A 285,736-nucleotide genomic window follows, 5' to 3' on the forward strand; every position below is an offset into this window, starting at 1 on the left:
AAGGGCTATTTTTAAACTGAGGTGAAATTCACATAACAAAATTAACCGTTTTAAAGTGAACAGTTCAGAGAGATCTAGTATATTCACGGTGTTGTGCAACCATAGAGCTTGTATCTAGTTAGAAAATATTTTTGTAACCAGGTGCCGGGGTGGCTCAGTTGGTTGTGTCTGACTCTTGATTTCAGCTCAGGTCGTGATCTCAGAGTTGTGGGATCAAGCCCCGTGTCAGCCTCTATGCCCTGCCTGAAGCCTGACTGAGATTCTCTCCCTCTCCCTCTGTCTCCCACCATATGTAACTTTTACATCACCACAAACTAAAAAGAAATGCCGCACTCATTACCCAGTGGCTCTCTATTTCTCCCTCCTTCCAACCCTTGACAACCACTAACCTTTCTGTCTTTATAGATTTACCTAGTCCAGACATTTTGTGTATATATATATATATATATTTTTTAAGATTTTATTTATTTATTTGACAGAGAGAAATCACAAGTAGACAGAGAGGCAGGCAGAGAGAGAGAGGGAAGCAGGCTCCCTGCTGAGCAGAGAGCCCGATGCGGGACTCGATCCCAGGACTCTGAGATCATGACCTGAGCCGAAGGCAGCGGCTTAACCCACTGAGCCACCCAGGCGCCCCAGACATTTTATATTAATGGATTCAAATAATGTGTGGCCTTTTGTGTTTTGCTTCTTTCTTCTAGCATAGGGTTTTCAAGGTTCAACGATGTTGTAGCACGCATCAGTACTACATTCCTTTTTAAGACTGAATGATATTCTGGGGCGCCTGATTGGCTCAATGGGTTAAAAGCCTCTGCCTTCGGCTCAGGTCATGATCCCAGGGTCCTGGGATCAAGTTGCTCTGAACATGTATAACATGCACTTGAGTCCTTGTTTTAATTCTCTGGTGAATATTCTTAGGAATGGGATTTTTGGATCATATGGTGAGTCTATGTTTAACTCTTGAAGGAAGTGCATGGGTACCTGTTTCTTTTCTTTTTTTTTTTAATAAATTTTTAAATTTTTTATAAATATATATTTTTATCCCCAGGGATACAGGTCTGTGAATCGCCAGGTTTACACACTTCACAGGGTACCTGTTTCTAATTAACACAAAGGCACTGCATGGGTGGGCACAGTGGCATTGCCCATGAGAATTGCACAGCCTTCCATCTACCCAGCCCTCACCAGCTGCCCAGCCTGGGGCTTAGGGGCTCCATAGATGTGACTTGTTTCCCCCCTCATAGCTATCATCCTGGCAGGAGGAAGAGAGAGGGCTGAGAGAAAAAGACAGTGACTCCTTAGTCGCACAGCAGTAATGCGGGGGCACAGACTTGAGCCCAGCCTGCCCAAGTCCCATATTGGTGTTCCTGACCACTGTGCCATCAGGTGCGATTGTCAGAGGTGTCATTATAAAGTCAGCAGGGCTTTCTGCCTGAAGACCTACCTAAGACCAACTTCACTATCTGGGCCTTTTCTTGCTCTTTCCTTTCTCCTGTCTGTACCCTCATCCCCACCCACTTTGGGGCCCGGAGACCAGAGGAAGGCTTCCTTCAAGTGGGATGTGGCCATGTGACCCCTTTCTGACATCTGTCATCCATCATCTGTCATGTATCAGCCCCAGGGAACTACAGGCAAGATCAGAAAACTAGGGCGATCAATACAGCTTTCTTCAGTCTGCTTGTGTGTGCTGTGCTGGACGGTGCCTGCTGGACGGGCACCTCCTCCAGCCCGCCAGCCCCAGGCCCAGAACGGGGAGCATGGATCTATCTCAGTAGGATGTCCTTGGCCAAGGGCTCCACATGAGTGAGTGTGTGTCTTTTCTCCTAGGGCCCCCTCAGCTAGAACTCCACCTGCCTTCTGCAGGATCAATTATTGATGAGGCCCCTGCAGCCAGCAGGAGTTGGGGGGGGGGGTCCTGGCTGCCGTTTCCAGCCCTCACAGAGAGTGAAGGGGTGGGAACAAGATGAACTTCTTCCTGAAGGCATGGCCTGTGAGATGGTCTGGGCTGTGGCTTCTCGTGGTCAGAGGCCCAGAGCACCCTCAGGCCGAGGGGTACCATCCACCCGTGGGGCACAAGAGCGCCCTGGGGTTACTTTGCTTCTCAGAACACCCACCATGTGTCCCTGGAGACAGGGTGGGGAGCAAGCAGAGCAAAGGGCCTGTAGACAGCAGGCTGGGGCGCAGGCTCAGACAAGTGGCTGGTGGTCCTGAATGCTGGGAAGGCGCCTGGATGTGGGGGTGGAAGCTGGGAAGGATCTAGGCTGCCTGGAAAGAGGTGGAGGCGGTGTGACAGCCACATTTCCCGTCTGCCTATCAACTTCCCTCAGGGGAAGGCCCGACATATGGGAGGTGACATGGGGAGGCCACAGCAGATGGCAGAGGAGCCCAGGAGCTGCTGGGAGGGTGTTATCCTGGGGCAGTGCCTCAAGTCCTGGGCTTCTTTGGTGACCGTGGACCCAGGCCCTCCCCCCACCCCACCCCAGTCTTCAGGAGCGCCTTCTTCCTCAGAAGGGGAGGGCCTTCCCTGAGCTGTGTGCTGCTTCTTCTGAAGGCTCCCCCTCACCCCATGCCTTCTCTCAGTCCCTGCTCTGGGCCTCCATGGTTGCCATATCCCTCCGGCAGGCTTGGAAATGCTTGTGACCCTGGGCCTTTCCCAGGTACCCTAATTCTCATCTGTGTGAATGGAAGTGATCCTCTGCCCATCTCTTTGTTCCAGTTACTTAGATCTTAGGTAACCTTGGGTCTCCTGGCTTAAGACGTCCTAGGTCTCTCTGGAGAGTGAGGTTCATCTGGGGGTGGCTCCCATCTCACCCCACTGCTGAAGTCAGAGTTGAATGGATCCTCAGCCTCCCCTCTCCATTCTAGGGGCCCAAAGAGGGGCTGGGGCAGGGGTAAGTGAGTCGATGCCCAGGGCACTAGATTAAGGAGGCTGGGAGCAAGTGGCCCACTCTGGGTCACTGGGGATTCTTCATCACAGGTCACCTGGCTGCAGGGCTGGGGACTACTAAAACCGTGGGGGCTCAGGCTGAGGACTCTGAGGAGGGTTGGGTGTGGTTGGGGCTATGCGAATAAACCTCTTTTGGGGTCACAACCCTGGGTGACAGCGCACTGGGACTGCCTGACTGGGGGATAGACATATAAGGGACATAATGTCCCATGGGCAAACCTGCTTGGCAGGGACATATGGCTGAGGGACAAGCCTCTTCCGAACCATTTGGATCTAGTCCTGGGTCTCTACCCCAGAACTGACAGTCACATTTTGAGGTGTTTGAAGAGAACCTCTCTGTTGACGTGTTGATTCTGACAGGAGACTGTATCAGCTGGTGGGAAACAACTAAGCATGCACAGTGGACAACACAGGGAGAGTTTAATAAAGGGCTACTTACAGAGAGTGGGTGCGCCTGAGACACTGTGGTTCCAGCTCAGCAGCTATTAGCAGGTCCCCATTATTGCCCCCCTAATCCGGGGACCTGAAGGCAGGAGGAGAGGGCGCCCTTGGAGAGGCCAGCCCACTGTGACTGGGCTCCTCCATCCCATGACGTTTTCTGTTGTGTGCCACAAACCTGGTCCTGGTGCAGCCTGCACCCCCCAACCTCCCATTCCAAGATTGTGTCGAGTGGACCAAGCTGGGCCACCAGTCCTCAGAAGGGCCAGCAAGTTCTCTTTGGGAATCCCGAGTGTACCCAGCTACAACCACAAGGATGGTCACCACAGTAACTTCAGTAAAAGGTTGAAGCTGGACACAAACCTCATGTCCTGCTCAGAGGGCAGGGCACTTGGGACTCTGGTCCATCGCCCAAAGGAAAACTGGCAGCTGCTAAAGGAATAAGCCGGGTCCATGTGCACACAGGGCTCCCGCAGGTCAACCAGAATGCAGGCTGCCGGGCAGCATGTGTGGTGAGAGATCATTCTGGCCAAACAGCAAATGAGACAACACATGTGGCAATGCTGCCCAGGAATAATCTGGAAGGACTCCCACAGCTGTTAACAACACTTACTTCCAAGGACGGGAGTGGGGGGTGGGCTTTCACTCTGCATACAAAGCCTTGTAGTGTCTTGTTTTGATTTACAATAAACAAGCACAGAATTCCTTCAAGAGTGATATATGTAAAGAAGTGTTTTAGATCTGTAAAAAATGAGCAATAAAATATGGTGAAGGGGGACTGAATAGAAAAAGATGCCGGTGTTTTTCCCCAACCAGCATCTGGCAAATTGCTGTGGGCCAACCAGCTTGCGCTGGGCCCTCCCAGTGTGCCAGGCGCTGTGGGGGGGGGGCACTGACCAGAGGAGCTGTTTGCAAAATGCCTACCATCTCAGAGAAGCAGGTAGGATATACCCCAAGGTGTCCATCTCCTTGTGGATTGGGGTGGATGGGGATAAGTGGGCTCATCCCAGGGCTGTGGGGGAGGGGCGGGGGGAAGTTCACAGCCTCCACAGAAGAGCAACACGAGGGGCTAGGGATCGCAGGTACTCTGGGTGGGAGCTGGGGAGGGGAGGCCTGAATTGTTCCTGCCTGTTCTGGATGTGCAGTAAGGGGTGGTGTAGATGGGGAACTGGCTAGACTCTGGAGGGCCTCTGACATCCTCCAAAGATCCACGGATGCCACCATGAAGGTACTGAGAGGCACACACCTAGCGTTTTCTCATTCTCCAGGCCTTTCCTGTGCAGGTCAGAGGGAGAGAGGGACGGCGAGGCAATTATGGGCACTGGCCCAGCAGCATCTGGGTGACTATTGCCAGTAACCGCAGGACAGTGCCATACACAAGGCATGCAGAGGTAATTCACCCCAGGGGCAGCTGGGCAGCCTCCTTCCCATAGCACAGCCAGAGAAATTCATTGTCCAGCTGGGCCAGAGAGGCATGAATGGCCTGCTTAGCCCATCCTCGTCCACTGACCAACAGGACAGGATCCTAGGAATCAAGGAGAAGCCAAAGATGATCTCTTGGCCAGAAGGAGCCTGAGAGACCCTCTTGTCTATCCTCCATCAGAGGAGCAAGGCTGCCCAGGGATTCCACAAATCTGTGGCAGAGGGACAGTGGGCAGTGAGGCCTAGGGCTCTGAGGCCTAGAACTGCAAGTCCTGGTGATTACAGGAAAGGACCAAGCAGGGATGACAGGTGGGTTTTCCCTCACATGCTGGCTTTTGACAAGTCCTGCTTGCCCTCACCACTGAGAAGACAAGGATCCTGAGGCTGACCTAGGAAAGCTGGCAGAGTGCCTGTGTGGGCAGCTCATGTGTGCCAAGGGCGAGAGAGGCGGGCCATGAGTCACCAGGGTCTCATGTCTGTGGTTCTGAGGACTTTCAAGGCTGGGGGCGGTGAGTGTCTGGCAACTCTGTAGGCGACACTGGCCTTCCAGAAGATCACTGCAGTGCACCCACCAGCAGGGCTGTGGGGGTACTCCTGGGCAGCCAGTGTGGGCCTTTTTTGGCTCCCAACCTGCTAACGAGCAGAGGCTGAGCTCTGGGGCTCAGGACGGTGGGTGGGCAGACACAGATGGCTTCACGTCACCACTCCACGGTCGCGGAAGGCACTGCCCATGTGTGTGCAGCGAGTAGAGGCTTCTGGTGCAGGCTCCAGCTAACAGCAACCCAGGCTGGAGGATGTCGTGCTCTCCTGGGTCTCAGGTGGACTCCCCTCCATTCCTGTAAGGACAGGAGAAGTCATGTGGCCCCAACTAACACCTGCAGCTGACATGGGGCAGCCTCCCTCCCCTGCCACTGGCACCTTCCAGCGACTCTGCTGGTTAGAGCTGAGCTTGACCTCCCAGGCCTCTCAGTCAAGGACTTGGTGACCTGGCACAGGCCAATAGGTCTGGGAAGTATTCCAGATGGTGGAACAGCATGGGGAAAGACAGAGATGGGGAGAGCCAAAGCAGGGACACATTCACGCAGCTAGGGATACCTCGTCTGGTTCATGAGGCAGATGCCAGGAGGGCAAAGAGAGCCAGGGAGTGAGTCTGAGCTGGCAGGAAGGGTCAGGGGGGCTGAGGGCCCGACATCAGAATCATGACAAAAAGAGTTCCCCAAAGAGGACTGCATGGGAGAACAATTTAAGGGAGTGGCCTCTTGGGACAGGAGGCTGGTGGATGTGAGTTTTAGGTTGCAAGCCTGCTCCCCAGCCCCTGGTCCTGCTGTCTGTACGTACGGATGAGGTCTCCATCGCCGACCTGGAGCCGGGCGCTGTTCCTCCTCTCCAAGTCCTGTAGAACCGACTGCTCGAACGCCAGGGCAGCTACGCGGCTGAAGAATGCCTTCACGTTCTCCCCTGTGGGCCCAAGAGATGGCCCTGACCCCACTGCCTCAGCCCTTATCTGGAGATGAATTTGGGAGCCAGTGGGTGTGGATGCCGGGGCAGCCCACCTGTGGGGCTGCCTAGGGTGGCACGGTGCAAGTGATTGGGGCTGGCCAACCTGGCTTCCCACCTCCGGGGGCTCTGGGGCCCCCAGCCCCGGAAGGTCCCTCAAATCTCTGAGCCTTGTTTTCCCAGCGTCTTCTCTTCCAATTAATAAGCACTGAGCATCTCCTGTGGGCCTGGCACTGGGATGTGTGGAGATCGGAAGGGTGTCTGTTTTCCTGTCACTTCTGAGTACCTCTCCAGTGGGCAGCTGCTGTCAACTCCCACATAGAGCCTTTGTGCATCCTCCTTCAGATATAGAAGCCCAAATGATGGAGAATAAAGAAGCTGAGAAAAAGATAAACAACTACTGGATCACGAGGGGAGAATTTGAGAGATAAGTGATCCCATTAGATGAAACAATATTAGAATAATTGGGATCCCAGAAGAAGAAAGAGAGAGAGGGTCAGAAGGTATACTGGAGCAAGTTATAGCAGAAGACATCCCTAATTTGGGGAAGGAAACAGGCATCAAAATCCAGGAAGCACAGAGAAAGCCCCTCAAAATCCATAAAAATAGGTCAACATCCCCTCATCTGATAGTAACGCAAGTCTCAGAAACAAAGAGAAAATACTAAAGGTAGCGCTGGACAAGAGGTCTGTAACCTAGAAAGGTAGAAATATTAGATTGGCAGCAGACCTATTCACAGAGGTAGGCCAGAAAGGCCTGGCATGATATATTCAGAGCACTAAACGAGAAAAATATGCAGCCAAGGATACTATATCCAGGTAGGCTGTCATTGAAAATAGAAGGAGAGATATATCCTTCATATTCCACACATCCTTTGTGCAGAATATGAATGTCCCAAACCAAATTGAGGTGAAGAGGACTTTGGTCCATTAGCTGGATGATTCCCAGCAGAAGCAGATGACCTCCCAGAATTGGTCATGTCACCAGCTCCCTTGATCAGGTCTCTGCCCCAGATAGCCCCAGGACTATCCCTTCAGACAGGACTGGAGAAGGCCACCCGTCTGGGCACAGGGCTAGGTTCCAGCCCCTGACCTGTGCACTACCTTTGGGCAGCTATACAAACTATACAACTGCACAGGGCAATCTTGCTTGGCCCATGGGGAACTCTCAGTGAATCTTCCATTACTCAAAGCAGGGAGGGGGTGGGTCCATAGGGCATGGGGGTCATTGTCAGGAAGGAGCAGAGGTAACTGGGTATGCGCACTGCCATCCATGATAGGCTGGAGGTTGTGCTTCCCCCTTGCCTCGTGGTGCCCACCCTTAATACTCCCATCCTTGCCTCCCCTAGTCCTTGGTCAGAGGTCTACTGTGGTCCCTTACCTGGGGCAAGGAACACAAGGCATAATTCCAGAGTCCCCAGAGCTGCTGGGTCCTTCTATGAGCCAGAAATAATTGCATGTTATTTCATTTAACATCCCCCATCGCAATCAACAACTTGTGCTTTTTAAGTGCTTCCTTTGCTTCTCTGCATTTTCTAATTTTTACTCAGTGAATACATATGGCTTTTGTAATTTAAAACATGTTTCATAGTAAAAAATGAAATGAGATGGACAGCATCACCCCATTTCCCAAATAAGGATACTGAGGCGGAGACATTAGGCATCTTACCAGGGCTGGAGTAAGCAATGGCTTATGGATGAGGGCAGCTCAGGGCCTGGGGACTCAGACTGGGGGCCCCATGTGCCTGGAGGACAGACTGGTGGGCTATGAATGAAGGCCAGGGGGCCGTGAGCCATGTTGCAGTGTTCTCCACGATAACATGAGGCAAGGGATGGGAGACCCCAGTTACTGGGTCTTTCTTTGTGCCAGGAGGTGCCTCTTACCCAGCTACCTTAGGATGGGTGGGCAGGATGGTACAGTGGTTACAGGAGAGGGCTATATTCCAACCCCAGCTCTGCTGCTCCCTGGCTCTGCCTCAAGGAGGAAGGGGGATGTGTCAGAGAACATGGGCATAGGGCCAGGTGTTGCTCTTCCTGCTGGCCATACTTCCGGTCTCCCCCTAGAGATGAGAAGACTCCTCTCAGGCAGTGGAAGACCCTGCATGGTCACCAGCATGCCACAGAGCCGCCAAAGGAAACTGCCAATGCCCACTGGGGCACCAACCCCGCACCCACTCACCTGTCTTAGCTGACACCGACCAGTACTCCGCCTTCATCTCGTTGGCCAGACGCACAGCCTCCACTTCTGCCTGCTCACATGCAGCCCCTGACTGGGAGAAGCAGCCCTCCTGACCTAGCTTTCCAGGCCCTCCTGTTGGGGGCGCTCCCCACTGTGCCTCTGCCCTCCCCAGCTCATCCCTCCCCAGCACATGGGCAGAGGGTACGCCTTCCCCAAGGGGTGAGGTCCCAGTGATTCCTCTCTGATGAGGTGAGCACAGGTGCCCCTTACTTTCAGCTCTGGGTCTTCAAATTTCCATCTAGGCACATCATCAGCACCTCCCCTTCCCTCCCCAAGCTTGGATTGAAAGTGGCTGCATTTTCCCGAGGGCCATACCAGGCCTCTAGATCTGGTGTGCTCACCAGAAGGTCCTTCTTTGTTCCCACAAGGAACACGAAGCAGGAGCCCGGCTCATTCTCTCTTAGTGCGTCCTCCAGCCACTGCCTAGAAGGCACAGAAGGGAGACAGGCTGATGGCATCCATCCACCTAGAGAGATCTGAGGAAGACCACGGGATGGGGGATGCAGATGTGGGTCTGCTCCAGGGCTGGGAGCACTGAGTCTTGAGTTTCAGGGAGGGCAGAGTGGGTTGACCAGCTGGCTGAATGGGGCGCTGGTCCTGCTACCAGCTGAGCTCTGGCTGGACTGCAGGTGGGCAGGGACCCAAAAGCACTGGTCAGGGGAGGTGAGGACCCTGCCCTGGTTCTGCCCTCACCCTGTGTCACCTTGGGGGAGTCCTGCCCTTTCACCCATGAATGATCACCCCAACCTCCCTCACAGGGCTTGGGATAAATGGGATATGAATGTCCCAAACCAAAGAGAGGTAAAGAGGACTTTGGTTCATTAACTGGGCGATTCCCAGCAGAAGCAGATGACCCCCTAGAATTGGTCATGTTACCAGCTCCCATGATCAGGTCTCTGCCCAAGATAGCCCCAGGGGTATTCCTTCAGACAGGACTGGATGTATACATAATTTGTAGGACCCAGAGCAAAGTGAAAATGTGAGGTCCCTCAACCAGCAACGATTAAAACTTTCAAGATGGTGACAGTAGAACTTTAAAGCAAATGCAAGCCCTCCTGAGTCCCGGCTCCTATGTGACAGGCCTGGCTGTGTACCCTGAGCTGGTCCCACCTTCAGCAGGTGGGTGCCAATCTTAAGGGATAATATGGTAACGGGACAGTATGTGGTCTTTGGGCAGTCAGTTCTGACAAGCAAGTATGGTCCCTTGCACCGCCCATGGGGGGCCCAGCTCATGGGAGATCCAGAACCAAAGGGGACCAAAAAGGCCAGAGAGTCTCAGACTTGCCTGGTGTGCTCCAGGGTCTGCACGTCAGTGAGGTCAAAGGCTGTGATGATCACTGGACACAGGGAGAAGCCAAGAACTGGTCAGCAGTAGGTGAGACAAACATGGTGTACAAGGAGGGGCTCCCCTCAGGCAGCTCCCTGCTCCCCAAGAGAAACCCAGAGAGGAGCCTGGCTCCCGCAGAACTGCTGGAGTAGTCCCCCCCAGGCAATCAGCCCTAATCCCCAGTATGGAGGCTAGGAAGGAGACACCCCATGGCTGCCTCTTGGGACCTCCTACCCACAGCCCTCTCCGACCCATATCCAGAGGCCCAGCCCCAGAGGACATCTAGGGACGCAAGATGAGCTCATGGGCTTCTGTGTTCAACTCTTCCTTCTGCCACTTACAGCCAAGAGAGCTCAGGTGAGGGCCTTAACTGCTGAGAGCCTCAATTTCCCCATCTGTGAAATGGTGAGAACGATACCTCAGGCTTTCAGGGGTGCTGTGAGGTTTAAGCAAGAACAGCTGTTTTTACAAGCTTGGGTCGAGGGCCTGACATAGGACTTTCGACCAACAGCAGCTATGGTTATGAGGGCAATTAGCAACAACCAGCTTTAGGGGAACAATGTCTGAGGAGCTGGGTGGTTCTCATCTCTGGCTCCACCCAGGTTCTGTGGTGTCCAGGATCCTGCTGGAGTCCTGAGGGGAGTCCCATGCGGCTCAGAAAGGCCGGCTCTCTACTAGGCCTGGGGGTGTGAGCAGAGCCAGGCAGAACTTTACCTGCAGCTTGGCTGAAGGCTGCAAGAGGCCCCCTGAGGCAGAGGGGAATGAAGCAAAGGAGAATACTGAGAATAGTGACGGTGGCAGGCCAGGCTGCAGTTCCCAGGGTTGTACCAGGTGCCTAACACCTCATCTTCAAGGGGTGTCGTCCCCCTTAGAAGACAGGCCAGAGCTGGAACTTCAACCCAAGGCCAAGGGACTCATGGTTTATTTCCTGGTTTTGCTTTTTTCCCAAACCTCAAATGGCAATGTTATGATTTCTTCTTACCAGGACCGAGTAGATGTAAATGGGTCTCATAACGTGAGCCTGGTTTTGGATCCTGTGAATGGCTCTCATGTCTCTCACTGAAACCACTGGGGGAGCTAGGGTTGGAGTGGGGAGCTTGTCTGCAAGGCCTGTCCAGTGCCTGGGCCACCCCCCGACCCCCACTGGCAGGTGCAGTCCTTCTGTGGCCCCTCTGCTCCTACCCTCCAGCCTCGCCTCCTTGCACCTCCTCCAGGAGTCGACTATGCTCTTCTTTTCTGGGGTCTCTGGACATGCACCTCTCCCTGAGCATCCTTCTGAGCTGAAACTGGCTGAGACTCCCAGGGAGCATCAGCCAGCACAGGGTCCCTGAAGGATGTGATTGCCGAGGCCAACCCCAGGCCCGGCTGGCTCAAAGGCAGTCTCCTCAGCCCCGAGGACTGGCCAGGGATTTTCTCAGTGGTTCTTGGAGGGCGGATTTGGTACCCGTGAAGAGGACCCGGACTTCTTGCTATGAGCCCAGTGGGAGCCTCCTGCTGTACGTGGCTGAGGGCCCCACCATTGCTATCACCCGGATGCTCACCCTGGGCACCCCGGTAGTAGGCAGATGCAATGCACTTGAACTTCTCCTGCCCTGCTGTGTCCCAGCTGTGTGGTGGCAGAGATAGAAAGGGAAAAAGAGAGGGGGCAGATTAAGCAATTGCAGTGGTCTGAGCCAGCAGGCTGGTGGGGCTGTGGGCAGACAGGCCTGAGGGCTTGTGCCAACTACCAGCCAGAGGTCCCCACCCACAATTCCTCATGATTTCCTTCCTAAGGTGCCCCATGGGGCAATTCCCTGACTGGATTCACCGTGGGGGAGAGGCATGCCCTAGTTCCACTGCCTAGATCAATGGAGGGGTGGCGGTGTCTAACAGGGATGTGGTTTGTATCTCCAGGGTGACTCTGATCTGGTAGCTCTGGCTCTCTGGAGAAGGGGAGCCCCTGGTTCTATGGAAAAGAATGCAACAATTGATTAATGATATCTGCCATTGGCACAGTATAGGATAGGGGACACACATACTGAGATCTACTGGCTCTGGTTTAGAACTAGGCAGGTGGTCACTGTGCAGATCTGAGTCTGAAAACCCATCCCTTTTTAAAATTAACAGATCATAATTAAACTTTCTGCCATAAATGGAAAAGCAGACAAGTCATGAATAAGAGCTCAATAGTCTGCAATTTTTTTGAAGTGATTCAGCATGATGCAGAACTTTTTGGCCCTATTCTGTCATTAATTCATTCATACTGTCTTTTGCTTCTGAAGATCATGCTGGGTGGGAAGCTAGGAGGGTGGCTTGGAGATGGGGCCAACCGGGTAGCTGGCAGTGGAGGGACAATGAGAAGGTAAGCCAGGACAGTGTATCTGTTCTAGTTAGATAAGGCTGGTGGCCACAAGGAGGAGCCCAGCACAGGCCGTTCTCTGCCTGGCTCCACCTTGGCTGTCCCATCAGCTCTGTGGCTTCAGAGCCCCTCGGTCCTGCAGCCCTGCAGCCCTGCATTTTCACGGCCTCTTCTGCTCTGGTCTGGCCCTGACTCTCCCTTGGGCAAGATTCGGTGGTGCCATCTGTGTCTAGGACTGCACTGGAGCTGTTCTCAGAGAAGCAGGCATTATCATGACAGAGTTAAGAGCTGAGGCCATGAGAAGGTGAACTCCATTCTGATGACCATGGATCCCCAGGGTAAGCCCAGGCAGAGCTTAGAGGATTGAGGAATGAAACCAGAGGAGCAGGTGTGACCCCCTCAGAGAGAGAGAAAAGAGAAGGGAAGGGACCAGGACAGAGGCAGCAAGCAAGAAGGGTATAGGGGCAGCTAGGAGGAGAGCCTAGGAAAGGGAGGAGGCCACACAGGAGAACCTGGAAGGGCTAATGACACAGACAGAGCTGCTCTATCTTCCAGGTGCCAGAGGAGATGGACAGCTGGGTCCAGGGCCCTGATGGGAAAGTGTGAGCCTGGAGGAGAGATTCTGGGCTGTTCTGAGGGAAACTAGAGGGGAGGAGCTGAAGCCAGCAGGCTACCAAGAGGCAGAGACATGGGGTCTGGCAGGGAAACAGACAGAGGGAGAGAGACACGGGGGAGTGGGGTCAGAGAGAGGGGTGAGGAGGAGGAGCGGGGTATGTCAAGCCTAGGGAAGGCACGTGGACTAGGTGGTCTCCACCAGGCCTTAGCATGCAGGACCATTTTGGGCTCCACTTTCCAGATGAGAAAAGATACACAGAGGTCTGAAGTGACTTGCCAGAAGCGACCCTGCTGGCCTGATGAATGGGATCACTGAGGTCCAGGCAGGCCAGAGGCAGAGACCTGAAGCCAAAACGTGAGCAGCAGGTATTGGGCTAGGTGGCGCCAGAGGCTACCGAGGTGGGAACAGGCTGTGAGGACTTCCCCAGGTCTGATGACCAACGTGAGACACCCATGGGGTGAGGGAGTATATGGGGCTTTGAGGAACTGGAAAAGCCCAGGGTCATATACCCATTCCTGTTTGTCCAGAGAAGTCCTCACTGAACACCACAGGGCACAGTCCAGAAGAAGCTCACCGCGGCTTTCCCCATGGGTCTCCCTCCGCAGAGCCCACCCAGGAGCCACACAGGAAATGGTGTGACATGAGGGCAACTTACATCTGCAGGCTGTAGGGGATGCCAGCGATCTCAAAGCGTTCAATTTCAAAGTCTACCCCGATGGTGGCCTTGTAGTCACGGTCAAAGACATTCTTGCAAAACCTGCGGGAGTCGAGGAAGTCATCAGAGAGGCTATGTGTAGAAGCTTTGCTCATGACAGTACAAGTCTGCAGGCAACAAAATGGCCACCCAGAGGGAATATAAGGAGATGATGATGGTCCACAAAGATACAGAGAAGACAGACAGAGCTGTCATTGAGAACTGTGTTGGGGAAGAGGGGCTGCGGCAGCCTGGAAGGCAAAGGTCAGGGCCAGTGAAGTCTGAGCCCATGGTCCTGGGGGATGGTGTCATGAATGCCAGGGTCCTAGGACGCTGCACCCCTCCGCCCGACCTGCCACTCCCTGATGCCTCGTACCCGCTCTGAGCTGTGGTTCCCAGAAGCCACACAGTTTTGACTATGACAATGTTAACTGGGCCTCCAAGGGAAAGGCGTGACAACCAATGCCAGGAGGCGTGGCCAGCGGGCGCACCTGTGGATGAGGCTGGTCTTGCCCACGTAGAGATCGCCAACGACAACCACCTTGGAGAGCCGCAGCCTGTGAGGGATATGGTTGTGTCTCTTACAAGCATGGCCACAGAGCATCTTCACACGTACAGGCCCTTCCTTCCCTGATCTCCCCACTCATGAGCCACGTCTCAGTCCTTGACAGGGTACGGGGCACTCTGGGATGTCTGTCTCCATCCCTGGCACTCAAGGGGAGGGCAGGAGGGCCTGCATTTGTTCTTGGGACTCTGCTGTCCCTGGGGCTATATACTCTTGACCCCAATGGGCCCAAGCCCTGTTATGAAGGTCAGAACTGGGCGTGAGGGGAGCCTGAGTATTGTTCTGATGGAGAAGACAGAGAAGTCCCAGGTGCAGCTGTGTCCAAGCTGGGGGCATGCGCAGTAAGGAACCTGGAGCATGCCAAGGGTGCAGACAGTGTCAACATGCAGGGGATACAGCCACGGGGACAGAGCGCCCGCACCCTCCGACACATGCCTGGGGCTGCACGAGCTCCTGCTTTTTGCAAGCAGGACACCTCTGTCACCTAACTGCCTTGGAGGTGTCTGCAAGGGCCACGCAGCCCCCACGAGGTGAGCAGGGGACAGGGCTCAGGCCAGGACTCAGCTCTGGGCTATGGCTTGAGGTAAACTGGCTGTGAGGTTCTTGGGCTCTCCAGGGACCTTGCTCACTGAAAGCAGCCACCAACCCAACCCCACCCTGTGTGTATCCTGCACTCCCTGCGGCACCATGCCACCATGCCTGGGACTGTGGGTGGAAGTTTCGGCAGCTCATGCCAAAGGAGCTCAATGGGCAAACCTCTGACAAGGTACTTCCTCTGCCTGCAGACAGCAAGAAGGCACCTGTGTCACCTGGTGACCTGGTACAGCTCCCTGGTCATGTGTGGGGGCACAGAGGCTGTGTCTTCTCTGCTCCCAGGGGGCCTCTGGTCCCAGAGCAGGGTGGACCTGACTCCACTTGCCAAAGTTTTATGGGGGCACCCACTGTGCCTCAGTTTCCCATCTCCCAGAGCCATTGTGAAGGGTCAGAGAGGTAATCTGGGTGAAGTACCTTGTCCGGAACCGGCCCTCCCTAACTGAAGGCCGGTGCTCTCATTCCGTGACCATGGCTGGGATGGCCATTTTGACCTGAGCCTGGCCTCACTCTGCACCCCCTGGGGAACCTCTGAGCCGGGCTTGCAACGAAAGCTCACCACACCTGTGTGACAGCTGGGAGCTCCTCAGGAGGAGAGGCAAAGCAGGCCCCAGTCCCTGCGTGTTAAGAGAAGGAGTAACTGGGGTGCCAGAGTGGCTCAGTTGGCTAAGCATCTGCCTTTGGCTCAGGTCAAGATCCCAGGGTCCAGGGATCGAGCCCCGTGTCGGGCTCCTTGTTCAGCGGGAAGCCTGCTTCTTCTCTCTCTCCCTCTGCCTGCTACTCTGTCTGCTTGTGCTCTCTCTGTCAAATAAATAAAATCTTTAAAAATTTCAAAAGAGAGAGAGAGGAGTAACTGCTGCGAGGTCCCTGTGCTGGCAGGGCTAGGTGGCGCCAGGTGCTACCGAGGTGGGAACAGAACAGACACAGCCCTGGCCCTCACAGGCTGGGTCTAGTGGGGAATCCAGAGAGGCAAACTCATAATTCTGTGAGATAAGTGTCTGGGACCCAGGGGGGCACTGTGGCCAACCCAGACTGGGGAGTGGGGGTAGCACGGGACTCCCCTAATGCTCTGTTAGAGAGGAACTGACCTTCCCCATGCTCCTGCTTTATTTCCGGTTATGAATGCAGGTGGGGAAATGTGGGTGTGGACAGGGTGTGGACAGGAGAGTAGCGTACACGGAAAAGGCTGGTGAGCGGAAGGGTAGGAAAGACATTCCAGACAAAGGAAGCACACATGTGCCGAGCCCTTGGGCTGAAGATCAGCCCCGTGACTTACTGAGAAAAGGGAAAGCCGTTCTCTATGGTAGATGTTCTCTATGGCAGCAAAGCCAGACAAAAATGCCGATCGGCTCCAGGCCCGTACTGGACTGTATGGGTGTGGTCTGGGTAAGTGTTTCATTTGTTCTTCATACATTCATCCATGCATTCACTCCTTGCCGCTGCCTCCCCCCCCCACATCCTGTGTCCCCTGGGTCATGGGGTCACTCACCCCACGGTCCCTGTGTTCCTGCGTTGGCAGGTGGCGCTGACCTGTCCATGGAAGTGTTCCTTGAGCTGCAGGCAGGCATCAGGTGTGTACCACTGGAAGGGACAGACAGATGGGCATTTCATCCTGCGAAGCTGCAACTCCATCACCAAGCAGGGCAGTGAGGTGGTGAATTGCCTCCCAGCATTGCCTCCCTCCCAAACCTTGAAACTCCGGTTCGTTAGCTTTCCCTGACCCCCCTGTCACATCCATCCTTTGTGCCCTCAGTGGCCCTGACTCCAAGCTCCTGTGAGTCCTGAGGAGCAGCAGCAGGGGCCGGGTCAGACCAAAGGCCCCAGGTGGCAACTCAGAGAGTGGGGTCTCACCAGCAGCAGCTGTGTCCTTGCTGTGGGCATGTGGCAGATCTCTGTCCTCTCTGGACCTCTCTAGGTGAGAAGAGGGGTGGGCTGTAAGGGCCCTTTTAACTCCAAGATCCTTCCATGCCTTCTGTGGATCCTGGATGCCATTTTTGCTTTAAAAATGTGTTGTCTGTATGAATGGAAAATGTCCTGGAGGGCTCTTTGGGGTCTTCCCCAGTTCTTGGAAAGCAGGTCTGGGTTATGGTTGAAGAACATGACCGCAGGGTCAGGAAGACCTGTGTCTCCCATTAGCTGTTGTGTGATCCCAGGAAGCTATCTAATGTATCTGAACTTTAATTTCCCCATCTGTAAGCTGGGGGCATAAAATGAAATGATGCTTGTGAAGCCATTAGTGCAGACCCAGCCTGGCATATACTAAGCAGTCAACAAATGTTCGTGGCTATTAAGATATTACAACATATGTTGAACACACATTTGTTTTGTAATCGGAAAAGATGATATTAAGGAAACTGAAGGCGACTGCTGTGTTTTGCCCTCAGATTGGTGGAGGCTGGGGGTGGAATGTGGTTAAGGACGTGGGGAAAAGGGCATCGTTGGATGCTGTTGGTGTGCTCTGCTGTGATATGACAGTGGTCCCCCGGGGCCACCTGTTCTGTCCTTCGGGGCACTGCTTGAACTCTCGGCTCCCCTGTGACAAGGACCCCACCCCACCCCAAGCTGTAGTGTTTCTTCTGAGTTTCCAGGCACTGAGATGGGCTCTTTCCTGGCCCATCTTCCCCATTAGGCATATGTCCCCCAGGCACGGTGGAGGCAGCAAAGACTAGAAGAAGGAGCTTTACAAAAGGGCAAGTCACAACACCTCAGTGAGCCCATTTCCTCATCTGCAAAGTGAGGACACTCAAAGCAGCAGCTCTTCATGTGGTCGTTGGAAGATCAGATGGGTAATGTAGTGAAGAGCTTAGTTTCGCAGCCCACATTCGTGTGGAACAGTGTCAGCTACCTCATGAGGAAGCAGGCTGCTTTCTCCTGTTGACTTTCATGTCAGCTTCAAACGGGGGACAGCCTGGTCATGGTGATGATCACTGAAGGAATCCCACCATTTTGGGTGCACTGAAGAAATGTAGTAGGGAAGACTGGGCAGAAAGTGAGAGCTGATTTTAGAAACAGGGAAACTGAGGCACAGAGTAAGAGAAGGGGCTTGCCCCACCTGACCACGCATTTCTCAGGTCTGAAGTGTGTGGCCCTGGGATAGAGGATGAACTGCCACACACAGGATGGGGGAGGATCTCACTCTGGATGAAGCCACGATGGATGCCCCAGGCTGCCTCTCAGGGTAGGGGAACATTGGAGCCCTGGAGTCAGACCCAGGTCAAGTCCCGGCTCTGCAGCGCCCAGCTGTGTGACTCCAGGCAGCCCTCCTTACCTCTCTGAGCCTTGCTGATCTGTTCCGGAAATGGAGTCCTCTGTCCCATGAGACCTGAACTGTTTTGAGCCGATCACACTTCCCTTCCTTTCAGCTCACTAAACATTAGGGTCCATCATTCCTAGTGACCACAGTCAAGCTCTCTAGGGAAGCAATTTGTTTGGGCCTCTGTTGAGATGGAAAATTCTGGGGGAGCTGTCCCCAGGTCCGAGGCACCACTGCTTTCTCTGTGGGTGTGTAGAGGCAGAAAAGGTGAGAAGATATGACTTCTCACAGACCCAGATTACCCAAAGTCTGCAGTCACCTCCTTCCTCCTTACCAGCCTGGGCACAGAATTAAAAAGACAGAGAGGTCATTCCATGGAGAGGATTCTTCCCTCTATACCTGTCCCAAGTCACATGGAGGCAACCACTAATGGAAGGATCTTCTGTGTCCTTCCAGAGATATTTTTGGCAAGTAGAAACAAACACATACATTTGTTTTCTCCCCTCTCCTTTTTCCACCCATGGGAGTATGCTAGGCGCACTGCTCCATTCCTCGCCTTTTTACTTAATTGACTGGCCTTCGTTGCACATCCACTCCTGAAGGGAAGCTTCTGTCTCTTGTGGCAGAAGTAGCATTTTGCTGTTGAAGCAGCTCCCCCTGGAGGACATTTACATTGTATCTGACCTGCTTTATGAACTGCTCTAAGGCCTGGCTTTGAATGACTGGATCAGAAGGCAGGGGCATTGCAATGGTGGGAAAAATTGTCCCACGCCCCGTCTAGGGGTTGGACCAATTTGCATTGCCTGACACGATTAATACTAGATTTTAATACACATGGAAGAGCCCAATTTGCAGCAGGAACCGGAGGCAGAATGGTAAGGAAAGAGGAGGCTGGATTTGGTGTCAGGAAACTAGAGTGCTATTTTGATAATAGTAATGATAACAAAAAAACAGCAGTGAGCACGACTCAGGTCAGGGATTTCCCGTTCACCAACAGCCAGGAACCCAATGTGAGTTTTTATCCTTATGTACCAGCAGGTCTGAGAGGTTGAGTAACTTGCCCACAGTCACATGGCTTAAAGACAGAGTCAGAATTCACACCCAGGACTGTCTGACTGCAAAGCTTGTACTTTTAACTTCCATGCAACATTGTCTCCTGCTGTCACCCTTAATTTGCTGGTCCACCTTGGGCAAGTCAGGGCCAAGTGTCCCTGTTTCTAAAGAAGTCTAGTAGTTCCCAGGGTCTGTTAGAGAGGGACTGACCTCCCCCATGCTCCTGCTTTGTTTCCAGTGATGAATGCAGGTGGGGAAATGTGGGTGTGGACAGGGTGTCTGGAGAGTAGCGTATATGGAAAAGGCTGGCTAATGACCCTCCCTACCTTAGGGAAGCTGGTGATGATGCGGTCCCTGCTAACCGGCGGCCCCAAAGGTGTTAGCGAGGACCTCATCCTTGCAGAGTGTCCTGTGAACCAATCAAGCAGGGGACAGAGAGTTAGGGAGCTGCACAAATCCCTGGGGACTCAGTAGCTATAAACACTGATCCACGTCTCTTTCTCCGTCAGGGAAACTGGCCAGAGGCCCTATCTTTCCATCAGCAGGCAGTTTGGCTGGTGTGGGCGTGGAGAGGACCCGGCTTTCCCCGCCCTGCCTAGAAGTCAGGGAGACCTGTGTCTCCTCCTGCCAGGTGTCTAACCAGGAGTGGTCCCTCTCCGACCTTACCACAAATGCCAAGCTATGCATCATCACAGCCCAGGGGTAGGAATCGGGACTGGAGTGGTCCCCTGCTCTTCCTCTCCGAGGTCTGAAGGCTCTGGGTGGGTGAAGGGCCTTAGGTTTCAGCCGTCAGGCATTTCCCCCTGTCGCTTTACCGCACCCAACGCCTGGTCCCTTCACCCCTATTGTGCAGCCCTGCGTCTCCTGTCCTCCTCCTCTTCCCACTAGCGTAGACTTGGTCAAGTCCTTAACCAGGCCTATCATCCTCCCGGATCTGATCCCGTTCTCCTTCACACGGGTCTGACCCAGGGCAGGCGCTCAGGAAATGAGGAGGCCCCACGGCTGCAGGCCGTGACGCCCTCCCAAGCAGGGCCTCCGGGACGGGGTCTTAGCGGTGCGGACTAAGGTGGGACAGAGTGGGCGGCCGACTCACCCGCGGAGGTGGCAAAGGCTCTGGAAGCTGCGCGGCCTGTTCTGGTGGGGCCTGTGGCTGCGATCACCATAGCAACTAGCGCCCTGCGGGACCCGCCGACATCTGACGAATCCCGGGCGTCGGGGACGGGGGTCTGGGCGGAGCTCGCAGCGGAAAGAGTCCCACACGTGGTTCCGAAGGGCGGTCACCGTAGCAACCGGAGCCTCTTGGGGGAGCAGCAGGCGCTTCCAAGACACTGCGCCACCGCCGGCGATCACCATGGTAACGAAGGCGGGATCGGGCAGGCGGGCGGTGGGCAGGGGCAGGGCGGCCAGGAGGCGGGGCCAGGACCCCGGGGCGGAGGCGGAGTGGAGAGACTCTCACACTCTGCTTTCTTGGGAAAGATGGTAGTTTAATCGAACGGGTAGGGATTACGTGAGGTGTTTAAATATTTATTTTCATAATATTAAGTACGATTTTTTTCTGGTTATCTAAATAGTTCGTGTTTTTCTTTATATATTGGTATGGAGGGATATCCAAGATCCCTTGACTCCTTTTTCTTAGAACCCGTATCTGATTTATCAGTAAATCCAGTAGTTTCTATCCTGAAAATTTGTCCATCATCCTCTTACCGCCCGCCCCTTCCACTGGTATTGCCTTTGTACAAACCATCATCTTCTCTCCCTCCAACTGGTCGCCTTGTCTTTACCCTTGCTGTTAAACCTATTCCCAGTTCAGCGCCCCAGGGCTCCTCCTGTTAAAACTGATCAAATCACCAGCAATCTTTGGCTCCAAACCGTCCAATGCCTCCTCATCTCTTTCAGATTAATAAAATCCTTACAGTGGCCCAAGAGGTTTCATGTAATTTGCTCTGGCCTTATTTCCTCTCATCTTCTACCGCTTACTCCCCATCCCCAAATCCCACACAGGCTCCACTGGCCTCCTTGTTCCTGCAACGTATCAGGCACCGGGGTGTTTGCACTGGCTGTTCTCTAAGCCTGGAATGTTTTTTTCCCCAGATCTTCACATTGCTCACCTCCTTCCCCTTCACATCTGCTCAGATAACACCACTAGATGAGGCCTCCCCAAAGCAGCCTATTTACAATTGTAACATCCTCCCAACCCCTTATTCCTCTCTGTTTCTCCCAGGCACCTACTATTTTCTAACATACTATAAAACTGTTGTTTATGTTGGTTGTCTATCTCCCCCCACTGGCTGCAGCAAGAGCAGGGGTGTTTGTGTTTATTTCACCCATGTAACACATGGGTTAAACAGTGCCTGGGCATAGCAGACATTGAGTGAATGTTAAGGGAGTGAATGAATATTAAATTTTTAAAAAGAAGGTAGAGAACCCTGAAGTATGCTGCTACAATAAAAAGTAAATGAATCATATTTACTTGTATAAGCTTAGCTTAGCTCTGTAAAGATACCAGTGGTGGTTGTTACAGGTTAGGACAACCTGTTGGCTGGGGACTGAGGAGGGATGGAGACATTTTACTTTCATACTTTCTAGATTTTCCTCTATGGGCATATATTGCTTATTCAATAAATAACTCAATTGAAAATAAACAATTTGGAAAACAGATGATAAATAACATCTCCCTATCTCTGGCCTTGCCAGGTCAGCCTTGATGTATTTTGGCGTGCTTTCCTCCTTCAAGTCTCTCCGACAGACACCTTCTCCTCTCAGCAATCATGGCATAAGAACTTTTGCTACACCATTGGCCTTTGATTGGAGTCCAGTCCCCTGCAGTGGCCTACTGTTCATTAAACTTAATCTGCATAGTTCTGAAACTAATGATGCCTGAATATCATATGCCTGGATTCTAGAGCTAATTTTATAAAATTAATTTCTGTAATTAATGGCTGTTTAAAAGCTGACCTGGGCACAGAATAAGCTCCTATAAGCTAGTTTCTGTTTGAAGAGTGAGGCATATGGGCTAGATGGCCTCTAGAGGCACTTGTAAGACTGTAATCATAAAATGAGAGAGTAGTTAGCTTTGGAGAGGAAGATGGGCTATAGGATAGGGGAAGAGGATGCAGGCATTCAGAATGTTCTTGGTGGTGAATTCACACATTATATTTTTATGTTTTGTAATTAACATATATACCTATATAATGTTATTTGTATCTTTAAAAGTTAACAAAAAGAGATTGAAAAATAATAAAACTGAAGGGTAATTAAAAAAAAAAAAAAAAAAAAGGACTCTAACCAGATTCTGAGAGGCCCAGGGTTCCCAGCTTTGAGTATCTACTCAATTTGGCTCCCTAATTTCACAGACAAGGCACCTAAGGCTCACAAAAAAGAATTTGCCTAGTGAGTTAGAACTAGAATTCAAAACCAGATTTCCTGACTCCTACTCCAGCGCTCTCCACACCATCTTCCTAAAAAAGCTAGGAGGCTCTGGGTTAGAGATCCTTTATAACTAGGTCCTTTGAAGAACCACAGTAGGGGGCAGATCTCCCCATCACAATATGGGATCCTGGGCACACAGATCAGAGTAGTGATCTTCATTCCAAAGCTAATTGTGCTGGAGGCTAATACCTGGTGCCTTTGTTAGTTAAGTTTCAGTGCTAAGGCTGCAGGCTTAGGGGATGGACTTATGTGAGTTGCTCTACCTCTTCCTGTGCCTCAGTTTACTCAGCTATAAAACAGATGTGACTATCAACTTCAAGGTTCTTTGTGAAGATCACACAAGTTCGTGAAAGTGCTTTGTAGATTATTAAACTTGATTCAAGTCTATTAACCATTCATTTATGCTACATTGACTGAAATTTCTAGTAAATTCCTGGCACTGGAAAGGCAAGTAAACAGGAATGACAAGGCCTCCATCCTCTGGGAAGTTGGAGTGTGCTGGGGGGAAACAGAAATAGAGAATTAGAGGAGGAACTGTGCCTGTGGGTTAATTAAATTATGGGGTTATTTACTACTTTGGAGTTGGGGAGAGAACAGGATTCATGGAGGAAGTGTACACTGAGCTGTGTCTTTTTTTTTTTTTTTTTAAGATTTTATTTATTTATTTGACAGAGAGAGATCACAAGCAGACAGAGAGGCAGGCAGAGAGGGAGACAGAGGGAAGCAGGCTCCCCGCTGAGCAGAGAGCCCGATGCGGGACTCGATCCCAGGACCCCGAGATCATGACCTGAGCCGAAGGCAGTGGCTTAACCCACTGAGCCACCCAGGCGCCCTGAGCTGTGTCTTGAAGGGTAAAGAGGTGGTTAGTGTTACAAGCATCTCAGCCGGCAGGAAAGAGTTGACCATTTGGGAAATTAAAAGAATCCAGCATGGCTGAAGGAGGTCATGACCTAGGGCCTTGAGTAGCAGGCTAGGAGTTTGGACTGTGTCCTGAGACCAGGTGAAAGCCATGGGACGGTTTTATGCAGGTGATGGATGGGTCTGGCTTCCTTTCAAGAGCAATTGCTCCAGCCAGCAGTGTGTTTGCTCCACTGCGGGTCTGATCTGTGTCATTAGCAGGTAATCAGATTGCAGATCAAGGAGCATGAGCCAGGGCTAGACAGTTCAGGGATCAGACCAGGGTAATTTAGGGGAAGCTACTGAACCTTTCAGTTTGTTTGTCGGTAAACTGGATGTTATCACTTCCCGAGTTTACTCTGAGGATTAAAGGCATGCAGGATTCAATTCAGAGTACAGTCACTTCGCTTCCCTTCTGTACCATGAACAAAGCTGAGCCGCCTTTGTTCTTCACCGTAACCCTGTAAAACATCATTGTTCGCACTTTACAGCTGGTTCCGGCCCCGGGGCCCTTCGCGCCTGCGCGATGGGCGCTGCGGCGCTGTGGGGTAGCCTGGCAACCGGTCGCCTGGCAACGGGCGAGGGCTTCCGGGACCCCGGGCTGAGGCAGGTGAGCCAGCGGCCGCCGGAGGGATGGGGCGGGGGTGGGGGTGGGTCCCCAGATTCACCTCTTCCTGTTCACACCGGGCTCTCATCCTCTTACCTCCCTAACCCATGCTCCTTAGAAGAGGGCAGGACCCTGTCCCCAGCACCCACTACTCCTAGCTCGGAGAGCCCAGAAAAGGCCACATTCCTTCTAGCCAGGGCCCCTCTCCTCTTGCCCCGGGCGGTCACTTGGTGCCCAGAATCAAAGTCAGGCTCACCTCCTTTACCGAAGCTGAGCATTCCTACAGGGCTGGGACTGTCACTGGGACTAATTGCAGGAACCACTACCACCGTAACAGTAGCCACAGAGGACATATTCAGAGACTGCTGTGCCAGGCTCCTTGGTAGGGAAGGAAGGAGGTGCACTCTGGCAGGGAAGGAAGGAGGTGCTCTTATCACTTTCCTTTTGCAGCAGTAGAAAGACACAGACAGAAGTAACTTGTCAAGGGCCACCCACGGCCTAGGTCTGGACCCCGTTCTTAATTACAGTTGACCCTTGAACAACATAGGGGTCAGGAGTGCCAACACTACCCTTCCCCCACAACCTAAAATCCACTTATAACTTTTGACTCCCTCCTTAACTATTACTAAGCCCATTGTTGACCAGAAGCCTTACCGATAACATACACCGTACATGACCACGTATGTTATGTTTTATTTATTGTATACTATACTATATTCTTACAATAAAGGAAGCTAGATTTTTAAAAATGTTATTAAGAGGGGTATCAGGGAGAGAATACATTCAGTAGTTATGTAAAAAATATGTGCAAAGTGTAGTGTGTAAAAAAAGTACCGTTTTAGAGGCGACTGGGTGGCTCGGTGGGTTGGAGCCTCTGCCTTTCGGCTCAGGTCATGATCTCAGGGTCCTGGGATCGAGCCCCACATCAGGCTCTCTGCTCAGCAGGGAGCCTGCTTCCCCCCCCCCTGCCTGCCTCTCTGCCTACTTGTGATCTCTGTCAAATAAACAAATAAAATCTTAAAAAAAAAACTAAAAAAAAAAAAAAGTACCGTTTTATAAAAAATCCATGTGTAAGTGGACCCATGCATTTCACACCTGTATTGTTCAAGGGTCAGCTATACTGAGCCACACCACTTACAGTCACACTTTAAGCTTAATTCCTTCTTCTGTGGATGTGTCAGTAGAATCTGAATACTATACTATACGGTGGCTAACTGGGCATAATAAAAAATACTTAAAAAAAATAAGGAGAAGCAGCATCTGAATATGGGTCCCTGATAGATGAATGAACTAGACCTTGATTTAAACATTGGCTCCTGGCCTTCTCAGTTCCATAACCTGAAGCCATCTCCTACCCTCAGACCTCAACTACTTCCTTTGTAAGATTGGGATAACACAAATCCTGGAGTAGTTGAGTTAGATACTAGATGATGCTGGTGTAAGATAAGCACCATCTGTGGTGGCCACATTCGTGTTTGCTGGTTTGTTTTGTTTTGTCTCTTTGGTGCCTTTGACCCAAGGACCATCCTGTAAAGCATTGGTGGTCCCTCTTTCATTAAGCATGGGAGAGCTCTGGAGTTTGCAATTTGGGCTGCTATTTACCTTTACTGTGACCTTGAGCAGATTCCTTCATTGCTCTCAGCCTCAGTTTGCTAAACCATAAAATGAAAGTAAAGGGGGTGCCTGGGTGGCTCAATCCGTTGTTTGTCTGCCTTCGGCTCAGGTCATGATCTCAGGGTCCTGGGATCAAGCCCCTCACCGGGCTTCCTGCTCTGCGGGGAGTCTGCTTCTCCCTCTCCTCCTGCTCTCTCTCACTCTCTCTCCCTCAAACGAATAAATAAAATCTTAAAAAAAAGAAAGAAAGAAAGAAAGAAAGAAAGAAAGAAAGAAAGAAAGAAAGTAAAGATACCCACCTGACTGCCCTTACAGTTTCGAGGATCAAATGAGAAGTAGCTTCTAAATCCCAGTGGTAATAATGACACCTTTTTGATTTCTCTTAATCAGTGGTTCTGCAGTGTTTTTGTTTTGAGAGCTAGAGAGCTGTCCTCTGCAGGCGTGGAAGCATGGCCCATGCCCGGATCTCCATGTACCTGCCCCCTGACATCAACCCTGCCCAGGCCTCCATTGCCTATGGCTGTCGGGCCCTGCCCAAGCTCAACGAAGAGCTGCAGTCGGAGGACCTGCTGACAAGGCAGAAAGCCCTCATGGCACTTTGTGACCTCATGCACGATCCTGAGCATGTCTATGTGGCCATCGACATAGGTGAGTGTGTCACAGCCCAGGTGACCATGACCAGGGTCTGGATGGACAGACACAGTGGCCAGAAGTGGGAGGAGCTGAGGTGACCGAGCCCCTTCACCGTGTCCCTCTGGGTTTGTCAGTCCGTCCTTGCTCAGACACACCAGCATCCCACTGAGAGCCACAAGTCTGTCCCCTCTGCTACGGCTCAACCAGGTGGCCACAGATCCATCAAAGAGTGCTGTTTATCTATCTCATCCATGAGACTGTCACAAAAGATAGGCTCGCCCCTTACTAAAACCACACATGTATCTGGGAACTATGTCCCTTGGTTCCCACTCTGCTAATTATCAAAATAAGGCTTGAGGTGATTTTCATGACATGGTCACACGTTTCCCAGATGAGGCACATGATGGACGAATTGTGGCTTCTCCCTCCAGCCTTAGTACTGAAGGGCCAGTTGATTGCAGATTTGGCTGTGGTTCCTGGAACCAGGGCCTAGGACACCGGGTAGAACTTCAGTACTAAGAGCTGCTGTTTAATAAGCCTGACTCTGGGCTAGCACCACCCAGGTGCACTGCCAATGTTATCTTTTTTTTGCCTATGTTATCTTCATTCAGATATCACCTGCCTTGGGAGGGAAGATAAGAAAACTGACGTAAGAAAACTGGAGGTTCAGAGGAGGGGTACAAGGCTAGGGTTGGTAGATCAATAAATAAAGCTGAATTTTTATTTACACAACCTGGCATCCCTAGGTGTGACCTATTCAAGGGTACATGACCACTTGGGGACAGGGGTGAGAATTTGACCCTCAGTCTCCCCAAATGTGAAGGCCATTTTCTTAATCCTGCAGTGGACTAAGACACAAGACATTGATTGGAAACGTGAAGGGGGTTAGATAACACAGTCCCCTGTGCAAGCCTTTCTGGCACACAGAGACCTCTTGGGTGAGTTGGAACTACTTCACAACTGACACTATTCCCTCAGCCCCCAAAGCAGCGGTAGTCTTTTGTTGCCCAACATTGGCTCACTTGTTGACTTCCAGGTGAGTTGATTTCTGAGACTGGTAAGTGTTTAAAGATTTTTGTGCCTTGTAGGCTGCCTGGAGAGCCTGAAAGCTTTGCTGAAGGATAGCAATGACTTGGTGCGGATAAAGACCACCGAGGTGCTCCACATCATGGCGACCCATAACGTGGGCAGGTGGGCAGCTGTCTCTGGAAACCCATGTCATGCTTGTGAGCCATACCCCTCCCCTGGGTGGCAGGCCCTTGGATGACCCTGAATCTCTGAATTTTTGTCTCTCAGTCTGTGTGTGTGTTGAGGGGAGGGTGGAGGTGCTTTCCCATATCCGTTTAGTTCACACTCTTGACCTGGGATGACTAGTTTTACTTGGTGCTGCAAACAGCGCGGAGAATCACAAACAGCCCTGGAGCCCTGCCCAGGTGCTGCTGCCCAGGGTGCATGCACCCAGAAAGAAGGAATCAAGGGCAGGGTGCTCACTATCGTCTGGCTGCTTTGATGTAAACAACAGATGCCCCTTTGCAGAAGCTGGAGATCCTTTCAGGGGTGTCAGGGCATCTCACGAAATGTAAGGTTGCTCAGTCCCACCTCTCCCCAAGTTCTCTGTACCTCATTGTCCTCGTCTGCACCTGCTCGTGGGGGCAGGGGGTTAAATGTCTGCTGAGACAGACCCAGGGCAAGTGCTTTAATACTTACGAGCATCAAGGACTGAAGAGCCTCTCATTCTTCCTACTCCTCTTTTCTCTCTCTGACCTGATGTGGACATTAAATGGTTAACCCACAAGAGCTGACAGACACTGTGGGGAGAGGTGCCTGGAGCTTGGGCAGGTACAAGGAACTTGTGAGCCTAGTGGGGGTGCCTGCCAGTTTGTTTCGTGGCAGTAGGAGGTTGGGGGGGGTGAGGATTCCTGGACATAGCTACGGTGGCAGGGTTGGATGGGGTGACACGCAGTGAAGCAAATATCACTGACCAAAGGCCTACTCTGGCCTGGCCTGCACTGTCCTTCAGCTGCCATCCCTCCCACTGCGACCTCCAGGTGTGAGGAGATACCAGGATATCCAAGATACCAGGGTCCAGGGTTCCCAAACCGTGGCTTGCTCCACCATAGCATAGTAGACGAAGAATGCAAAGGGCCCAAAGTAACAGAGGCTGATTTCTGGAGATTGCCTAAATTCTGTGGTGAGCCTGTAACTTAAAGCCAGTAGCTTGTGGAGCCTGGCAAGCTCTAAGTAACTGGTCATGTGGATACTTTTGTACCTCTTGTACCCATACAGGCAGCAACAGGAAGAGAGGATGGGGGCAGTAGCCCGGGGCTTGATGTCTTGTCACCTTGAGGAGTCTGTCGGTATAACAGCCCACAAATGGGAGGGCCTTCCAGGAGGCCTAGCTGTCCTGGCCTACCTCTAGCTCACTTGTGGGTGAGGGAGGCAGATGTCCTCAAGGCAAACACCCCAGCCTTACAAAGCAGGAGTGACAGGGAGTGGGGGACCAGAATTGACTGAAGAGGCCCTCTCATGACGGGCAGTCAGGGAAGTCCCCTGCAACTTGGGTGCCCCGCTAGGATTTTCTTGTCCCAGAATGACTCAGAACTCACTGTAGGTTAAATCCTGGCCAACAATGGCATGAGCACGATTGGTTGGGCACTTCCTGTGTTAGGTCCTGGGTGGGCAAGGGCATCACACTGAGTTCTCACTGAGCTCAGCCCTGAGAGATATGAGCTCAGAAGCCCTCACACCACATGTGCTTGGCTCCAGCAGTGAGTTAGTTATTTAAAAAAAAAAAAAAGGAAGTCATAAAGCCAGCAATTGAAGAAATTGTACATTCCCTTTAAACTGTTCATTTTAATCCCAGACACAAATAATTCGGCATTCACCAATCCTGGTGTGCCACCCAGACCTCTTCTTGGGTGTGGACCCACTGGTTGATATTTCCTGTCATCTTTTTTTGCTTAAACCACACCTATAATATCATCTAATTTGCAGCTCGAGTTTCTTTCCAATAGAGCAGAGAACTCAAAGACATTAATGGAGTAATCTGCATGTAAAAGCCTTTTAGAATTTATAGTCATCTCACTTTTTTTTTTGAGACTCACTTTTGAGTCTTCCCAAAGCAATCAACTTTGTTTTCATAAGGAAATTAAAAAAAAAAAACACACAAAAACAAACCAACAAACCTCTTCTCACATCTAATTGGCTTATCTAATAGTTAATTAACTTATATAATTATCACAAGCAGTGTAACAGGCATACATAGGCTTGGAGGCAAGCCCCTGGCTATTGGCAAGCCCCCCATTCAGCTCGGGGGGTGGGGGGAGAGGCAGGGGCTTCGAGGGACAGGGTTTGCAGAGCCTGGAGCATTGGTGGGTGTGTGCCCTGGTGGGTGGGTCCCTGAAGTTCAGGGTAGGTCAGCTGTGGGATTCTGCTGCCTCATCCCCATTTTACAGATAACAGGACTGACACTCACAAGAGTGAAAGGAAGAATCCAGGGGCACGCAGAGCAGTTGGAGTCCTACCTAAGGAAGGGGCAGAGCTGTGTGATTCCAACGTGTGGTTCCTTCCACTGGCACACAAGCCACACCGCTCTCATGGCCTCTAGGGTTGGTGTAATGGCTTGCCCACCTCTAGCCTTTCTCTTTTCCCTGGAAGCCAGAGGAACGTGGTCCATGCCTGTTGCGGGTGGGCAACTTCCTCCTTGGTCTTACTGGATCCTCTCTGAGCATGGTCTTAACTGTGTCTAAATCTGAATTCTTTTCCCCAGAGAGGGCTTTTTAGAGCACGATGTCCTCCTTGCCTTGTCCTACCTGCTGAACGACCCTCAGGTAGCCTGCCGAGAGAATCTGCACCTGGCGTTGAAGCACGTGGCCCAGCTGCCCTCAGGTAGGCTCTCTGTGGGCACTCAGGTGGCCCCTCGGTCTCCTCTCCGGGTCACTCATGCGCCATGCTGCAGGTCACAGTCTAGAGCATGTTTAAAAAAAAAAAAAGTTATGCTTTTACTAAGGTACAACGTACATATCAAAAAGGCACAAATTGTACATGAATGTTTTATTAAGTTGTACTAAGTGAACATGCCATGGAATCACCACACAGACTGAGAAATTTCTAGAGCATCGCCACCACTCTAAAAACTTCCCACGTGCCCCAGACCAGTTACTACCCCTCACCCAAAGGGAAACAGTATCTCCTGTACATGAAACTATAGGTTGTTTTATGCCTTTTCTTAAATTTTACCTAAGTGGAAACATTCATCCTGTAATGTCTGGTTTCTAGCTTTCTCTGTGCTCAGCGTTTTATCGCAGAGATCCATGTATGATTTTTGACAATTTGCGCTGGACTATGGTATTCACATTATATGAGTACACTAGTTTCTTTACCCACTTTGTTGCCAACAGACACTTGAATTGTTTCTAGCGAATGGCTCCCAAGAACAGAGTGTCCATAAACATTCTCGTGAGTGTCTTTTGATGGGTGTAGAGAGGCGTTTCTTTTGAGACATACCTGGGAGGGGACTTGCTGCGGCTAGGACAGCTTTATGTTCAGCTTTAGAAGCTACCACCGATGGTTTTCTAAAATACTTACACCAGTTTGCACTCCCACCAGCAGCACACGCCCTCGATCCTCACCCACACTTGATCTTTCCTGGCTCTTCATTTTAGCTATTTTGGGGGGGTGGGTGGTTGGTCTCATTTTGGTTCTAATTTGTGTTTCCCTGATGATTATAGCCCTATAAATGTCCTCATTTGTGAAGTGTGCCATAGCATGTTTAAGGAATAAAGGAAGCCTGCCCCTCCCCCACCAGGCTTGAGGTCCCCCTTGGTTGAGTGTTTCTGCTTAGATTTAGATGCAGAGTCCAGGGTGACAGACTTGTGTCAGGTTCACGTCCGCCCTGTCACGTGGTGCAATGCACATTTTTTTTAAACAGGGGACTCATTCAGAGAGGAGTGATATCAAGGCCTTAAGGGGGTGACTTAAGTTAAAGGTGTCATAGCCCAGGACTGAGATGGCCCGGGGTTCTCTCTGCCCTTCCCCTGGTTCCTTGCCTGCCTCTGGATGGGGAAGCGAGGGCAAGTGAGAAGATGCTCGCCAAGCGTGTTGCACATTGCCCTGCATGAAACGTGGCATAAACACTCACCTCCATGCATGAGCTCTCGCTGAGTTGAGGGCCCAGAGAGAACTGACTAATGGGATGAGGTTCCGTGAGGTAGGGCAAAGGAGTGGAGCCCTTGGGGACCCAGGATTGCTGCCCATCCGGGAAGTAAGACTTCTTCCAGCTGGGCCAAACTGGATGTTAGGGAACACATTAGGCCAGACCACAGAACCCTCTGGTGGTCTTTTGAAAGACTGAACTTATCCCTGGCCCTATCCCAGGCCAACAGGATCTGTCTCTGGGAGCTGGCACATGTAACTTTCTCAAACGCACCTTGGCTGGTTCTCTCTTGAGGCCATGACTGAGGGCCACTGGGAGAGTGGGGTGTCTGTGAAGCGCCGGCACTCAGGGCTGAGCTGAATGAATGCCCTGTGCTCACCACACGGGAATGCTCCTTCTTGGGGTGTGGAGCTCCCAGCCAGCTCTCTTAAATTATTGCGATCTGTTTAAGCCTTCAGAGAAATACAGAGATAATGAGAGTAAACATCATGTACCATCACAGCTTTGTTAAGTTTTAACATTTCACTGTATTTCCCATTTGCTTGTTTTTTTTTTTTTTTAAATAATAGTCCAAGCACCCTGTGAACCTCCCCACCCAGCACCTTTTCTTCTGCCTTCCCTGGAGCCCCCAGTAATTTCTGACTATATCCCTAATGCACATCTTTATATATTACCAAGGATGTAGTCATACAGAGATCTCGTCCCGCATGTTTTAAAACTCAATGCCAATGGATCTGGTTGAATGCATCCCCTTGCCACTTAACCTAATGTTATAGTTTTGAGATTTAGCCATGCCATGTCACAGGCTCTGTTTGACTGTTTTAACTGTTGCATACCTTTCTGCTGTTTGAACGTAACGCTGACATTCAATACACTTACCCCTGGTTGGCTCAGGGGGGAAGGCTGGTTGTTTCTGATCCCGAATGTTCCTGCTCAGATTTTCCTGGAGTCCCTCCAAGCCCTCTGCTGGAGGACAGCATCCTTGTGGAGGCGGGAGATGCACGGCCTTCAGCTTGGCCAGATATTGCCACTGCTTCCCCTCCCTCCCTCCTCCAGGCAGGAGATAGCCTGCTGTGCACCCTCAACAGCAACCTCTAGGTATGCTGTGCTGTTGCACTATTGTATGGCTTTGCCGTCCCCTGTGGCTGGGAGAGGAGGCATCTTTCCTCTGCCTGGCGCCACCGGCTTCGCCTCTCCTGCCAGGTGCCTCCCTGGAGCCTGAGAATTCTGTTGAGTTGTTTTTCTATTTCTTATTGATCTGAGGGAGCGTTTCATTCATCCTGGATTCTAATCCTTCGTTGGCTATGTGCACACATTGCAAATGACATTTCCTGGGCTGTTGCATGGCTTTTCACTGTTTGTTTGTTCATTAGCCCAGCAGTTTTCCATTTGGATGTAGTTGGTTTTATCAGTCTTTCCCTCTGTGTGTATGTGTGTGTGTGTGTGTTCAGTGCTCATGAAGATATTCTGCCCTATTTTGTACTAGAAGTGTAAGAGTTTTGCTTTTCACATTTAGCTAGTGAAGGTACCTGGCCTGGATTTTTGTTTGTTTGTTTGTTGTTTACAGGTCTTCTTGTCTAGACCTTGCCAGTCTGGTCTTAGCTACAGAAACTCTATGGTAATCTGTGTTCTGGTGGGGAGGGCCTGGTTCTATCTCCTTCCCGCAAAATTGTTCTGGAAGCCACAAGCACTGGGCACATCGCAAAGAGTAGGGGGGCCGTTGTTAGGACAAGACTTACCATGGACCCCAGGAGCAAGCCACACCCTGAACCATAGCCTTCCTTAGATGCTGCTCATTGTGAGGTGCCTGCAAGGGAGGCCTGGGACACTCTGGTGAGGGATGTGTAGCAGTGGTTGGTGGGGAGAGAGAGACATAGGCTAGGGCAGATGCCCCAAGAAGTCTGCCTGGGGGGACTCTGAGCACTGTGGCTTCTGGTGTGGTCAGTGTGGCTGTGTCCCAGGTGGTGTCCTCACTGGGTCTCAGGGTGGGGTGGGTGCATCTTCTTCATGGGTGTACTTTTAACCAGTGTGTGATCTTGGGCAGTAGTTTCGGCTTTATCACGGGGCATGGGAGTCTGGGTGCCTGTGTGAGGCATAGTTTGGGCTCAGCTGGCTCTCCGGCTGGTGGTCATCAGTACAGGTTTTCTATCTGCTGCCACACCAAAAGGCATCCTCTGCACCTAGCCGCGTGCCCAGCACTCAATAGATATTGGTGTTAGCAGCCTTTATGCCATATATTTTTTTTAAGATTTTATTTATTTATCAGAGAGAGAGAGGGAGCAGAGGCAGACAAAATGGCAGGCGGAGGCAGAGGGGAAAGCAGGCTCCCTGCCAAGCAAGGAGCCCGGTGTGGGACTCGATCCCAGGATGCTGGGATCATGACCTGAGCCGAAGGCAACTGCCCAACCAACTGAGCCACCCAGGCATCCCCTTTATGCCATATTTTAAAGGATCATTTTTTAGTTATTTGTGGCAATTAGCTCCCTCTCTCCTTCATCAATTCAACAACCATGTTGGGCCCTTGATCTGGTCCAGCTACTTTGCCTCAATTGCTCCGTCCGTGTCCCTCCATAGTATGAGCTACCTGCACGGGAAGGGGGGAAGGTCCTCCCTCTTGAGTCCTTGGGCCTGGAGGGATCTGGCGAGCTTTGAGGTTTCCCATAGTAACCAGCAGGGGGTGCCATAGGACCGATGACTGCCTGACCTGGCCTGGCTCTCCTCTCAGGCCCTGGGGTGCTGCAAGTCAGGCGAAGGGAAAGCAGGATTATGGAGGCAAACGCCAGGCAGAAGCCTCCAGCCCAGGTTCCCTGCCAGGCGGGCCCTGGGTAACCGCTGGGAATTCTGGGGGAATCTCTGTTGGCTCCCTCATTTCTGCTAACTACATGCAGAAATGGGTCTTGTTTTGTGGCTGGCGTTACAGGAGAGAACTCTGATGTCAAAATCGAGGATTCTTCTGTAACTGGATTTTGGGAGGCAGCTGAATAGCACCAGGCCCTAGAAGTGTCTCCCTACCAGCCCCACTGGCCACGGCCCAGGCCCCTTGGGCCCTCTGATGGTGGCCTGGAACCAGGGTGACTGGGTGCATCTGTGAGTCTGGACCGAGCTCTGAGCTGCTGGCCCAGCTGTGGCAGCAGCACGGTGCAGGGACTGTTCTGTCTCTGACACACTGTAGACAGCCTTGGCTTGCATGGGGCTGTGGGGGGTAAAAGTAGGTGCCCCTCCCTGCCCAGGGGCCAGCACCCACCAGAGGCTGTGCTCAGTCCTCTCCTGTGGAGACGGGCTCCTCAGCCTCAGACAGGAGCAGTGTGGGCCTGGGGAGGGACGGGGCTTGCTGTCAGATGCAGTTCCGATCTTGGGAATCTTGAGGTGTGGGGGGACTTCGGAGCTGAAGGGGTGGGAGTGGCAGAAGCCTAGGGAGAGGGTCTGCTGAAGAAGCAAAACACGGTGTTCTCCCCCTTTCTGCAGTGTGCCTCAGACAGGCAGTCTTGGGCAGATAAGCTGCTGCACTCCTTTCTCTCTTCAGGGGCTGCCTGGGGAGGTGGCCTGGAACAACCCCAGCTCCTCTTGGCTCTGACACCACAGAATGCAGGGAGGGGGCTGGCTGCCTTAGAGGGGTGGGCCTGTCCTTTCTCACCTGCCTTCAGGACAGGGTGTGGCGGCCCTAAGCATGTCCTCAGCCTGACAGTCTGTGCTCCCTTCCCAGACTTAGCAAAGGATGATGCCCCCAAACGGTGACTGTGTCCACCTGGTTCCCAGCCTGGTGCACCTGCCTGAAGCCTTGTCTCCTCTCACCCTCCCCATCTACTGGCCTTCTCCAGCCAGGAGAGCCTTTCCCTGTCTGGCCCAGTCAAGGTAGGTCACCATCCCAGCAGCTATCCCTCTGGGCTCTCTTGAAGCAGACAGTCTCTCTCAGCCCTCTCCACAAAGCTTTCATATTCCCAGGCAGTTGAGGACAGCTCATTACACAAAGCGGGTCAAGTCCTTCTGGTGACTGTGCAGGGCAGAAGCAGCTGGCCCCTGGCCTTGGACCTACATCAGCACTGAAACCCCTCACCCAGCTTATCTCTTAGGCGAGCGCCCAGGGTGCCGTCCAGCCTTGGTGGGGCCCCCTCATCCTCATGGGGGACTGTAGCCCTTCCCGGCACTTGCCCCTGAGGCAGCAGACCCTCACCCCATACCCATTTGTCCTAGATGGCCAGGGCCTTGCATGGGCTCCAGGGAGGGTGGACAGATGGAGCACTGGCCCTGGGGACCCAGGCCTGGTCAGGTCACTTGATACACTGTGTGATGCTGGGAAGTCATCCCCCCCTCCAGGTCTCTGCCTTTCCCTCTATAATACAGAGCCAGTAATCTTGGCTTCTCAGGAGCTGAGGAGGATTGAATCAGGTGACTGCATACCAGGTTCAGCCCAGAGCCATGCGGTGAGCAGTCACCAAGGAGAGCTGGGATTATTGTCAGTGACCCATTGCTCTGTCTCAGGTGACCACAAGAGCTATAGGGGCAGATGGCGATTCCCCCAGAGCCCACGTGGTAGGTGTGCCCTAGGAGAGGGAGTCTTTGGCTGCATCGTGGGACCTGGGCTGTTGTTAGTCACCTGCAGATGGCGAGGCTGGGCCAGCTCCTCCTGCACAGGATAGACCTCTCCTCTTAGGCTAGCCCTCCTGCCAACTCTGGCCTCCTCTGGCCGACCCCTCTGCTGCTGGTCCCAGAGCTCATTTCCCTCTGACTTATGGTGGACCTTTCCTGGACCTTTAGCTTAGCAGGTGACTTCTCCATACTGGGTATGGTCTGGGCACAGTGGAGGAAGAAGGTGGGCCAGAGCCCATTCCCACCTTGCCCTGGCATGGGTACTTCATGCAGGGGAATGTGGGAGGGAGGGGACATCAAACATCCAGCAGGTTGGGTCCCAAGAGATGGGCCATCTTGGACTTGAGCATGGGGAGGACATACTTGGATCATGAGCAGAGAAAAAGGGGGATGTTGCAGGCCCACCAGAGAAGAACCAGCACAGACAGAGGGTGACTAGACTTCTCATGTGGATCATTTCATAACACATATTGAAGTACTGAATCACTAAGGGGAATACCTCAAACTAAAAGGATGGAATGCCGAATACACTTCAATAAAAATAGACAACGTACGACATGAAATGAAAGGCACTTGGTCTCCGAAATGTCGTGGAAGTGGAGAGGATGGGAAACATACTTGTCGGAGGGGTCAGTGAAATGAGGCAGGGAGGGGCAGTTCATGTAGCAGATCACAGAGGTGTAAAAGGAAAAAAAAATGCAGTGCAGACAGATTGCAGTGGAGATGGGGCCCTGGGAGAGTCGGCTGACTGGACTCTGGGAACTGGGAGCACTGGCCCAGGGAAGCCACCTCCCACCCCTGAGCACATCAGGAGGGAAGGCAGAATCCTATTTTCCTTCTAGCTATGTATTTTTGGGTGAAGGATGCTCATGGTGAAATTACTGCTTTTTTCACAGTTGGCATTAAAAGCATAAAATAAGTCCCCAAGATTACGCTATTTCTTCTTATACAAAAGTCCCCTTGGGTTTTTGCTGTTTGGTGATGTGGGAGGGTGTGAAGGGAATCCCCATGAGGGCCCGGGGTGGGGAAGGGAGAGAGCCTGATCTGTACTTGTGTCCCTGTAATGTGTATCTCCCCACCTGCTGGTCCTCACTCAGAGCTTTGTGTAGGTCCCGGATTTGAGGAGGAGGTACAGAGTGGCTCTGCGCTTCCCTGTGGGATGCTGTCTGGGTGCAGAGTGATCAGGAGTAGGGCTAGGCTGTGGGAAACACCTCTCTGCTCCACCAGTCCCTGACCTTGACTTGAGCACCTTTTCTCATCTGTAAAACGGGTCACAGCTAACAACCTGCTATGTGGTACAGGTGTTAAAATAATGTGTAAGGTACTTGGTACAGGGTGAACAAACATACTCGACTCCTAATTAGTGCTCTCCAGTACATGGAGATGCCCCTAACCACACAAGTCAGTGTCAGCAGATGGGGAGATGGTGAGGGACCCCTCCTCCTCACCCCCTGCAGGACCCCACCCTCATGGTTGGGCATTATTGGCACCCTCCAGGCTGTCCGCCTCCTGTACTCTGGCAGAGGGGTCTTTAGGCTGGGAGGGTTCTGGGGGATGCTGCAGCCTGGGGCAGTGCTGTGCGGGGGTCTTAGAGCCATCATCACCCCCAAACCTCAGCCCCTCCAGACACACGGGCCTGGCAGGGCTCCCTTTTCTTACACTTTCTTTCCTCACTTGAGGTTGTTTATTCTTTTTTTTTTTTTTTTAAGATTTTATTTATTTACTTGAGAGAGAGTGAGAGAGAGAGCATGAGAAGGGGCAGGGTCAGAGGGAGAAGCAGGCTCCTCACTGAGCAAGGAGCTCAATGCGGAACTTGATCCCAGGACTCCAGGATCATGGTCTGAGCCGAAGGCAGTCGTTTAACCAACTTAGCCACCCAGGCATCCCGAGCTTGTTTATTCTTGATGTTCATTTCAAAGTGATTGTGCCTGAATGTGTGGATCAGGGGAGAGGAAAATGCAAGCTGGACCTGGATGGTGTCTCCGGACACTGTCCCACAGGTCAGCCGCTCACACTCACAGCACGGCAGCACGAGGCTCAGCTCATTCAGGTTATTTTATTTTCTTAAAGTAGACAATCTTTAACTTTCATACAATCACCAGCTCCTCTTTCCCTCCGTACATCTCTTAAAGTCCTTGGCTGTGATCCTACACACTGACCTTGGACATACGGATACTGAACAGAGGCTGAGAGAAAAGGAGGTTTGGCAAGGGCTCTGGCGGTGCCTTCCCTCTTGATGGCAGGGGTTTCATATTTACATGCAGCCCTGGGCTAAGGTCCTTTCATGGTGGCAGGTGCCACAGGCCCTGGGACAGGCAGGGCCAGAGTGCAAGGTCCCAGCAGGGCCTCCCTCAGGCTACAACGCCGGCTGAGCCTTCACAGGAGTCGAAGTAGCTCTCGGCCCATCTCGGGTGTAGGGCATGCAGGGGCTGGGGCCCCATCTCTCGCTTCCCCTTCCTCCACTTGCAAAGCCACGAATAATTTACTCTTTAAACACCAAGACATTTAGCTACTGTTTGTTCGCTCCTCGGTGAAGAACCTCCTTGAAATACATCACGTTTATTTTCTGAAATAAAAACGAAGCAGAAACCGCACCGGAAACAGGAGGACGCTGCATGGGCTTATGTACAACGCGGCCCTACAAGGCTGCCACAGGGTGGCCGTCAGCCCCAGTGTCGCTCGGGAGCAGAGGGACAGGCTCATCCAGGTAACAACTTTTACAATCAGCAAGCCAGACACAAAAAGGACCACCTGAAAAAAAATATGTTTTGGAAATCTGCATTTTAAAAAAGAATACTCAACTGCATTTGAAATTTTCCATATTTCTGCGAAACACCACGAGATTTGGAAAAAAAAAAAAGATGTCAGAGAAGAAAAACCAGGGTTTGATTTATAAAACATCAGACTGGTAGAAGAAAAGCTGGAATCCAGCTGGCCGAGTTCGAAACAAATCGTGCCACTCCTGTTATTGTGTGGATTTTTGCTGCATATTCTGAAGCTGTTTAAAAAGAGCTGTGAGTGGCTAGAGGTCTGGTTAGTGGTGTCATCTGGCCTCGCACCCTGGTTCCAGAACCAACATGGTACAGAGCAGGCCAGCAGTAGGCGTGGCCACCAGGGAAGGCGCACGGACCCTGCTCTCGTCCTCCCTTCCGGTCAGTAGCAAGGTCCCCAATCCGAAGCTTGGGCAGACCTGGTGTTCCTCCAGATGACCCAGGTGCCTCTCCTCCTAGTCCCACAGGGACAACCCCCCCCCATGCAGAGTGGGGCCGACTGGGGAAGGCAAGGTGAAGGGGCAGGAAGGGCTTGTAGTGAACTTGGTGACAGCTGCTTAAGTCTTCAAGAGGCTCCAACACTTTGGGGAACTTGGCCATCTCCAGACTGTGTGTGTGCGCATGTGTGTGTGTGTCTACCTACCTAGCAATCTATCCATATATATTTATGTTTGCGGAAACGTGGGGGCCAAGGAGGTGGAGGGGCGGAGGGGACATTCATCAGGCCTCCCCCTTTTTCTGCCCCTGGGCTGCGTCTCCCTAGCACGAGTGGGGGTGTGTGACACCCCAGGGGTTTTGCCACAGGCAAACTGGCCAGCCCGGCTCCTCAGCAAAGGCCTATGTACTTGAGATTGTTCTGTATGATGACGTCTGTCACCGCATCAAAGACAAACTGGATGTTACTGGTGTCGGTGGCACAGGTGAAGTGGGAGTAGATCTCCTTGGTCTCCTTGTTGCGGTTCAGGTCCTCGAACTGCCGCTGGATGTAGACAGCGGCCTCCTCGTAGGTGTTCTGGCCCTTGTACTCCGGGAAGCAGATGGTGAGCGGAATTCGCCGGATCTTCTCCGCCAGCAGGTCCTTCTTGTTCAGGAAGAGGATGAGTGAGGTGTTGATGAACCAGTTGTTGTTACAGATGGAGTCAAAAAGGCGCAGGCTCTCTGCCATCCGACTCTGTGGGCAGGAAAATGCTGGCGTTAATCAGGGGATGCAGCATGGAAAGGCTCTAGGCCGGCGGCCCTGATGGGAGGAAGCCCCCTGTGGCAGGCTCTCCCAGTCCGGCACTGGCCCCGGAAATACCACCCTCCTGGTGGGAAGTCCTTCCTCTGCCAGGCCAAGTCTGTCTTTGCCTGCCTCCTACAGGCTCTGGGGGGCTGGTCCCACCTGCGGCACCCTGACATGTCTTTGTAAGGGGATGTTCTGCTTCATCAGACCCTCCTCTGCGGCCTGGGGCTGCTGCACAGCGTCCGTTGGCCACAGGGACCCGGGCAACTCCGTACTCACAGCTGAGGGCCTCATCTCCTGCTATCCTGTGCTAGCTCAACGCGCCCGAGCTGCCATCACGTCTCCCTCACCCTGAGTGTGGCCAGCCTTCTGCCCAGCCAGCAGCTCTGGCCCATCCTCCAAGCCTCAGGGCTGTCACATGGCACCGTCAGTCCTCAGCCAGATCTGTGAGTGGAGAGCCTGTGCTTCTAAACCAAAGGCTCCGATCTAGAGAGCTGGGGAAGGCTCAGTCCCCTCTGCCCCTGCCAGGATCTTGGGCTTATGTGAGGGAAGTGGCCCAGGAGGCTCAGTGACCCCAGTGGCACTGGCTCTTATTTACCCCCGTCTCAGGACCTTAAATGGGTTGTAGTAACTGAGTTTTTAAGGAACATAACACATCTGTGTGACTCCCAAACCCACCGTTTCCACAGAGAACCGATGACTCTAGCTTCTAAAAGGACTGCTGGTGAGTTACTATGGCAAAAGCTACCCTTCATTTCAAAATAAAATGAACAAGCCAAATGTCCAAACAAAGCCCGGAACTGGTTTAGTTTAGATCTGAGGTGTCGGATTTCAGGACTCTCTGACCAGATTGTATCACCAGTCGTTTGGGAATGAGGAAGGAAGCCACAGCTGGTGCTGATGGTGTGGCCACAGCATGCCAGCTGGTTCAGACCTTGCACCTTCCTATTCCCATTTTACAGATGAAGAAACTTAGGCTTGGGGAGACGGGAAATGTGCTCCAAGTTCCACGGCCAGGAGCTAAGGCTAACTGCAGCATGGATGGGCAGTGCTGTTAGCCTAAGTGAGGTCACCCCAGATGGGGGTGTCCAGGAGGATGCCTCAGTGAAACCCTACTCTCCTGGAGATTTGGAACTGTCTGAGGTACATAATGGAACAGCACCAGTGCTGAGAGGGAACCAGCTCGAGTGGGGAGAGGAAGCTCAGAGGTACTTGTCATGACTCTCCCACCTCAGAGAGGCTGCCCTGGGATTCCATAGACACCTTGGAGTTCCTATTTTCCAAAACTGATCTTGTGCCTTGTTTAGAATGAGCTCAGGAATACCAGAAACTCTGGAAAGTGAGTGGTTTGGGGTCTTGGGAAAAAGGGGGGGGCGGTGACCTTTCTGTAGAAACAAGATAAAGGAACCCCAGCCCCAGCAAGTGCCTGGAGGAGCCCCACAATGTTCCCAAATGTGAGATAAGTGGTGGTCTAGGAATGTCACATTCTACTGGGGAGTAATTAGCTCTAATGGATTCTTGGAAGCCACATTGTAAAGCCTAACAGAGCTATCAATTCTCTTAGGAATGATGTCATAATCAGGGCCTGTGCTTCTGACCCCAAATTTCGCATCAGATAAATAACAGATGGAGTCGTTAGCACGCATGCATTAATTCATTGAGCAAACACTGGCTGAGCATGCCCTAAGGGCTGGTGACAGGTCCCAGCTCTCATGCCAGGTGATAGAGCCCAGACAGAGGTCTAGGACTTGGGGTGTGGGGGATGGGTTGGCCACCAGCAGGTGGAACCTAGCAGGCCAGTCCCCAAGGGCTGGGCCCTGGGTGTTGAATTGGGGTTCACGGGTTGGGAGCCAGGCAGAGGAGTCAGGACATGGCCAGGGTCCTAGAATGGGTATCTGCTGGGTCCCTGGGGGTGAAAGCCAGGGGCGCTCTTATACCGGGTCTGAGCCCAGCAGCTCTGGGCAGGCTGTGGAGTCCAGGCAGTGGAGGGGCAGGAGGGCATCCCCAACATGCTGAAATAATGCATATGTGCTAGCCAGAGTTCACACTGAGGCCTCTGCTGGTTGGTCCCTTGAGGGCAGGCCCTCTGTGGCACTGGGACAGTTAACGGCCACATGACCCCTCCTACCCCACAGCCACCTCAGCCACTCTTTCTGCTCAGCACACAGCCCGGGATCCTAACTTCAGCCCCAACTGACCAGTCCTTCCTGTCCCACATGAACCTCCACCTGACTGACACCTCTTGGCAAGCTTTTGGACCCTAGACATCTCTCCAAGCCTCACGTTCCTTACTTGGGAATCTGGGAACTCAGGCACTTCCTTACAGGCAGTCATGCCCTTGGTAGTGCCTCGCAAAATGCTGAGAGGATCGCTACTGCCTAGGACCACAGAACAGGAGGCTCCCTCACGTGGGGCCCTTGCCCCATCCTGGGGCTCTGCTCGATTCCCTGGCATCTGGGGGCTCAGGTTTCCTGCTGCTCTCTCTTCCTTGGGACAAACCACAGGTAACCACACTGGCCATTATTTACACACCTGGGGGATGATGGGCATCAAAGAATAACCACAAAATCTGTCTGTGTAGACACTGTGGCTGTGCGAGTGCTGCCAGGTGGGATTCCACACTGCCTGGGGGACACACTGACCAGAGACCGGCTTGTGGAAACATACACGAGCTTCAGAGCTTAGGAAGCACTGGGCTAAATGCTTTGCTCCACCTGTACCCCCTACTGCTCCCTCGGTGCTCGTGGCCTACACCTGTGTTGCCGCTGCACCAGGCTCCTCTGTTGGGGGTGGGGGCAAAGCCAGGAGATGGTACGTGGGAAGGGTGGGGCCCTGGGGCTACCCCTGGGGACTCAGAGCCCATGGTGCTACTGTCACTGTGACACGTGCATTTCTGCATCCCAAGTGGGCAGAGCAGTGTCCTGATACCTCAAAGCACAGAGCACTGTAAAAGGAACATGATGTTTTGGGCAGTAACTCTTGAAACTACATGAGTGTGAGTTTGGGATAATGAGTGCCATGGGTTCACCTCTCCGCCCCACCTCTGCGTCTTCCTTCCTCCTTTCTCCATGTTCCATTCACCCTCTGCAGCTGACCTGTAGGCCCCTTCTTCCCAGAAGCTCCCCTGACTTCTCCCACCCCCATACCCCTGTTCACCTTCCTGCAGCACATGTCTGGCTATGCACCCTGTACCAGGATAAAGTCCCAGCCCCTCAGTCTGGTCTTTAGGGCCTCTCCTGCCCATTCCCCAACCCCCCGGCCCTTGGTCTGGACACCAGCTATGGCCCCATTCTTCTCCTCCTTGGCCTGGATGGGGTTCCCCCTGCCACCCAGTTCCCTTGTGACTCTGCCCACTTGGTGTCATTAGCTGTTGCTGAGGGCCCCAAAGGTGGTAAGCCAGGGTTGGGCACGATCCTTATGCAGTCTGGGCTGCTGGGCCCCTAGGGCAAATGAAGCCAGGGGCAGCTTTGGAATCATTGCTAGCACATCACCCTCTTGTCCTGTGAAACTTCTGTTAGCCTGATACAAACATCCTCTTGCACCCCGAATCTGAGAAGCCTGCAGGGCATGTCTGTGCTGCAAACAGGGGTGCTACCCATTTTACACATTGGGAGATGAAGGCTTGGAAAGGCCTACTCCCAGGGCTCGGCTAAGAGCCATGTGTCTCTACCAACATGTTCTCTTCCTTTTTTTTTTTTTTTTTTTTTTAAGATTATTTATTTATTTATTTGACAGACAGAGATCACAAGTAGGCAGAGAGGCAGGCAGAGAGAGAGAGAGAGGAAAGCAGGCTCTCCGCTCAGCAGAGAGCCCGATGCGGGACTCGATCCCAGGACCCTGGGATCATGACCTGAGCCGAAGGCAGCAGCTTAACCCACCGAGCCACCCAGGCGCCCCAACTGGTTCTCTTCCAGCAAGAAGCCCTCCTTGCCTTTACCACTCTAGCTGCCAGCAAAGCAGTGGTCATAGGTGGCTCCCCTAGAAGAAAGCACACCCACCCAGCAGTGCCAGCCTGGGGCTCTGATACCCAGCCAGCTCTCTCCAGGGCCTGCTCACCAGCAAGATGGCCCTTTCTAAGAGTCTGGGGTTTGTCTGCACGTTCATTCATATAAATACATGGAATAGACAATTCCTATCAGAAGTGTGGGCAATGGTGGGAATCTCAACCCAACGGTGAGAAATCAGTGATCTGTAATAAACCATGTCAGACAGTCGAGGGCAGCTGGGTGGCTGGATGTTGTCCCTGGAGTGGTAAAGAAGTCATTTCTTGGCTATTTGCAAAAAACAAAAACAAAAACAAAAACAAAAAAAACAAAAAAACCCACAACTATTCAGACAGGTCCAAATACACTCAGTGCCACTGAATAGGCTTTCCCTCAGGTGGCCTGTGGATGTCACTGGGCAGGACCTAATGTAATGACCTGTTCCTTTCCTTTCTTTCTTTCTTTTTTTTTTTTTTTTTTTTTTTTTTTAAAGATTTTTATTTATTTGACAAGGAGAGAGAGAGAGAGAGAGAGACAGTGACAGAGGGAACATAAGCAGGAGGGGTGAGTGGGAGGAGAAGCAGGCTTCCCACTGAGCAGGAAGCCCAGTGTGGGGCTCAATCCCAGGACCCTGGGATCATGACCTGAGCCAAAGGCAGATGCTTAACAATCGAGCCACCCAGGTGCCCCTCCAACTTTGAGGTTTTATTTATTTGAGACAGAAAGAGAGAGAGAAGGCACAGCCAGTGGGAGGGGGAAGGGGAGAGGGAGAAGCAGATTCCCCGATGAGCAGGGAGCCTGACATGGGGCTCAATTCCAGGACCCCAGGATCACAGCCCAAGTCGCAGGCAGATGCTCAACTGACTGAGCCACCCAGGTGCCCCTAATGACCTGTTTCTAAGGAGCTTTCTGGCCTGTGAGTGTGGAGTCTTTGCTTAGTGTTGAACTTGGCAGCAGAGGCCTTCACCTGGCATATGGCTACTCTCAGCACCTCTGGTGGCCTGGAGCGGACCAGCTTCATTTTGACACCCATGGCCAGGGTGAGCTGGGGTGCGAAAGGGAGCCTGCATTTGGTGAGGGGAATGCTGCCCCTCAGTTCTGATTCTCTACGAAGGCTCTCCTGGTGTCACAAAAGTGCTATCCCCGTCCCTGGTTATAAGCACAGGGTCTGGGGCCAGAGGCCTGGTGTTTGCTGTCACCATCAGTTTTTGATGAGCCTTGAATAAGTCGTTTCTCTTCTCTGGGCCTCAGTTTCCTCATGTACAAAATGTACAAAATAGGATGGTCATGGCATTCAATGTCAGGACCACTGCGAGGAGAAAGGAAGGTGCTGGTGTGAGGCCGCTGTTGCCCTGTGGGTGCTCTCCCATGCCACTCACTACCCTTGCCCTGGCACAGGGGGTCTGTCATCTCCTCTCAGCTCTTGGCAGCAGGCCCCCTCCCTGCACTGCCCACACAGAGCTGCTCTGGGATACCATGGGTCCCAGTGCAGGAACAGCTCCATGGGCTGGAGGGAGAGAGGCCTCTCTGCAGACCTGGGCTCAGCCAGCCAGCCCGACAGGTTCCGGGGCCCTGCAGCACCTCTATTCTCACTTGGTTCCTCAGGGCGCCTCCTGTGACTATTCAGCCTGGAGATGCGACGGCCACCGGGCCCTGTGCTCACTGGCGTGGGGCTTAGTTCCTCACAGGAGGTTCCCTTAGCTTTTTAGTGGTGCACAGGACAGCCCCAGGTGCCAGGCGGAGCACCTCTAGTGACCACTGCTCCCCGATTTGATAGGTCAAGCCCAGGAGCTATGACATGGCAGGGCTGCCTTTGGTTTCCTTGCATGCTGGCTGGGTGGCAGAGGGCTGCTTCAGAGACCCAGCCTTGAACCCAAGCACGGACACTCAAGGACAGCCCTTGCACTTTGTAAATGAGTGGAATGGGCCCCACAACAGGCAAAGGGGTTGGTCCAGATGTTTCCTGCACGGCCTCTTCTAGCATGTCTGACTCCCACTGATTTGAGAGTTCACTGGCCTGCCTGAGGGAGAGGGACCAGCCGGTGTCCTCCAGGCCATGGTTCTTGGGTCCCTCTCTGAGTGAATTCTGGCTCCCTCCATGACTGGGGGGAGCACTGCTCAGCCCTCCCAAGGCACTGTAGTTTCTAAAGAAAGGTAGGGGAACAGGTAAGGCAGCTGGCTAATGACTCCCAGGCTACCAGCCTGCTGTGGGTCTTTCTAATCTGTCCTTCTTAGGGGCTCATTTCAGTCTACAACCCTCCTTCCTCCTGCCAAAGCCTGTACCAGCTTCCCGAGCCTCATGCAGCTTGCTTCCACAACCTGTAAGAGTATGCAGTCTGGGGTGCGGCGTATCTGCAACTTTAGACGCCTTTGGGGCACACTAGGGGCGGTGGCCTGGTTGTGGAGCTGGGGACCCTTCAGTGTCTCTTTACCATAAGCCTAACAAACCTGTACAGTAATGTACATGTCACTTTCCGGCAGCACCGAACTCTGGGCAGGCAGGCGAGAGAAAGACCTCCATCCATCGCACCTCCTTTGAAAGACACCTGTTGCTCAGTGTGCCCAGAGGGCAGGGTCCTTCCTGTTTTCTCCTCATAGGCCACCACAGGTGTTCTGTTAGGACACAGGTCCTATTTGTGGTGACTCACTGACCACCCCTGGATGGAGGGCCAAGCTATGGGGAAGGGGCATGAGCATGCTCTGAAACCCTCTCTGTCCTCAAATTTCTTGACTGAGCTCCTGGGGCAAAATCAGGAACCCCTCATGGGGCACACTGGCTCTGCATGATCTGGGTGTTCCCATCCTTCTCCCAGCCCCTGCCTTTATGTGACTCCCTGTTTCTGGCCCTTACCTGCTCTGAGATGTCTTGCACAGACTGCCTCTAGACTGTGTCACTCTGGGCAAAATGCCTGCTTCTTGGCGCCCCAGCCCCGTATCTGTGAGGCGAAGGCAGGGATACCAGCTTCACAAAGGGTGCTGGCTTTTAATGGAGAAAATGTACACAAAGACTCACACTCCTGGTTTTTGTCATTTGTATGGGGCCTGGGTCCTCTAGCTACCTCTTGGGCCTTGAGTCCCCATCTGGCACAGGCATGTGGCACCTGTCCAGGTGTGCCTGACCCGATGCAGTTGCTCAGCCACCTCTGCTGGCCTGTTAACATCACATGGGTCCCCTACTATCCTATTCTAGGAAAAGGCAGGCTGTGTGGGCTCTGCTCCTTGCTCCCTGTGGGGCCCCCAGGAGGCCTGGGCCCGCTCCAGGTTCCCTTGGTTTCCATACCAGCTCCCAGCTCTGTAGTCCTTATAGAACACTAGTTCAGTCCATCCTGTTCCCAACATCATGTGGACACGCATTCCAAGGGTGATGGGACCAGTACCTGTCTACCCTGCAAGATCACACTGGTTTTGGGCAGCCGTATGCAAATGCCGACTCATGCTGAACACACCATCAACCAGGCCTTTGGAACACAGGAGAGGCCAACTGGGGGGCCTACCCTCTACTGATGGGCATATTTCATGGAGTGGGGGATATGCTAGGAGGTGGTAGCATGTGATATGTTGCATGACTGGGGAAGGCTCTGTACTGACCCATTCTGAGTCCCTGCCTGCTCCCTCTCCACCAGGTTCCCACCCCCCAGGGTCCGGTACAGGGCTCACTGTGGTCACAGCACAGGGCAAGGCAGCTGGCCCAACCAGGAGTCCACAGGGGTCTCCAGCCTTAGACCTCACATAAAATGCTGGTGACATCAAGGTTTCAACAATTCCCAGCACCCTGGGGTCCAGGTGACTTGGAATTCCAGTCTGCCAACACTTCCACACTCCTTCCTTATCTCCCTGGTAGACCTTCTCCAGGGGATTTTCTGCATGAGATGCTGTTCTAAGCGTAAGGGTGATGGAGAGGTGAGCCAATGGCCCTGTTCTCAGCGAGCCAGTCCTAGGGAGGATGAAATGAATGAGGTGGTGTGGTGGCTGTAGGGTGCCAATGAGGGTCAGAACCTTGATCTGCCAGCCACTGGCTCTTAGCTATCCCAAGCCTGTTTCCCCACCTGCATTGCCCCCTCTCAGGGTGGCTGAGAACTAAAGTGTGACATTCAGGGAAAGCTCAGTCCTCATGGCTGTGGTGGCCATCATGGGTATGACTGAGATAAAAAGGGAGACTTCCTGGAGGGGGCATCTCTCCTGCGCCTTGTAGGGGGTAGGGCAGGGAAAGGCACTAGAGTAAAGATCAGCAAAGGCATGGAGCTTTAGTGCGGACAAGCTGTTAGAGGGGATGGAGGGGATGCAGTGGGGGGCCAGGGCCTTAGCACTGGCTCAGCTGGGCTCCAGAGCCTGGGAGGCTCTGTCCTGCCCTGGGACTCAGTTTCCTCATCTTCAGGATGAGGTGTCAGTCTTGTTATAACCTGGGAAACTCAAGTCTGTGCATTATAGAAAAGCCTGGAGTGTTTGTTCCTGGGAACTGTGAATTCAGCTTTTCACACTGGAAGTAGGGCTGGGAGGCTGGGCTATGCACATGAATGAGTTCCATTCACAATGGATGGAGCCAGCCCTGTGGCCACCCACCCCGCAGCTGGGCCACCGGGCCTGGCCCCGGGCAGCAAAGTGCCAGGTTCCAAGGGCACTGAGAGCAGGACCAGGGCACTGAGGTTGCCTGGCAGCACCATGGCTGAATAGGCCAAAGGGGAAGTTTCATTTGGGGTTGGACCTCAAAACTGGCACCCTTTACGAAGTAACAGCCAAGCCTCTGGCCCCTTGGGGCTTCCTCTGTGGTGGAAGCTTGGGGGCACCAAGGTCTGGGAGCTGCCTGTTAGCTGGCGGGTGTGGTCTCATGGGTGGGGGAGTGCTGACCCACTGAATGGCATGTCCCAGTGGTCAGCCTGGTAGCCACCCTCACTGCAATGCCAACTGCCCCTCCCCCGACCAGGGGAGGCAGGGGAGGCCCAGCATCCTAAACTCTGGGCTTGGTAGGTGGGAGAAGCCTCCAAGACTTCCCCGGCCCATCCTGAGCCCCACTAGGGCTTTGGTGTCCCCAGACTTTGCCAGAGGGAGGAGGGCAAGCGGGCCCCACCCTCAGACCTGTGCCCTGAGTCCCTGGCAGGAAGGAGCGTGGGGTGGGCGGGACCTGTGTTAGACATGTTTGCAGCTGTTGCCCGGTGTGAAGACAGACAGGGTTGTGCCTCGAGAGTAAAATTACTTCAAGGATTGTGTCAGTCACCCAGGGAAACAGCTTATTCTTTGTCTCCAAGGAAGCAGGGGGCGGGGGGCAGGTCTTTGGGGGCGAGAGAGGAGTATGTGTATATTTCTCTTCATGTAAAGCTGCAGAGAAGTCTAGGATGGCCTGGGGGTGCTCAGGTGGCCTTGCTGGGTGGCCAAGGGAAGCTGGTGGAGGCTGTTTGTGGGGTGCCCCAGACCAAGGCTTCAGGAGCAAGAGGCCAGTCTGGGCCCAGACTGCAGGTTGCTGGTGGCCCAAAGCCCTTTGCTTCCCCAGCCAGCCCACTGAGGGTCCTCATCCTTCCAGGGTTCAGGTCTCTTTTGGACTCCAGCTTGTTCATGGGGTGCTCAGAGGTACAAAACCCTGGAATGTATCTCCCCGCAGGTAGACAGGGTGGTAGTGGCAAGAAGCAGAGTGCAAGCCCCAGACTCCTCTTCAAGGAGGCCTCCTTGAACTGTGCCTTGGGGTGGGGTGGGGGGCAGTTCCCTAGGGGAAGCAGTGGGGGAGGGAGAGGTACTCTGAGGAGCAGGAGACAGGGTGGGATTCAGGGGTAAGAAGGATGCTAGGACCAGCAGAGCCTCATCTGGGCTCAGGCCTTGTGCTGTTGTCACAATGTTAGGATACCCTGCTCTCCTTTCAGAGCAGCTACGGCCAACAGTGAGGAACTGTGGTCAAGCAGCCTTCTTGGGCTCCAGGACACCCTTTGCCATTCACCTCTGCTGAGAAGCACCTCCTGTCAGCCTACTTCCTGTTCCCATGTGCCACAACACCCCAGGCCTGAGACTTTCTGGGGTCTCCCCAGCTGCTGGGCTGAGCTCACCTTGCCTTGCCTGGCTGGAGACTGGAGATTTGTGACGGCATCCTGAACCTGTGGACAGATTGCTGTGCTCCAGGGCGGGCCTGCCACTCTCGTTTGAGCTGGAGTTGGGGAGGGGGAAGCACTGTACACACCTGTCTGAAAGTGAGGGGCTTGGGACACATTTGGGAGACAGTAGAATGGGTGGGCAGACAGGCAAAAACCACATAGGGAGCAGCAGTGCCGCTCCTTGGCAGAGGCCCACTGCGGGAGCAGGTGGAGGAGGCCTGAGTCATGTTGGCTCACGCCTGCAGGGACGGGGACAGGATGCTCGGAGCTCCCCAGGCAGCTCCAGCTCAAGGCTGTCGCCTGCTGGAATCTGTGTTTCCCCACTCTCTTCCTCTGCCCCACAGTATGTGTCCCCTCACTGGAAGTGTCTCCTGGAGGGCAGGGCCTCTGTGCTCAGCTCACTCATGCCTGGACAGAAATCACCATAATCCTGTGCGGACAAGAGGGCCGATGTGGTTATGGCCCAGCCACCCACAGGGAGACAGCAGGCAAGGAGTTCTCTGAGTTGCCCTCTGGGCTCGCCAGGCTGAGGAGCACCGCAGCCCCTTGGGTCCTTCCAAATGCTGAGCTGCTGAGAGTCTGTCACAGCAGCTGCCGCCCAGGGTGGCTGCTCCCCTCCCGCTGTTGAGCTGAGTACTCAGATGCTCAGCAGACTCACTGTTGTTTCCATGACAACTGAGGAGAAAGCCTCCACCCTCAGAGCCTCACACCGCAACACAGACCAATGGCAGGAGGAGGCTGCTGATCTTGAACTGGGCCAGGCGTTGCTTCACAGGGGCACACAGGCCTGGCCCTGGCCGGCTGGCCTGAGAAATGTTGGCCATAACTACCTCCTTGTTGGGATGGAGGGGAGGGGAGGGGGTCTGGGAGTTGAGGGGACCCTCAACTGTCCCCAACTGTACAGGATAGTGGGCAGTGGAGAAAGGAGGTCCTCCCAGTGACCTGGCTGAAGTACCCCTGGGTGGAGGGGGCCTCCCCATGCAAGAGGAGGTTAGATGCTGGCAGTGTTACTGAGGGACTACTGGATAGTGCCTTGCCCTTGGCAGTGTTAGCCTGTGGCTGTGTTAGACTCAACTTTTGCCCCTGATGGCTCTGGACCTTGCTTCCTTTGTGTGGAGGCTCCATGATGCCTGGATGTCTAGCTCTGTTCATCTCAGAAAAGAGGCTATAAGGGGATCTTCCCAATGTTCCCATTTTACAGATGTAGAAACGGGCTCAGAGGGTTTGCCTGGCCTGCCTAGGCCCAGCTCCTAGACCTACCACTCCCATCCCAAGGAGAGTCTCAGACAACTACAGCCACCCCTCCCACTGCTATTGGCCCCAGGAAAGGGGGGACATGTCTGGGGACAGAGCTGGAGACCGGGGTCATTTTCAGACCAATCTGGTTAGCATTTCCCACTTCTTCCTCCCGCAAACGTAAACGCTGCCTTGCCAGACTGGAGAACTGGATTAATGAGGCTAATGAATCGATGAGCCCCTGACCGTCCCTGGAGCCAATCTGCAGGGACAGCACAGAAAGGAGAAACACCAAGGCAATGTGGGGGAGCCAGGAAGCACTGTCACTCACTGTTCGTTCCTCCCGGGCATTCAGGGCCTCTGGGGCGAGCAGCATTCTCCCTCAGGACAGCCTCCACTTTCCACTGCTGCCAGGCCCAGGTCAGCTGCCCATCCTCCAAACCTAGGTCCTCAAGGCTGTGGAGCTACACTGGTCTTGAGGCTGTGGTTAAGCCCTCAGGATGGCCAGGCTGAGAAAGATGGACACAGCGCTGTCCATGCACAGGGACAGAAGCTCCTGCCACTCTCTCCCCTCCATCTGTCACAGCCACGGGGGGCTTCCTCTCCTCTGCACCATCCATACTCCCACTCCATGCTTTCCTATCACACTCTGTTCTTGTGGCCCCAGGCCCAGCCCCAGGCCTCCCCAGTGTAGGCCCTGGCTACCCTTGCTCTCTGACCCCTCGTCAGGTGTCCACTCAGATCAGCATCTGACCCCCCTTTTCTCCCTGGCTTATTTCAGCTCTAGGGCTCCCCAGATGGCATGTGTGGGACAGTCTGGGAGGGTAAGTGGCTGATCCCTTACTGAGGCAGGAAGCAACCCTTTAGGGTGGGGGCCTGGGTGCGGGGCTCTCAGACTCTGTTCTGCTCCAACAGGGCTGCCCACCACTGTTTGACCAGGCCCATGGAGGACTGCCTTGGTTCTCCTTGAACTTTGTTCGACAGCTCCGGGTCCGGCTAGCCAGGAGATGGCAGTTATTTTCGGCTCTCATGCAGTGAGTCACAATAGAAATGTGGTCAACAGGCAACAGCGTGAGGAAGCTAGACACTCAGCACCCCCCACTGAGCACCACTGGCCACAGCACCAAGATGCAGGCCCACCTTCCCACCCGTGGCTTTGGCTGCCCTTCCAGTCCCTTTTCTTTGGACCCCAGTTGGTCACTGGGCTCTACCTTAAGCTCCCACTGAGTGTAGTGTGGACTCCTGCTTCGAGAGAGAGAGAAGAGCAAGGGGCAGTCCTGGCTTATGAGAACGGAGCTCCCCTAGGGGAAGGACACATATGCCACTAGCTGTCCAGCACCACACTGTGCAAGCAGGAGGGCAGGTGGCACAGGGCAGGGAGCATGTCTAGGCTGGGCACTGAATAATGAGCTGACTTCTGCCACCAGAAGTCACCCTAGCTGAGGCTGGGGGAGCAGGTGGCTGTGGCATGCAGAGGACCCCATGTCAGGCTGTGGGCTCTGCCTGCATCCCGTCCCATTGATGGTACCTCCAGACACAACTGGAATCCATCTACACCTCTCCCTGAAGTCCTCCCCCTTCATCTCTTGCTAGACTGTCTCCCAACTTTCTGCTCTGTGGCTCTCCCCATGGCCCTACCACAACCAAGCCTACCCCTTCCAGTCGCTTCTATCGTAGACGGTGATAGGGTGCTTTCCCCCAGCTCCCTGACACATCCTTCCCCTCCCTGCCTGAGGGCCTCTGCTATGGCTGTGCTGTTCCTTCTCTGGGGTTCCCACAGAGAGGGTCACTGTCCAATGCCCTCCCTGACGCCTCCCCACCTGAAGCACCCCAGTCATGACCTTAACTGTCTGTTAATTTGCGACACAGCTTCAAGCGCCATTGGACCTTGTCATTACTGCTCATCATCTGCCGTGAGCACAGTGCCCTGTCTGTCAGGGGCACTGGTCTCTCCAGTACCCGGCCAGGGCGGTCTGCCGAATGTGGGGTGACGGCAGCAGGGCCAGATGGCGCGCGCTGTTGGCGATCAATCAGTGTGACAGCCGTGAATGTGGGGCTCAGGTGGGGTGGGAGGAGCTACAGGCCAAGGGCCCTGCCCTGCCCTCCTGCACAGGTGCACGGCCCTGGGCCTGGCCCACAGATGGCCTCACCCTGTTCCCAGCCTCCTCCCCAGCCCAGGACGCTGATGGCAGGGGCCACTAAGGATAGCAGGGCCAGGCTTCCCTCCCCAAGACAGGTCTTGCGTGGCCCTGGTCTTTCACTGACAGCTGGCCTGTGTTCTTTCTCACTTGAGCTCCGTTGTTCAGTGGATCAATCCAGCAAAACGGGCTGAAAAGGCATTTGATAAGCAGGAGCTCTTCCGGCTCTCAAACGATCGGCAACTACCTGATCCTGTGTTTTAGTGGATGCAGTCTCAGGTTTTATTTTCCCATTCCCACCCCAATGGCCAGCCCTGGGGGGTTTTGCGTAGAGGCCCCAGACCCCAACTCTGCAGGCTGGGGTGGGGGGCCTGCCTGGCTCCTGCTCCTACCTCCTTTCCCCCTGCCAGCCTGTGCTGCCACCTGTGGACGAACAGCCCTGAGGCTGCAGGACTCCCTGGCTAGAGTGGAGATTAGCATGTGGCACACAAAGATTAGCAACTCAGGGTGGTACACCTCATGCCCTTGGACAGTCCCAGGTTTTCATGGGGCCCTTGACCTTCCCACCACCTTCTCTCCTTCTTTCCCAGGCTCCTGCTTGCTGCACACCTATGCAGGAAGGGAAGGGGACGGGAGGGTCAGGCGTGGCCCATTTTAAAGTGCTCAGCCCTGTAGGCCTCAGGCCAGCAATAAATGGGGCATCTTTGCCGTAGGGGTATGTTCCAACCAGTGCAGAAGTCAGAGTCACTGCCTGCCTGTCCCCTTGCCCCCCAATCCAGTGACAGTTGCAACGTTCATAGTAACAGCACCGGCTAGGCCTGTCATTTAAACAGCAAAGTCTGTTTAAACAAGATAACAGTTTGTTGGAAAAGCTGAAACTCAGGTCCTAATAGCCTAAACCCCTCTGAACCTGCCAGAGACAGGGGAGAGCTACTTCCTGCCTCGGCCAGTTTAGCTTTGGACCACCTGCCTCTAATGCCTCCCACCAGCTTGGCACCCACCTTCCATGGGCCATTCTGTTTGCTGGTCCCTGGCTTCCCCATGTGTACATGGAGGGTGACTAGGGGGACCCAAAATAATAGCAAGGGTGGCAGCATCTCAGACTCCCTCTACCCCCCATGGCAGGGTAGAGCCAAGGGTCCTCCTTAGAAGGTGACGGAGGGCCACCTGGGCCACCTGGGGAACTTGTTCTTAGAACATGAGTTCCCTCATCTGTGTAGTGAGTGGCACACCCTGTGACGATGGGGGGCTTAGAGGTTTATACGCAGGGCCCCATGATGGCGTCTGGGGGTCTAGTCTCTGTCCTCTGCCCTCCTTCGTCTTCCCAACCTGGATGCCAGCCTCTGGAGAGGAAGGGCTGAGGCCTGGTTACCACCAACTCTCCCACGGTACTTGGCACAGGGCTGAGAGTCAGGGCACCTCAATATAAGTGTGGTCACTCCAGCTCAGCTTCCACTTGTGGCCACTTGTGGCCGAGCTTCCACTCGGACGGCCCACACAGCCATCCGAGCTCTGAGCTGAAGCTGTGCCCCAGACCTATGGACTGCCTGGACTCCTCAGGAGCTGTGCAAGGGACAAGGGGCCTGGACGTGGGCAGCCCAGGCCACACAACACCCCTGGGGTCCCAGCTGACTAAGCTGTGCCCCCAGGAGTCTGAATTGGCCAACCAGGACACCAGCACCACAAATACACACCTCACTTGGTTTTGCTTTCTGGTTTCACTGCACCTCAGAATCAATGATGTATAGGATCTTAGAGATGGAAAGGACTATCCCACTCCCACAAGCATCCACACAGGAGACAGAGCCCTGGGGTTAGTGCCACGTGGGTGGGGAGCATCCTGTCACTTGAGAAGGTAGCTTAGGTATTTGGGGCAGCAAATTCTCAGGACAACATGGAAGCATCTGCTCTGAAAGCTCTGGGACCCCTGGAGCTCCCATATTCTGCTCCACCAATTCATGTCCAGGCCCAGAGAGGGCAGGTGCCCCTGGGCCACCCAACAGGCCACTGGCAGTGTTGGATGGAGTCTAGGCTGTGGCCCCGCCTGCCCTCACCTTAACCACCACCCACAGTCCACCACCTAACGGAGGAATGCTTCTCTCAAAGTCCCAATCCGTTTCTGCTTCAGCTGAAATGAGAACTGTTTCTTATTTGTTTTTATGTTAAAACTTGCCAGCTTGATCCAAGTCCCCCTGCTGTCAGTCACTGACGGGAAATTAGCAAACAGCAGGACACAGGTGCGTGCGGATTGGAAGCTGGCAACACAGATTACAGGCCTGGCCTGGGGCTTGCAGACCATCACTGTCACCAAGGGAGGAAATGGTGGTGCAAAAAACTCTCCGTATTTTCAGCTCCAGGGACCCCCACCCCCACAAGAACCCACTAGCCTGATCCTGTTCAGCAAGGAACATGCTTCTGTACTCCTGGGCATAGTCCTAGGCAACACCTCCAGGAGCAAAGGCTGCTGAAAGCGGTGGCAGCCAGTTCTTGCAGGGACATGGGAAGCTGGGGACAGGGAGGGCAGAGCTATCTTAATGACGAACCTTTGTCTATGGGCCGTTAGTGCCCTGACCCTTGTTTTTCCATCTGCAGGGGGCGAAGGAGGCTAGTGCAATCTTCTGGGGTGTCCTCTCCAGTGAGAATCTGATCAGTGGCAGAACCTCTCCCAAGGAAGAACTGCCATGTGCATATTGGTACAGCCATACAATAGGGACATGATTTAGGGAATTCTGCAGGCCGTGGGACGCTCCACGGATCCCAGGCACTGCCACGACAGGGACCTCCAGCCTGGGAGTGGCTGTTGCTGGCCCAGGGCCTATCACTGCATTTGCCCAAGGCGGTGGCTATTGGCTTTATCCTGCCCAGGATGCTGGTACTGTCATACACACACCCCATACCTTGCTAGGCTCTCAGCAGCAGACAGTGCTTTCCTGGTGCTCTCTCTGGCCAGCTCTATCCCAGCCTCTCAGCCTGTTCATAGGCAAGGCTGGGAGGTGAGACAAAGTGGGAAGGGCCCCATTTCTGGCCTCAAGCCCTTGTTTTCACTTGGGAGAAAGCCTTGGGCTTCAGGATGTGTGGCTCAGAAGTCACTGCCTCCTGCATGGGCCCCCAAACGCCTTGACCACCTCTTCCTGTCCCCACCTGCTTCACTACGGCTGTGCCAGTGCATTGTCCCAGATAGGCAGTGTTGGGGGAGAGCATGAGGGTGGTTCAGGGTGATGTTCAGGCTGGGCCATAAGTGGGCAGGACAGTCTGGGTTGTGGGACTACAGAGCCTCAGCAGCTATGCCAGCAGACAGAGTGTAGGTGGGAGCAGGAACAAGACTTGGGGGGAGGGTGTGCCAGAGGCCAGCTGATCAGTCATGGCCTCACTGCCTACAGGCTGGACTCACACAGTGGGACAGCCCCGAGGATCACTAGGCCTCCAACCTCCACAGGTTCCTTGCTGGCCAGAAGAGACCTCCTGCCCTCCCCACACCACTGTAACTGGGGGACTGGAATGCCTCCTGGGAGGAACATGTCCTGGCCCAGGCCTGGCAGTGCCACAGTGCCTTTGCTCTGAGAGCCCCATGCCAGGTCCCTTGGTCAGCTGGGCTACAAAAAGCCAGAGTGTCTGAGTGTCAGAGCAGACCGTGAGAGCCCTGTCCAGCACTGCCTGTGCTCCATGATGTCACATCATAGCCTGTGGGGAACTTACAGCCTGGCCCTGCGAGTCATGTGTGGGACTGGGGCGGGGTGTACAGTAGGCAGTATGGCTATCAATAGGCTCCCTGGGGAACAGATCACCCTGGGGAATCAGTCTCAGCTCAGGCCAGCCATGGCCCCAGCCTGCTCTGTGGTAGGCTGACCTTGGCCTTGGGGGACCTTAGCTGTGTGCAGGCTCAGCCCACATGCTAGTCCAGGGGGAGCTCATGGCTATCTCCTATGAGAGGAAATGAAATGGCAGGAGGGTACCACATTCCTCTTAGGCTTGTGCTGACTCCCGTACCACCTTCCCTGTCACCCACAGCAGGCAGGGTCACAGGGGAGGCCATAGGGTCTGGGAGAGGTTCCCTGTCCTGCTGATCTACCCTGGGTCTAAACTCCCAACACCTGTATTCTCTTCCATCAGAGCATTAGCCCCACAGTTCCAGGCCCTGTGGGCACCAAGCACAGGCACAGGTAAAGGCAGAGATCATCAAAACCATGTCTTGTCCTTGAGCTGAGGGACTGCCCCACTTTACAGATGAGGAAGCCAAGACTGGATCCGATCGTTCATGCGGAAGCTGCACAAGACCAGGGGTCCCATGTGGCCAGGTACTGCTCCCTCTCGTTGCCTGGGGTCCTGTCCTTGGGCAGTCAAGGCTGAAAGAGGAACCACAGGGGGTGTGCTGGGGAGCCCGATGGATACTGAATAAAGAGCCTTGGCGTAGAAGTCTCCCCTTAGTGCCTTTCCTGCTGGCCCAGGGGTGGGAAGCCATCCAAGACTAAAGGTTGCCTTGGTCAGCCCAGGGCCTTGGGCTGACTGTGATTTTATTAACGAAATTAGAGAAAGTGCATGAGCCAGGGAGATGACAGCTGTGGGTGAGGAAGGCAGGATTAGGGGAAGCTGTAGCCTTGGCTCCCAGGCCAGCCAGAGCTTGATTTCAGGGCCTGAGGACATAGGTCCAGTCGGGAGCCATGCACAGGGAGTAGGGGTGCATTTCGCTGTGCTCTGTCCTCAGTGTCCCCCTCAGATGCCCATAGCCTGCCCCTCCCCCCAGTTGATGGTTACTCTAATCTTCCCAGAAACACTAGACGTCAGAGCCGGTGGGGCCTCGGCACCCTATAGATGGGCAAAGAGGAGTGCCACCTGGAACTGGTTAGCACAGACCCATTTCTGGTGTTATTCAGGGCAGTTGTGGGACTCCCCTGGATTGCAGACCTCCAACGTCCCATCTATGCTAGTTAATGAGGGTCCCCAAGTCAGCTTGGTCCCCCACTGCTCTTAGTCTCCTCCCTGCACTCTGTTCTTGGTAAGTGGACAAGCTGTTTTTCAGTTCTCGGATTATAGAAATCCCTTAAAACAATAATAACCTGTATCTTAAAACCTAGGCCTGTTTCGATGCGTGCGTAAAGAACTAAAATGCAGGGGAAATTAACTACCCCACTGGCTGGGTGGCCGGGTGGGATGGAGGCTGGCAAGTTCCACTGTGCAGCTCCCAGTGAGCACAGAATGGAGATGTTCTGCATCAGTGGAAGGGGCACCCTCTAGAGCAGATCAGGTGGCAGAGGGGGAGGTGCACAAATGGCAGGAGACACAACTGCTCCAGTAAACCCCAGTTCTGCTGTCCCCAGGTATGCGGGCACCAATGTCCACTGTAGCCTGCTGAGGATAGGATGCAGCTCCTGGAATCTTGCCCCTTCGGCAGGGCAGCTGGGGCCCTAGCTCTCTACTACCCGCCCCCCGAGAGCCCCTTGGTCCTGCCTTTGCTGGCTGCTCCAGCGCCCAGAGCCAGGCTGGATTCTGCAAGGTCCACAATGAGCACAGATCATTACTCCCACTTACATCCTAATCCACTCAGGTCCCTGATGCCTGGCCCCCCGCTTCTCTCCTGCAAGTTGGTCTCCGGGGCAGAGTAGGCCTTCCCAGACAGCTGCTTCACAGGGGTGCCTTGAAGCTGGCCACAGAGAGCACGGGGCCAGTGGGTGCTGGCAGAGCCACCCCAGCCCTTTGGGACTACGTGAGGCCGATCTCATCTGACCATACGGGAGGAGGAGACATAATCATTTCTGTGCCTAGATCGTGAGCTTGCTGCACACAGGAGGTGTGTGAGAAATGCTTCCTGAATGAATACCCTAAGGGCCTGTCCTCTCAGGTGGAGAAGAACACAGGACAGGCCTGAGCTTGAGCAGATGGTCTCATGTTAGTCTGCTAACGTGCTGACAGAGAGAAAGCAAAACTACCCAGCTCTGAGTCTGCTTTCCTGTGTAGAAAGCTTCTCGTAAATCTGCTTGGGGAGAGTGGGAGGGGGGACTCAGGATGAGCGTGGAGCCACTTTGGCCAATCACTGTTCTCTAATGGGATGAATGTGAACAGAAAATCACACCTGTGGTCACAGGGCCAGAGCAGGGAACTGCTGAGTCTGAGAAAGAGGGACACTGCCCAGCTCTCCAGAAAGATGCAGACAGCGAATGCTGTAATTCACCTCTCAGTGAGCCTGCCCCGGCACAGGCCCTCCTGGCTAGGGTTTGGGGTCACTAGCTGCAGTAGGGTGCCGAATGTTTAACAGCCAGCCAGGAGGGGGCTGATTTGTAGCATTTGCCAATTTCTGTCATGTGAATACTCTCTCCTGGATGAGTTTAAGCCACCAACACAATGGCAACCAGCTCACAGAGTTTGTAAAACTCGGAAACCTGGCACTTGGGAGCTGGTACTGGCCAGCTCCAGCCCTCCAGCCGGCTGCCGGCTGGTGTGCAGACAGGGAGGCTCTGCCGCTGCTAACCTGGCTTTCGGCAACCCCGTAGGCAGGTGGGGGGCCGGCTCTGCCAGCACAGTGCAGAGAGCACCTGCCTGCTCCTCTTCCCCCAGGCTTGTCAGCGCTAGGGCAAGAGGCAGACCCCAGCTTGTCTCTGAGGGAGGCCCACACTGGAGTCTGAGCTGGCTGACTTCCTGTTTGGGGAGAGCCACCAGGCTCAGAGATCCGAGGAACACTGTGGACATCCCCATGCAGATTCTGCCAAAGCGCGTGGCAAAGTCTGTTGTGGGGGAAGAGGCGAGCGACGGGAATGATGTCCCAGCTGTGCTTAGTGACAGCCTGTGCCTGGGGGGGCGGTGGGGGAAGGGAACTCTAGTGATACAGCAGGAGGTGACTACCATGGAAGGGTGGCTGAGATGCTCCAGGCAGAGCTGGGTCCACAAGGATGAGGAGGTAGGGCTAAACGGAAAGGCAGTATTAGGATCCTGAAGCTCCCCTCTGCAGTGTGGAGCTGGTACTGGCCAGCTGGGAGTGGGAATGGCGGGGCTGGTCACACTGAGCAGCAGGTGGGCCTGAGCCCAGGGCATGGTCTCATCCTTCTGTTTGGCAGATATCTGATGGAGAACTTACTCAGGGCAAGGAGTTAGGCATAGAGGTAGACAGGAAATGGGAGCCCTTGGAAGCTTCCAGTGCAACAGGGAAGGCGGAATGGAGGAAACTGCTATTGACAATGGACTCAGTGGCCTCACGTCTCCCTGGGAAAAGAGGGAAGAAGGTCTCAGCCAGAGGAACTGAACTATCGGTTGGCAAGTGCTAGGGATCACATCTAGGCATCAGGCTGTGCTGTGGGGGAGTGATGGCTGATGGCCACTGCCTTCTCTGCCCTGTCTCCACTCTGCCCTTGCTTATCGCAGGCTGGAGCCGACACCCCATGGGAACTCACACCAAGCCCAGGGCCCTGGGGGAGCAAGTACCCATTGCCACTGGCCACTCACTGAGTCAGGGCAATGGGCTCACAGCCAGGGTCTGTTGAGGTGAGAACCAGGTGGCCTTCGCCCTGTTAGTGCTAGGAGAAGGGCTGGGCCACAAGGCAAAGGACCTTGGACGGGCACAGGGCCTAAGGAACCCACATGGAGTTGGGGGGTGGGGACGGTTCACAAGTACCGACAGCACCTCTGAGCTGACAGCAACCCATTTGTGAGTACATGTGTGCCCGTCCCCCTTGCAGCCAACCACAGAGAGAAAGAGTTGGTCTATGCTGTAAAGGGGATGCCGCTGGGGAGAGTGTGTGGCCAGCCGAGCCCCGTGCCTGCTGTACCTGCACCGTCATGGCCTGACCCTCTTAATGCCTTTGCCTCAGCAGAGCAGCTCAGATCTGTGCCTGGGACTGTCCATTCCAAGGAAACCTGGCCCTTCTGCCAGCCAGGGCCTGCCTCCTGGGTCTGGTCCAGGAGGTTTCTGATACCCCAGGATCATCTGTGATTTGCAGAGGTTGCAACAAACTGAGTGTGGCCCTGGCACACCATGAGATCGGAAGGAGAGACTCAGGGAGACCCGTGCTGCGGTGGAGGGTATGTGGGGGGAAAGCTGGCGGCCTCTATGTGGGTCGATGGCATGCCTTCCCGGCACAGACCCAAGTCCCCATGGCACAATTCCTGGATCTATGTCCTCGACTGGGTCAGGAGCAGGAGGCAGAGTGGGGGTATACTCTGCTTGGACTGCCTGTGGTCCTGCCACTGATGGGGTGTAGGGGGGCAGTGCCAACCCTGACTCAAGTCCTCTGAGCCCAAGGAGGGGAAGGCAGTCCACCCCATAAGGCTCTCCCTGGAGCACCCCTGTACCTACAGGATGTGGGAGAATCCCTGAGGGAGCAGTGCCAGCTCCCCATCCCCTGAGAGCCAGATTCACGCCTGGGACACACAATACATGATCTCTAGGCCCCATTTTCCCCATTTGCAAAGCTGGCTGGTTAGGACACTAAAGGACAAAACTAAGCTGGGGTATCACCCACATCTGGTTGTTGCCCATTCTAATCACCTCCTTTGGCCCAGCTCTGTGATCACCAGCTCTGCTAACCATAGATAAAAGCCTGTTTCCTGCAATCCACTGTATCACCTTCAACATGTCATTTCATGACACCACGCCACCACCAAGCTCCCTTTAGTGCTGAATGACAAAGCAGTGCTAGGGTGCGGGGACAGTTTGTAGGACAGCCTTGAGCAGCCCCCTCCTCTGAGGCACACTGCACATGACCCCCACTTAGGGCCCGGCCCTTTCAGGGGCTTCCCAGAAGGGCTGAGTGTCCCAGCAGGTGCACACCCAGAAGATGGCCCTGACCTCTGGCTCCTCCCCCGCCTGCATGCTTCCTGCCCAGTCCAGTCTGCTAAGCACCACTGTGTGCTAGCCCTGTGCCCACAGCACATGCCATAGAGACTAGGAGGATGATGGAGCTTTGGGCCTGGCCTCATGGGGTGGGGGGCCTGGGACCTGTACTGAGGTCAGCTCCCCTGGGAGCTGAGAGTCCCAGGATGAGGCGGGGCCACTGCCCAGGGCTGAGCAGAGGTTACAATCACAGTCTGGAGTCTGGTTATGTAGTACCTGCCAGCTGCAGAACTTGACGCCCTGAGGGACGTGTCCTTGTGTCCTACCCATAATTGCAGGGACCCTCCTCAACACATGTCAGTCAGGTATCTGTGGATAAGCAGTGGGGACACCATGCCTCCCCCAGAGCCTTGCTGTGGCCCAGGCCACACCTTGCTGTGGCCACAGTTGATCCTGCATGAAAGCAAAGCAGGGGACACCAGGGAACTGCCAGGTTCTGAAGGAGGGGGCAGGTGTCCCAGGACAGCATAAGGTTTGTAGAAATGACACCACAACCGTGTAGCGTGTTTGCCCCCTCCCCCCAAACCTAGCTCCTTGTGCCGTCGGGAAAGTTGGGTTCACCTCAGTGTCTGGCCTCTAGTCCAGGCCTTGCATCTGCAGAGCAGCTACACAGCAGGTGCACAACAGGCCCCTTACAGGGCCGGGAACACCAACAGCTCCACCAGAAAATGGGCAACTAGTGAGCTCCCTGTGGGTTTTCACATGAGAACACTTTGATACTTTATACTTAGACCTTTTCATCTGTCTTTTCTGAAGAATCTTCTACCTTTAAGCAGCTGCAGAGTCCACTAGCAGATCTGCAGGGGTAGAGGTTGGGGGGCAGGTGTCCACCCTCCTGTGCCTTCCAGGGGTTCGCAGCAGGGTGCTGGGGCCCCACCTGGTGGGGTACTAAAGGGGCGGGGGCAGGGCCTGGGGCACACAGCCTCTTGGGGCTGTCACAGTGGGATGAGTGGCTAGCCAGTATGCCTCTGTGCCCGAATGGGGCAATGGCCGAGTCTCTGAGTTTACTTTTTTTTTTTTTTTTTTCCAATTTATTTATTTTCAGAAAAACAGTATTCATTATTTTTTCACCACACCCAGTGCTCCATGCAAGCTGTGCCCTCTATAATACCCACCACCTGGTACCCCAACTTCCCACCCCCCCTGCCACTTCAAAGTCTCTGAGTTTAAAGCCCTATCTCTCTTTACTCCTGGAAGAGGCCATGGGACAGGCCCAGAAGGCAGGCAGAGCTGCCAGAAATGGCATTGCCACAAAAGGCAGGCCAGAGGCAGGGAGCCCTGGCTTGGCCTCAGGAAGCAGGTGTGGCTAAGGGAGGGACCATGACTGTCCTAAGCCTGGGCACCCCCACCTGTCCCCCGACCCGTGACCAGGACAACAGGCACAGCTGCCACGGCCTCACAGGATCAGTCAGGTGACCCCTGGTTTGTGCTCTAGCCTCCTGTGCTCTCTGAGGGGGCCCCATGAGGGACAGTAGGGGCCCACCATAGGCTCTGGAGCCCCTAGGTGCCTGCCAGGGCTATATGCGGCGATGGGGCCCCAGGCAGGCCCAGGACCCATTAAATCCTTCCAGGATCAGGGTGGGGAATCATTATGAAGGCTGGGCATGGCTCCTTGCATCTGCTCGTTGCCGTGGTCCACGGACAGCCCAGAATCTGCCTCCCCTGCCCAGGTGCTGTCCTGTGCTTACTGCAGCCCTCCACAGCCCTCCATGCCCAGGAGCCTAGAGATCCTGACGTTACCCCTGACAACGTGCTGACGCAGATGCCAGCGGGTGGGGGATGGGGGGAGGTGGTGGTGGTGGCTGTGGCTCATTTGCCAGGTATGGGGGCGGGGGGCTCTGCCAGCCCACTGTCATAGAGAAGATGAGGACTCAAGAGCCGACAGGGAGAGAAGACCTCTGAGGAGCCACGTCCAGAGCGTAGCACCAGGCCCCCAGTTTCCCTTAGCTTCTGCAAAAAACAGCACGGCTGGTTCTTGGCTACCTTGCCTTTGCTGGGGCCCAGGGACACTTGCGGGCCCTTGCAAAGAAGGCATGGGGGGCAGCCCCGTCCTGTTACCGATGGCTGCATTCGCCTTGGCTGGCAGGAGGAGGGCAGGGACACAGAGAGGCGGGTCGGTGGTGGTGATAGGAGCTGCCTGCAGGCGCCGGCAGAGGCAGGCTCTGTCTCCGCCTGGCCCGGCTCTCCCCTGGGCGGCCAGCCCACCGTGGCGGCCAGCCGGCTGGAGAAACCACAGGGGCTATTGTCTTTCCTCGGCAGCCTGTTTGTTTTCCATCCTGAGATACTGCTGGTAGAGCATGAAAGGTCACAACTATTTGGAATCCAGTGAATTTCCAGCCTCACTTGAGTTTCTCATGAAGAATATCCTTTTCTGGGGAATAAGTACCTCCCCAGGCCTGTGGAGACCAGGGTGGTGGCAGCGGTGGGGTACAGGCCTGGCTGCTAGCCCCTCCCTTTAGAAAATTCTCTGAACAGCTCCAGAGCCTGGCTGCCCTACAGGGGGCAAATATAGGTCTTCCAGAAACCACGTCCCCAGCCAGGCCAGGGGTTGCCATCCCTGCCCAGGGCTGCTAGCCATGGGCCTCCCAGGCACAGGGCCGGGAGTAGGCTAGAGATGTGAGGGCCTGCATGGGGCTGCCTGTCCAGCCATCTGTCCACCCAGCCCAGCTGTGCGGCCATTCACCAGCACATGAGTGGGGACCCATACGTAATGACAGGCTGCAATGGAGGGGTGTGCTGGTGCTGCGTCAGGGAAGGCCTTTCAAAGAGGTGACTCTTGAGATGAGACCTGAAGGACTGAGACAGGCAGAGGCAGGGTAGTCACACCCTTAAGGCTGGAGACAGTAGAGCATGTGAGTGAAACAAGCCCACGAAGGCCAGAGCAGAGAGGAGAGAGACAGTGAGGAGGTAGGGAATGGGCCAGGCGGAGCCGGTCAGGCCTCAGGCAGGAGAAGGCCTGGCTTTGGGCCCATCTTGCAGGACACTTGGGCCGCTTCCTAGTTGACAGGCTCAGAGAGCAGAGATGATAGCCAAATCCCTCCATGAGACACGGGACCAGCTTAGGGCCCAGGCATCCCGCCTCCCACGTCCTGCCACACCTGTGGCCACAGGCTTGGCCAACAGACCCTGCCAACAGACAGTGTGGGAGCCTGGCCCAGTGCTGAAAGAACCTGCCATGCTTGTGCTGAAGATGACAGATGAAGCAGCCCTGAGATCTAGGCCCCGGGAAGGCACCAGAGCACAGGTTGTCACCAGCCTCAGGACACAGCAGAAACAGGCAGAAGCCCAGAGAGCTGACCATGGGAGCACCGTGTGGCTGGCAGACCTGCCTTGGCACTGTTATGGGGCCTCACCTGGGCACCTGACTCTGGTCTTGCATCCTGGCCAGGTCAGCCCCAAGCCGTCTGCCCAGAGCAATGCCTCATCGAAGAGCCCGACTTTGCCCGTCGTCTGTGATGCTTCCTATGCCCAGAACCATACATGGCACTGAAGTGAGTATTGGCAGAAGAATAAGAGGAGCTAGAACCCCTAGAAACTGCATAGTGCTAGGGGCAAGGCTGCCCTGACCACAGGGAGCTGCAGGCTTGCCCTGCCCCATGGATGCAGTGTCCTCAGCCCAGACCCCTTACCCTGTCACTGCCTGGCACAGCTCTGGAGAGACCCCTGGATGCACACAGGGCAGATGAGGGGAGCCCTGCTTCCTATCTCCATGACTACTTGAAGCTGTTTATTTCCCCTCCTCCAAGAGGCTGGACTTCCTTGGAAACCTGATGAAAGCCAAAGACCCTCTCTCCGTACAGAAAAGTGCTCAGACACCCAGCACAGTGGCCACAGCCTGCAGCTACCCACAGGCTTTCTTGGGGCTGCAGGCTCAAGTAAGACTCCTGGATAAACCCAAAGAATAAAGCCACCACCTGCCTTAGAAAAGTGAAGGACCAAGCCTCTTCCTTGCCATCGCCTGATCCCTTGAACCCTGGAGGCTAACCCTGCCCCCCATTTCCCAGCATGGTGGGTCCCCCACCATGACCATCATCACCCCAACCCCTGCTAGCCCACCGCCTCTCCAAGCTGCTGGTACCCACAGTCCTACACCACTTACAGCTACTTGCAGACTCCTGTTTGCCCCCACGCCCCTCACCCCCAGGATCAAAGGCCTCTTAAGGGCAGATTCCAGGTCTCTGCTCAGTGTTCCTGCCTGGCACAAAGCTTCCTCCACAGGGCAGCCTGGGTGGGGCATCTCAGGCCTCCCCCATGCTATCCAGCTGCTCAGCCCCTACCACCACTCCTGGGCACCCAAGGACACTATGGTGCCTTGTGACCTGGACCTTCTGGTTGAGGGCTGAGCTTGCATCGTGTGGCCACCCCATCCTTGCCAGCGGATTAGCTTCCTTCCCTGCCTAGCAGCTCCCCTTTGAGCCCCCACTGGCTCAGCACCAACCCTCGTAGCCCCTTGGCCCCTCCTTGCACTGCCCCCACTCTCTGGGGCATTCACCTACCACCTGCCTTTGACCTCCTCCTCCACATAGTAGTCCTTAGCTAGGGCTGAGGGCCTGAGAGATTCCCCACACCCACCCAACCCCTGGGGAATAAACCTCAGAAACAGTTCTGAACCCTGTCACCACCAGACTCCCAGGATCCATATGGGGTTGTGGTTGCAGTTCCCAGGACCCAGCACAGTGCCTGGGATTGGTAGAAGTTCTGTGCATTTAGTGAACTGCTACACGGACCGACACCTGAATGCCTGGCCTGGGCCCTGTTCCCACTCCTGTGTGGCAGAGCTGTCAACCTCCCTCCCAGCCTCCAAGGTTACTCCCCCAATGCACCTGACTGCCCCCCCAACCTCATGGGAAACAAAGCTCTTCACAGGGCCCAGCTTCCCCTTTCTCCTCCTCAGTGAGCCTTCCTTGACACTCAGGTGTCCAAGGGCCCCTCCTCTGGGCTCCAAGCAACTTGCCCTTGCAGCTGAGGAGCAGGCCCCACTCAGCAGAGGGTGGCCTCCATGCCCTGAGTATTTCAGGCATGAGGTATGGGCTTCTTGTGGCACTGACCTCAGGCCACCTGGGTACCTTGGGGTCTCTGAGCCCCTTGTCAGCAGCTGGGTGAGGGCACCCCTACCTGGTGGAGCCTGAGGGTATGGTGATTGATACTCAGAGAGCATTCAGAGCGCTGAGGGCCTGCCGGGGCCCCGAGGTCAGAGTGGGACCTGTCCATGCTAGGGTGGCCACTGAGAGAGCTGACAGCAGGCGCTACCCCAAGGTCCTTGAGTGCCGATGATGGCCACTACGCCCACACCATGCTCCCTGGACAGTTCCTCACCACCACGGCTCCCCCTCTGACTGCAGCCTCTCCGGCCGTGCTGGCCAATACTCTCAAGCCCACCCACTTCCAAGGAGCCAGCAGTGGTAGCAACAAGTAGAGGAAAAGCCCGGCACACTCACCGTCTGGTTGTCCTCGTAGAGCTTCAGGTCATAGCCACTAAGCTCCACACAGAAGATGATGGCTGTGACGCCCTCGAAACAGTGGATCCATTTTTTGCGCTCCGACCTCTGCCCGCCCACATCTACCATCTTGAAGGTGAGCTCCTTGAAGGTGAACTTGTTCTCCACGATGCCCGTGGTCATGTCCCGGGAGCGCAGAATGTCCTCAACGGTGGGGATGTAGTCGGGCGCGGCGATGCGCTCCAGGTCATTCAGGTAGTAGGCGGCGTTGTCTTCCAGGTGGTACTCGCTGGAACGGCCAAAGCAGGCCTGCGCTCCAGGGTCGGCCCACAGCCGCCGCATGACGCCCAGCAGCTCCGGGGTGATCTCGCCCTTGCTCTCGGCAGGGCCCGTGAGCGCGAAGAGCTGGACAGCGTCGTAGGCACGATCCGGGTTGTGGAAGTCGATCTTGAGAGCGGCCAGGGCACGGATGATGCGCGTCAGCGAGTCGATGGCGTTGTAGATGATGAGGGGCTTGTACTCCTTGCAGGCCTCCAGATTGAAGCCCCCGCTGTGGATGATCTTCATCTGCTTCACGATGGTGCTCTTGCCAGAGTTGCTGGTGCCCAGCAGGAGCAGCTTGATCTCACGGCGCTGCCGCTGGCTCTCTGAGCGCAGATGGCGGTCAATTCTCCGGGACCGCCGTGCTGCCTCTTTCTCCTCTGAGCTTTGCCGACATCCCATGGTCCGGCAGCGGCAGGCCCAGATGCAGAGCACGGGACGGGGTGCCTCTCCCTGTCGCCACCAAGCAGGGAACGCTGAGATGCGAGCCAGGTGTGCCCGGCAGACAGAGCCCTGCTGCCCTCGAGGTGCTCAGAGTGGGTGGGGGGGCAAGGTCATGCCACACTGCAGCCCCTGCCCCAGCACCTCTTCTCCAGCTGGCATGGTGATCGCCTGGGGGAAGGAGGTGGCCGGGCCCTCCCTCTAGGGCCACTCCACCTGCCCAGGCCACCGTGGGACCCGATGGGCCACAGTCATTCCCTGTCCTCCCGGTGGTGGGAAGCTGTACTCTAGCGTCTGCCTAGGTTGCTGCCGTCGGGCTGCTGGTTGCTGCGGCGGGGCTGCTAAGCGTGGCTGCAAGGCCAGCCACCAGTGCCACGGGCGCTCCCTGCGGCCCCCCTGCCTTGGGCATCCGCCCTTCACCTGCCAACACAGAGAAGAGGGTGAGCCTCCTCCCACCACAGGCTGGGTGGTAAAGGGAGACCTCGGACCTCGTTGGGAAGCAGCCTAAAGAACAGTGAATCAAACTCCCTCCCTTCTTCGGACCTCTGCTGAGTTGCGCCCAAACCCACAGCGGAAACAAATGTGCCTGGGAGCCACGCCCCGCACCCCTCCTGCGAGCCAGTGTGCCCGGAGCCTAGTGCTTGAGGAGAGCGTGCCCAGAGCCATATGAGGACTTTAACCTTAGGGTTTCGGAGTGAGGGAGTGAGCCTGGGGCCCTGCCGCCCCTCCCTGCCCACTGGACCCGGCCAACCTCACCCTCTCAGAGCCTCAGTCTCTGGGTCTGGTGGTGGTTAGGATTCAATACAATGATCCAACTGTGATGTCCTCCCCCCACCTCCCTCACGCTCTCCTGTAGCTGCAGGGGCTGTACCCACATGTGCCACAGCATCAATGGGGCTTGGCTCCTCCTTGGTTTATGGTGGGGTCCCATGCCAGGGTAACTGGGTAATCCCCCTTAGCACCTCCTGTGGGAGCTGGGTCATTCCTGCTCTCTCTCAAGGCAGGACATTCACAAGAAGAAGGCTGGCCAGGGCTGGTGTAAGCAGATAGGCAAGGAGCAGAGCAAGGCAGAGGCCCCGGGCTGGGAGCCCACAGGGTGGACAGAAGCCTGGCTCCTGGTGGGTGAGGTAGCAGTGCAGGAGGGGAGGGGGGGCATGGGCAGGGTGGGCTGAGTTGGGGTAGCAGGGGCTATGGGGTGCAGGGCAGCACCCAGGTGTGGGAGGCAAGCCAGGACAGAGTATATCTGAGGGCACTGGGAATCGCTGAGTCCAAGGCAAGGCAAGGGGGCAGTCCACAGGCTCCGAGGTCCCAGGCTATGTCTTTCATGTCCGTACTCCCACACTGATGGTCAATAAAGAACAGCTGTACTCACACCCTGGGCAGGGTGTCAGCACCTCAGCACCTAGCTCTCAGCTGCAAGCTCTTCCCAGGCCTCTCCCAATGACCTATGAGCCGCTGGGCCAGGGCCCTCCCCACCAGGGCAGACCCAGAGCTCAGGCTCTGCCCCTACCTGGCAGCCTGCCCCACACAACTCTTGCCTCCTTCCTGCAACCTCTGCCCTGGCCTGGCTGTCTCTGGCAGCCTCCTCATTCTGCTGTAGGCAGCCTTCATCCCTCCCCTCTAAAGCCCCCACCGCCTCATGGCAGGCCCGGATGGGAAGGACCCAAGGCCAACAGACGCTGAGAGCCAGGGGCCTCATCTCGTTTCCTCAACCGTCCATGCTCCCAGCTGGCCTCTGTGCCTGTCAGGCCCAGCAGTTCTGCTCTGAAGCAGGCCCTGAGGCCTGTTCTTTCCCTGGACCCACCTGCCTCCATGGCCAGGGGGCCAGCAAGCACCTCTCATGCTACCTTTCCCCCTCAGTCGAACCTTCATGTGTACCCAGTGCTTCCAGGATGATGAGTCTCATCCCAGCTGTGTGGCCTGTGCACTTGACTCCACATTACAGAACCTGTCCCTCACCAGTCTCGAGCATCTCTTAGGGGTAGAGCATTCAGTGAAGGGCCTGGAACCCAGCCAGGGGCAGCCAGTACCCCAGTGTCCTCATCACCTGTGATTGTCCCTTAGAACCAAGCATGGCCTGTGTGCTCAGCCCTCGTTCCCTGGGGCTTGGGAGCCGTGCAGTATCCTGCACACCACAGGCACGCAGTGAGCACAGGTGGGAGAGAGGCTTAGGCATGAAGAAGCTGAGGAACTCTGCCCTTCATCCACAGTCCCACTGGACCGTGAGTGGGGGACATGCCCGCCATGTACCTGCCATGTGAGCAGAGGTCAGGGAAGGAATTCAAGCAGCAGTGAGTTCTAGGTTGTGGGATCACAAGGGTCTTTTTATTTTTTCTTCCTCTTCTTTGCATTATACCCTATTTCGTATCTTCTTGAATGAACTTTTATTCTAAGAGAGGTTTGTTTGTTTGTTTTTTTAGATTTTATTTATTTATTTGTCAGGGATAGAGGGAGAGAGAGCAAGCGAGCACAGGCAGACAGAGAGGCAGGCAGAGGCAGAGGGAGAAGCAGGCTCCCTGCTGAGCAAGGAGCCCGATGTGGGACTCGATCCTAGGACACCGGGATCATGACCTGAGCTGAAGGCAGCCGCCTAACCAACTGAGCCACCCAGGCGTCCCTCTAAGAGAGGTTTGTAAACAAGTATCAGGGCATTAACAAGGCCCTGTCTCTCATGCCACCCAGGCTTGCCTCTCTCCATCCTGGACTATGAGAGTGTGGAACAGGGACCTGGTGGCTGCTCCCTGGGTCCTACTGATGAGCCGGCAGGCCCTCAGGTGTAGAAAGGAGTCCAAAATCCCGCAGCTGCCCAGGGCGCCTGGGGACCCCCCCCTGCCAGTGCCCTCCCTCCTGAAGGCAAGGCCAGCCATGCTGGTGGTGCCCCATGTTGTCACTATTGTTTTCCTTAATTTGTGTTTGAGTATCTGAGGTCTACTCAGACCCCAAGTGGCCAGTTTTCCCTGGGCTGGTCAGTGATAGGGACAAAGGTCACACCTGAAGTGGCAGGTTCCTACCACCGTTTGCTGCCACCTAGGTAAGCAGCAACCAGGCACCAAGTCTACATGCCTCGAGGCACCCTGAAGTGACCTAACTCTTAGGAAATAGTCTAGCCCAAAGAGGTGACACGGCCTGGGGTTGTGCCGGAAGTCCCCTGCCTCCATGTGGAGTTACACCCAAACGGACCAAAACACCGGCCACATCCTCCCAGTGCCATGCATGATGGCCCTGTGGCCAGATTCTTTTCAAACCCAAATCCCTCTCCTTGCAGCTTGGGCGTGAGGAGCCTGCCAAGCTGAGCACCGGACTGTCCTCTGGAGGGCTGTCTCGGCCAGCTGGGGCTGCTGCTCCTCAGTGGCCGCTTGCCTTGCTCCTGTACCGGAACCCAATCTTATCTTCACAGGTCAGCTCACGAGTGCCTGCCACCCCACCAGCAGGGCACCCTGTCCCCACCTGTGGCCTGTGCCTCTCTCCTCTGTGCCCTCCCTTTCTCTGGTTTCTCCTGCCAGGCTGGGGTTTCCTTAGAACAATGGTGATGCCCTTACTGAACACCAAATACAAAAATTAACTTAAAATGGATCAAATACTTAAATGTAAGACCAAAACTATAGCAATCTGAGGAGAAAGCATAGGTCAAGAGCTGCATTGCATTGCATTTAACGATGGTCTCTTGGATATGACACCAAAGGTCACAGACATGAAAAGGAAAAAAGAGACAAACCGGACTGCATAAAAATTACAAAATTTTGTGCAAAAAAGGCACTATCAACAGGTAAAAAGGGAAATACAGGCTGGAAGCAAATACCTGCAAATAAAATAAATTTAAAAAATAAACAAAATTAAATAAAAATAAGGGGTTAATATCTATAATATACAGAGAAGTAAACCTCAGCAGCAACAAATGACTGGAAATTGGGTGAAGGACTTGAATGCACATTTCTCCGAAGAAGATAAACACATGGCCAGTAAGTGCATGAAAAGATGCTAGGTATCACTGACTGTCGGGGCAGTGAAGATCAAAACCACAGTAAGACACCACCACACACCCAGAAGGATGAGTACTATATTTTTAAAACAACAACAACAACAACAACAAGAAAAGGATGAACAAAAATTGGCTCCCTTACATACTGTTGGTAGAAATACAAAGTGGTACAGCTGCTACGGAAAATAGGAGGGTGGTTCTTCCTCAAAAAAAACCCTAAAAATAGAATTACCAGCAATTCCACTTTGGGTATACACCCAAGAGAATGGAAATCAGGGTCTTGGAGAGATTTTTGTACACCTGTGTTCACAACAGCACTAACCATGACAGCTAAGAGGTGGCAGCAACCCCAGCAGCAGCTGACAGATGAGTGGACACGTAAAGCACACACACAAAGGAATATTATTCAGCCTTAAAAAGGAAGGACACCTGCTACAACAGGGATGGCCCTTGAGGATTTCACACTCGGTGAAAGAAGCCAGTCACGAAAGGATCAATACTATGTCATTCCATGTCTAGGAGGTCCTTAGAGTTGTCAAATTCATAGAGACAGATGGTTGCACAGCATTATTAATGTATTTAAAACCATGGAACTGCAAACTTAAAAATGGCTAAAATGTAAGTTTTATGTCCATTTTTTTAAAAGATTTTATTTATTTATTTGGCAGAGAGAGATCACAAGCAGGCAGAGAGGCAGGCAGAGAGAGAGAGAGAAGGAAGCAGGCTCCCAGCTGAGCAGAGAGCCCGATGCGGGGCTCGATCCCAGGACCCTGGGATCATGACCTGAGCCGAAGGCAGCGGCTTAACCCTACCCCAAAAATAAAAAGAGTGAGGAGGCCATGTGGTACAAGAGAAAGAGGCAGGCCCCCTGCCTGGTCTTGGCTTCCCCCGACCAGTGGAGGGCTGCTTGGGGACCACATCATCCATTCTGTGGACTGGAATGCCTGACTAATGGCCCCCAGCTGGTACCAAGATTCGCCCACCTGGTCTTCAGTCCAAAGCCCCCCTGTCCAAGGAGGTGTGACTTGCGTTTTGGGGAGGTACGCGCTCCACAACCCCAAGGCCGAGAGCGGGGCTTCTGAGAATCAGGAGTGCAGTTTGGGGGCAGTGGGTGGGCAGCCTGGGGCTGGCCATGTGGTCCTTGACCAGTGAAGCCACAAGGCAATGTGGGAGTAAAGGGGAAGGAAACACAGCCCCCAGGAGGCGACTGTGTGCATCAGCCCAAGTCCAAGAACTTCTGCCATCTGCATGGGGCAGTTACATCTGAGGTGGGTCCCTCTATTAGAGGCACCCTCTTCATTCAAGTCACCAGAACCAAACAAGCAGAAGGCCCACTCAGAATTCTTCCTACAGCTCTGCAGGGCTCAGCTATGTCCCAGGGCATATCAGTCTCTGTGCCTTGGAACTGGTGGCAGGAACTGGGCTGTGCACAGATACAGGGAGGGGAGGCCTGTGAACAAGTGTCTATGCCAAGGTCCAAATGGGACCTCAGTTTATTCCCATTCTGAGGCCTGGCTTCTTTGCCTTTATGTGAGCTTCCTGCCAGTCCTCTCTCAGTCTGATCCAAGGCTTTAGGGGGCCTCCTCAAACTCCCTAGCCAGCCCAGGGAAAAAGGACCAAGGGCTGGATGACCACATTGTTTCCTGGTTTGATAACTGCTCATGGGTCCCCAGTGCCTGATACCCACAGTCCCCTCACCACAGGGTCTGGCTGGAAATTACTGAGGCTTCTGGGTCTGGCTTCTGGGTCTGGCTGGAAATTACTGAGGAATGGGTGAGTGAAAGACTGTACCAGGCAGAGGAAGGTCATGTGCAAAGGCCCTGTGGGCAAGGGGAGAGAGAGACCATGGTGTGAATGGGGAGCTGAAGGAAGGTCAGAGTGGCTGGATAGAAAGGAGAAAGTCACAGGTGAGAGGAGGAGGCAAGGTTGGTCAGGGGCACCCACTGTGTGGGTGCATGGTTATGACCATGTGGTTGAGTGTGTGTGTGTGTGTGTGTCTGGGGTCGCACACAGGCAGATGTGTCTGTTCGTAGGACCGTGTATGTGCGTGTGCACTGGTCCAGGCATGCGCCTGTGTGCAGGTCCACGGACATGTGTGGGAATGTGTAAGTGCGTGCACGTACCTGTGTGCAGCTACCTATGGCATGCAGGGAACAGAGGACATACCACATACAGAGGGCCACAGCGTGAAGCCAGTGAGGTGCATGAGAGGGGCTAAGGGGAGGAGCCGGCGTTCCTTACCATTTAGCGGAGTTGGGCCTTTGAGCCTGGCACCTGGGCTGGGGCGGGGGGCACTGCCGAACGAAGCAAAGACCCATGCCTGAGTTTATACAGGTGGAGGGAGGTGAGAATTAGATCAAAGGCAGCAAATGATCTGTGATGGAGAAGGGGGCCAAGCTGCACATAAGTAGGGTCGGGGGTGCTGTGGTAAAGGTTGCTGGTCCATGAAGTGGGCAGGGCCTGCTCCCTGACAGGTAATAGAGCAGATGGTGAGGGGAGTGGAACTGCCGTTCCAAAGGTGAAAATGTGCTAGGCCAGTCTAAGGGACAGGAAGGAAGGTGGATAGATGGTGTCATATGTGAGGGGCTGGCAGTAGAAGGTCACTGTGAGAGCTCCAGCTTTCTCTCTGAGAGAGCTGGATGCCAGCCAGGGTTTGAGTGAGGAGTGCCCTATATGTGAATCAAACAGGATGGACTCCTGCGTGCAGCTATCCAGGTGACAGGGCAGCGGCGTGGGCACGGGCTAGGGGCGGGGGACACACAGGCTGTATGGTAGACGATGTCTGGCGACAGAGTGGTGGTAGGGTTCAGGGCACCCTGGGGTCTGGCCAGCAGGCTGGGAGTGGGGCCATTCTGGGAGAGGGGACGCTGGGAAGAAGCGGCAGGCGTGCCATGGTGGGCTCTGCTCCGTTAGGGCCCCTCCCAGGTCTCCCTAACTCACCTACTCGCTTGCCTATTACGTAAAGGTTGGCAGGGTGCAAACCCCAAACCCAGAGTCTATTGAGGGGCCCCTCAACAGAAAGCTGCCCACAGCCTCAAGGCCAGACACTTGGGCACACACACCACATATTCTCTTTAAGACCTTCCCTGCCCTGCCCCCAGGCCCCCAATCCTGGTTCCTGCTCTCTGCCTGACAGGCTCAGCCCATCCTCATGTCTCACTGCCCCCTTCCCCCGACATGACCCTCTCTAGTCTCCACTCCCATCACAGATGCTAAGTAACAGCCCTGAGCGAGGGGCTGGGAGTAAGGTATTGCCTCTCTGGGGCCTTTCCACACTCTGGCGCTCTGTACCCCGGATGCCCACCACATCAGGAGCCGGCTCTCCCCAGGTGTGCCCCACATGGCCTGGCACAGAGTCATGGCCACTATTGTCCTCAGTCATAGCTGAGTTAAGGACCTGGGCAGAGCAGGGCAGAGCCAGGCTGTGTGACACCAGCCCCCCCATCCCGGGCCCTCCCCCCAGAGGAAAAGAGCCCAGAGTCAAGGTCACCAAGGTGTTGCTGCCCAAGCCAGGCTAAGCCAGAGGGTCGACAGGGAGAGCAGACAGCTTATCAGCTTACAGGACTGGAGAAGGCCTGGCCTGGCAGGCGGGCCCGCTCATCACCACGCACCCACTTCCTTGGAGGGAGGTGGAAACAAGAAGCCAAGCCCCACACTCTGTGGACTCCTCCCTACCCAAGGAAAGCCCACTCCACGCTGAGTCCCGGACCATCAGAAAGGGGTGAGCCAGGGAGGGGAGTTTGGCCCCACTGAGGAGGCAAGCCCGCAGCTAGACTGACCGGAGAGAGAGGCACAGTTGTGTCTGGCGTCCAAGCAGAGGCCACTCAGATGGCCAGCTGTGGGGCGGGGGTGGGGGAGACGGGTAGAACCCCAGAGGCAGAGGGCAGCCCAGGTTTCAGGGCCAGCAGGCAGGGTTAGACCACACATACCCAGGGCATGCACAGGCCCCAAGTCTTCCCTCACACACGCCCCCAGCCTGATGCTCCCTGGAGTGCTCAGCCCCTCTCAGTGTGAGGATCATCAGTCTGAGGTCCTGGCCTTTCCACTGACCCAGAGCTGCCTGCCCATCGCCCCCTGGGGAGGCCAACCATCAGCCTGCCTGGGCAGGGCTATGACTCAGCACTACTGTCCCCTGGCCCCACCCACCACCCCAGCTTGCTCAGATACCTTCCGCTTTGGCAGCAGCAGCTCTCCCACCTGCCAGCTCCACCTTGGCACCCAGCAGCTGCTCTGTGGTGACCTGGAGTGGGAGGAGGGTGTCGGCCCATCCCCGGTATCTGTGACCTCAGGCTTTGCCGCAGGTCAAGGCCCCTGGGCAGAGCAGGGAGGACCCTGCTCCAAGTCCCCGTAGGCCCATGGCTCGGCGTCTGCAGGCACTGGAAGGAGGACAGGCGCATTGGGGCCCACACACCTCCGTTGTTGAGCTTGGCTGGCCTCGGCTGGCAGGTCAGAAGGGGTTCCCATGGCCTCCTGGGGCCAAACTCACCCAGGCCGTTCCTATTTTCTTCTTCTAGAGAGCGGGTCCCCCTCCCTGCCCTCCGGAACTGCTGTCCCTGCTTCAGCTCCCACCGAGGCTCTATTTTGGAAACATTAGGTCCGGAAAAGCCTCTGCCTGCTCGGTCACTGATTATCAGTTTTCCTCCCCTCTTAGTAAGGAAATGGTTCCCACTGCCCTTTCATGCCTGGCGTCCTGGAATCTGGTGTTCTACTTTTCAGTTGACATTTGTCCTCCCTCTTTCCTGCCTGAGTGTCGTGCACTGGGTTCCTTCTCAGAGCCCAACCTGGACCTGCGGGGCTCTTCTTGGCAGCTCCTCTGTGGTCTTGGATAAGCCAATGACCTTTCCATGCCCAGTTCTTCTGCTGGGTCGGACTTCCCTTCCCTTCCAACTCCTCGCCTCTTCCCAGTCTGAACGGGGCAAGGCCCGAGCTAGGGCATCTGCCTCTCCAGCACCACTGTACCCACCCGCTAGCCCTCCACAGTATCAGTGGCCCCTTCTGTATGCCATACAGAGGTAGGAAGGAGGGTCTGAGGAGCGGGGGACCTGACCCTGCAGGGCTCAGCTTTCCCACCCTGGGGACCTCTGTCCCCCCAGCACAGCTTGCTCACCCACTCTGACTTAGCGTTGCTCTTTATGTTAACTTGCACTTTTTACTGAAATGGCTGTACTTTAAGAACGACTTCATATTCCTACTTAAATGGAAAGCTGGAGTCACCACAGGCAGAAGTAACCTAAACTACGAGCTGGTGTCGCCACGGCTTGCAGGGACGCTGCCTGTGGAAGGGCCTGCAGAGTTCTCGCTGTTTGTTAAACGACCAGGATTAGTGCACTGGAGGGTGCGAGAGTCACACTGGCACCAAACAGGGATTTTCTCCTTGAAGGAAAGGGATCGAGAGCGAAATGAAAAAGGATTACCCTCCTCACGGGGAGGCCGGGTGCTGCTCCCAGCTGTGGCCTCAGGCCACCTCATATGATGTGAGCATCAGGGAACCTGAGCCCAGAGGTCCTCTACCCCGGGGGCAGAGGCAGTGAGGCTGGAGGGTCAGTACTGCATCCCTTGTCCTAATTCAGAGGCTGTCTGTCATCTCAGAAAGGGTGCCATCCCCACCTGTTGCTCTCTCTTCTGCTTGGTTCCATTTGCCTGTTCATCAGGGCACCCCCTGCTGCTTCTCCTGTCACTAAATGACCTAGCATGAGGTGCACTGGGCATCTGCACCCAGGCCCTCTACCCTCAGATCCAGACAAGCAGTCAATCTGTTAACCACTGGGCCCCAAACAAGCACCAGGGAATCAAGCCTGGTGTGCAGAGTCTCTGCTCTGGACTTGGGGACATGGGTTGGGGAGGGGTGGAATAAGCTGAGTCTGTCCCGAGGAGCGCGTGTTCTGGCTGCGGAGACTGTGAGCATGTAAGTCTGCAAAGCTACTTCTGATAAATGGACAGCACTATGGAGGCTAGGGGTGCGGAGTCATGTGGCAGGAAGGTCCAGGGAGGTGACACTGGATAAGACACGATCATAAGAAGCTGCTGTTGTGTGAGGGTGGGAGGCGGGCCAGAGCAGGAGGCAGGCAGGATGGGGATACCTAAGGGGACACCGCCCCAGGTGGTTGGTTAGGCCGCAGAAGACCCTGCAGGGCCTGGGCCCAGCTCAGAGCAGGCCCACCCAAGCCTTGTCCTTCCCATGGTTTCCTAGGGAGTGGCTCAGTGATGGCTGCTGTGGCAGGGACTCCCGCCCCCAGGGGCCAGAAGGCAGAAGCCATCCTAATTGAGACCCTCTTTCTCCCATGGAAGTGCCTTTGGTGGGGGTAGAGGGGTGCATCAACCCACCCCAGACCTGTGGGCAGTCTGCTGCCACTCCCTGTGTGGGATGCTGGACATGTGGGTTCTCCCGAAAGGCTGGCAAAGCAAGGCCAGCAAGTGAGGCTGAATGCACCACATCTCCCTCACACATTAGAGCTCGTGGGCCTGACCGACAGCACGTATGGCAGAATCTGGGTCGGCCCATTCCAAATGCCTGGATGGTTTTTGACACAACACATACTTCTGGATGAAAAAGTCATATCTTCCTGAGGAGATAAAAGCCCCTGCTTGCCTTGATGCCAGTAATACTGGATGGGGACAGGGATAGACCACCCTCTTAGGAGCTACCCTCTAGGGAAAGCCTGGCTCCACACCCCATCTCTTTCTTCCTGTGACCCCTGCCAGAAGCCTGGTCCTCGCCTCCCTGGCTGTGTCTCGTGTTTCCCATGCCACAGTGCTCCGCCCCAACCCACCCCACTGAAAACATCTCCCTCTGAGGCCAGGCAAGAGCCTCTCTCCCTGGGAGGGCTCCCTGACCACTGCAGTGACAGGGGGCCCCCTTAGCCTGAAAGGCTCAGTGGTGACTTGCCACCTGGCCTTGTGTTATCTTGAGTGAAGTGTTGGGTGCCATTGGCTCAATGCTGGACTGGACTTCACCCAGGACTGGCCCTTCCTTGGCCTCTGGGCTGCTGGCAGGCCTGCACGCACCTACCTTGAGCACACCCACCAAGCCCTCGGGTGGGTCTGGCCTCCTGCTCGAGGCCCACCTTACCCTCCCTCTCCCTCTCCCTCACCAGCTCTGTAAAGATGTGCAGAACAGATGGATGGGTAGATGGACGAAGACCAAAAATTACTGGTTCACAGCTCCAAAGCTTCCCAGAACTCCCTTCTGAGTGCGTTACCTCACATGACCTTGACTGGGGGCCTGCATGGAGGGTATACTGCTGTCCCAAACTGGCCCTCTAGGACCCCAGCAGGGGACTTGGACCCCTCTGCCTGTGCCCACCCTTCCCAAGCTGTAGGCAAGATCCTCCAGAACCCTTCTGTCTTCCCCTCCTACCACCCCTGGTAATTTGCCCTGCCCCTTCCTGCCCTAGCCAGCTTGCGCCCCGCCCCCGCAACCCTATCCCGATCATTTCTCTTCTTGCTGAAAATAAGACAGAAGCCCAGGCAGGGTGTAGGGGGAGACAGGGCATCTCTGCACCCTGGCCCTCCTGCCTGGTGTACCAGCATCTCCTGTTCTCCCTCAGGCTGAGGAACACCCAATTGCCTGCAAGTTACTCCTGGCCTCTCCCCTGGGGTGGTCCTGAGGAATGGTCTTCCAGGTTGGCCTGTCCAGGAGGGAGCTCTCCAGTGTAGTCAAGCAGCCCCTTCCCCAGCCCTTGTCTGTCACAGACAACCTTTCTAAGTAGAGGGACTACCCCTCCCTGTTCTCTTGTCAACAACAACACCAACACCAACAACACCAACCCTATAGATAATTATATATACCATAATTATGGGTATATTTTTAAGATCCGTTAAGGACCAAAAGTTGCCACCGAAGTTGGGACTGCTGGCTGGTTGGCATATTGAAACACGACGTAAAGCAGGGAGTCATAAGAAATGATTCTGAACTTTAAACATTTTAACTTAAAACAGAAAATCATAAACTCCTCCCCCAATTTTGGGGCAGGCCATCTTTTCTCAGAGCATAGGCTCACTTGCTGGAGTTGCTGTCACTGTTCCTTCTCAAACCACAGCACGTTACGGGTGACATCCAGTTGACTTTCTCCATGTGGCGTGTGGTGGCAAAGTAACCGGACCCGAATCCTGGGTTATCATGGTTCTCTGTCCCTGTCTTACTGCTGTCTTGCCCACACCAAACCCAACCATAGCTTTTACTGAGGCTTTCCAGAGCATCCACTGAGTTTCCACAAAAGTTCCCCTTACGTTCATATTTCATCAGCTTGTGCAGTATTCAAGGGCGCAGTCACAATGCCAAATATGGATGGCACCCACAGGTTTGGGGCCAGACACCACTGACTCTAAGCGGTGGGCGCCAAAGTGCAGGGCACATTCTCCAGTGAGCACAGAACACCCCTATTCATCCAGTGAGTATTGGTGATGGGGGTAAGAGGGTTTCTGAGCACCATGCTTTCTATACAGTTTGTAAATGATCCATCATTTCATTTATCACAACAGCGTCTTTGAAAAACGGGAGCACGTGCACACGCGAGACACTCTGGAGCTGGGGAAACATGGCTCCGCACCGATGGGTTCTCTGGTGCTTCCCCACAGCCACCAGGGCCCTGGCTAGTGGGTTAGCTTATCCATGTCCCCTCAGCTGGCCCGACTGGCCTGGCACTGGCACCCGACAGATGGGCTTCCCTTAAAAGAAGCCCCCCATTTCTTGGCCCCTTCCTAGCTCCCTGCTTATTTCAGAGCCCGAGGCAGGTGGACAGGAGAAGGACCGAGGTTGAGTGCGCCGTGTCCCCAGCTGCAGAGAGGCCCTGACAAATGGCTCTACCCCAGTGAGGCAGGCTCTTGGCCTCAGGGTACCGCTGAAGATGAGGAGGGAGGCCCTTCCCTGCGGCATCATACTGTCCTGTGGCTCCGGATGCCCACAGCGTGAAGGCTGACCAGATGAGATGTGATAGCGTGGCCTGAGGAACACTGACTCAGGAGGAAATCAGGCCAGAGATTTCTCTGGGCCAGGAGCAAATAAATAAATAAAAACGGAAAGGTTCAACATACAAGGGGGAAGGAGGCCCAGATGGGCAGGGAAGACACGTAGCCCTGAAACTTGAGTGGAAGGGGTTGCTGCCTGGGGTGGAGCCTGTCTCCCTGTTTCTGTAGCGAAGGTAACTGGTGACTTTTGGTCAGGCCCAGAAGCACCTGGGTGGAGACTCTGATTTAACCTCACTGAGTCTCTTGCCCTGCAAGTTCCGGCCTCTGAGTGTGGTGGCCCAAGATCCCATCCTCCACCCTGGCTACCCCCCTGGCCAGACCCTCTTTGCTGAGGACTCTATGGGCCAGGCAAGTGCATAGCTCCTTCCCTGAGCCCCTCCTGCCGCCCTGCAGCTCCTTTCTTGGCTTCCCCACCTGGAAGGTGAGCACTATCTCCCATCTGTTCCCTTTTTCACCTTGCCCTACCCCACCGTCTGCTTCCCCAGCCTCCTGAATGCATGCGAGCCTGCAGGCTGTGGGTCTGGGGCCCCTGCCCTCTTACCTTTGCCCAGCCACCCCTAGGAGTCTGCAAGCCAGCAGCAGCCTCTGACCTGTTGATGGGGTGCTCAAGAAGCAGAGCCTGAAATGGGGATTCTTGGGCCCATGACTGGTTGAGGGAGCAAGCTCAGGAGAGAAAGAGGCAGAATGGGGCCAGGGAGGGAACCAGGCAGAGGTGTGGTTTCAGATGCCTTTTTGGTGCAGCCTGATCCCTGGGCACTCTGGAGCCTGAATGAAATCAAGGCTGTACCACCTCGAGGGATAGGGCAGAGCCTCCCAGGGCCCAAGGCAGTTCTCCAGCAAGGGGTGCAGCCATGAGCAGGTAGGTAACACTGATGTGGTGGGGGACAGTGCGCCTGCAGGGAAGGGGATCTGAGGGCACCTGTGGCGTCTACCGCTTGCCTTCCCTCTGCTCACTCCGCTCCCTTTCTGACAGAATCCAGAGCCTCGGGTCAGGGCTGGCCTCAGGAGAGCCCTGTGTCTGCAAATAGCCACCTACCTCCCAGCCCCCAGCCTCTCAATGGAGACTGCTACAGTGACCTCTCAGACACCCCTTCTCTCTCCTGGCCCCAGCACTCTGCCCCCCCCCCAAGCAGCCAGGGGGGTCCTTGTCGTATTACAAGGCAGAGAATCTACCTCTCCTATGCTCAAAACCTTCCCATGGCTGGCCACCTCAATTCTGAGCCAGAGTCTGGGGCCCCAGGGTGTGTGCTCCCTCCACTCCACCCTGCTGCAGTAGCCCGCCTGCTGTCTCTCAAGTGTCATCCACACCTCAATTCAGGGCCTCTTCCCTCATCCCTAGAACACTCTTTGTCCAGAGGGCCAATCCATCCTTTCCCCAAATGGTGCAGAGGTGCCCTCCTGCCCATCCTATTTATGACTCCCCAAATGTCTCACAACACTGTATGTTCTAACATCGTGGCTGCATAACTCCCTTATCATATTTACTGCCCTCCCCTACTCACATTTACAGAACGCCAGCTTCACAGGGCAGGGGCTGTTGGTCTGTCACTGATGTGTCCCACACGCCCACAGGTACCTGACAGGGAGTAGGTGCTGCAAAATCCACCTCAGCCCTTTGTACTGAGTGAGGGAAGGGCCAACTCATCACTGGGAGGGGACAGCAGGGACTTCTGGGAAGTTTTCCAGAAAGGCCCTTGGCCTTCCCCCAGATGGACACCACAGATGTGTGGCCCCCTCCCATCTAGCCTTGGCCAACTCTGATACTGCTCTGCCTCTGAGCCACTGGCTCAGGATGTCCCTTCATCTGCTAAGCCTATCAGGACTGGGCTCCCATTGCTGCCATTGAAAGCTTGCCCCCATCCCGACTCTACCCCAACCTCAAGACCCTGAGGTTCCCTCACAAGCCCTGGTCCCCACTCTTGGCCTCCTCATCCAGCCCCAGCCTTGCTGTGCCAGTGACAAGCCAGAGCCTGGGGCTGCAGCTCACCCTCTGCCCCAGGCCTCAGCAGCTACAGCGGCCATTCCCTCCACACTCCCCCTACCAACACTGGTCCTCCATTCTTCACCTGCCACAGGAGAGCCCCAAAACAGCCAGCGAGACAGGACTACCACACACAAGGATGCAGGCCACAGAGGAGCTGAGCCCAGTTGAGGAGCTTGAGGAGCTGGGGCAGGGATGATGGGTGTGGCATGGCTGTGGGGCTTCCTGGAGGGGGCGGGTGGTGTTGGGGCACAGACAGCCCCGTCAGTGCTTCCACGCCCTCCTCCCTGCCATGGCGTGGGGCAGGGCTGGAGATGTGCATGCATACGTGCGTGGTGTTATCATAGAGGAAATCGATGCCTGGCACTGGCCCAGTGTTTAAGGGAAATGAATAGATTTTGGCCGAGGACAAAGAGAGTTTGATTAATCAAAAATTGGATAATGGAAGCAACACTCTAATTATTTTTCTTCCCGGCATTTTATCGAGAAATATGTTTGCACAGCATATCAGAGGTAACGGAGTGGGTGAGGGAGGGTGACCACGCTGGAGGAAGATCAGCTTGGAGACAGGGCCACTGCACCTCACATGTGCTGATGGGGGCAGGCTGGTGGTCTGGATGGCTGGGGCCCTGGTGGTTACTTCACGGGGCCACAGGAAGTGAGAGGGGACATGTGGTACAGGCCAGAGGCTGCACACAGTTAGGACAGCCTGGTTGCAGAAGATAGGGTGGGTAGGGGTGCCTGCTGCCATGGAGGCCAGGGGGTGTAGAGGTAGGGTATTACTAGCTCAGGTCATCAGGACTTGATGGAGCCAGGGTGAAGGCTGTAGGTGTCAAGTCCTCTAACCCTTGGTCAAGGAGGGTCTTCAGAAGTCCCTCTGGGCAACTGGAGCAATTTCCCATGTTCGCCCTGGTGAAGCTGCGTGAGCAGCCCCATGGCTAAGGTTTGACAGAACCACCTGACCCCACGGATTGGTCCCCTGCCCCTCCCTTGTCACTCCCTCCTTTTGCCTGCACTGTCCTCACTGCTACAACACCATTTTTGTGGTCACCTGGGGTCCTAATTCCAGGCAGCCTATGAGCCTGAGGCTCCTTCAATTGCTCATTCATTAGGGGTATAGAAAGAAGCTGCCACAGGAAGAGGTCCACAGCGACCTGAGCTGTCTGTTAGACTCAGAATGCTGGCTGCGGAAGCACTGAAGAGGAGGCGAGTTCTCACCTAATCTGGGGGTCAGAGCTGGGGTCCAGAAGAAGGGGCACAGAAAGAGAGATGAAGACTGAGCTGCAGCTTCTAGCCGAGAGTGAGGGTGAGGCAGGTGGGGTCGGCCAGTCCCTGGTGAAGACCTCCAAGTATAAATCCTCCCCCAGTACCCATGGTAGGAGTCCCTCACCAACCATGACCACTTTCCCTCTAAGCCACAACTCAGCCTTGGGAACCTTCTCAACACTGTGTGCCTGGGGCAGCCACTCCAGAGTTGGTACAAGAAATGAAAACTATCTGTACCTCTGACCAAGGTCAATTTAAAGGTGAGGACACCGAGGCTCTGTGAGTGCAGAGAATTTATCGGCATCAACATCACAGGACTAGAACCCAGGCCTCCGGATTTCCCATCTAGTACTTTTTCCTCTGCACCTGGCTGCTCTGCTGAGCTAATCTTGGGGGCACAGGGGTTATCTGGAAAGGCCACTCAGCCATCGCATGGTCACCACAGAGCACTGTGTTCCTGTCCTACTGCCAGGATCTTGACTTGCTCTCTTAGGACAGCTTCCCATGGACATGCCACATGTCACAACCATTTGAAATGCCCATGTCTGACCAAGGCCTCATCCAGGCACACCCCAACACTGCAGGGCCAGGTGTCAGCCGGAGGCCTCTGATTTCCAGTGGCAGGGACCTGTGTCTGTGATGGCAGTTTGAGAAGCTGGACAGTCACCTGTCTTGGCTTGGGAGTGAACCAGGCTTCACTGGCGCCCAGCCAGTGGTGTCCATCTGTAGGTGGTTTGTGTTTGTCCATCAAACCTAAAGCCCGAACACACACTGGGGACCCAAAAGCATAACTGGGGAGTGGAGGACTAAGCTAGAGCAGTGGTTCTGCAGTGTGAGGGCTACAGCCATCTGGGGGTGCCCAGCCTCTGCATGAATGTGGCACAAAAGCTCCTGTTCGCCCTGTCTTCTCACCAGTATTTTACTTCCCCCTCCAACGGTGATTTGCTGAGACCCTACTGTGGCAAGTCCAGGCTCTGGGGGCTGGATTGACAGTGGCAAACAGCAGACAAAGGTCTTGACCTCCTGGAGCTTACATTCAGGTTCAGGAGAGATGGTAAACACAAATAAGACAGGTAGTAGGTTACATCATGATGAATGCTAAGGGGGCAAAGAGACGCAATCACCCACTGGGGAAAGCCACCCTATCTTCTCCCCATGTCTCCATCTCAACTGTGAGGACAAAACTGAGGTAGAATTCAGCCCCCTCTTGGAGAAACTGGTAGTGGAAGTGAGCCGAAGGCACCTGCCCGCTGTACTCCACAGCAGATCCCGCTGCTGTCCCAGTGAATGCTTATGTCTGGGCTCTGGGGGAAATGTGCACAACTGAGCCCACTGTCCTCTGCTCCAACACCACAACCTTGACCTCCATGACTCATAGTGGCATGGGGCCTTGCTGAGAGTGTTAGGACTCAGGTCCCAGAAGCTGGTCTGCAGCATTCTCCATCCCAGGGGTTGGGGAAGGCTGTCAGTGGAGGCAGGGTCTCTTTCGGAAAGGTTTGCTCAAACCACTGCCCGGTCTGCCGGGAGAGCCACGGTCAGCCTGGACAAGCCCTCAGGGATGAGTGTGTTTCTGGTTAGAGGCTGCTGGAAGGAATTTGGGGCTTGACACTGTGAGGCCTCTCCCTGCACCGTGGTTTTTAACAGTCTCGCTTCTTAGCACTTTTTGATGGATTCTCCAGGGATGTCTCTAAAAGAGAGTTATACCTTAATTTAGAAGCAAATAACTTAAAACTCTGTGATGTAGCAGGTTCCTTTGGAAAAGAGATGAACTCAAGGAAGCCACTGTTGTGTGAAGCCACCCGCCATGCTCACCTGGGTCCTGCCAACGGACTGCCCAGCCCTCAGCCCTCAAGTTGCGCCCCCTGCCCAAGGCCACAGGGGGTCCAGGGACAGAGAGGTAGGAAGCAACACTCACAGGAGGCCAGGCTGAGGTTCGCAGGCTGGCTCCGACTGACCCTAGTGGCCCCAAGTGCTAAACACAGCCCACATGCCCCCATGGCACTGCCCTCCCAGTGCCAATGCTCTGTTGTCTTGAAAGATTTAAAAACTTAACAAGGGCCCCACAAATTATGTAGCTGGACCTACCCACCATGTTGCTTAGTCCACATGCACCCCACACATACCTCAATGTTTGCCTCTAGAGATCCGCCCCCTTGGGAACATCCTCTTCCGCACTGCCCCCATACCCCTCGGCAGCAACCTGTCCCCCATCATGTTGCCACCATGATAGTGCTTCTACCTTACTTGCTTATCCATCTTTCTAAATCTCTACTTTCTGGAAGCTCCTTCTCAGCGCATCCTCTCAGTGGTGAGGGCCTCGAGGCCCGACTCAGTCCCTCTAGACCAACTTACCCTTGATCTCCAAGTACCCTAGGCCAGTCCCACACACCTGGTGCCAAGGACTCCAGGTTTCTACCTCCAGCCTCACTCTTTCCCCTTTGACCACCACATAACAGCCATGTCTAAGCCAAGTGCCAATTTCCCGCATCCTCCTTCTCTGCCAATGCCACTGCCATCCCTCCAGAGCTGTCCTTGCCTCTTCTCCATCAGCAAGTCCTCTTAAAAATAAATCCTCAACCAACACTCTTCATGACCCCTACTGTTTCCACTGCCCTGTGTCAGCAGCCTCCTCCCCCTAATTGCTGTAACGGCCCCTCATGGCCCTCTGGTCTTGCCCCCATGCCCATCAGCCACACAGGTCTTTTAACAGTGGAAGTAGTTTGAATCTCTTCTCTGCTCCAAACCACCCCAGGGCTTCCTGCCTCGCCAGGGCCTGCAGAGTCCTACCTGAGCCACTCCATAAACCACCCCACCCTATGGGGCTCTGGCTACCTGGCTTTCTGGTGGGGCCCCCAGCAGCTCCAGTGCCTTGGCACCTGCCCTCTCCCTCCGGATGCTCCTCCCCATCAGTCACAGCTCACCTGCTGCTCTCCATGGTACTGTGCCAATGGCCCCTCCACACAGCGGCCCCCTGACCCACCCTCTCTGTACTCTCTTCTTTAGTTCTCTTTATGACACCTACCTTACCTGGCAGTCAGTCACACAGGTGTTGTGCAAGCCTCCCTGAGTTTCCATGAGGGCAGACACTGTGTCTGTCCTGCTCCTTACCTTACCCCGTGCCTGGCACAGCACCTAGCACCCAGCAGGTTCTGGTAAATATTACCCAAAGGAATGAATGTATGCACGAACCGTTTCCATCTCCTCGGGCTCTGGACAGAGGGCTGACATCTCCTGTGTGTTCCAGGAGTGGTCAGACAGTCCCTGTGGTTAGTTCCTGTGAGTTTACTCCTGTGAAGTGTTTCCCCTGACAGTGTGGACCTGTGTAAAGGGGCGAAATCCATAGGGAGGACCTACGTAGGGACTGGTACAGGGACCGGGCAGGGAACTCTCGGCTCTGTTGATGAATGAAGACAAAGGAACTTAGTCAGGATGGGGGTGACAGGGCCAGGGCCTGACCCATGTCTTTGGAGGCCTCGACTGGAGGCTCTCCCCTCCCCCAGGGGAGTCTGGGCCTTCCCATGTCATTCCCGGGTCTGCCTAAGCTGTATCAGGCCACCACTGTGGGGCTTGTCCTCAGCATCTGCCCTGATGCCTCTATCCATTTCCTTTTGCCCTCTTTCCTGCCAACCACAGTGCCTGCTGGCCTATGCCTGGAGGCTCAGTTACCCCAGGTTTCCTTCCTGGGGTTGTGGGAGAGCAGTGTGCTAATCTACCTCTTCCAGAGTTCCTGCAAGCCCTGCTATAGTCAGCAGCAATGAGAATGCCCTAGGGCCACATGTCATTTTAGGTCTTCTGAGGGCTGGCAAGGGGACAGTACAGGGCTGCCTCATCCTCGCATCCAGGGAAGGAAGGCACAGTACACACTGTCATCACATGTGTGTACCCATGAGAAAACCACACAGCTAGGTTGAGGCTGCTGAGGCCACACCCTGAGTGTCAGGCCAGCCTTCCCCCTATGCTGTTCTTTATCCCACTAGAGTCCTACAGGGGGCTCTGGGTAGCCTTGCCAAGTCCACCTGGTTACCCAGAAGTTCCTGGAACCACCTTAGAAGCTCCTGAGATCTGGACCAAGGAATTCCTGAGACTCCAGGAAACAGAAGAGCTGAGAAGTTGGGGTCAAAGGGAGGGATTCACTCTGTGTCCCAAATCTAGAATCCCATAGCAGGTGCCCAGAATGTGGCCTGGCAACAGGAACAAGAGTGAAGCGGCTCTGTCCCTCTTGGCCTGGTCCGTGCCCCTACGGGGACAGGCAGGCCCTGCTTTCACCACAGCAACATGAGCCTTGGCGAAAAGACAAAAGTAGGTGTGTTTTTGGGGGCTGGGGGGTTGGCTACACAGATAAGTAATAAACAGCCCCTTCAGAGGGAGAGTGAAAACATCCCTGGGAGCAAGCAAGCAAGCAGATCTAGGGTGGAAAGTGACACTGGCCTTCTGAGGGAGAGAGACTATGTCTTATTCACCTCCTGTTGCAGAAGATCAACGTCTGTTAGAGGAACACACCAGAGTTTTAAATCAAATGTCAGAGTCTTATCCCCGGAGCATGAGGAATGCTGAAGGCACACCACTTCATCCCATGCGATCAGCCCCTAACTGGAGGTTCTCAAGCCTCTTTGATTACTATTCACAAACATCCACACCCCAAAGGGGCAGAGTCACCAGCTAAATCTCATTCTCCATCCTGGCTAGGAAGTGGGCCAGGCTGTTGGTTAATCCAGTACCCTGACCCTCTCCATGAGGCAAGGTGCCTGGAAGGGGAATCCTAGGCTGCAAGGAGCCTGGAACTGGAGTCTTTCAAGCTCTTCCCCAGGCCCACACCAGCCACTAGGTAACAGAGCTGCTCCTCTTTACAGGTGAAGAAACTAAACTGTGGCCTCCATCAAATAGCCACTGCTAACAAGAAATGGGATGTTCCATTTCCCCAGCTCCGTCAGCCCCTGGGCATCTCCCACCAACCCTTCCCGCCATACCATCTGTGCTTTCCCAAGCATATCCTATGCTCCTGCCAGACCTAACTGCCTGAGTGTCCTCTTTGCGCTTTGGTCCATTTTCTCCTCTCTGTCCACAGTGCCCACTCCAGCTGTGCTCACATCCTTCAAGCTCCAGTTCAAATGTCACTTTGCCCATAAGCCTGTCTAACTCCAGCCCAGGTCATCTCTGAGGTCCCTCCAGAGGCCACCGGCATCCACGCTCAGGTTTGGGTTATCTGAGCAGAGATGTTTCTCCCCTGTGGGGTGGTGAGTCAGTCCCGGGAGGGCAGGCCCAGTCCACTCCCACCTCAGCGCCAGGCTCTGGGGGAGCAAATGCTCAGTAAATATTTGTTTAATTGAATTTGGCCAAGAAGCCTCCTCCAGACAGAACCCAAGGCAGCAGGAGTGAGTCCCCAGGGCAGGGAAATCACTTGGGCAGAAGGGAGCTCATCAGGGGCTGGGCTGCCTCACCAAAACAGGCAGACCTCGCCTACCAGGCGGGTCCTTGCATCCTGAGACAGGGACTCCAGGGAACCCTGGTCGCAGCACTGCCTTCCCATCCTCTTCTCTCTTGTGACAGAGAACCCCAATTCTTGGCCTAGGCGGATTCCTGCCATCATCACCCAGGCAGGCTCAGCACCGCCCTGCAGACAGAGCCCCCTTGGATCTCCCGCAGGATATGGAGCCCCAGCTCAGAGGCCCTTACATCTCTCCCCCCAACACCCCCTAACACCCCCACCGCCTTTTAAGGGAAAAAAATATTGAGCCAGGAACATATCATAATCGCAGCAGGTTGATACTCATATCTTGCTCTAAATGCCTCCAAGGAACCTGTTCTCTACAAGACCGATGACGGAAAACTGCGAGCCACTCGGCCCCGGGCCCAGGCCTCCGGGGCCCTCTCCTCCGTTTCAGCCAAGGCCACGCGTCGGCGCTCCAGCCGCCCAGGGTCGCCTCCTCCCCGCTCCCCTGGGAGAGAGACCCCGCCTCAGCGCCTCTCCTGCAGGTCGTCTGGCCCCGTCTCCCGGCGGCTGTTCTGGGGGGGGGGCCCGACGCGGCATCCCTGGCAGCCCCTGCCCACCTCCCGGGCCCGCAGCCGCCCCCTCCCTCCGGCTCCTCGGCCGAGTGGCGCCCCTTCCCAGCACCTGCCGGGCCTGCGGTCGCCCCCTGCCCACCTCGCGGACATCTCCGTCCCGGTCGCCCACACCCTGGTCAGGCATCCCTTTCGCTGCTCCCCGGCGCCCCCAGCCCGGGCGGATCCCTAGCACAAAGGCCCGGGCGGGGCCCCGGGTGGGGGTGGGGTGGACGCCCCAGCCGCTCCCCCAGCACCCCAAGGTTCTGCCGCGCGCCGCGGCCGCGGGTCCGCTCACTTACCTCCTGGCCGCCGCACGGTGCATCGGCCGAGCTGCTCCGGGTGGGGCGGGGCGGGGCGGCGAGCGCGGGCCGCGGCGCCCTCGTTCCGCACTACGCGGGCGGCGGCACCCGCGCGGGGACGTGACCGGACCACGGGCGGCGCACACCCTCCGGCCGGCTTGGCTCCCTCCGCCCGCTCTCCCGCGCCGCCCGCCGCCCGCCGCCCGCCCGCGGGTCCACCCGCCCCGCGCCGCGCTGCCGCCGGCAGGGGGCGGAGCCGCGAGTGCAGCGCGTTGCCAGGCCAACCGCGGGCGGGGGTGCCGCGCGCCCGTCGGTGACCACGCGCTGGGCGCCACCGCCCCGCCACTAGCGCCGGCTCTCTTCTCATTGGACAGGAGTGGCTGACGGATGCATGTGAGGTCCAATGGCAACGGGTAGGGGCGGGGCCGTGGCTCCGGCTCGCCGCAGTCCGGCACGCGCTGTCCGCACCGGCGTCTTTGGGAGTCTGCTGCGCTGAAGCCGCGGAGCTGACCCAGCGGGACCGCTTCTCGCAGAGCGGGAGACTGAGCCTAAGAGTGTCGGATGGCCCAGGCACCCTCCTCCCCCCGCTCGTCTCCCTGGGTTTGAATTCGAACGCAGTTCAGCACTTTATGAGCTCCGCGACCTTGGGCAACAAACTGACCTCTCAGCCTGTTTTGCAAAGTGGGGCTAGTGGCACCGGCTTCTTTGAATTGTCTCGACAGTCCACTAGAACGCGTAAAAGGCTATGCAAACCTTTAAGGTATACACCGGTGAGGCTGGTGCAGCGATGGGAGGGACATTAGTCATCTTTGCTGCACATTCCCCCAGCGTGTAGGGGCTCTTCAGGGTCCCTGGCAATCCTGGGCTACGGAAGGTTGCCTTGAAAAGGAGGAGAGGGAGAAGGGCCCAGGATATGTCCCCCAGATCAGAGAGGTGGGAGGCAGCCGGCTCCGTTAAGACCAGGATCCTCCATTGCCGCCTTGGAGAAGCTGGTAGAAGGTAGAAGTCATCCCATGGCCAGCAAAATGCACCTGAGCCAGTCTGCCAAGTTTTGTTTTCAATTTCAGCGGGAGCCCATTTGTGGGCCTCAGAGCCAGGAGGGCCCTTCACTCCTGTGCTTAAAAGACTTTGGCCAGAGAGCCAAGATATTAATGCCTCTGTCTTTTCCATCATTATAACTTGAATCTTTCTGTATTCTAGAGCATCCCTGGTAAAAATGTCAGATTCCCCCAGTTAACACCTTCCTTATCACTTTACATCCTCATGGGCACATTATAAGGATCACCCCACACTGGGCAGAAGCACTGGAATTGACCATTGACAGGGGCAGATTGGGTGGTCATCCTAGTCCAGGTTTGTGGTCAGAAGGCAGGGCTAGGGGTCTGGTTCGGCAGGCTGGGCACTGTGGCATTGCAAGATTATTCCATTACTGCTCTGGGAATGTTTCCTCTGCTGAGGATGAGATGAGAGACTGTTGAGATGGAGATGTTGAGATGGAGACTGTTGCACTACTTGCCCCCCACCCTTACCCCGTGACTGACATACCCACCTGTGAATAAGTTACCTAAACTGTCAGGGACAGGACAGATGCTAGTGATGGGCATCGTGAGGCGAACCTAGACCTGGCACAGTGCTTGCTGGAGGGGGCCAGTGAGAACCAAAGGGAGGTGGCCAAAAATGGAGGGGGGCTTCTCTGGGTGTGTGCCTTCAACCCTCCTGGTTGGGTCAGACTGGGCCTCTGCTCACAGGACCACTCAGAGGCCAATGGCTGTGATACCAGTTAGATGGCAGGCACAGGCCCTGCCCTGGTGTGGATCAGAGGTGAGAGGGGGTAGGAGGGAAGCATGGACTGGGCTCTGTTGCCTGTACACCCTTGGGGTGGGGTTATTTCACCTGGATGAGCCTCAGTTTCCTTCCCTGTTAAGGGGGACTCTAGTAAAGGGTCCTTGGAGAGTGATTCTGAGGGGAAATACATGTGGGCACAGCATTAGAGAGGGGCAAGGGCAGTTTCTGTTGTAGGATCAAGGTCCGAATGGAGCTGTTTGCAGGGGCAAGCCTAGAGGTCAGTGTAGGGTGACCCTCTACTGCAGTCCAGGGTGAGATCAGCAGCTAGCCCATGAAATAGCCTAAAAGGGCTGGCTGCTGCCTCCCTCACCTGAGTCTGGTGGACACCAAAGATCACAATTCTTCATACAACAATCATTTACTTTGACCTCTGCGCAGGCACGGTTCTGGGATTTAGACCCCTGCCTGGTAGACCTTCCTGTCTGTGGGGCAATAATCCACCATTATAGTTGTGTGCAGCCTCATGGAGGAGACCCACCAGGGCCCTGGAGACATGTGGCAGGGGGAGAACTGGGCACTGCGAGACACCAGGATGGAGGTGGCCTATGACCTGGGGCAGCGGAGAAGCATGTTTCAAGGTGGGAAATGCACTGGGTGTGATGGAGCCATGATGCCTGCAGGAACCCGTGGAAGATCAGCTGGCATGGGCTGGAGCCAGCAAGCAGGTGTGGGTGCCAGAATACAGGGCTGGAGTGGGGACAGTCACACTAGGCTAGTGGCCCTTCTGTGAGATTGGGGATGTTAGCCTAAGAACCACTGGAGAGTTTTAGGATTAGTTTTTTTAAATTTGGGAAGGAGGATGACAAGTTTTGCTTCATATTTGTTTGCTGTATATGTGGTCCCATTAATGTACATTGTCCTAATATACAGAATCAAATAACAAAATGTCAACTAGTCAGCCCTCAGAAAATAAGAAAGCAGAGATTCTCCATGAAGCCGAGTTCAGCGTAGAGTTGTAGGATCACTGAGTGACAGCAGGTGTCTGGCTGCAGCCAAGATAGAGGGATGGAGTGGGGGGCAGAGTGGGGAGGGCAGGGGCCATACAGGAGGCCCACATGATAGGAGATGCTGGAGGAAGGATGGTGCTTGCTAAGCAGATGGTGGACCAGTGGGAGAGGTGGCTGGGAACCAGCGAGTAGAGGGTCCTGGTACCTTGGGAAGAGAGTGTCTTGAGAGGTGAGTGGGGTCAGCCACATCATGTGCTATGAGAGGCCACATAAGCTAAGGACAGGGATGTGTCCCCAGGAGCAGAGATAGGCACAGGAACGGGGTGGGTTGGCATGCCACCAATTCAGGGAATGGGGGCCACATGATTCTAACCCTGGGTGGGTGGGTTGCAGTGAGGTCTGGATGCTCTGGGGCAGGGGCTGGCACTCTGTCCTCAGTCCTTATTAGCCAGGAAAACAGGACCAGGAGACAACAGTTGGGACCCTTTTGATGGAAAGAGGAAGGCCCTGTTCATTGAGCCTCATACTTCACCAATCCAGCAGGGACAGATGGCCGAGGAGCGGCCTCTCTAGGTGCTATCAGGCTATCCTCCAGGAAATGACCAAACCTCAACCACAGGGCATTTTGTGCCCTGGGCATCATGTCCCTTCAATTCCAGAGGGATTGGTGGAGCTTTCTTGGCCATCAGCCAATGAATCCATCCTGACACACCAGCCATGCCAGACCCAGGGCCTTCCCCAAGTACATATACCTCATACCTTTGCCCTGCTGCCCCATGGGGTCCAGCCTGCCTGGGCCTCTCTTCCTGCATGTTCAGAATCCCTAGGACCTTGGAATTCCTCATCTACTTGAGTACGAACCTGTGTTGTCATGATGGGTCCTGGCAGACTGCCATCTGTCTCCCCACTACCCAAGGATGGGGGTGGTGGCTTCTTGCTCATCTCTCGATGCCCATAGCACCATCCTCTCTGGCTCGTCTCCCAGCTTGATCTGCTCTCCTAAGCCCCGCTGACCAATTCTCAGGCTGTGGCAGGACTGAGTGGGTTTCTGCACTTTGTTTCCTTGGGGTCTGTGCAGCCCCCCAACCCCAATTTGAACAAACCATTGCAGATCTGGGTTAGTTATAAATAGCCAGGCCTGCAACTCTCCTTTTAGCTGAAAAGCAAAGTGAACGAGTAGAGAGGCACACCCGGCACGCGTTTTATTTTTAATCTTCTCCCTCTGTCTCAGAATGAACTCGGGTCCTGGTGCTCAGCATTTCTAGGAGTGGAAGCCCAAGAAAAATGCCTGCGGAAAAAAACCCCAAAGTAGCCCAGGGCCCTAGCTTTACCCCAGTCTGCTGTGTGACCTCATCCACTCGAATTGCTTCTCTGGGCCTTGGTTTCCTTACCTAGGGAGGGAGCAGTGGAGGTGATGGCCTCCAGCAGTTTGACTTCAACTCTTCCTCACGCTCCTCCTCCGAGCCTGTGCCCAGCAACACCTATGGGAGGAGGGAGTCTCTGGAAAGCCCAGATCCAGGTGCAAGTGAAGCCACAATCAAGCTCCAGTTTGATGATGCCCAAATTCCTCATCCCCAGGCCTTTGCTCAGGTGTCCCCCAGCTAGGAAATTTCTCCCTCTATGCAAAATCCTTCCAGGCAGCAAAATCCTTGGCAAGTCCAACTGTCATCTGCCTGCAGTGAGTTGGGGAGGGGCTGTCTGGGTCAAGTTGTGGTAGAGTCGGATCCAATGGCTGGGGCAGGTAGGGAGCCTGTGGGGCAGGTGCCCCAGTGGGCAGTGGAGTTAGAGCAGAAGGCCAGGTGTGTGGTCTGGCTGGGGCCTGATGGGGAGGGTGAGGCTGAAGGGGAGAGAGGGGCTGTGTTCCCGCAGGGCAAGGGCGGTTCAGCTTTTGTCTTTGCAACCCACTCCTCGACCCTCACCCCCACCCCACATGCCTTTGCTTGTAACTGGGTCTCAGTGGTGGTGGAATTCCTTATGATGCTAGGTCCAGATGTTCTGGGCTTATGTGATAGTCCCTTCCAGGGAGCATGCTCCCACCAATCATTACCCCTTGGCATTGCCCAATTCCTTGCCGGCTAGGCTGGTTTGCATATCGAGGAAAACAGGCTCCAGGAGGTTAGGTAACTTGTCTAAGATCACACAGCAGGATACATTAAGGAGTCCAAGCCAGGCATTTTTTGAAATCTGCGTGTATTGAATTTTAAAAAGTGCAGTGCTCTTAAAGCAACGGGTAACTGCTCTTCCTGTGTTGCGAATGCCCTGAGAACAAATGTGGCAGAGCTGGTTGCTGTACTGGGACACCCCAATGAGAAGCTGGTCAGGGGCAGAGGGAGCCACTGGACATGCATCTATGCCCCTCCACCTCCCTCACCCTGGGGCACCTGCCATTTGATGTCCTCAGGAAGTGAGGGAGGAAGGTGGAGTGATGTCTTCAAAGAGGAAATCCCTGGTGCTAATTGGCACTTAGAGACCTTTAGGCTAATTAACCTGTTGATTTGTCTCTCTAGAGTAAATTAGAGGGTTTAGCTGGGGAGGCGGAAGAGAGAGGTGTTGCTGATGGCCACCTCCATGGGGGCTATATATACACGGCCTCTCAGTGGGTGGTGTGGGCCACTGGGGAGTCCAGGAAGAGGGCGGGGTGGGGGGAGCAGCGCTGGGAAGGGGGAGTATGCCCTCCCCAGCATCGCCCTGCTCACTCCCCAGGGAGCAGTTCTGAACACAGGGGAGCTGAGCCCCTCAGGAGTGCTGCCTGGACCTGGTTCTGGGTTCCCCTCTGGACATCCCTCAGGAGGGAGAAGGAACTGAATGGAGGGAAGTGGAACCCATTCTTGAGGAGCCTCGCCTCCCCACCTTCTCCTAGTCCCGGTGTCCCAGCCACGCTGCTATGTAGAGCCCCCCTTCCTGCGTTTTTTTTTCTTTTAGATATTTTTTATTTATTTGACAGAGAAAGAGAGAGGTCACAAGTAGGCAGAGAGGCAGGCAGAGAGAGAGAGGGGGGAAGCAGACTCCCTGCTAAGCAGAGAGCCCGATGCGGGGCTCCATCCCAGGACCCTGGGATCATGACTTGAGTCGAAGGCAGAGACTTTAACCCACTGAGCCACCCAGGTGCCCCTCCTGCGGGTTTTTTAGACCCCCTTGGCCAGAGTCTATGGATTTCCTGCTACCTCTGGTTAGAGGCACAGCTCTTTTTGTATATAAGATGGTGGCCTGTTCATTTGTGCCTCAGATTTGATTCCAAGCTTTTTCCTTTCCCCAAGGGCTGGCCAGATTGATCTGGGGTTTCTAGTGGCTTAGAGATGTAGGTAGGAAGGAGGAGGTTTGCTGTTCCCCCCACCTTCCTTCTTGTGCAAGGTCGTTCCTCCTATGCCTGGGCCCTGCAGGGATGGCTGCTGCTTCTCAGGCTCCTGAGCACCTGTTGAAGGCTGATGCCCTCCCCCCCCCCGCTCCCCCCAGTTACAGGTGACCAAAGGATGGCACTTTTGGGGATCCTCCAGGGCTGTGTGGTTTCCACCCTGGCTTGTCATCCCCAGATGACAAGCTAACTCCTGCTAGCTGCTCAGGGGTCTGGCAGCCAGGGGCATTTGTGAATCTCCTCTCCCCTACCAGCTCTGCAGGCCTCGCCTCCCCCCTCTTGCTGCCCAGAATGGGTCGGGGTGACTGGCCCAGCCTCAGTACCCTTTCCCATCCTGTAGGAGCCCAGGGCATTGTCAACAGTGGCCTGATCCCCTCCCTGGTGTGGAAGCTGCAGAGGGAGGAGGAAGAGATCCAAGGGCTTCTCCTGGACACACTGGCTGCCTGCCTGATGGTGGATGCCACCGAGGCACTGAGTAGCGGTGTGGTGCCCTTCCTGAAGCAGAAGCTCCTCAGTGCCAACAACGACATTCGCAGCAAAGCTGCCCGTACGCTCATTGCAGTCAGGTGAGCCTGGGTCCTCGCGGATGGAGTGGGCGGGCAGGGGCGGCCAGCCTGGAGCCTTTTGTTTAGGCTCAGAGAAGGCACCTGTGCTGCCTCCCGGCCCCCCAGGAAGCCAGCCTGCCCCAGAGCTCCCTGTCCCCTGGCGTAGGGGCACTGTCCTATTGGCCTGTGAGCTTACCACTCACGGTTCCATATCGCCAGAAGAAGGCCCCAGTCCTGGGCAAAGCAAGATGGTTTGTCCCCCCTCCTTGTGAGGAAGGCAAGCACAGAAGTGTGATGCTCGAAGTTACTAAGTTGTCTATAGACACCAGTCATTATCTACAAGCGGTTCTCTTGCAAGGGGGGTGATTACCTTTTATAGGTAAGGACACGGAGGGCACATGTGTCCAGTCGTTGGTGACCCAGGGTCACACGGGATCAGAGTCTAAATCCTGGCCTGGAACCTGAGGGAGCACAACGCCTCAGAGCAGGGAGGGATGGGGGGCAGGGAGGACATATGTGATCCTAAACAGAGAAGTTTTCTGAAGGCAGAGGTCCCTCATCCCCCCAAGTCTATATCTTAGATATGGCCACTGCCTACATCCTGGCACCTTGTGCCTCCCCTAGCCCTGACTGTCCCTCCAGCTGGCATTCTTTCTAGAGACCTGGGCCAGCATTTTGGCAGGTCTGGCCCCCGATCCAGACCCTGGGGAGCTTGTGAACATGGAGATTCCGGAGCCCCATCCCAGATCGATCACCATCTGGACTTTGCTCAGAGGTCTTGCAGTGAAGCCTCGGAGGACCCTACCTGCTCTAGAAAGTGGTGACCTCCACCAGGCCTGCCTGTGTCTTTCACCATGCCCTACTTTTCATATGTCACCCCTCAGGGGAGCTCCTGAAGACAGGGCTTTGCTCTGATTGCTGGTGGAGAGCAGGGCTTCGAAACAGAGGAGCTTTGGTCCCCTGGGAGACAGCACTGTCTGGAGACATTTCTGGTTGTTCTAACTTGAGGGAGAAGGGCGCTCCTGGCATCGAGTTGGGGGAAGCCGGGGATGCTGGTCAGCATCCCACAACACATGGGATTGCCACCACCACAAAGAATCATCTAGCCCCACGGTCAGTTGTGCTCTTGTCTCCGCATCCTGGACCAGGTCCCGCCAAGGTGCTCGTCAGCCCTGGCCGTGGGAATGAATGAACACACGGAATCCCTGCTGGCGGGGCCCAAGACTCTACATCTTTGATCAAGTTCCCAAAGGGAGCCCGTGGGGAGCCCAGCACATTCATTTTCACAGCTTCATACAGTGCCAGGATTAGAAGTGACTTACAGCGTCCTCTCCCCTGAGGGTGGCTCTGCACGGGTGTCTCCCTGGCAGCTCGCCACTTCCGTGCCTTAGCCCATCTCTGGCAGCTCTGGCTCCTGCATGGAGTCAAAATGAGTGTCCCTGGGTCCTGCTGCTCCCCATCTTAGGGCTGGGAGAAACACGTCTGGTTTCTTCTTCATGGGATACCTTAGGGCCAGTCTCCGTCACCCCCTGGTTCCTCTGCAGCTTGGCCTTCAGTGGCTGCGGGCTGTGCTCCCAGGTTGTCCCAGCATGGGGGGAAGACCCAAACCTCACACCCGCACTTGTGCCCTGGTACCCCCTGGCCAGGCCCAGACCCCCAGTGGTGGTCCCAACACAAGTTCTCCTGCTGTCCCCTGGGGTGGTCCTAGGCTCTCCAGCCCCCTCCTCTTTGTCAAGTGAAATCACACAGCTGTCCCCTCTCTGGCCCAGCATTCCTCTGGACGGCAAGAACCAGGTGTGGCAGCATGACGTCATCCCCATTCTGGTGCACCTGCTGAAGGACAATGTGGAGGAGGTGCAGGCCAATGCCGCTGGGGCCCTCATGTATGCCATGGTCACCACCCAAGGTGAGGTGGCCAGCTGCATCCGCTGTGCAGGGGTGGGGGTCACTGCAGCCTCCCGCATGCTGGCTGCCCCTGCGAGTTTTCCAGAACTCTCATTTTGTGCTCAGCATCCCGGTAATGCCCTCTCCCTGCCCTACCAAAATACTTCCCCTGGTCTGTTGTTGAAGTCTTTCACTTTTGGGCCAAGGTTCCACCGTCCCTCTTCTTCCTGGCCTCAGTGGGTCACCTACCTGTGGCCCTCCCTGGTCACTCCCATTAGGACCTCTGTCCCCTCCTACCAGGCTATTCCCTGGGCCTGGAATTCCTGCCTCCAACCCAGGCCCCTTGTATGTCTCAATTCTGGGATGAATTATGTAGTTTGCCATCCTTGATTTGGTTATCCTAAGGCCTAAATGAACACTGGAACCCTTGCTTCCATGTTGTTTTTTGATCAAAATTACTTTTTTTTTCAATGGGTAGGGGTGGGGAGCAAATAAGAGTATGAAATTACCTCTCCCACCTGGGGACTCCCCCTGCCCCCAACCAGTCAGGCTTCCATGCTAAGTCATCCAGTCCTGGCCACAGGAGCACCTGGAGTTGGTTTCCCCACTTGGAGGCCAGGGTGGGTCATCCCATGTGACTGCTGAAAGCTCTCGGTCTTTCCCCATGCATACATTTGCCCACACCAGCCCTGTGCCCTGTGCTTTCTTGGTGTTCCATGGAGGACTGACTGGGTCTCTGATTCTCAATCAGCATGCCACAAAGCTACCCCAGAACTGGGGCTCTCAGCCATTCCCCACTTGATGCTAATGGTGGAATTTGAAACGTACCAGAGGAGGAGAGGTTGGGGACTTCCCCACAGCCACAGCCCCCTTTCAACTGTGCAATGAAGACACTGACTACCAAGGCAGGGGCTCCCCTTGTGTGTATATCCCTCTGGTGGGGAGTCTTCAGTGCAGTGTCTTGCTTGGGCTTCCTGCGGGAGCTCTTGGTGGACCAGAGCTCCCTGTGGGCCCAGGCAACACCTGGAAATTGGGGATGTGAAGCCACTTTTCACTGATCTGGCACTCCAGCCAAGGGCCCCTAGCCCCTGCCATGTGCCAGGCCCTGTGCTGGGTGGTAGGGACCTAGACCCTGTATCTCAGCCTCCTGCAAACAGTTTGGGGGGAGTGGCAGAGGGTTGATGACCTAGAGGAGAAGCATAGCATACAGCAGGCACAGGACAGGGGCCAAACCTCCTCTGGGAGGGGCGTGGGTATTGACTTAAGGGACAGTGGAAGTCAGCAGGGCCGAGGGTGGCTGTGCAGGTTCTAGCACACAGAGAATAGTACACTGAGCACGGCAGGAAGCCAGGGAGTAGGGGGCAACTACCTGGACTTTTAGCAGGCCAAGACAGCAGAAAGATGTCGAAGGTTCAGGAGGGGTGTCTCCTTTACAGATTAATGTCTGCATCCTCCACTAGACTGTAAGTACCAGGAGGGAAAGAACTCTGTGAGTTTTTGTGCCTGGAGCAGAGTAGTGCTCAGGAAATACTTGCCACATAAACAAACAATTGGATTTTAATTTTTGTGTTGCCTTAGAGAACTGGATTGCAGGACAGGCATCAGGGTGGGTGGGGAGAAGCCAGTTGAGGGGCAGGAATGAGGAGGCCAAGACTGGAGGCAGAGGAAGGTGCCACGGCCTGCACTGGAGTGAGGGAAGGTACCTCCCCCAAGGCTGCACAGGCCAGAGGCCAGAGTCGGGCTGGGGTGGGTGGAGGTGGAACAGGATGGTTCCCTGAGGAATGCCTGGTGTTGGTGGCCCACAGGAAAGTATGCCGCCCTGGACACAGAAGCCATCCACCCGCTCCTGAACCTGCTGTCCTCACCCTTGAGCAAGGCACGTTTGAATGCCACCAAGGCCCTCACCATGCTGGCTGAAGCTCCTGAGGGCCGCAAGTTCCTGCAGTCTCATGTGCCCGTCTTCCGCACCCTCGAGGAGGACCCCAGTGAGGCAGTGCGGCGGGCAGCCCAGATCGCCATCAAAGTCATTGAGTGGAAACCCTGAGCCACTTGCTGGGCCAGACCTGATAAGCTGCTTGCCTGAATAAATGGGCTGAATCTCTTTATATTGGGTCTGAATGGCATTTTATGGTCCTAGAGTGTGGCTACATCTTCCCTCTCTCCTACAAAGTGGAAATACCCAGCCCTGAAGGACTGGGTCATGGTGGCCAGGCGAGAAGGCATGGGCTAAGTCCAAGGCCCAGGGATGGAAGGATGGCATACCAGCTCTCTGTTGCATCTAAGAGTCCCCTCAGAATGTAGAGAGTAGGGCTGGGCCTTCCAGGTACAAGAAGGAGCTAGGAGTTATATTGGGGGAATGAACACAGCTGGATCTGGCCCACCCAAGCTTTAGATACTTGAGCGATCAGGCCCTTGGGTGTGGTTGGGCACTGAACTGCTTAGCCAGTTCTGCCCCCCTCTCTCAGGAGGGAAGGTTGAAGTGCCAGCTCATGTGGGCTCTTTCAGGAGGAGTGTGAGTTGTATGAGGCCCCCTAGGCATGCATGCCCAGGACAGGGATCTTCCTGACAGCACAAAGATGTCATAAGGACAAGCTCCCAGCTGGCCAAAGCCAACCACTCCCTAGCCCCAGGGCAGCCCTCTTGCCAGCCTTCCACCTGAGCCTCCACCTGCCTCTCTTGTTCCCCAGATGAAACTAGCAAAGGAGGCTGGAGAGCTTGAAGGCACTGGAGGAGAAGCCAGGCTGCAGAGGGTAGGAGGCCCGGGTAACATTTAACCACCCTCAGATTTCCCTGCCTGGTCTGGCAGGATGATGGTTCTTAAACCAGTTCTGACTCCTCTTGGAGAAACTGCAGGAGGGGAGCTCAGCTTCAAGGGAGCTTTTTGAGGCTCCCCGCCTCAAACAAGGTTTTTCTCATTATAGCACGAACTGGCAGCCATATTTCCTATGGGACAGAGCATCCCAGGCTTATGGGATTCCCAGTCCTTCCTGAATAAACATCAGGAGAACCAGAACCCTCAAACGAGCACCTTCTTATAGTTCTTTTATTGACTGGGGCCTTCACTTTCCTAGAAGAAACAGAGAAGTTTGTGTTGCTGGAATTAGAGGATTAGCCCAAGGGGACTGGCTGCTGAGCCCAGCTGGTATTTCAAGGGAATATTCTCAAAATAGGCTCCCAAAGAGGAAACCTTTTCTCCTTCAGTAAAACAGGTGTTTGAAGACCTTTACTTCCTTGGGGCCCCATCTCACTTCAACACATAGCATGCTGGTTCCACCTCTACTGCTTCACCGAAGGGCTTTGGCCAAGGCCACTGGCCAAGGTTACTGACCATCTTGCTACCAAGATCCTGTACTCTTTGTGCTTGACCCATGCTGTGGCCCAGGTATGGATGTTCCCTTTCTGTAGTAGCTGTTTTGGGCCTCCTTCCAAGGCTCTTGCTGTACTCTCTTTTGTCTCCTTTGTAAAACCCTCTCTCTCCACATGACCAGTAGTGTTCGTGTTTCTCACAGCTCTGTCTAGGCCCTCTCTCCTCCTGTTCTCCCATACAATCTCACCTGCCTGGCTGTGGGCCCCCTCTACCAGGTTCCCTTCTTAACTAGGCCTGCCCACTGCTTTGTCTCCCCCAAATCTGGGTCTGTAGTCTCAGCCTCTCTCCTGAGTTCTCGATCCTTCTATCCAACTTAATGTCTACCCTTAAATTTCTCTAGGCAATGATTAATAAGAATCCTTCACAAACTCTTCTAAAAAACAGAAGGGGATGGGACACTTTTCAACTTATTCTGGGGTGAATTTTACCAAAATTAGTTGATAGCCAAGCCAGACAAAGACATCATAAGAGAACTACAGACCAATATCCTTTATGAATATAGACATAAAGTCTCAATCAAATATCATCAAACCAAATCCAGCCATATTTAAAAAGCGTTATACTGGGACCCCTAGGTGGCTCAGTCATTAAGCATCTGCTTTTGGCTCAGGTTGTGGTATCAGGGTCCTGGGATCAAGCCCTGCATCGGGATCCTTGCTCAGTGGGAAGCCCGCTTTTCCTTCTCCCTCTCCCCCTGCTTGTATTCCCTCTCCTGCTGTCTCTCTCTGTCAAATAAATAAAATCTTAAAAAAAAATGAGCATTATATTCCATGACAAATGGAATTTATCCCAGGAATGCAAGGTTGGTTTAACATTTGAAACTGAATCAATGTAATATATATACACATACAATAAAGGATAGAAATCACATGATCATCTTAATAGATGCAGAAAAAGCATTTGATGAAATCTGATATTCATTTCTTAAAAAAAAAAAAGAAAATCCAAAAAATCCAATACAGGGTAACTTTTGCAAAAAGTCTTAGCTACAATCATTCTCAATGGTGAGAGACTGGGTGCAGTCTCTTGAAGTTCAGAAACAAGACAAAAATGTCTTCTCTCACTACTTCAATTCAACATTGTACTGAGGGTTCTAGCCAAAGCAATTAGGCAAGAAAATGAAGTCAAAGGCATCCAGATTGGAAGGAAAAAAGTAAACTATCTCTTTTTGCAGATGATGGGAACTTATATATGGAAAATTCCAAGGTATACACTTAAAAGCTGTTAGAACTAGTAAACAACCTTAGCAAAGTTGACAAAACAACTCCATTTACAATAGCATTGAAAAGAATAAAATACCTAGGAATAAATTTAACAAGAGAAGTGCAAAATTTGGACACTGAAAACAAAACATTGTTGAAAGAAAGATCTAAATAAATGAAAAGACATAACATGTTCATGGATCAGAAGATGTAAAATTGTCAAGATGACAGTAAGTATCTTCTTGCATCTCAAACTCAACATGTTCCAAGTGGTGCTCAACTTTTCTCCCACATCTGTTCCTTTTCCAGTGTGGCCTGTCTTTAGAATTGGTGTGCCCTTTGCCCACGTGCTTAACTCAGAGAGTCATTCTGACCTCTCCCTCCACAAATCAAGTTCTATTAATTCTAATTGCTGGCCTCTCCCTTAATCAGTCAAGTTCTATTACTTCTAATTGCTGGCTTCTCTTGATGCCATTTTCTCTCTGCCACTAACTTGCCTGGATTGTTCTAAACAGTCTCCTGGTGGGTGTTCCTGCCTCCTTTTCATCATTTCAGCAGTAGCAGAGCAAATCTGATCCTGTCACTTCCCCACTGAAGCTCCCAGGGACTTAGGATCCCAAATTATATAAGGCAAGTCAGGTTCCTGTCCACCTTGCCCTTCCCATCTCCCATGGTTCTTCTACACATAAGTCATGTCTTGGCATCCTCAAACATGCTTTGTACTCTTACCTCATGTCTTTCTGCATGTTGTCCCTTCTGTTGTCCAGCTAATTGAGCTCCATCTTTGATCATAAGAGGCCTTCTCTGACTCAGACTAGGTAGGCCTCCCTGCAGTATACACGACATGTGGTGGGCCAGTGTGTGTGGCCTTGATGTCAGGCAGGGCTGTTCCAGGCCCTATGCCCATTCCCAGTGTACTTAATTTCCTTGCCGAGTCTGTTTCCTTCCCTGTAAAATGTGGTTAATTTCTAGTACTTCCACAAAGGGTGATTCTGTGTCTTGAAAGTGATAATGCCCTTACCCCTGGCAGCAAAACCACAGGCTGCACTAAAAGCTGGCCGTCACAGCTAGTGTTTCACTTTGGTGCCTATGCTCTGTTAGCAGCTATTTTATTGCAGTGGCTGGCACATAGTAGGCACTCAAAAATCTCAGCTGAAGGGATAAACTAGGGAGGAGAGACTACATGTGAATGTGCCTTCAGAATGTGATTTTTGTGATGCTGGATGGGCCTCTGCCAAATCACTTCAAGGCACCTAGAACTTTTTCTAATGACACAGATAGTTTATTTCTGAGAAGAAGGAAGAGGAAGGAGCAGCTTAGGGAATCCTTGCAGAAACACAGCCTGGGAGTGGCCTGTACTTGACAGCTAAGGGAGTCTAGCTCCTGGCCCCAGTGCTCAATAACATGCCAATTGCAGGCAGACTGGGAGGGACTGGAAAGAGCTCTGGAAGGAGGAAGGTTTCCCCTCCACCTGCCTTTCAAGGGTGCAGTGTGACTGTAGCCAGACAGTGCTGAATTGTTGGAGGCCTGCTCCACTGAGCAGAAACTGCCTCAGCTCCATCAGTGGTCCAGGCAGGAGCTAAAGTCCCACCCATGGGCAGCCTTGGCTCCAGCTGGCGTGGGAGGTCATTGGCAGTGGGCAAAACACTTGTGGTGGGAACCCCATGTGGGGGTGGGGCTTGTACTCCATGGGATCTTTGCCAGCAGGGTATACCTTTAAAAAGGAGGAGAGCACAAAGCAAATGGAGGCTGGGTATAGGAAGGAAATAGTTCCAGTGAAGTAAACACAAGCAAAAATCCCAAATATATCTAGAAATAAAAAGCCAAAATTAAATTTAAAGTGAAAGTCAGTGTTTATGCAGTAGAGCCATTTGGAGAAAATGACTCATTTCGTAAAGGAGCAGATGTTCTCATTTGCATAGTCTCTGGAGTCACAAATGGACTTCACCCTGTCCCCTCAGCACACATGCCCTGCAGCTGGTGGCACTTGACTTGTGACACTGAGGGAGTGTTTACATTAGTGTAATCCTTGGTACCATAGCCACTGGTCTCCTGGTAGGAAAGACTTTCTCTACTGGATGATGAGGTAGTCTGGAAGAGGCTGTGGTTTGCCTGCTCTTCCCAGATGCCCCTGGGCCCCAGCTGCCTTAGATGTGCAGTAGGACTTCAGCTGATATCGAGAGGAACCCGCAGGCATTGGCAATTTCTCTCCAGAAGGGTATCTCTGACATGTCAGCGTACTTTATCCCTGCCCACATGTCATTGTGTTCTGTCCCTTTAGATGTGTCACAGCACTCTGTCTCTTCCAATGTGGCACCATGCTCTGTCCTTTCAGACATATCATGGCACTTTGTCCCTTCCAACATGTGCTCTATCCTTTCAGACATGGCAGCACACCCCATACTCTATTTGGCTACCTCTTTTGGGGCCAGTTTGGGGCCTGGCTATGGCTCCAGCCACAAAACACATCCCAGGCCTTTCAGACGCAGCCTTGGTCCTCCTTGAATATGTCTGGAACAGAGGGAACAGGCAAACATCAGGACACAAGAAGGACTTTCTATGGTGTCACATCTCAGTGGTCAGTCCCACAGAAAGTCCGAAAGACTCCAAAATGAAGATCTCTCCTGAGCCCCCGCCACAGAATACCTACCACCATCCTCAGAGACATGGGAGAGGTGGGATAAGGGGCTAAGGTATGTGTGGGGGTGGGAACTACCTGGGGTCATGCTCGCCTTCCACTGGTAGAACCTTCCACTGGGTCCAGATCCTGGAGTGACCACCCTTCTCTGTCTTAGGCACATGCCCGAACACAGCTGAATAGGTCTAGAGCAAGTGACTGCTCCTCTGAATCTGCCTCCCCAGTCACTACTCTCCAGAGGATGGAAGAAATCCCCTGATTTCTGGAATCAGACGCTGATCTCCTTGGTAAGCACTCAGGTAATGTCTTCAGGCAGGTATCAGTCTTGCAAGTCTGGCCCAAAATAAGGCACTCTGGGCACTTGAATGGGAAGTGTTTTCCAGGAGGCAAAGGAGGGAAGTCTAGGAATTATAGGAAAGTTTCTATTTAGATTAGTGAAAACACCTTCTGGGGCTTGCTCAATTCTGTTCGTTCAGATCTGGCGGTCTGCACCTTGGGCCTGCTCAGGCGCAGGTCAGCACCACGGCTAGCTCCCACATACCACAGTAGGTGCCTCTGCCGCCTGGAAACAGTTTCCTCCTTGATGACAAGATGAGCACATTTCTGTCTGAGAGCAGGCATCCAGCTGTGTTCTCTGTCTCATTCTGTTGGGCATCCTCCATGCCAGCTGTGTCCCAAGGCTGAGGCGGCACCAGCAATGATGGAACCCATCAGCTGGGGATAGAGGACCCTCTGTTACAAGGGGAGGGTGGCTGCAGCCAGGGTACCCCAAAGTCAGGGATATAATCTCTGCTGCCAGTGCTGAGAAGTCCATATAACATGGACACCCATGTCATATCATCATGTAGGTGCCAACCCCAAAGAGGCTGCTGTATCTAAAAGGCAACTTATCATTTGATGACAGCCCCCATGCTATATGATGGGGAGTGGTAGGGCCATTGACCAAGAGCACACATTTTAGAGTCAGACTTGGCTGTGTTCAAGTCCCAGCTCCACCACTGCCTTGTTATCTGTGGAGCCTGGGGCAAGTTAGTTAACTGTTCAGTGCCTCAGTTTCTCCATCTCTAAATGGGGATACTAATTGTACCTATCACACAGAGGTATAATTTTGACACTGCCTGGCACATTGCAAGTGGGCAGTAAATATTAGCCACTGTCATTATCATCATCATCATCATTCCCCCATGACTGTGGAGGGAGAAGAGGAACTGGGAGGGGTACCAAGGACAAGTACCTGGCACACTGTGGGCCCCCAGTAGGCTCGTTTCTCCCACTCAGAGAAGAGAAATTCCCAGGGAGCCCTGCATCCACCAGCTGTGTGGATCAGCCATGCTCAGGAGAGTTTACTCCCTTGCTCTGCACCTGTCCAAGGCCTCCTCTACAGAGAGCAGGAGGGAGCCCAAGGCCTCTTTGGGCTCTAAAATTCCCTAGCAGGGGTGAAGGGGGCCCCAGATTGTTGCCTCCTCCTCTAAACTCTCAGCCTCCCCAGGCACTCTCCGCCTGAGACTCAGGACTAATCTCATTAGGCCTTTATCCCTGTTTGCGTCAGGGCTGCAAGAAGCTCAGGTCACCCTACCCGGTGGCCCCAACACTTCCTTTCTGACCCCATCTGCTGAAAACCTTCCTCTGGGCCTTTTGGAGCTCCTCCCTGCAACATTCTCTCTCTGCTTGCTGGGACTGAATTCTAACTGTCTTCAGACTTCTTCCCTAGAGCACCCCTCCTTCTTCTCCCTCAGACTGCTCTTATTGAGGTACATCACCATCTCTGTGTGGCTAATTCAGTGGCCAGTCCTAAGGCCTCATCTTTCTTTGCCCATCAGTGTTTGTCTTCCCTCTGCTGGCTCCTCCTCATCTCCTGGAGTGCCTTTTGCTTTCTGCTTGTGCCCAAGCCCCATGTCAGACCCCTTGTCTCCTCCCCCTACCTGCCCCTCTACGGGTGGCTCACTGCATCTGCTGCTTCTCCCCAGCCCAGAAGGCTCCACACAGATGTCTAGAGATATCTCAGCCTCAACAGACACCCCAGAGGGGGCCTCTGCCTGGAAGAACATTTCTGGAAGGGGAGTCAGAGGTGCCAGAATGGCAGCTTGGGCCACACCTACCTAGAACACTTTGAACAGGACCCCCTGCAGGGTTTGGCTCTTCCTTCTCACCTGGCTATGCTTGGGGCGCTTGGGGTGCAGGTTTCTTCACTTGTATCTCTTCGTCCAGATCTACACTTGCTTCTTGGATGTCTCGTAAGCTCCAAAAGAGCTGGTGGAGCTGGGGGGAGAGCAGGGCCATGTCACTACCCAGGGCCCTGTCACACAGACAGGACCCAGCCATGGCCAGCAGCTGGGCACTAGGGTCTCCAAAGACTGAGAGGAGACCTGGTGGTTCAACTTCAACAAGAGACTGAAGGAACATGGACTGAGGAAAAACGTGGCACTTAGGAATTTCAGTTGGATTTCAGTTCTGGCTCTGATACCATGTGCTTGTGTGGATTTGGCACAGAGTGACACAACCCGCCTGGGCCTGTGTCCTTCAGCGGTACAGTAAGCAGTGGTAGGCAATGTGCTCAGGGCTCAGAGAGTCCAGGAACCTTGCCCTTCAGGGTGGGAGCAGCTGCCCATCCCCCCTGGTCTGCTTCTTTGGGTGGAGGAAGAGGCCCTCCGACCAGATGAGTGGACAGGGCAGACCAGAGAGCTGCTTTCCTTCCAGAATCTCTTCCTAGCTGTCAGAGTTGAGCACTAACCCAGTCAAGAAGAGGCTTTACCTGGTTTACCTGGCCTGCCCTGAGCTGAGTTGCTCAAACTCAACAAGGCATTTGCATATGCAGTAGGCCGCTCCCCTCCCTTCTGCTCTGTGATTTTTTTCCTTTTCTGAAAACTCACATGGAAACTTGGGGAAGTAACAAATCCAGCCAATTGTTGTTGCTTGTTTCTGAAGTGTCAACAAGTGAACATTTCCACCAAACCTATCCTAGAATAGATTTTGATCCATTATATTAGGCTCGTTGTTTTTGAATCCCAGCACCACCAAACCTAATATATGGCAGGGACATGAATGGGCTGGACAGGCCCCTCCCCATCCAGCCCATTTTAAGACTTGTTTGGAGCCCCACCTCTCAGACTAAAACGTCAGAACTAAAATTCTGTCGTGCTAATGACAGAGACGGGGTTTAGCCTTTAATTGCTTCCTGATGATGCCATATGTATGCATTCGCCTTCCCAACAGTACTATCAGTCCCTGTGGAAGAGGTTGCTGGGTGTGCTGGAAGAGCTTGGCTTCGTGTGCAATCCCTGTTGTCCTGCCCCCTCTGGTAGGCGGTGAGGAGAGGGCCTGGCCCGCTGACACTGATCCAATTTTCCTGTTCATCTCTCCCTCCCCTCTGGCAGCTGCTTTCTGTACTCCAGAGCACCTGGTATACTGGGAGGCAGATAGGAAACACTCAACAAGTACTTGGTTGCTTGAGAAGTGGGCACAGCTAAAAAGTTGAGAGGAAGAGAACAGGAGAAAAGAATGCAGACCATCTAAACAATTAAGACCCCAAGCAACAGGAAATCGAGTTCACCACCCACTGCCAGTTTTTCAAGGTGCTGGGACCAGGGAAGTCTCCCTGCTGTCACTGAGGCAGTGGGCGTGCACATCCCAGACAATCCTGGCTGTCTTCCCCATGTGGTCCATCCCTTTCCCAACTGGGCTCTGTGCACAGGAGAGGAATGAATCAAACAGATACTACAGAGCAAGAAGTGTTGCCAGAGAGCAAGCTCAAGGTTGGGGGTAGGGTGGGGGGGTACCAGGAGGTAGTCTTCCAAGTTTATGGCTTTTACCCAGATCCCAAGAAAAGCTGCAAGACAGGCATGTAGATCTCACAGACCCATCTCCCTACTGAGCTATCCCCTAAACTTTGGATGCTATGGGGCTTTCTGGCTTGGCCAAGTCCCTGTAGTGAGAAGCCGGCTGGTCATGCTTATGGAGGTGATGTAGTGGAGCCAGATTGGGGCCCAGCCTTGCCACTTACCCAGTTTTCATACCTTGGACAAGAAACTTAATTTCTCTGAGTCCAGACTTCCAACTGGGGTGACTGATCCCTGCCTCCTAGGAGCTTGGAATGGCCACACAGAAGGAGGCTGAGAGTCACCTAGCCCTGAGCCAGCCACAGGCGCTGCCCGTATTCCTGTTCCCTCCCCCTCCTGCTGGCTTAATTCCCTGAGGGTAGGTGGCAGGGGGCCTGCCCTGATTACATTAAATCATACTTAACACTTCTAAGGAAAATTTGCATTTTAAAAGCCAAACTTCTCCCATCCAAGTACTAACCAGGCCCGACCCTGCTTAGCTTCCGAGATCAGACGAGAGATCGGGCGCGTTCAGGGTAGTTCTCATTCTGAGTGAATACCTAAATGGTGGATTGTTGAAAAGCTTTTCAGTTTAGTTTTGTTTTTGAGGCAGGGCCTATTTCTGACCCATCCTCCACTCCCAGGCCCCAGCCCTCCCCTTTCAAAAAGAATGCAGGAATTCAATCACTCTCTCCAAAACTAGTGGAGCCAAATTACTGCTCCTCGGGACACTGGGACTGAAGGTTGACCCCAGAACATCCTTAGGACAGCACTTACATGTTTATCCAGAATCAGGTCTGTGAATAAGGAGATCCCCCAGAATGTGAAATGACTAATTACGAAGAGAATTACAGCAAAGTAGAGGTAGTGCACACCGCAGATGATCAGGGGGTTCTGTAGGGGGATCCAGGGTCCGTAGGCAAACTCAGAGAACATTGGAGAAAAGCCAATCAGAAATCCTCTGGTCAACCCCCTGAAGGCGTCAGGTCAAAGGAGGAGCCCCAAGGGAGTCACCTGGAGGGAGATGGGTGGTGAGACATAACCTTCAGCCTCACTTGCCCACTAGTTGTGTTCTGAAGTTAAACTCATCACAGCAAAGGCTTTAAATACCTTGTGGAAGGAAGCAGAATGTAAGCACCAGTGAGGAGGCCATACTTCCTGCAGTCTCCATACATACCTGCAGTCTCTCTAAGGTCAATCAGAAAACTTAAAAAACTTTGGGAACACTTCTATGTAAGATAATGAATAGGTATCTCAAACATTAAGTATCCAAAAGGACCCCAGTCTTCCCCCATGGCTGTGGGTGACACCTCTATCTCCCTGGTTGCTCAGGTTGAAACCCCAGGAGTCATCCCTGCCCTCTTTCTTTCCATTTGGCACTGCCACCAACTCTTTAGCAAATCCTGTTGGCTCTGCCTCTTAAAATGTGTCAGCATCCCTCTACCCTATGGCTACCACCCTAATCCTGAACTGCTATCTACTTCTACATAGTTGGCCTTCCTATCTGGCCTCTTGCTTGCCCACTGTCCCCACAGAAGCCAGATGGACCTCTACAAAGTATGTATTAGTAAGTGCTTTGCTTAAACTCTCCCAAAGCTTCTCATGGCCCACCGTCAGAGTCCAATCTCAATCCTGCCCCTCAGTTGACCTCACCTGGCTCTGCCACTATACCCTTGGCCATTCCACTTTAGCCACTGTGTGCAACCTTCCTCCTGCATGTTGAATCTGCCCATCTTGCTCTTGGCACAGGACTTTGTGCTTGCCCTTCTCTCTGGGTCTCTGCCTAGATCTTGGTATTTCTGGCTCATCCTTCACGGTTCCGATTCAAGGTCATTTTCTTAGAAGTCTTCTCCTACCACCTTGGCTAAGGTTTTTGTATAGCTCCTGCCACCAGAGCCTGCCTTGTCACCCTCCACTACCCTTTTTAAACTTTTAAACAACACTGCATCACTATCAGAAATCTTTTTCTGCTTATTGGATATCATCTGTCTCCTCCAATCAGACTGTCTACTCTTTAAGAGTAAGGACTTCACCTTGGCTCTGGAGCTGTATCTGGAGCCTGACTTAGATGGGGATAGATGTCAGAGGAGACAGTATATGGTATATGGGCAAGTATAGATAGTATAGGGTATATGGGCAAGCATCTTGGAGAAAAACCTAAAACCAAAAGCCAGGAGGGGAATCCACAGGAACCATTTATTGACGGAGATGTGCAGAAAGGGAAGATCTAGAAACAGGTGGGCAGCAAAAGCCAGATGAGCACACCATCTGAAGCAGAGTGGGGAGAAGGGCCTGGAGAAACTCTTTAGGTCAAAGATGGTACCAACAATGTAGTAGCAGGAGTAGCAGGGAATCGCTGACCAGATCCCCAGTTCTCCTTGGCAGTAGGCTCCAATAACTCTATGTTGTTGTCATTGATGGAAGGCAGATTCTCATGACAACCTGCCTCTCTTGCCCCTGCCCCTCCCAGCAGATCAGAGAGAAGCAGCTTGGGCATCTACAGAGCCCAGCCACCTTCCCCCCACATTCTTGATGCTAAATTGAGTCTTGAACTGAGCAGAGCAGGGAGCACTAGCAGGTTGGTCTGGAGGACTGGATATCTGAGATGGATCTATAGGGAGCACCAGCCTGGTGGAAAAGGAAAAAGATATTCTTGGCAAAGTGAACAGTCTATGCATGTGAAGGGAGGCCAGAGAAGGCACAGGGCAGTTAGGTAATCAGCACTACAGATGGTTAAGAATGGCTGGGGCCTGAGGGCTGTGCATGGAGAGGGCAAAAGCCAAGAGTTAGGGGCCAAATCATGTAGCACCTCATACACTGTGCTCAGGAACTTGTACAAGGTCCAGTTACTCAGTGCTTTTAGGGGAAACAGGTTATGATTAAAAAAACTAATGAAAATATTCTGACAAATTATGCTTTCAAAGGCTTATGGATGGGATGCCTGGGTGGCTCAGTTTAAGTGTCCACCTCTTGATTTCAGCTCAGGTCGATCTTAGGGTTGTGAGATTGAGCCCCGTGTAGGGTGCTGTGCTGATATGGAGCCTGTTTAAGATTCTCTCTCTCCCTCTCTCTGTGCCCCCTCCCCAAACCCTTCCCTCTCTCTAAAAAAAAATGTCTTTTTTTTTTTAAGATTATTTATTTATTTATTTATTTGAGAGAGAGAGACAGTGAGAGAGAGCATGAGCGAGGAGAAGGTCAGAGAGCGAAGCAGACTCCCCATGGAGCTGGGAGCCCGATGTGGGACTCGATCCCGGGACTCCAGGATCACGCCCTGAGCCGAAGGCAGTCGTCCAACCAACTGAGCCACCCAGGCGTCCCTAAAAAAAAATGTCTTATGGATAAAATGATTGAATCATTGGGATCTTTTATTTTTTTTTAAATTTATATTCATTCATTTATGAGACACATGGAGAGAAAGCATGAGTGAGGGAGGGGCAGAGGGAGAGAGAGGATCTCAAACAGACTTCCTGCTGAGCAGGGAGCCCAACGCATGGCTCCATCCCAGGAAATTGAGATCATGAACCAAGCTGAAGGCAGATGTTTAATCTACAGAGCTACTCAGGCACCCTGGGATCTTTAGTTTCAAGTATGCTTAGAAGAGATGGTCTTCACTGCAGGAAAGGCAAAAGGAGTTCATGACTGTACATCTCCCTGTGAGTATGAAATTTCTGAGTATGACACATCCATGTACAGAGGCAGCAGAATAATATTTCTTACACCCAGATGTGTGTGAGGGAGGAGGATGCACACTGCATCATCTATGGCATAGTTGAGTGGATTATACTGCAAAAGGGAGGAAAACAAATCAGAGTTTACCTTTTCCCTGCACTCATGAAGGAATTCAGACCAAATCTGTCCAGGAGGAAATCATTTCTTGAAAAGCAAATGATACAACGGTGTGAACTCTTGAAGCATAAAAGACCCTTCTAGGGCAGCTCTTGCAACAACAACTATGATATGAAGGGAAGCCCTCACACTGTGTCATGCAGTGGCCTTGCCAACACCTACTTGTTCAGTGACCCTCTTGCAAAATACAGCAAGCAGGAAGATGGCAGCAATGGGTGGGGTCAGGTAACTCATAACGGCATGTGTGTATTCAAACAAGTTGCTCACTGTATTCTGTTGTATAACAGAGACCCAGATGATGGTGATAGTAAATAATATTATAACAAAAAACCTCTAAACTAAATCAATAGTCAATAGCAATTTGATAAGCTTCCCTCCCTCCCCCGCCAATAAAATATGTATAAGCCATGCTATTAGCTCAATTATACTTAGGTTAAATTCAGATGTCCATTCATAAGTATGGGACAGAGGAGACAGCCACATAAGTCTTCAGATAAAAATCCTTTAAGTTCTGAACAAGTAAAACGAAGTGTCCATTTGTGTGTTCCTGGATCATGGATAGATTTTCACATTTGGAGGCTGTGTTTTGGCAGTTATGCTTAAAATTCCATGGAAAAATATTAATTTCTTGAAGTTAACATGTTTTAAGGAATTTCAGACAGATTAGTATAGCACATGATTTTGGAGATTTCAACAAGTTCGGAAACTTATTTAAATTTTACTGAAAATTTTACAAAACTGAGTACAAGCTCCAAATGTTCATTGCTTTTGCTAAGTAAAAGATTTAAAATTATGTGTTCATATATAAAATTACACTAGACCAAATGTCATCCGAAAGATGAATAAATCTTAGTTCTATGTCAACAAGGGCTTAAAAATTATTATTTAGAGTGAATGATAAGCTATAAAGGACTAATTCTTTGATAGTCAAAGAAGACACAGGATGTGAATTCCCACCTGAGTAATGATGGGATATTTGCCTGGGACTAACCCTCCCACAGATAACAATGACAAATTTTGGGCCAAATATAAAACAACAACACTGAAGGGAGCCAAAGGCAGGCAGAAATGAAAGAGAATTTAATCCTTGAAAAGAATATAATCATATTGGGTGCTATCTACATTACCCGGCTTTTTTTCTGAATGCCCTGCCTAGTCTGCATGGCGTGGGTGACTAGAAGTTAGGCATAGAGCCTCACTCTTACTAGGCAGAGGTGTTAGAAGATGGAGGTTGGGAATTTAGAGTGGTTGGAAATGTTGGGGGAAAATTTTCTGGAAATAAGGGAGCCCCAGAGCAAGGAGATCCAAGCTATACATAAACTTTCCTTATGCCCTTGACTGATCCCTGAACTATGCATGTTTGGGGAAAATAAGACCCTGGTGGTAGGAAAAAATAGTGTCAACCCAAAATTCTATACCCAGAAAAAGTATCCTTCAAAAAATAAAGACAAAATAAAAACATTTTCGAATAACCAAAACCAGAGAACCTACCAGCAGACCTGAATTATAAGACATGCTGAAGAAAATTCTTCAGAGTGAAGAGAAATGACACATATTGGAAACTTGAACCTAAAAGTTGCAATGATGAGCACCAAAAAGATAAATAAAATGCTACATATCTTCTTACAGCAAAAATTATATTGTTATCACTGTATTATGGGGTTTATATGCACATAGGTATAAAATATATGACAGCTATAACACAAAAGATGGAAGGAGAAAATATACTATTCTAAGGCATTTATGTTTTACATAGAATAATACAGTATTAACTCTAAGTAGAAAAAGATAAGTTAATCATGCCTATTATGATGCCGAGAGCAACCAAAAGAAATTAAAATCAAATATTAAAAACCGTTTCCAATCATACTGATGATATTAATACAGATGAATTTAACTCTTAAGTTAAAAGGCAGAGATTGTCAGAGAAAAAATCAAGATCCAACTATGATGTGGTCTACAAGGGACTCACTTTAAGTATATTTAAGTTTAAAAGTAAAAGATATTACAAACACTAAACATAGGAAAGCCAGGGTGGGATATATTATTAACAAAATAAGCCTCAAGACAAGTACTATTATTAGAGACAAAAAAGGACATTTCAGGGATAAAGGTGATATGGTACATATACATGTACATATACATATATAGGTCATATGGTATATATACAATGGAATATTAGTCAGCCACAAAAAATGAAATCTTGCCATTTGCAACAACATGGATGGTAAAGGGTATTATGTTAAGTGAAGTAAGTCAATCAGAGAATGACAGTTATCATATGATCTCATTGATATGTGGAATATTTTTTTAAAAAGACACATTTATTCAGCGTCATGATCAGACTATTACATTAAGCAATTAACAGCATGGGTGCAAAAAAAAATCTACATTAAAACCCTTTGTTGGAATGCTTTACACTTTCCACAGAACAGAAACTAAAATAACCTGTTATACAATTAGTCACAAATATAGTCCTCAAGTTTTTTTGCCCATACACATGAGTATTGTCTAAAACATGTCTCAGCCACCACTGTGCTTGGCTGAGTTCACAAATCTGTTGTAACCTGTAGCTTCCCTGTCACTTCTCTGGCTCTCCTCTCCTGCTAAGCTTTGTTTCCTGGCAGTAATTAAAACCTTCTGTGCCACTGCCATAGCTGCTGCTGCTGCTGGAACCACCATAACCACCTTGGTTTCGTGGTTTGGTGAAGTATTGGCCTCCACCACCATAAGGGCCAGAGCTTCTGCCTCCAAAATTGCCTCCTTTCATGGGTCCAAAATTTGAGGATTGATTGCTGTAATTGCCAAAATCATCATAGCTTCCGCCACCTCCAAAGTTGCTTCCATTATTACAAAATCCGTTATAGCCATCCCCACTGACACCATATCCACCACCACCTCGACTGCCACCAAAGCCACCTTGACCACTGAAGTTTCCTCCACGACCAAAGTTGTCATTCCCACCAAAACCACCTCCACGACCACCACCAAAGTTTCCAGAACCACTTCGACCTCTTTGGCTGGATGAAGCACTAGCCATCTCTTGCTTAGAGAGTGCTTTCCTTACTTCACAGTTGTGGCCATTCACAGTATGGTATTTTTTTTTTTTAAAGATTTTATTTATTTATTTGAGAGACAGATCAGAAGTAGGCAGAGAAGCAGGCAGAGGGAGAGGAGGAAGCAGGCTCCCTGCTGAGCAGAGAGCCCGATGCGGGGCTCGATCCCAGGACCCTGGGATCATGACCTGAGCCGAAGGCAGAGGCTTTAACCCACTGAGCCACCCAGGCGCCCCACACAGTATGGTATTTTTGAATGACAATCTTATCTACAGAATTATGGTCATCAAATGTTACAAAAGCAAAATCCCTCTTTTTGCCACTGCCTCGGTCAGTCATGATCTCAATCACTTCGATTTTCCCATACTGTTCGAAATAATCTCTTAGATGATGTTCTTCAGTGTCTTCTTTAATGCCACCAACAAAAATCTTTTTCACAGTTAAGTGGGCACCAGGTCTTTGAGAATCTTCTCTTGGGACAGCCCTCTTTGGTTCCACAACTCTTCCATCCACCTTGTGTGGCCTTGCACTCATGGCTGCATCCACCTCCTCCACAGTGGCATATGTGACAAACCCAAAGCCTCTGGAGCGCTTGGTGTTTGGCTCTCTCATTACCACACAGTCTGTAAGTGTTCCCCATTGCTCAAAATGGCTCCTCAGACTCTCATCGTTTGTTTCAAAGCTCAGACCTCCGATGAAGAGCTTCCGCAGCTGTTCAGGCTCTTTGGGAGACTCTGACTTAGACATGATGGCGGTGGGAGGGGAGACTTTAACGATGCTTACTCAGCGGCGTCCACGGGCAGAAAAGTGATATGTGGAATTTAAGAAGCAAAAGAGAGGATCATGGCGGAAGAGAGAAAAAAATAAAACAAGACAAAACCAGAGAAGGAGACAAACCATTAGAGACTTAATCATGGGAAACAAGTTGATGGCTGCTGAAGGGAGGGAGGTGGGAAGATGGGGAAATGGGTGAAGGACATTAAGGAGGTCACATGATATAATATAATAGGCACTGAGTGTTATATAAGTCTTTTGAATCGCTGACCTCTGCCTCTGAAACCAATAATACATCATATGTTAATTAATTAAATTTAAATTAAAAAATAAATTAATTTAAAAAAGGGACATTTTAAAAAATAAATTAATTTTAAAAAGAGACATTAAAATAAATTTAATAAAAATTTATTTGGGACGCCTGGGTGGCTCAGTTGGTTAAGCAGCTGCCTTCGGCTCAGGTCATGATCCCAGGGTCCTGGGATCGTGTCCCACATCAGGCTCCTTGCTCGGCAGGGAGCCTGCTTCTCCCTCTGACTCTGCCTGCCTCTGTCTGCCTGTGCTCACTCGCTCTCTCTCTCCCTCTGTCTCTGACAAATAAATAAATAAAAACTTAAAAAAAATTTATTTAAGCCATATTAAGTTTAATTCTGATATGTGACCATAATTCTAGATGAATTAAAAATTTATTTAAGCCATATTAAGAAAGGTACAGCTGATGCAAATGATGTGTGATTGGCAACCCACTGTCATGTTGACCACTTTTTTTCTTATAAAGACTTTATTGTTTGGGGCATCTGGCTGGCTCAGTAGTTTAAGTAGCTGACTCTTGATTTTGGCTCAGGTCATGATCTCAGGGTTACGGGATCTAAACCTACATCTGGCTCCCTGTTTGGTGGGGAGTCTCCTTGAGATTCTTTCCCTCTGCCCCTCCCCCACTCACATGTGCTCTCTCTTTCTCAAATAAATAGATAAATAAATAAATCCTTAATAAGGCTTTATTATTTTATCTTTCACAATCTGATATACAACAGATACAGATTTTGTGTATGCTGTGAGGTAAGAGTCAACATTCTTTTTTCCATGAATAGCCAAATAACCCAGGACCATTTATTGAAAATCCTTCTCCCCATCACTTTCCCTACTACATTATCCTGAAATCTTTACCATAAATCAGGTGACTATATACCTGTGGGCCTTCTGTATTCTGTACTTTGTTCCTTCGATTTGTCTATATTTGTACCAAAACCATACTATCTTATTAGTATCACTTCACAATAGCTATTGGTATCGCTTAACAAATCCTCCAGCTTTGTTCATCTTGAAAAATTGCTTTGGCTATTCTTTTCTTTTCTTTTCTTTCCTTTCCTTTCCTTCTCCCCCCACCCCACCTTGACTATTCTTTGCTCTTTGCCTTTTCTCTCTTAATTTTAGAACTGGTTTGTCAATTTTTACACACACACAAAAAGCTACTGCAATTCTGACAGGGATTACTCTGAATATGTAGAATAACATAGAGAGAATATCTTGTCAATACTGAAACTTCTAACTGATCGATATAGTATATTCCTTTATATACTTAGGTATATATACTTTCCTAAGTATATACTTACCTATATACTTAGGTATATATTCCTTTATATACTTATGGTATATTCCTTTATATACTTAGGTCTCACTAATTTCTATCAACAATGCTTTGTAATTTTCAGGAATTTTCTCATTTTTGTGAGATTTATTCCTAGGTATCTGATATAGTTCAATGACATTATAAATGATAATATGTAAAATATGATTGATTCTTGTACTTCTACCTTGTAACAGTCTTGTTAAATTCACTTTTAAATTTTAACAGTTTGTCTACAAAGCCTTTTATGATAATTTTATTTCTATCCTCATGACATTTGTCTCCTTTTCATACCTTTAGTGCAGAATAGCATCTCCAGCACAACGTTGAATAAAAGTGGTTATAGTGGACATATGTGTCTAATTCCCAATCTCAGGGAAAATGTAAGCATTAAGTATGATACATCTAAGCTTTTAAATATATATATATATATATATATATATATATATATGTAAAGAAAATCTTTTAAATTTTCTAAGATTTAAAAAAATAAATAGGTATTAGACTTTCTAAATTCTAAATTCATCTGTTGTGGTGACTGTATGATTTTCTTCTGTTTTCAGTTAATGTGGTCAAGTACATTGATTGATTTTTGAATAAAAATAAATCTGTTCTCTCACTTCTGGAAAAAGCTCCAGATGGTCAAGGTGTATTTTTCTTTTTCTATGTTGTTGGATCTGCTAATATATTGTTTAAAATTTCTGCCTCTATGTTTCTATTGGCATGGTATGTATTTTACCATGTTTTCTGTAAGCTTTCCTCAATCTTATTTTAAAGATGTCTCTTTTCAATGAAATTTCAGGATACAAAATCAACATACAGTAGTGTACAAAATCAGTAGTATTTCTATACACTAACAGTGAGTCACCTGAAAAAGAAATAAAGAAAATAATTCCATTTACAATAGCATCAAAAACAGTAAAATACTTAGGAATAAATTTAAAGAAGTAGGTGTAAGATTTCTACACTGAAAACTGTAACATTGTTGAAAGAAATTGAAAAAAAAAAACAAATAGAAGGATATCTTGTGTTCATGGACTAGACAAATCAATATTATGAAAATGTCTATATTACCCAAAGCCATCTATGGATTCAATGCACTCCTTATCAAGATTCCAATGGCATTTTTTACAGACTTAGAAAAAATAATCTTAAAAATTGTTTGGAATGACAAAAGACTCCGAGTAGCCAAAGAAATCCTGAGGAAGAAAAACAAAGCTGGAGGTATCACACTTCTTGATGTCAAACTATATCACAAAGCTATAATAATCGAAACAGTATGGCACTGGCATAAAAAGAGATGCATAAACCAATAGAAAAGAATTGTAAAGCCCAGAAATAAACCTATGCATACATAGTCAACTAATATCAGACAAGAGAGCCAACAATATCCAATGAAGAAAAAACAGTCTCTTTAATAAATGGTTCCGGGAAAATAGGATATTCACAAGAAAAAGAATGAAACTAAACTCTTACCTTACACTACTTAGAAAAATTAATTCAAAATGGATTGAAGACTTAAATATGAAATCTGAAATTATAAAACTCTTAGAAGAAAATGTAGGGAATAAGCTCTTTGACGTGGGTCTTGGTAAGAGTTTTTGGATACGACTCAAAAATCCCAAGCAACAAAAGCAAAAATAAACAAGTGGGACTACATCAAACTAAAAAGTTTCTGTGCAACAGAAACAACAAAATGAAAAGGCAACCACAGAATGGGAGAAAATATTTGCAAACCACACATCTGATGAGGGGTTAATATCTAAAATATGTAAGGAACTCATATGCAACTTAGGAGCAAAACAAAACAAAACAAAATACCAAATAATCCAATTAAAAACTGGGCAAAGATCTGAATAGACATTTTTCTGAAGAAGTTATTCAGTTGGCCCCTAGGTACATGAGATAGTGCTCAATGTTACTAATTGTCAGGGAAATGCAAATGAAAACCACAGTGGGCTATCATCTCATATTTGATAGCTATTATCCAAAAGGCAAGAGATAAAAAATATTGAGTACTAAGGAGGATGTAGAGGAACAGGATATACTGTTGATGAGAATGTAAATTGTTGCAGCCATTATGCAAAACAGTATAGAAGTTCCTCAAAATTTAAAAATAGAATTACCATATAATATAGCAAAATTACTTTTGAGTATATATGCAAAGGAAACAAAATCACTGTTATGAAAAGATATCTGTAGCCCCGGTTTTACTCCAGCATTATTTACAATAGCCAAACCATGGAAACAATTTAAGTGTCCACTGATGGATGTCTGGATAAATAAACTGTGATATGTATTTACCGTGGAATACTATTCAAGCACAAAAAAGAAAGAAACCCTGCCATTTGTAACAACATGGATGGACCTTGCTATCCATGGAGGGCGTTATGCTAAGTAAAATCAATTAGACAGAGGAAGACAAATACTGTCTGATCTCACTTGCATGTAGAATCTAAACAAACTCCTAGAAACAGACAGCAGATTGGAGGCTACCAGAAGTGGAGAGGGAATTGAAGAAATGAATAAAGGAGGTTAAAAGGTACAAGCTTCCAATTTTAAGAAAAATAACTTCTGGGGATATAATGTACAGAATGGTAATTATATTTAGCAACACTGTATTGTATATTTGGAAGTTGCTAAGATGGTCAATTTAAAAAATTCTTATTACAAGAAAAAAGTCTGTAACTATGCGTGGTGATGCATATTAACTAAACTTGTGGTGATCATTTCACAATGTATACATATATCAAAGTATTATGTTATACACCTTAAACTTAATATTATATGTCAATTATATCTCAACAAAACTGGAGAAAAGATGTCTCTTCTAAGGAGGATATAGTTTTTTTTTTTTATAGTCCGATAATCTCAACATTTTAACTCAGGTGTTTAGTCTACTTACTATTCATGAAATTACTGATACAGTTGGGTTTATATGTGCCATCCTATATTATTATTATTTTAGTTGACTTATCTTTTATGTTCTTTTATATTTTATCCTTTTAATTTCTTGGGGGCTAATCAAATAGTTTATGAGTTATCCCATATTTTTCTTTAAGCAAGTTGTCAGTTAAAAATTTTTGAGCAATTCTTTTTTGCTCATTCTAGAGATGAGATTACATGCACCCTTGCTATATTATAGTCTGGTATAAGTTTTGTGTTTTACCACATCTGAAATTAAAGTTCCATTTCGCCTCTGCTTATTTTCTCTGCTACTCTTGTTAGTATATTTTGCTTCCACATGCTACAAATCCCACAGACATTTTTCCTTTTTGATATTTTCAACAGCTAATATCTGCTTATATTTCCCAGATATTTGCTCTTTCTGGTGCTCTTCATTCTTCTCTGAAGTTCAATTTTTTTATCTGGATTATTTTCCTTCAGCTGAAAGAACTCCCTTCGGTATTTCTTATACTGAAAATCTAAAGTAATAAATTCTCACAACTTGTGTTTATCTGAAAATATGTTACTCCACCTTCATTTTAGAGAATATATTTTGATGGGTATTGGATTCTATGTTGGCAGTATTCCCCCTAGCACTTGAAAGTGTAATTCCATTGTCTTTTGGCTTTTATAGTTTCTGTTGGAAATTCTGCTATTAGTGTCATTGGTCCTCTCTTGAAGGTAGTGTGATTTATTTTCCTCTGGCTGCTCTACAGATTTTCTCTTTATATTCAATTTTCAGCAGTTTCACCATAATGTAGTCTATTTCCTTTGTATTTATCCTACTCATAATTTATGAAAATTCTTGAATCTCTGAATAACTATCCAACAGTTTTGGAAAATTCTTTGCCATTATCTTTTCAAAATTGCTTCTATTCAAATTGTTCCTCTCTTTCTTTGATCACAGTGATACATATATATTATTTTTCTGATTGCATTCCACATATATATTCTTTCTGTGTGTGTGTTTTGGTTTTGATATTGTCATTCCATCAGTGCCACTCCATTAACATGTCATCTGCTATATCCAATCTAGTTGTTAACCCATCCATGGAGTTCTTTTTTATTTTTTTTATTTTTTTAAAGATTTTATTTATTTATTTGTGAGAGAGAGAGGGAGAGAGAGCGAGCACAGGCAGACAGAGAGGCAGGCAGAGGCAGAGGGAGAAGCAGGCTCCCTGCCGAGCAAGGAGCCCGATGCGGGACTCGATCCCAGGACGCTGGGATCATGACCTGAGCTGAAGGCAGCTGCTTAACCAACTGAGCCACCCAGGTGTCCCCATGGAGTTCTTAATTTCAGATTATTTACTTTTCAATTCTAGAAAAACCGTTTCATTTTTGTAAGTTTTAGTTATCTGGCAAAATTCTCAAGTTTTTCATCTGTTTTGTACACTTCCTCCTCTGTTTCCTTATATATGTTAGTCATGCTTATTTTAAAGTCCTAGTCAGGGGGCACCTGGGTGGCTTGGTGGGTTAAAGCCTCTGCCTTCGGCTCAGGTCATGGTCCCAAGGTCCTGGGATTGAGCCCTGTATCGGGCTCTCTGCTCAGCAGGGAGCCTGCTTCCCCACTCTCTGCCTGCCTCTCTGCCTACTTGTGATCCCTGTCTGTCAAATAAATAAATAAAATTTAAAAACAGTCTTAGTCAGCTAACTTCATCTGTTGATCTTCTTTATATATTATTAGTATAAACATAGTGGTAAGGGAGGGCATTCTTGCCTCTTCCTTTCTAGCGCCTTCATTAGGCATGATGCTGGCTTTTAGGGTGATCTAGACATGTTTTACCATGTTGAAAGTTACCTATTTTACCAAATACTTTTTCATCATCTGGGAATAGATACACATGATTTTACTCTTGATCTATTAATATGGTGAATTATATTATCCATTTCCCAATATTCAATGATCTTCTATTTCTGGAAGAAAGTCCCAGTTGGTAATGAGATAGCATTCTTTTAACATTCTTCTAATATATTGTTAGATGTGTGTCTAATATCTTATTTACAATTTTTGCACTGATATATAAAAGTGACATTAGTCTTTAGTTGCAATTTTTGGTGCCATCTTTGTTAGGTTTGGCCACATCCATTTCTTGAGTTTCATAAAATGAATTTAAGTCTTCGTTTTTTCCCATGTTGTAACAATTTGAATAAAACTGGTTCTGTTTCTTAAGATTTCTCAGAAAAGTGGTTTTAAACTATGGAGTGCTAATCACATGTAAAAACAAGCTCAAATTCAGGGGTTAGACAGATTAAATAAATGAACACTACGCATCTTGATATGAGATAAAAGAAGTGTTTCAGACACAAGGTAGGCCAAGTTAAATGTGTGCATGCCAGATGTGGTCTGTGGGCAGCCAATGTGAAACTTATGGAATAAAGACAGGAACCATGCTTTATACATATGCATTCACCACCCTATGCTAGCGTGGTGCCATGTGGTATCATGGTTAACAGCATGGCCCTGACATGGACACGTTCTCCTCCTTATACTATGTGATCTCAGTTAGACCAATTCTTCTCTGAGCCACTTCCCCCACATTGGTACAGTGAGAATAAAAACAGTGAAACCTACCTTTAAAGGTTGTCAGGAGGACTAAATGAGACAAGGAGATAATTATGTAAATTTCCCTGCAAGGACTATTTTGGGGGGGGTACATTAAACTATGCTAGCATTTTTTTTTAATCATTGTGATTATTACTTGTTTTTTTTTCCCCCAAATGGAAACACGTTTCTTTGTGATTAAAAAAAAAATACATCTTCATTGCAGAACTGCAGGAAGAAAGTACAACCATATTGTATTTAAATAAGATAATTCTATCTATATACAGTATGATAGCCTAAATTTTTCACATAATTCTGGTGGGCATTGTTTTCATTAATAAGCAGTAACTAGTGTGATTAGAGGAGTCCTTCACCTTCCTGTTACCATGAGCTCCTTGAGCTCCTTTTCAGTGGCTATAGGCCGAATCTGGTTATAGATGTCCATTGTGAACAGGGCGCTGGCACAGTTGAAAATAGAAGTCAGGGAGGACATGAGAGAGGCCCAAAGTGCAGACAGCATCAAGCCTTGTATGCCTGGAAGAGAAGAGACGTTTCCTGGACCTCCAGCTTTCTGTCCGTGCCAGGAAATGCCTCAGGCCTCCTAAGGCACTTTTCTACATACTACAAAACATTCAAATTTTATTTGGAGTGGCATTCCATCTAAGACAGATTAAAGCATTATATTTGTCCTTGCTTTGTGATGGGACTTACTAGTGTCCTGCTGTGTCTTTATGTAATGAGGAGAGCCGCTAGCTCTTGAGTGGTTACTTTGTGCCAGACTATTTTCTTGGGTGTTATCCTGTAAAATCCTCTCTACAGCCCTGTGGGATGGACACCTCTGCTCTTCCACTTGTCCAGATGAGAATTCAGAGGCCCAGAGAAGGTTTGGAATGGAGGCAAGGGATGTGACTTCTTGTGCCTCAGTGTCCTCATCTGTGAAGTGGGCATAAAGGTACCTACCACACAGGGCTTTTATTAAGATTAAGATAAATTAAGTGGACAGATTAACATAATGCCTAACAGAGATCAAGCACTCACGAAGTGTGAAGTATAACATAATAATCCAGTATTTTCACCTTTTGAAAGGCTGCCATACTGCAGGGACTTTGCTCCACAGAGAGATTTCTATGTATTGATGGTTGAGGCTGGAGGGTAACTGGGGCCTGAACTGGAGGCCTACCGTAGCAAGGCCCCCACTGTATTCAGTGGGCTACTTGACCAGGCAAAGCCTGGTGTCCTTACAGCTACTTCCTTTCAAGTACCCCACTGCCTACCCTCACTCAAAGTCCTGGGTACTCAAGGACAGATTTAGCTGCAGAACATGGACAACTTCCTTTCTGAACTGTGGGGATGGTCAGTATTACCCTCAGTCAGATTCCCCTCTCTATTGGATTTTTATGGAAACATCTCAATTTTGATTTCTAGAGCTCCTATCACTCTTCAGAGCTACTGTGTGATTTAAAAAAAAAAGTACTATTTGTTTGGCCTTTTCTCTGGGATTTGAGGAGACAGCTGAGATGAGTTCATGGGCTCACTGCAGTGAAAGCCATTGAGCTGCCTGTCTCTTTAGTCCCCCCACTGGACCTGAGCTCTGTGAGAGCAGGACTAGGTCTTGTCGTCTCTGTGTTCTCATGGCTTAGGACCATGCCTAGCACAGAGTGCAGCCCTCCTGCGGAATGAAAGAGCAAAGGCACGAGCTAAGCTCATGAAGTGAACAACGTAAATCGTGGGCATGGGCTGTACCTCTAAGAGTGTGTGCACCTTGTGTGAGTGTGTGAGAAATGAAGAGGGAGGAGGCCTGGCTCCTTCCCTCAGGGCAAGTGAGACTCCCTTTACATCACTGATATCCCTCTTACTTCACAGTCAACATTTCTACCAAGAAAGATGGGCTGCCTGGTAGATAAGCCATCTGCGGCTCCTTTTCTCCTAACCCTCCACTTAAAGACCAAGGGCACATAGGCTCCAGTAGGAAAACAGATCATGGGGGTCCATCTCTTACCTTCGGGCAGCAGCTTTACCACCAGCGCTGGGTAGGTGATGGAGCTGCACCCAGTTCTGATGCCACAGTACTTCTCACATAAGGAAGGTACAACAACACATGGCACTTTATCTGTAAGAGAGGTCGCAGTAACACCAATGTGGCAGCCTTAGAGCTCTAAAATCTGAGGGGAGCAAAAGGGAAGCAAACTAGATAATTCTATGTGTATGTGTATGTGTATGTCAGATTCTTGATCTACTCGTGACTGCTCCAGTTCATGATCTTACATTCCTTGGGATCTTGGGGCTGGGAATTAGGTGCCTAGGAGCCAGATGAAATAGTGCTTCTACTAATGGACTGCTTGACTCCAATGTTAATGTGACCTAGACAAGACTTTCAGGGATGGCCGCTAGGTGTCAGGAAGGCAGATGGATTATTCATCCACCTATTAATCCATGAGCCACCCCAAACCTTACTTGCTTGGTCTTCATAGGAGTGTTATTTCAGCGTGTTTGGAAGAAATTCTGGACAAAGGTATATAAAGGGAGTGAATGTGATGTCCTTCAGGAGCTTAAATTAGGGATATAAAGTTACCATCTGAGAAAAAACCCCAAATGACAAAGCAACTTAGATGATGAAGACGCAGGGTATTGTCCTGGTTTATGGGGAGAGCTATTTGACTGGGGATGTCTTTCCAGTTTCAGCACTGGTTACCAAACATCTTGAGGAAGACTAAAAACTCAGGGGCAGCTGCATGCATTTACATCTGCCCACGTTCCTTGTAACAGAACCTCTGTGACACTCAGCGTAGTATAAGAAGGGCCCAGGAACCAGGCCTGGCTATTCTGGAAATTCCTTCTCCTTGGCTGCAACAACTGGTCCTTATCACTCAAGTGAGTTCACTGAGACTCATTTGGGATTTTTGCTGAAACAATTGGGGAAGGAAACACTTGGTGGGTGTTGTTGAGTCAGTGGGATAGAAGCCTGGTGCTGTTGGCAACCACCTTGCCACCAGATGGCCTGAGGGTAACACTTGCTCAGAAGGAAGAGGAGCTAAAAATGTACATATTATGTTCTACCAAGAACTCCAAATAATATAGTGGCCTACACGGAAAACTAAATTTTGAGAATCACACCTTGGCAGCTGGCAGTGTCTGGCCCCCAGCTCTGGCCAGGAGAGAGACTCAGAATCTAGGGCCAAGAACATTTGGGTTATTGGAAAACCATACTCTTCCAGGAATATGGACAGGTGCCAAACTTCCATGATAAATGGCTCCCTGGTTTTATACACCTGGCATGTGCTAATGGATATGTGAGTCTGGCCATTTCTGACGGCTAAAGACAAGTGACTCCAGGTTCTTCTCACCCTAAGGGCTCCCCACCAATGTGTTCCATCAACTCTGTTCACTCCTTGGTCAGAAGGCTGGAGAGAGTCTGCGTTCTTGAAGCCCACTCTAGCTAGAGAGAGAGAGGCCATTCCCTCATCTTTTTTCTACTTCCCTTAGCAGCTTTCTATCTAGAGTCCAAGATAAATGTGATTCTGTGAGTCTTCTTCCTCAGTGAGTAGGGAAATCTGTGCTGGGAAGTGGGGTAGGGTGGGGTGGGGAGGCAGGTTTGCAAAGCCCAGGGCACTCTAGGTGTCCTAGAGAGCACAATAGTGTATTTCCTAACCTACGAGGAAGCACTACCTCGTAGGTGTCAGGAAGGCAGATGGATTATTCATCCACCCCAAAATGAGACCCCAAAATGTCACCTGGCAGCCAAAGACCAAATCTGGGAATGTTGAAACAAAGCCTTTCTCTCTGTTAAAGCTGGAAGGGAATTAGGATTTAAAAAAAAAGGGGGGGGTGCCTGGGTGGCTCAGTGGGTTAAAGCCTCTGCCTTCAGCTCAGATCCTGATCCCAGAGTCCTGGGATCCAGCCCTGCATCAGGCTCTCTGCTCAGTGGGGAGCCGCTTAGCCTGCTCAGTGGGGAGCCTGCTTCCCTTCCTCTCTCTGCCTGCCTCTCTGCCTACTTGTGAGCTGTCAAATAAATAAATAAATCTTAAAAAAAAAGAAGAAGAAGAGGCATGTCTTGGGGCAGACCGAAGGATGAATTAGACTTAGAGAAGTCTCCTACACACATTACTTAGCAATAATTAGTGTTTTGCATTTTGTCTGGCCTTGTCAAAGCTTAGCCACAGAAGACTCCCATGGAAGCCACCTGCTTTGTCCCAGTGGCTGCACCTATCAGAAAAAGCACTCCATGTAGGTTTAATGAATAAACAAACTAGATACTCTGAGAGACAGTACAGATAGTAAAGCTAGGTTGAAATGGGAATGAGAGACATCCACAGAGTTATGGTAGCTCATTAAGAGAAACAAAGATGTTTTGATAGCATTTATGGGGAAGAACATGGACCTGAGTCAGACCCACTTTGGGGGCTTACATTGAGCTCCCCCTCTGACATTCCTCATCTGTTCACTGAGGCTACAAAAGCCTCACGATCTGAGCCAGCATTGACAGCATCTATCAGGTTCCCAGTACAGTGCCTGCCACTGCCAGGCGTGTATGTCATGGTGATGCACATGATTCAGGAGGAGCAAGTGAGCGTTCTTGTAGATTGTGCCTCCAAACCCTGACCAGGACTGAGCTCTGGCTGCATGGAGCCTTGGTTGGCTCTTCCCTATCCAAACTTCTCTCACGGAATTTCTCTCTTGCCACCTCCAACCATGGTTTCTGCCAGACTTTTGCTCAGCTGCACTCTTAATTGGAACTCTTTAGCTCCCTTAAAGGCAATTGGGGCATCTCAATCCCCACACTGTGGGAGGCCTGATGACCCCAAATACTCTCTAGGTCTCTTCAGGAAAAAGAAGGTGATCAGCTTGAACACATCAGCATTAAGGATTTACCTGGGAGTAAGACACGGCTGATCACTCCTGGCATCACTATGCTGAACATGGGCAGCAGATTCAGACACCCACAAGGGACTCAGCTGCCTTTCACATGAGAAATGTTCTTCCTTGCCAGGCATCGCTGGACAAAAATCTGCCAAGGAGGGGCACCTGGATGGCTCAGTGGGTTAAAGCCTCTGCTTTAGGCTCAGGTCATGATCCCAGGGTCCTGGGATTGAGCCCCGCATCGGGCTCTCTGCTCAGCCGGAAGCCTGCTTCCCTTCCTCCCTCTCCCTCTGCCTGCCTCTCTGCCTACTTGTGATCTCTGTCTGTCAAATAAATAAATAAAATCTTTAAAAAAATCTGCCAAGGAAACACAGAGGAGTGAGAGAGGGGATGGTGGCTCTAGCAGAGCGTTTTAAGCCTGGGCCACCTCAGTGTAGCAGAGAGGACAATTGTGACCTGCTGCAGCGGCAGGATGTGCCCTCTGGTGGGTTTTTGCTGAGCTGCTCACCCCAATCATCCAGGCATCTCCAGGGCATCCAGGGCCAGAGGAGGCTCATGTGACCAATGAACATGTTTTGCTCAGTGCACAGTTGCCTGAGGGGACAGGAATGGTGTGTGCGTGACCTTGGCCTCATTGTCAGCACTGCACACCAATTATGGAGGCACAGTGCTTACAAGCTGTCCCTGGCAAGGATGAGACTCCCTTCTAGAGGCCACAGACTTCCCCTGCCAGGTAGAAGGAAGAGGCCCCTCATGACATCAAAGCAAAATTGGGTCCCCAGCATCAAAAGGGTTCTCAGAACTGGGGCCGACTTCATTCATCTAAATTGAAATGAACTAGAACTAGTGTAGACCTTGTAAGTGCAAAATCTCCTAGGAGATGTTTCACGACCCGTTTCATGGTGCTTCTGCCATAAGAAGCATTGTGCACTCAGGCCGAACAGAATGGTACAGCTGGCAGGTGGAGAAGCATTTAAGAAAGTGCATAAAGACATGGTCCAGTGAATCACAACAATGCAGTATTATATATTTACTGAAAGTATGTTTCTGCAGAACATTTAGATAATGGAAAAAATGCCCACAGTGTGATGGTAACTAAGAGGCATACAGGATACAGCAGCAGCATATACACCGTGACTCCACACCGAGAAAAAAGTGCACAGGAATTAACTGACATGGTAATAGTGATTCATGCTAGCATGGTGAAATTAACAAGCAGGACTGTCATTTTCCTCTTTAGGTTGTCTTTATTTTCCAAATGCATTATTTCAATACCGGGAGGAAGAACCCCAAAGTGGTCCTCTTCAACCAATAGGTACTGCTTCTTGGGAGGTCCACTGGCATCCTGTTGCTAACATCTCAATGTATGTGGGCTTCTGTGGAGCAGGTGGGGGTGGGCAGCTAGGCTGCACTTCCTGGTCTTTGCTTAGTCCCATGGATTTAAGAATGGGTCTCTCCATTGGGGAGGGTATGTGCTTTTGGGTAAATTGGAAGGGGAGGTGAACCATGAGAGACTATGGACTCTGAAAAACAATCTGAGGGGTTTGAAGTGGTGGGGGGGGGTGGGAGGTTGGGGTACCAGGTGGTGGGTATTATAGAGGGCACAGCTTACATGGAGCACTGGATGTGGTGAAAAAATAATGAATACTGTTTTTCTGAAAATAAATAAATTGGGAAAAAAAAAAGAATGGGTCTCTCAAGGGAGGGGGTGAAGGAGTAGGGCAAGGGCAGAAATTCAACTCTCGTTCTGAGGGAAGGGTGATTATAAAGGCAATGCAGAAATTCCATGTAGAAAGCCCTAAGCACTTTTGTTTAGTGTCATATATTACAAAGTGGGGCAAGGAGAGGATTATCATTTAAAAATGATAGTGGGCCAAAGTTAACAATTTTCCTTCCATCAGTTTGTTTGCCTCTCTTTTAATTAACAATTTTTCTTAATTTCAAATTTTCTTTACAAGTTTGAAGGTATATATTGTACTTCTGTGTTTTTTTAAAAAGATTTATTTATTTAGTTGAGGTGGGGGAGGGGAAGAATGGGAAGGAGAGAGAGAATCTCAAGCAGACTCTGTGCTGAGCTTGGAGCTGAATGCGGGGCTAGATCTCATGACCCTGAGATCATGACCTGAGGTAAAATCAAGAGTTGGACACTTAACCGACTGAGCCACCTAGGCACCCGACTACTTCTGTTTTTAATAATGACCCTTAAAATTTTCACATAGGTACAATTTCAAGTCCAAAGTAAATCAACATCTCCACCCTTCTGAACAATTTAGAGTCCACAGACAGATTTAACTCCAAATAGTGGTACAATATTTCAGTTTTGTCCTGTTTTTCACCTCTTGTATTTGTAATTCTTATTTTTCAGCCCATTTGCTCATGTACCTATTAATTTCTTTGCTAATTATTCCTTCTTGCTCATGAGTATTTCCTTTTTCTTTACGTACATCTTTCAGTCCTTCTTTAGGGAAGGTTATATCTTGATTTTGCCCTTGGTCATGAATAATACCTTAGCTGCGCATGTACTTTAGAAGTGACATTTTCCTTAAGGACTTTGAAAATTTTACACCTCTACCTTTGGGTTACATTGTTGAAGCTGAGAAGTTTGTTGTTGGTATAACTGTCTTCTTTTATCAGTAATATTTCCCCTCAGGTGCCCTTCAAATTCTCCTTGTCTTCCATGTTCTAGACTTTCACTATGGTTTCATTACATTTCTTTGTGTGGATTTGTAAATTATCTATGCTTGATTCACTGTGATTCTGGAGTCTGATGCTTCCTGCTCTTTCAGCAATTGTAAAAATTCTCACACTTTCTCTTAAAATATTGCTTCTCTCTCCTTTTGTTTTGGAACTCCAATGAAATATATTTTAATCCTGATTCTCTCTTCTGTGTCATTTTGTTTCTCTTTCACACTTTCCAGTTTTGTGCTTTCAATAGTTTCTTCAGTTCTTGCTTTCAGATGACAATTTCTTTCCTTCAGCTGTGCTTAATCTGCTATTTTAAAAAAGTTTATTTATTTATTTAAGTAGTCTCTACATACCCAATGTGGGGTTCAAACACATGATGTAGATCAAGACTCATGTGCTCCTCTCACTAAGCCAGTCAGGCGTCCCTTTAATATGCTATTTTAACAGTTACAAATTTTCACATTTCAATGAGCATATTTTTCATTTTTAGAAGTTTGAGTTTTCATATCTGTTTTTGTAGAAAGGTGTTAAGGTTTTCAGTTCCATTTTTATTTCTTTACTTTTAAAAAGATTTTATTTTTCAGAGATGTGGAGAGAGAGAGAATGGCAGGGAGAGGGAGAAGGAGGCTTCCCACTGAGCAAGGAGCCCAATGTGGGACTTGATCCCAGGACCTTAGGATCATGATCTGAACCAAAGGCACATGCTTAACTGACTGAGCCACCCAGATATCCCTTTTATTTCTTTATACACACTTTTAAAAAAGTTATGGTATCTAATACCTCAGTTTTCTGAAATTTGGGGTACTAATTCTGCTGTTTCTTGTTCAAGGTGGTTTGATTCTTCTGTATTTTTAAATTTTGTTTTAGGGGCTCATGTTATGCAGGCATTTATTTATGGGAATGCTGCAAGACCTTGGTTGAGGGTGCATCCTTCCAGGGGAAATCTGCCATTACTCTTGCCAGGTTTGTATGCAACAAATTTTGGATGAGTTTATGTTCATTTCTTCCCATGGGCTTTTCCTGATAATACAGGGAATTAAGTTAAAATTTTAATAAAAACCCCAAATGTATAGGAAGGCCAGCCTGCCCTTGTGAATCTTTAGGGGAGACTTCTTTCCTTCTCCTGGGACTCGGGTTGGGGCATTTTGTTTCTCTTTGCTGGTGGGCAGCTATTTTCCTGGTCTACCTTTTCACTGATGGTACAGCCTTCACTCTACACTACTCATGAACTCAAGGCCTTTCTCCTGTTCTCACATGGCCAGTTAAATCTAAGCCTTGGAAATCCTGGCTTGGTAAATACTGTCAGGGCACCATCAGTGTATCTGTCAGCTTAACTCTCTTGAGTTCAGTTCTCCTTGGTTTTTCAGTCTCCAGGGATTTTCTTCCTTCTTATGAGCTTTGCTATGACTATAAAAAGATGTTTGTTATGTTTTACCCAATATAACTAGAAAACTGTTTTTGGAGGTAGTTTAGGAAATCTAGTTTACCCATTGTCAGATGTGGAAGGTTAGAGGCAACTTTTAAAGTTGTAGAAGAAACTGAAAAGTAAAATGTAGAAAGATTTTTCTTATCTTTTAGGTAAAGAAGCATCATTAAACATAATAAATGGACAGGAATACAAATTTAAAAAAACCAGAGCTACATTATAGAGAATACCCACATATAGTGCTCTGGATCTCATCTTGTTTCTTGTCTGTCCACTCACTACATTTTAAAGACCTATCAGTTTTGTATCATCTAGCTCCTATGACAGCATAGTATTCCACAGTATTAATGCCCCTCCTGCCATTTCATCTACCCACGTTGGAGTAACCAGCACAGTCAATGATCACATGGTGATCAATGCCTCATATATAATCCCTCATGAACTTGCATGAGGGTATTTTAGGTAGCTTCTGAGGAGCACCACTGCTAGCTCAGAGTACAGTATAATTACTCTTATCAAATACTGCTGGATTACCTTCCAGAATAGATTGCACCAGTCTATACTTCCACCAGGAGTTCACAAGGGTTCTTAAACATTCATAGTCTCTCCAACACTTGGCATTACCAGTCTTTCTAATTTTTGCCAGTTTCCTTGTGGTTTTGAGTTGCACTTCCCTCATAACTCTGGTTATATGCTGGTTTTATACTTGTCTGAATTTCCTTATTTATAAATTGCCTATCATGATCTTTTACCCACATCTCTACTGGATTCCTTTTTCTTGTGGCTTTGCTATTAGTCTCTTGTTCATAATAGACATTTCTAATAATCTCTAATCTGTCATCTGTCAACTTTTTCCACAGTACTTTAAAAAAAAGTACTTATATGTAATGTGATCAAATCAATATCATTTGTACTCTCCCCACTCTGTCTCAAAAATATTCTGTCATCCTCCTTAATAATGTCTAGCTTTTCTTTCCACATTTTTTCCCCCACATTTAAGTCTTTAACCCACTCAAAGTTCACCTTTGTACTAAGTGTTAGGTGGGGGTGAAGAATTGTTACTCCAAATAGTCTCTTGGTTTTCTAACATCATCAAAGGGTATGTGTCTCCCTCATTGATTTCTGAAGCCTGTTGGATACATATTAAATTTCTATAAGTACAAGAATCTTCCTGACCTCTTTATTTTTTCCCACTAGTCTATGTATCTATTCTTGGATGTTTCAAACTGTTTTTATTGCTGCTACTTTGTAGATGTTTAAAATCTGGTTTGGCAAGTTCTCCCCCTTTGTTCTTCAGTTTCAAACTCGGGCTAGCAATTTGTAGCATTTTATTCTTCCATAAAATGTTTAAATCTTTAAAAAAATCATTATGTAACACATGAAAGCACACTGTAGCACATTAAAAGCATATACTTTAACAACCATCCAAATTCAGATGGAACATTGTAGGTATCCCAGAAGCCTTTCTGTGGCCTTTTTTTTTTTTTTATAATTGAGGTGAACTTAATGTAATATATAACAAACCATTTTAAACAATTCAATAGCCCCCAGTGAATTCCCAAGCTTATGCAATCACACTTCTCTCTAGTTTCAAAACTTTTTCATTACCTTGGAAGAACACCCATGTCCATTAAGCTGTTCCCTCCATTTTTCCTCTCCCAACCCCTGGCAAACACTAATTGGATTTCTGTCTGTGGATTTGCCTACTCTGGATATTTTGTATAAAAGGAATCATACATTAAATGATTATTTGTATCTCGCTCCTTCCACTTAGGATAATGTTTTTGAGATCCATCTAAGTTATGACATGTGTCAGTACATCATTTCTTTTTATGTCTGAATAATACTCCAATGAACAGAAGCATATTCTGTTCACTCATTCATGAGTGAACATCTGGGTTGTTTCCACCTTGTGGTACTTATAAATAATGCTTGTCATGTGACTTATTCTTTTCATCTCAACCCCTTCCCTTGCTCCAGAAATGATCACTTTCATGATTTTCTTTCTTTTCTTTTATAATTTGTTTGCCACTTACTGTGAATTCCTAAATGACATAAGTTAGCACTGCCTGTGGTAAACTTTATAAAAATGTATTCATGCAGTGCCTAGGTATCTGTATCTAGCTCTTATTTGGTATCAAGCTTGAAGATCATCCAATTTATTGTGTGTATCTGTACTTCTTTTTTATTTGTTTATTGCCTTTGCACCATATGAATATTTCATAATATATTTAATGATCTACCATTGACAGTGAGCCAAATAATTTTTAGAATAAGTTTTGAGTCCTTAAAAAAGCAAACTGAAAAACTGATTGGTTGCATTAATTTATGGGCACAGTTGGGGAGAACTGACATATTTCATATCCAAAAAGATTTTTTTTAAGATAATGATAGTGAAGAAGAAAAAAATTAAAAAGTTGATATATTATAGAAGGGGCTATGAAATTCCTCTAATTTTTTAAAAAAGATTATTTATTTATTTATTTGAGACACAGAGAGAGAGAGAGAGAGAGAGCGCGCATGAGAAAGGAGAAGGTCAGAGGGAGAAGCAGACTCCCCATGATGCTGGGAACCTGATGCAGGACTCAATCCCAGGACTCTGGGATCATGACCTGAGCTGAAGGTAGTCAACCAACTGAGTCATTCAGGTGCCCTGAAATTCCTTTTAAACAGAATTTCTTATCAAGTTCTTTAGGCAATAAATCAGGACTTTAAGGGACCCCTGATCACTGAGTGTAGACAGACCAACTGTTGCCTGTGGTTGGAGAGACTGGGAAAACCTGGAATGCACTGAGGACCACAGCCTCCAATGCAACCACTTCAACTGTACCATGCCTAGTTACTTGATCAGTGCACCAGTAGTATAAGGAGAGAGTAGAGACACCAAAGATGATTCCAGGCCATGGGAGGTCTCTAGTGATGGGATCTCGGAAGATTTGGAAAAAATCCAGGTGAGGACTAAAACATTCTGCATCGGCAGTCCAATTTCCTTTACGGATTAGGTCTGGCTTACTGTCTGGGTATTTATGCAATAGCTCTGGTATCCTCCCACTTCCTGAAAAGCTTGAAACACCATAAAATTTATCAGTACCCGAAACTATACAGTAACACATGTTTGAAGACCCAAGATTGCAAAGTGAGTCCAAGTTTCATGGACTGTACCTAGTATAAAAAGCACAGTGGATTGAAAAATAGTCAAGACTAAATGTCCTCTTCCAAAGAGAAACAAGTATAGTAGATAATCATGTTGTATGCCCACACCCCACCTCCTACTTCTGGTAGGAGAACCCCTCTTCCCAGTTGCATTCCATCCTGTGTGGCTTAGGTGGGCCTCATCAAACTGTCCACATGCCCTGGGGCCTGCCCAATACTCTCTATCCCATGGACAACAACTGATGTGTCAGGAATGGATATGAGATCCAAACTGGGCTAACTGGAATCTGTCCCAGGAGTCTTCAGCTTAAGGAACCAAAAGTTCCTGCTTCCGTTCTTTGCAGTTCTAAGCTAGTTTAACAGTTTGAAGCTCTCTTGTCTACCTGGTTCATTCAGAACCCTGGATTTAGCCATCACTGAAGGTCGTGTGCTCCTGGAATTTTTACTTACTTGAGTTAAGAAGATACTTATTTGCTTATACTTATTTGCTTATATTCAGTTTTTAAAAATTTTTTTTCTTTTCAGCTTAGCAGTATTCATTGTTTTTGCACCACACCCAGTGCTCCATGCAATCTGTGCCCTCCATAATACCCACCACCTGGTTCCCCTAACCTCCCACCCCCGCCCCTTCAAAACCCTCAAGTTGTTTTTTAGAGTCCATAGTCTCATGGTTCACCTCCCCTTCCAATTTCCCTCAACTCCCTTCTCTCCATCTCCCCTTGTTATGCTCCACAAATAAGTGAAACCATATGATAATTGACTCTCTCTTATGAGAAATATGAAATATGAAATATGACTTATTTCACTCAGCATAATCTCTTCCAGTCCCATCCATGTTGCTACAAAAGTTGGGTATTCATCTTTTCTGATGGAGGCATAATACTCCATAGTGTATATGGACCACATCTTCCTTATTCATTCGTCTGTTGAAGGGCATCTTGTTTTTTTCCACAGTTTGGTGACCGTGGCCATTGCTGCTATAAACATTGGGGTACAGATGACCCTTCTTTTCACTACATCTGTATCTTTGGGGTAAATACCCAGTAGTGCAATTGCAGGGTCATAAGGAAGCTCTACTTTTAATTTCTTGAGGAATCTCCACACTGTTTTCCAAAGTGGCTGCACCAACTTGCATTCCCACCAACAGTGGAAGAGGGTTCCCCTTTCTCCACATCCTCTCCAACACATGTTGTTTCCTGTCTTGCTAATTTTGGCCATTCTAACTGGTGTCAGGTGGTATCTCAATGTGGTTTTAATTTGAATCTCCCTGATGGCTAGTGATGATGAACATTTTTTCATGTGTCTGATAGCCATTTGTATGTCTTCATTGGAGAAGTGTCTGTTCATATCTTCTGCCCATTTTTTGATATGATTATCTGTTTTGTGTGTGTTTAGTTTGAGGAGTTCTTTATAGATCCTGTATATCAACCTTTTGTCTGTACTGTCATTTGTAAATATCTCCTCCCATTCCGTGGGTTGCCTCTTTGTTTTGTTCACTGTTTCCTCTGCTGTCCAGAAGCTTTTGATCTATATTCAGTTTTGAACTAAAGTTCTATCACAAGCTCTCTTAAGAATCTTGACCAAAACAAATTAATATTAACTTTCCTGCAATGCCAAGAAAATATTTATCAAATGTCAAACTTGAAAATTTCTAAGTGTTATACAATCTTAACAGTAAAGAAAAAAAATTTTTTTAAAGATTTACTTGTTTTAGAGTGGGGTGGGGAGTCAGAGGGGAAGAGAGAATCCTTAAGCAGACTCCCTGCTGAGTGCTGGAGCCTGCCACAGGGCTAGATATCATGACCCTGAGATCATGACCTGAGCTGAAATCAAGAGTTGACTGCTCAACCAACTGAGCACCCTCTGTGCCCCTAAAGAAAAAAAAAATATATATATATATATATTTTTTTTTAGATTTTATTTGTTTATTTGACAGACAGAGACCACAAGTAGACAGAGAGGCAGGCAGAGAGAGAGAGAGGGAAGCAGGCTCCCCGCTGAGCAGAGAGCCCGACGTGGGACTCGATCCCAGGACCCCGAGATCATGACCTGAGCCGAAGGCAGCGGCCCAACCCACTGAGCCACCCAGGCGCCCGAAAATATTTTTTAAAAGGCACAAAAACACCCTTAATTCCACTTACCGAACAACAACAAAAAACCCCAACCCTTTTATTTTGGCATATTAACCCATGTTCCTTTGATACAGTCTTGAGTTTTGAAATGTGCTCAGAATCATTTGGAGTCAAAACTAGTCAATGAAAGAATAGTGACTGACTATAAAATCAATAAGACACCTCATGGCACATCTACAAATGAATTCCATGTGTATTAAAAAAAGGTGAAATAAAAAAGTATGAAGTTATTAGATAAAAGCAGAATATCTTTATGATCTTGAGTTAGGGAGTATATTCATAGACAGGACACAAAAAAGAGAAGGAAGGCTGATAAATTTGATCTCAAAATTTAAAATTTATATGACTGAAATCGAGTTAAAATTTTGTCAGGCTAAAAGAAGAAATTTGAGTCATGTATAAAGAACTATACACTGACAGCCAAGGGAAATTATTCGGAAAAAATATGATGTTGAATATCAATTGGTAATTCACAAAGGAGGAACTACAAATGGTCACTAAGTATATGAAATGATGTTCAACCTCATCAGTATCTGGGAACTTCCAAGTAAAACAAGAATTGATATACTTTTTCTTCTTCACTTATTTTGCAGATTTTAAAAAAGTCTTGAAACATCAATTATTTGCTGAAAAGTTAGGGAACACATATTCTGACATATATTGCTGAGAATACAAGTTAATACAGACACTTTGGAGAGGAATTTGGGATATCCCTCAATAAGCTGGGTTTATTCCAGGAATGCAAGATTGAGTTAACATTCAAAACAATTCACTGTGTTAACAGAATAAAGGAGAAAAATAATATAATCTTTTCTTTTTTTTTTTTAAAAAGATTTTATTTATTTATTTGACAGACAGAGATCACAAGTAGGCAGAGAGGCAGGCAGAGAGAGAGAGAGAGGAGGAAGCAGGCTCCCTGCCAAGCAGAGAGCCTGATGCGGGGCTCGATCCCAGAACCCAGGGATCATGACCTGAGCCCAAGGCAGAGGCTTTAACCCACTGAGCCATCCAGGCGCCCCAATATAATCTTTTCTGTAGAAATGGAAAAAAACACTTGCTACAATTCAAAACCTGTTCATGATAAACAATTGTAGCAAACTAGGAACAGAAGAGAATTTGCTAGTCTTGCAAAGAGTATCTATAAAACACTGACGGCAAATAATTTATTTAATGGTAATATATCCAAAGCTTTCCCTCTAAGTTGGAAGTAAGACAAGGATGCCTGTTGTCTCTTCTACTACTCTGTCTTCTACTCAACATTGCCCTAATGGCCCTGACCAATGTAATAAGAGAAGGAAAAGAAACAAAAGCTGTTTGGAAAGCAAGGAAACAAAAAGATAACTTCTTGACCTGGATTCTGGTTACCAGAGTGTGTTCATTTTGCGATATTTCATCTAGTTACATATTTTGTCTTGTGTACTTCTCAATAAAGTTTATTAAAAATACAAAACCAAAAAGATGTAGTAGATCTCTATTCACAGACATAGAAATTTGCCCTTGATATAGTACCAGTGGTGGAAAACAGTCTGCAAATATTTTTTTGGATTCTACCTATCTATCCATCTCATAGATTAAAAAATAATTGTATATATGAAGAATATCTCTGGAAGGATATGCACAAAACACTAACACTGGTTGCCTCTGGGGAGGTGAACTGAGGAACTGAGGGCAACGAGTATTTTACCATGTACATTAAAAAAATTTTTTTTAAAGATTTTATTTATTTATTTGACAGAGAGAGATCACAAGTAGGCAGAGAAGCAGGCAGAGAGAGAGGAAGGGAAGCAGGTTCCCTGCTGAGCAGAGAGCCCGATGCGGGACTTGATCCCAGGACCCTGAGATCATGACCTGAGCCGAAGGCAGCGGCTTAACCCACTGAGCCACCCAGGTAATTTCTTTTCAGCGTAACAGTATTCATTGTTTTTGCACCACACCCAGTGCTCCATGCAATCCGTGCCCTCCCTATACCCACCACCTAGTTCCCCCAACCGCCCACCCCCGCCCCTTCAAAACCCTCAGATTGTTTTTCAGAGTCCCATAGTCTCTCATGGTTCACCTCCCCTTAGTAATTTCTTATTTGATTATTATTATTATTATTTATAAAAATGTAATATATTTTTATCCCCAGGGGTACAGGTCTATGAATCGCCAGGTTTACACACTTCACAGCACTCACCATAGTACATACCCTCCCCAATGTCTATAACCCCACCCCCCTTCTCCCAACCCCCTCCCCCCAGAAACCTTCAGTTTGTTTTGTGAGATAAAGAGTCACTTATGATTTGTCTCCTTTCCAATCCCATCTTATTTCATTCATTCTTCTCCTACTCCCTTAACCCCCCATGTTGCATCTCCACTTCCTCATATCAGGGAGATCGTATGATAGTTGTCTTTCTCCGATTGACTTATTTCGCTAAGCATGATACCCTCTAGTTCCATCCACGTAGTCGCAAATGGCAAGATTTCATTTCTTTTGATGGCTGCATAGTATTCCATTGTGTATATATACCACATCTTCTTTATCCACTCATCTGTTGATGGACATCTAGGTTCTTTCCATAGTTTGGCTATTGTAGACATTGCTGCTATAAACATTCGGGTGCACGTGCCCCTTCGTATCACTACATTTGTATCTTTAGGGTAAATACCCAGTAGTGCAATTGCTGGGTCATAGGGCAATTCTATTTTCAACATTTTGAGGAACCTCCATGCTGTTTTCCAGAGTGGTTGCACCAGCTTGCATTCCCACCAACAGTGTAGGAGGGTTCCCCTTTCTCCGCATCCTCGCCAGCATCTGTCATTTACTGACTTGTTGATTTTAGCCATTCTGACTGGTGTGAGGTGATATCTCATTGTGGTTTGGATTTGTATTTCCCTGATGCCAAGTGATATGGAGCACTTTTTCATGTGTCTGTTGGCCATCTGGATGTCTTCTTTGCAGAAACGTCTGTTCATGTCTTCTGCTCATTTCTTGATTGGATTATTTGTTCTTTGGGTGTTGAGTTTGCTAAGTTCTTTATAAATTTTGGACACTAGCCCTTTATCTGATATGTCGTTTGCAAATATCTTCTCCCATTCTGTCAGTTGTCTTTTGGTTTTGTTAACTGTTTCCTTTGCTGTGCAAAAGTTTTTGATCTTGATAAAATCCCAATAGTTCATTCTTGCCCTTGCTTCCCTTGTTTTTGTTGATGTTCCTAGGAAGATGTTGCTGCGGCTGAGGTCGAAGAGGTTGCTGCCTGTGTTCTTCTCAAGGATTTTGATGGATTCCTTTCTCACATTGAAGTCCTTCATCCATTTTGAGTCTATTTTTGTGGGTGGTGTAAGGAAATGGTCCAATTTCATTTTTCTGCATGTGGCTGTCCAATTTTCCCAACACCATTTATTGAAGAGGCTGTCCTTTTTCCATTGGACATTCTTTCCTACTTTGTCGAAGATTTGTTGACCATAGAGTTGAGGATCTATTTCTGGGCTCTCTATTCTGTTCCATTGATCTATGTGTCTATTTTTGTGCCAGTACCATGCTGTCTTTTTAAAAAAAATATTTATTTATTTATTTATTTATTTATTTTTAGTACCATGCTGTCTTGATGATGACAGCTTTGTAATAGAGCTTGAAGTCCGGAATTGTGATGCCACCAACTTTGGCTTTCTTTTTCAATATCCCTTTGGCTATTCGAGGTCTTTTCTGGTTCCATATAAATTTTAAAATTATTTGTTCCATTTCTTTGAAGAAAATGGATGGTACTTTAATAGGAATTGCATTAAATGTGTAGATTGCTTTAGGTAGCATAGACATTTTCACAATATTTATCCTTCCAATCTAGGAGCATGGAACATTTTTCCATTTCTTTGTGTCTTCCTCAATTTCTTTCATGAGTACTTTATAGTTTTCTGAGTATAGATTCTTAGCCTCTTTGGTTAGGTTTATTCCTAGGTATCTTATGGTTTGGGGTGCAATTGTAAATGGGATTGACTTCTTAATTTCTCTTTCTTCTGTCTTGTTGTTGGTGTAGAGAAATGCAACTGATTTCTGTGCATTGATTTTATATCCTGACGCTTTACTGAATTCCTGTACAAGTTCTAGCATTTTTGCAGAGGAGTCTTTTGGGTTTTCCATATATAGTATCATGTCATCTGCAAAGAGTGATAGTTTGACTTCTTCTTTGCTGATTTGGATGCCTTTAGTTTCCTTTTGTTGTCTGATTGCTGAGGCTAGGACTTCTAGTACTATGTTGAATAGCAGTGGTGATAATGGACATCCCTGCTGTGTTCCTGACCTTAGCGGAAAAGCTTTCAGTTTTTCTCCATTGAGAATGATATTTGCGGTGGGTTTTTCATAGATGGCTTTGATGATATTGAGGTATGTGCCCTCTATCACTGCACTTTGAAGAGTTTTGATCAGGAAGGGATGCTGTACTTTATCAAGTGCTTTTTCAGCATCTATTGAGAGTATCATATGGTTCTTGTTTTTTCTTTTATTTTTTTTCTTTTTTTTATTTTTATTTTTATTTTTTTGTTTTTTCTTTTATTAATGTGTTGTATCACATTGATTGATTTGCGGACGTTGAACCAACCTTGCAGCCCTGGAATAAATCCCACTTGGGCGTGGTGAATAATCCTTTTAATGTACTGTTGAATTCTATTGGCTAGTATTTTGGTGAGAATTTTAGCATCTGTGTTCATCAAGGATATTGGTCTGTAGTTCTCTTTTTTGATAGGATCCTTGTCTGGTTTGGGGATCAAGGTGATACTGGCCTCATAAAATGAGTTTGGGAGTTTTCCTTCCATTTCTATTTTTTGGAACAGTTTCAGGAAAATAGGAATTAGTTCTTCTTTAAATGTTTGGTAGAATTCCCCCAGGAAGCCGTCTGGCCCTGGACTTTTGTTTGTTTGGAGATTTTTGATGACTGTTTCAATCTCCTTACTGGTTATGGGTCTGTTCAGGCTTTCTATTTCTTCCTGATTCAGTTGTGGTAGTTTACATGTCTCTAGGAATGCATCCATTTCTTCCAGATTGTCAAATTTGTTGGCGTAGAGTTGCTCATAGTATGTTCTTATAATTGTCTGTATTTCTTTGGTGTTAGTTGTGATCTCTCCTCTTTCATTCATGATTTTACTTATTTGGGTCCTTTCTCTTTTCTTTTTGATAAGTCTGGCCAGGGGGTTATCAATCTTATTATTCCTTTCAAAGAACCAGCTCCTAGTTTCATTGATTTGTTCTATTTTTTTTTTTTTGGTTTCTATTTCATTGATTTCTGCTCTGATCTTTATGATTTCTCTTCTCCTGCTGGGTTTAGGGTTTCTTTCTTGTTCTTTCTCCAGCTCCTTTAGGTGTAGGGTTAGGTTGTGTACCTGAGACCTTTCTTGTTTCTTGAGAAAGGCTTGTACCACTATGTATATTCCTCTCAGGACTGCCTTTGTTGTATCCCAAGATTTTGAAAGATTGTGTTTTCATTATCATTTGTTTCCATGAATTTTTTTCAATTCTTCTTTAATTTCCTGGTTGACCCATTCATTCTTTAGAAGGATGCTGTTTAGTCTCCATGTATTTGGATTCTTTCCAAATTTCCTCTTGTGATTGAGTTCTAGCTTCAGAGCATTATGGTCTGAAAATATGGGAATGATCCCAATCTTTTGATACTGGTTGAGGCCTGATTTAGGACCGAGGATGTGATCTATTCTGGAGAATGTTCCATGTGCACTAGAGAAGAATGTGTATTCTGTTGCTTTGGGATGAAATGTTCTGAATATATCTGTGATGTCCATCTGGTCCAGTGTGTCATTTAAGGCCTTTATTTCCTTGTTGATCTTTTGCTTGGATGATCTGTCCATTTCAATGAGGGGAGTGTTAACGTCCCCTACTATTATTGTATTATTGTTGATGTGTTTCTTTGATTTTGTTATTAATTGGCTTATACAGTTGGCTGCTCCCACATTGGGGGCATAGATATTTAAAATTGTTAGATCTTCTTGTTGGACAGACCCTTTGAGTATGATATAGTGTCCTTCCTCATCTCTTATTATAGTCTTTGGCTTAAAATCTAATTGATCTGATATAAGGATTGCCACTCCTGCTTTCTTCTGATGTCCATTAGCATGGTAAATTCTTTTTCACCCCCTCATTTTAAATATGGAAGTGTCTTCGGGTTTAAAATGAGTTTCTTGTAGGCAACATATAGATGGGTTTTGTTTTTTTATCCATTCTGATACCCTGTGTCTTTTGATTGGAGCATTTAGCCCATTAACATTGAGGGTAACTATTGAGAGATATGAATTTAGTGCCATTGTATTGCCTGTAATGTGACTGTTACTGTATATGGTCTCTGTTCCTTTCTGATCTACTACTTTTAGGCTCTCTCTTTGCTTAGAGGACCCCTTTCAATATTTCCTGTAGAGCTGGCTTGATGTTTGCAAATTCTTTCAGTTTTTGTTTGTCCTGGAAGCTTTTAATCTCTCCTTCTATTTTCAATGATAGCCTAACTGGATCTAGTATTCTTGGCTGCATGTTTTTCTCATTTAGTGCTCTGAAAATATCATGCCAGCTCTTTCTGGCCTGCCAGGTCTCTGTGGATAAGTCTGCTGCCAATCTAATATTTTTACCATTGCATGTTACGGACTTCTTTTCCCGGGCTGCTTTCAGGATTTGCTCTTTGTCACTAAGGCTTGTAAATTTTACTATTAGGTGACGGGGTGTGGGCCTATTCTTATTGATTTTGAGGGGGGGTTCTCTGCACCTCCTGGAGTTTGATGCTTGTTCCCTTTGCCATATTGGGGAAATTCTCTCCAATAATTCTCTCCAATATACCTTCTGCTCCCCTCTCTCTTTCTTCTTCTTCTGGGATCCCAATTATTCTAATGTTGTTTCATCTTATGGTGTCACTTATCTCTTGAATTCTCCCCTCATGGTCCAGTAGTTGTTTGTCCCTCTTTTGCTCAGCTTCTTTATTCTCTGTCATTTGGTCTTCTATATTGCTAATTCTTTCTTCTGCCTCATTTATCCTAGCAGTGAGAGCCTCCATTTTTGATTGCACCTCATTAATAGTTTTTTTTATTTCAATTTGGTTAGATTTTAGTTCTTTTATTTCTCCAGAAAGGGCTTTTATGTCTCCCAAGAGGGTATCCCTAATATCTTCCATGCCTTTTTCGAGCCTGGCTAGAATCTTGAGAATTGTCATTCTGAACTCTAGATCTGACATATTGCCAATGTCTGTATTGATTAGGTCCCTAGCCTTCGGTACTGCGTCTTGTTCTTTTTTTTTGTGGTGAATTTTCCCGCCTTGTCATTTTGTCCAGATAAGAGTATATGAACGAGCAAGTAAAATACTAAAAGGGTGGCAACCACCCCAGGAAAATATGCTTTAATGAAATCAGAAGAGATCCCAAATCATGAGGGGGATAAAGGGGATAAAAAGAGGTTCAGAAAGAAAAAAAAAAGAGAAAAGAAACAATTAAAAAAGAAAAGAAACAATTAAAAAAGAAAATGAATAAAGAAAAAATATAAAAAAGAAAAAAATATATATTAGATAAACTAGTTAAAAAAACGTTAAAAAAGAAAAGGGTAAAAGTTAAAAAAATTTAGCAGAAGAAGAGAAAAAAAATTGAAAAAGAAGAAAAAATTAAATTAACTGCAAGACTAAAGAATCATGGGGAGAAAGCCATGAGTTCCGTGCTTTGCTTTCTCCTCTGGAATTCTGCTGCTTTCCTTGGTATTGAAACTGCACTCCTTGGTAGGTGAACTTGGTCCTGGCTGGATTTCTTGTTGATCTTCTGGGGGAGGGGCCTGTTGTAGTGATTCGCAAGTGTCTTTGCCCCCGGCAGAATTGCACTGCCCTTTACCAGGGGCTGGGCTGAGTAATCCGATAGGGTTCACTTTCAGGAGCTTTTTTTTTTTTTTTCCCCAATTTATTTATTTTCAGAAAAACAGTATTCATTATTTTTTCACCACACCCAGTGCTCCATGCAAGCTGTGCCCTCTATAATACCCACCACCTGGTACCCCAACCTCCCACCCCCCCGCCACTTCAAACCCCTCAGACTGTTTTTCAGAGTCCATAGTCTCTCATGGTTCACCTCCCCTTCCAATTTACCCAAATTCCCTACTACTCTCTAACACCCCTTGTCCTCCATGCTATTGGTTATGCTCCACAAATGAGTGAAACCATATGATAATTGACTCTCTCTGCTTGACTGATTTCACTCAGCATAATCTCTTCCAGTCCCGTCCATGTTGCTACAAAAGTTGGATATTCATCCTTTCTGATGGAGGCATAATACTCCATAGTGTATATGGACCACATCTTCCTTATCCATTCATCCGTTGAAGGGCATCTTGGTTCTTTCCATAGTTTGGCGACTGTGGCCATTGCTGCTATAAACATTGGGGTACAGATGGCCCTTCTTTTCACGACATCTGTATCTTTGGGGTAAATACCCAGGAGTGCAATTGCAGGGTCGTAGGGAAGCTCTATTTTTAATTTCTTGAGGAATCTCCACACTGTTCTCCAAAGAGGCTGCACCAACTTGCATTCCCACCAACAGTGTAAGAGGGTTCCCCTTTCTCCACATCCTCTCCAACACATGTTGTTTCCTGTTTTGTTAATTTTGGCCATTCTAACTGGTGTAAGGTGATATCTCAATGTGGTTTTAATTTGAATCTCCCTGAGGGCTAATGATGATGAGCATTTTTTCATGTGTCTGATAGCCATTTGTATTTCTTGATTGGAGAAGTGTCTGTTCATATCTTCTGCCCATTTTTTGATGTGTTTGTCTGTTTCGTGTGGGTTGAGTTTGAGGAGTTCATTATAGATCCTGGATATCAACCTTTTGTCTGTACTGTCATTTGCAAATATCTTCTCCCATTCCGTGGGTTGCCTCTTTGTTTTTTTGACTGTTTCCTTTGCTGTGCAGAAGCTTTTGATTTTGATGAAGTCCCAGAAGTCTATTTTCGCTTTTGTTTCCTTTGCCTTTGGAGACGTATCTTGAAAGAAGTTGCTGTGGCTGATATCGAAGAGATTACTGCCTATGTTCTCCTCTAAGATTCTGATAGATTCCTGTCTCACATTGAGGTCTTTTATCCATTTTGAGTTGATCTTTGTGTACGGTGTAAGAGAATGGTCGAGTTTCATTCTTCTACATATAGCTGTCCAGCTTTCCCAGCACCATTTATTGAAGAGACTGTCTTTTTTCCACTGTATATTTTTTCCTGTTTTGTCGAAGATTAATTGACCATAGAGTTGAGGGTCCATATCAGGGCTCTCTACTCTGTTCCACTGGTCTATGTGTCTGTTTTTATGCCAGTACCATGCTGTCTTGGTGATCACAGCTTTGTAATAAAGCTTGAAATCAGGTAAGGTGATGCCGCCAGCTTTATTTTTGTTTTTCAACGTTTCCTTAGCGATTCGGGGTCTCTTCTGATTCCATACAAATTTTTGGATTATTTACTCCAGCTCTTTGAAGAATGCCGGTGGAATTTTGATCGGAATGGCATTAAAAGTATAGATTGCTCTAGGCAGTATAGACATTTTAACGATGTTTATTCTTCCGATCCAAGAGCATGGAATGGTCTTCCATCTTTTTGTGTCTTCTTCAATTTCTTTCACGAGTGTTCTATAGTTCCTCAAGTATAGATCCTTTACCTCTTTAGTTAGGTTTATTCCCAGGTATCTTATGGTTCTTGGTGCTATAGTAAATGGAATCGATTCTCTAATTTCCCTTTCTGTATTTTCCTTGTTAGTGTATAAGAAAGCCACTGATTTCTGCACATTGACTTTGTATCCTGCCACGCTGCTGAATTGCTGTATGAGTTCTAGTAGTTTGGGGGTGGAGTCTTTTGGGTTTTCCATATAAAGAATCATGTCATCTGCGAAGAGAGAGAGTTTGACTTCTTCATTACCAATTTGGATACCTTTTATTTCTCTCTGTTGTCTGATTGCTGTTGCTAGGACTTCTAATACTATGTTGAACAAGAGTGGTGAAAGTGGGCATCCTTGTCTTGTTCCTGATCTCAACGGGAAGGCTGCAAGCTTTTTCCCATTGAGGATGATATTTGCTGTGGGTCTTTCATAGATAGATTTGATGAGGTTCAGGAATGTTTCCTCTATCCCTATACTTTGAAGCGTTTTAATCAGGAACGGATGTTGGATTTTGTCAAATGCTTTTTCTGCATCAATTGAGAGGACCATGTGGTTCTTCTCTCTTCTCATATTAATTTGTTGTATCACATTGATTGATTTACGAATGTTGAACCATCCTTGTAGCCCAGGGATGAATCCCACCTGATCATGGTGGATAATCTTTTTAATGTGTTGTTGGATCCTGTTGGCTAGGATCTTGTTGAGAATCTTAGCATCCATATTCATCAGTGATATTGGTCTGAAATTCTCCTTTTTGGTATGGTCCTTGCCTGGTTTGGGGATCAGGGTAATGCTGGCTTCATAGAAAGAGTCTGGAAGTTTTCCTTCTGCTTCAATTTTTTGAAACAGCTTCAGGAGAATAGGTGTTATTTCTTCTTGGAAGGTTTGGTAGAATTCCCCAGGGAATCCGTCAGGTCCTGGGCTCTTGTTTTTTGGGAGATTTTTGATCACTGCTTCAATCTCGTTATTAGATATCGGTCTATTCAGGTTGTCGATTTCTTCCTGGTTCAATTTTGGTAGTTTATATTTTTCCAGGAATGCATCCATTTTCTAGGTTGCTAAGCTTATTGGCATATAACTGTTCGTAGTAACTTCTGATGATTGTTTCTACTTCCTTGGTGTTAGTTGTGATCTCTCCCCTTTCATTCATAATTTTATGAATTTGGGATTTCTCTCTTTTCTTTTGGATTAGTGTAGCCAGTGGCTTATCGATCTTATTGATTCTTTCAAAAAACCAGCTTCTAGTTTCATTGATACGTTCTACTGTATCTCTGGTTTCTCCCTCATTGATCTCAGCTCTAATCTTGATGATTTCCCTTCTTATGTGTGGAGTTGGTTTGATTTGTTGTTGATCCTCCAGTTCTTTAAGGTGTAGAGACAGCTGGTGTGTTCTGGATTTTTCAATTTTTTTGAGCAAGGCTTGGATGGCTATATATTTTCCCCTTAGGACCGCCTTTGCTGTATCCCATAGGTTTTGGACCGAAGTGTCTTCATTCTCATTGGTTTCCATGAATTGTTTCAGTTCTTCTTTGATCTCCTGGTTGATCCAAGCATTCTTAAGCAAGGTGGTCTTTAGCTTCCAGGTGTTTGAGTTCCTTCGGAACTTTTCCTTGTGATTGAGCTCCAGTTTCAAAGCATTGTGATCTGAGAATATGCAGGGAATAATCTCAGTCTTTTGGTATCGGCTGAGTCCTGATTTGTGACCCAGTATGTGGTCTATTCTGGAGAAGGTTCCGTGTGCACTTGAGAAGAATGAGTATTCTGCTGTTTTAGGGTGGAATGTTCTGTATATATCTATGAGGTCCATCTGGTCCAATGTGTCGTTCAATGCTCTTGTTTCTTTATTGATTTTCTGCTTCGATGATCTGTCTAATTCTGAAAGAGGCGTGTTAAGATCACCTACGATTAGTGTATTCATATCAATATGACTCTTTATCTTGATTAACAGTTTTCTTAAGTAATTGGCTGCTCCCATATTGGGAGCATAGATATTTACAATTGTTAGATCATCTTGGTGGATAGTCCCTTTAAGGATTATGTAGTGTCCTTCTGTATCTCTGACTACAGTCTTTAGTTTGAAGTCTAATTTATCTGATATGAGAATCGCTACCCCAGCCTTCTTTTGAGTCCCATTGGCATGAAAGATGCTTCTCCACCCCTTCACTTTCAGTCTGCGTGTATCTTTAGGTTCAAAATGGGTCTCTTGTAGACAGCATATGGATGGGTCCTGTCGTTTTATCCAATCTGCAACCCTGTGCCGTTTTATGGGTGCATTTAGGCCATTCACATTGAGAGTGATTATTGATAGATACGTTTTTATTGACATCGAGTTACCTTTGAAGTCTTTCTTTCTGTAGACTGTCTCTATATTTCTGTTCAATGCTATTCTTGGGATTTTTCCTCTTTTATAGAACCCCCCTTAGTATTTCCTGCAGTATCGGCTTGGTGGTTGCATAGTCTTTTAAGTCTTGCCGGTCTTGGAAACTCTTTATCTCTCCATCCATTTTGAATGTCAGTCTTGCTGGATAAAGTATTCTTGGCTGCATGTTCTTCTCATTTAGTGCCCTGAATATATCTTGCCAGCCTCTTCTGGCTTGCCAGGTCTCTGTGGACAGGTCTGACGTTATTCTGATGGGCTTCCCTCTGTAAGTAAGGAGCCTCTTTGCCCTGGCAGCTTTCAAGAGATTATACCTACAATTATAATTTCTCAATTTGACTATCAGGTGTCGTGATGTTTTTTTGGAGTGTATAATCTTGGGTGGAGACCGTTCAGCCTCTAGTACATGAACGCTGGTTTCATTCGCGAGATTCGGAAAGTTTTCATGAAGGACTTGTTCCACGACATCTTCTAGACTTCTTTCTTTCTCCTCCCCTTCAGGGATTCCAATAATTCTGACGTTGGAACGCTTCATGGCATCACTTATTTCCCTAATTCTGCTTTCGTGGGATCTAAGCTGTTTGTTCCAGGCTTCCTCCTGATCCTTTCTCTCTATCTGTTTGTCTTCCAGATCACTAATTCTATCTTCTGTCTCAGTTACCCTAGCTTTGAGAGAGTTTAGATTGGATTGGAACTCATTGAGAGCATTGTGGACCTCCTCCCTGGTAGCTTTAAGCTCCGCCCTAACATTGTGAACATCCTGTCTGGTCGCTTTCAGTTCGGCTCTAATCAATTCTGTTTGGTCATCCATGGCTTTCTCCAACCTAGCTATTGCCTGGATAATTGTTAGCCTGAATTCTCTTTCCGACATATTGTCTATGTTGATAGCCGTTAGCTCTGTTGCGGAAGGTCCATCCTCTGTATTTTTCTTCTGTTGGGCATTCCTCCTCCTAGTCATTTTGGTGGGAGAAGACTGAACAGATGTAGCTGGATGTATCAACTCTGGTGCAGTCAAGGTGCACCCTGGAACACTTCCTGATCTCCATCTCAGAAGCCTCAGTCTGGGTGCAGAAGCTGAATAAATTCCCCCTTGGACGCTGGCAGTGCAGGTTCCAAGTTAAAGACCCTGGGGGTGCAGGATCTTTTGCTCGTCCCCAAAGCCAAGGCAGTGGCGGCTGTCTCGGAGCTCCTGACCGCCAGAGAGGTTCCAAGCAGCGATCGCACACTGAGATTTTGCCGCTGGCCGGGGCTGGGAGTGCCCGGCTTGCGCGCACCTCTTTTCAGAGGCGGCTGTGGGTCGGGCGCGAGTCTGGGGCACTGAGAACGGGGCGCTGGTCCGTAAGCCGCAGGCTGGGCTTTTGCACGCCTCTGTCCGGGGAAGAGTTTCGCGGGCGCGCGGCTTAGACTTTGAAACAATGGCCCGGGTCAAGAAGCGCCCCAGGGCCTTAGAAACCCAGGAGAGCTGGAGCGACGTGCACGCGCATCTCAAGCTTTGTGGTAGGGCTAGCGCGCGTTCTGCAGACCGGCTCCCATCCCCTCACAGGAGCCGGAACCCCGTGCTCTGGGGCACGCTGGCGGCTTAGGGACCAGGAGCCGGTTTCTCCGCCGCACTCTCTCTGCCTCCGCGCCGGGGAGGCCGTCTGGGACCGGGGACTCAAGCCCCTGTCCCTAGCCGCCCCGATTCCCACAATTTGCCCCCGCGATCCTTTGCTCTTTTGGAGTGCTTTCAACCAGTCTCCGAGTTAATGCTGGTCCCCAGACGCAGGGCACTCTCGCTCGTATCGGGGTATTACTTTTGCACCGGTCGCCTCTGGTGGCTCCCTCCCCCTTTTGTTTATCTTCCGATACCAGTCCGCTGTTCCCATTCCGCTTTACCTGCTCACTGGCGTCTTCTGCCCCTGTAGAGATCCAGACGTGTATAATTCTGATCTCAGGCTGATTTCATGGGTGATCAGAGTTCTTTGGTAGGTAATCAGCTCACTTTGGGGTACCAGCTGAAAAGACGCCTCTTCCTAGTACCCCGCCATCTTGTCCCCCCTTTCAGGAGCTTTTGTTCCCTGAGTGCTTTCTGTAGAGTTCCAGAGAACTGGAATGAAAATGGCCGCCTCCCGGTCTCCGGCCTGGAGGAGCTGAGAGCCCGGGGCCCCACTCCTCAGTACGCCCTCAGAGAAACAGCACCCATTTACTCCCGTCTCCCTGGCCTCCGGCCGCGCTCCGAGCTCACCAAACCTGAGACCGGTTCAAGGTAACCCTGAGCTGTGAGCTCACTCCTTGGCTCTGTCTCTGTAGCTGGCTTCCCCATTCTAATACCTGCAAGCTCTGCGACACTCAGACACCCCCAATGACCCCGTGTGGGCTTCACCCCGGTTTAGCCTCTGGAGCGATGTCCCTCAGTGGAGCTGACTTTTAAAAGTCCTGATTTTGTGCTCCATTGCTCCGCAGCTTGCCAGGAGCCGGCCCCTCCCCCCAAGGTCTATCTTCCCATCGCTTTGGATTCACTTCTCCACCAGTCCTACCTTTCAGAAAGTGGTTGATTTTCTGTTTCTAGAATTGCTGTTCTTCTTCTCTTCGATCTCCCATTGACTTTGTAGGTGTTTTCAATCTTTAGATAACCCATCTAGCTGATCTCCTGCTAGTTGAAGTAGTCTCGGCCTGCTACTTCTCTGCCATCTTGACTCCCAACCCTCTCACCATGTACATTTTTATTTGTTTACCTGTGTGAGTTTGTTAAAATGTTTATCCTGCCCTGAGCAATGTACACTTTCAATGCCATCACTATTAAAATACCATTGGCATTTTTCAAAGAGCTAGAACAAACAATCCTAAAATTTGTACAGAAACAGAGCAGACCCCAGATCACCAAGGTAATGATGAAAAAGAAAAACAAAGCTGGGAGCATCATGTTGCCTGATTTGAAGCTATATTACAATGCTGTGATCACCAAGACAGCATGGTATTGGCATAAAAACAGACATATAGATCAATGGAACAGAATAGAGACTCCAGAAATGGACCCTCAACTCTATGGTCAACTAATCTTTGATAAATCAGGAAAATAATATCCAATGGAGAAAACACAATCTCTTCAATAAGTGGTACTGGGAAAATTGGGCAGCTACATATAGAATAATGAAACTGAACCATTCCTTTACATTCTACACAAAGATAAACTCCAAATGGACACAAGACTTCAATGTGAGACAGGAATCCATCAAAATCCTAGAGGAGAACATAGGCAGTAACCTCTTAGACATCAGTCACAGTAACTTCCTTCAAGACACGCCTCCAAAGGCAAGTAAAAGAAAAGCAAAAGTGAACTTCTCAAACCTCATCAAGATAAAAAGTTTCTGCAGAGCAAAGGAAACAGTCAACAAAACTAAGGGGCAGCCCATGGAATGGGAGAAGTTATTTGCAAATGACATTATAGATGAAGGGCCGATATCTAAGATCTATAAATAACTTCTCAAATGCGGGGCACCTGGGTGGCTCAGTGGGTTAAAGCCTCTGCCTTCGGCTCAGGTCATGATCCCAGAGTCCTGGGATCGAGCCCCACATTGGGCTCTCTGCTCCGTGGGGTGCCTGCTTCCCCCCCATCTCTCTGCCTGCCTCACTGCCCACTTGTGATCTCTGCCTGTCAAATAGATAAATAAAATCTTAAAAAAAAAGAACTTCTCAAATGCAACTCTCAAACACACACACAATTAAATTAAATTAAAAAAAAACTGGATAGCCATTACTCCCCTGCTCCCCCCAAAAAGATCCAGTCAGAAAATGAGCAGAAAACATGAACAGACACTTCTCCAAAGAAGACATACAGATGGGTAACAGAAACACGAAAAAATGCTCAACATCACTAGCCATCAGAGAAATTCAAATCAAAACCACAATGAGCTACAACCTCACACCAGTTAGAATGGCAAAAATTAACAAAACAGGAAACAACAAATGTTGGCGAGGATGTGGGAAAAGGGGAACCCTCTTATGCTGTTGGTGGGAATGCAAGCTGGTACAACCACTCTGGAAAACAGTATGGAGGTTCCTCAAGATGTGAAGAGTAGAGGTACCCTATGACCTAGCAATTTCACTACTAGGTATTTATCCCAAAGATACAGATGTAGTGAAAAGAAGGGGAACATGTACTCCAATGTTCATAGCAGCAATGTTCACAATAACTAAACTGTGGAAGGAGCCAAGATGCCCTTCAGCAGATCAATAGATAAAGAAGATGTGGTACATATATACAACGGAATATTATTCAGCCATCAGAAAAGATGAATACCCACCATTTGTACTGACATAGATCAAACTGGAGAGGATTATACTAAGTGAAGTAAGTCAAGCAGAGAAAGACAATTATCATATGGTTTCATTCATATGTGGAACATAAGCAATAGTTTGGAGGACCATAAGGAGGGAAATTTGAAGGCAGAGAAATCAGAGAGGGAGACGAACCATGAGAGCCTATGGACTCCAGGAAACAAACTGAAGGTTTCAGAGGGGAGGGGAGTGAGGGGAGGGGGTAACAGGGTGATAGGTATTAAGGAGAGCACATGCTGGGATGAGCATTGGGTGTTATACATAACTAATGAATCATTAAACACTACATCAAAAAACTAATGATGTACTAAACAGTGGCTAATTGAACATAATAAAAAATAAAAAATTATAATTATATATACATGGGGTCTCATGGTGACTAGTTTGAACAACACTCATTTGGATGTATAAATTCTTGCATATTTTTAAAAGAAAACAATTATTCCAATACTTTAAAATAGTTTACTTACCAGAAGAACTAATATGAATGCCCCAATTTTAAAAATTCCGTTACATTTCTCAGAAAATGTCAGTCTGTTTGGGCTGCTATAACAAAATACCATAGATTGAGTGATTTATAAACTATATATTTGCTTCCCACCACTCCAGAGGCTAGGAAGTCTGAGATCAAGTGCTGGCTGATTGGGTGTCTAGTGAGAATCTCCTTGTTGGCTCACAGATGGCCATCTTCTTAATGTGTCCTCAAATGGTAGAAAAGTGAGGGGGTTCTCTAGGGTCTCTTTTATAAGAATAATAATGCCATTCATGAGTGCTCTGCCCTCAAGACTAAATCACTTCCCAAAGGTACCACCTCCCATCACAATTGGGAGTTAGGGTTTCAACATATGAATTTTTGTTGGGGGGAGACAAATATTCAGTCTGTAACAGTGAAGAATATATAGTTATTTAGAGATATAATTGCTAACATTAAATGAAATATTCCACCTGCTCTTAAAGTTTAACTGGATGTCATTTTCAACTATTGGGGTGAACTTGGCTGATTTAAAAAATGTTGATATTTAATACTCGTACGCAATTAAATACAATGTCTTCGTGTGTTTTATAGTTTAGACAGTTTTGTCACTCAAATTAGTTGTTGATTCTCAGCTCATTAAAAAATTCCTTGGCTCATGCCTGACATGTATTTTGTGTTCCAGCAATAAGGCACTTAGTATCCTTGATGGCACACTAATGCTTACTAAATGGTAAGACTGAGGATTATGTGACTCTGATTCTATCATTTCTGATTCAGTGGGGCTCAACAATATGCTCTGTGGAGTCACAGTCCTTCAACCATATTCACATATCATTTCAATAATTTTTCAACACCCAAGCCAAGAGTTTTCCCTTCTAGATTTATGTAAGACCAATCTCTGACCTACGGAGCAGTGCGTAACACCAACCTCACTAAGGTCATTATCTCACCCTAGTGGAAGGAAACTTTCATATTAAGATAAGTGTACCTGCAATTATAGATACTATATTGTATTAGATCACCTGTTGAACTTTGGTGCTTAGAGACCAGCTATGAGTTCTGCTCTTGGTGTTCTCATGAGCTAGTTACTTAACCGAGTAACTCCTTTTCCTCATCTGTAAAATGGGGATAACAACAGCAGTAATGCGTCATGGTGGCTGTGGTGATTAAATAAGACAATACCTAGCAGTACCTGATACTTGATTTGTATTAGCCATCATTTTCATTCTTACTACTTAATAAGCACCTATCATGTGTCTCAGACTGCTCATTATGTGCAGGACACAATGGTTTTTGTTCTTAAGAAGTTTGAGAGCTGGGAGGTATGATTTCTTATGTGACACAATCAATGAAGAATCAGGATATGTATCACAGAATATTAAGTGGTATGTGGTAGTGATGTGGAGTGTGAGGAGACTCACCAGCATCTAAGATTTGTGTTGTGGCTGGAAAAAACAAGTGATGAGATCTTCCACTCTCAAAACCTAGGGGGATACTCTGGGACAGAAACGCCTACATAAAAGATCCCATCTGATGGCTCAACCAGCTTACCAGGTGACCGGGATGCCGATAGCTGCTGCATCTGCCTCATTCCCTCTCTGCTTCTACTCCATTACCTGGCAGTCTGAAGTGTCAGGCCGTGGCCCACCTCAAACATGATCACTGCCATCCTTGCCAGTGCCCTCAGAAAGCTCCCACAGGCCTGATCTGATTTCTAGAGGTAGGAAACCAATTAGGCACCCCACCACAATTATTTATACTGTTCCACCCCCTTGGGTCTAGCAATGTGATCTATAGACTTAGCAAAAATGCAAAAGCTGGAGACTCCCTGCTTGAATGCCTACTACCACTCCACTATAAGAGGAGAGCTTTGGTGTCAATATAAATATGTGCATGGTTATAGTAACCTCATCTGTGATGGCATAAATGCCAATAACTGTCAGCAAGACTATGGTGGCCAGATAGATATCTAACCCCCAAACCAGTCTCATAAACATGGCACCAGTACAGATCTCTACCTGAAATAAGTACACAGGCAACAAGCTGCATTTTCATTTCCAGCTCATTCAACAGCAGTATCATAAAGGCCCTAGAAGCCATTTGCAGGAAGTGGTCTATGGTTAGCACACCTACTTTATTGCTAATGGATAGAGACTAAATCTACCCAAGTTCTGTTGGGCGGAGAGACTTGTGCCCCATGAGTTCAGCAAGGTCAGCACTCTTAGGGCTTGGGTTAATCCAGTTAATTCAGTTCAGACAAAACTAAGCCTCTTCCTCCCTGGAGCATTGTAGCAGGGAGTCTGTGCAAAGACAGCCGTTGCTACAGTTCTGCCATTGGGAAAAGGTAAAGGGGTCAGCTCATCCATCAGGCCCTGGCAAGCTTCTTCTCTAAAAGACCAGATAGTAAATACTGTAGGCTCTGCAGGCCACATACTTGTCTCTGTTTTTCATAACCATTTAAAACTGTAAAAAAAAAAAAAACCATTCTTAGATCAAACAAAGGAGAAGACGAGGCTGATTGGCCTGCAGGCCAGATTTGTTGATCCTTGGCTTAGCTGGCACTGATTTTAAAACATGTGCATATCATTTAACTGGCTCTTCTCTTACTTTGTTATTGTGGTCTCCAGAGTAGCGATACAAGGAACCCAACATTCATCTATCCATTTATTCATCAAATGTTTACTAAGTGCCAATATAGTAGATACTCAACAGGGTTTAGAAGACACAAGAGTTACTAAGACTCAGCTGCTGTCCTCAGGGACCCTATATTTAGTGACAGATACTAAATAGGCAATTCTATGCAGTGTGGTAAGTGACACTCTCATTTGGTTACTAAGACAATAACAAAAACAAAACAAAAACCCCCAAACATGAATCGAATGTCTTAAGTGCTAATCATTTTCTCAGCATAGTGGGTAATGTAGTGAAGAAGCCAGGAAAGGCCCTGGACCTACAGAAGCTTGCACTGAAGTGGAGGAGACAGATAATGATCAAGGAAACAACTCACTTTCACATGGTAACAAGTACTACAGAGAAAATAAAAATCCAATAATGGAGTAGAGATTGGCTGGAATCTCATGATTCATGGAATCTCATGAAACCCACGGAAGACCTCGCCAAGGAGGTGATATTTGAAAAATCTGGGGGAAGAACATTCCAGACACAATGTAGGGCAAGTGTTGAAGGCTTCAAGTGGAAATAAGCTTGGTGGGTTTGAGAAACAATAAGGCAGGCAGTGTGGCCAGAGCCTGATGACAACGAGGGAGGAGACCAGGAGACAAGGCTGAGAGGCAGGGACAAGAACCTGACATCCTTACAGATCATAACAAGGGGCTTAGGTTTTCTTGTAGGGGTGGTAGAAAACTCTTGAATTGTTTTAAGCGGAGGAATGACATCACCTAATGACATGACACAGGTAAGCCCAGTGTTCTCTGAAAATACAAAGGATGGACATATAACTTAGGCTTGGGGCACAAAGAAGAAGATGCCTCTGACTTTATTTTTTGTAAGTATTATTCGGTTATTTTTTTCTCTCCTCTCACTTAGATAGCAGAGGCCGTAAGCAATTTGTGGGGTCCCAGAGTAAACTGCTGAGACCAATCTAGCACTCTCCTGCCTACTGAATTTTTGTTCACCTCTGTTTTCTTTCTTGGGCTGACTTTTGCACAACTCACTGAGATCTTATTAAAGATATAGAGGAGTAAGTACAGAATATCAAGGAGGAGCTGGATCTGAAAGCCACCAAACCTCTTCCTCAAATATTCTGGCACTGTCGTCACCTGTATAAGCAAAAAAGAAGTCATCACCAGACAGTGCCAGAAGAGGCAGACCCACAGGGATGAGTCTTGCTTGCAATATACTGATTGTCACCGAGATACAGCTGATGGTAGGAAAGGGCCAGGAATATACGGTATAGCAGGGTCACTCACTCTGGCTTTGTTAGGAGGGGGGAAATAAAAAAGGAGAGGAAATAGTACTGTCTTCAAGAACCCAGCTTTCTGTGTAATCTCCTGAATGCAGAAGGGAATCCTGCTAACTGAACAGGTCTAATGACAAATCACCTTCACGAAGTACTCCGCAGAGCAAAATCAAATGACTTATCACATACTACAAATATAACAAGTGCTCAGGAGAGACAGAACTTGACTCAACAGCTCTTGAACCTAGTCCTCTGTACTCATGCTCTTGTGCATGTGCTGGCTGTCCCCAACAATCCTCTTCATTTTGACTTCCATTGTCTCCAACTGTGGGCACCCCATGGCAGGGAGTGTGCCTCTTTGTTTATTAGATTCCTGGACCCAGGCACAGAGCCTGGCTCGTGGTAGGTGAATAAATAATAGTTAAATGTAAACTGTCCCACCTGCCCTGAGAATCCTCATGTGCACCTGCTCACATGTGTCTATTTTAAGTTCTACCTCAAAATCCATCTGCTTTATGAAAACTTACCTGTGGGCTTCACAGGGACCATGTATCCTCTCCTAAACACCTATGACTTCAATATTTTCACCTTCTGTTTGGTTCTTTTACATATATACCTATATATTTTTAATTAAAAAATTCTAATTAATTAATTAATTAATTAGACAGAGAGAGGTCACAAGTAGGCAGAGAGGCAGACAGAGGGAAAGGGGTCGGGGGGGGGGTGGGAAGCAGGCCCCCTGCTGAGCAGAGAGCTCGATGTGGGGCTCGATCCAGGACCCTGGGATCATGACCTTAGCTGAAGGCAGAAGCTTAACCCACTGAGCCACCCAGGCACCCCACCTTCTATTGGGTTATTAATCATATACTGTCATATATGACTCTTTCTTGGTGATTCTACTTTACACTTGCTGATTGAATTCATTTGCTAGGGCTGCTATCCCAGAGTGCAACAGACCGAGGGGCTTAAGCAATAGAAATGTTACAGTCTCCGGGTGCCTGGGTGGCTAAATGGGTTAAAGCCTCTGCCTCCGGCTCAGGTAATGATCCCAGGGTCCTGGGATCGAGCCCCGCATCAGGCTCTCTGCTCAGCAGGGAGCCTGCTTCCCTTCCTCTCTCTGCCTCACTGTCTACTGTAATCTGTCAAATAAATAAATAAAAATTAAAAAAAAAAGAACTGTTACAGTCTCATAGTTCTTGAGGCTGGAAGTTCTGGAGGCTTTCAGCAGGCTTGTTTTCTTCTGGGACCCATGAAGGAAGGGTCCATTCCTGGCCTCTGTCCTTGGCTTGTTGATGGCTGTTATCTTGTGTCTTCCTACCCTCTTACCTCTGTATATGTCTCTGCCCAAATTTTCTCTTCTTATAAGGTCCTACTGGATTAGGGCCCACACTAATGACCTCATTTTTACCTTAGTTACTTCTTTAAAGACCTTATCCCAAAATACAGTCACAATCTGAGGTAGTTTTCCTGGGATTATGGCTTCATCATTGCAGACACTAAGCTGCATGGCAAGTAAGCTTTCCCACATTTTTGATGTCTCTCTACAAATATTTAAAAATTTTCACTATTTTTTTAAAACTTATTTTATTTAAATTCAATTAGTTAACTTATAATGTATCTTTAGCTTCAGATGTAAGGCTCAATAGTTCATCAGTTGCATGTAACACGCAGTGTTTATTACATCATGTGCCCTCCTTAATGCCCATTACCCAATTATCCCCATCCTTCCTTTACTCCCTCCCAACAGCCTTCAGTTTGTTTCCTATAGTTAAGAGTCTCTCATGGTTTGTCTCCCTCTCTGATTTCATCTTATTTTTTTCTCCCTTCCCCTATGATCCTTTGTTTTGTTCCTTTAATTCCACATATGAATGAAACCATCTTTCTCTGATTGATTTATTTCATTCAGCATAATACCCTCCTGTTCCAGCCATGTCGATGTAAATGGTAAGATTCCATTCTTTCTGATGGCTGAATAATATTCCATTGTGTATATATACCACATCTTCTTTATCCATTCATCTGTTGATGGAAATCTGGTCTCTTTCCATGGTTTGGCTATTGAGGACATTGCTGTTATAAACACTGGGACTCAAGTGCCCCTTCAGATCCCGTTTGTATCCTTTAGCTAAATACCTAGTACTGTAATTGCTGGGTTGTAAGGTAGCTCTATTCAGTGAAATTCTCCCATTTTAAGTGTCAAGTTTGATGACTTTGGGAAAATACATACAGTTATGTGATTACCACCATACTTGAAATATTAAGCATTTTTAACACCCCCACAGAACCCCCTAGGATTTGCAATCAAGGCCTTCACCCCACCCTTGGTCTCAGACAACCAGTATCAGCTTTCCCTACAGATGTTTCCTAGAATTTTAAATAAATGAAATCATATACTGTGTACTCTTTTTTAATGTCCTGATTCTTTCAGTGGCCTAATGTTCTTGAGACTCAGCCACATGGTTGTAGGAGGCCTTTTTAATGCTGCTTGGTATATGATGTTGTGTGCTGTTCCTCCACTCTTCTACTGCAATTTAGATTTTTTCAAGATTTGGCTAGTAGAAACATGACCATTATGAAGCTTCATGTACAAATTTATGTGTGGACATGTGTTTTCATTTCTCCAGAGTACATAAAAATCTAGATCTAAGGAAATACTTGTCTGGGTGGTCAGGATTAATTTGTGGGGAAACTGCCAAACTGTCCTCCCTGATGTGGCCATGCCATTCTGCATTTCCTCAAGAAACGTGTGAGTCTCGGTTACCCCACACCTTTCCAACTCTTGCTAGTGTCAGTTGTTCTCCTCTTAGCCATTCTGTCTGGTACAGTGGCATCTTACATAATGTTCCTAATGATCAGTTGTAGTGAGGATAGTTTCATATGATTACTTGCCATTTGTCTGTTTTCTTTGGCGAAACAGCTATTTAAAACTTTAAATACTGAAAAATTTTAAAACCTGAGTTTTAAGGTTTTTTAGAAAAACAAAATACACATTGTGGATATAAGTCTTTTGTTGTAAATATGTTCTAGAAATATTTCCCCCCAATCCCTAGCTTGACTTTTCACTTTCTTAAAGATATCTTTCGAAGAGTTAAGGTTTAAAATTTTATTTTGAAGTCCTATCAATTTCTTCCTCTGTGGTTTATGTTTTTTGTCCTAATTGAGAAATCTTACTCTACTTAGTCACCCTCTTTTTATTTTTGCACTAAGTTTTTAAAAATTAAGGTAAAATATAACATTATACTAGTTTTAGGTATACAAATAATGATTTGATATTTATACACATTTCATCTACATTTTTGAAGAGTACTTTTACTGGATATGGAATTCTTGGTGGACAGATTTTTCTTCCTTTCAGCATTTGAATATGTCATTCAAATATTTCCTGGCTTCCATTATACCTGATATCCATTATATCTTCCATCTAGATCTCATCCATTGACTGTACCATCTCTCCCCTGCATGTAGTGTGTTCTTTTTCTTTTACTTCTTTCAAAATTTCTTCTTTATCTTTGCTTTTAGCAGTTTGACTATGATGTAAACCTAAGGGTAGCTTTTAGTGTGTTTTTGGTGTTTGTTAAGATTTTTATAGCAGTAAATTATCATTTTCCACCAAAATTTGGTATATTTTCAGTTACTATTTCTTCAAAAAATTTTTTTCTTGCCTGTTTCTCTCTCCTTTTTGGGATATCAAGTAAATGCATGCTGGACTGTTTGATATTATATCATAGGTCCTGAGGTTTTCTTCCTTTTTCTTCATATTTTTTCCTTTCTGTTCTTTCTCCTGGGTAATAATAATTCCTATTATCCTTAAGTTTATTGATTCCCTCATTTGCTATCTTATTTGTGCTTTTGAGCTCCCTTTGTGAACTTTTCATTTCAGCTATTGTGCTTTTCAACTCTAGAATTTCCATTTGGTTCTTTTCTATAGTTTCAGTTTCTCTGTTGAGAGGCCCTATTTGCTTATTCAATGGTATCACAATTTACTTCTTTGGACGTATTTATAATTGTAGGTTTGAAGTCTTTTGTTTGTTAAATCAACATCTGGGCCTGGTCAGAGTCAGTTTCTATTTATTGCTTTTTCTCTTAGAGTCTGGGTCACATTTTTAAAAATATTTTAAAAAAGATTTTATTTATTTATTTGGCAGACAGGGATCACAAATAGGCAGAGAAGCAGGCAGAGAGAGAGAGAGAGGAAGTAGGCTCCCTGCTGAGCAGAGAGCTTGATGTGGGGCTCGATTCCAGGACACTGGGATCATGACCTGAGCTGAAGGCAGAGGCTTTAGCCCACTGAGCCACCCAGGCGCCACCCTCTGGGTCACATTTATAATTCCATTTCTTTATATGTCTAATAATTCTTGGTTGCAGACTGGCCATCATCGATCATATGATACAGCATTCTAGAATCTGTTTTGTTCTGAGGATTGCTGTTTCTTGCTTTTTAGGCAGTTAACCTCCCTGGACTCAAACTGCAACATCTTTCATGCCATCCCATCTCCCACCCCCACCCTGCAGGGTGTAGCAGCTGATGTCTCTGCTTGGGTTTTTTTTTTTTTTTTTTTTTTTTTTTTTTTTTTTTTTAGCTTTTAGCTGCTGCTAATTTAGCCTGGTCTAGAGGTTTTCCTGGCAATTGAGTAGTCTGGCAGTCAGGGTTTCTTGCAGAATTTATATGCAGATTTGGGGGTTAATCCTCTCTTTGGTACCTTTGGTTTTGGAGCTCTCACATAAATTTTCTGTTGTTTTTTCAGCCCTCTGTTATGAGTAAGACTTCTGCTATCCACTGCCTACATTGGGTGGGCTGGGTAATGTACTGAGTCCTAGGCACTATAAAGCCACAGATCTCAGAGGTGTAGCTCTGTCTCTGCAGGGTAGAGCTCCTTCTAGTTTCTTTTTTCGGTTCCCTGTGTTCTCATGCATGCATGTGTACATTGGTGGTCAGCTGGGCTTTGAGTTTTTTCCAACTTACTTTAAAATCTTTCTCTGTCTCAAAGACATAAAGTCATGCTGTACTTCCTTATGAAGTTTGAAATCTTTTACCTTTCCTATTTAAGTCTTTAATCAATTTAAATTTATTTTGTATAGAATAGGCATCCAATCTGATTTTTTAAATATGATAATCTATTGACCCTTTCCTCAGTGGTCTGCAGCACCACTGAGGTCATAAATCAAATGTCCATATATATGAGTATTCCTGGGTTATTTTCCTCTTCCACTTGCTAATGTTTTTATCCTTGTGTCACTATCATAGTGTCTTAATTACTATAGCTTTATAATAAGTCTTGATATCTGTAGGAAAAAACCTTATTTTTCTTTGATAGGAGTATCTTTGCTATTCTTATGCTTTTGCCTTTTTACATACATTTAATTTCTTTTTCCAACTTTATGGATATATAATGACATAAAACACTGTGTAAGTTTAAGGTGTACAACATGATTTGATATACAAATACTCGTGAAATGATTATCACAGTAAGGTTTGCTAATATCTCCAACACCTCATGTCATTACCTTTTTTTTTTATACTGAGTTTCAAGGTTTACTCTCTTAGCAACTTTAAATATAAATGAATTAAATTCTTCAATCAAAAGGCATAGAGTGGCTAAATGGATTTTAAAATTAGCATGGTGACTATCATTGACAATATTGTATTATATAGTTAAAAGTTGCTAAGAGAGTAAATCTTGAGACTCTCAGTATATAAAAAAAGGTAATGACATGAGGTGTTGGAGATATTAACAAACCTTACTTACATAAGGGCTTACTAATGCCATCTTATTAATTGTCTTCTGGTAGTTTTGTAATTCCTTTGTTATTTTCTTTCTCTCTTGCTATCTTCCTTTGTGAAATAATGATTTTCCTTAGCAGTATGCTTTCATTTCCTCCTATTTATCTTTTATATATCTACTGTTAACTTTTTGCTTTTTGGTTACCATGGGGTTTACATGAAACTTCTCATAGTTATAATAGTCTACTTTAAGGCAATCATTTTGATCACATACAAAAACTGTACTCTTTTACTCCTCACCTCAACATTTTTTGATGCCACAATTTACTTCTTTTAATATTATTTATTTATTAACCAATAATTGTAGCTATAGTTGTTTTTTTTTAAAGATTTTATGTATTTATTTGACAGAAATCACAAGTAGATGGAGAGGCAGGCAGAGAGAGTGAGGGAAGCAGGCTCCCTGCTGAGCAGAAAGCCCGATGCAGGACTCGATCCCAGGACCCTGAGATCATGACCTGAGCCGAAGGCAGCGGCTTAACCCACTGAGCCACCCAGGCGCCCCTATAGTTGTTTTTAATACTTTTGTCTTTTAACCTTTAAACTGGAGTTAAGTGATTAACATCCCACCATTTAAAAAATATTAGGCTACTCTGAATTTGTGTATATACTTACCTTTATCAGGGTATTGTTTATTTTCATATGTTTTCATGTTTCTTAGTAGCACTTCCATTTCAGCTTGAAGAACTTCTTTCAGCACTTTTGTAAGATAGAGGTAGCGGTGATGAACTCCATCAGCTATTGTCTATTTGGGAAAGCCTTTATTTCTCCTTCATTTCTGAAGGATAACTTTATCACATAAAGTATACTTGGTTGGTAGGTTTTTTTTTCCTTTTATCACTTTAAATATATCATCCCACTCTCTCTTGGCCCGCAAGGCTTCTGCTAAGAAATCTGCCAATAGCATTATGGGCATTCCCTTGTGTGTGAGGATTTTTTTCTTGTTGTTTTTAATTTTTCTCTTTGATTTTTAGACAATTTTATTATGATGTGTTTCGGAAAATATAGTTTTGGGTTGAAACTGGGGACACTTATGATCCTCATGATCTTGGATATCCAAATTTCTCCCCTGATTTTGGAGGTTCTCAGTCATTATTTCTTTAAATAAGCTTTCTGTCCCTTTCATCTCTTTTCTCCTTCTGGGAGCCCTATGATGTGTGGGTTGTTTCTCTTAATGATATCCCATAGTCTCATAGGCTTTTGTAGCTCTTTTTCATTGCCCCTTGACCAAATAATTTCAAATGACTTGTCTTCTACTTCATAGATTCTTCTGCTTGATCCAGTCCACTATTTATGTTCTATATTGTACTTTTCATTTCATCCATTGTATTCTCCCACCTCAGAACATGTTTATTTTCATGATTTCTATCTATTAAATTTCTCATTTCTATCATGTGCCATTTTCCTTATTTTATTGAATTGTCTTTCTGTGTTTTCTTTTAGCCACCAAACTTCTTTCAAACAATTATTCTGCATTATTTATTAAACAAATTTCAGCTCTCCATTTCTTTGGACTTAGTTACTGGAAAACTATTCTTCTGGTGGTGCCATGCTTCCTTGATTTTTCATGTTCTTCAAATTTTGTATTACTGTCTTTGCATTTGAGGAAGCAGTCACCTCCTCATCTTTACTGACTGGACTTTGGAGAGAAATAGCCTTCTGTAAGCCTTGCTAGAAATTCTGAAGATTTCTCAGACCTTTCTGTGGATACACCTGCTCCACACTTCTTGTTCCTTTTTTGGGGGTGGGGATTTTTAAGATTATATATCTTCTCTTGATTCTGCAAAGCCAGGTCAAGTTCTGACAGCCTCTCCTTTCCTTGTTTTCCCTAGGGCAATGCTGAATACTAAACTTTGTGTGCTTTCTCCCAGTTCCAGGGCTAGTCTTATTTTCTGTGAATGCTCACTAACTTTCTGCAAAAAAAGACATACTCTTGCCACCATCAGAGGTGCACAAAGGAGCTAGCCATGGGATGGAGGTGTATGTGGATGACGTGTGTGGCATGTTGGATGGGTGCCCTTTGGGCCAGCTGGGGGTATCTGTAGGTCAGGAGACCCCAGTGACTCCCTGGCAGGCTTCCTGATAAGTCTTCAAAGTGGTTAGTAGGATCTGGGTTGCTCTGATGCCTTCTGAGAACCCTGGCTGCTGTTTTCTCAGTCACTCCCTCTCCTACCCCCTAAGATGTGTAGCACACCTCTGTATTCTGGATGTGAGAAATAAGTGGGTCTTCTTGGCAGACTCCTGCACAACTTCATAGCTGGGCATTTACTTTCATGCTATCAATTTCCTCTGTGGGAGAAATTTCAGGCCGGGAAGATCTCTCTTGGCAGTAAGCTGTGCCACCTTGGGGGAGGAATGACATAGGTACACTGAAATTGTTTCCCTTACCCTCTTCAATATGTCTAATCTTGGATTTTCTTTTTCTCCAGCAGTGTGCTAGAACTTCTCCAGTGGACTTCTGGACTTCTGCGGAGGCCCTCTTATCTATGGGTGATTGTCTAAATTGGTGTCCTTTGAGGGAAGAGAGTAGAAAGCTTTTATTCCACCATGCTGATGATGTCAGTCCACATGTCTTCACAGATGTGCAGCCTAGATGGACTCTGTCTCTCTTAGCTGGACACTGACATGTCTTTATCCCCTTATTTCCTACATACATTTTAGAATCACATCAACTTCTTAAAAAATCCTGTTTGGATTTTGTTTGGAATTGCATTCCAAGTACAGACCAATTTGGAAAGAACTAACATTTTTAGGATATTGTCTTCTAGTCATTAACATATTTGTTCTCTTCATTTATTTGGGTCTTATTTTTAGATAAAGTTTTAAAACATTTTCTGTAAAAGCCCTAAAAAGTGAATCCCTGAATAAGTCCCAGAGTGAAACAATGGGGAGTTACTGGTATCTGCGTACCCAAGGCAGAATGATGTTATTTTAGGCACTTCTTAGGATTTAGGGAAGTTAGTGCAAGAATCAAAAGACTGAGAAATTTAACTTGTCCTCCAGGATGCTTTTATGTATACCTGCAATATTTGTAAGAAAAAAATTTTTTATAGAGAACAGATTAACTGATTATGGACACTCACCTCAGCTTTAATATAAGTGGGAGAAAATACCCAACCGAGAACACAGAGAAGAAACGGAGCCTGGAACCAAGAAGAAGAATTAGGCTGGGCTCTTAAATGAGATGCAATCTCAGTGACTATCTGTTTTGAGACTAACAAATGTATCAGCACCGGGGAAACTTACAAACAACAGCCCAAGTGCACACCTTCCAGTGTAACAAACCTATGAAAGAGTGAGAGCATTCTTAATTTTGGGGAGTTAACTGAGCCAGTTTTCAGGGGACTTAATTTTAATTTATTGTTTGCCTACTTCCAGATCAGAGTAAAGATGGCTTATAATTAAAAGATAGTTAAAAAAATTAGAAACCATTCAGAGAAATGGGGGAGAAACTCTACCAAAATTTCATACAAGTTACTGAAATTAAGTAATAAATTTGGCTCTGGCTTTCTTACAAAGAAGGGGTAAGGTGAGCTGGATATTAAAGCAGATGCTAGTAAATTCTGATAGGTGAATTGTGGTAAAAACCAGGCTTCTTGCTAGGTTTGAAACTGACTCTTCTAGAAGTATTCTTTATTTTTGTAGAAAGTCAAGACTCAGAAAGTAGGAGCTTTCTGATTTATCCAGAAAAGTCAGATGATTTATATAGAGATAAATTAATAAGCCTGAGACTTATAAATTCACTCATATTGAACTTATATAGTGAACAAATTCCATGTCCTATAACAAATATATCCCACAGATTAAATAAATAATCAATTTCATAAGTTTTATAGTTGAAATTTGGTATTCTTAGGAGGTCAATTAGGAGTTTTGTCATAATTAGTTAAATATTTCAAAGAGCTTAATCAAGCCCATTCTCAATACATACTGCAAATATATACAAGCATACACATATATACACACAAATATGTACATACATTTCTGTGTATATATACACACATATACACATGTATGCATATATATCTGTATGTATATTTAAGCACAAATGTATATGTACACATAAACTTAAATGTTAATAAGATTTTTTCTCTTTTCCCTACCTGATTAGTTCTTTGTTCACTGTGTTGCTATGACCCTTGGAATGTAAGCATTTTCTGTCTCTTCATTAACTTTAATAACCAAGAACAAAAACTGACACAATTTTTTTGGGAATTCAAAGACTTGGTTCCTTTCTTCCATGTCTTCTCCAGAAGTCTTCAATATTTATTTACTGGAGATTGAAAGCAAGTTTTTATGTCTATGAGTTTTATTTGGACAATGGTAAAGAGGGAGGTTAGTGGCAGTAGGAGGTATTATTCATGTTCCACTCAAAGGCCCCAGTAGCAATCCCTGAAGTTGCGACTATTCCAGCCAGGCCCAGAAAGTGGCCACTGCCAATATTTGAGGCAAAAAGAGAAGCACCTATCTGATAATGAAAAGGTGATCACCTATCAGAACTCTCAGTCCAGCTCCAAGAATCATTTTCACAAATGTAAACTCAAGTGAAAAGAAAAGGATGGCCTTTCTTAGGGAACCACCCTTTACCTGCCACAGCAACTTCCTTGTGGTTCCCTACTTTGGAAATGTTAGTAGAATGTGATTTCATCATTGCTTCAAATAAGTTAAAAATATCAATAATTTAACTAATTAGCTGTAAGAGACTGGTTAAAATACTAAGGTACTAGAATATGGTGAGATACAATGTAGCATACAGAAAGAATAAAGGAGCTTTTCATTTAACAATAAGGTAAGCAGTATGTATAATACAATCTTATCAAAATTTTATGTGTGCATCTTACACTTGCACAAAATATGTATGGGAGTGATTCTGGCTATATAAATATATACATATAACAAAATATTCCTGGAATTATGGTTATAGAGATGGAATGAGAAAATTTCAAATTCTGTACTTAGACTGCAACTTTCGTTTTTTTTTTTTTTTTTTTTTACCATCAACATCTGTTACTTTCAAAAGAAAAAATCCTAGAGGTATTTAAATGAGCAAAATCCCTCCTAAACCAATGACAGCTTTTTAGCTGAGTAGGGATAGCCACTCCATTCAAAACCAAAGTGCAAATATTATGCTGTTGACATGAGATAGATTTAAAACCAAATTATCAAGAAAGGACAAATAACAAAACCTTTAGGTAAAAACAGACACCCCAGTATTGACAATATTGATGTAAGAAAAACTAGTGTTCAAGACTAAAAGGATTAAACAGACGAAGAAGGTTTTTTTTTAAAAAAATATAAGTATAAAAAGTAAAACACACTAATAAGACACAGTTGAGAACATATAGACACTAAATACCTTAACGGTGACAATTGTAAGGCAAAAAAAAAAAAAAAAGTCTTAGAAGTGACACATATAAATCCTCAAGTATTACTAGTTATTTTTATTTTTATTGTTAAGAATGTTCACTATAGGGGCACCTTGGTGGCTCAGTTGGTTAAGCATCTGCCTTCAGCTTGGTCATAATCCTGGGGTCCTGGGATTGAGTCCCATGTCAGGTTCTCTGCTCAGCGGGAGCCTGCTTCTCCCTCTTCTCCTTACTTGTGCTCTCTCTTGCCACCTCTCTCTCTCTCAAATAAATAAATAAAATCTAAAAAGAAAAAAAAAAGAATGTTCACTACATCACTACATTTACCATAACAGTGAGAAGTTATATATAATCTAAATTGCCCAATAATATGGTGTATAAATGATGGAATGTCCAAATGATATAATGCTATGCAACTGCATATAAAATAAATCCACCTATTTATGTTTTATAGATGTCAGAAGATACTAGCACATTATTAAATTAAAAGATAGGTTTTTTAAAAAAGATTTTATTTATTTTTTGACAGGCAGAGATCACAAGTAGGGAGAGAGGCAGGAAGAGAGAGGGGGGGAAGCAGGCTTCCTGCTGAGCAGAGAACCTGATGCGGGGCTCAATCCCAGGACCTTGAGATCATGACCTGAACAGAAAGGCAGAGGCTTAACCTGATGAGCCACCCAGGCAACCCAAATTAAAAGGTAGGTTTAAAAGGCACCACTCATTAATTCAATAACTAGTAATAAAAGTCCACTGCCAACTATGTTTAAGCACTGTTCTAGATATTAGGGATACATTAGTGAGTAGAATAGACACAAAGTCCTGTCCTCATGAAGCTAACATTCTTTTGGGGAAAAGAGAATAAACAAAATAAATTAGAGGATTATTTTAAAGCTATCTATCTATCTATCTATCTATCTATTTATTTGAGAGAGTGTGTATGCACACCTGAGTGAGGGGAGGAGCAGAGGGGGAGGGAAAGGGAGAGAGAGGAGGGAAAAGAATCTTAAGCAAACTCCCTCCTAAGTATGGAGCCAAATGCAGGGCTCAATCCCAGGAGTCCCAAGACCCCAAGATCATGACCTGAGCTGAAACAAAGAATTGGACACTTACGGGCCCACCTGGGTGGCTCAGATGGTTAAACGTCTGCCTTTGGCTTGGGTCATGATCCTGGGGTCCTGGGATCCAGTCCCTCAGTGGACTCTCTGCTCGGCGGGGAGTCTGCTTCTCCCTCTGCCTTGGCCTCTCTCTCTCTGTCTCTCATGAATAAATAAATAAAATTAAAAAAATCAGACATTTAATGTAATGAACCACCCAGGTGCTCCAAGGATTATTTTATATCATGATATATAGTGATAAACACTATAGACTTAAAAAAAAAAGATAAGGAAGTGGATAGGAAGTACTGGGATATTGGGTGGTCAGGGTGGACTGAGAGAAGAGCTGAGGAAGACCAGAAGAGGTGGGGGAGCAAGCCACGGGGATTCTGGGGAAAGCGCTCCAGCTGAGTAGAGCAGCAGGGGCAAAGGCCCTGAGGCAGAAGCACAGCTGTGTTGTTCAAGGACACTGGATAGTGCTGGGGACAGGAATCCTGAGAGGCAAGGTCTGAGGTACAGATCATCTGTGCTCTAATACATGCCATTGTAAGTGGCAGGGCTTTCATTCTGGGTAACATGGGAGTCCCAAGAGGGTTCCCTTTAGCTGCTCTGCTGAGATTGGATATAGAAGGGTCAAGGTAGTTAAAGTGGGAGCCCAAGAAGCTGTTATAATTAATCCAGGTGAGAGACAAAAGCAGCAACTCTGGAGGGAGAGTTGATGGGAAGTGGTCAGATTTGAAAGATACCTTTTAGATCAAGTCACAGGATTTCCTGATGGATGGGATGTCGGGTTTAAGAGAGACTAAAGCATACATGTTTGTCAACCGCAGCACAGAAGGATGGACTTGCTATTCAGGAGGCAGGAAAGATGGAGGGAGGATACGACTTGTGGAGGAAGGTCTGAAGCTGCCTTTGGGGCTTGTTCTGTTTGGGATACCTGACAGACTTCTCAAGTGCAGGTATTGAATAGTGCAGGCATCACAAGAGAGCCTGGAGTTCACAGGAGAGACCTGGGATTTGTTAGCATGTAACTGGTATTCAACGCCACGAGCTAGAGGAGTTGCCAAGTGTGTGAGTGTAATTGGAGAGAAGTGGTCAAATGTGAGCTCTGGGGACCTTCAGCATCCACAAGCAAGGGAGATGGGGGAGAGCCAGCCGGGGAGACTGACCATGAGCGGCTGGGTAGGCAGCTGGAAGAGAGAAAGGCGACAAAACAGGGAGGTAGGAGGACAGAAAGTCTCAGAGTTTCATCACTGTCAAGCCAGCTGACATGAGGGCTGGGAACTGGGCACAAGAATAAGCCATATACCAAAAAAAAAAAAAAAAAAAAAAAAAAAAAGAATAAGCCATATACAATTAAAAAAAGAAAGAAAGAAAGAAAAAGGAAGAAAAGAATAAGTCATGTGGTGGGCCTTGATGAGAGCAATTGATACCCATCAGATATCTGCTAATTAAAGAAGAATATAAAACAAAAAAGAAAGCCAGAGTGGCAAAAGTCATTCTTTTGATTCAATTTCCTTTAATAATATATTATATTATTAAATGAAATATTTGTAAATATATACAAATAAAATATATTATATTAAAATATATTTTGATCATTAAGTAATAATCCTAACAATGAAAAGAGAAGTCACAGCAAAGAAATTAATAAATCATAATATACATAAACATTGGGAGGCCAAACCATGTTAGTGTTTCCTGAAAACCATTACAAGTGTCAGTTACACAAGATAATGTGGGAAACAGAGTGCCATTTCTCTCTGTATAGAGAAATATAGAAAACATGGGTATAGAAAACATGGCTTCAGGTCTAAAAGAGGCTTAGGCAAAAGACTGAGGCCCTCACAGCTCAGGAAGAGACTGTGTTGCTAGAATCCTCCGCAGAAAAATAAACTAAGGGAGGAGGCCAGTTGCAAATATTTCTTTGCTGTATTCAATCTCTTTCTAAATCAGGTTTATATATATATAAAAGAAGATCCATGTATAACTCAGAGAGTTAACACTAGGAAACCGCTTTTCCCCTTCACAGCTAAGAGGCGAAGCCATTTCTTTCTTTCTTTTTTTTTTTTAAAAGATTTTATTTAAGGGGCGCCTGGGTGGCTCAGTGGGTTAAGCCGCTGCCTTCGGCTCAGGTCATGATCTCAGGGTCCTGGGATCGAGTCCCGCATCGGGCTCTCTGCTCGGCAGGGAGTCTGCTTCCCTCTCTCTCTCTCTCTGCCTGCCTCTCCATCTACTTGTGATTTCTCTCTGTCAAATAAATAAATAAAATCTTTAAAAAAAAAAAAGATTTTATTTAATATTTGACAGGCAGAGATCACAAGCAGGCAGAGAGGCAGGCAGAGAGAGGAGGAAGCAGGCTCCCTGCTGTGCAGAGAGCCCGATGCGGGGCTCAATCCCAGGACTCTGAGATCATGACCTGAGCCGAAGGCAGTGGCTTAACCCACTGAGCCACCCAGGCGCCCGAGGTGAAGCCATTTCTGCTATGTTGTTGGATCCATCACAGTTAATAAGTGAAATTTCCTTGTTCCTTTGAATAAAGGCACCTTCTCCTCCTGAGACAAGACTTCTTTCTTTGAAGCATTACCCCAGTGTGAAAAACCAAATCTTTGCTTTAAGACTGGTTAACATTTGGGGCGCCTGGGTGGCTCAGTGGGTTAAGTCTCTGCCTTCGGCTCAGATCATGATCTCAGGGTCCTGGGATGGAGCCCTAGATCGGGCTCCCTGCTCAACAGGGAGCCTGATTCCCCCTCTCTGCCTGCTGCTCTGCCTACTTGTGATCTCTCTCTCTCTGTCAAATAAATAAATAAAATCTTAAAAAAAAAGACCGGTTAACATTTGAGAGCAAAGAATATTGGAGAAAGGTTCTGCTTCTTATACAATGCTCTTGATATAGCTTACAGTCCTGTGCAGGAAATGAATGTACATTTTTTACAAAATAAGCTATAAGGTGGCCCTAGCTCAGGCTTGGCTTGGGTCCTCAACTCTGGGCCCTGCTAGTTACTTACATCCTTCTCCTCCCTTGGGGCACCCCTACCCACTCCATCATGGGTACAGGGTCATGGACAGGCAGCTGCCTCTGCTGCTGTGGGAGTTTTGAGGTGCTCTTCTGAGATGGAATCACTCTGAATAATGAAAAACTTATTTAATACATAAAAGACAAAAGATGTTTCTACTCTGTCTCCCTCCATCCAGCATCAAGCTATTCCACACCTCCAAGCTTTGCCATGTGCTATTCTCTCTGCCTGGAATACCCTCACATTCTCCCTGCCAAACACCCACTCCACCTTCAAATCTTGCTCAAACAATCCTATCTCTGTAAGGCCTTTCCTGTCTTGCACCACCTCCACCCAGCAAGCCTGAGTCTACCTTTCATCCATACCTGGCCTGTGCACCTCCCACCAGACTCACTGTACAGCACTGTGACGTGCTGAGATTTGTGGGATACACATCCAACTCCCATTCTAGAGTGTTTACTTGCAGAGGACAATACTGTCTATTTCCAGCCTGTTTCCTGGAACCTAGAACAATGCTTTGTATATATGAGGCACCTAATAAACGGTTAGCAAATTCAACTGAGTTAAATGGAAACATGTTGGTAAGAAACTTCTTCAGAGTTATGCAAACTCTAATGGAATGACTTTCCTGGTTGAGCAACTTCAAATTATTTTTGGGATAAGACATCTACATTAAAGTAATAGACAAGTTAGCGTGCGGCCCCCCACGTGGATTGCCATGCGCAAGGCTTACTCGTTGGCCACCATGCTAGACTGCGGCCAGCCAGGAAGGAGTCTTTACTGTTCCACGATTGCTTGATAGGATAGCCTTAAAAGCAAACAAAGGAGCCTGGATGGCTCAGTGGGTTAAGCCGCTGCCTTCGGCTCAGGTCATGATCTCAGGGTCCTGGGATTGAGTCCCGCATTGGGCTCTGTGCTCAGCAGGGAGCCTGCTTCCTCCTCTTTCTCTCTGCCTGCCTCTCTGCCTACTTGTGATCTCTCTCTGTCAAATAAATAAATAAAATCTTAAAAAAAAAAAAAGCAAACAAAGGAATACAAGACACAAACTGCTCCAAAGACATCGATCTCTCAAACAACCATCTTCACTTCTCTTTAGCAGAGATCCCCAAATCTATTCTCCCCTTCTTTATTTTTAAGAATAGAAGCCCCTACCCACTGAGTTACAGTGAAGGCTCAAGGCTGCCTAGCTGGAGGCTAGTCTATTTCAGGTCTGATTGCATGGACATTCACTTTTGTACACTCTTGGGAAAATAATATTGCTTTAGTCATTCCCAGCTAGTTAACCAGTGCCATAGTCTCCAGCAAAGTCTGGGAGATAAGTGGTTAGAGAATGTCTGGATCACTCAGGAATGGCAAATATGAACATGTGCCTAGCTTCTCCCAGGACATCAGTCTGCCATTACTATGGTGTCCTTCCAACATATCCACATCCTCTTTACTCAGGCTCCTAGCTCTGATTCCCAGACCCTGATGTGATCAAAAGACAATCCTGTGGATTTCCTGGATTGCGCAGAATCAGCATGACCTAAGGATGGCAGCTAGTTGACAGAAATGTGTTTCTGTGGGAACAGTGAACTTAAAAACTGCCATCTGGGGTATCTGCATTTTAATGGAGTCCCCTTCTTTAAGCCAAAGAAACAACACTCCAAATCAGACATATTAAGTTAGTCTCACTTCATCTATTCACTAAATGCTTATCAAGGTCTTGCTGTGTGAAGAGCTAAACTTTTCTAAGGAAGGTATCAGCAATAAAACTTATAAAAGGAATTTACAAAACAGTTCTCAGATGAATAAAAGCATCCTCTCTTTATGGAAAGAGAGGATTATTCAGTAAGCAGAAGAGATCCTGGGAAGAAGGTGGCTTAAGCATCTGTCCCTGCCTCTTCCTTTCTCCCTGCTCTCTTTCTTGAATAATAACACAACCATAGCAGCCATGTTGGTGGGGAAGAAGATACAGCCAACACTTTCTCAAAGCCCTCCTGGGTGACACTGATAAAAGAGAAAACAAACCAAAAAAAAGTTTAGGTTTTCCCCTCTGTATCATCCTGTAAGAGCCAAGGCATCAGCAACAAAGACTAAGTTCCCAGGTTCCTGGAGGGCTCGGCAGACAGGAATTGATGAATGCTTTCAGAAGGAGTCCCATCTGTGCGAATGTAAGCTATCAGTTCAGTGAGAAAAGGGGTTTAATAAGTGCAAGAAAATAAAGCTAGACTCATCCATCACATCATACATAAAAATAAATTTTCAATGTTCTAGATATTTAAATATGAGAAAAACTATGAAATAGTAGAACAAAATTTAGGATAATAATTGTATGATCTTGGAATTGGGAGAAAACTTTCCTAAGCAAAGCAGGAAACCTACAAGATACAAAGGAAAAGAGAGATAGTTGACTTCCACAAAGCTAACAAAAACTCAAATGACAGAAAGATACCATTAACAGTTCAGACCAGTGGTTCTCAACCAGAGGTGATTTTTGCCCCATCAACCCAGAGGATGTTTGGCAATGTCTGCACGTATTTTTAGCTGTGAATGGGTAGGAGTTGAGGATATTTCCAAGCTTCCTATAACTAACTATAGGACAGACACTCACAGTGAATTATCTGGTCCCAAATATCCGTAGTAGACACCGATCTGGACAAAGGATAGCTTGGGGGGAAACATGAGCAAGTCAAATGACAGAGAAGTTGATAATAGCAAAGTCAAACAACCCAAATACAAAATGGCAAATAAACTGGCTATTCACGGGAGAAGAAAATTCATGGACAATAAACTCATAAAAAGATGCTCAACCTCACCAGGAGTCTAGGAAGTGCAAATCAAAACCACAATGACAAAGTACACACACACACACACACACACACACACACACACAGGGAGAGTAATAACTAAGTCTTAGGGAAAAGAGCATGATCATATCCTGCTTGTGAGAAAATTAAAGTAAGTCTCACAAGCTTTGGGGGTTGGCATTAGTAACAGCTACTAAAATTTCAAGTAAACATACACTTCTGATCCAGCAGTTCTAATTTTTGGAATCCATGCTACACAGATTAAAAGCACTATGGACTCTGAAAAACAATCTGAGGGTTTTGAAGCGGTGGGGGGTGGGAGGTTGGGGGAACCAGGTGGTGGGTATTAGAGAGGGCACGGATTGCATGGGGCACTGGGTGTGGTGCAAAAACAAGGAATACTGTTATGCTGAAAAAAATTTTTTTACACAAGAACACATTTCAATGGAAAAAATTCTATATTCTTGGCATCTGCACTGCAGAAATCACACAAATATGCAAAAATATAGAGACAAAGATATTCAATGTATATTACCTCTGATAATGGTAATTGCAAAGGAATTAAGTAATCATCAAAAAGGCATTAATTACAATGATGAATCATTAAATTCTACCTCTGAAATTAATAATACACTGTATGTTAATTAAATTGAATTTAAATGAAAAAAGAAAGCACCAATACAGGGCACCTGGGTGGCTCAGTGGGTTAAAGCCTCTGCCTTCGGCTCAGGTCACGATCTCAGGGTTCTGGGATCGAGTCCCGCATTGGGCTCTCCGCTCAGCAGGGAGCCTGCTTCTTCCTCTATCTCTGCCTGCCTCTCTGACTACTTGTGACCTCTCTCTCTGTCAAATAAATAAAAAATATCTTAAAAAAAAAAGAACCAATACATCAAAAACAACACCTGGCAACAATCTAAGTGTCAGTAGGAAAAAGCTGAAGAATACATGTTTGTAGGACTACTAGACAGCTAATAAAAACACAAGCTGAATCTCTTATCTATTGACCTATAGGACTCTCTCCATATATAGCAAGGGGGGAAAAAGTGAGCTGCAGCGTAATGTGTATGACATGATCACATCTTCTGTAAAGACAAGACAAAAACTCTACATATGGGGGCGCCTGGGTGGCTCAGTGGGTTGAGCCGCTGCCTTTGGCTCAGGTCATGATCCCAGGGTCCTGGAATCGAGCCCCGCATCAGGCTCTCTGCTCAGCAGGGAGCCTGCTTCCTCCTCTCTCTCTGCCTGCCTCTCTGCCTGCTTGTCATCTCTTTCTGTCAAATAAATAAATTAAAAATATTAAAAAAAAACTCTACATATGTATCCTCATGCTTACATAAGCACTGAGAAAGGGGAGGAAGTATACACAACCCATGGTTATCTCAGAAGGATGGAAATGGATGGGGGAAGAATAGTAACATTCCTTATTTATGCATCTTTTTACTTCTTACAATGAGCATATAATACTTTCCTAATTAAAAACAGTATATGATCTGCAAAAAGAACAAATGGAAAGATACTAATATAAAGAAGGAGAAAGACGGAAGCATTCTGGATAACTGTGAATATTTTATGGCTCCTAGAACAGAAGGAACAGCAGGTTTCTTTTGGAAATGACCAGATGGCTTACTAGTCCTTTGACCTTGGTCAGACTTAGGCCCCAAAATTAGGCCTGGAAGAAAGTTGGGTGGGGGATTCCTAATTCAATACGAGCGCTGGGGGAAGGATCCCAAAACAAGTACTCATACTCAGCACCCCTGTGTCCACAGGCCACTCAGAAGATGTTTCTTATAATCGAGACCAATTTTTTAATTAAGATTTAATTTATTTATTTGACAGAGAGAGAGAGACACAGCGAGAGAGGGCACATAAGCAGGGGAGTGGGAGAGGGAGAAGCAGGCTTCCTGCTGAGGAGGGAGCCAGATGCAGGGCTCAATCCCAGGACCCTGGTATCATGACCTGAGCTGAAGGCAGACGCTTAACCAACTGAGCCACCCAAGGAGCCCTGAGGCCAATTAAAAAAAAATCTTTTGTTTGAATGATCTGGATAAATACCCTGGATTTCTCCTTTATGTTTGGAATAAAGGGCCTATATTTTCTCTTCTGGTACAAAATTCTCTTAATAGGATGGAGACCATGTCTTCATTACTCTATGTGCTTCCTAGCAGCATAATGACTTACTGTAAGCCCTCAAAAAGAGTGTCCAATGATTGCATTTTTGAAAGGCCAGACTCTGCACAGTAAAATCCTGTTCATGATCTGGTGAAATGTTTCAAAGTAAAGGTCACATGGGCATGAAAAGCCTCAGTTGGGTGGGGGCCCAGAATGAGAACTTTCCCACTGGTTAGTGAATGGTGGCAGTCACCAGACACTCCTGCTTGCTGAAGGAGGCTAGGCAGAAGCTTCTGACTGTTAATAGCTTACAGGAAGGGTGACACCATGACACCAGCCAAAGCTTTTATATCCATCTGATCTTTCACTGGAATGCAGGCAGGCTCGTCCTAGGCAGTATGGTTAAAAGATATGAGTGCTTACATGCTAAGCACTAGTGGGCAGAGGGCAGTGACGGAGACACGGTCTCTGCCCTCTTAAGAGAACCCTGTAGGAAGAAAAACAAAACAAAACACAGAACCACTTTTCATTCAAATTCAGAGGGAATGCTTAGAGCCCTAACTTACATGTGACCTTTGAGATTCTGCTCACAAGGCAAAGGGGTGAAGCTCATGAGTCAGATCAGGCAGCTCTAGGTTTGAATCTGAACACAGTCATTCCCTGGTTGTTACTGAACATCTCTGAACCTCAGATTCTTCAACCGTGAAATTGGAGGGAATGACAGTATATTATTCACAGCATGGTTGTGAGGGTTAAAGATGAAGTTAAAGCACTCAGGACAGACCTGGCACTTATGGGTCTAATCAGCACTGGCTGTCATTATTACCACCATCATCGTGATGATCATAACAAGGACGGCTTACCAAACACCCTGAGGTTCCAGGGAGTGGGCACAGGGGGATTTGGGCCTGCTTGTTTATTTGAGGGGTGGTGGGGAAACGTGGGGTTAGTCAAGGATGGCTCCATTACTGAGGACCTGCATTTATTTATTCTTGGGTAGGTGGAAGGTGGAGAGGTCTCCGGGGAAGGCTCTGCATAGGCCAGGACAGGGATGAGAGGGTACAAGGGTGGGGCGGGAAGCGAGGTGGGGACCCGGTGACTGGCACGGAGCAGGTAAAACCAGCCTGGTGTCCAGGGCTCCGCCCTCCCCTCCGGTCCCCGACGTACCCACAGCCCGATGCCCAGGACCAACAGGAAGTACAAAACCATCACCAGGATGTCTAGGGCGCTGCTGACGCCAGAGCCCAAAGTGCTCCAACTTGGGATGTCATTCCACAACAAGCCCATGGTGGCGCTTCTGCCAGGGGAGCAGAGCGGGTTGTCAAAGGAGGCGGCAAGGGCTTTGACCTTGGCTTGGCTTTGGATGTGGCTCCGCAATGGCAGGGCATTTCGGGAAGGGCCGCAGGGCAGCCTGGGAGTTCCCGGCAGGCCTCGGGGCCCAGCACCGCCCAGCTCCCCCCAGACTGTAGATGCTTCCTTCCTTAGGGGTTCGTCTATAAGGTGAGAACACGAAAAGTCCTTCGTCACTGCTGTTCCAGGCAATGCCTCTTCTGTGTGGACTGCACTCCTTTTATTTGGGGACACTGTGAGTTGGGCTGGGGTGGGGCCAAGCGTGAGGCTACAGAGGCAGGGTCAGTTCACAGTGCATCTTTCTGAGCCGTCTTGGAGCCTGGGGTCAAGTGAGAAGCCAGTGATTGCGCCTCTGTCTTTATGTACGATTTTCCTATCTGGTTCATTGTAGACTTGGGTTAATTGGGATTTAGTAAAACAAGTACATTGGAATAATATTTCTCCTGAGCCCCGAGTTTTTCAGTGCCCCCTTCAATTTTGCACCAAGGAAAATGCCTCACTTGCCTCACCCTAATCGGGGTCCTGCTTGGACCAACGGATTCCAGAGGGGTCCCCACATTTTGCAATTTGATCTTTTCCTGGTGCTGTGCGCATTTTAAAATCTGGGTCAAGCATTACTCTGATGTCTCTGTGAAAGGTGTCTTTCTGCTTAACTGTCTTTTCAGAATTTTTGGTTAATGATACTAACACCACCAAAAAAAAATGCTTTTAACAATAATAATAGCTAACATAATAGTTCTTGCGAGGTACCAGACCCCCTTCTTCTTTGCACATGTTAACCCATTTGATTCTGGCAATAAGCAAATTGAACTTATGATCACAAGGAGGGGGAGACTTGTACCTATCAGTAGTCAGTCACTGGTCTATGATCACAGCCTCCAGAGTGGAATTATATAGTTCTAGTTTAACTTCAGTGCTATCCAGAAAAAAATGTACTATGAATCACAGATGTTATTTTATTTTATTCCAGCTTTATTGAGGTACGATTGGCAGAAATCATACATATTTAAGATGTAAGTGATATTTAAGGTGTAGGTGATTTTGATAAATGTATATATTTGAAATAATTATATGCTCTTATTAACATATCAATCACCATTACCACTTTGTGTGTATGTATGTTAAGAACACTTGATATCTACTCTGTTAGTAAATTTCAAGTATGCAGTACACTATAATGAACTATAGTCACCCTGCTGTGTACTAGGTCCCTAGAACTTATTCATCTTATAAGTGAAAGTTTGTACCCTTTGATCGATATCTCTCCTTTCCCCCCCAGGCCTGCCCTAGCTTCTGGTAATCTGGTAATCATCATTATGTTCTACTTTCTGTTACTATGAGTTTGACCTTTTTTTTTTTAGATTTCACATATAAGTGAGATCATATGTCTTTCTGTGCCCGGTTTATTTCACTTAGCATAATGTCCTCCAGGTTTATTCATGTTGTTGCAAATAGCAGGGTTTCCTTCTCTTCTAAGGCTGAATAATATTCTATTGTGTACATATGTACCACATTTTCTTTATCCATGCCCCTGTCCGTGGACACTTAGGTTGCTTCTTCATCTTGGCTACTGTGTAATGCTGCAGTGAACATGAGAGTACAGATTTCTCTTTGAGATAATGACTATATTTCCTTTGGATATATACCTAGAAGTGGCATTGCTGGATCATGTAATCATTCTATTTTTAATGTTTTGCAAAACCTCTATACTGTTTTCCACAAAGGCTGTGCCAATTTACATTCTCACCAGTAGTGTTTTCCCTTTTCTCTACATCCTAGTCAATACTTGTTATATCCTGTCTTTTTGATAATAGCCATCCTACCAAGTTTGAAGTAATAGCCCATTGTGGTTTTGATTTATATTTCCTTTTCTTTAAAAAGACATTTTAAATTTGTTATCTTTATTCTATATTTTTAATTATTTTTTCATTAATTTTCTTATAGTTTCAGTTCCTTTTTTATCTTTTATTATTTTTCAATTTTTATTTTTACATATATAGTGTATGTATTTTTGTTTATGTTAATTTTACTTTATTTCATTTTGTTTTTTATTTTGGTATTGATATTCTTTTTTTAAGCTTTTAACATTTTTAAAAATTATTGTTATTTTTTATTATGTTGATTTAGCCACCATATAGTACATCATTAGTTTTTGATGGCGTGTTCAGTGGTGCATTATTTGGGTATAACATCCAGTGCTCATCACAACATGTGTTCTTTTTAATGCTCATCACTGGGCTAGCTCCTCCCCTTTCCCCCTCCCCTATGAAACCCTCAGTTTTTTCCCCAGAGTCCATAGTCTCTCATGGTTTTTCTCCCTCACTCCTTTCAGTTTTCCCTCCCTTCCCCTGTGGTCTTCCATGTTATTCCCTATGTCCCACATGAGTGAAACAATATGATAGTAGTCTTTCTCTGATGGACTTACTTCATGTAGCATAATCCCCTCCAGTTTCATACATATCAGTGCAAATGGTGGGTATTCATCCTTTCTGATGGCTGAGTAATATTCTGTATATGTGAACCACATCTTCTTTATCCATTCATCTGTTGAAGGGCATCTCGGCTCCTTTCACAGTTTGGCTGTTGTGAACATTGCTGCTATGAACATTGGGGTGCATGTGACCCTTCTTTTCACTTCATCTGTATCTTTGGGGTAGATATCTAGTAGTACAATTGCTGGGCTGTAGAGTGGCTCTATTTTTTTACTTTTTGAGAAACCTCCATATTGGTTTCCAAAGTGGCTGTACCAACTTAGATTCCCATCCACAGTGTAAGGGGGTTCTTCTTTCTCCACATTGTTGCCAACATTTGTTGTTTCCTGTTTTGCTAATTTTTGCCATTCTAACTGGTGTAAGGTGGTATCTCATTGTGGATTTTTAAAAAAGATTTTATTTATCAGAGAAAGAGAGAGAGAGAGAGAGCGTGTGCCTATGAGCAGGGAGAGGGGCAGGTAGAGGGAGAACCAGGCTCCCCGTGGAGCAGAGAGCCTGACACAGGACTCGATCCCAGGACCCTGGGATCACAACCTGAGCCAAAGGCAGACATTCAACTGATTGAGGCACCCAGGTGCCCCTCCTTGAGGATTTGATTTGTATTTCTCAGATGCCAAGTGATGTTGAACATTTTTTCATGTGTCTGTTAGCCATTTGTATGTCTTCTTTGGAGAAGTATCTATTCATGTCTTCTGCCCATTTTTTTGACTGGATCATTTGTTTTTTGAGTGTTGAGTTTGAGAGGTTCTTTATAGATCTTGGATACCAGCCCTTTATCTGTAATGTCATTTGCAAATATCTTCTTCCATTCCCTGGGTTGCCTCCTAGTTTTGTTGACTGTTTCCTTTGCTGTGCAGAAGCTTTTTATCTTGATGAAGTCCCAAAAGTTCATTTTTGCTTTTATTTCCCTTGCCTTTGGAGATGGGTCTTGAAAGAAGTTACTGTGGCCAATGTCAAAGAGGTTACTGCCTACATTCTCCTCTAGGATTTTGATGGATTCCTGTCTCACATTGAGGTCTTTCATCCATTTGGAGTTTGTCTTTGTATATGGTGTAAGAGAATGGTCCAGTTTCATTCTTCTATATGTATCTGCCCAATTTTCCCAGAGAAAATTCTTCTATATGTAGCTGTACAATTTTCCCATTTTTTAAGAGACTGTCTTTTTTCCATTGGATGTTTTTTCCCGATTTATCAAAAATTAGTTGACCATAGAGTTGAGGGTCTTTCTGAAGTCTCTATTCTGTTCCATTGATCCATGTGTCTGTTTTTATGCCAATACCATGCTGTCTTGGTGATCACAACTTTGTAATATAGCATGAAGCCAGGCAACGTGATGCCCCCAGCTTTATATGGAACCAGAAAAGACCCTGAATCACCAAGGGAATGTTGAAAAAGATTTATATTTCTTTTGATGATCAGTGATGTTGAGCATCTTTTCATGTACTGGTTGGCCATTTGTGTCTTCTTGGGAAAACTCTCTATTCAGGGCCTTTGCCCAATATTTAATTGGGTTATTTGTTTTTGTGATATTGAGCTGGACGAATTCCTTTTATATTTTGGATATTAGCCCTTTATCAGATTAGGCATACCTTTGGAGATATTGAGGATTTACTCCCAGACCACTGCAATAAAGCGAAAATTGCAATGAAGGAAATCAGATGAATTGTTTGGTTTCTTAGTGCATATGAAAGTTATGTTTGCAACATACCAGAGCCTATTAAGTGTGCGATAATAGCATTATATCTAAAAAATGCAAATAACCTAATCAAAAATACTTTATTGCTAAATAATGCTAACCATCATTTGAATTTTCAGATTCAAAAACAATTAATAATCACACATCACTATAACAAATACAATAATAATGAAAAATTTGAAATACTGTGAGAATTACCAAAATGTGGCAAAGAGATGTGAAGTGCACAAATACTATTGGAAAAAATGGTATTGATAGACTTATTCAACTCAGGATTGCTGCAGTCCTTCAATCTGCAGTCCTTCCAAATGCAGTGTCTACCAAGTGCAAGTAAAGTGGAGTGCAATAAAATGAGGTCTGCTTGTGTAAGATTTGCAAATATTTTCTGCCATTCTGTAGGTTGCTTTTTCATTTTGTTGTTTCCTTTGCTGTGTATCCCAGATATAATTTAAAAATTTCCAGTTGCCACATTAAAAAAAGTAAACAGATAACAGGTAAAATTAACTTATTTAATACATTTTATTTAACCCATTATGTCTAAAATATTACCATTTCAATATGTAATCAATGTCAAAATTGTTGAGATATTATATATTCTTTTTGCACATTAAGTCTTCAACATCTGGTATATATTTTACACTTACAGCACATCTCAGTTCACATGCTAACTTTTCATGATCTGTATTTAGATTTAATAAAATTTACAGTTGAAAAAGTAGATTCATATACCAAGCTGTTCTAAACCTACTTAAAAGTTTTACAGTAACTGAGTAAGTAACAAAATTTCATTCTCCTTTAAGTTAATGGCAAAACTGGTTAATCTTTTTAAAAGAATTTATTGGACTTGGAAGCAAAAGCATATCATTTTCAAAATTATATCCATCCAAATTAAGTAATTCACTAACTCTGTTGTCAACTCAGTATTATTAATACAGAATTCAAAGAGGCATTACATAGTTTGAAAAACATTTTAAACTGATGAATAGCACAAAGCATTCTTCACATTTTTTGTAGTTTTGGCTGCCAATTACATAACATAGCCAGTTTACAATTAAAATCTTTGACAAATCAACTTATGTTAGGAGAATGCATAGGTCATCATCATTATTATTATTTTGAAAGATTTATTTATTTTAGAGGGTGAGGGGCAAAAGGAGAGGAAGAGGAAGAATCTCATGCAGATACCCTGCTGAGCATAGAGCCTGCTACGGGGCTTGATCTCACAACCTTAAGATCATAACCTGAGCCAAAACCAAGAGTCAGATGCTCAACTGACTGAGCCACCCAGGTGCCCCGACATTATTATTGACTTGTATCATAAAGCTCCAATTTCAACATAAATTCCAGTACTTGGCTAGCTAGGTTACAAATAAGCTCTTCCTTTCTTTGAGTGTTCATATTTAGCTAATTCAGGCATAGTACCTATTAGTGAAAAATATAAGTACAGATTGCCATTTTTTGGTCTTCAATTACTGAATATTGACTATAAGCATTCCTTTTGTTTCAAGAAAATCTTGAATGACAGTTGAAATTACAGTAATTCTTGTAAAATTTCTAATACTCAACCAATGAGCATTGGCAAAAGCACATCATTAAATTCATTGCTTCCTATTTCTTCTAACAGTTCTATAAAATGATTACTTACATTATTTGCACATACAAATTGAATGATTTTGACAACTATATCTAGCCACAATACTTTCCACAGAATCTGTAACAAAAATTAAGCACAGGTATTTTTTAATATATATCACAGAGTGAAATAAAGCAGTAAGGGAAACATCAATCCCTTGTTTAAAAATCCCTTGTTTAAATCTGGAGTTTTGACCTAACTAACGTAGCAGGAGCTCTGTCTGTTACAGGAACAGCTTTTTTTCATATTTAGCTGAAATTCTTCTTTGATAAATGTAAAAAGTTAAAAATATCCATGTCTCAAGTTTGATCTTTTGGGGCATGAATTGGCAACATTTCTTATAGGTTTGGATATCCTTTGAGACAAAATGCATTCAAAGTATTAATTGAAGGGTGTCTTGGTGACTCAGTCAGTTAAGTGTCTGACTCTTGATTTCAGCTCAGGTCTTAATCGTAGAGTCATAAATTCAAGATCTGCATTGGGCTGCATGCTGGGCTCAGAACCTATCTAAAAAACAAAACAAAACAAACTCCTCAAAACACAAAATACAAATTGAGCTGTGTCTCATATCACATGATATGAGTCAACTAAGGTCAATTAAGTCAACTAAACTTAAGGAAAGTACTTGCAAATTTTCAAAATATGGATCTATTCATTTTTGGCATTGTTAGAAAGGCCTACTATGGGCAATTGTTTCAGGGCTTAATTGAAAAATCTTTCCCTTTTTGTAAAATATATTTTTAAAAACATTTTTTCATAATTTTCTAACAAATTACCATAACTAAAATAATAATTCCTTTTGTCATCTTTCCATCTAAAATGTTTTTCTTTCTAGGGCAGGAATCTAAGCTACTTCAAAGTTGGCAAAAATTACAAACTCAAATTTTGTTAAAAACCATAGCAGGTTTTTTGAACATTTATTTCTGATTTCAGGTAACTAATTTTATAACTTTTTTTTAACCATTGAAAGCAAACTTAAAAAAATCAAATTCACTGCATAGTTATTGAAAATTCCTCTTACTATTGTTTACTCTATTTAAATTTTTTTGTATATCCAACAAATAGCTCTCCCATAACATGATGCATAAACTTTGTGTCCTTAAGGTGAATTGATTCCTTTGTTGTTATGAAATGACCCTGTTTGTGCCAGGTAATATTATTTGCCCTGAAACCTATTTTTATGGTAGTATAATCACTTTCCCTTTCTTTGATTAGTGTTAGCATGGTATATCTTTTTCTATCATTTTTACTTTTAGCATACTTGTGTCTATATTTAAATGGATTTCTTATGGCCAGCATATATTGGGTCCTGCTTTTTTATTTCATCAGATAATCTCTATTTTAATTACCATGTTTAGCTACTTAACATTTAATGTGAGCATGGATATAGTTGTGTTTACATATACCATCATGCTATTTGTTTTTTATTTATCTCATATGTTCTTTTTTCTCTTCTTTTGGATTCTTTTGGGGTGTGTGCGTGTGCGTGTGCGTGTGTGCAGGCATGCACATGTGCTTTTCAACTTATCGCCTTTGTTGGCTTATTGGCTATAACTCCTAGTTATGTTATTTCAGTGGTTGCTTTAGAGCTTATATTATGCATTTTTAACTCAACCCAGTATACCTTCAAGTGATATTATTTCACTTCATATCTGGTATAAGAACTACAATTGTATGCTTCTATTTCTCCTCCCCAGTCTTTGTGATATTGTCATACATTGTACTTTATATTTATTATACATTTTAAATTTTAATTTATATACCTTATTTTATTTTAAAAGTTCATTATCCTTGAAAGAGATTTAAATAATAATTTAAAAATTTTTATATTTATTCTCACAGTTACCATTTCTTGTACTCTTCATTCCTTTGTGACAATCCAGACTTCTATCTTGTGTCATTTTTCTTCTGCCTGAGTGACTTCCTATAGCATTTCTTGTGTGCAGTCTGCTGGTGGGACATTCTTTCAGCTTTCATATGTCTGAAAAATCTTTACTTAGCTTTCTTTTTGAAAGACATTTTTACTGGGTGAGTTCCAGGAAAACACTTTTTTCTTTCAATATGTTCAAGATCTTGCTCCATCATTTCCTATATTCATTAATTCTAATGAGAAATTTGCTGTCATCGTTATCTTCATTTCTCTGTACATAATATGGTCAGAGAAATTTTTCCTCTGACCACTCTAAAGATTTTTTCTTAAATGAGTTGGTCTAAGAAATGTGATGATTATGATATGCCTTGATAGGGTTTTCTTCATGTTTTTGTGATTAGGCTTGTTGAATTTCTTACATGTGTTAGTATATGATTTTCATCAAATTAAGAAAATTTTCTGATTTTTAAAAAAATGCCTCCCCTCCCCCCCTCTTTCAGACATGCCAAATACATGCATATTAGATCACTTGAAGTTATCCCCCAGGTTACTGATGTTCTGTTTATTTTATTTATTTATTTTTTTCTGTTTATTTTTTCAATCAAAATTCAATTCACATTTCAATTCATTTCTTCTGCAATTTCTAATCTGACATTAATCTCATCTAGTATATTTTTCAGCACAGATGTTGTAGTTCTTGATATTTGATTTAAAAAAAAGTTCCAGGGGTGCCTGGGTGACTCAGTGGGTTAAAGCCTCTGCCTTCGGCTCAGGTCATGATCCCAGGGTCCTGGGATCTGCCTGCATCAGGCTCTCTGCTCAGCAGGGAGCCTGCTTCCCTTCCTCTCTCTCCACCTGCCTCTCTGTCTACTTGTGACTCCGTCCGTCAAATAAATAAATAAAATCTTTAAAAAAAAAAGTTCCATGTATTTACCTAGCATATTTGGTCTCTCTTCTAGCTTCTTGGACATATGAAATAACATTATAACAACTGCTGTAATGTCCTTGTCTATTCAGTTATTTTCAGTGCCAATTCTGGGTCAGTTTTGATTAGTTGATTTTCTCCTTATTACAGATCATGTTTTCCTACTTCTTTGCATGCATGGTCATTTGTGGTTGAATGCCAGATGTTGTGAATTTTATCTTATTGGGTGTTAGGTATTTTTGTATTCTAACAAACATTCTTGAGTTTTGTTCTGGTATGTGGTTAAATTACTTGGAAATAGCTTAATCAATTCCAGACTTGCTCTTGAGATTTTTTTTTAGGTGAGTCCACAAGAGCATTAAGTTTAAGGTTAATTTTCCGTACTCGTCAAGCAAACTCTTCTGAGTACTCCACCCAAGCTTTATAATTGTGAGGTTTTTCATGCTCCCTGGTGAGAAGAGACATTATTTTCAGCCCTGCATTTTCTCTGGGTATTGGTCTCTGTAATTATTTTGGGTAGGTTTTCCTTGGCCTCAGGTAGTTTCCTTAAATGCTTGCACTGATGACTATTTAGTTGAATACTTGAGGGTGACCCTCTGAAGATTTGTCAGATTTTCTATTTTTTGGCACTATGTTCAGCTCTCTTTTCTGACACTATGGCCTATGAACTCTAGCTGTTTTGGATCCCTAAGCATCTTTATGTCTTAATGCAGAAGACCACTGGGCTCTGTCTGCATTCTCCCCACTCTGATCCTCAACCTGGAAACTCTCTCCATAGAGTAATCTGGGGTATTTACAGGGCTCACCTTATTCTCATTCCTCATGGATTATCTTCTTTCATTGCCTGATGTCCAGTGACTCAACAACCATTTTCCCCCCATTTATTTTGTGTTGTTTTTTTCATTGTTTCATGCAGGAGGGCAAATCTGGTTCCTACTACTATATACTGGTCAGAATGTTCTTTTCTTCAGGAAAAAAAAACTAGCTTTATTGAGATATAATTTATATATCGTATATTCCAATATTTAAAGTATGAAATTCAGTGGTTTTTAGTACATTAACAGAGTTTTGCAGATGTTACCACAATCAATTTTAGAAATTTTCATCACCCCCAGAAGAAACCCCATACCCTTTAGCAGTTATCCCACATCCCTTAATCCGCTGATCCCATCCCAGACCTAGATTTATAGCTTCTGGACGTTTCAGAATCATACAATATGTAGCCTTTTGTGTTTGGCTTTTCTTCACCTAGTATAATGTCTTTAAGTTTGTGAAGATGTTCTAAAATTGATAAAATGTTCTAAAATTCATAACTTTGGGGGACACCTGGGTGGCTTAATGCTTAAGCCTTTGGCTCAGGTCATGGTCTCAGGGTCCTGGGATCAAGTCCTGCATCAGGCCCTCCTTTGCTCAGGAGGGAGTCTGCTTCTCCCTCTCCCTCTTCTCCTTCTTGTGCTTTCTCTCTGTCAAATGAATAAATAAAATCTTAGAAAAGAAAAAAGGCCACTTGGGTATCTCAGTCAGTTAAGTGTCTGTCTTTGGCTCAGGTCATGATCCCAGGGTCCTGGGATGGAGCTCTGCATTGGGCTCCTCGCTCAGCAGGGAGCCTGCTTCTCCCTCTGCCTGTAGCTCCCTGTGCTTGTGATCTGTCTCTGTCTCTCTTAAATAAATAAAATATTTTAAAAAATAAAAGGTACAACTTTGGGCTATTATAACTAATACTGTTTTGAACATTTGTGTATACATTTCTGTGTGGATACATGGTTTCCTTTCTCTTCAGTATATGTGATGAATGGGATCACTGAATCATATACATGTATATGTTTTGATATGTATATGTTATGTGTACATATATATACACATATAAATATATATGTAAATGTTACCATATACCTGGTAACACTATGTTTTCCTTTTTGAGGGAATTCCATACTTTTCCAGTGTTGCTGCACCAGAGTTGTTCCCAGTGGTGTATGAGAGTTCTGATTACTCCATAACTGCACCAACAATTTTTGCTATTTGTCTTTTTGGTTATAACAATCCTAATGTACTTGAAGTAGTATCTCATTGTAGTTTTAACCTAATGTAAATTAAATGACTAATCATACTGAACGTATTTTCATTTGATTATTGACTATTTGTATATCTTTTATGGAGAGATGTCTATCTGGATCCATTGCACATTTTTTTTGTTGGGATGTCTTTTTATATTGAGTTGTAAGAGTACTCTATATATTCTGAGCCCAAGTTTCCTGTCAAATATATGATTTGTGAATATTTTCCCCATTCTGTGAGTTGCCTTTTCATTTTCTTGATGGTATTCTGGAGCACAAAAGTTTTTAATTTTGATGAAGTCCGATTTATGTATTGTTTTCATTTGTTGTTCATGCTTTCAGTGTTATAGCTAAGAAATCATTGCCTAATCCAAGATCATAAAACTTAACCATATGTTTTTTTAATAAAGATTTTATTTATGTATTTGACAGAGAGAGAGACAGTGAGAGAGGGAACACAAGCAGGGGGAGAGGGAGAAGCAGATTCCCTGCCGAGCAGAGAGCCCAGTGCGGGGCTTGATCCCAGGACCCTGGGATCATGACCTGAGCCGAAGGCAGACACTTAACGACTGAGCCACCCAGGTGCCCCAAAATGTTTTACGGGTGTTATAGTTTTAGTTCTTACATGTAGACTTTTGACTTATTTTGAATTAATTTTTGTATATGGGGTGAGGTAGGAGTCCAGTTGTAATTCATTTACATGTGGATATAGTTTTCCCACCACCATTTGTTGAGAAGATTATTTTTTCCCCATTGAATGCTCTTGGCAACCTTATCAAATATCAACTGACCATAGAAATATGGGTTTATTTCTAGACTTTTAAAACTGTTACACTGATCTATATATCTGTCCCTCTGTCACTACGACATTGTCTTGGTTACTGGTTGCTTTGTAGTAAGTTTTAAAATAGGGAATTGTGAGTTCTTCATCCTTGTTTTTTTTCAAGATTGTTTGGCTATTTTGGGTCCTTCGAGTTTCCATATTATTTTTAGGATCAGCTTTCTAATTTCTACAAGGAAACCAGATGGGGTTCTTATGAGAATCTGTAGACTTTGGAGAGCGTTTCATCTTAAAAATATTGTCTTCTGATCCATGCACATAGGATATATCTCCATTTATTTGGGTCTTCTTTAATTTTTTCCCACAATGTTTAGTGGTTTTCAGAGTATACAATTTTCACTATGTTAAGTATAATCCTAAGCATATACCCCCCCCTTTTAAAAAAAGATTTTGTTTATTTATTTGATAGAGATCACAAGTAGGCAGAGAGGCAGGGGGAGAGAGAGAGAGAGAGAGAGGAGGCTCCCTGCTGAGCAGAGAGCCTGATGTGGGGCTTGATCCCAGGACACTGGGATTGTGACCTGAGCTGAAGGCAGAGGCTTTAACCCACTGAGCCACCCAGGAGCCCCAGTATATACTCTTTTTGATCTTACTGTAAATAGAATAGTTTTCTTTCTTTCATTTTTGGATTGTTCATTGCTAGTGAATAGAAATACAATTGAGTTTTCCCAGCTTTATTGTGATAATTGACAAGTAAACATTTTATATAATTAGGGCATCTGAGTGGGTCAGCTGATTAAGTGCTGACTCTTGGTTTTGGCTCAGGTTATGATCTCAGGGTTGTGAGATCAAGCCCTGAGATTGCTTGGGATTCTTTCCCCTTTCCTCTCCTTCCCTCTTTGCATCTCCCCCCGCTTGCACTCTCTGTCTAAAAATATGTAAATAAATAAATAAAACCTTTACAAAATTGTATATATTTGTGGTGTATAATATATTTTAATATGTGTATACACTGTGAAATGATAACCACAATCAAGCTAATTAACACATCCATCACCTCACATAGCTGTAATTTTTTGAGTGTGGTGAGCATTTAAGATACGTTTTCTTATCAAATTGTAAGTATACAATATAGTATACTACAGCTATCATGCTGTATATTAGATCTCCAGAATTTATTCATCATGAATAACTGAAACTCTACCCTTTGATCAACATCTCACAACTGATTTTTGTATATTGATCTTACATCCTGCAACTTTGCCCAACTTCTTGTTAGCTTTAGTAGTGTTTTTGTGGATTCCTTAGGATTTTCTATATACAATTTTCTATATATTTAAGGTTATGCAATAGAGATAGGTTTACTTGTTTTTTTTTTCCAATCTGGATGCCCCTGCCCCCTTTTTTTGCCTAATTGCCCTGGCTAGAACCTCTTTCCCTGACCATGCCCATCTGATAAACTTCACTTACTGCAGCTGATTGCTTTACCATTTTCAACAATGGCATACATTGCTTCACAGATCCAATTAAGTGTAGGCTTATTTGCCAGGATAGATTTTGAGGTCAGTGTTTGAGATTTGTTCTGACCCCAGGAGGGCTCTTCTTAGTTGTCTCTTCCTGATTTTCCCTGGTAAAATAGCTGGCTTATGGTTTAGGTGTTATCTCTAATGAAGTTAACAGACGTCTTTTAATTGTGTTTCACCACAAGCTCCATTGTTGTCAGAGTGCCTTTAGGTTTGGGCTTCCTCATACTCTGTTGCAAATAAAGCCAGTTCACTTGGGTAGGACTTCAGAGATCATTGTTTTGTCCTGCCTTTGTCCCTGGGCAGAGTCTCTAAGCTGTAGGTCTGAGCCTGGGGCAGGATCAGTGATGGCTTCTCTCTGAGCGACAGCTCTGCTTTAGGAACCAAGCGCTCATCTCGGGGCCTTTGAATTCCTGGCTTGCTGCTCCCACTGTAGAATCTCCACTTCATGAGCAAGCTTCAGCAAGGGTGATGCGCTTCCCAGTCTTTTCAGTGTGCCGTCTCCAAGGGAGTGCCTTTGTGTCACAGTGAGCACTGAGCAGGAGAAAGTCCCTGATGTCTTGACACACTCACCTGGAATTTAGCCTCTGCGACAGGTAACTGGGGGGTGCATGTGGGGGAAAAATGCTGATGAACTGCCCTTCTCTGGAACATACGATCACTTTTAAGTTGGAGCTTGGTGAGGAGGGTGCCTTGTTTTCCTTGGCTTCACTTGTTAGGAGTGGAGTTTCCATCACACTGGGGGAGGAAGGGAACAGGTTATGATTGGAATGCTACAGATTCTCACTGCTCTTGTCACGTTTTAGTAGATTTTCTTGAATAAATATTTCATTAGCTGTATGCCTTCAGGTCTGTTTCCAGAGGCTATCTATCTCTCTATACATATGAAGTATATATACTTCAAATATTTTTTATATAAAATGTATATTATTTCTTAAAATATAGGTATATTTTAAGAATTAACATGTGTATGGGGCGCCTGGGTGGCTCAGTGGATTAAAGCCTCTGCCTTCGGCTTGGGTTATGGTCCCAGGGTCCTCGGATCGAGCCTGCATTGGGCTCTCTGCTCAGTGGAGAGCCTGCTTCCTCCTCCTCTCTCTCTCTGCCTGCCTCTCTGCCTACTTGTGATCTCTGTCAAATAAATAAATAAAAATCTTTTTTTAAAAATAAAAATCTTAAAAAAAAGAATTAACATGTGTAACAAATAAATAAATATATAATAAAAGCTTAAAATTTTACCAGTTTTGCTGGGGAATGGATCTATGGAACTCTTCATATTGTCATTTGCAAATGCTTTTTGAAACTTTCCTCTCCCCCAGTGGTTTTTGGAAGTCTGGAAATGGATTCTCAGCCGGATGCTTACACAAATTCCACTGCAGAAAAGACTTGAGAATAGATGCCCCAGTGACTCAAACATCCCACCTTCTTTCTTTAATTTTTAATTATTTTTTTTTGCTAGCCGCACATTAATTTGTAGAATAAAATTCTTGTTATCTTTAATTTTAATTTTCCTATCTCTTCTGGTGTAAAAGGGCACTCATAATCCAGCTAGCTCCTAAGGTAGTCTTTTAGGATTGGATTGGATTCATTCTCTCCACCTTGTCAGGGGACTGGGTCACAGGGGAAGTCAGTCTGTTCAGGGCGCCTGGCTTCTTCTGGCATTCACGCCACCTAGTGGGAAAATTTTGTATGGCCCACCTTAAGCCTGGATTAGATTTAGGGGTCTCTGACACCCCCCAGCGATAAAACATGTTAGCACAGTGATTTCTGATTGACAATATTTAATTTGTGGCAAAGTGGGTATGACCCAGTAAATATGATCACCCTTGACAAGGAAGCAAATTTGGAGTTAGCCGAGGGGCCAAGGTAAGTAATCTGTATGCATGTCCACAGGCTGCTGGCTGGCATTTCCCTTGGGGGTGGGGTGGGTTTGGACTTATTGGGAGGACATTTAAGACATGTGATTCCCTAAATCTCTAGTCCAGTATTCTTGCCAAGTCAGTGTCCGGAGTTAACCTATGGTTTTGGATTCAGGAAGCTAGCTCAGCAGATTTTTGCAGTTCTTACAAAGAAAGGATGATGGCAGTGTCACAGTATGGTCTTCCTCTCCATTTTGCTGGCCAGTGGTGAAAAGATGAAGGGAGGCTGGTCTGGGGCTTATTGTTTTACACCTAGAATTTCAAAGGACATAACACATCCACATCCCTCCTTTGTTGGGGTCCCTATGATTCCAGCTCTTTTCTCCCCTATTTCATGGAGCAATCATCTTAATGGTTAAGAACCAATTATTCCCACCCATTATATTCCAGTGGAGAAGGCACCCATTGGGACTGATCTAACAGCAGGTGTCCTACTTGCCCCCTTGCCCAGCCTACTCTCTACTGGTTGTCAGGTCAAATTGCCTGGATTTGTGACCCAAAGAACGAGAAGCCTGTTGTCCTCGTGTTTAGTCCAAAACTGTGATCTTGTACTCCTGAGCTACAGTCTGTGCTCTGTTTAGTGTAATTGGACAATCAGTCCAGGGACTCTGGTTCCTTATTTTATTTCTGAAGGATCGTTTAGGAAAAAACAAAATCCATCCTCTTTGGTAGTAGTTTGTTCTGGAATGTTGGTTTTAATTGTCACTGGCCAAACCTCTTCTGTCTTCCCATCTTCCATGAGATTTCCCATATAAAAAGCCCTAAGACTGATCGAGGAATAATCATTTTTGAAAAACATGACACTGGGGGCCATCCTGTGTGAGGCCATCCCTGAAGTCAGAAGTTCTACACTCTGAGGCATCATTAAGGGTATGGAGAGATGACAGAATAATTTCCTCCATCTATGAGACTTGGAAACAGGGAAATGTTTTAAAGAGAAAGAAAGCTGAACATCTAGCCTTGGTCTCATCATATGAAGCCTCTGGGAGGGGCAAGAGTAAAGGAACACAGTCTATTTCTTTATATTCCTGTATAAAATGTGACATAGCCTGTATGTGCTTTCGGACACATGCCCAGCCCATCGTCCTTAACTAGAGTTAGGCCTGAGGCATTTGCAAAAGTGTCTCCATTTTGTTCCAAGCTACCACAGAATCTGAGTCCATCAGAAATTTCTGATTTGTACACTCCTGGACAGGATGCTCTGACTTAGCTGTCCTGGGATTAAATCTCACAAATCCTAGGAGACATTGTATTCAGTGTTTCTTAATGGTGAGGGAAGAACACCTGCATCCATTTTTGGTTCCCTTCCTGCAATGACTGTCCCAAAGAAAGCTGCCTATATTCTCACTGGGTGATCTGTCCTGTCCTGTTTAACTCCAGCTTTGGGCTGATCAGCAGTTGGGTTGTTCGGTTACCACATTTGCTTTTTGCTATTCCCTGTGGCATCTGACTGTTTGCATTCTATTGGACCCGGTACCTGGAGGCCTCACCCGTTAGAACTGAGAGTACATGGAATAGAGTACGGAGGACATGGAATGGGAGGGAGCCTAGAAGTTTTGGGAAAGCCAGATGCAAAATATTGGACTGTATCCCGCAGGTAGGTAGTTTTCTCAAGAAGTCTTTGATAAAGATGACCCCCAAATGATCAGCCTTATCTCTGATGAAGTAGATTTCTTTTTTTAGCTAATGATAATTTATTTCTACCTGTGCTGGGGGGGTTATGTTTGAATTCAAAATCTTTCCCACATGCCCAGGTCCCTTTAGGTTTTATCTGACTATACAGGGTCACAGGTGAGTGAGGGGTCCTTACATACCCTGAATCAGTTTCTTCACGGTACGTCCCCTTTCCCACCTCCCACTTACCTCTGGAAGAAGGTGTTTTTAAATTTTGGTTTTGACCTTTATACCAGCGATAGCAGAAGTTTGGAGATGACCCTTTTCAGGCCATCTTCTGATGCTGTGTTGTTGCGTCAGTTAGAGCCGAGTCAGAAGACAAACCGCACTAGTAATTTGATCAGAAAACATTTACTATAAGGAGTTAACTTATCTAAAGGGTGAAAGAAGGTGCCAATATGTGCCCTCATGTACTTACTACCCACAACCTCTAGGTAAATCAAGGCTGGCCAATAAATAAACTAAGGGCTTAGGAGAGGGATGCCACACAGGGCTAAGATCCAGACCTTTCCCAAAAGGGCATGGCTTTGCAGAGATGTACAGCCTTCCAGAGGGAAAGAAATGTGTCACAGGGTGTGGTCCAGAGCTGGTCCCTAGAAGGGGTTCACCATTGCAGAGGTAATGTGTGTGTGTGGGGTGGTGGTGGTGGTGGTACGGGTTGGACAGGTCTGCAGGAGTATTTAACCCCAGCTCCTGGGGTGGGGAGATAGTTAGCTGCCTGGGGATGCAGCTACAGCAGGCCTGTAGAGCTAGCAGCCAGGGATTTAGGTTTGAATCAATAATCCTGTCCTTCCAGGGATCTGGGGGATAAAGGAGTCCTGGACTAAGCAGAAGCTTTCTAGAAGAATGCACTATCGGGGGGTTGGGTGGGGGGAAGAGTACACTACTGAAGAGATTCAAGTATTGACCTTTAAGGGTCAACAATCTGTTGGGGATTGGGGTGGCCAAGAGTTAGGTGTAATGGTTTTCCTATTCTAGAGGCTACCCTCATTTCTCCACCTATCGTACCACAGGTGGGGATATAAGGTTCTGAGATCTAGGAACCAAGGGTGACACATGAAATCAGGGAAGTCTTGGACCAAAGAAAAACCTTGGGGTTCGGGGCCAAATTCCACATCCCAGGAGGAAGACTTGTCATGAACAAATGCTTCCGGGTATGCTAGCTGGGTGACTCTTGTTTAGGGATGGTGTGGTGACTGCTTTGACTGATATGCTGTTCTTGAGTTCACCATTGGGGATAGGCTGCTGGTCTGCAGTGGTGATCTGCTGGCATGACATGGGAATTTACTGCCCTATAAGGTCACATCTTATTCCAGCCCCTGGAGCCGCTTACACCCAAAAGGGAGGAAGACCTTCATGGGTTCCCATCATGGTTCCTCCTAGGCATTGAGTCTTTTCTGGAGATTGTGGACCCCTGGGCAGAATAAGACAAAGGGGAGAAAACTTTGGGAGGTGTCGGGGCGGGGACGGTGAAGATGGTGTTTCTATTTCTTTTCCCATACTCCCATACTATGTGTGGTTTGGGACCTGCTTGGCTCTACCGCTAGATGTCGCTGTCCGCTTGTACAGAAGCACAGGAAGCCAACTAGTGCCCAGAAAGAAGCTCCAGAAGCACCAGCTGTTGGCAGTTAGTGGTGTGTCGGAGACTGCTTGTACCAGCTTGTGACCCCACCCCACCCCCGCCCGCTGGCAACATACACACTCTGAGTTGGTTGTTCAACATTCACCAGCACCCCATCGGGTATACTGATTGCTTAGAGACACGGACAGGGAAACAGGCTTGGGGAGTTTATTAGTGGCAAAACTGGAAAAGAACCCTACTGTGTGTGAAACACCACGTTAGGTGTGATTGGACAAAACAAGAGTCAATAAATCCCTCAACTTTGCCCAGTCTGAAGAGGGAGACTCAACATGTTCTTGCAGTGGAGCAAATGATCATTAAATACTTGAATGAATGAATGAACGAGTATTTCAGAAAGGAAAAGATGTAGTCTGAGAGGGGAGGCTGTGTAACATTGGCTCTTCTCAGGCAGTACAAGCCAGAATCTTGGCACAGGGCTTCAGCCAGGGCTGGTGTATAGAAGTGGTCCACCCTGGTTGGAAAGTGTGAGAGGCTGGAGCTGGTCATTCAGGGCTGCTGAGGTGAAACTGGACCATTTACACATCCATCCACTGACATCTGTACTCGACAGGAGGAAAGCTGGAAAATAAGTGAGGCACTCTTTTCTTGCTATGGCCTCGAAACATCCCTCCATCACCCTCTATTGGCAATGTTTAGCATTGCAGTAGCTGGCAAAACAACTTTCCATCCAATTAAGATGTAATTACCTCTGTACTCTCTCCCAAATGAGGAGACATAAGCTACGAAGGGACATTGTCTCCACAGCCAAATATATTAATTTCTCCTCAAAATCATTCACAGTTCCACTGAATATTCTGCTAACCTCCAACAACTTGTATATAAAATGTTAATGAGAAGCAGAAAAGAGATAATGGCTAATACAAATACATACATAAAACAAGCAAAGAAAAAAGTGAAAGTTTTTTTTTTCCCATTAGTCATGAATAGGGCTGCCAGATAAGATACAGGATGCCCAAACATTGAATACTTTTTGGTATACGTATGCTCCAAATATTGCACAGGAGATACTTATACTCAAAGACTTATTTGTTGTTTACCTGAAATTCAAATTTAACCAGGGATTGACATTATTTGCTAAGTCTGGTGACCCTAGTCATGAGGCCATAGTTGATATCTATTACTTTTATTCCTCTACCAATTTGATATTTCTCTTGTCTGTAGCTAGAACCTCAGCTGGTGATGGATCTTCACCTGGTGATTGAGGGGGAGATCTAAACCTTCTTTCTTAAAGGCTCTGAGTACTAAGAAGTACTCAGACGCTTAGTGCTTTGGGTTCTAGACAAAGCCCTCCCTGTCCCCACTGTGTAGCACCAACCTGAGCTCTCCTTAGAAACCCAGAACAATCCATTCAACTAGTAGAGTAGCCCCTTTTTATGCCTGTTGTGTTTTAATTTAATGGAAGCATTTAATGTGCTCTGGTGGAAGCATTATCTTCTTAGGAACTCAATTTTCCAAAGCAGCAGGGCTCAAAGCTGCCAGGACAGGAAGAAAACATTCTTTGAGTAGATTATTAGGATTGATTGTGGGAGAAACCACTCTCCCTTTTATCCCTTGATTCTCAGACTTGTGTATTCTGGCTCTGGGGAGAGACTGCATCATATAAGGGTCTTTGATTCAAAGAATCAAAGCTGAATCTTATAAGACAGAAGCCCATATTTCATATTTCATGGTGTTATCTCTCAATGTGCCATAACTGAATCTTTAGTAAGCCACCCTCTCCCCCCCCTACTTTTTTAGGCTACATACCCAGCGTGGAGCTGAGCATGGGGCCTGGACTCACGACCCTGAGATGGTGACCTGAGCCGAAATTGAGCTGGACATCTAATAGGCTGGACCACCCAGGATCCCCCAAGGAGCCTGGGCAGCCGCTTCTGGGCAATGGGGTATGATTTAATACCCCATTATTTAATAAATAATGATTTAAGACCAATCATTTCCACGCTACAGTTATTTTGCTGTGGAATAATTTCCTTGATTAGACACTGCTGTGGGGGAATACCATGATGGTAGTTAAGACATTCCAAGAATCCAGGGCTGGTATTACTGGAAGAAGGATTACAGGCATCGAAGACAAATCCACATCCAAAATTTGTGCCCCTTCCATGAGGGAAGAAGTGCAATGGAATCAACCTGCCACCAGGTGGCTCGTGGGTTCCCCAGGGAAAAGTGCTCTGGGCAAATTAGCCACTAGATGGCAGCAGTAGCTAGTTTAGCCTTGATAGACCATGTATCTGATGAGCTCACGCTCAGCCTCCAAGCCTGTCACCCTGGCCCCTTTGTTCATAAGCCCATTGGGCAAACACTGGGATGGCTGGGAATGAAGGTGACTGACATTGTGAAGTATGCCATTTTGTGAACATGATTCCTGAGTTCTCTGCAGAGAGCGTTCACATGTCACTTGGTGGTATGGGATGGGACTGGCTTCACATGCTGTCTACTCCAAGAAGCCTATTCCTATACCTCTTCTCACTCATTCCTTGTCATTAATTTTCATATAGTGACCCTTGATCCTTCTGAGTCCCTGACTGTCTCAGTCTGCTTGGATTGCTATAACAGTCCTGCTCGCTGGAACTGTTTTGCCATCATAAAGGAAGCCAGCCAATGTGGGGACAGTGCAGAGCAGGGAGAGTCCTAGAGGAATAGAGCCAGGACCTCTGGGTTCAGGCATCCCTGAGTGTCCCATGTCTGGATTCCCAGTTATGTGAACCAATAATTCTTACCTTGTGTGAGGCCACTTTTTTTTTTTAAAGATTTTATTTATTTATTTGACAGAGAGAGATCACAAGTAGGCAGAGAGGCAGGCAGAGAGAGAGAGGAGGACGCAGGCTCCCTGCTGAGCAGAGAGCCCGATGCGGGACTCGATCTCAGGACCCTGAGATCATGACCTGAGCCGAAGGCAGCGGCTTAACCCACTGAGCCACCCAGGCGCCCTGTGAGGCCACTTTTTGTTGTGCTCCACAGGATCACTGACTGACACCACCTATAACAGAGGTTTGCACAGATGTTCTGGAAGTATGGAGAGTTACCCATTAATTTTGCCCCAGCCTCAAATATTGCAGGGAAAAGGCCAAGAAGTTCCATCATACAAGGGCAACTAAGGTGTTGGAAATGTAAGGAGCCCAGACATTACTCTTTTTTTTTTTAGATTTTATTTATTTATTTGACAGAGATCACAAGTAGGCAGAGAGGCAGGCAGAGAGAGAGAGAGAGAGAGAGAAGGAAGCAGGCTTGCTGCTGAGCAGAGAGCCCGATGTGGGGCTGGACCCTGAGAACACAGGACCCTGAGATCATGACCTGAGCCGAAGGCAGGGGCTTAGCCCACTGAGCCACACAGGTGCCCCCCAGACATTACTCTTGTACAACATAAATGCTTGGTACACATTTCACAAATGAATGTTTCATGAAGAAAGTCATTTAGAGAAGAGCATCCATTTCCAGAAATGGTGGGCTAAGTGATAACTTGAAATAACTAACTTGAGGAAGAAGATAGCAGGTCAGAAGACTTAAATGACATGACCTAATGGACTTATTTATAGGATATGAATCCAAAATTACAGTATGTATACTCCCTCCAAGAAGAAAAGGGACACTGACAAAAACTGACCACATACTGGGTCATAAAGTAAGCCTAAATACATTTTAAATGACTGAAATCATTTGGCGTATGTTCTCTAAGCAAAATACTAGAAATGGCAATGGGAAACTAGATATCCTTATATGTTTGGGTGCATTTAATTTCTTTTTCTTGTCTGATTGCTTTACCTAGGACTTCCAATATTATGTTGAATGAAAGTGGTTTGAATGGACATCCTTATCTTGTTCCTGATTTTAGGGTAAAAGCTCTCAGTTTTTCACTACTGAGTATAAAGTTTGGACATACTCCTATGTTCAGATATAAATAAAATGCTCCCTGTGGTTTAGAGAAGAATTCAAATTTTAAGATGATATTTTGAACTGAACAATAATGAAATTCCTACATAAAAACCTTAAGGGATACAGCTAATGTAGTACACAGAGGGAAATGAATAACCTTAAAATGTATATTGAAATTTGATAGAAAGTAAAAAGCATGAAAATTAGCATATGTTCTGCAAAGCTACAACAGAACAGAATAATCTCAAAGAAGAATAGAATGAAGGCAGACAGAAAGGGGAGGGCAAATACTGAAGAAATGGATGATAAATATTCATTGGGTATGATGAAACAAGATAGCAGAGAGTTTGGTTGGTTTATGATATGACTGAAATTGAAAATGACCTGGTGAATTTATCAAGAACTATAGAAAGAGGGCAAAAATTTCCAATGATAAAAAACCATATAATAAAATGTAGAAAAAGCATTTTTCTTTTGAATAAAATCCAACAAATGACGTTAAAAGACCCATCGCACATAGAATATAACAGGACTTTGTTTTAAGATTTATTTATTCATTTTAGAGAGAAAGAGAGTTAGAAAGCGAGTGCACACATGAGTGGGGGGAGGGTCAGAGGGAAAGAGAATCTCAAGTAGACTCCCCACTGAGCTGAATGCAGAGTCCAATGTGGGGCTCTATCTCGTGATCCTGAGATCATGACCTGAGCAGAAATCAAGTTTGATGCTCAACCTACCCAGTCACCCAGGCGTTCCTAGAACTTTTTTGATCTATGAGAGAATCTTTAAAGAAAATTATACCAGGCATCATGTTTCATAATGAGATGTTTAAAAACATCCCTTCGTGACAAGACAAGGATGCCTATTATTCTCCCTGGGGCACCTGTGTTATGGTACCAGCAGAGGGAGTAAGCAGGGCAAAGACACGAAATGTGTAAGAACTGAGAAAACAGTAACAAAATTGTTGTTATTCACAGATGGTATGTTTAAGTATGTAGCAAGTCCCACAAAATGTACAGATAAATTAATAGAACCTATAAAAAAGTATAGCAAATTTACCAGATCCAATTTCAAATATAGAAATGTATTATATCTCTATATATCAGCCAATGAATACAAAAAGACATTTAAGAAGGATACAATTTACAACTGAATTAAAAATATCAGTTAACTAGGGATTAAGCTAAAGAGATACCCAAGCCATTTGCCTATGGGGAAAAGTCTACATACAACTTCGTTGAGAATTATTAAAACCTGTTAATGGAAGAGGGGGAAGGATATTGATGGACTGAAAGATTCAATGTGGAAAGATATCAGTTTTTCCCCCGAATTGGTTGGTAAATTCCCCTGAGAACTGGTTCAAGGTACAAAACACCTGTACCTTTTTTAGGTGGAGGGAGAAGTCAGGGAAGCTGATTCCAATTAGAAGCTCAGATCCTCTTGCCTGAGATGAATGTTCTTCTTCCCAGCCATCTGGGCAACTTCGGGGTTACAATCAAGGACATTTTCCCCTCCCTTGCCCCACTCAGAATTCTCCCTCTTTGTCCCAGATGACCTAGAACCTAGAACAACCCAGGAGGTGACCTGATGGTGTCCGTACTATGGGCACACCGCTGGCCCAGCTTCTGCCCAGAGTGTGGGTCCCAGGGAGGCGGTCTAGGGCTCTCTGCTCTCCTGGGGTGGGGGTGGCTGGGCGCCCCATCCCATCCGGCTCTAGCCTCCATCAATCTCGCCTGGGCTCCTGGACTCGCCTCATCCTCCTCGGCCACCAGGGGTCTCTGATCTATCCTTAGAAGAGCACGCTCTCGCGTGCGCCTGTGGACCCAAACAAACAAGAGACCAGGATGGTGGGGTGGGCTCAGGACCTCCGAGTGACGCCACAGCAAACTGAGGCTTGAGAGTGCAGGGTCACACTAGGCGGGGGAGAATGGGGACAAGGGTCGAGGGGCTTAGTGACCTCCAATTGATGCAAGGGGGCTTTATCTGGGTTCCCAGTGCCGTGGGGGGGATGCTTACCGCGGGGGCAGCAACCTGCGAGCCTCAACAATCCAAGGAAGGGTGCGAACATGGGGCCCCGGGCCATGGCCTGTCCCTGAGGTGCAAATGAGAGCCAGCTCCAGCTCAGAGTAAAAGTGACCATAGATGCCTCATGTCCCCTCAGTTGCAGGAATACAGACGCCCTCTGCTCCTGCGGTTCCAGGTCTGGTGTGCGCCCCCCAGAAGCAGTGGTATGTGCACCGGAGACACCAGGGTTCCCTGGGCCAGTGTTTGTGGAGGAGGAACCAGAACTGGTCCAGTGTTCATCCATCTACCGGGATGGCCAGTACTGTGCTGTCTAGTCATACACGGAGCCATCCGGCTCAGTCCTTATCTGTGTAGGAAGTTAGAAGGAGCAAGATATGTCCATGTGGTGTCCGGGTACATTTGAGAACCTGGAGTAAAATGCAAGGGCTCAGCATAAACTGCAGGGCCCCAGGGACACACTGGCTCCCTCTCCTGCCTCCTGCCTTTCCCTGGATGGGACCACACTGGCCTCCTGGCTGTTCCTGTAATTTGTCAGGTACACCTCACCCCAGGGCCTTTGTACTTACTGTTCCTTCTGCATGGAGCACTCTTCCCTAGTCACCTACCTGGGCTGGTCCTCTCACTTTCTTCAGGAGTGCCTCTCCAGACCATCCATCTAAACCTACAGTTGTCACTCTCTCCCCCTTAACCCCTTCCTTTCTGTAAGGAACTCATCACGCCACATATTGCAGCAGAACGTGTTGTTTGTTCTGGCCTCTGCCACTTGCTGTAACTTTGCTCTGGGACTTGGTCTCTTAGGTCACAGTCCTGTCCCCCAGGGCATAAAGCAATGTCAGGCTTTGGAGCAGATAAGTTTCTACCTGGGGAATGAATGGTGCTCGTTTTCTTTCCAGGAAGCAGGGAAAGCATGGAACTTAGGGGTGGGGGTGGAAAAAGGGGAATCCAGGATGTCCAGTTGGTTTTCATCTCTTAGTAGAAGATGGGAGCTAGGAGCAAATAATCCTAAAATTTGTATGGAATCAGAAGAGACCCCGAATCGCTAAGGAAATGTTGAAAAACAAAAATAAAGCTGGTGGCATCACCTTACCTGATTTCAAGCTTTATTACAAAGCTGTGATCACCAAGACAGCATGGTACTGGCATAAAAACAGACACATAGACCAGTGGAACAGAGTAGAGAGCCCTGATATGGACCCTCAACTCTATGGTCAATTAATCTTCGACAAAACAGGAAAAAATATACAGTGGAAAAAAGACAGTCTCTTCAATAAATGGTGCTGGGAAAACTGGACAGCTATATGTAGAAGAATGAAACTCGACCATTCTCTTACACCGTACACAAAGATCAACTCAAAATGGATAAAAGACCTCAACGTGAGACAGGAATCTATCAGAATCTTAGAGGAGAACATAGGCAGTAATCTCTTCGATATCAGCCACAGCAACTTCTTTCAAGATATGTCTCCAAAGGCAAAGGAAACAAAAGCGAAAATAAACTTCTGGGACTTCATCAAAATCAAAAGCTTCTGCACAGCAAAGGAAACAGTCAAAAAAACAAAGAGGCAACCCACGGAATGGGAGAAGATATTTGCAAATGACAGTACAGACAAAAGGTTGATATCCAGGATCTATAATGAACTCCTCAAACTCAACCCACACGAAACAGACAAACACATCAAAAAATGGGCAGAAGATATGAACAGACACTTCTCCAATCAAGAAATACAAATGGCTATCAGACACATGAAAAAATGCTCATCATCATTAGCCCTCAGGGAGATTCAAATTAAAACCACATTGAGATATCACCTTACACCAGTTAGAATGGCCAAAATTAACAAAACAGGAAACAACATGTGTTGGAGAGGATGTGGAGAAAGGGGAACCCTCTTACACTGTTGGTGGGAATGCAAGTTGGTGCAGCCTCTTTGGAGAACAGTGTGGAGATTCCTCAAGAAATTAAAAATAGAGCTTCCCTACGACCCTGCAATTGCACTCCTGGGTATTTACCCCAAAGATACAGATGTCGTGAAAAGAAGGGCCATCTGTACCCCAATGTTTATAGCAGCAATGGCCACAGTCGCCAAACTATGGAAAGAACCAAGATGCCCTTCAACGGATGAATGGATAAGGAAGATGTGGTCCATATACACTATGGAGTATTATGCCTCCATCAGAAAGGACGAATATCCAACTTTTGTAGCAACATGGACGGGACTGGAAGAGATTATGCTGAGTGAAATCAGTCAAGCAGAGAGAGTCAATTATCATATGGTTTCACTCATTTGTGGAGCATAACCAATAGCATGGAGGACAAGGGGCGTTAGAGAGTAGTAGGGAATTTGGGTAAACTGGAAGGGGAGGTGAACCATGAGAGACTATGGACTCTGAAAAACAGTCTGAGGTGTTTGAAGTGGCGGGGGGGTGGGAGGTTGGGGTACCAGGTGGTGGGTATTATAGAGGGCACAGCTTGCATGGAGCACTGGGTGTGGTGAAAAAATAATGAATACTGTTTTTCTGAAAATAAATAAATTGGGGAAAAAAAAAAAAGAAGATGGGAGCTAACTGACCACAGGTTAGCATAGGTTGCTTCTGGGTGGCAGGTGTTTGTCAGTGTTCTTGGTATTTTTGTGTTTCTGTAAAGTGCAGCCCCCTCCCTTCCCAACTCCCTCCCATTTAGCACAGAGGAACCTGTTCTGAAATTCCTCATCCCCAGGACACTTTCTTCCCTCATGGTGGGTCATGAAACTTATGTTTGAAGGAGGTGGGGGTACAAAACCCTCAACTCCTTTGTCCCAGTTCTTCCTCTGGGAGTAGACCCAGCCTCTGGGCTCTAGCAGGACCCTGGGAACTGGGATGAACTGGAATCAGCACCTGGGCCTCAGAGGAGGGGGCGAGAACACTGGCCTGGGAGCCAGCGGCCAGGGCTCCGTGTTACCCACTGTATAGCCTTGGACAAATCACATCTCTCCGTGTGAAAGGACAGAATGATCTTCCCAGACTTGGGCATCTGAGATTTCTGATGAACAGTCCTGTGGTATTACTGGTTTGACTGTGACCTTTCAGAGAAGTGACAACTATAGCCGCTAGAGGGGGCTGTCACCTGTGTGACCTTGAATGTGAGCACGCGTGAGCTTGAGGGTGTGTGACTTGTGCATGCACGTGTGTATGTGTGTTTGTGTGTGTATGTGTGTTTGTGTGTTGCACTGTACAGGGACACTCGGGATATGTTGACCAGAAACGCAGCCAGGACCCCTCCCTTGTGGCCCATAGAGGATGGTCAGGGGAGGTGGTGATGTCCCCCGTGTGGGGGACACCTCGGCACTGTGCACGGTGACTGCCTGGCTGGGTTCCCAACCCCTCGGCCATCCCGCTTGTGGGGTCAGCTCCCGGAAGGCCCGAAGTCCTCTCTGCGGGGGCACTGAGGCCCCTCGGGCTGGGAAAGTGCTGGGCAGGGAGAGGCTGGCCTGTCAGAAGGAACCTGAGACGTGAGGTGTGAGGCGGTGTGGTCTCTCTGCTCCCTGAGGCCTGGAAGGAAGGCCTATATGAGGGGACTGCTTTTTCTCTCAGGCACCGTGCAGCCTTCACGTTCACAACAAATAAGCACCAGACACCATTCCTGTGGCCCTCGTGTGCTGGCTGCTTGAGGTGGGACAGAGACCCACGGACAGAAAGATCACACGGGCCCGCCTGTGGACATTGCCCCTGAGCCTGGATCTTGGCTGGCAGGATCTTGAGCAAGAAGCTGAGAGACTGGGCTGTGATTTTCAGTCTTGAATGTGCCCCAGCGCTCCAGGCCCAGAGGGAGGGAGGCAGGCAGGCACGGGGTTTGCATGAGCTAAGCCAGGCTGGGGCCTGTTGACCAGAGAGGAGCCTGAGGCTGGGAGGCCTGGAATGGGGAATGCTGACTTCCTGAACTTGACTGTGGACCTTGAGGGATCTTTATCCCAGAGTAGTTTATGCTGAGGCTCAGGGTACAGGTCACAGAGCTGGAGCCCAGTGGAGAGCAGGACCCCCTCAGGGCCAAGGGCATGTGAGGGCCATGTAGGAGAGAACACTGACCTTGAGTCTGGTGGCCAGGCTTAAGTGTGCCCCGGGCAGGTCCTTTGCCACCTGCAGGCCTCAGTTTCTCCTGTGAAAGCTGGGTGTATGTAGCCCAGTCTCTAAGGTCCCTTCTGGGACCCCCCAGTAACCCCCATCCCCAACTCCTCTCTGGCTCCTGGGTAGCCAGGACCCCTGATGGGCCTGACAGCTCAGGCTCTAATACCCTTCCCTACCAGGATGGAGGCACCAGGCCCTGATGCTGGAGGTCTCCCCTCCAACCTCCACATCAAGGGCAGCTGCCCCAAGAAGGCCAGATGGGCCTCTGGCCTCAGAAATGGAGGAACCATATGTTATCTGGGGCAACGGGGACCAAATCCCCTCCCTGGGTCCTGAACATGGGGACAACTAGCAGGGCCTCTGGTGCCTTCTCAGAGCCCCACACATGTAGGTTCTACAGCCCCTGGCCCACAGCCCCCCATTCCAGTATTCATATCCTCCCAGCCCCCTTAGATCAGCCAGAGGCCAAGCTCACAACGCTGAGCCTTCTCCTCCCACCTGGGGCTTGGTGCTGCTTAGGATTCACAGAGTAATCACTGGGGAGAGGGGTCTGAGACCTCCTGAGGAGGGATCACCCCATGGTGGGTGCCCCAAGAAGCTGGGAAGATGTCTCAGAGGCCCCCCTGCCCCCTGCCTCAGGGCAGAGCTGAGATCAGAGTGGGACTGGTGGGAGGGCAGTGTCCTCAGGTGTGTCTCTGTCCACATCCCAGCTGTCCCTTCCTCAGGGTCTAGGCAGGACTTCTGGGCTCTAGGGGGTGTGGGGGGTGTGTGCTGCCTTTCTGGAAGTCTGTCTGTAACATTCTTCTAAAGCCTTAGACAGGCAGGATATTCCATCCATGTGGCCATGGTCAATCTGAGGTCTGTGGTGGGACTGATGCGCAAGGAAGGAGGCTAGAGCGTTGGGTGCCTTATGTATGGAACACTGGCCCTGGTGGGACCTGGGACAGGCTGCCCGAGTGTCATTAGAGCCTCGGGCTCACAAGGGTGATGCACATCCATGTTTCCTCACCCCTGTGTGGCTGTGTTGTTCGGAGACAAAAGGTCTCCATCTAGCTCTCGTCTATTGTCTATCAATCATCTATCATCTGCCTATCGTCTCTTGTCCATCGTCCGTCATCTATCATCTGTCTATCGTCTCTTGTCCATCGTCCGTCATCTATCATCTGCCTATCGTCTCTTGTCCAGCGTCCGTCATCTATCATCTGCCTATCGTCTCTTGTCCAGCGTCCGTCATCTATCATCTGCCTATCGTCTCTTGTCCAGCGTCCGTCATCTATCATCTGCCTATCATCTCTTGTCCATCGTCCGTCATCTATCATCTGCCTATCTTGTCCATCATCTATCATCTGTCACCTATTTGTTGTCTGTGTGAAATGCAAGGTCAAGCCTTGAAGGATGTACACCAGATAAGACCAGAGCCATCTCCAGGCTGTGCTGGCCACTTCTTTATACTTTCCTTCTGTTTTCTTTTAAAAGAATCTTTGAATTTCTTTTTGTAATCAGGAAAAAACTAAGCTGTCTCCATTTTTAAGAAGAGAACAAATGAAAACAACACACTGTCCCATGCCAGGGCCCCAGAGAAACCTCACTCTGGGCTCCAGAGGTGTTGGTGGCCGGTTCCAGAGGGGGCAGACCTGCCCAATGTTGCCCAGGACCAGGCATGGCCAGGTGGTGGCTTGTCAGCGCCAGCCCAGACGAACAATGGAGCCTTGTCAGGTCAGCAGGGCTGGAAAGCACAGATGCTGTGTCGAGAGAGAGAGAAAACACATCCAGTCACACTGGATCTATGGGAAGTTCAAAACCAGGTGAAGCTGAGAAATAGTTGGTTCAAGGTCACAGAGAAAACATAGAACTTTGGGAAAGAGTAAAGGGACGGTTGACTCAGGGGCCGCTGAGGTCCTGGGCAAATTCAGAGCCCAAGGGGCTAATTAATGAACAGTCCACATCATAGAGAGTTCACCATTTAAAATGAACAGCTGGGTCACCTAGAACACTCACCATGTTGTGTAGCTGTTGCCACTGCTGTTGTCACTTATTAAATTTACAGATGCACTTTATTTATTTTGTGGTTGTTATAGTTTACAATGAAGATAGGATTAAAATAGAAGGAGATCCATCAAAATATCAGCTGGGGCTCTTCTGAGTGCAGTGTGAGGGGTGCTTTTTTCCCCCTCCGGTTTGTTTTTCTGTACGTCTCAGGCTATTGACAAAGACCAAGACCAATAAACTATTTTCAGAGGAACTCCGAAAACAAACAAGGTGATTCTTCCTTAGGCCGAGCTGACACCTGTGTCGCTGTTGTGTATCGACATCCTGTTGCCTCCACCCGGGCCTGGAGTCTGCACACCCCCGACCCCTCCAGCCGGAGGTGCCTGAATCTCTCTGCTAGGATGGCCCTGATGTAGGAGAGAAATCTCTTCCAGGCTCAGTGATCCCTTTCCTGGATTCTCCGCTCCACGTCCTCTGGCCGACTCTCCATCACACTCGTGTTTGAGAAACTCTTTTCGTTTCAGACTCTGGTTTTGATGGTTTTTGTTAACATGAGCTCATGAACTAGAACTGCAGGTCCCTGGGGAGCAGGTCAAGTTGTTTTTCTACAAGCCACTACCTCTTTCTCCCTCAACTTAACTTTGTTGTTCAAACCTTCTTATAACAACTTTGAGAGACAAATTTAAAAAGAAAGTTGAAATTCTCCCACGGTCTTACTGCCCCATCTAAATTGGGGCCCATGCTGTTTCTATCCCCGCTCTCCCTAAACCTGGAAGCCTCTGCCTGGTGCATGCTGCTTCCGGGTGGCGGTAATACTATCTCAGGCCTGTGTTCCAAGGCAGGGCCTTGTTCCTGGGCAGGGAAATTCTCACAGTGGACTGAATCCCTGTGGGTTTTGCTGTTCTCTGCCCCACAAAGTGCGCTTGGGTGAGCCTCTGGTCTCATTTTCCTAAATGAGTGTTATAGATTAGATCAGTATGATTAACTCTCAGAAGGCCATAACCGCTTTCTGCCCAAAGCCCTGAATCTCTCCCCACAATGCACATTTATACAGATACATTTCAGGGTTTTGTGAACTTCTGAGTTAGATATCCTAGGATATCTCTGGCCTCCAGGGCTTCCTACCTTGGGGAGGGGGCAGTTGAGACTCTTTTTTGGTGACTCCAGACAGCAGATCTCAGATCCATTATTTTATACCCGCCAGGTGCTGGGCTAAGCAGTTTCCAGAATTATCCCCCTGAATCCTTACATAGCCCCGAGGGATGGCTGTCACTGCCATCGCTTGCACATCACAGAGAAGACAGTCACCTCTGCCAACGTCAAGCACTTAGAAGGTGGAGTCAGGACTGGAACCCAGGCCTGTCTGGGCTCCAAGCTCAGGCTCTTCCCACAAGCTGTGATCCAACTCTGGGGGAGTTAGCTTAATGACCTGCAAGGTCCTTCCACGCCAATAGTGCACCTGGGAAGCCCTCTAGAGCTCTTAAGGCACCTTCATTCCTGTCTATCCTTTCAATTGACTTCCCAGCAGTTGAGGTAAGTAAGGTGCACAGGGCAGGTACTGACCCACATCTTGGTTGCCTGGGAGGGGACAAGGCTTAGAGACATTAAGGTAATGACAACTCCAAGGTCACCCTCAAGTCAGCATCAGCATCAGAACCTAAGTGTTGAGTTCAGACACTGCATAGAGCTGCCAGGTGCCAAAGGTCTGTGTTTCTCATGGTTAGGATCTACCCACCCACCATCTGTCTGTCCATTCACCCATCTAATTACTGTCCTATCCATGACCCATCACTTTGCCTACTCCTTTACCCATCCTTCAGTTTTCCAACCACCCATCTACCCATTCATCAATCATTCACCCAGGGCACACATCCCTCTCTTCTTTCCTTCTTCCCTCATTCAGATTGTTTGTTGAGAGCCTTGCAGTTCCCAGGTACTGAGCTGGGGATAAGACGAACTGCAGACCAGGAAAGGAGCCACATCTCTTTGGGGGCAGCATCTTTCCCTTTGTCAGTGAGGGTCCTGGAAGGGGAAGCTGAGGCACGGAGCAGACAGACTAGAGTGGTGGCTGTTGATTTCCTGCTCTTTTGGGCTCTAGGTCACTCTAGGTAATTTTAGCCCATGACTAAAACGTGGGATAAAAACTTGTATTTTGGGGGGGAGAAAGGGAGGAGTGAACAGCCAAGAAACAGTGGCTGTCCTTATCGTTACTTATAGAACAGATGGGTGGCAATGACCTTAAGTGGAGAGGTTTTTAAAAAAAGACTTTTTTGACAAAGAGAGAGAGAATGGGTGGGAGGGGTAAAGGGAGAGGGAGAGAGAATTTCATGTAGATTCTGAACTGAGTGAGGAGCCTGACATAAGGGTCGACCTCATGACCCTGAAATCATGACTTTGAGATCACGACCTGAGCTGAAACTAAGAGTCAGATGCTTAATCCACTGAGCCACTCAGGTGCCCCTTAAGTGGAGAGTTTCTTTCAAGATTTTAAGAATGTAAGAGAAATGACATCTATGCAACTCACGATATTACTAATATAAAGAAGATCAGAATTAACCAAGTCTGGGTACTGAAGAGTACAACTTTTAACCTTTAAAAGTAGCAACTTTTAACCTGTTTCAATGATTCAATGATTGAAGCAGGCTTTCTGGGAAGGAATTTGTGCACATTTTCTTTTGCATTCCTCACAATGGACATAGGAGGTAACAACTAATATGATCGATATTGACTAGATCACAGTTTGGGGAGAGGGAGTCATTGCCAAGGTATATTGTCATCTATGTGGCAGAGAAGTTTCTCAACCTAGGTCTTCCCACCTGTGCATACCAAGCTCTGAACTCCCATATAATTCTTTCTGTCCAAGGAACAGATAAAAACTCTCAAAATTTATTCTGGTCTTCAGAGAGTGCTTCTTTCCTTCATAGCTGTCAATTCTGGACTAACCTTGCCCCACACTAATCTGTTTTATTTGCAGGAAGCTTTTTATTACTATTTGCAGAAATTGCTTAAACTTTTGGTTTGAAATTTCTCACTCCTCTGTCTTCAACTGCCTTTAAAGGGCATTGCTTTCCTCCAATCTTCCTTGCCAAATACCTGCTGCTAATTCTTCATCACCCCTGGAATACCTTCTTTTATTAATGGTCTAGCAACTTCCTTTCTGCTTCCTGTCTCTGTGCGGAGCTGGAGCTAGGACAGAGTTTCATGAATGTGGACAGGACCTGAGGTTTAGGGATGAGAATCCATGTTAGCACTGAAATGACCTCTTTCCATATACGTTCCACCCATTTTACCACTGCCCAAGAGGGATGGCTCTCCATCTCTCCATTCATGTCATCCCAAACTGTGTACCTTGCCTGAAATATTTGCTGGATGTGAAGTGATTGGAATAAATATGCTTATTTAAGTGAGAAAACCCCCCTTTTTTTTCAGAATCACACAATAAATGCATAATTGTTGTAGAAAAATCAGAAAAGTCAAATGTGCAAAATGGAAACCAAGCTTATCTGTAGTTTCAGCCACAGTTGGCTCCAGCTCAGAGACACAGATATGGGTGTAATTATGGAAAAAGAGGCAGAGACACATGCTCACATATGTAACATCCTGTCTTGCAACCTCTTTGGGCTAACAGCATGTTCAAGACATTAGATGCCGTTCAGGTCTTCCAAGACACCATTTTTAGAGGATCATTGATCTTAAAACAGTTTATTGTTTCGTTTTCTGATTATAAAAGTAACACATGTTCTTTGAGAAATCAGAAAATACAGAAACGAATAAAGAGGAAAATAAAGCAAACATCTGTTCTCACTACCAGAGAGGTCTCCGGTTGGTATGTCAGTGTGTATGCCTCCAGATTTTCTCTGCATACAGTCATGTCCTTTTCACAAGGATGGGCTCAGACGAGACCTCGTCTTATCATCAGCCTGTCCCACTGTCCCCCACTGTGGAAGTGGCCCGTGGCACTTATCTGAGGCTGTTTGGAGCTGTGAACATTAGGCTGTCTGAACATAGGACTGTTAGAAACAGGACTCTGGGATCAAATGGAAGTACCTTAACAGGCCATGGACACAGGGGATAAATGTCCTCCAGAAAGGCTGGACTGTGTCTCCCTGAGTCCCCTGGGAATCATGAGGTCTTGGAAAGTCAGAATGCTTGTGTTCACCCACTGGTCCACTCACCTGTTCATTCTGCTGCTGGGAGGACCTAAGACTGGAGTTCCAGAGCTCCGGCCCTCCTTTCTGTGCTGGTCATCCCTTCCTCCCTTCCTTGGGGCCTTACTGGCAGTGGAGGACCACCCCTGGTGGGTTCTGAGATCCCTTAAGGCCTGGCCCTCCAGGATTCCAGGACTCAAGGTAGAGCTCAAGGAGGCAGCCAGGGGGCAGCACCACAACCTGGCCAGGGCTCGAAGGAGGCCAGGTTGGGGAGGGGTCTGCCACCCCCATCTGTGAGCTGTACAAACATCCGGTTACAGCCCTGAAACTGCCCCTGTCCTAGTCCCCAGCCACACCTGGCCCTGTTTATCGCACATCCCACGCCCTGCTGGCTACAGGCTGGGTTTCTCTTCCCCTTACTTCTCTCTTTTGGTTACTCGGAGTTCTGGTTTCAGCCAACGCGGGGTTAACTTTAGCTTGGGGATTCCCAGGGGTGGCCAGCTGTAGGCATGTCAGCCACTTGCCTGACTCTCCTCCCCCACCAAGCTCCCACTCTGGGCTTCGCTGCCCCTGGAGATCCAGGGCCTCCCTGAGCAAACCCTGCATCCAGAAATCCTAGTTTCCTCCCAATTTCTGATCCTTGGGGCTCCTCACCCAGCTCTCCCTGAGCAGAAAGGAAGGTTGGGGCTCAGCAAGGGCAAGCGAAATGCCCAAGGTCATACAGCATGCCAAAGTTGTCCCCTGGGCAAGAGCCCAGGAGATGACAGCAATAACTGGTGGTTGCTGAGGGTCACCCTCGCTCAGGCAAGTCGCAGGCATCATCTTGAATCCCCACACCCACCCTGTGGGGGAGAGGTGAGTTATCTCCCTACTTGTACGACGAGGAAACTGAGGCCCACAGAAGGGACGCAAATTGCCCAAGGTCAAGGGCGGAGAAAGCTTGTCTGTGGGTGGGGACCCCTGCCTGCCTGACCTTGGGGCCTGGCCTTCCACCGCAGAGTTTTCCCGAGGCCTTTTGCCTGCTGGCCCTCCCTCCTCTCAGCCATGGGGTAGAGGGACTCTCACTGGGGTCTGCAGACCTGGCTCAGCCTGACATCCACACTTGGACCTCCTTTCCGCACCCTGAGAGGGAATTGGGGCTGCAGAGTGATAGCGGGAGGTCACCGCGTGTGAGCATGTCTGGTGCCTGGCAGAGGGCAGCTCTCTACACGGTGCACCCCTGTGTGAGCTCAGGAGGGCCCCATCCTCTGCTGGCCTCAGTCTCTCCATCCATCAGATGGGAGGTCCCAGGCTGGGAGTCGCAGGAGCTGCTCCGACTCACTCCGGGATATTAACCCTTTTGAGCCTCAGTTTCCCTACTGGTGAAATGGGATGATGATCCTGGCTGTCAGCCTCACAGAAACCCTGAGGGGCTCAGCTGAATACCATGTGCCCCATGTTTTGTAAGTGCTACAGCGACAATAAGCCACTCACTAGGGTCTTAGGGATCAATTGCTTTTGCAACCAAAGCTCTCGTCAGTGCTGAAGCCTTCAGGGCTCTGCCACTGCCCTTCTGCTAGGCTCCGGGACTCTGGACACTCCAGCCCACTGGCTGGCTCAGCATGTGTGTTTTGTCTCTTGCCCCTTCTGTCCCTGGCCTAAGGCACTGACCACTCCTCCACCCCAGAGAATTCCCACACGCCCCTGGGACCCTGTTTCCCAGCATCCTCTGTGAGTCCCTTCTCTGCCCAGAGGTCACTGTCTGATTCTCCTTCCTCCCCAGGGCAGAACCCAGTCATGTGGCACAGAATCCAAGGGCTTTCTGGGTGGTGAACAGGATGGCAGGCCAGGTGGCATGGGAGACAGGAGGTTGGGGTCTTCAAGGTGGAGGGGTCAGGGGCTTCAGTGGAACTGGAGAGCACCAGCTGAGGGGTGCTACTGTTCCACTCTATTCCTTTGCTCATGCTGCGCCCCCCAGGATGCTCTCCCTACCTCTGTCCTTCTAGCCCTGGGTGTCTAGCTCCCAGGCCCTGTTTTGAAGTTACAGAAGTTGTTGCTGCCACCAGACCACATTTGCTTACTGTGCATGACCCCCAGAATCCCCTACTCCCTGTCTTCTCTACTAATGTTTGTAGGGGAGGAGAGTCTCATCTGCACTGTGAGCTCCAGGTTGGGCCGGGATGAATGTCCAGTGTCCTAGCTTCACCTCCAAGGACCTGACCAGGGCCAGGCATGTATGTGTCTGTTGAGGGGTAGGTGAGGGGTGAGGTGAATGAACAGTGGTTGATGAGCTGATTGGCAATGGCTGGGGTGAGGGCCACACTCCCTTGGTGTCATCAGCAGGGACACTTGCCCCGGGGCCTGCCCATGGGACACTTCATATCTCATGTGTCAGGTGACATGGTGTTATGGCTGAGGCCAGTAGGCCTGGCTCCTGGCTTCCCTGGACTGGGGGCATTACTGGTGGTGCCCCCCACCAGAATGAGCTGGTGGAACAGATTTGTCATTTTTGGGCATAACTGTGCTGAATACTGGGTTCCCATTCCCCATTCCCACCAAGACCTCAGAGCCCTGGAATGTCCTGGGAGCCTCTTTGATTATGGAAGGATGGGGCAGGGGTAAGAAGAGAATAGGGGAGGTCAGCCTAGAGGGTAGATCAAGAAGGTCTATAATGGGGGTGGCAGGGAGCTTGGGGAGTTTGGTTACCCACTAGGCAGGGGGCCATCAGGCCTTACCATGCTGGCCCACATTTGCCCTTAGCATCTAGCTCTAGCTCCCAGTATAGGGCCGGATTAGGCAGTGAATTGTACCTGAAGTCCCTCTTCCAAAGATGAAGTAAGTACACTCCAGGTCTCACTTTGATCTTGGCTAGGCCAGTCCCAACCCTTCTTGGGACATGGAAAGCTGAGAACCCCTCCACAGGCCAAGCCCCAGAAAGCCTTTGTGGATGGATGGGTGGATAGATGATGAATGGATGGACAGATGAACAAATGGATGTGTGGACTGACAGATGAGTGACTGACTGATCTGAGGTCCTGACTACTGAGGAAGGACCCCATGAGTTCTCCTGAGGGGCAGCTGTGCTTCCAGGCTACCCAGACTCGGGGCTCCCAGGACAGCAATCGTGAGGGTCTACGTCCCCACTTCCCTGTACTTGGCCCAATCCCTAGAGTTCCACGTCTGGGAGCACAGGTGAGGTGTGACCCAGGGTCCTACATCCAGCCCTGACCAGCTACTCAGGCCTCCTCTGAGTGACAAGTGTCTGCCTGTGTCCCATGGTCAGAAGCAGCTCCATGCGTGGCACCTAAGAAGGTTCATGAGGCATCCCAAGAGGGGGAGGATTGACATGAACACAGTATTCTAGAACAGAATACTGCTCCTGACTGTTTACTGTGATCTCAAAACTTGCCCACCTCAGGCCTGGGCACAGGGGCTTGGGTGGCTTTGATACTGGGATGTGCGGCCCTTCTCCAGCTGGGCTTGTGGAATCTTCTGGAGCTGGAACCCCTGCCCCCTCTGGGGAGGTAGAGGCACCTGCCACTGGGACTGGGGCCGGTCTGGGTTTCCCCAGCTATTTTGGGGATTGGGGGCTCTTGGTTTCACTAGGCCAGCTGCACTGGGGTGAGGGTGCCAGGTCTGTGGGGAGACCAGCTGCGGGTCTGGGTGCTGGCCTGAGGCGGACTGGAGTTGGAACAGCCCAATGATAACGAGAATCAACCACAGAGACAAACAAAACACACCCATTTTCCATGATTGTCAAACCCCTCCCTCAGGGGGTGAGGTTCCATTATTGTTAACCAGGTTGCACAGAAGGGAAACTGAGGCCCCAAGCAGCTAATTCTAACTATAGGGACCCAGCCCCCAGTCAGGGATCCTCCTAGCCCCTGGCCTCTTCCAGCTGTGTTGTTGGGAGACCCCGGCCAGATGCCACCTGGCTTCTTTCACCCCACTTTATTTTCCCCAAGGCACAAACCCTGTCTCTTGGGCCACACCGTTCATGTACCTGTTAGGTTTGCTTCCATCTCCCCCAAACATGAGTGCTCCGAGCAGGGTCGCGCCTGCCTTGTCCCTGCTGTGGGCCCACACATAGTAGGTGCTCAGGAAAGAGATGTTGAGCAGGTGAATTTGTTCTGGGTCGTGTCTACACTGAAGCCTCATCCATGCTGGGCCTTGGTCACATGAGAACTGAGTTGGAGCCCCTGTCTGACTAGGAGCCCTTGAGGATGGGGCCTCCCAGATGGTCTGGGGTCCCACCTTCTCCAGCCTGCTCTGCCCTGCAGCACTGGGACCAGCACCCCTTCCCTCAGAGAGCTGCACTCTACTGTCTGGCCCGTGGCAGTCTTTCTGTCCTCTGCTGGGAGTGAGGCCTGGTCTGGCCGCAGCTTTCTCTGTCCTCCCAGGGTGGTCAGGAGAGCCTACATCTCCCCATGAAGGATGGGCACCTAGTGAAGACACATGGCTGGTCCAGTCTCCGGACCACAAAGCACTGGGTACAGTGGTGGCTCGGTGGACCCTCGGTGTCCATTAACCCTGACATCAGATGTCCCTGGGCTGGATGCTGAGGTGTCCCAGGTCCACCCTGAGCAAGTCAAGGGTGCTCATGTGGCTGTAGGAAGAGGGTGTGACTACAAAGGGGGAGGGGGTGCCCCCGTGGGTCATGTTGACCATCAGCTGTGTTGACCATCATGTTGACCATCAGTTGACCCCAGTGTGGACACAGGGGTGTCTGATGACTCCGGCTCTGTGACACTGGCCACAGAAGCCACCCAGCCCTGTCCCTGGTCCCTGTTCTGGTTTCCCAAGACATTTCTCTAGGATTCCAGGTCTCTCACAGCCTGGGCTGGTGTGAGCTCACACCTGGGGGCTCTGGGTGGGGCCCGCAGAGACCAGGAACCCCATGGTGACCACCGGCTGTGGCCCCTGGTGAGGTCATCTTGGCAACTGCCGGTCCCATCGTGGTGCCCCTGTCAAGGCTGGCTCACAGAGCTCTGGAGGGTGCCAGGCTGTGGGTGTGTCTCACGGCTGACTTTGGGGCCCGGAGCTGGCCTTGACACCCCATTTTAACTCATTATAAGGAGGATCATTCAGTCGTTCAGCAAACAGCTATGAGCTCAGATGATCAAAATTTATCATTCAAACTGGGACATTTCTGGAAGTGGAAGGGTTGCTATTAATAATCAAACTGGAGGGACGCCTGGGTGGCTCAGTTGGTTGGACAACTGCCTTCGGCTCAGGTCATGATCTCAGAGTCCCGGAATCGAGTCCCGCATCGGGCTCCCGGCTCCACAAGGAGTCTGCTTCTCTCTCTGCCCTTCTCCTCACTCATGCTCTCTCTCCCTGTCTCTCTCAAATAAATAATAAAAAAAAATAAAATCTTAAAAAAAAAAATAAGCACACTGGAACACAGGCCTGAACTGGGAATGTCCAGGGAAATCCAGGATGCGGGTCCCCCGCACTACCCCACCCCTCACTAGGCACAGGTGTTCTGTTCTTGGGGGTGACTGTCCCTTATGGGGTTCTTGGGGGTGACTGTCGCTTATGGGGTTCCTGGCCAAATAAGGTTTGCCATAATCCCAAGTGATTAACTAGCTTTTTAGAAAAACTGGCCCTTACCTTCTGTGACATTTGTGGTCATCAGCAATTGCTCAAGGAGTCTGAATGGGAGCAGAGGGTCCCCCAGATCACTCTAGAGGGAGCGAGGCCTCGGGACGTTGCCCAGCAGTGTGTTTGGGAAAGACCCCGTCAGCTCTGCAGACGCTGGTTTGAGACATTCCCGTGTGTGGGGCCAGGGTTACTGTTCCTCCCCCACAAGTTGTTCAGGAGCCACATGGGGGAGGTTAGATGTGGGATCACACAGGAAGATGCAGAACTGGGGTGGGGGGTGGGAGGGCATAGAGGCCCTGGAGAGGACACTGCTGTGTGGGAAGGGACAGAGGGTGAAGGGAAGCCCACTCTGAGGTGTGGACTGTCACTGTGCTATGTCGTGCCAGTGGGCTTTCCAGTGGGGAGCTGTTTGACGCTCCTTGAAACTATATTATCCAGGTGCCTGGAAACCCAGGTTTGGATCTTGTGTTGGGAAATGAGGGTTTCTTGGTAGTGTCTATGTCTCCGTAAAACACAGGCTGGGGTCACACCTTGTTCCCACTGCTGCTGGACTCAGTGAGTACTGGAGGGTGGAGGAAGAGGGTGTCCTCCTGTCCAGGCTTGGCTGGGCAGCAGTATCTTGGTGCCTGTGCAGGCTTGGAGGGGGGCTGGGTGGATGGGTGAGTCACTTAGCTCAGCTCAGCAGGAGCCCTGGGCTTTCCCCATATTCTGAGCAGTCACCTCTCCTCCCCCTTCCCCAGGGCCCAGATCTGATACCTCTCCTTCTCCCTTCCCCCAGGGCCCTCAGCAGCCACCTCCCTCTCCTCCCCTCCCCCAGGGCCCAGAGCTGACACCCCTCTTTCTTCTCCCTCCCATCCCCCAGGGCCCTCTGCAGTCATCTCCCTCTCCTACCCTACACCAAGTCCCAGAGCTGACACCTCTCTTCGCCCATCCCCCCAGGTCCCTCTGCCCTCCCCAGCCTGAGGCTATTCTGGGCTCTGTCTTCTGGGCTGAGAAGGAAGTCACAGCCTCCTTCCCCCATCTGACTCAGTCCCAGTCCTGTCCTTCAGCCCAGGCCTCCAGTAGGAAGGAAGCCCCAAGGGAGGGGGCTGCCCTGGGTCCTACAGCTAGGCAGGCAGGGCCAGGTCAACCCTCCTGAGACTTGTCCCCCTTCTCCATCCTACGTGGACTTGCCTGCCTGATGTGCCCCAGGGCCATCACTCCTTCCAGGGAGGGATGAACCTGCTCTTACCTGGGCAGGGCAGCCCCAGTGCAACCCTTATGCTCAGTGACCTTCAGTGAAATGGGCTATGACAATCCTAACAGGGACATCAAGGGTCCATGAGGGACTGTGATGGCATCCTGATGATGTTTCTGTTGGTTCAATCTTAAGTGAGCAGAATCTGCTGCATCAGATCCTCCCTGGGCTGGGAGCTGATGTGGGGGCTCAGGGATGAGGGTGGGGTCAGTGGCAGTCTACACAGCTGTTTTCCCTAGCATATGAGCTCTTCCTGGGCATGGGGCCCTGGTCCCTTGCACTCAGCCCTGGCCCACAGCAGTGCTCACTGAGGGACTGTTGAATGAAGGAGGGTGTGAATGAATGAATGACATATCATATTGGGCTGAGCTCCTGTGGAAAGAGCCTGGGGAGCAGGTCGGCAGCAACCGGCCATGTGACCCTGGCGGTGCCCCTGCCCATCCACCACCAGAGCCTCAGTTCTCTCATCTGTGAAATTGGTACATAGCACTTGCCCCTGCTTTGCTTTCTGGATTCAGAGTCCTCCCATGACTCCCCTCCTGCCCGCTTCCTACCCACCCTCAGTCAATGTAGAATGAAGAATTCCACAGAACCTTCAGGATGCCTCTGATTTCTGGAGGTTGTGGGGTTCTATATGCTTAGCACTTTTTCCTGGTCTGATGCAGGCATGGCCTCCTCACAAGACACAGTGGCTTCAGGCTGGGGATTCCTGGATATTCGCAGGACCCAGGCAGGCACAGCTTCCTGTCTGGTATGGGGTAGGGGGAGGTATGGTGACCTTGGGTCTGGAGGCCTGGGTATCTTCCATCTGTGTGACCCTGACCAGCTCTGGGAACGTCTGCCTCCTCAACCTTAAGGTGTGTTTGGGGGGGTATTAGCACCTGCCTGGGGTGTGGTCTGGGAATTACACAGGTCATGCATGTCAGACATCAGTGCCAAGCTTCCCCAGAAGCAGCACTCAGCCAAGGGGTCACCATCCATATGGCTAGTGGGCTAACATCTCGAGGGGGAGGACAGTCCCACCACAGGGAAGCAGCCATGGGGAGCCCCAGTGACGTTAGCCTGGCATCCGGTCAAGGGTTTGTGGGATGAAGGGAGGTATGGTCCCCACCTCGGGGCATCCTGCATCTCTGAGTCCTGCATCACTCTGCTGGAGCAGGCCACCACCATCCAGAGTGACGTCAGCAGTCTGGTTGGGTGGTTGACCCCAAGGCCAGGCTGGGAGATTGGGTCGGTAAAAAAAAGAGACCTTTTTAGATCCATTTCATGGCTTACAGAGAGAAAGAAAGAGTAGGCGCAGGGGCCAGCTCCCCGTGGCCCTGATGGGTGACAGCAGAACAAAGCGGGTGGAAGAGGATGGAAGATAGAAAGGAGGACTCATGAGATGGGCCTTGGGGGCCTGAGGATTTCAAGATGGTAAGAATGGTGTGCAGTCCTCAAGTCTGCCCAGAAGTTAGGCAGAGAGGAGGATGGTGAGGAGACCCTTGGATCAGGGCACTTGAGGGCCATTGGTGCCCTGGCAAAATGCAGGGGACAGGTGGGGGGTGACAGGAGACCCTGGTTTGAGACAGGGTCAAGGGGTACATGGACCCCTGGAGGTGGGGGCAGGGGAGAGGTAGGTAGCAACAGGACAGAAGGTGGCATCCAAGATGCATTGTGGGGGTGGGTGGGAGAAAGAGTAGGTTTACGGCCAAGGGGACAGGAGAAGGTGACAGGCAGGTGAATTGGCCCGGCTGTGCCATCCTGGAGGATCAGAGCATGCATGGGGGTGGGGTGCTTGAGGGGCAGACTGGGGCTCCAGATGGTCTACTCTGGAGTGACCAAGTGCCTTGGAAGCTCCTGGGGGTGCCCGATAACTGAGGGAGGTCAGAGGTCAGAGGCCCTGACGGAGTGCCCGGCGACCCAGCTTTAGGGGGCTTTCCCACACAATCTGTTAGAGTATGGGTTCACACACAGACACCCCGTTAATTTCTGATTGGGAAATAGAATCCTCAAGAGTCTGTTGGGTCAGAGATGGGCCATCTCTGATCCAGGCATTTCATTACTTCCGGCTTACTTCTCCCTGGGATCATGTCTGTGGTCCTGTCATGGCCATTGGCAGGGACAGTGGCTCCTCACATGGAGATGTGGAGGCCTGAAAGCTGGTGCTGGGCCCAAGAGATAGCTCGCTGATGGAGAGGGAGCAGGGAGCCCCGAGGCAGCCCTGACTACTGGCCATCAGTGCAGCAGTCAGACTGGGTAGGGCCAGGGGAAGGGGACTGGAGTGACATGCAATTGCAGTGACCTCAGGGAAGAGTGTCACTAACATTTCATTGAGGGTTGGGTAGGAGAGTTTTTGGGAGGTGGGTCCCACAGGGCAGAGCACCACGCTCCACTATCCCCATCCCCACCCAGCCCCATACTTCCTCACAGGGTGTCTGTCCATCCTAGGGTCTGAAGGTTCTAGAAGTCCCGTCTCCTCTGCTGGACGCCCCTCTGCACCTTCTCCTGGAGCTGTGGGGACATCTCACATCTCCAGATGTAATCCTGGAAGGCAGCTATGCTCACCACTATACCACCAACGCCTGCTTCCAGACGTAATCCTGGAGGAAACAGGAGTTCCGGAAGGTCCTCAGCAGGAAAGGGCAGGGGTGGAAGCGGACTGGGGTGGGGGTGGTGGTCAAGAACTGAGTGGAAAAGCAGCCCAGTGACCTCACCCGTCAGGGTGTGTTCTGTCCTGGCCTCCTACCTGGAGAATGCCACTTGAATCAATGGGGCCTTTTGACAGCTTGCCCTTAAGCAGCCACTCTGGTTGGCACCGGACCCCCTTCCCCTGGAACCCCATACCAGGAGTTTTGTGTGTTTTTCCCTCAGGACATCATCCCCTAACTGAAGGTGTTACAGATCCTGATGGGCAGCAGCTGGGACAAGGGAGTTGGGGGATTGAGCTGGAGAAGCCAACTGCCAAGGACTGATGCTTTTGGTGCTAGGGCAACCAACGTAAGCCCTGCTGTGACCCTTACCTCCCAGAACTGAGCCTGAAGTGGGGCCTCCAGGGGGAGGGGACCCTCTCTTGGCTTCTCCCCCAAGCGCCCTGACCCTGATTTTTGACCCAGAGGAAGGTGAAGGGGCGTGAGGACTCCAGACACTCCGACTCAGGCTCTGTTTTCCTCGGTCCCTCGTTGGCCCCGGGACAGGGACCTGAGTTCAGAGGGGCACAGAGCTCTCTAGGGAGGTAGCTGGACAAATCAGGAGGGCCTGGCTGAGGTGGACAGGGAGCCAGCAGTGGCCTGTGACCTGGGGTCAGGAGCTGAGATCTGGAGTAGGTAGTGATGGGGTGTCCAGGTTGACTCCCTGCTGTGACCTTCGGCAAGTCACTCAGGGTCTCTGGGCCTTGGTGTCTCCATTCTTAGGACAAGGAGTATAATAGGCTCTTCCTCCAAAGATAGAAGGCAGTGATAGGTAAGGCCTAGAAAGCATTTAACTGGGGACCTCCTGGAAAGAATACCCCAAAGCCGTAGCTAAAATCAAAGTCCTTTTCCTGTGACCCCAGGAGGAGAAGGGCCTGAAGGAGACCAGAGAAAAGGGGGGGAGAGCCTGGGCTGAGGAGGCCCCAAAGGTGGCCCAGACTGAGCAGGATGCAGGGAGAGAAAGGAATATGGAAGAAAGTTCCCAGACACCCAGGGAATGGGGCAATGGAGTTATAGTGAGCTGAATAAGGTTCCCAGAGGTGTCCACCTATTAACCCCCAGAATATAGTTTTTTACCTGGCAACAAGGGTTTTGCAGATGTGCTGGAATTAAGGACTTGTGGTGGGGAGGTGATCCTGGATTATGTGGGTGGCCCCAGGTAGAGTCTTTCTAAAAGAAGAGGGAGGTAGGGAGTCAGAGAGAGAGAGGAGTTGTGGCAGTGGAAGCAGAGGTTAGAGAGAAAGGGAGAGACTTGAAGATGCCACTGCAGCTTTGGCAAGAGGGAAGGGGGTGTCACAAGCCCAGAAATATGGTCACAGATTCTCCCCTGGAACGCCCAGAAGGAGCGGCCCAGTGATACCTTGATTTCTGCCTTTGGGACCTGTTTCAGACTTCTGACCTCCAGATCTGTAAGATAATAAGTGTGTGTTGTTTTCAGGAGCTAAGATTGTGGTGATTTGTGACAGCAGCCACAGGGAATGGACTCAAGGGGCAAGGGAGCGACTTACCCAGGACACAGTGTGGCCACCACTGAGTGGTGACATGCCTGGCCCACCCCCCTTTAGGCCCCAGAGTGCAGAGGGGGTAGTGGGAGCCCAGTGGCCCAGCAAGAAGGGCTGTGGGTGCTGGGCCGGCTCTACTCACCACCCCTCATGTTTGAGAGTGGCCAGAACCCCAGGCTTCCAGAGCCCCGCAGCACCACCCAGAACATTCCCAGATGGACTCTGCTTTCCCCAGTGACTTCCAGGGTTGAATGGAGAGAATTCTGAATAAGTGATGCCTCCTCTGGCCCCCAGAAAATGATGGATGACTTTCTGAGCCTCACACTTGGAATAGTACCTCATCTTTCTTTGGCAGAGCTGGGGCACAAATGGGGAGTGGTTCATAGGCCCCAGAGTAGCCAAGGGGCCATCAGGCAGAGTGGGTGAGGGCTGGGCCTGCAGTGGGTGTGGGACGCTGGTACTTGGCTCCAGGGGGTCCATTCTGGGTCCAGGTGCAGGAGCTTGCCTGGTGGGCATGCACTGGGCCAAATCAGGGGACTGTAACTAGGTCACCTCCCCACCGCCCCACCGGGCTATGGTGACCTGGCGGTAATGGAGACAGGAACACAGGGGGTTCTCCATGCAGAGGCAGCGGAATCGTCCTCAAGGTCATTGATGTATCCTGAGGAAATTGGATGGTTATCTGTGTGTGTGTCTGAGCCCAAGTACCATCCCTGGGGAGGCCTCGGGTGAAACAGATTTCCATGTTTTATTATGGTACAAGATACTGGCCTTGGCATTGAGACACCGGTTTCCCTTCAGCAGGGTGTCTTTCTCAGAGAAATTGTGGGTTACCTATTTCCCTCCTCGCACTGATTCCTGGGGAACTCAGAGCTTTTGCAGATGCCCAAACCTCCCATCAGGCCTTATGTGCAACACTTTCTTCCTGACTTCCTTCTATTCCTCTTACATCTCTGAACCTGCCATCCAGTGAGCAATTCAAGTCCAGATTCAAGAGCCTGTGAAACCAAGCTACTGGAGTGTCCTGGACCCTATGGGTGGTCCAGCCTGAGGGAGAGACAGGGAAGAAGTGAAGTGGACAGAAGCTGACCTGGGCAGGGTGGGCAGAGGAGGGCATAGGGGGACAAAGGCCAGGAGCAGAGGGGGCCCAGAGCAGAGCAGGGTTTCCAGGTTGAGGAAAGAAAGGACATCAGGGTGTAGAGAGTCCCCACAAGGTCAGGGAGGTAGAGCTTATCTGGAGGTCACAGCCATGGCCCCTCCGACCAGAGAGATAGCTGGGAATGGGCATGGTTCTGTGCTGGAGGAGGAATGGTGGAAGGAGAGGACAGAGAGACAGAGGTTCTAGTGACCAGACTCCTCCTATCCCGAGAGATGCCCCAAGGAGAGTGTGGGCCTCTCCTCTTGGGCTACTTTCCTACCTCGATCATATGCATGTCACCCTGAGAATCCTGGAGAGGCTGCTAATCAAGTGTGAGACCCAAAGAAATTAGCAGAGAGCATGATTTCTGACTGACAAAAGGACATTTTATTGAGCGCTGATTGGGTGCCCGGAGCAGGGCTGGGGATGACAGGCGTGAGCTTTGGCAAAAGCCCTCTAGGCCTGTCGGGAGCATCTCAATGCCTCAGTTGGGGGAGCCCTGGTACCCTCTCTTTAGTCTCTGTCCCTCTGCAGGTTCACCTGTCCTCATCCCACCCCTGAGGCACCCCAGCCCTGAGCTGTCCTTTTCCTGGCTTGCATCAGCCTTGAGACCTTAGAGCTCCTTGAGAAATCCATCTGTCCTCCAGCATTGGTCTGCCCGAGATCTCCCCCAGGTAACTCTCCCTAGTGTCTTCATGCAGGGATTCTGTCTGTCCAGCTTGGTCCTTCTGTCTTTAACATGGTGTCTGTCTTTCAGGCTCTCCTCCCTTCCCAGCCAGTGAGACCCCAGGATTCCAGGGAGGAGCTTAGCCATTAGCCTGAAGACCGCTTGGGGTGGGACATGGTCCACACAAGAATGGTAAACATAGGAAGGAGCAGAGGGTGGGCTGTCTTGTCCTGCTGGCCTGTCTTCTATTCTGGAATATTCTTTTGGCTATTCTGGGTAAGAATGAAACTACCCCATGAGGAAAATTGAAGATTCCTTTTATCCCAGAGGCCAGAGGGGATGGTCAACTGGAGAAGAAGATCTGAGTCCCAGCATCGAGGACAGGAAGGGGTCACAGGAACTGGCTCATCCTGTCCCCACCGGGTGCTGCAGAGTGGGAATAGGCTACAGGGGGTGAGATGGCCAGACAAAAAGTGAACTTTCCAGATTGCCAGAGCAATTCAGACCCCAGTCAGAGTCAGGACAGAAAGGAGAGAAAAATGCCCCCAAATTTGACTCTGGTCAGGAAAGAGAGAATAGGGGAGACTCACCTAGGACAATCACCTGGATCCCTCTGCAGAACATATAACACAGTGACACAGCCTGGAACACAAACCCTCTGTCGCCCCCGGCAGCACACAGCCGCCCCGACAAAACCAGGCCCACCTGCAGCTGCTTGGGAGGCTCAAGGTCCAGCCTCCTCCTTGTGGGGGCTGGTCTGGCCCATGGGAGCTTGAGAGGGGGCTCCCTCCCCACCCACATCTTCAGGTCCTTGGTGGTGGAGGGGGGTGAGCTTCCACCCGTCCTGAGCCATGGAGGGGCAGCGGGGAGTGTCTGAGTGACATATCCCATCCCAGGTAGCTTTCTGGAAGGAGCTCTGTGTGTGGCCCAGCTTGCTTGGGGAATGCCACCCGGCAGAACCGACAAACCTGTTTCCACCACAGACATGATGGGGCCTGTGCCCTTGGCTGAGCGGAGGCCATGGAGGCTTCTGGATGCCACCACACATCCTAGACACATGCCCAACCTGGCCATGTGTGCAATAGCAGACATGCATATGTACAGGCATGTGCATACAACCTGACCATGCGTGTGCATGTGTCCAGTCTGTCTGTGGGACGTGGAGCTGGGTCCCAAGGTTCTGAGCTAGCTCCTAGCACAGTAGTCTTCCTGGTTCTCAGGGTCCCTTGCCACCTCCTAAGAGGGTGAGCTGGCTCATGGTTCACAGTTGTCCAGCACACACTACAGAATGTAAACTTGATTTTGAACTCATGGCCCCAGTGACTACCCATGGACATTTTGGTTTAGTGCTTGTGATGGGATCAGTGGTGTATTGGACTCTAAGGGGTCCCCACCTCCCAGGGACCCTGAATACAGTTGGGACCTGATGACACATGTGGGAGGAGGAGGGGTCCTCAGTGGCAGTGTGGGATTGAGTGACTAGGGTCCAGGGACTGAGGGTCCAGTACTGAGTGTGAAAGAGACGTCTGTGGGAGGGGCACAGGACAGTGTTCCTGGGGAGGCAGGAGCAGGGGGTAACCTAAGGAAGGGTGAATACTCTAGGCTGAAAATAGGGAATATCTATACGGGGTAGATAACCAGCCAAAACATGGCAATGAGGGAGATACAAAGAAAGGAGAGTAGACATCTCAGAAAAGAGCTAGTCCCTGATATGGAGACCCCAGGTCCAGGAAGGAGATCACACATTATCCAGGAGTCAATGGAGAACCAAGAGAAAGCCTGCTTTCTGGTGACTGATGTGGTTCACACAAAAGAACAAGTAATGAGACATTGGGGAAGGTGGTCTATCTTGATTTTGTTGTTCGTATCTACTGCTCTGGAATTTTCTCTGGCCCTACACGTGAGAATGAAACTTCCCATCCCAAAACCAGGAGGACGTCTTCTGCAGACCCCTTTCCCCCCAGGCAGAGGAATTACATGTTCACCGCTAAAGGCAGTCAAGTTCAGGACACAGAGTGTTTGAGAGGCAATGAGCAGAGAGGATGATTTCTGATTGAATAAAGGACACTTTATTGAGTGTTGATGGGGTGAAGGGAGAAGGGCTGGGATGACCCTGGGGGAAGGGAAGATCGTCCTGGAGGTCCTGTGTCTCCAGGCCCCGCTGGGTGGGGGAGGGTGTCGGAGACCTAAGAGCACTGTGAGGGGACCACCTTCTTCTCCACGGTTTTGCCCTCGTGCGTGACCAGGCAGCTGAAGCTGCTGTGAGATTGCCACTTGTCAGGCGACAGGCTCAGGTAGCTGCTGGCCGCGTACTTGTTGTTGCTCTGTTTGGAGGGCTTGGTGGTCTCCACGCCCTGGGTGACGGTGCTGCCGTCTGCCTTCCAGGCCACCGTCACGCCGCTGGGGTAGAAGTCACTGATGAGGCACACCAGGGTGGCCTTGCTGGCGGCGAGTTCCTCAGAGGAGGGCGGGAAGAGCGTGACCGAGGGTGCGGACGTGGGCTGACCTGTGGGGATGGAGGGCAGCAGGTCAAGGTCAGAGGTTTCTTCTGTCAGCTCCTACCTCTGTCCTGATGTACGGATGCAGCTGTGCCATGTCCCTGGCTTGGGCCTCAGGTGGCCCTTGCTGTCCTGGGCTCAGGTCAGCCTGGGCTGGGTCACTCATGTTCTGCTGGGAGACTCTGAGTGTCACGGCCTCTAGTTTCTGGGCCCTTCCATGGTCTCAGGCTCTCTCCAGGACACATTGCCTTGGAATTCACCCAGGCCACCCCCAGACCTGGCTCGACTGGCCCTGAGGCCCCGGGAGCCCTCGGCCTCTGTCTGTACTTGGACCTCATTCTCCATGTGACCTCCCCCAGATTGCTTACCCGAGATTTCCTAGATCTGGCCTGTCCCTGGTTGTAGGGCTCTGTTACCAGGTGAGAAGTAGGAGTCCTGGCCCTAGACCCCTCACAGCTTCACATCAGCCTTGACTCCCTCCAACAGACATCCCCAACCGCGGGTACGGATGCTGAGTGGGGAAGGGCTGTAAGCCCCTGGTGCCCGGCTGCAGAGAGTCCGCAGAGGCACAGTTTTCATGCGAGCTGTGTTTTTATTTCTGAGGCTGGGGCAGCTCTGTTCTAGGGCTCTGCCTGCTCTGCAAAGTTGTGCTGAGAGATCCGTCTGTCCTAGACTTTCTGAGTGCCTGGCAGGCACTTTCCCTGTTATCTGTCCCTCTCAGTGTCCCCTGAGCCAAATATCCACCTGCTCAGGGTGTTTCCAGCTGTGGTGGGCTGGGAAGGGATGGACCTCTGCTGCCTGAGTGTCCTGAGACCTGTCCTGTTCATGTGTCTGACTGTCCCCACGGAGGTGGGTGTTCCCAACACCCTGGGCCCCCTTCTCATCTGAATTCCCGGCTTGATCCTTGACCCCTTATCCTTCATCCCCCTGCTTGTTCCAGGGTCAGCAGACTAAGGATATCCTCACTGTGTTCCAGGCAGCCCTCTGTCTGGGGGCACTCCAGAGTTAATAGCCACAGCCTGAGCAGTCTCCAGCCTCCTTCTCTCATCCAGTGGCCCTGATGGCAGGCTGAGCCTCCCTCTTCCTTGTCCACCACCCCAATTGCTCCCAGACCCATGAAGCCAATACCCTGAGTGGGGAGCCCCGTTTCCCTGAACCCAGAGGAGAACTCTCCTTTCAGGAGGGAGCTGGACCCACATAGAGGACCGGGTGGGGATTATTCAGGGTTTGGGGTCTGGTCCCCTACAGCTCTGAACAGACATCGGAGAAGATGACGCCAGTGGAGGCATGAGGCGCAGACAAAGCGGACGAATGGTACAGACCCACAGACCTTGAGCCTCAGCCCTGTCCAGATTGAAAGGAGTGAAGCACACCCCCAAATTGTACCCAAGATCCCAAAGAGGAGGGCAAGGGGGAGACTCACCGAGGACGGTCAGCTGGGTCCCGCCGCCGAACACAGCACACTGTGACACAGCCTCGAACACAAACCCTCTGTGAGCCCCTCCAGCCCTGCCCCAGGCCCACCTGCAGCTGCTCGGGAGGCCCAAAGTGCAGTGTCTTTGTCACGGGTGCTGGCCGGCCAGATGGGCGGGCGATGGCGGGGGTGGCACCTGGGCATCTGGAATTTCATGTCCATGGAGAGTTCAGAGGGCATCCATCCTCAGTCGTGGTGAGGAGCTGGGGAGAATGTCTGCCTGTGGCCTCGGAATTCCCAGCGAACTCCATCCTTAGGAAGGAGATGTGTATCAGGGTGTCCTTGTGGAAAGTGTGAGGAGGCCTGTTTCACACAGACATGATAGAGCTGGGACCCCTTTGCAAACTTGGGACTCGTGGAGGGGTCTTGGATACCACAACATCGTCAGCACGTGCTGACGCAGGCCGTGCAGTTTTGGGGTCCGAAATGGCAAGTGGGTGGGAGGAGAAGCAGGTTCCCCTCAAGCACTCTGGATCCCTACAGTGGGCCCTGAGCTCCAGAATGTTGTCCTTGCTGGTTCATGAGGAAGGAATAGGGGGTGGTTAGTGTGTAGTCCCCGACCTGATCCCAGGGAGGGCAGATGTCACTGTAGCGATGTATGGGCTGAATGTCCACCTGAAAGACCCGGGGGACCCGGGGGGTGCGGAGGCAGTGACTGCTTCCAGCAGTTCTCCTGGACTTCCGTTGTGGGGGTCTTGCTGGCCTGTGGAACAGGGTGTCCCCAGCACTGTGGACACATGCTGTACCCTGGCAACGGACCTTCAAATGGTGAGGGGGCCCTGACCCCCACGGCCTTGGCTGGCACCCAGAGCTGGGAAGTCAGCTGCTGATGTCAGGCAGGGGACACACAGTCCTAGCCTGCTGGTTTCTGTGAGTCGGTGGCACGCTGCTTCAGCTCTGTTGCTCTCCTCCCTGATGTGCCGGGACCTACCCGTGCACACTGCTCCCCCCCCCCCACCCCGGGAGCTCATCATGTGTCTTGTCTCACACCATCGTGGACTGGAACCTCCTGGCCTTCCATCTGGCACTGACTGGCGCTGGTGGGGACTGAGGCGACAGAGCGTTCTTTGCTCACGTTCTACCCGGCACTCGGAGTAGACCCTGTACTCTAGCACTTCCCGGTCCTCGCGAGAGTTGCCCAGCATGGCAGCGTTTGGAAAGGGACCAGTGCCTTTGTGTGTGGTCATCGTGTGTGGTCGTCGTGTGTGTGCATCGTGTGGATGTTTGTGTTCACTGTGCGTGTGCGTGCGTTGTTTTTCTTGCTCAGCACCCACACTAACTCCTAAGTCCATGAGTCAGTTGAGAGACCTTGTGGCAGCCCATTTCTAGAATCTGACCCTAGATTTTTAACACAGAGGCCCCAGGCAGGTCACCCCAGCTCAAGGGGCGGATTCCTGGGTTGGCTGGCCTGGGAAGGTCCTAGAGAGCGTAGCTGGTGTCTGTCTCCCAGACAGAAGGAATCCAAGTGGGAACCAAGGGGCAGCGTGGGAGGAGGAGCCCCCAGTGGGAGTGGGGCTGAGCGTGGGAGTGACCAGTGTCCTGGCAGAGTGTTCTGCCCTGACTGTGACGGGGAGGGTCTGTGGTAGAGGGCACAAACCATGTCCCGGGGGAGTCAGGTCAGGGTGTCCCCTAAGGAATGGCAGGTGTTCTAGGATGTGATCGTGGGAAAGGTCCCCAGGGGAAAGAAACCCAGGGAACTCACGGCCCGGAGAGGAGGGCCCTACAAGGAGAGGAGAGTGGACGTCTTATGATGGGTTCTAGTTCCAGATCCTGAGAGCCCGGGCTTGGGGAGACCCTCGAACATTATCCCCACAGAACGGAGAGCCAATGTCAGCAAGGGCAGCAATGACTGACTGTGGCCAAGGTCCCCACAAAGAAAAGAATGCATAGAGCCTTTGTGAGGGGTCATCTTCTATCTTGGTTCTCCTGTAGGTATTTTCTGTTTGGAATATTCTTTGTCCTTTTAGGTGAGAGTGAAGCTTCCCCTCCCAAAACCAGGAGGACGTCTTCTGCAGACCCCTTCCCCCCGAGGCAGAAAAATTATATGTTCAGCTAAAGGCGGTCAAGTTCAGGACACAGAGTGTTTGAGAGGCAATGAGCAGAGAGGATGATTTCTGATCGAATAAAGGACACTTTATTGAGTGTTGATGGGGTGAAGGGAGAAGGGCTGGGATGACCCTGGGGGAAGGGAAGATCGTCCTGGAGGTCCTGTGTCTCCAGGCCCCGCTGGGTGGGGGAGGGTGTCGGAGACCTAAGAGCACTGTGAGGGGACCACCTTCTTCTCCACGGTTTTGCCCTCGTGCGTGACCAGGCAGCTGAAGCTGCTGTGAGATTGCCACTTGTCAGGCGACAGGCTCAGGTAGCTGCTGGCCGCGTACTTGTTGTTGCTCTGTTTGGAGGGCTTGGTGGTCTCCACGCCCTGGGTGACGGGGCTGCCGTCTGCCTTCCAGGCCACCGTCACGCCGCTGGGGTAGAAGTCACTGATGAGGCACACCAGGGTGGCCTTGTTGGTGGTGAGTTCCTCAGAGGAGGGCGGGAAGAGTGTGACCGAGGGTGCCGACGTGGGCTGACCTGTTAGAGGTATTATGGAAGGAGGTAAGACCCTTATCATCCATCATCGGTCACTTGATGCCATTTTTTTGTGATGTACATGTACCTGAGTACCCACTACGTTTCCTTGTTTCAACTCAGTGTGTGCAGGTTTAGGCCATGGAGGGCAGTTTTAGTTTTTCCTTACACAACTGAGTACGTTTGCTGGGAAGCTTTGAGTGGGACACCTGCCTGCACTCATCTTGACACTCTCCTGGGACATTTCTCCTCACACAGATGGCCACATCTCACTCCTGCTCCTACTTCCTCTGTCTTTCTGATGGTGTCTGTCTGGGGCTCTTTGTCTGTTTCTCAGTCCCGCAGGTGATTCTGTGAGCTGTCTGACCACTGGTTGAATAATCCTGAGGACATTCAGTGCTGAGACTCCAGTGCTCAGGGTATTAGAGTCTTTGCTCTAATGATTCTGTTTTTACTTAGAACTAACTCTCCTGGGCTGTCCTGGATGGAGTGGGAACTTCACTAATCCCATAAAGTCTATCTGTCTGTCCTAAGGTCTCCGTTATTCCAAATCTTTCAGCAGCCTCTCCGTTCATCGCCTGTGAGCCAGTCACATCCCTAGAGCCTTTATGTCCTAGATTCTGCCTTTCGTGCGGACAGGATGTACGTCTTGCAGAGACTCAGGAGTCTACATAGTTTTCGCATCCCGTCATTGCATGATACTTTCTCTAGGTCCTTCTCTTCCCTGCACAGCCCTCTGTGTTGCAAGTTTCCCTGAGACCCCCATGCCAGCTCAGACCTCTGTACTGTAGACCTAGGAGGCCCAGGTGAGGCTGTTAACACTTGTAACATTCCTGGCCATGGATCCAGTGTCCCATAGCTCTGGGGACCTTCTCAGAATCTCTGACCTGTGTGTCCCTAGCCTAGGACCTGAGGGTGCTCCATCCCTCTAAAGGCACCAAACGGTCATCCCCACAATGCTCCCTGTGCCCTCTTCCCTTTAGGATGGGGGACCCTAGTGCCTCCCAGAGACAAGGATGAAAAATAGGGGCCAGATAGGACAGAGCACACATAGGACCCACAATGACCTTGGCAGAGAGAAAGTGGAGTTTTTAGTCATCCCAACCATTGCCTGCCTCTCAGGTCGGAGGTAAGGGGCTGGTGATGACCAAAGAAGTAAGTAGGAAAATGCATACAGGGAAGGGAGGAGGTTGGGTTCCCAGAGACTGGGATCCCAGGTGAAAGCATGGCCAAAGCTGTGACAAGACATGCAGAGAAAAAAAAATAGCAGAAAATCACCCAAACCTCTGGGGGAGCAGGGAAGGAGGGAGATGAGAAGACTCACCTAGGACGGTCAGCTGGGTCCCTCCGCCGAACACCTAACACTGTGACACAGGCTCATACAAAAACCCCTTCTGGGAGGCCATGCCCCACCCACTAGCCCCCCACCTGCAGCTGTGGTGGAGGAAGTGGGGGCACTCCTCTAGGCTGGCATCTGCTCAGCATGGAGGATACACACGGCCCCCACCCCTAGCAGATGATGGGACCAGTGACCCCATGTGTTCTGCAACAGGATCCTTGGAAACAATTCTTCCAAGGGGAGTTGATATCTGATCTGCTCTTGGTTTTACTATCTGCCAGGACGTAGAATAGTTTGCGGAAGTCCTGTGTGTCCTTTTGAGTTAGGTTCCATGGAAATGAACAGGACATCTCTTCTTCACATGTTCAAAGAATCCCAATTCCTTAGTGATACCACGATGTGAGGGCCCTGTGTTTCCCCTCCCTCCCAAACCTTCCTTTTCAGGGAAAAACAAAGGGTTTATGGGTTTATGGCCATTGGAAACTTCCTATGTCCCCAGCCATCACTCCAGAGGGGTCAGTTTTATCTTCTTGGGAATGTCCTAGTTAGGGACTGTCCTAAGAAAAGTCTGGAGTGGTCCTGTAGGACATGCCAACCTGTGTCCAGGTGGCCTTTGGAACAGCTCCTGCCAATTACCTATCTGTAGTCATGTTCAGGAGGGTCTGTGTATGGTTTCTGTTTTGTTCTTTTCACAGAGTCTTCAATCCCCACTCCCACTAACCAGAACTGGCACCAGTGACTGATTTTGCAGTCAGGATGGGTAGGCACAGATGAGCTAGACTTGGTTGTCAATCAGGAAGCAGGATTATAGAGAACTCCTGGGATCATGTGCCTGTGCCCAGGAGCCACCTGAAGAAGCTCCCAAAGGACTGATGTCCATCTGTGCAGCCACATTTCCATGATGTACAGAGGAAACCCAGTTGTGATCCCCCAACCTGATCCATAAGATCCCAGAGTTTACCAGGTCATCACACAGTGATAATTTAGCAGGGTCAATGGAAGGAGCCTACCATCCTTCTATAAAGTGGGGGAACACTTCTTTTCCTTAGATATGAAAGGTGTCATGAGGATAATAAAGAGAAGATGAAGGCACTCTCCCATGGACATGTGCTGCCCTGCCCTCACAGGAGAGGGAAGACAGAGCAGAAGTACTGCCATGACACACCCTTCCCATCATATGGAGTCACTAAAACTGCAGGTAGTTAATGCTACCTAAAAAGGTCACCTTGACTTGGGCCCTTTGATGCAAAGAAACCAACTATCCTGGCTGGTGGTTTTGCCAAGTCCAAGCTGGACTTCCTGAATCTGCTGATGCCAGAAGCCCTTTGCAGGAAGAGGATGCAGCTTGAAGGGTTCAGGGAGGCTGTAGCTTCATATTCACGTTGAAGAGTCCCAGGACTGTCAGCTCAGCCCCCATGGCTACTTGACTGCAAAGAAATGTAGAGTGATTTGAGAGATTCTTACAGACCCAAGGGACCTGAAGACACATCCACCAATCCCAGAGGCAAACCTTACTCCATAGTCACAAAAGGAAAAGAAAATACCACCAAATAACAACATCATTTATATCACTCCATGAATTCACTTACGAGAAGTGTAAGGCTTTTGCAGAAAAATAGAATATTATTTTGAGATTAAGAAGTCCATCTGCAATTCAATCAATTTGATACACAACATTGATAAGAGAAAGTAGAAGAACTATATGATCTTCTCAATAGATGCAGAAAAAGTATTTGACAAAATACAGTATCCTTTCTTGATAAAAGTCCTCTGGCTTTAGGAATAGAGGGAACACAACTCAACAGCATAAAAGATACATATGAAAGACCCACAGTGAATATCATCTTCAATGGGGAAAAACTGAGAGCTTTTCCCTTAAGGTCAGGAATACAGCACGGATGTCCACTCTTAACCACTTCTGTTCAACATAGTACAGAAGTCCTATCCTCAGCAATCAGACAACAGAAGAAGGAAAAGGCATTACATTGGTATAGAAGTCATACTTTCACTCTTCAGAGACGATAGGATACTCTGTGTAGAAAAGCCAAAGACTCCACCAAGAAATTGCTAGAACTGATACAGGAGTTTAGTAAAGTCACAGATAAATTATCAATGCACAGAAGTCTGTTGCGTTTCTTTCTTTTTTTTTTTTAATTTCTTTTCAGCGTAACAGTATTCATTGTTTTTGCACCACATCCAGTGCTCCACGCAATACGTGCCCTCTCTAATACCCACCATCTGGTTCCCCCAACCTCCCACCTCCCACCCCTTCAGAACCCTCAGGTTGTTTTTCAGAGTCCATAGTCTCTCATGGTTCACCTCCCCTTCCAATTTCCCCCAACTCCCTTCTCCTCTCCATCTCCCCATATCCTCTGTGTTATTTGTTATGCTCCACAAATAAGTGAAACCATATGATAATTGACTCTCTCTGCTTGACTGATTTCATTCAGCATAATCTCTTCCAGTCCTGTCCATGTTGCTACAAAAGTTGGGTATTCATGCTTTCTGATGGAGGCATAATACTCCATAGTGTATATGGACCACATCTTCCTTATCCATTTGTCCATTGAAGGGCATCTTGGTTCCTTCCACAGTTTGGTGACTATGGCCATTGCTGCTATAAACATTGGGGTACAGATGGCCCTTCTTTTCACTACATCTGTATCTTTAGGGTAAATACCCAGGAGTGCAATTGCAGGGTCATAGGGAAGCTCTATTTTTAATTTCTTGAGGAATCTCCACACTGTTTTTCAAAGTGGTTGAACCAACTTGCATTCCCACCAACAGTGGAAGAGGGTTCCCCTTTCTCCACATCCTCTCCAACACATGTTGTTTCCTGTCTTGCTAATTTTGGCCACTCTAACTGGTGTAAGGTGGTATCTCAGTGTGGTTTTCATTTGAATCTCCCTGATGGCTAGTGATGATGAACATTTTTTCATGTGTCTGATAGCCATTTGTGTGTCTTGATTGGAGAAGTGTCTGTTCATATCTTTTGCCTATTTTTTAATATGATTGTCTGTTTTGTGTGTGTTGAGTTTGAGGAGTTCTTTATAGATCCTGTATATCAACCTTTTGTCTGTACTGTCATATTTGCAAGAGTCAGTTTTGTTTCTATACAGTAAGAATGAAGCAGAAGAAGAGAAAGTAAGGCATCGATGCCATTTACAATTACACTGGAGAACCATAAAATACATAGGAATTAACCCAACGAAAGAGGTAAGAATCTGTACTCTGAAAACCATAGAATGCTTATGAAAGAAATTGAGGAAGACACAAAGAAATGGAAAAATATTGTATGCTCACAGGTTAGAAGAACAAATATTGCTAAAATGTTGATGCTACTCAAGGCAATCTACACATTCAAAGCAATCCTTATCAAAAAGCCATCAGCATTTTTCAGAGCTGTGGCAAACTATCCTAAAATGTGTATGGAATTAGAAAAGACCCTTAATAGATAGAGGAATGTTGAAAAAGAAAACCAAAGTTGGAGGCATCACAATTTTGGACTTCAAGCAATAACGGAGCTGTAATCATCAAGCAAGTATGGTACTGGCACAAAAACAGACACATAGATCAATGGAAGAGAACAGAGAACCCAGAGATGGACATTCAACTCTACAGTCAACTAATCTTTGACAAAGCAGGAAAATATATCCAATGGAAAAAAGATAGTCTCTTCAAGAAATGATGTTGGGAAAACTGGACAGCCACATGCAGAAGAATGAAGCTGGACCACTTTTACCACTACTTACACCATGCCAAAAATTAAACACAAAATGAATGAAAGACCTAAATGTGGGTAGGAATCCATCAGAATCCTAGAGAAGAACACAGGCACCAACCTCTTTGACCTAGGCTGCAATAGCTTCTTACTACACACATCTCCAAAAGCAAGATAAACACAAGCAAAAATGAACTATGAGGATTTCGTTAAGATAAAAATTCTGCACAACAGGGGATGCAATCAGCAAAAGTAAAAGGCAACCTATGGAATGGGAGAAGAAATTTACAAAGGATATATCAGATGAAGAGCTAGTGTCCAAAATCTCTGAAGAACTTATCAAACTCCATACCCCAAAACCAAACAATCCAGTGAAGAAATGGACAGAAATGAGTGAGACATTTCTCCAAAGAAGACATACAAATGGCCATCAGACACATGCAAAGATGCTCAGCATCACTTGTCACCAGAGAAATAGAAATCAAATCCACAATAAACAACCACCTCACACTAGTCAGAATGGCTAAAATCAACAAATTGGGAAACAACAGATGTTGGGATGGATGCAGAGAAAGGGAAACCCTCTTACACTGTTGGTGGGAATGCAAGCTGGTGCAGCCACTCTGGAAAACAGTGTGGAGGTTCCTCAAAATATTAAAAATAGAACAACCCTACACAAAAACAGTGATTCGAAGGGGCACATGCTGCCCAGTGTTCATAGCAGCATGTACACAATAGCGAAACCGGAAAGAGACCAGAAGTCCATGGTGCTTGAATAGATAAAGAGGATATGGTATAGAGATATACAATGGAATACCACTCAGCCTTCAAAAGAATAAAATCTTGCCTTTTGCAATGATGTGGATGAAACTAGAGTCTATTTAACAAATAAGTCAGTCAGAGAAAGAAAAATACCATATAACTTCAGTCATATGTGGAATTTAAGAAACAAAACAGATGAACATAGGGGAAGGGACGGAAAAATAAAATAAGATGAATACAGAGAGGGAAGAAAACCATAAGCAACTTTTCAAACTTATAGGAAACAAAGTGAGAGTTGCGGGAGGGGAGTTAGGTGGGGGGATGGGGTAACTGGGTGATGGGCATTAAGGAGGGCACTTGTTGTAATGAGCACTGGGTGTTACATGCAACTGATGAATCACTAAATCTACCCTCATTAATAGTACACTATATGTTAACCAAATTGAGTTTAAATAAAAAATTTAAAAAAGAAGTTATTGATGGTTTCTGCTTAGAATTGGTAATGATGTTGTACTCATTCTCTTTCAGTTTCCATGTTTCCAGTTCACAAATGAATTATATACAGAATAAATGATATGACATTACATTTGTTTTAAAATGCTGCATATGAGGAGTTATTCTGCTGTGAGTGGGTCACTATGACTCGGGGACTTGGTCGATAGGAATGTGAGGGCTCTTCTTTGTCTTGTCTCTTTGTGTCCTCAGTTTTTTCATACTGCAAACTTAAAACAATGAATAGAACATTTTGTCTTGGGGTGACACTAGCTCTGGGTAGGGTGTCATTCTTTCCAGCAGGAACCATGAGATGAAGGAGACCTGAGTAGTCCCCTTGTTCCCTGAGGTGTTAGTGTTTCTGTCTGAGAAATGGACTTAGGAAGATGCTGATCCCTGTGTTTCTACCATCTCCTAGGTAGATATGGGGACCCATGGCTGTGACAAAGCGACAAGGGAACCCCTATCCTCTGATGCAGTGTGGCCCAAGAGAGCATAGCATTTGAAAGTTCTGTCCTGGGGCAGTCCCTGCCCCCCAGCAAGTCTGTGGAAGGCAGCTTCATGTCCCCGAGGAGCTGGAGGTTCAGACAGGGTATCTGTCAAACCTAGGGACTGGAGGACTGGCAGAAAGAGCAGGGCCTGTATCTCTGAGAGGTTGACATGTGTGCCTCAGGCCCTGGAGTGATTGTGTCTATGACTAGAAACAGCAGGTGTACTCTCGACAAAGCCATAGTGATGGCAGATGGAGGAGTCCTATGGGTCTGGTGTTTGGAGACCCTGTGTACTCCGGGAAGCCTGAACTTGACATGGGTCTCAGGCTGGTCTGAACTGCCTTAACTCTACTTCTGAATTCAAATTGACTCTGTCATTGGGACAATCCCTGGAAGCCTTTCCTGAGGCCAGCATAGTGGCCTTTCTTATTGACCTGTACTCCCGAGGCACTCCTTTATGCAGGCTGACATCACTGCTTCATCCCCAATCCAACGGTAAATGAATGTGTCAAGGGTTGGGACATTATTGAATGAGGTCCCAGCCACTGCAGGGGTCACCTGGCTGCATGTGCAGTCAGGATTGAGCCCCAGTGAGTGATAGTCTAGTGGGCCCATGCGTAGGAGGGCGGAGGGCCCTAATGCTTGGGGAAGCTTGACCTTGCTGTAGTCCTCAAGCCACACTCACCCTCCTGACTTATCTGCCCCAGTCCAACTAAACTCCTTGAATGGAGTTGACTCTCTGTCCCAGGGACAATCATTGGATGCCCACTTGCTTGCCTTTCTCACTGACCCAGTTCTCCAAATCTCCACCATACGCAGGCCAACATCATCGGCTTCATTCATAACCTACCCAGAGAGTAGCGTTCTCCTTGACCTCACTGACTGAGGGCCAGCCCCCTGCTAGGGCCACTTTGATCCTGAACCTGACCCAGGCCCATCAGAACATAAACTGGGCTTCCTTGTGCTTCAGCCTGACTCTTAGATCTCAGCACTAGTGCAGGGGACTCTGGTGTCTTGGAGAGTGTTCCAGGGCTCCCTGAGTTGGTTGGGAGCGTCAACGAGGTTGGGGAGTGTTAGGCTACAAGATGTTAAACTGTTTGCTGTAGAACTTGCTATGGTCTTTCCATAGCTGACAGGCATTGTGGAAGTTTGAGAAATGTATTTCTAAGGTGCACTGTTCACAGCTTTCCTGGCTCCCTGCTAATGGGCCAAACATGGACTGCTCATTGGGTGGTCATCGCTCTCCCTCTGGGTCATTTGTACTGGGACAGGGAAGTTCCCTCCTGCTCTGAAAAGCCATATTTTGGCTCAAGGATCACCTTCCTTCTTATTGTTGTCTGTGCCCACTGCTGGCTCCGGGAAGCCTCCCCGTTTCTCCCTGTTACCCCATAGGCCCCCTGGTCCCTCTCAGTCAGCTTTTTGCACTTTACAGGTGACAAGGATCGCATGGTGGTGCTCCCAGATCCACAGGACTCTTTCCTGCTATGTGTCACTGACTGGGACAAACAGAGCTCAGAGGGGGTCCTTTCAGAGTTCCTTGATTCGACGATGAGCGGATAATATCACATGTTCCATAACTGTCCCTTCCCTTAACTACCAAAACTTTAACCTAGGCACAACCAGATAGAAAACACACATCAGAAATATCAGATGATAAATGATGAGTTCTTTATTGAGCAAATAATAAACAGGGATGGCATTGTGACCTGCCTGCTCTGAGCAGAACCTGGGTGGGGACTCAGGGGGGCATGGTGAGCTGGCAAAGGGGTATCTGGGAGAGGAAGGCCCCCATCCCTGGAAGTCTCAGGGACCTAAGAGCACTGTGAGGGGACCACCTTCTTCTCCACGGTTTTGCCCTCGTGTGTGACCAGGCAGCTGAAGCTGCTGTGAGATTGCCACTTGTCAGGCGACAGGCTCAGGTAGCTGCTGGCCGCGTACTTGTTGTTGCTCTGTTTGGAGGGCTTGGTGGTCTCCACGCCCTGGGTGACGGGGCTGCCGTCTGCCTTCCAGGCCACCGTCACGCCGCTGGGGTAGAAATCACTGATGAGGCACACCAGGGTGGCCTTGCTGGCTGCGAGTTCCTCAGAGGAGGGCGGGAAGAGCGTGACCGAAGGTGCGGACGTGGGCTGACCTGTGGGGCATGGTGGGCGCAGTGGGTCATTTATTCCTTTTCCATTTGCGGGAGACCCTCATATTAGTGTCTCTAACATCAGGGTTAGAGACACCCACAGGCCTGGGTGTCCAGGCCCAGGGCATGGGCCCCTGTTTAGGGACCAATCTCTGTCTGAGCAATTATTCTCATGAGGGTGGCTTTCATCTTCCTCCAACTATTTCCCATCCCTCATGGGTAGATGTCACACTGTACACCTGCCATCTCCTGACTTAAGAACCCTCTGGGCCCTGGCCTGTCACACAAATGTCTGACCCTCACTCTCTTGGCCTTTTCCCAGGACATTCTGTCTGTCCCCGGAGTGGTCTCCTGTGATCTGGTATTTCTGCTCTGGAGGCCTCTGGATCTTTCCTCTGTGGCAATTATATTTACCCAAATGTATCTCTCTTGAAGTCTGTAATGAGCCAAGGACCCCATAAGATCACGGTCTGCCTGAAGCTTCTTGGGTGTCCCCTCTGCCTTGTCCCTTGGTGTTTCCGCTGGCCAGTTAGTCAGTTCAGTAGCCATACTGTCCATACTGGCTTTCATTTTGTAGCTGGTCGTTTCCCATAAGAGCCAGGAGTCCATCTTTTCCCTACACCCTGTCGTTCCATGACCCTGTTCCAGGCTTCCTGACTGGAGCACCTTGTCCTCCCTGCTCTCTCCTGTCTGGCAGTGTTGTTTGGCTCTCTGCCCATAGAGCGCTGGGCAGCAGCCTGGAGAGGCCGGCGGGAACCACTCCACCCCTGCAACCATCCTTGGATCCTTGTCCCAGAGCCCTGGGGCCTTCTCAGAACCTCTAACCTGTGTGTCGCCAGCCTAGGACCCGAGGGTGCTGGGTCCCTCTAAAGGCACCAAATGGTCATCCGCCCAATGCACCCTCTGCCCTCTTCCCTTCAGGATGGCAGACCCCAGTGCCTCCCAGAGATAAGGGTGGAGCAACAGGGACCAGAACAGAGCACACGTAGGACCCAGCACGACCCTGGCAGACAGACAGAGGAGTGTTTAGTCATCCCAACCATTGCCTGCCTCTCGGGTCGGAGGTAAGGGGCTGGTGATGACCTAAGAAGTAAGCAGGAAAATCCATGTGGGGAGAGGAGGAGGTCAGGGTCCCAGAGGCTGGGATCCCAGGTGAAAGCATGACCAAGGCTGAGACAAGACACAAAAGAAACAAAAGAAAAAGGCAGAAAATCACCCAAACCTCTGGGAGAGCAGGGAAGGAAGGAGGGAGTTGAGGAGACTCACCTAGGACGGTCAGCTGGGTCCCTCCGCCGAACACATAACACAGTGTTACAAGCACATACAAAAACGCCTCCTGGGAGGCTGTGCCCCACCCACTGACCCCCCACCTGCAGCTGTGGTGGAGGAAATGGGGCACTCCTCTAGGCTGGCGTCTGCTCAGCTTGGAGGAGACACACGGCCACCACCCCTAGCAGATGACAGGACCAGTGACCCCATGTGTTGTGCCACAGGATCCTTGGAAACAATTCTTCCAAACAGAGTTGATAGCTGATCTGCTCTTGGTTTTACTGTCTGCCAGGACGTAGAATAGTTTGTGGAAGGCCTGTATGTCCTTTTGAGTTAGGTTTCATGGAAAGGAACAGGACATCCCCTCTTGGCATTGTCACGCAATCCCAGTTCCTTAGTGACACCAAGAGGTGAGGGCCCTGTGTGTCCCCTCCCTCCCAAAACCTTCCTTTGCAGTTAAAATCAGGTGGGTCTGGGTTCATGGGCCACTGGAAACTTCCTATGTCCACAACCAGCACTCCAGAGGTCTCAGATTTATCTTCTTGGGAATGTCCTAGTTAGTACTGTCCTAAGGTAAGTCTTGGTTGGTTCTGTAGAGAATGCCAACCTGTGTCCAGATGAACTTGGGAGTAGCTCCAGCCAATCCCTTATCTGGTCTCATGTTTGGAATGGTCTGGTGTGTGACTTCTGCTCTGTTCCTTTCAAAGAGTCTTCATTCCCCACTCCCACTAACCAAGACTGGCATGAGTGACTGATTTCACGCCCAGGGTGGATAGACATAGATGAGCTAGAGTATATCCTCCATCAGGAAAAGAGCTTAGAGGTGTCCTAAGGTCATTGTGTCTACCCTGGAGCCACCCAAAGAGGCTCCCACAGGATTAATGTCCATATGTGCAGCCACATTTCCATCGTGCATAGAGGACAACCCTGGTATGATCCCCCAAAGTGATCCATAAGATCAGAGTTTACCAGTTCCCCACATAGTGATGATTCAACAGGGGAAGATGGAGAGAACATACCATCCTTCTATAAATGGAGAACAATAGGGGATAGTTTCCATTTCTTCTTTTTCCTGGATATCAGAGGCACCATGGGTAGAATAAAGAGCAGTCTTTAGGACTAGGAGCTACCCAGCTAGGGTCTGCAGCTGGGTAGCTGTCACACTGTACACCTGCATTTCCCTCATGGGCACGTCCTGCCCTTTCCTCACAAGAGAAGGAGGACAGAAAGGACATACGACAGAGGGACCCAGAGGGAGAGTGATGACCACCCAATGAGTGGTCAGGGGTCAAGGTCAAGGTCAAGGGTGCCATGAGGCACCCTTCCCATCAAATGGATGGAGTCAGTGAACCTGTAGGTAGTTAATGCTACCTAAAGAGGTCTACTTGACCTGGTCCCTTTGATGCAATGTAGCACCCATTCTGGGCGGTGGTTTTGCCAAGTCCAAGCTGCACTCCTGAAGCACCTGATGCCAGAAGCCCTTTGCAGGTACTGGAAGCAGACTGAATGTTTCAGAGAAGCCGTGGCTTCATATCCACATGGGAGATTCCCAGAATCGGCATCTCTGCCATCATTGCTGTTATCTTTTTAGGGAAAGTAGAGTGATTTGGGACATTCTTACTGACCCAAGGGACCCGAAGACTCATCCACCAATCACAGTGACAAACCTTATTCTATAGTCATAAAAGGAAATATCATCAAATAAGAACAGGACCTGAAATGTAACTCCTTGAGCTCTGTTATGGCAATTGTGATAACTCTGATGAGAAAAAGAGTTTTGGATTAAATGGTTTATTCATAGTGTTTGTGTAGGTTTGATAATAATACTTTTGTTTCTGCTAGGACCTTATCTGTCACTCCATAAATAAAATATTTATCTATAGAAGATATGATATCTGGAGCTTGCTTCAAAATATTTCATAACAGAGCAATTATTCTGTCGTTGGATCAGCATCATCAGGAATTGATAAACTGCAACCCGGAGTTTATGAAAGTGGAGGTCTTCTTATTCCTCCATCTTTGTATTTTGGTGTTTTACTCTTCCTTAATGTAAACTTACAGGAAGTGAGGGGTCCTACGGCAGGCAGGGAGATTCCGGGCTTCTGCCTGCAGGGCCATGGAAATGAAGGAGACCTGGGTGGTCTTCTCCCTCATTTGGGCCTCTGTAGTCAGATCCATGAAATGAGGCCATCAGATGCTGTGTGATACCAGGACCCTCTACTCTTCCTTCTACATCTTAGGGTTCTCTAGGGTGGGAGTGGCAGGATGAAACCTTAATAAGATGTCCCTGTGCTCTGTACCATCGTGGTCCTTAAACTCCCTGGCTTTGTAGGCTCTGTCCTTGGCCTGACTCAGCTCCCTAGCAGTTCTGGTGAAGGCGCCTCCTCGTTCCCCATAAGCTCCAGACATAGACAGGGGGATTACCTGGCCTGCTTCAGGGCCCTGGGAGTGTATGTCTGACACCAGACTGCATGTGCAGTCAGGATTGAGCCCCAGTGAGTGAAAGTCCTGTGGGCCCATGCGTAGGAGGGCGGAGGGCCCTAATGCTTGGGAAAGCTTGACCTTGCTGTAGTCCTCAAGCCACACTCACCCTCCTGACTTATCTGCCCCAGTCCAACTAAACTCCTTGAATGGAGTTGACTCTCTGTCCCAGGGACAATCATTGGATGCCCACTTGCTTGCCTTTCTCACTGACCCAGTCCTCCAAATCTCCACCACACGCAGGCCAACATCATCGGCTTCATTCATAACCTACCCAGAGAGTAGCGCTCTCCTTGACCTCACTGACTGAGGGCCAGCCCCCTGCTAGGGCCACTTTGATCCTGAACCTGACCCAGGCCCATCAGAACATAAACTGGGCTTCCTTGTGCTTCAGCCTGACTCTTAGATCTCAGCACTAGTGCAGGGCACTCTGCTGTCTTGGAGAGTGTTCCAGGGCTCCCTGAGTTGGTTGGGAGCGTCAACAAGGTTGGGGAGTGTTAGGCTACAAGATGTTAAACTGTTTGCTGTAGAACTTGCTATGGTCTTTCCATAGCCGACAGGCATTGTGGAGGTTTGAGAAATGTATTTCTAAGGTGCACTGTTCACAGCTTTCCTGGCTCCCTGCTAATGGGCCAAGCATGGACTGCTCATTGGGTGGTCATCGCTCTCCCTCTGGGTCATTTGTATTGGGACAGGGAAGTTCCCTCCTGCTCTGAAAAGCCATTGTTTTGGCTCAAGGATCACCTTCCTTCCCATTGTTGTCTGTGCCCACTGCTGGCTCCTGGAACCTTCCCCGTTTCTCCCTGTTACCCCTGTAGGCCCCCTGGTCCCTCTCAGTCAGCTTTTTGCACATTACAGGTGACAAGGATCGCATGGTGGCGCTCCCAGATCCTCAGGACTCTTTCCTGCTATGTGTCACTGACTGGGACAAACAGAGCTCATATTTACCCAAATGTTCCATAGCTGTCCCTTCCCTTAACTACCAAAACTTTAACCTAGGCACAACCAGATAGAAAACACACATCAGAAATATCAGATGATAAATGATGAGTTCTTTATTGAGCAAATAATAAACAGGGATGGCATTGTGACCTGCCTGCTCTGAGCAGAACCTGGGTGGGGACTCAGGGGGGCATGGTGAGCTGGCAAAGGGGTATCTGGGAGAGGAAGGCCCCCATCCCTGGAAGTCTCAGGGACCTAAGAGCACTGTGAGGGGACCACCTTCTTCTCCACGGTTTTGCCCTCGTGCGTGACCAGGCAGCTGAAGCTGCTGTGAGATTGCCACTTGTCAGGCGACAGGCTCAGGTAGCTGCTGGCCGCGTACTTGTTGTTGCTCTGTTTGGAGGGCTTGGTGGTCTCCACGCCCTGGGTGACGGGGCTGCCGTCTGCCTTCCAGGCCACCGTCACGCCGCTGGGGTAGAAGTCACTGATGAGGCACACCAGGGTGGCCTTGTTGGCGGCGAGTTCCTCAGAGGAGGGCGGGAAGAGCGTGACCGAAGGTGCGGACGTGGGCTGACCTGTGGGGCATGGTGGGCGCAGTGGGTCATTGATTCCTTTTCCATTTGCGGGAGACCCTCATGTTAGTGTCTCTAACATCAGGGTTAGAGACACCCACAGGCCTGGGTGTCCAGGCCCAGGGCATGGGCCCCTGTTTAGGGACCAACCTCTGTCTGAGCAATTATTCTCAAGAGGGTGGCTTGCATCTTCCTCCAACTATTTCCCATCCCTCATGGGTAGCTGTCACACTGTACACCTGCCATCTCCTGACTTGAGAACCCTCTGGGCCCTGGCCTGTCACACAAATGTCTGACCCTCACTCTCTTGGCCTCTTCCCGTGACATTCTGCCTGTCCTCGGAGTGGATGACAAGAACTCTCTGTGGTCTCCTGTGATCTGGTATTTCTCTTCTGGAGGCCTCTGGATCTTTCCTCTGTGGCAATTATATTTCCCCAAATATATTTACTTACTCTTGAAGTCTGTAATGAGCCAAGGACCCCATAAGAACACGGTCTGCCTGAAGCTTCTTGGGTGTCCCCTCTGCCTTGTCCCTTGGTGTTTTCCCTGGCCAATTAGTAAGTTCAGTAGCCATACTGTCCATACTGGCTTTCATTTTGTAACTGGTCGTTTCCCATAAGAGCCAGGAGTCCATCTTTTCCCTACACCCTGTCGTTCCATGACCCTGTTCCAGGCTTCCTGACTGGAGCACCTTGTCCTCCCTGCTCTATCCTGTCTGGCAGTGTTGTTTGGCTCTCTGCCCATAGAGCTCTGGGCAGCAGCCTGGAGAGGCCGGCGGGAACCACTCCACCCCTGCAACCATCCTTGGATCTTTGTTTCAGAGCCCTGGGGCCTTCTCAGAACCTCTAACCTGTGTGTCACCAGCCTAGGACCCGAGGGTGCTGGGTCCCTCTAAAGGCACCAAATGGTCATCCCCCCAATGCTCCCTCTGCCCTCTTCCCTTCAGGATGGCGGACCCCAGTGCCTCCCAGAGATAAGGGTGGAGCAACAGGGACCAGAACAGAGCACACGTAGGACCCAGCACGACCCTGGCAGACAGATAGAGGAGTGTTTAGTCATCCCAACCATTGCCTGCCTCTCGGGTTGGAGGTAAGGGGCTGGTGATGACCTAAGAAGTAAGCAGGAAAATCCATGTGGGGAGAGGAGGAGGTCAGGGTCCCAGAGGCTGGGATCCCAGGTGAAAGCATGACCAAGGCTGAGACAAGACACAAAAGAAACAAAAGAAAAAGGCAGAAAATCACCCAAACCTCTGGGAGAGCAGGGAAGGAAGGAGGGAGTTGAGGAGACTCACCTAGGACGGTCAGCTGGGTCCCTCCGCCGAACACGGGACACTGTGACACAGGCTCATACAAAAACCCCTCCTGGGAGGCTGTGCCCCACCCAGTAGCCCCCACCTGCAGCTGTTGTGGAGGAAGTGGGGGCACTCCTCTAGGCTGGCGTCTGCTCAGCATGGAGGAGACACACGGACACCACCCCTAGCAGATGACAGGACCAGAAACCCCATGTGTTGTACAGCAGGATCCTTGGAAACAATTCTCCCAAAGGGAGTTGATAGCAGATCTGCTCTTGGTTTTAATGTGCCAGGACGCAGAATAGTTTGTGGAAGGCCTGTATGTCCTTTTGAGTTAGGTTTCATGGAAAGGAACAGGACATCCCTTCTCGGCATCGTCATGCAATCCCAATTCCTTAGTGACACCAAGAGGTGAGGGCCCTGTGTGTCCCCTCCCTCCCAAAACCTTCCTTTGCAGTTAAAAGCAGGTGGGTCTGGGTTCATGGGCCACTGGAAACTTCCAATGTCCACAACCAGCACTCCAGAGGTCTCAGATTTATCTTCTTGGGAATGTCCTAGTTAGTACTGTCCTAAGGTAAGTCTTGGTTGGTTCTGTAGAGAATGCCAACCTGTGTCCAGATGAACTTGGGAGTAGCTCCAGTCAATCCCTTATCTGGTCTCATGTTTGGAATGGTCTGGTGTGTGACTTCTGCTCTGTTCCTTTCAAAGAGTCTTCATTCCCCACTCCCACTAACCAAGACTGGCATGAGTGACTGATTTCACGCCCAGGGTGGATAGGCATAGATGAGCTAGGGTATATCCTCCATCAGGAAGCAGGAGCTTAGAGGTGTCCTAAGGTCATTGTGTCTACCCTGGAGCCACCCAAAGAGGCTCCCACAGGATTAATGTCCATATGTGCAGCCACATTTCCATCGTGCATAGAGGACAACCCTGGTATGATCCCCCAAAGTGATCCATAAGATCAGAGTTTACCAGTTCCCCACATAGTGATGATTCAACAGGGGAAGATGGAGAGAACATACCATCCTTCTATAAATGGAGAACAATAGGGGATAGTTTCCATTTCTTCTTTTTCCTGGATATCAGAGGCACCATGGGTAGAATAAAGAGCAGTCTTTAGGACTAGGAGCTACCCAGCTAGGGTCTGCAGCTGGGTAGCTGTCACACTGTACACCTGCATTTCCCTCATGGGCACGTCCTGCCCTTTCCTCGCAGGAGAAGGAGGGCAGAAAGGACATACGACAGAGGGATCCAGAAGGAGAGTGATGACCATCCAATGAGTGGTCAGGGGTCAAGGTCAAGGTCATGGGTGCCATGAGGCACCCTTCCCATCAAATGGATGGAGTCAGTGAACCTGCAGGTAGTTAATGCTACCTAAAGAGGTCCACTTGACCCGGTCCCTTTGATGCAATGTAGCACCCATTCTGGGCGGCGGTTTTGCCAAGTCCAAGCTGCACTCCTGAAGCGCCTGATGCCAGAAGCCCTTTGCAGGTACTGGAAGCAGACTGAATGTTTCAGAGAAGCCGTGGCTTCATATCCACATGGGAGATTCCCAGAATCGGCATCTCTGCCATCATTGCTGTTATCTTTTTAGGGAAAGTAGAGTGATTTGGGACATTCTTACTGACCCAAGGGACCCGAAGACTCATCCACCAATCACAGTGACAAACCTTATTCTATAGTCATAAAAGGAAATATCATCAAATAAGAACAGGACCTGAAATGTAACTCCTTGAGCTCTGTTATGGCAATTGTGATGACTCTGATGAGAAAAAGAGTTTTGGATTAAATGGTTTATTCATAGTGTTTGTGTAGGTCTGATAATAATACTTTTGTTTCAGCTAGGACCTTATCTGTCGCTCCATAGATAAAATATTTTCTATAGAAGATATGATATCTGAAGCTTGCTTCAAAATATTTCATAACAGAGCAATTATTCTATCGTTGGATCAGCATCATCTGGAATTGGTAAACTGCAACCTGGAGATTATGAAAGTGGAGGTCTTCTTATTCCTCCATCTCTGTATTTTGGTGTTTTACTCTTCCTTAATGTAAACTTACAGGAAGTGAGGGGTCCTACCGGAGGGAGGGAAATCCGGGCTTCTGCCTGCAGGGCCATGGAAATGAAGGAGACCTGGGTGGTCTTCTTCCTCATTTGGGCCTCTGTAGTCAGATCCATGAAATGAGGCCATCAGATGCTGTGTGATACCAGGACCCTCTACTCTTCCTTCTACATCTTAGGATTCTCTAGGGTGGGAGTGGCAGGATGAAACCTTAATAAGGGGTCCCTGTGCTCTGTACCATTGTGGTCCTTAAACTCCCTGGCTTTGTAGGCTCTGTCCTTGGCCTGACTCAGCTCCCTAGCAGTTCTGGTGAAGGCGCCTCCTCGTTCCCCATAAGCTCCAGACATAGACAGGGGGATTACCTGGCCTGCTTCAGGGCCCTGGGAGTGTATGTCTGACACCAGACTGCATGTGCAGTCAGGATTGAGCCCCAGTGAGTGAAAGTCCTGTGGGCCCATGCGTAGGAGGGCGGAGGGCCCTAATGCTTGGGAAAGCTTGACCTTGCTGTAGTCCTCAAGCCACACTCACCCTCCTGACTTATCTGCCCCAGTCCAACTAAACTCCTTGAATGGAGTTGACTCTCTGTCCCAGGGACAATCATTGGATGCCCACTTGCTTGCCTTTCTCACTGACCCAGTCCTCCAAATCTCCACCACACGCAGGCCAACATCATCGGCTTCATTCATAACCTACCCAGAGAGTAGCGCTCTCCTTGACCTCACTGACTGAGGGCCAGCCCCCTGCTAGGGCCACTTTGATCCTGAACCTGACCCAGGCCCATCAGAACATAAACTGGGCTTCCTTGTGCTTCAGCCTGACTCTTAGATCTCAGCACTAGTGCAGGGCACTCTGCTGTCTTGGAGAGTGTTCCAGGGCTCCCTGAGTTGGTTGGGAGCGTCAACAAGGTTGGGGAGTGTTAGGCTACAAGATGTTAAACTGTTTGCTGTAGAACTTGCTATGGTCTTTCCATAGCCGACAGGCATTGTGGAAGTTTGAGAAATGTATTTCTAAGGTGCACTGTTCACAGCTTTCCTGGCTCCCTGCTAATGGGCCAAACATGGACTGCTCATTGGGTGGTCATCGCTCTCCCTCTGGGTCATTTGTATTGGGACAGGGAAGTTCCCTCCTGCTCTGAAAAGCCATTGTTTTGGCTCAAGGATCACCTTCCTTCCCATTGTTGTCTGTGCCCACTGCTGGCTCCTGGAACCTTCCCCGTTTCTCCCTGTTACCCCTGTAGGCCCCCTGGTCCCTCTCAGTCAGCTTTTTGCACATTACAGGTGACAAGGATCGCATGGTGGCGCTCCCAGATCCTCAGGACTCTTTCCTGCTATGTGTCACTGACTGGGACAAACAGAGCTCATATTTACCCAAATGTTCCATAACTGTCCCTTCCCTTAACTACCGAAACTTTAACCTAGGCACAACCAGATAGAAAATACACATCAGAAATATCAGATGATAAATGATGAGATCTTTATTGAGCAAATAATAAACAGGGATGGCATTGTGACCTGCCTGCTCTGAGCAGAACCTGGGTGGGGACTCAGGGGGGCAAGGTGAGCTAGGAAAGGGGTATCTGGGAGAGGAAGGCCCCCATCCCTGGAAGTCTCAGGGACCTAAGAGCACTGTGAGGGGACCACCTTCTTCTCCACTGTTTTGCCCTCGTGCGTGACCAGGCAGCTGAAGCTGCTGTGAGATTGCCACTTGTCAGGCGACAGGCTCAGGTAGCTGCTGGCCGCGTACTTGTTGTTGCTCTGTTTGGAGGGCTTGGTGGTCTCCACGCCCTGGGTGACGGGGCTGCCGTCTGCCTTCCAGGCCACCGTCACGCCGCTGGGGTAGAAGTCACTGATGAGGCACACCAGGGTGGCCTTGTTGGCGGCGAGTTCCTCAGAGGAGGGCGGGAAGAGCGTGACCGAAGGTGCGGACGTGGGCTGACCTGTGGGGCATGGTGGGCGCAGTGGGTCATTGATTCCTTTTCCATTTGCGGGAGACCCTCATGTTAGTGTCTCTAACATCAGGGTTAGAGACACCCACAGGCCTGGGTGTCCAGGCCCAGGGCATGGGCCCCTGTTTAGGGACCAACCTCTGTCTGAGCAATTATTCTCAAGAGGGTGGCTTGCATCTTCCTCCAACTATTTCCCATCCCTCATGGGTAGTTGTCACACTGTACACCTGCCATCTCCTGACTTAAGAACCCTCTGGGCCCTGGCCTGTCACACAAATGTCTGGCCCTCACTCTCTTGGCCTCTTCCCGTGACATTCTGTCTGTCCCCGTAGTGGTCTCCTGTGATCTGGTATTTCTGTTCTGGAGGCCTCTGGATCTTTCCTCTGTGGCAATTATATTTACCCAAATGTATCTCTCTTGAAGTCTGTAATGAGCCAAGGATCCCATAAGAACACGGTCTGCCTGAACGTTCTTGGGTTTCCCCTCTGCCTTGTCCCTTGGTGTTTCCCCTTGCCAGTTAGTCAGTTCAGTAGTCATACTGTCCATACTGGCTTTCATTTTGTAACTGGTCGTTTCCCATAATAGCCAGGAGTCCGTCTTTTCCCTACACCCTGTCGTTCCATGACCCTATTCCAGGCTTCCTGACTAGAGCACCTTGTCCTCCCTGCTCTCTCCTGTCTGGCAGTGTTGTTTGGCTCTCTGCCCATAGAGCGCTGGGCGGCAGTCTGGAAGGCCGGCGGGAACCACTCCACCCCTGCAACCATCCTTGGATCCTTGTCCCAGAGCCCTGGGGCCTTCTCAGAACCTCTAACCTGTGTGTCGCCAGCCTAGGACCCGAGGGTGCTGGGTCCCTCTAAAGGCACCAAACGGTCATCCGCCCAATGCTCCCTCTGCCCTCTTCCCTTTAGGATGGCGGACCCCAGTGCCTCCCAGAGATAAGGGTGGAGCAACAGGGATCAGAACAGAGCACACGTAGGACTCAGCACGGCCCTGGCAGACAGATAGAGGAGTGTTTAGTCATCCCAACCATTGCCTGCCTCTTGGGTCGGAGGTAAGGGGCTGGTGATGACCTAAGAAGTAAGCAGGAAAATCCATGTGGGGAGAGGAGGAGGTCAGGGTACCAGAGGCTGGGATCCCAGGTGAAAGCATGACCAAGGCTGAGACAAGACACAAAAGAAACAAAAGAAAAAGGCAGAAAATCACCCAAACCTCTGGGAGAGCAGGGAAGGAAGGAGGGAGTTGAGGAGACTCACCTAGGACGGTCAGCTGGGTCCCTCCGCCGAACACATAACACAGTGATACAAGCACATACAAAAACCCCTCCTGGGAGGCTGTGCCCCACCCACTGGCCCCCCACCTGCAGCTGTGGTGGAGGAAGTGGGGGCACTCCTCTAGGCTGGCGTCTGCTCAGCTTGGAGGAGACACACGGCCACCACCCCTAGCAGATGACAGGACCAGTGACCCCATGTGTTGTGCAGCAGGATCCTTGGAAACAATTCTCCCAAAGGGAGTTGATAGCTGATCTGCTCTTGGTTTTACTGTCTGCCAGGACGTAGAATAGTTTGTGGAAGGCCTGTATGTCCTTTTGAGTTAGGTTTCATGGAAAGGAACAGGACATCCCCTCTCGGCATCGTCACGCAATCCCAGTTCCTTAGTGACACCATGAGGTGAGGGCCCTGTGTGTCCTCTCCCTCCCAATACCTTCCTTTGCAGTTAAAAGCAGGTGGGTCTGGGTTCATGGGCCACTGGAAACTTCCTATGTCCACAAACAGCACTCCAGAGGTCTCAGATTTATCTTCTTGGGAATGTCCTAGTTAGGACTGTTAAGTCTTGGTTGGTTCTGTAGAGCATGCCAACCTGTGTCCAGATGACCTTGGGAGTAGCTCCAGTCAATCCCTTATCTGGTCTCCTGTTGGGAATGGTCTGGTGTGTGACTTCTGCTCTGTTCCTTTCAAAGAGTCTTCATTCCCCACTCCCACTAACCAAGACTGGCATGAGTGACTGATTTCACGCCCAAGGTGGATAGGCATAGATGAGCTAGAGTATATCCTCCATCAGAAAGCAGGAGCTTAGAGGTGTCCTGGGGTCATGTGTGTCTACCCTGGAGCCACCCAAAGAGGCTCCACAGGATTAAGGTCCATATGTGCAGCCACATTTCCATCGTGCATAGAGGACAACCCTGGTATGATCCCCCAAAGTGATCCATAAGATCAGAGTTTACCAGTTCCCCACATAGTGATGATTCAACAGGGGAAGATGGAGAGAACATACCATCCTTCTATAAATGGAGAACAATAGGGGATAGTTTCCATTTCTTCTTTTTCCTGGATATCAGAGGCACCATGGGTAGAATAAAGAGCAGTCTTTAGGACTAGGAGCTACCCAGCTAGGGTCTGCAGCTGGGTAGCTGTCACACTGTACACCTGCATTTCCCTCATGGGCACGTCCTGCCCTTTCCTCGCAGGAGAAGGAGGACAGAAAGGACATACGACAGAGGGACCCAGAGGGAGAGCGATGACCACCCAATGAGTTGTCATGGGTCAAGGTCAATGTCATGGGTGCCATGAGGCACCCTTCCCATCAAATGGATGGAGTCAGTGAACCTGCAGGTAGTTAATGCTACCTAAAGAGGTCCACTTGACCCGGTCCCTTTGATGCAATGTAGCACCCATTCTGGGCGGTGGTTTTGCCAAGTCCAAACTGCACTCCTGAAGCACCTGATGCCAGAAGCCCTTTGCAGGTACTGGAAGCAGACTGAATGTTTCAGAGGAGCCGTGGCTTCATTTCCACATGGGAGATTCCCAGAATTGGCATCTCTGCCATCATTGCTGTTATCATTTTAGGGAAAGTAGAGTGATTTGGGACATTCTTACTGACCCAAGGGACCCGAAGACTCATCCACCAATCACAGTGACAAACCTTATTCTATAGTCATAAAAGGAAATATCATCAAATAAGAACAGGACCTGAAATGTAACTCCTTGAGCTCTGTTATGGCAATTGTGATAACTCTGATGAGAAAAAGAGTTTTGGATTAAATGGTTTATTCATAGTGTTTGTGTAGGTCTGATAATAATACTTTTGTTTCTGCTAGGACCTTATCTGTCACTCCATAAATAAAATATTTATCTATAGAAGATATGATATCTGGAGCTTGCTTCAAAATATTTCATTACAGAGCAATTATTCTGTTGTTGGATCAGCATCATCAGGAATTGATAAACTGCAACCCGGAGTTTATGAATGTGGAGGTCTTCTTATTCCTCCATCTTTGTATTTTGGTGTTTTCTCTTCCTTAATGTAAACTTACAGGAAGTGAGGGGTCCTACGGCAGGCAGGGAGATTCCGGGCTTCTGCCTGCAGGGCCATGGAAATGAAGGAGACCTGGGTGGTCTTCTCCCTCATTTGGGCCTCTGTAGTCAGATCCATGAAATGAGGCCATCAGATGCTGTGTGATACCAGGACCCTCTACTCTTCCTTCTACATCTTAGGGTTCTCTAGGGTGGGAGTGGCAGGATGAAACCTTAATAAGGGGTCCCTGTGCTCTGTACCATTGTGGTCCTTAAACTCCCTGGCTTTGTAGGCTCTGTCCTTGGCCTGACTCAGCTCCCTAGCAGTTCTGGTGAAGGCGCCTCCTCGTTCCCCATAAGCTCCAGACATAGACAGGGGGATTACCTGGCCTGCTTCAGGGCCCTGGGAGTGTATGTCTGACACCAGACTGCATGTGCAGTCAGGATTGAGCCCCAGTGAGTGAAAGTCCTGTGGGCCCATGCGTAGGAGGGCGGAGGGCCCTAATGCTTGGGAAAGCTTGACCTTGCTGTAGTCCTCAAGCCACACTCACCCTCCTGACTTATCTGCCCCAGTCCAACTAAACTCCTTGAATGGAGTTGACTCTCTGTCCCAGGGACAATCATTGGATGCCCACTTGCTTGCCTTTCTCACTGACCCAGTCCTCCAAATCTCCACCACACGCAGGCCAACATCATCGGCTTCATTCATAACCTACCCAGAGAGTAGCGCTCTCCTTGACCTCACTGACTGAGGGCCAGCCCCCTGCTAGGGCCACTTTGATCCTGAACCTGACCCAGGCCCATCAGAACATAAACTGGGCTTCCTTGTGCTTCAGCCTGACTCTTAGATCTCAGCACTAGTGCAGGGCACTCTGCTGTCTTGGAGAGTGTTCCAGGGCTCCCTGAGTTGGTTGGGAGCGTCAACAAGGTTGGGGAGTGTTAGGCTACAAGATGTTAAACTGTTTGCTGTAGAACTTGCTATGGTCTTTCCATAGCCGACAGGCATTGTGGAAGTTTGAGAAATGTATTTCTAAGGTGCACTGTTCACAGCTTTCCTGGCTCCCTGCTAATGGGCCAAACATGGACTGCTCATTGGGTGGTCATCGCTCTCCCTCTGGGTCATTTGTATTGGGACAGGGAAGTTCCCTCCTGCTCTGAAAAGCCATTGTTTTGGCTCAAGGATCACCTTCCTTCCCATTGTTGTCTGTGCCCACTGCTAGCCCCTGGAACCCTCCCCGTTTCTCCCTGTTACCCCTGTAGGCCCCCTGGTCCCTCTCAGTCAGCTTTTTGCACATTACAGGTGACAAGGATCGCATGGTGGCGCTCCCAGATCCTCAGGACTTTTTCCTGCTATGTGTCACTGACTGGGACAAACAGAGCTCATATTTACCCAAATGTTCCATAACTGTCCCTTCCTTCCCTTAACTACCGAAACTTTAACCTAGGCACAACCAGATAGAAAATACACATCAGAAATATCAGATGATAAATGATGAGATCTTTATTGAGCAAATAATAAACAGGGATGGCATTGTGACCTGTCTGCTCTGAGCAGAACCTGGGTGGGGACTCAGGGGGGCATGGTGAGCTGGCAAAGGGGTATCTGGGAGAGGAAGGCCCCCATCCCTGGAAGTCTCAGGGACCTAAGAGCACTGTGAGGGGACCACCTTCCCCTCCACGGTTTTGCCCTCATGCGTGACCAGGCAGCTGAAGCTGCTGTGAGATTGCCACTTGTCAGGCGACAGGCTCAGGTAGCTGCTGGCCGCGTACTTGTTGTTGCTCTGTTTGGAGGGCTTGGTGGTCTCCACGCCCTGGGTGACGGGGCTGCCGTCTGCCTTCCAGGCCACCGTCACGCCGCTGGGGTAGAAGTCACTGATGAGGCACACCAGGGTGGCCTTGTTGGCGGCGAGTTCCTCAGAGGAGGGCGGGAAGAGTGTGACCGAAGGTGCGGACGTGGGCTGACCTGCGGGGCATGGTGGGCGCAGTGGGTCATTGATTCCTTTTCCATTTGCGGGAGACCCTCATGTTAGTGTCTCTAACATCAGGTTTAGAGACACCCACAGGCCTGGGTGTCCAGGCCCAGGGCATGGGCCCCTGTTTAGGGACCAACCTCTGTCTGAGCAATTATTCTCAAGAGGGTGGCTTGCATCTTCCTCCAACTATTTCCCATCCCTCATGGGTAGCTGTCACACTGTACACCTGCCATCTCCTGACTTAAGAACCCTCTGGGCCCTGGCCTTTCACACAAATGTCTGGCTTTCACTCTCTTGGCCTCTTCCCGTGACATTCTGTCTGTCCCCGTAGTGGTCTCCTGTGATCTGGTATTTCTGTTCTGGAGGCCTCTGGATCATTCCTCTGTGGCAATTATATTTACCCAAATGTATCTCTCTTGAAGTCTGTAATGAGCCAAGGACCCCATAAGATCACGGTCTGCCTGAAGGTTCTTGGGTGTCCCCTCTGCCTTGTCCTTTGGTGTTTCCCCTGGCCAGTTAGTCAGTTCAGTAGCCATACTGTCCATACTGGCTTTCATTTTGTAACTGGTCGTTTCCCATAAGAGCCAGGAGTCCGTCTTTTCCCTACACCCTGTCGTTCCATGACCCTGTTCCAGGCTTCCTGACTGGAGCACCTTGTCCTCCCTGCTCTCTCCTGTCTGGCAGTGTTGTTTGGCTCTCTGCCCATAGAGCTCTGGGCAGCCGCCTGGAGAGGCCGGCGGGAACCACTCCACCCCTGCAACCATCCTTGGATCCTTGTCCCAGAGCCCTGGGGCCTTCTCAGAACCTCTAACCTGTGTGTCGCCAGCCTAGGACCCGAGGGTGCTGGGTCCCTCTAAAGGCACCAAATGGTCATCCCCCCAATGCTCTCTCTGCCCTCTTCTCTTTAGGATGGCGGACCCCAGTGCCTCCCAGAGATAAGTGTGGAGCAACAGGGACCAGAACAGAGCACACGTAGGACCCAGCATGACCCTGGCAGACAGATTGAGGAGTGTTTAGTCATCCCAACCATTGCCTGCCTCTCGGGTCGGAGGTAAGGGGCTGGTGATGACCCAAGAAGTAAGCAGGAAAATCCATGTGGGGAGAGGAGGAGGTCAGGGTCCCAGAGGCTGGGATCCCAGGTGAAAGCATGACCAAGGCTGAGACAAGACACAAAAGAAACAAAAGAAAAAGGCAGAAAATCACCCAAACCTCTGGGAGAGCAGGGAAGGAAGGAGGGAGTTGAGGAGACTCACCTAGGACGGTCAGCTGGGTTCCTCCGCCGAACTCCAGACACTGTGACACAGGCTCATACAAAAACCCCTCCTGGGAGGCTGTGCCTTATCCAATAGCCCCCACCTGCAGCTATGGTGGTGGAAGTGGGGGCACTCCTCTAGGCTGGTGTCTGCTCAGCATGAAGGAGACACACGGCCCCCATCCTAGCAGATGACAGGACCAGTGACTTCATGTGTTGTGCAACAGGATCCTTGGAAACAGTTCTTCCAAAGGAGGCTGATACGTGATCTGCTCTTGGTACTACTATCTCTGGGAATTGGATTGTGTCTATGGAGGGCCTGTGTATCCTTTAGAATTAGGTTCCATGCACATGAACAGGACATCCCCTCTCAGCATGTTCAAACAACCCCAATTCTTGGTGACACCATAATTTGAGGGCAGAGGGTGAACCCTGCCTCTGAAACCTTCCTTTGCAATTAAAAGAAGGTGTGTATGTGTTCATGAACCATTGGAACTTTCCTATGTCCCCAACCATCATGCTAGAAAGCTCAGATTTTTCTTCTTGGGAATGTCCTAGTTAGGGACTGTCCTAAGTTAGGTCTTGGTTGGTTCTGTAGAGCATGCCAACCTGTGTCCCGATGACCTCGGGAGCAGCTCTAGCCAATCCCTTATCTGGTCTCATGTCGGGAATGGTCTGGTGTGTGACTTCTGCTCTGTTCCTTTCAAAGAGTCTTCAATCCCCACTCCCACTAACTGGAACTAGTGTGAGTGACTGATTTCATGCCCCAGGTGGGTAGGCACAGATGAGCTCGAGTATATCCTCAATCAGCAAGCAGGAGCTTAGAGATCTCCTGGGGTCATGTGTGTGTACCTAGGAGTCTCCCGAAGAGGCTCCCACTGGACCGATGTCCATATGTGAAGCCACATTTCCATCATGCACAAAGGATGACCTTTGTGTGAACCCCCAAACTGATCCATAAGATCTAAGAATTTACCAGGTTATCACACAGTGATAAATCAGTAGGGGAAGATGGAGGGAACTGACCATCCTTCTATAAAGTGGGGAACAATAGGGAACTATTTACATTTCTTCTTTTCCCTAGATATCAAGGTGTCATTGGGAGAATAAAGAGGAGATCAAGGGACTCCCTTCATGGGCATGTGCTGCCCTGTCCTCATAGGAGAGGGTCAACAGAGAGGAAATACTGCCGCCATGGACCCTTCCCATCAGATGGAGGAGTCACTGAACCTGCAGGTAGTTAATGCTACCTAAAAAGGTCCACTTGACCTTGGCCCTTTGATGCTATTACCAACCATCCTGGGTGGTGTTTTTGCCAAGTCCAAGCTGGACTTTCTGAAGCCCCTGATGCCAGAAGCCCTTTGCAAGCACAGGAAGCAGACTGAATGGTTTGGGGAGGCTGTGGGTTCATATCCTGGTGGGGGAGTCCCATGATCGGCCGTTCTGCCCTCCCAGCCACTACCTTTTAAGGGACAGTAGAATGTTTTGGGAGATCTTATTGACCCAAGGGACCAGAAGACACATCCACCAATGACACTGTCAAATCTTATTCCATAGTCATAAAATGAAAAGGAAATTCCACCAAATAATATTTACAACATATACACTTAACCAGGGATTCACATACAAATATATGAGGAGTTTCTATAGATTGATAAGAAAATACAAGGAATCAAATGGAAAAATAGGCAAAATTACGACAGGAAAATTCACAGTGAAAACATAATCAGTCAAAAAAATATGGAAGGAAAGAACTCTCACCCACGATCACATACGCAATTAAACACAAACACATCCTCATTAATACTCATCAGGGATGAGCAAATAAAAAAGGGTCAGCAGTGTCACAGTATTGGGAAGGATGTGAGGAAAGGGCACTGTCATTCACTGCAGTGAATATAAGCTGGGACAGCCTTGCAGAAGGACATTTGGGTAGTATATAAAGAACATTTCAAAAGCCCATTCTCTCTGGTCCAATAATTCCAGTTTAGTCATTAGTCCAAAGTAGAAACTTAAGTGCACTTCAAGCACACACAACATATGCACACATATGTGGGTATTTCTGTGACAGCATCACTTGTAATTTATATTTTAAATGGAAACAACCTAAATTTCCATTTTTTTTTCCCAATTTATTTATTTTCAGAAAAACAGTATTCATTATTTTTTCACCACACCCAGTGCTCCATGCAAGCTGTGCCCTCTATAATACCCACCACCTGGTACCCCAACCTCCCACCCCCCCGCCACTTCAAACCCCTCAGACTGTTAAGGTAATGATTACATACCATCTGGGTCATCCAAATTTTGAAGTCTTACAAAGCCATTATAAGAGCATGGGAGATCCATACAGATTGAGATAGAAAACATCAGTAAAAAACGGTTTAAAAAGCTGGTTGCTGGATAATATGCAAAGTATGATTCCATTTTTTCCAAATAATGGATGTATAACCAACTAGATGCGTGTGTGTGTGTTTTCAGGGACAAACCCACATGGGAGAAGGATTAGAAATATATAGGCCAACCTGACAGTGGTCATCTCTGGACAATGGGTTTTAGGGTAAGATGTGTGGAGATGGTAAGCAGAAACATTACACTTTTTCTTTAATATACTTCTTTGCTTAATCTTTTATTTTTTTTACAAGTACATGTTACTTTTATATTAAAATTATTTTAGAAGATAAAAACAAAACATATATCTTCCTGTGTACATTTTCAAAAGTATAGAAAATTAGAAAGCAAAAATTTAAATGAGCTGAAGTCCCATCAACCAGAGACATACCATCGATATTTTTCTATATTTTCGGACAGTCTTTTGAAAATGTGCACACATTTCAGAAAGAGAAAAAAAAAAGCCCAATTTCAGAAAGAGAGTTTAGGAGGCTTGTGTAAGATTTCTTATGATGGATGTTCCAAAGGTATTTGGTCACACCCTTTCTGTTGGATATTTAGATTATTTCCAGTTTTCTCCCACCATTAATAATGTTGAGCTAGCCATTCTTTTTTGTAAACCTTTGGTTACATTTCTGATTATTCCTCCCCTACCCTCACCATCCCATGAATTCCTAGAAGTGTAATCACACAATTTAAATATATATACTTTTAAAAAGTGACCTGCTGCATATTGTTAAGATGGTTATACGTTTTAGACTTTCTATAGACAGTCCATGAGAGTGCCCATTCCTCCCTGGTCAAACTTTGGTACTTGCTAATTTTATAGGAGATCTTGGTACTTGGCCTTTCCTCCCCATCCCCAAGGTGCAAGCTTTGGCCGTTATCCGTCCTTGGTCCTCTAATCTGGCCTCACACTAGTCTCCTATTTGAAAACAGTTTTCCAAACACGAATCCGACCCTGACAGTCTGCTGCTTAAATCCCTCAACAACTCCCCTGTACCCCAAGATCAAGGACGCACCGATAAAACACAACGCACAGCACGGTGTGGCGCATGCTCATCCCTGCTTCAGGCAGGGAGCTCCCTGCTGCGCCTGTGCTCCCTGCACGCAGCCCAGGCATCTCCCAGTGCTTTGAGCGCCAGCCTCACGCTTCAGTTTCCGTGCATCTGTCAGATCAGTGTGATCTGTCCCTGTGCCTGTGACCTCTTTGGTTCAGGTCTACCCTCTTTGGGTCCCCAGTCCTGGCTCCTGTAAGTATTTATGAAAAAGTTGCAGAGTGGACATCCTTGGGGGAGACGCAGTCAAGCCCTTGCTCCCCTAACTGCCTTGCAGACCACCTCTTCTGTTGCACCATTTTGTTTCAACACAGGACACGATGATGGGATCACAGCGTTCGGGCCTCGGACTTCTAGTCCCCAGACTGTTTGTGCCTATGCTCTGTGACCTTGGGAAGGTCAATTTATGTCTCTGGACCCCTACCTTCCTCTGCAAGATGGGGATAACAGCAGGATCTAACTTGGGATACAGAGAGAGGCGTTCTGCTTCTAAAATGATTAGTGCCTCTGGGTACACCTTGCTCCTGCCTCCATGTTTCTGCCCTACCCGGAGGACAAGTGTGAGGCAGGGGTGGCACTAGTGCAAAATTTAAGGGGTGCCAAAAATTCAGTCATCAAGATAAATCGTATTTTTATGCAATATTAAAAGCTAAAAATCAATGCAAAAAAAAAATCCGTGGAGGACAAATATCAGCACTTTAAATACAGCCAGTCTCTGCCCAAGCTCCTTCTCTCTGGCTGATTCTTCCTTCACTCCCTTCTTCCCCTCACTGCTGCTCTCCTCTTTGGATGCCCACTCCTGGCTCCCACCTCAGGGAGCTCCAATTATTCCCACCATAACTCTTTTGGCTCCTTACCTGTCTCATAGGCTTCGGAAGCTGGACAAGCTCCTTTCTGCTGGGGCTGTGCTTGGTGGTGCTGCATTGGGGACAGCAGGACTTGGGTGCCCATGGCCAGGCTTTGCAGCAGTAGGGGCCAGCGCTGCCTGGGTCAGGGCATTGCCCCCCCCGGGGGCCATCACAGCTCTCTTGGCCTGTCTTGGGCCTCATCTGCCCTCAGGCTGGAAGCTTGGCTTGAACTTGCTGGAGAGGGGCCACTAGTCCCTCTTGCTGACAGCAGCTTTCCCAGTGTTCCTGGCCCATATGACCCTGTCTTCTGCCTGGGCCTTCTCTGGTCCCTACACCCAGTGCCCAACCCTCTTCAGGGCTCATGGCTGTTACCCCTGGGGAACTCCCTCAGAGTGAAATCCGCCAACTGCCCTGCTGTGGTCACATACTGGGCTCCACCTCCTCCCATTGAAGTCCGCCCACAGTCCCTGCTCCTGGGGCCCTGGGTGGGGCCTACCTGAACTACCTTATTTCCCTCTTCCCCACGGGTGTCCCAGATCTAAGGAGCATCTCCCTGGGGCTTGAAGGGGCCACAGGGAGCAGCTGAGTGCCCGTGGATCAAGAATCACCAAGGCCTGATTCACTGAGGTGGAACTGGGGCTAGGGATTCTCTTCTGACAAGTCCCCCAGGCTGGGTCCCTTCACATTCCAGTTCCTTGGCAGGTTTGGTCAAGAATGGCTGTTTAGCCTTTGGTCATCTCAGCCAGACAAGGGCCCTGCAGGGAGTGATTCTATATCCCTCACTCAAAGAGTAACATCAGGCTCAAGAATGTTGAAGCCTTCCAGACTTAGGTCACTCTGGACCTCAGTTTCCTCATCTGTAAAATGGACAGATTTTAGATTTTAGATTATGATTTAGATTTAGATTATTATGCAGCAGGGCAGTCATGAAGATGAATGAGATCATGTGACTGCTAAGCCCAGAGGTAGCAGGTGTTGACTGACTGCCCCTCAGATTTGGGCTTTAGAACAACCGTTGGCATGTCGTGGGGGCAAGTGTGCCTGCTTTACAGGTGAAAAAAGTAAAGTCCATTGAAAGTGAATGCAGGAGCCAAGTCATTCTGGGAGTGGGCTGCATGGTGATCGAGAATCTAGGAGTGAGCTTGTCCCCTGCACTTCAGCCTTCTGTCCATCTGGAAGGCTCATGCTTTGCTTACAAGGGAGCCAAGATATAGGCTCTGTTGGGCAGGGGTGCAGGAGGGATGGGCCGCACAGGTGCTTTGGGTTGGAGTCCGTTGGAAAGCCCAGGAATATAAAATCTAATGTAATGAGACTGATGCAGGAAATGGGGCCAACTGGTGGCTGGGCTGAGATTGTCTTGTCCATTTGAGGATGAGGAAATTGATGTTCAAGCAGATTCTATGCAGAGGTCTGGCCCTGGCATGGCTCCAGAACATGCTTTATTGATGATGATTCCACTCTCCGGGTCTAGTGAAGTCACACAGCTCAGTGTAGAGCAGGTGACAGGATCCCGCCTGTCACCCAGCACCTCCTATCTTGCTTTCCAGTTGCCTTTTCTGCTGCAAGGTCTTTCATACACCTGCTCAAATTTGGGTTTGCAGCTTCTCATTTCTATGTTAGCAGCTCTAAAAGAGGCCTCCCAGGGCCTGCCCAAGTGACTTTCCTGGGAGGTCCCTTAATAGTTGTCTGGCCCATATTTTGAGTCAAGCATACCTTAATTTTCCTGCTACATTTGGCCAAGATTGTCCTTTCCATGGGATGAAGGCCATGCCTCTGACCTTGGCACCATGAGGGCTGGGGAAGGATGGGCTTCAGTGGTCCAGGCTGAAGCTGTTCCCTTCCAGCATCCCTGTGTGGGTGTGAAACTCACTTGCTACCTAAGGCCCAGAAGTTGTGGTCCTTCAGAGGACAGCCCCAAGTCTTGGAAAGAAAAAGGGGCTTTCTTAGCTGTGCCCATCCCTGCACCTGCCACAGCCTCTGGGCAGCCACCGTAAAAGACCACATCCTATTGTGGTGGCTGTGGTCAGAAATCTGGGCCTGGGCTGTTTCCTGGAGGACTCTTGAGGGATGAGCTGGTTTTCCCAGCTGGTGCAGCTGCAGCTCTGGCCCACTCAAGCCTGCCCCTCACATCGTCCCTGGATTGAGAAGTGTCAAGGGCTGGATTCACATTGGGCCAGAGGAGTTCAGGTATGGCTGTCCTGGTGGGTTCCCTGCTGAGGGTCCCTGGCTCCTCTGTCCTCTGTCCCAGCCCTCCTCTCATGGAGTGGAAGGGTTGTGCCCCTGTCTAGTCACTTCAGCCCTGATTCCCATGTCAGAGGTTTCCCTCTGCCTCCTGCTGATCAGTCTCCTGCCCACTCTCTATTCCACAGACCTCAGAGACTGCCTGTGACCAGGTCTCCTCAGCTCCTTGCTCCCTTCCACGCCAAACTCAAGTTGGCTGGGACTTTTCATCTCACTGTTGTTCTGGTGTGTGTGTGTGTGTGTGTGTCACAAAGTGTCTGTCCAGGGATGTGACAAGTGTTCTGGAATCTCTCAGAATATTCAGAGTCAGGGTCTGGCTCTGCAGCTCCTGAGCTCCCCTCCAAGGGGTCCCCAGGAACCCTGAAGACCTCCCCACCTCTGGTGATCTGGAGGGGCAGTCTCACCACACCCCCAGTTTTCCTCCAGCAAATGGAAAGGGAATTCTACTGCTTCTCTAGATGTCACAGACTCACCATGCTGGTGGGGACCTTCTAGCTCCTTCAACTGATGAAGAAACTGCAGCACAGAGAGGGAGAGTTTCTTTCCAAGACACACAACAACTTGGTGTAAACATGATGTTCTGGAACTTACCAGTACTATTCTGAGAACTGGGAGGACCATCCTTTCTCTTTTCTTTCTTTCTTTCTTTCTTTCTTTCTTTCTTTCTGTTTCTCTCTTTCTTTCTCTCTCTCTCTCTCTCACTTTCTCCCTTTCTTTCTTTCTTTTTTTCTCACATGAGGTGGGGCCAACCTGGACCTGAAGGGTGAGGATGCTTCAGAACATTTCGGGGCTTTAACCTTTAAGGCTCCCAATCTAGTCGCCTGGAGTGCAGTCCCAAGAGGACAGTCCAATAGGGGGCAGCAGAGACCAGCAGTAGAAGGAGGCTAAACCCTACAAAGGGCTGGAGTCCGGAGGGGTTGGTGGGGGAGGCCATGGAAGGGTTCCAGCAGTGGGGCAGGTGGGAGGGTGCAGAGGCTGGACTCTGGTTCTTCATCTTCCCTGACGCCCAACTCACCCATGGAACCATCACCTGGGGGTGGGGTGGGGAGGCGAGTGAATCGAGTCAGTCCAGTGTAGGGTGGGATACCGACCTGACTTACAGTTTTGCATGGAGTTTTTCTGCATTCATTACGATTTAAAAAAATACTGCATTAGATACTATTTATCTTGATTACTGAGTTCTGGGGTCCTCCCTTAAATTTTACACGCAATGACAGTGTCTTACTCTGCTCACACTAATCCTGGCTGTGTCCGGAACTCTGAGAAACCTGTTGAGGGAGTGGGGTTAAGCGGAGGACGGGGTTCTGGAGTGGGTGTGGCCAGGGTCCTGAGGTTCCAGCCTCAGCTGACCAGGTGGGTTGATATTTGCATAGCGAATCCCAGTTTTCCAGGCCCTTTCCAACGTCGGATTGATACCTGGGAGCATGGTGAGGACCTGCATGGCAGGTGGTGGCTTTGTAGCAGCCACAGCTCTTTCAACTGTCTGCCAGCAACAATCGTCCTGGCAGGTCCTCATCCGGACAAGGCACCTCCTTAGAGAGTGGTATAATCTCCTTTATTACATTCATAGAAAGCACTCCATCCTGATGGCTACCAATACTAATGTAATTTATATCTGATTCTGATGTCATTATTCTCCAAAGCTCACACACCCTCATATCTATTTATAAATCTGTGAGGCACAACATAGTAACTGTTGCATTGTATGTTGCAAATTTAATATGGACAAATAGCCGGGGGAGGAGTCAAGATGGAGGAGAAGTAGCAGGCTGAGACTACTTCAGCTAGCAGGAGATCAGCTAGATAGCTTATCTAAAGATTGCAAACACCTGCAAATCCATCGGCAGATTGAAGAGAAGAAGAACAGCAATTCTAGAAACAGAAAATCAACCACTTTCTGAGAGGTAGGACAGGCGGAGAAGTGAATCCAAAGCGACGGAAAGTTAGACCCTGGGGGGAGGGGCCGGCTCCCGGCAAGCGGCGGAGCAACGGAGCACAAAATCAGGACTTTTAAAAGTCTGTTCCGCTGAGGGACATCGCTCCAGAGGCTAAACTGGGGCGAAGCCCACACGGGGTCAGCGTGGCCTCAGGTCCCGCGAGGTCACAGAAGGATCGGGGGTGTCTGAGTGTCGCAGAGCTTGCGAGTATTGGAACGGGAAAGCCGGCTGCAGAGACAGAGCTGATAGTAATCTCGCAGCTCGGGGTTACCTTGAACCGGCTGCAGGCTCGGTGAGCTCGGAGCGCGGCCGGAGGTCAGGCAGACGGGAGTAAGTGGACGCTGTTCTCTGAGGGCGCACTGAGGAGTGGGGCCCTGGGCTCTCGGCTCCTCCGGCCAGAGACCAGGAGGCCGCCATCTGTATTCCCGTCCTCCGGAACTCTACGGAAAGCGCTCAGGGAACAAAAGCTCCTGAAAGCAAACCCGAGCAGATTACTCAGCCCGGCCCCTGGTAAGGGCGGTGCAATTCCGCCTGGGGCAAAGACACTTGAGAATCACAACACCAGGCCCCGCCCCCAGAAGATCAACAAGAAATCCAGCCAAGACCAAGTTCACCTACCAAGGAGTGCAGTTTCAATACCAAGGAGAGCAGCAGAATTCCAGAGGAGGAGAAAAGAAACCACGGAACTCATGGCTTTCTCCCTGTGATTTTTTAGTCTTGCAGTTAATTTAATTTTTTTCTTTTTCATTTTTTTCTCTTCTTCTGCTAAATTTTTTTTAACTTTTACCCTTTTCTTTTTTAATGTATTTTAACTAGTTTATCTAATATATATATATATTTTCTTTTTTATACTTTTCTTTATTCATTTTCTTTTTTTAATTCTTTTCTTTTTTTTCCTTTTTCTTTCTTTCTTTTTGAACTTCTTTTTATCCCCTTTCTCCCCCCTCATGATTTGGGATCTCTTCTGATTTGGTTAAAACATATTTTCCTGGGGTTGTTGCCACCCTTTTAGTATTTTACTTGCTCCTTCATATACTCTTAGCTGGACAAAATGACAAGGTGGAAAAATTCAGCATAAAAAAAAAAAAAGAACAAGAGGCAGTACTGAAGGCTAGGGACCTAATCAATACAGACATTGGTAATATGTCAGATCTAGAGTTCAGAATGACAATTCTCAAGGTTCTAGCCGGGCTCGAAAAAGGCATGGAAGATATTAGAGAAGCCCTCTCTGGAGATATAAAAGCCCTTTCTGGAGAAATAAAAGAACTAAAATCTAACCAAGTTGAAATTAAAAAAAGCTATTAATGAGGTTCAATAAAAAATGGAGGCTCTCACTGCTAGGATAAATGAGGCAGAAGAAAGAATTAGCAATATAGAAGACCAAATGACAGAGAATAAAGAAGCTGAGCAAAAGAGGGACAAACAGCTACTGGACCATGAGGGGAGAATTCGAGAGATAAGTGACACCATAAGATGAAATAACATTAGAATAATTGGGATTACAGAAGAAGAAGAAAGAGAGAGGGTAGCAGAAGGTATACTGGAGAGAATTATTGGGGAGAATTTCCCCAATATGGCAAAGGGAACGAGCATCAAAATTCAGGAGGTTCAGAGAACGCCCCTCAAAATCAATAAGAATAGGCCCACACCCCGTCACCTAATACTAAAATTTACAAGGCTTAGTGACAAAGAGAAAATCCTGAAAGCAGCCCGGGAATAGAAGTCTGTAACATACAATGGTAAAAGTATTAGATTGGCAGCTGACTTATCCACAGAGACCTGGCAGGCCAGAAAGAGCTGGCATGATATTTTCAGAGCACTAAACGAGAAAAACATGCAGCCAAGAATACTATATCCAGCTAGGCTATCATTGAAAATAGAAGGAGAGATTAAAAGCTTCCAGGACAAACAAAAACTGAAAGAATTTGCAAACACCAAACCAGCTCTACAGGAAATACTGAAAGGGGTCCTCTAAGCAAAGAGAGAGCCTACAAGTGGTAGATCAGAAAGGAACAGAGACAATATACAGTAACAGTCACCTTACAGGCAATACAATGGCACTAAAATCATATCTCTCAATAGTTACCCTGAATGTTAATGGGCTAAATGCCCCAATCAAAAGACACAGGGTATCAGAATGGATAAAAAAACAAAACCCATCTATATGTTGCCTCCAAGAAACTCATTTTAAGCCCGAAGACACCTCCAGATTTAAAGTGAGGGGGTGGAAAAGAATTTACCATGCTAATGGACATCAGAAAAAAGCAGGAGTGGCAATCCTTATATCAGATCAATTAGATTTTAAGCCAAAGACTATAATAAGAGATGAGGAAGGACACTATATCATACTCAAAGGATATGTCCAACAAGAAGATCTAACAATTTTAAATATCTATGCCCCCAACGTGGGAACAGCCAACTATATAAACCAATTAATAACAAAATCAAAGAAACACATCAACAATAATACAATAATAGTAGGGGACTTTAACACTCCCCTCACTGAAATGGACAGATCATCCAAGCAAAAGATCAACAGGGAAATAAAGGCCTTAAATGATACACTGGATGAGATGGACATCACAGATATATTCAGAACATTTCATCCCAAAGCAACAGAATACACATTCTTCTCTAGTGCACATGGAACATTCTCCAGAATAGATCACATCCTCGGTCCTAAATCAGGACTCAACCGGTATCAAAAGATTGGGATCATTCCCTGCATATTTTCAGACCGCAATGCTCTGAAGCTAGAACTCAACCACAAGAGGAAGTTTGGAAAGAACCCAAATACATGGAGAATAAACAGCATCCTTCTAGAGAATGAATGGGTCAACCGTGAAATTAAAGAAGAATTGAAAAAAATCATGGAAACAAATGACAATGAAAATCCAGCGGTTCAAAATCTGTGGGACACAACAAAGGCAGTCCTGAGAGGAAAATATATAGCGGTACAAGCTTTTCTCAAGAAACAAGAAAGGTCTCAGGTACACAACCTAACCCTACACCTAAAGGAGCTGGAGAAAGAACAAGAAAGAAGCCCTAAGCCCAGCAGGAGAAGAGAAATCATAAAGATCAGAGCAGAAATCAATGAAATAGAAACCAAAAAAAAAAAAAAAATAGAACAAATCAACGAAACTAGGAGCTGGTTCTTTGAAAGAATTAATAAAACTGATACCCCCCTGGCCAGACTTATCAAAAAGAAAAGAGAAAGGACCCAAATAAATAAAATCATGAATGAAAGAGGAGAGATCACAACTAACACAAAAGAAATACAAACTATTATAAGAACATACTATGAGCAACTCTACGCCAACAAATTTGACAATCTGGAAGAAATGGATGCATTCCTAGAAACATATAAACTACCAAAATTGAACCAGGAAGAAATAGAAAGCCTGAACAGACCCATAACCAGTAAGGAGATTGAAACAGTCATTAAACATCTCCAAACAAGCAAAAGCCCAGGGCCAGACGGCTTCCCGGGGGAATTCTACCAAACATTTAAAGAAGAACTAATTCCTATTCTCCTGAAACTGTTCCAAAAAACAGAACTGGAAGGAAAACTTCCAAACTCATTTTATGAGGCCAGCATCACCTTGATCCCAAAACCAGACAAGGATCCTATCAAAAAAGAGAGCTATAGACCAATATCCTTGATGAACACAGATGCGAAAATTCTCACCAAAATACTAGCCAATAGGATTCAACAGTACATTAAAAGGATTATTCACCACGACCAAGTGGGATTTATCCCAGGGCTGCAAGTTTGGTTCAACATCCGCAAATCAGTCAATGTGATACAACACATCAATAAAAGAAAGAACAAGAACCATATGATACTCTCAATAGATGCTGAAAAAGCATTTGACAAAGTACAGCATCCCTTCCTGATCAAAACTCTTCAAAGTGTAGGGATAGAGGGCACATACCTCAATATCATCAAAGCCATCTATGATAAAACCCACCGCAAATATCATTCTCAATGGAGAAAAACTGAAAGCTTTTCCACTAAGGTCAGGAACACAGCAGGGATGTCCATTATCACCACTGCTATTCAACATAGTACTAGAAGTCCTAGCCTCAGCAATCAGACAACAAAAGGAAATTAAAGGCATCCAAATCGGCAAAGAAGAAGTCAAATTATCACTCTTCGCAGATGATATGATACTCTATGTGGAAAACCCAAAAGACTCCACTCCAAAACTGCTAGAACTTGTACAGGAATTCAGAAAGGTGTCAGGATATAAAATCAATGCACAGAAATCAGTTGCATTTCTCTACACCAACAACAAGACAGAAGAAAGAGAAATTAAGTAGTCAATCCCATTTATAATTGCACCCCAAACCATAAGATACCTAGGAATAAGCCTAACCAAAGAGGCTAAGAATCTATACTCAGAAAACTATAAAGTACTCATGAAAGAAATTGAGGAAGACACAAAGAAATGGAAAAATGTTCCATGCTCCTGGATTGGAAGAATAAATATTGTGAAAATGTCTATGCTACCTAAAGCAATCTACACATTTAATGCAATTCCTATCAAAGTACCATCCATCTTTTTCAAAGAAATGGAACAAATAATTTTAAAATTTATATGGAACCAGAAAAGACCTCGAATAGCCAAAGGGATACTGAAAAAGAAAGCCAAAGTTGGTGGCATCACAATTCCGGACTTCAAGCTCTATTACAAAGCTGTCATCATCAAGACAGCATGGTACTGGCACAAAAACAGACACATAGATCAATGGAACAGAATAGAGAGCCCAGAAATAGACCCTCAACTCTATGGTCAACTAATCTTCGACAAAGCAGGAAAGAATGTCCAATGGAAAAAAGACAGCCTCTTCAATAAATGGTGTTGGGAAAATTGGACAGCCACGTGCAGAAAAATGAAATTGGACCATTTCCTTACACCACACACAAAAATAGACTCAAAATGGATTAAGGACCTCAATGTGAGAAAGGAATCCATCAAAATCCTTGAGGAGAACACAGGCAGCAACCTCTTCGACCTCAGCCACAGCAACATCTTCCTAGGAACATCGCCAAAGGCAAGGGAAGCAAAGGCAAAAATGAACTATTGGGATTTCATCAAGATCAAAAGCTTTTGCACAGCAAAGGAAACAGTTAACAAAATCAAAAGACAACTGACAGAATGGGAGAAGATATTTGCAAACGACATATCAGATAAAGGACTAGTGTCCAAAATCTATAAAGAACTTAGCAAACTCAACACCCAAAGAACAAATAATCCAATCAAGAAATGGGCAGAGGACATGAACAGACGTTTCTGCAAAGAAGACATCCAGATGGCCAACAGACACATGCAAAGGTGCTCCATATCACTCGACATCAGGGAAATACAAATCAAAACCACAATGAGATATCACCTCACACCAGTCAGAATGGCTAAAATCAACAAGTCAGGAAATGACAGATGCTGGCGAGGATGCGGAGAAAGGGGAACCCTCCTACACTGTTGGTGGGAATGCAAGCTGGTGCAACCACTCTGGAAAACAGCATGGAGGTTCCTCAAAATGTTGAAAATAGAACTGCCCTATGACCCAGCAATTGCACTACTGGGAATTTACCCTAAAGATACAAACGTAGTGATCCAAAGGGGCACGTGCACCCGAATGTTTCTAGCAGCAATGTCCACAATAGCCAAACTATGGAAAGAACCTAGATGTCCATCAACAGATGAATGGATCAAGAAGATGTGGTATATATATACACAATGGAATACTATGCAGCCATCAAAAGAAACGAAATCTTGCCATTTGCGACAACATGGATGGAACTAGAGCGTATCATGCTTAGCGAAATAAGTCAAGCAGAGAAAGACAACTATCATATGATCTCCCTGATATGAGGAAGTGGTGATGCAACATGGGGGCTTAAGTGTGTAGGAGAAGAATCCATGAAACAAGATGGGATAGGGAGGGAGACAAACCATAAGTGACTCTTAATCTCACGAAACAAACTGTGGGTTGCTGGGGGGAGGGGGGTTGGGAGAAGGGGGGTAGGGTTATGGACATTGGGGAGGGTATGTGCTTTTGGGTAAATTGGAAGGGGAGGTGAACCATGAGAGACTATGGACTCTGAAAAACAATCTGGGGGGTTTGAAGTGGCGGGGGTGGGGTGGGAGGTTGGGCTACCAGGTGGTGGGTATTATAGAGGGCATGGCTTGCATGGAGCACTGGGTGTGGTGAAAAAATAATGAATACTGTTTTTCTGAAAATAAATAAATTGAAAAAAAAAAGATGGGATTGGGAGGGAGCCAAACCGTAAGTGACTCTTAATCTCACAAAACAAACTGGGGGTTGCTGGGGGAGGGTGGTTCGGAGAAGGGGGTGGGGTTATGGACATTGGGGAGGGTATGTGCTGTGAAGTGTGTAAACCTGGCGATTCACAGACGTGTACCCCTGGGGATAAAAATATATGTTCATAAAATATAAAAAATTTAAAAAATATGGACAAATAGCCTAGCAACCAAACTCATTCATAAAAAGTTATTATAAAATGGATAATCACATAATATCAACATTTTATTGCTTGACCATGTCTCCAGACACATTTTTTTGATTTTCAATGATTTTGTAATATTCCCCCAAATACCCACCCAGATGTTTACATGTGTTGACAAATACAGCCAGATGATTACTAACAGAAGCACATCTGAATAGTATCTTTGACAGTGAGGACTGGATTTGCCATTTAGATAACACAGTGGGGCTTTTCCTGGATTGAATGGTTTAAGTCGGCACCACCAAGTTTTGAAGGAAAAATATACCTGCAGCACATGAGAAGATGAAAGCGTGTTTCTCAAAATAAATAAATAAAGGAAAAAAAAATACTGTGTTTGCAAAGATGCAAGACAATTACAGATTTTAATTTTTTTCCCAGTCTTTTAAACTCTATCATGCACAAGAGGTCTCTCAGTAACTTCTAGTTATGTTTCTTGGTGTGTGTCCCTGATGTAAACCTGGGAAAGTGGACAACAAATGCTGGGTGACACCTCTGTACAGGGAACTGATTCTGGGATGGAGCTGGACTGCAGGAGGTTTATAGAGAATGCTTGGGACCAACCCATGTGCAAGGGATGGGTGTGAAGCAGAATGGGCAGAGGAAAGAATCAGTTATAGTGGAGCTTTGCTGTTGGGATGGTCCTTCTCAGCTTCCCCAAGTGGGCTGAGAGGACCTGTCTTCAACACCTTCACACTCATCAGCTTTCAGAGGCCAGCTGTTCAGGGCAGGAACACGGCTCAGCTCTGGGTGGCTCTCTTCATCAAGGGAGCTGACAGATGAGGGCAGGGCTGTTTGCAGGCATCTCTAGCAGATGGGGTAATAAACCCTTCATTCCAGAAAGGGTCAAGTGGTGCATCAAACTGTCTACCAGTTCAAATCCTCTCAAAGGCAGGCGGTTTCTAATTCTTTGCTTTCAGCAAAATTAAAAGTATTTGAGATAGAGCTGCAAGCTAATAGACAATTGAAAAAAATAATTTTGACCATCAACCACTAATGTTTTTTGGCATATAATTAGGAAGAAGCTCAGTTCTGTGAGTGAAATTCTTTTTTTTTTAAATTTTTTTTCCAATTTATTTATTTTCAGAAAAACAGTATTCATTATTTTTTCACCACACCCAGTGCTCCATGCAAGCTGTGCCCTCTATAATACCCACCGCCTGGTACCCCAACCTCCCACCCCCCCGCCACTTCAAACCCCTCAGATTGTTTTTCAGAGTCCATAGTCTCTGTGAGTGAAATTCTATTACAAAAGTTCTGTTTATGAGGTGAAGGTTTCTTTGAGTGTCATAAAAATGAAAGCCAGAACAGAATAGATGCAGGGCCTTGCTTCATTCTGGCCGGATCTCATATTCATCAGTGGATTCACAAATTGACACTACTTAATGATTATCTGTGTAAATTTTAATATGTTTTTGTTGTTTCAATTACATACTGCTATGAAAAATTAAGATGCCAACTCGGTGTGGCAGAAAATACTTTTAACGCTCAAAGTCACAGGCTGTGAAACTGAATTTTAGAATGTAAACTTAATGTATATTTTTAGGACAGAAATGCATGACAGGATAATGAATAAAAGACTCAGGTGTAAAAATGTATGAGCAGGTCAAATTCAATGCAGGGTATGGAGTGAAAACAAAGTTCAAGATGAGGGAAGAAAGATGGAAAATTTCCAAATGTTAAAGAAGAATTTTCAAAAAGAGTGGGCGTCCAATCATGATGATACTCACTTACATTCTCTCTCTACATATAGAAGAACATTGAGAACGTTTTATAAACTTATGGTCAAAACCTTACACGTCTACTTACAAAGCAGCAGGGAGCTTGAACCCCGATTCTTGGAAGGTGGGTGGGCCATGCTGCCGAGGGTTCAGTTGCAGGCCCTGTCCCCCTCCCCCAAGGAGGCTCTTCTCTAATGCATAAATGTCCTGGGTCTCAGCGCAGGGTGATCACATAAATCAACAAGCAGGACTGCCGTGAGCTGGAGGCCAGCTAGTAGCTGTGTCCTTCCCTTCCAGTATTATTTTTTAAAATTTTAACAAGATTTTATTTATTTATTTGCCAGAGAGATAGAACGAAAGAGAGAGTGCACAAATAATCTGAGGGGCAGGCAGAGGGAGAGGGAGAAGCAGGCTCTCCACTGAGCAGGGAGCCCGATGTAGGGCTCGATCCCAGGACCCTGGAATCATGACCTGAGCCAAAGGCAGTTGCTTAACCGACTGAGCCACCCAGGCACCCCTCCTTCCAGTATCCTGACTCCTCTGATCAGTCCTGAGGGAAGCGAGCGAGGAGCTAAACCTGGAGAGGGAACAAAGCAGTCCCAGGGATCAGCTAGTCGGGGGACGTCTGGACCCACAGGGCGCTGACGACAGCCTCTATGACTCAAAACAGGCCCATACCTGCCATTTCTCAGCAGGGTAAACAGAGACCCTGAGAGGGCAAAGAACCTGCTGGAGTCTCCCAACCCTGGAGGGTCGGAGCTGGGACCAGAGAGGATGCCTGGCCCTCAGGCCTGCAGCTGCTCAGACAGCTGGTGAGAGTGTCAGGTCTGGGTAGGAGGGTTTGTGGCTCACTTTCCCATCTGCCTGTGTCACCGTGAGCATTACCACTATCCCACACCTGACAGTAATAGTCAGCCTCATCCTCAGCCTGGGCACCGCTGATGGTCAGGGTGGCAGTGTTCCCCGAGTTCGTTCCTGAGAATCGCTCAGGGATCCCTGAGGGCCGGTTGCTATCAGCATAGATAATTAGCAGAGGGGCCTGGCTTGGCTTCTGCTGGTACCAGTAAGCATATTTACTACCAATGTTGTCTCCCCTACACGTGATCCTGGCCGTCTGTCCCAGGTTCACTGACACCGAGGAGTCCTGAGTCAGCTCATAAGCGACTGTGGAACCTGCAAGAGAGGACATGAGATGTGGGCTCCCAGCTGAGGGGACTCTGCTTTCTTGGCCTGGACTGAGCTTCAGGGGTTCTCTTGGCCCCCAGAGTTGCTCCTTCCCAGCAATCTCAGCCCAAGGACCCAGAGCCTTGGATAGAGCCTTTGAACCAATATGAGCCCCCAGACCCTTTCTCTGGGTAGGTGCAGTTCCTTAGAGCTCACACAGAGCCAGTAAGCACAGTAGCGGGTTTCTCCTGTCTAGCCCCTCATCCTGTAGCAAGGTGAAGAGATTCTGTCCCCTACTGGATCCCAGTGAGCCTGGGCACAGCACCTGTGCAGTGAGCAAGAAGGCTGAGGAGGAGAGGGGTCCAGACCATGGTGGAGGCACCCTGATTCTGCTCCCAAGGCTCAAGGCTGGGCAAAGTTCCTCCCAGGCCTTTCTTATCCCCCTGCCGGACAGACCTACTGGTTATGCAAATCAGCCAGGCCTCAGGGGCTGCTGCTGAGGAGCTTTGTGGTTGGAGAAAGGGAAGGGCTCAGCCCCAAGGGGCATAGACTGGATTCCCTTAGCTCAGAGAATCCCTCTTGTTGTTCTGTAGTCTGGGCTACAACTCCAGTTTTAGGCTGTGCCCTGGCATAGCTCCTGGGCTATTCTGATTGGAGAAACAGAGTCTGTTTTCCAGGGAAACTAAGTCCTGCTCACAGAATCCTCCTGGATCCTGTCATCAAGGTGGCCAGAGTCATGGTGGTGATGCTGAGATTGTTCTGGACCCCCAGAACAATCTTTCTCTTCCCTCTGTTCCATTCTGGCTCAGGAGGGAGGTGGTTAATATCACCCAGGACTCGTAAGTGTCTCATCCATCCTTGTGTTGTGGTGAGGCTGCATGCTGGTCCATTCCCAGCTCCACCTTCAGAACATTCCATGCTGTGTCTCCTCTGACACTCCCAGGCCCCAGTGCAGTGACCTTCCTCATCCCCACTCCAGGAAAACCTTGCATTCTTAGACAGGGGCAGTGTCCTGTCACAGTTTGTGAGCTGTGAACATCAGAATCTAAGTAAAATTCCTCTCTTGCCAGGGGCACATGGGGCTGTTAAGGGTTCATGGAGGTGTGTGTCTGCTCCTGGACAGGTGGTGGTACTAATTTCTCAGTATCTCCTATGTGCCCTGGCTAGGGCAGAGACACATTATGTGCTCAAAAGATATGAATTGAGTATAAGAGAATGAAATTTGGTAGTAAATTCTAAGAATGCTTCATGCGAAATTAAAATTACATTTTTAATTCCAGTTGCTAGCAAAAATGCATTAAGTAGTAAAAATTGTTATAATTTATGAGGTTGAGTAATGGTTATTGTATCCTTGGAGTGGAAAAAGAAAAAGGAAAAAAATTGGCACCAGCCTCCTGGAGACAGAGGGGGAAAGGAGGAACTCCTTGTAGTAGGACAAGGAAGCTCTCAGAGCAAAGAGGAGGGGTGGGAGAGGGATGTGTGTTTTCAGTGGGAGGGGTGTTTATAGACTTTGAGAGCTTCCACACCACTGGGGTGTGTGTAAGAGATAGAAGTTCCAAATCTGTGCCAGATAAATGGGCAATTACTGCAAGATCTGGATCAGCATAAGAAAGAGCCAAAAGATTTTGTACATTAGTGTCAAACATGATACTCAAGAAGGAAGACAGCTTTCCCTTCAGATCTCAGATCATGGTAACTAACACTCACTGCATGTTAGAACCCCTGATGCGCTGTGGCCCTTCCTGGCTCCTCCTTGTAGTGAGGCACCAGAAAAGTAGGGGACACTGGCTGCCGTGACTCATGGTGACTATCATGGGGCACTTGGGTATCTACTACCCATTTGGGGTTGGCAGGTAGGTGTATAGATTCAGAAGGTCCCCTAATACTCCCTGGGACTGTGATTACAGTCATATATTCACCACAATCCAATGCAGCAGATCTAATAATGGACAAATCTTCCAGAATGAAGGTTTGGTTGTCCCAACTGGCAGAGTTGATGACTAGCTCAGGTCTTTGCTGAGGGAAGGGGAATATGGGGTGGGCAGGTCACTGCTTGACCATAGGTAGTGAAGAAATGAGCAGGATACAAGGGCAAGTGTTTCTTCCTCATTCCATGAATATGTTTGGATATATATTAACCATATGCTTTTGTTTTATTCTCCTGTCTTATCCCATTATTGTCTAACAACAGATGTGTTAATAGTTAATTTTATATCTCAATATAGAAATTAGAGGAAATCAGATCAGCTGGGACAAAAACAATCATCACTACAGACAATTAGTATATTTTGATTCCTCTTGTGGGGAAAGGGTGAGTGTGTTTATAATTGTTTATTGGATGGATTCATCATATTAGGTGGAAGAAAAGTTACCAATATTTTCTTCATTTAGAGCCTGTGGTTAGCCTGGGTTGGGTTGATTTCATGTGAATGAGGGGTGGACTGGGATGGCTTATTAAGTGTCAACATTGACAAGCTGATTGTATCCACAGAATTGTCTGTCCATATTTCTGGGTAGGATGGAGGTAGAGAGATTCCTGTGCAAGATGAGGTGGGCATAGAAGCGAGGCAGCAGCCATCAGGGGTCTCACTCCTGTGATTGAGTCTCATCTGGCCACTCTGGAGGAGGAGACAACTCTCCCAATTGCCCTCATTCACCATCAGGATAGATGTGACTCTCCGACTGTCTGTCAGAACGCAGAGCACCTAGTGTGTCTGCACCTTTTTCATTGTTTAAAAACACAGGGAATGGGGGCGCCTGGGTGGCTCAGTGGGTTAAGCCGCTGCCTTTGGCTCGGGTCATGATCTCGGGGTCCTGGGATCGAGTCCCGCGTCGGGCTCTCTGCTCAGCAGGGAGCCTGCTTCCCTTCCTCTCTCTCTCTCTGCCTGCCTCTCTGCCTACTTGTGATCTCTCTCTCTCTCTCTCTGTCAAATAAATAAATAAATAAATAAATCTAAAAAAAAAAAAACAAACACAGGGAATGAACTGATCTGTTGGGGATTTTGACACATGTAATGGGGTTTAGAGGGACAAACCTGAGCTTTGCGGGTAAAAATAGCCTTCTCAGATCCCTGAGAACCCTTTTGGAGGTGCCAGCTTTCCTGCATTGGGTTCCTGGAAGCAAACTCCTGGAGAAGTGCACTGGGGAGGTCAGCCTAGACAGAAGCAGAAGGGACCCACAGCGAGCCATCAGATGAGGTCTCCTCCCTGCAGGGACCTCTCAACCATTCAGGACATCTGAACCTGAGGAAGGGTCTTGAGATCTTGGACTCAGGCCATCGTTCAAGAGAATCTCTCTGAGAAGGATCAGAAACCTGGGGGGAAGCCACCTTCTGAACCAAGAGCACTTCCCAGCAAGGAGCTTCCCTGTGAGCTGCCAAGGGCCTCAGACAAAATGGGGGCGCGTATGAGCCGAGAAGAGGGGTGGCCTCAGTGGGTAATGCACTGGTCTGCTCCACTCAGAATCCCCAGCTGCCATGCCGGCAGGAATTCAGGAGCTCAGCTGAGCTGGAAAATTCCAGACTCTAATCCTGGTCAGTGAAGGGGTGGCCCATGGCCACCATATGGAAATGCACGGTCAATGACCATGGATGGAGGTTCTTTCAGCTTATCCTTCCACCCAGGCCCTCCAATTCCAAACACACTCAGGCCCAGACAATCTCAGGAGCCCCAAATCAACCCTGATATACCCTATACAGGTACTGCCTGAAGGGTGGGGTGGCTAGTGAGGTCTGGGGACCTTGGGTCTGGGGACCTAGGTCAGAGCTGCTCACTGCTCTGTGCACAGGCCTCTGGGGATAGAGGAGAGTGTGACACAGATGGGGAAGGGGTTGTGTCTCACTTCCCTGTCTGCCTGTGTCACCGTGAGTAGTACCAGTTCCATCTGATGACTGACAGTAATAGTCAGCCTCATCCTCGGCCCGGGCCCCACTGATGGTCAGGGTGTGTGTGTTCCCTGAACTGGAGCCAGAGAATCGGTCAGGGATCCCTGAGGGCCGTTCAGTGTCCTTATAAATGACCAGCTTGGGTGTTTCGTCTGGCTTTTGCTGGTACCATTGTGTATAGTATTCGCTCAGTACTTCTCCAGAGCAGGTGATGGTAGCCGTCTGTCCCAGGGACACCGACACCGAGGGAGGCTGAACCAGAGCACTGGAGGCCATGGAGCCTGAAAATACAGAAGAGGAGAGGTTGGTGTGAGGTTCAGGGGCTCCTCCTAGGGAGCCAATCTTGAGCCTGTGCTGGTCTGAGCTCAGGGTTCACTTCAGATGCAACTCAATTCTTTGGGGACTGAGCATGTGGCAGCCCTGGGGGCAGCACCTGTGCAGAGAGTGAGGATGGGGAGCAGAAGAGGGGTGAAGGCCATGGTGGATGTGCCCAGAGCTCTGCCTCTTAAGACCCACAAACCTGCTGGGCTCTACCCCAGGCTCTTTAATTTCCTTCCAGGCTCTTGGGACTGTGATTGTTAGTACTTATGCAAATTTCCTCCATTTCTGGGATCCTACATGATAAACCAGTGGTGAGATCAGAACATGTGACTGAGGAGGCAGAGGGGAGCCCCCAGATTCCTCCAGCCAACTCTCAGTTCAGACCATCAGCCTTTGTCTGCAGGGTCTGGGGTCATAGGCACTTTCTGGGGATCAGACCACATAACTAACTCCCTGTGCCCACCCTGCTGGCCATCTGTCCTTGGCTCCCTCTGTGGTCTTTCTCCCTCTGTGGTCCCTGGCTGTGGGGCTGGGCTGGGCCCTCTGAGAGTACAGATAATAACTGATATAGGGAGGGTGGTCCTGTGGCCTCATTACATTCCTTATCCTCCTGTGTGGTGTCCCCTCTGTTTCCACAGAAGCACTGTGATCCCATGCTTCGCATGTCATTAAATTGTGGAACTTTCTCATTAGTTAATTAGTTAATTAATTAATTAAGTGTATCCTTTTGTCTGTGGGAGTTCACTAGTTAACCCACCACCTGCTGTTGGAGATGCATCACGTCTTCTAGTCTATAGTCACATGGTGATTTTGTCTCTGAGTGACACCCCCTATCCTAAACAGAGGAGCAATTGACATTGTCAATAGTTTTCTTTTATTTTTTCATCAATATTAGATACAGTCATGCAAATTTCATGAGAAACCATCCCTAAGTTAAAAAACCACCATCAAGCTCCATGTCTTGTCAGGGTCCCCAGGGTCATTTCTTCCCACTTGGGGTGAGATTTGTAGCCAGAGCCAGGGTCCCTGCAGGAGCTGGATTCTGTCACTGAACCAAGGACAGCTCAATGGACTAGAACTGTGGCTTCAGGTAGTGAAAATCCATTCACTCTGGAGACAGTCTCATCGGGAGACTGTGGATGGTCATTCCAGGCACCAGGAGTTCCCAGTGTTCATCCTCCTTCACCCTGAGTTGCTCCTGAGCAGCAAAGTTACAGCCTGGGCTCGAGTCTGCCTGGAGGTGGGAAACAGAGGCAGAAGGTGAGTGGTCAGGGGGTTCTCGACATGTCCGGCTCAGAGGATTCAGTTTCCAGATCACCGGTACAAAGTGCAGGGAGCTGCATTTCCCATGTGAGACATTCTCTGTGTCAGGACTCCTGTCAGTGTCCTGGGTGTCACTGTGTGTCCGACCTTCAGATCAAGGACTCCTCAGCGGCTGGATATAGGAGTGATCACTCCAGCTTCCTCCTGAGGACTGAACCCTGGGCCTCTGCTGACCCCCAGACCTGGTGGCCCTGTGAGGCTCCCCCTGGGCAGTCCCAGCCTCTGTCCTGCTGCTCCTAATCTGCTCTGCTGCCCTCTGCTGGTGGAGGGGGACTCAGACCAGGAGCTTCCCTCCTGCAGGTCATCCCAGATCACCGGTCACCCTAAGAAAGGGTGTGGACCATGGTTTCCAGCCTCCCACAGGCAGCTGTCCCCCTGTCCTGCTCAGCCCAGCACAGCCAGGTCACATACATGGTGCATGAGGCAGGACAGGTGGGATTTCTGTACTTGTCCCAGGGTTGAAATGTCCTGGAGAGCCTTCTGTCTTATTTCAGAAAGAAGAGGGCAGGGTACAGTGTAGTGCGTTTGAAAAGGGTCAGAGTCCAGGCAAACTGTGTGATGTCCCACGGCCACCAGTTTTCTGTGTATTTGGGAATAAGGACTGATGTTTCCTGCATCCCTATCCATGTAGTTGGGTCAAGAGAATAGCAGGTGTTGCTTCTGGTGCTAAGTTCAGTTGAGCAGGCAAACCTTTACTTTATTCTTCTTAACAGCCATCTTTACTGCTATAAGTTTTTTTTTTTTACAGCTCACATCTCCTGGTTCTTGGTGTGGGAGGATTTTGAACTACCCTATTTGTTGTCTGGTGAAATTGGGAATGTGCTAATTCAGACTTGGGTAAAATTGCATGTGATGCAGGTCACAGAATAGTTGAAAACTTTTCC

At 48.5% G+C, this 285,736-nt stretch overlaps 6 protein-coding genes, 1 pseudogene and 4 gene segments (V, D, J or C); 1 reads left to right on the top strand and 10 right to left on the bottom strand.

Annotated features, from left to right (window-relative positions):
* Window positions 1-3,347: 3,347 nt before the first annotated feature.
* Window positions 3,348-20,162, bottom strand: RAB36 (RAB36, member RAS oncogene family). Of its 2 annotated transcripts, XM_044243832.1 has the most exons (11): window positions 20,073-20,162; window positions 19,306-19,388; window positions 16,163-16,254; window positions 14,009-14,074; window positions 13,479-13,580; window positions 11,411-11,475; window positions 9,828-9,879; window positions 8,884-8,965; window positions 8,483-8,573; window positions 6,146-6,265; window positions 3,348-5,643 (listed from the first exon to the last, which is right to left on the bottom strand). In XM_044243832.1, the coding sequence occupies exons 1-11, from the start codon at window positions 20,140-20,142 to the stop codon at window positions 5,579-5,581; spliced, it is 888 nt and encodes a 295-aa protein (XP_044099767.1). In that variant the 5' UTR covers window positions 20,143-20,162; the 3' UTR covers window positions 3,348-5,578. The 2 variants fall into 2 exon arrangements, with proteins under 2 accessions (XP_044099767.1, XP_044099768.1); XM_044243833.1 differs by lacking the exon at window positions 14,009-14,074.
* A 3,720-nt stretch (window positions 20,163-23,882) lies between these two features.
* RSPH14 (radial spoke head 14 homolog) lies at window positions 23,883-101,526 on the top strand. Its single transcript, XM_044243836.1, has 7 exons — window positions 23,883-23,915; window positions 25,917-26,174; window positions 27,248-27,350; window positions 29,929-30,047; window positions 97,362-97,587; window positions 99,336-99,472; window positions 101,256-101,526. The coding sequence occupies exons 2-7, from the start codon at window positions 25,976-25,978 to the stop codon at window positions 101,492-101,494; spliced, it is 1,023 nt and encodes a 340-aa protein (XP_044099771.1). The 5' UTR covers window positions 23,883-23,915; window positions 25,917-25,975; the 3' UTR covers window positions 101,495-101,526.
* On the bottom strand, window positions 38,707-90,933 carry GNAZ (G protein subunit alpha z). The gene is made up of 3 exons (XM_044243834.1): window positions 90,878-90,933; window positions 67,582-68,763; window positions 38,707-39,843 (listed from the first exon to the last, which is right to left on the bottom strand). The coding sequence occupies exons 2-3, from the start codon at window positions 68,302-68,304 to the stop codon at window positions 39,499-39,501; spliced, it is 1,068 nt and encodes a 355-aa protein (XP_044099769.1). The 5' UTR covers window positions 68,305-68,763; window positions 90,878-90,933; the 3' UTR covers window positions 38,707-39,498.
* Window positions 101,527-108,811: 7,285 nt separating the features above from the next.
* On the bottom strand, window positions 108,812-181,680 carry LOC122903624 (sodium/glucose cotransporter 1-like). Its single transcript, XM_044244411.1, is given in 14 exon segments — window positions 108,812-108,916; window positions 114,481-114,649; window positions 125,638-125,797; window positions 127,263-127,373; window positions 130,133-130,268; window positions 137,075-137,262; window positions 137,265-137,328; window positions 158,225-158,335; window positions 159,992-160,096; window positions 169,102-169,161; window positions 170,382-170,482; window positions 176,229-176,273; window positions 176,276-176,303; window positions 181,561-181,680. Coding segments are annotated over 14 exon segments (1,503 nt in total).
* Window positions 116,810-118,137, bottom strand: LOC122903230 (annotated as a pseudogene).
* Window positions 181,681-230,927: 49,247 nt separating the features above from the next.
* LOC122903648 overlaps window positions 230,928-285,736 on the bottom strand; it is a 369,147-nt gene continuing 314,338 nt past the window's right edge. The window contains 2 exon segments of the V gene segment in view: window positions 230,928-231,387; window positions 232,803-232,837. Coding sequence covers window positions 231,068-231,387; window positions 232,803-232,837 — 355 coding nt within the window.
* LOC122903647 overlaps window positions 234,965-285,736 on the bottom strand; it is a 267,632-nt gene continuing 216,860 nt past the window's right edge. The window contains 2 exon segments of the V gene segment in view: window positions 234,965-235,424; window positions 236,746-236,779. Coding sequence covers window positions 235,105-235,424; window positions 236,746-236,779 — 354 coding nt within the window.
* Window positions 243,873-246,809, bottom strand: LOC122902091. The segment is given in 3 exon segments: window positions 243,873-244,357; window positions 245,621-245,730; window positions 246,754-246,809. Coding segments are annotated over 3 exon segments (486 nt in total).
* Window positions 249,137-285,736, bottom strand: part of LOC122903653 (immunoglobulin lambda-1 light chain-like) — a 591,711-nt gene continuing 555,111 nt past the window's right edge. For both annotated transcript variants that reach the window (XM_044244436.1, XM_044244437.1), the window contains exons 3-4: window positions 250,910-250,947; window positions 249,137-249,621 (exon numbers count right to left, since the gene is read on the bottom strand). In XM_044244436.1, coding sequence (XP_044100371.1) covers window positions 249,302-249,621; window positions 250,910-250,947 — 358 coding nt within the window. In that variant the 3' untranslated portion in view covers window positions 249,137-249,301. The remainder of the gene's footprint in view (window positions 249,622-250,909; window positions 250,948-285,736) is intronic.
* LOC122903651 overlaps window positions 254,424-285,736 on the bottom strand; it is a 194,426-nt gene continuing 163,113 nt past the window's right edge. Inside the window, 2 exon segments of the V gene segment in view lie at window positions 254,424-254,908; window positions 256,171-256,209. Coding sequence covers window positions 254,589-254,908; window positions 256,171-256,209 — 359 coding nt within the window.
* Window positions 259,686-285,736, bottom strand: part of LOC122903652 (immunoglobulin lambda-1 light chain-like) — a 1,198,107-nt gene continuing 1,172,056 nt past the window's right edge. For both annotated transcript variants that reach the window (XM_044244435.1, XM_044244434.1), the window contains exons 3-4: window positions 261,434-261,471; window positions 259,686-260,170 (exon numbers count right to left, since the gene is read on the bottom strand). In XM_044244435.1, coding sequence (XP_044100370.1) covers window positions 259,851-260,170; window positions 261,434-261,471 — 358 coding nt within the window. In that variant the 3' untranslated portion in view covers window positions 259,686-259,850. The remainder of the gene's footprint in view (window positions 260,171-261,433; window positions 261,472-285,736) is intronic.

This window comes from Neovison vison, chromosome 3 (assembly GCF_020171115.1).
Source record: "Neovison vison isolate M4711 chromosome 3, ASM_NN_V1, whole genome shotgun sequence".
Taxonomy (NCBI): Eukaryota; Metazoa; Chordata; class Mammalia; order Carnivora; family Mustelidae; genus Neogale; species Neogale vison.

What these genes read in the sequence shown, in the direction of transcription:
- RAB36 (XM_044243832.1), bottom strand. Translation starts at nt 20,142, where the DNA reads ATGGTGATCGCAGCCACAGGCCCCACCAGAACAGGCCGCGCAGCTTCC. An exon ending in AGGAACACAGGGACCGTGGG is followed by an intron (nt 14,075 to 16,162) that starts GTGAGTGACCCC and finishes TATCCCTCACAG; the next exon opens with GCTGCGGCTCTCCAAGGTGG. An exon ending in AAGACCAGCCTCATCCACAG is followed by an intron (nt 13,581 to 14,008) that starts GTGCGCCCGCTG and finishes CGACTCCCGCAG; the next exon opens with GTTTTGCAAGAATGTCTTTG.
- RSPH14 (XM_044243836.1), top strand. Translation starts at nt 25,976, where the DNA reads ATGGCCCATGCCCGGATCTCCATGTACCTGCCCCCTGACATCAACCCT. An exon ending in CGTACGCTCATTGCAGTCAG is followed by an intron (nt 97,588 to 99,335) that starts GTGAGCCTGGGT and finishes TCTCTGGCCCAG; the next exon opens with CATTCCTCTGGACGGCAAGA. An exon ending in TGCCATGGTCACCACCCAAG is followed by an intron (nt 99,473 to 101,255) that starts GTGAGGTGGCCA and finishes GGTGGCCCACAG; the next exon opens with GAAAGTATGCCGCCCTGGAC.
- GNAZ (XM_044243834.1), bottom strand. Translation starts at nt 68,304, where the DNA reads ATGGGATGTCGGCAAAGCTCAGAGGAGAAAGAGGCAGCACGGCGGTCC. An exon ending in TCTACGAGGACAACCAGACG is followed by an intron (nt 39,844 to 67,581) that starts GTGAGTGTGCCG and finishes TCCTGCCCACAG; the next exon opens with AGTCGGATGGCAGAGAGCCT.